Source organism: Pinus tabuliformis, chromosome X (genome assembly GCF_031772625.1).
Source record: "Pinus tabuliformis cultivar Carrire ecotype Pingquan chromosome X, CPIR1, whole genome shotgun sequence".
In the NCBI taxonomy this organism is placed as follows: domain Eukaryota; kingdom Viridiplantae; phylum Streptophyta; class Pinopsida; order Pinales; family Pinaceae; genus Pinus; species Pinus tabuliformis.
Window position 1 is genome coordinate 846,700,694 of NC_142308.1, and position 288,358 is coordinate 846,989,051.

At 39.7% G+C, this 288,358-nt stretch overlaps 1 protein-coding gene across 1 annotated transcript; it reads right to left on the reverse strand.

The window, feature by feature from the left end:
• Positions 1-38,861: 38,861 nt before the first annotated feature.
• On the reverse strand, positions 38,862-202,949 carry LOC149142397 (mediator of RNA polymerase II transcription subunit 14-like). The gene is made up of 8 exons (XM_089451473.1): positions 202,752-202,949; positions 171,332-172,525; positions 158,491-158,603; positions 93,555-93,726; positions 76,617-77,661; positions 75,448-76,481; positions 40,979-42,051; positions 38,862-40,608 (listed from the first exon to the last, which is right to left on the reverse strand). Exons 1-8 carry the CDS (start codon positions 202,947-202,949, stop codon positions 39,621-39,623), a joined length of 5,817 nt encoding a protein of 1,938 aa, XP_089307599.1. The 3' UTR covers positions 38,862-39,620.
• Between the last annotated feature and the right edge of the window lie 85,409 nt (positions 202,950-288,358).

Below are 288,358 nucleotides of genomic sequence, written 5' to 3' on the forward strand. Positions count from 1 at the left end.
TCTAATACATGATTTTCCAATGAATTTGTTAATATATTTAGTCTTCTAGGAATATGCTGATATGTAATGAAATCAAAATTCCATTCCAATAAACGAACACGTAAATAAAACCTTAAAATGTGAGGGTTTCTAACAGAATAACACCCGTTGAGCTGGAGAACAACAAGTTGTGAATCTAGATTTACGATCAAAGTGTGAATATTGAGGGCAACAACCTCAGTCAATAACTCAATAACCACACTATATTCAGCAACATTGTTCGTAGTGCATCCTAGACAAACACCTTGAAGATCTACCAACTCCCCATGAGGATCATAAATAACCCACACCGCGGAGGAAATATTCCGAGTACTACGACAGGCACCATCAGCGAAACCGACATAAGGTGCGAAAGACATCTGCATAAGAAGAAAAAGGACACAATAAGCGAAAAATGCTTACAAACCAAGCCAAACATGTACAAAAATGAAAACACACTTATGTACACATAAATGCACGAAAGACTCATGCATAATACTTCTTGAGATAAAGCCTGTTTCGAGGCTTATCTAAAGGATGGCCTTCATAATCAATCAGCTCATACACACCTTTTTGCAAAAAACAATTTACAATGTAGGGCCCATGCCACATGGGTTCAAATTTTCCTGCCACCAATTTATCATGACCTTGATCATACAATAGGACTAAATCCCCTTCAATGAAGGAACGCGGGTTGATTGTCTGATCGAAGTGAGCTTTCACTTACTTCTTCTATGCTTCAATGACCAATGAAGCAAGTCGACGAGTCTCATCAAATCATTCAAAGTAAAGAAGACACTCCTCCACTGGAGTGGTATTCAACAGTAATTCGATAGCTAATTTGAGAGAAGGAATTTCACATTCAATCGAAAGGGTAGCCTCCAAATCATAAACTAGCTCAAATTGTGTAAATCCAATAGCATCCTTAACCAAGGTTCGATAGGCCCATAGAGCTGAAAAAAACATCAAATTCCAATTGGACTTATGCATCCAAATGGTATGTTGAAGCATGGTAACCAATACTTTGTTTACTTCTTCGACTTGGCCATTGGACTAAGGTAATATGGCATCGAATTGTCGTGACGAAAGCCCAACTGGGATGTCAACTTGGCCATCATGTAACTGCGAAAATGAGAGCCATGATCTGTGACGATGGCTTGAGGGACTTTGAACCTGGCGATCACATGATTAAATAGAAATTGAGCAGTTGCCTTACTGTCGTTAGTCAATGTAGGCATCGCTTCGGCCCATTTCGTAAAGTAATCAACGACAACAATGATATACCCATTCCCCCCAGCCGAGTGAGGGTTACAGGTCATAAAATCAATGGCCCACTTTGCAAAGGGGCCAATGGTAATGACAGGGTGCAAAAGAGAAGGCGGCACATGCATCTTGCACTGGTAGATTTAACATGCATGATAGGAACGGACAGAAAGAATGAAATCCTTGAAAATGGATGGCTAAAAATAACCAGCACGAAGAATCTTCTAAGTAGTAGCATAACCAGACATGTGACTGCCACATGCGCTAGAGTGACAGTCAGTCAAAACTTTCTCAACTTCCTTGAGGGTTAAACAATGACAGAGAATAGAATCAACTCTGAAACAGTATAACGTGTCTCCAATAATACGATATGGTTGAGAATGATGTTGAATTCGTCGTCGAGCATCCTTAGACAAGTCAGAGTGAAATGAAGACTTCTAGAGGTAAATGATGATGTCACCATACCAGGGATCAAGGGTACTAATCAGGAAAAGTGTATCGTCTGGAATGTGGTCCTCTATCCAAGAGGGAGCAGAAGCAGATGGTAAGGAGCAAAGAAACTTACCGAAAACCAGTGACTTCTTAGACTTGGTAGTAGTGAACTCCAAATCAAACTCCTGGAGGATAACGATCCACTTGGAGTATTTTCCCCCCAACAATTGGCATGATAGAATATATGTCATCGATTTGCAATCAGAAATCGCAGTCGTGGCATGCAACAAAATGTAGTGACGAAAATGTTAAACAACCTACATGGCTGTCAAGGCCAACTTCTCGACATAAGCATAACAAGTCTCAGTTTCAAGAAGGTTGCGGCTGAGATAATATATGACATGCTCGAAACCATCATTATCATCTTGAACCAGAACCATCCCAACGGTATTATCAATGGTGGCTAGATAAAGTGAGTAATCACAGTGATACTTGGGTGGACATGACAAAGGAGCAGAAACAAGAAGGGTCTTGAGTTTCTCAAATGACTTTTGGGCAATGTCATCCCAAAGGAATGGAATGTCATGCTTAAGCAGATGCGTATAACCTTTAGCAACCTCGACATAGTTAGGGATGAAATGATGCAAGAAATTAGCCTTCCCTTGCAAACTCTACGATTGACGCAAAGAAGCAGGCAGGAGATTCAAAATAGCTTCGAACTTGAGTGGATCGAGACGAATACCGTCCTTAGAAACGACAAACCCAAGGAGTCTGCCGGAATCGACACAAAAAACACATTTGTGCGGATTGAGACGAATATTATAATGTCTACAACGAAGAAACATATGACGGAGGTGGTCCGGATGGTCTGCGTGGTTAGCTGAATGAGCAGGAAGATCATCCAGATAAGGCTTAATAATGTTTCTAATATCATCAAATGCATAGGACATTGCTCTTTGGAAATTCGCACCGACATTCTTCAAGCCAAAAGGAAGCTTTTTATAAGCAAAAGTACCTCATGGACAGATAAAGACAGTCTTGTGTTGATCAGTAGGTAAGATATTGATTTGGTTGTAGCCAGAGAAGCCATCCATAAAAGAGAATATTTCACTCCCAACACAGTCATCAATAAGCTGGTCAATAAAAGGAGTGGGGTAGTTATCTTTCAGACATGCACGATTGATATCACGATAATCAACACAAACTTGAATAGTACCCTAGTTTTAGTGATAGGGACAATGTTAGAGGCCCAATCGGTTAATGGAATAGGGTAAATGAACCCAGCCTTGAGAAGTTATTCAACCTCTCCTTTAATGGCAGCTGCCTTTCTTGGGTGCACGGGATGTAAAAGTTGATGAACTGGTTTGCATCAGGATATGTAGGGATCTCATGCACCATAATACTTGGATTGATACCAGGCATTTCTTCATACGAGTAGGCGAACATGTCGTGAAACTCTCGGAAGAGACCAGTGTAAATCTCGATCTCCTCAGGAGAACAAGTTGCTCCAATGTTAATATTTTCAACAACCCCTAGTTTAACAAAGATGTCGATAGGCATGGTTTGCATGATATTTCCCATATTCCCTTCAGAAAATACCTCATGAGTTAAGATAGGCGTTTGAATCGGTTGAGAAGGAACATGGGAAGAAACATTATCTAGACAGGTAGTCATTGCCCCAAAGCCAGGAAGAAATGAGGAACAATGATGACTATCAACCCAAGGAGGATCCTCAAAAGATAGAGTTTCAAGAATAGCCTCATCAGAAGGAAACATTTATTGCAAAGGATCAGGAGAAGCAATATCTCCAAGCCAAGGGGATTGCATGTATGTGTCAAGAGACCTACTCGAAGGAGTAGATTCAGAAGAATGAGTCGAAGCCGAGATGATTTCAACATAGTTATGTTCAATAGGACTCAATAGCATAATATCACCGCAAGAATCTACCTGAATGAAGGGAGGAATCACCCAAGGATCAAGGTTAACAGAGAGCATATTAAAGGAGGTGGCATTAGGAGGTGGGAGCAGAAAAACGCTCATGAGGGCTGGAGCTTTAAATAGCCCAGCACCCTCACTCTCATAAGGAACACCGGTATGCTCCACATAGGGAACATTGCCTTTTGTGGAAGAAGAAGCAAAGAAGGACAACTGATTGATCGTAACAATTTTCCCTTGGTGAGGAAAACCGAGTACACAGAACAACGAAGAAGAAATGGCATGCATAGCATACGTCCAACTTCGACTTAGTAGAAGGTTGTAAGTCAAATTGGCGTCGACAACCTCTACTTCGACGTTGACCGTATTTCCTTCCAGAGTGATGGGCAAGCACAGGAGAATATCAAACAGACGAGAATCTCTTCCATCAAATGCCTCCAAGGTATTCAGAGATTGACTCAAAGTGGGAGAACCAATGGCTTTCCAACAAGTAACAGACATAATGCAAGTCGATGCTCCTTCATCGATAATAGTATGATGAATAGTCTTTGAGTTAATAACAACCTACATGAGAAAAGTGAGCTGGTGAGGAAAACATGGCACATGATTTTCAAGATCGAAAGTAATCAACTGGGAATCAGTCGGATCAATTCCACTAATGGCGGATAGTAATGACTTCTATTGGGAAGGAAAAATTTGGAGAACCTCCAAAGCAGACATAGCCGAAGGGGCTTGGGCTAGATCTTCGACAATGTTGTAGTGCTGTGCAGCATGAGCATTGGGATTATAGGAAGATTTCTGGAGAAATCCTTTAGCTGGTGGTCGAATGACGGACTCATTTCTAGGCCTTTCAATATGAAGAGGGCCAAAATTGGATGGGGGAACACTAGAAGGGAATTTAGGTTCTTTCATGGCCGATGGAGCATACTCTTTTGCTCGAGTAGATATGTGAATAGGAATAGTCCCGACCATGAAGACCTGGGAACCAAATGAGGAAGAGGATTGAGGTTGGTCCACCATTTGAGTTTGTTGGTAAGGAAAAGGTTCTTTAAGCACAATAGGAATCCTGAAGTCCCCTTAAGCAATTGACTTACTTCGGGTTTGGAGAAAATGGATTAGGGCTAGTAGGGAAAGTTTCCGGGAGGGGAGGGACATTTGTATAGCTACCAGAGCGTTGTGCAGACTCCAAGGGCGGGGTAGTGTGAGCAGAATAGGGCGGGGCTCCTCTGAGCGGGGACTGAGATGGGAGATGAGGGGCTTCTAGTAGTTATATTATTTCCTTTAATGCATTAATGTTGTCCCCCTGAAGTCCCCTTAAGCAATTGACTTACTTCGGACCATTGAGGATATCCTTAGTGAAGTGATCCTCATCATAGATAAGATAAGGATACTTAGGTTTGAGTTTAGAACCATCATCAGTAGGAGTCTTGGGAGGTTCTTTCTTTGGCGTGTTAGACTTATTTTTACCTTTCCCTTTCTTCTTACCCTTTGAAGTTTTCTCCGTCGTGGTGGACTGGACAGCATTAACTTCTGAGGTTTTCCCAGGATTGGATGGAGATTGAGAAGCAGTTTCAGTAGGAGCAATGGATTTCTGCTTCGAAGAAGTCGTGGAAGAATTTTGAGAAAACTGAGCGACGGAACCAATAACACCATCGACCAAAGGTGTCGATGGAGCTTTAGAAGTCCCAGGTTGTGGAGCATCGGGCAAGACGTCATAAAGTGTGTCAGATTGGGAATATACCAAATCAAGATATTGAGCATGCGTGATGGCTTGCTCTTTAGTAACACATGCCCCCATAGCAATGTCTCTTGCTATCGAACCCACAAAATAGGTAGTGAACCAATTAGTCAATAGCTGACCAGGAATCCAGAACTTGATCAAATGGCGACGCCTTCTCCATTCATGAATATGATCAAAGATGTTAGTGGTCGTGTCCTGCTTTAGAGATGTAAGAAGATGCGTTCCCATTTCATAGCGAATCGGTAACTGAAAATGTGTAAGGAATGCCATCACGAGAGAGTTAAAATCTTGGAAAGTCCCAGGAGTGAGCTCAATGTACCACTTCGCAGCGAAAGCAGTGAGAGTCTACTGGAAAAGACGGAGACGAATAGAATAGTCAAGCCAGGAATTAGATGAGCACCAAAGGTGATAATTCATGACATGTGCTTGGGGGTATTCTCCGAAATTGCCTTCAAACTCAGGACAGTCACCAGGAATCTTGGTTGGAATAGGTGGCCAATATGGATTATGAAGTATAGGATCATTTGTCAACTTCGACACATCGGGTAGTTCCAAAGTCGCAAGAAATGGTAGTTGAGGATTGAAAGAGATCATGGGTCTTTGATAAGGACCAGCGTTAGGGTTCCAACCAGGGCCTTGTTGCCCCCATGGATCTTGTCCTGGAGGATTTTGTCCATAAGGGTTATAGTTCGACGGGTTAAAACCATACTCTGGTTTTGACCTCCAACAAACCATTGATTACTAGCTTGACCAATAGGGGCAGCATATGGCTGCTGAAAATTCTGATAAGGATTAACCTGAGGTTGCTGATAGTTTTGATATGGATTACCTTGAGTTTTCCCTTGGGGTTGCTGAGGTAGTTGAGGACCGCACTGAAACTAAGGCCCAAACTGCACCTGGGGCACAGGTTGTATTTGATAAACAGGTTGGGTTTGGAATCCAAACTAAGCTTGTGGACCAGATTAATGTTGGGGACCAGCTTGAGCTTGAGATCTGAATTGCATTTGAACACCAGGTTGACCACTAGCTCGATTAACCTGACCAAAAGGTTGTCCTTGCTGAGCAGCAGGTTGGCGTTGTTGGAACTGGGGTTGACCTAACTAACCAGAATATTGTCCTTGTTGAGCAGCAGGTTGACCTTGTTGGAATTGAGGTTGACCTAACTGACCAGAAGGTTGTCCTTTCTAGAACTGAGGCTAACCTACTTGACCGGAAGGTGGTCCTTGAGATAAAGGAGGTTGTCTGAATACACCGAAGATGAACCTATTTGGGCTAAAGGTTGTCCTTGAAAGGGTTGTCCTTGCGAGCCCAAAGTTTGCCCTTGATGGCTATAAGTCTACCCTACCGAGGCATAAGGTTGTCCCTGAATGGGTTGTCCTTACAAGTCATGGTAAGTAGCGTGATTCCAGGAAACCTAAGGTGGAATTTTACTATCAACTAGAGCCGTCTGAGGTAGAGGTACAATATCATACATATGGGCTCCATGGTGATTGAAATAGTGTGGAGGGTTATGTGGAACAGACATCTGCTGAGAACCTAGAGGGTTATAAGTCGGATTTTGAAGAAAAAAATAGATATTGATCATACAACAATCCCCCTGGAATGGAATTCGAGGAGATAGGTATGTTATTTGTAGGTTAACTGACTCCAGACACCAGAGGTGAAGGACCACCACTAGCGGGTCCGGAAGATATCCCAGTGACAACAATGGCCACCGAGGATGCAGTAACCACACTAACTGGAGGAGCCAAAGATGCCACACAAATGGTGGGTGTCGATGGAACCGATGTGACTGACATAACCTACATCTGAGGGATGGAAGTTGAAGCCAACTGAGTAGACACGAACAACCCTAAATTCAGGACCGTTGTATGAGACCATACAGAGTTCTGATGCATAGATGCAGAACCAAGTATATCGGCTAGAGCGTGATAGCGAAGCAGTAATGAAACATTTGGAGATGTATGAAAAGGGAAATCTTCCGAAGGAAATTGATATTCGCCAATTGACACAAGGCTCTCTTGACTACTAACAGGACTTGATTCATCCATGTCGGAAGAGGCCATAGGAACCAAAGCACTAGGAGTAGTAGACGGAGGATCCTCGTCTAAAAATTCCCAAACGTTTGGAGGAGTCCAATTGATATCAAAAGGTTCCCCACTCGGAGCTCTAGAGGCAAGAGGCTGAACACTTGGAACAATAGCAAGAGATCCACTAACAAATGGTACCTCAGATAGGATGGGGGAAGAAGGCTCTCCATCACTTGGTAACGATGACGGAAGAGTTGAGTCCGCCAGGATGGCCTAAACTCAAAAGACCAGGAGAGAAGATGTGATTAGGAGGGCTTTAAATTCTTTTCAAAGATATTACTCACTATGTGGCCAAAATTAACAGGCAGGATGTTATCGTGGGAAAATAAATTTTATGACACTGGAACAAAAATTTGCCTTTTCATGTTTATAGAGTCGATAAAAAGGAAAAAAGATGACTCTAGTCTCCTTCGAAATTGAATGAGCCTAAAAGGACAAGTGCAAAAAATGATCCTTTTACTTTTAAAGAGTCAAAAAGGAATGAAGGTGACTACTCTGGAATTCTAGGAAAAAGGGTTTACCAGGCGAATGTGAACTGCAGAATATCTCCCAACAAACCAAGAAGTACAAGCAAGCTATCTCCCCGAATGTTGTGTTCGGTGTATCACGTCTGCAAGGCGGTCGACTTGGCTTCCTATGGATAATAAGATTACAACCTAGTGGGGTCTCCCATCATATACGCGATGGTATAGGGAGCACAAATCTGTACTAGTACTTATCGAATCACAAAAGGAGGAATCACCCAACCTTAGTGAAAACAATAGCCACTAGGTTTAATGACATCAAGACACGTTTCTAGCCTAGACCTCTAGATATAAGTGTTAAGTTCCAATGCATTTTTAGATTGATTCAATGAATTTTAGTCGTTAATCTTGAATTAAATTTTAGCTTCAAGGCCCTACTAAATGTATCTTCAAAAGCTCCTAGAATGCAACTAGATAAGTGAAGAAACCATTTCTTTTCAATGAACAACTAACTAAAAAAAAGTGAGAGGTTCATTTCGAAGCAACCAAAGTGACAAGCAAGAAAATGCTAGCAAACCAACTAAGAGGAAAGAGAAATGCAAGTAACCTAATCAAGAAATGAACAACTCATCCTTCACTTTTCAATTTCTAAATGGCAAGAACTTAATAATGCAAATGATTGTTCATATTTCCGAACACTAGATGAATGCAATATTTTGATTTTTTTCAAATGAATAGCAAGCAACCAAATGCAAAACTCGAAACCGTACTAGTTTTAAGCTTTTTCAAATGAAATCACTCAATGAATGAAGAGCAACAGTTTACTCTAAAATGAATCAAAGACTCAAAACCAAGAAGATGTTTCTTTTTGCAAAACTACAAAGCTTTTCTCACTGACTCGGAAGCAATGTGATCTATGCCAAGTGAAGGAAGGAGACAAAACAAACAATACTTGAAAGCTTTGGTAACCGAAGATCATGTGCCAATCAGGAAGATGAAAAAACAATTAATAAAGAGAAGCCTCAAACTAAGCAAGGGATCGTGCCAAACACCGCTCAAAGATCAAACGACCAAGTAACCCAAGAAAACTAATGTTTCAAGAAACCCTAAGGCAAACAGGTCACATAGTTCGAAAGGAGAAGTTTCAAGGGAATGGAGCTCGAAATCAAATATCCTAGTAATCAACAATTTGAAACACAGTACAAGGCAGAGGAGAAGCTCAAAAGGATAGGACACATTGGCCAATCAACAAGCAAAACCTCAAAATTGAATCCTACAGGAATCTTCGCGAGCATTAAACTGACAACATGTGCCGACAATAAAATGTCACACCACCCTAACTAGAAACCTTGCAACGTCGTCACCGAAGTACACCAATTAACTGCGCCGAGCCAATTTCAGAGCTCTTTGAGACTGTGAGGCAACTTAATCGCGCCAAACAGCAAAAGGCGCAACTATACAGATAGAGCAGACGCGACTATCTTTGAGACTGTCACAAAATAAACTGTGACATCCCTAAAACAAAGGAAATTTTTCAAAAACTAGCTGAGGGAAGGCCAGAACTATCACTCATGATAGAGGGAAGACTACTAGGAGTAGTTAAAACAACCCAGAACATGAAAAATCCATCCCAAAAGTAAAGGAGACGATAAACAAATAAAACAAACTCAAATCAAGAGACAAAAGACAAATCGGTCCCCAGTATATGGTCGCCAACTTGTGACATAGGCAAGTTCCCTCTGCAGACGGAGGCAACCCCTCTAGCCTTAGAGTGGGTCTAGTCACAACAAAGACAATACCAAAGAAAATTTCTTTAGAAAGTTTATGCCATGAAGAATTACCTTCAAACCGTAGTTCGATGAAGTTCTTGTTGTGTTGCTCCAGCTTTCGTTCTTCTAATCACTTGTACCTGAAAACAACATACAGAACACAACCATGAAAATAATAGAGTACGAAAAAAACTATATACTTAAAGAGTCAAGGAGCTTCAAGATATCATTGCGCATTTCAACATACGATATAAGAAATAAGTTTTTGATTTGTATTAATGTAAATCAAAGTAGAACTTACAACCAAACCTTGACGTCATAAGTCTCCTGGAAGGGTCTTGTTAGCATGTCTCCGCAAACATTCACTCGTATACTGTCTCCCAAAATATGAATAACTCTCTCTCCTACCCAAAAGGCTAATGCTAGAATACTCTTACAACCAAGTTAACTCCACTCAAAACCATCCCAAACTAAGTTACATGAGAGGCTACTTCCACACTCTAGCAAAAACTCTCTACTCTTACTATTGAATTCTTGAACTCCGAAACTAGTTGATCTCAGTCATGGAGGAAGTATTTATAGGATGAGGAGTTTCCATAAAAGATGGGAGAAAGAGATTATCCCTTTGAGAGGTTGCACAAAAGGTGGAACAACCATCTCAAAGGAGAGATGCGAGCTCATCTGATCCAACAACCAACCCTAGGACCGCCCATGAAGTTGTTACACTTTGAAGCTTTGACGAGTTGTTTAAAAAACTTTCCAAAAGTAGCTCGTCACGAGTGCAACACAGAGATAAAGCGAAGACTTCGCTAGGGCTAGTGCAATCTTGGCCATCTTCGCTGGTGGAACAACTGTTGTCCCGCAACGACCCAAAAACATAAGTAAACAAGGGTATTCTCCAGGAGAAGTAAACTGAGACATTCTTCCTGAGATGACAAGGAAGACATTGACACATAATTTGCAATATGACACAAGGGAGATGTCAATAACATGGACCAGAAGTATCTAGAATCAGGGAATGCAAGGTTGGTGACAAATTATTGTGTAACAGTAGGCAATGTTCATAAGATTGCACAAAGTCAGGTTGTAGCATCCAGTGTTATATAGAGGTATGTGGCCTGATGCATACAAACCTAGTTCTAGGCCATAACACCCAGTGGTGTGTAGGGTTATGCAACGAGGAGCAGTGGCTTGCAGAGGAGCAGTGGCCTGCAGAGGAGCATGGAGATGCATGGTGGCATACCACAACATGTCGATTTACACTCTGGGGTAGGAGGAGTGACTCGTGTCGCATTGAGAACGTGTGGGGAGTGATAGGTGTAGTGACACATGCAGGACACAACATGGTACATGATGGTATAGCCATAGTCGGGGGTATCTAGTGGTGTACAAGGACATGTTGTAGCGTACATTGGCATGTCAAGGAGTGTGGTGGTACTTGGTGGTATGCAGTGACACATGATGTGGCACAGCGGGATCTTGGAGCATTGCCTCCAAGGAGACTTATGGATAGGGACAATAGGTGTACCATTGGACGTGACTCACCTAGGATCAATGAGGACATTGTTGAGCATATAAGGACACCATGTTTAGTGGAGTAGGGCCTCGAGGGGGTTATCAATATATCCAAGGCAGAGAGAGGGTCATCCATAGGATTACTATTGAGCATTCTGACAGACTCTTGATCATACTCTTTGGGAAATACCCACCCATCATCCTCTAGTGTTGCTTACAGTCACAGAGGGTTTTGTTATTGCCCTTTGACACCCTCCATTCAGGTAGCAGGGCATGGGAGGCTCACCCTAGGCAGTTGGATGAGACACCGCATGTCATGGGTCAAGAGGAGACTATCCAATTAAGACACTTGGTAGGTGCATGAGTAGACAGTTACAGGCTTAGGGATGGCATGGTTGATTGTCAAGGTAGCATATGTTCCACCCCAAGGCTCACACTTGGGGAGGTGACCGAGAAGGAGTTACATGGTTCTTTTTCAGTTGGACAAATTGAGGCGTTAGGTGAGAATGAGGTGCAGAGGAAGGTAGTCCTTGTTGGCAAGACGATGCCTAGGCTTCCGACAGTACCTGGGCACATCATCAGGAGCTAGGATAACAGATCTCGTTGTGTTATTTGGTAGGCACATAACAGCTAGATATTCGTGGCACAGGTTCTTGATGCTCAATTCCTACCAATTAGATACCTACAGGAGGAAGAGATTGGGCAAAGAGGGGTCCTAATAGCTAGAAACATATCACAACAACAAGCAGGGAGGATTGGGGGTTGTGGACCTCTAGTATGGTTATGGGATCTAGGGATCCAATGGATTGGTGGGATACTCCACTCCTCAGTGAGCATGGTTGGGATAACATGCAGACTGATTCATTCATAGGCGAACACATGGGGAATCACCGAAGTCCTCATGATAAGATGAGGCATATTGTTGCTCACAATTGGGGCTAACCATGGAGTGATAGGCGCTGACACTGTTGAGTCGCTTTGGCAAGATTGACCTAGCCTCGATCATCGCATAGATTATGGTCGAGAGTTATGGGAGAGGAGGTTCTGGTATGAGCATGCTAGGCAGTTACTCATGACTAGAGTGTCACGATGTCAGAAGGATAGGTTCCTTCTGTGATGGGCAAGGGATTATGGCATAACAAGGATGAGTCATTCAGCTACCCGTAGAGGTTAGTTGGTTTGTACGGGGGAGGGTCATCCAGATCTTCCATTTGGTTTTAGTGATTCGTTGGTGGTGTGGGGAACTTCACCAGTGTGGAACCAGGGTGATCGACAGGAGGAGACCAGAGGAGTCTCGGGTAGACAAGGGTTCAATCCCACTAGGATCGGATTGCATCTTCAAGAGTTTACTCTTGTAGTGCATAAGATAGACTACTCAGTAGGGAAATTTCATGGGGAGTTGGGCAGATTCCTACATTATCATGATGCTCTACTTATTGCTAGTATGCGGAGGGTGTCTGGTACCTGTATCTATTTGGATAACGAGTGGAGCAAGGTGTGCTTCACATTGATTAGGATGGCTTGGGATCCTAGAATCGAGGGATTCCTTCATGTCAGGATAGTGCTAAGATTGTGGATGACTCAATGGTACGTTTGGGACCTTCATATTATTGGTGGTTTCAATGGTGATCAACAGTGAGAGAGGGCACTTGTTCAGGAATTGCTTAAGGACAAGCAATTTTTGGCAAGAGGACTGTAATGTCTCTTCCTAAATTATTTTGGAACAAGATTTATTTCTATTTTTTTTTATAGAATACTTAGGAGTTAGATGCAAGTTAATTTTATTTTTTTTTTTCTATTAATGATATGTGGGGACCACCCACATAAGAAATACGCACTCCCTAAGTCAATGATTTTAAATGCACGATAGGGAAGAAAATGTGGGAAGAAAGGCTCCACGAAAGTTATAAAAGGAAGGTAACCCACTTCATTTGACATTCTTGGCTTATCGAATTTGATTATGTTGTTCGAGTTGTTTATCCAGGTCACTTGTTGTTCAGAAAGAGTTTTCCAAGTGGAAAACTCACCCTTTCTTCGGGGGACTTCGAGTGCCACCCTAGATAGGTCCATCCATTATCATCCGGAGGATATTTTTAGAGAGATTTCCATCATTTTATTCAGTTTTCCCCAACAATGTGTATTTCTGGAGGACGCGGTAGTGGATCTAGTGTGGCCATTGCAACATTCTTCTGGAGGGCTATTGCCAAAAGAAATTTGTAGAAGAAGGCTCAATAGATTTGTTGGCTATTGGGTGAGTTTGAGGGCTGGAAGTGGCAACAATATTCAGGAGTGGTTTTCCAGACTCTGTGGCTAGTGTAGAAGAGAGAAATTGGGCATACATGGGAGATAGAGTTTTAGCCATTGGCGCTATTTCTTGCTAGGAGAAATAATGGAAGTATTGGTGGAGTTGATTGCTACATTTCAAGAGTGTTTGGGGAGGATTTTGTTGGTGGTTTGACATAAATCATGATTCAACAGCTATTGGAAGCATAGGGATTTTGGGGGTCGATTTTGGAAGGTCAAAACCAAAACAAACCATTTTTGGGTTTTTGAAAAGGACCTTAAAATAATTTTGCAAATTTTTCTAAGCATCGAAGGTGGGGTTTTCAGCCATATCTTTGCAGCAGACAGTGTAGAATTGTTGGGGACTGTGCAGTGCCTTTTGGGGGTCGATTTTAGGATGTCAAAATTAGGCCAAACGATTTCTGGGTTTTTTGGATTTTTCCTAAGGAGCCTAGATATAAATTTTCATAATTTTATGAGCACCGGAGCTACGATTTTCAACCATATCTTTGTAGAAAACAGTGCAAAACTGTTAGGGACTGCACAGTGTAGTAGTTGGTCAGTTGATTATAGCTCTGGATTGTCATTGCTTCACCTGGGCTTTTCTCTGCTTGCCTTTGAGGCAAGCCCAAGTGCATTCCTTCCATATTTTGTACTCTTGCCTTAGTTTATAATAAAATGGCTTAGTTTCTTCCATATTTCTAATAGTTATCGATGTTTTCTAGTTGTTTTGAAATTTATGTGGTGAAAATTGTTATTTTCTTTCATATCATTGTTTTTCCTATTTTGGAACATTACAAAGTATATACCACCCCAATTACCAAAATAAGGTAACCACTATCTAAATCCAGAGAAGAAGGAAGAAAAATGTTGAACTTGTGGAGACAAATATGCACCAGATCATAAATGCAACACACAAAAACTTTACGCTTGTGAAGTAGAATAGGAGGAAGACTCAACTAGCATTGATTCAGATGAATAGACTAGTGGGGAAATTGAAGCCCCAAGCACAAAACCAAAAGAAGGAGCCTTGCCTAAAATTTCTCTTCTTATAATCACAGGAATGGCACAACCATAAATGCTAAAATTAAGAGGACACATAAAAAAATGAAAATGTCATTGTGTTAGCAGACATGAAGCACTCATAATTTTATAGATGTAAATGTTGCAAAGAAACTAAATCTATTTGTGTACCTAATGGCAGATATAAGAGTCATGGTGGAAGATGGTGTACCTAACAACAGATATAAGAGTCAAGAAAAATGCCTTTCAATGAGATAACAAAGCATAAAAGTGTTTTAAGACATTAAATAAGTAATGTCATTTACTCTAGTACTATCAACCCTAATTTTTTCCAAGCCTTTTGTGGTAGAATTTGATGCTTCAGGGGTTTGGAATTGGAGCAATATTAATGCAAGACAACCACATAATAGCTTTTGAGATTCAAAAGATCAACAAAAGGAAAATCCTGAAGTCTACATTTAGTAAAGAAATGCTTGCCATTGTACATGCATTGAATAAATGGCGTCAATATTTCTTAGGAAACAAATTCTCGATTCATCTAGGTCACAACAATCTCAAATTCTTGTTACAACAAAAGACATTATCCACAGAACAAAAAAAATGGATGGAGAAACTCTCCAATTTTGCAATGGAAATATTACATAAGAGGGAAGGATAATGTAATCACTGACACACTTTCACTAAGGGATGAAAACATAATGACATTTGCAACATTAGTAGTAGTTCTCAAGTGGTTAGATGAGATTCAAATTGAATATGCCAGAGATCCATACTCTTATTCTATATCGAAAATGTGGAGAAAAATCCAAAATTTGAATGGAAAAATGATATATTATGGTATAAAGGTAGAATATATCTAATCCCATCCTCCAAATTTAAAATGAAGGTTTTAAGAGAAACACATAGTTCGCCAGCAATAGGACATGTTGGACTCTTCGAAACATATTCTAATACTCGTCAATCATTCTATTGGAAGAGGATGAGTAATGATATTAAAAAACTCATTGCCAAATTTGATGTTTGTCAAAGAAATAAAAATGAGAACATGATAACCCCATGATTACTTCACCCTTTACATATCCCAAATCAGAAGTGGGAGGAAATCTCGATGGATTTCATCAAAAGGTTGCTTATGTTTCACGGAAAGGACAAAATATTTGTTATGGTGAACAGACTAACCAAATACGCACATTTCATGGTAGCTATGAAGATTGATTCAACAAAACAAATTGCAAAAGTATTTTGCAAAATATCTATAAATTACATGGATTTCCAATGGTCATTGTCAGTGATAGAGACTTTAAATTTAAAGGGAATTTCTGGAAGGATTTTTGTAACCAAGGTGGATTATCCCTTAACATGAGTTCAACTTATCATTGACAAGAATATGGATAGACATAAATATTGAATAAATGTTTGGAGACATATCTTTGTTGTTTTGTAACAAATAAGTAAAATAAATGGTCTCGATGGTTACATTTAGCCGAATGGTGGTACAACTCCACATACTATACAGCTAAAATCAAGATTTATATGGTATGAACCTCCCAAATGGAAGGAATTTGCATTAAGTGACTCCAAGGTTCAAGCTGTGAAGAATCAATTGGAAAAACAAAAAAACAAAAACAAAAAAACAAAAACAAAAACAAAAAAAACAAAAACACAAACAAAAACAAAAACAAAAAAAAATTGAAAGAAAATTTAACAACTAGAAATCAGATGAAATAACAAACACATAAACATTGTTTAGAAAGAGAACTCAAAGAAGGTGATTGGGTATTTTTAAGACTTAAACCATGCAAGCAATTATATCTGAAGCAACAAGGAAGGAACAAGTTGGCTGAAATTTTTAATGGACCTTTGCAAATAATGAAAAAATTTAGTGAAGTAGCTTATGGGTTGAAATTACCAAATAATTGTTGGATTCATAATGTGTTCCATGTATTGTGCCTTAAGAAAATGTTAGGGCAGAATCAATCAATTCAAAAAGAAATACCCAAAGTTGACGATGAAAGAAAAATCATTTTAGAATCAAAAGGCATTCTTGCTACCCAGGAAAAAGTATTACATTCTAAAACTATTAGAGAATACCTCATTAAATGGAAAAAACTTCTAGAAGAATATTCTTCATGGGAAACAATAAAGTTTTGACAAAAATACCCAATATTACCCCTACTTTGAGGGAAAAGCATCTCTAAGGGGGTGACAATGTTATGAATAAATAAATAAAATAATAAATAAACATTAATAAAAAATCAAGTTATGAATGAAAAATAAATGACCATTCAAACCTCAATGACTAGTCAATGACTATTTAGGCACATAATCATGAAGGCATGTACTCATAAATTCATTCATTCAATAATATAAAAAATATTTATATATTCTATAGTCGCATGTATGTTTCAGCTAGAAAATCCCAACTTGAATAGATATTGATTTAGTTACTAGTTGATTAATTGATCTACAACTAAACAACAATTAACACAAAGGTTATGTGCGCCACAAACAACAAAGTTCTGTCTCATTGAATTCGCCATTGAAGTTGGCTATTAAAAATAGAGCATGTATTAGATTGTGAATGCATTAGAAATTTGCACACAGTTTTTTTGCTTTGGGCATTGTTTTTGGTCAACTCAATAGTAATACAACATTGATAGAGTGAGAGGACTTTGATTCAAGCGGAAAAATAAATTACAGAGAATAAGAAGAATTACACTCAATTTTCAAGTTTAAATTGACAATGAATTCAAATTTTTGAGATATTGAATTATAATTATGCATAGCATCCGAATTGATGAGAAGGACGAACCATGGGTATACCTTGACACAACGATTAGCACTTCGAGGAGAAGTAGACCCTACATGGGCAAAGCTTTGAAGAGGGAGAGGTTGGAACAATAAAGAGACTTAAATAGATAGATCTAGGAGGAAAGCCAATATTGGAAGCAAAAAGAGAAGTGAGTTGGAAATAGAATTTACCAAATGCCATGACTCTTTCAACAACATCAAGAAAGAATTAGACAAGAGCATATTGTAGATTTTGCAATTGGGGGAGAAATTCACTCAATTGGATGATTGGCAGGAGGAGATTAAAGTGGATGCTCAACTATACTGATATTTGGCAATAACGGAAGAGAGATTAAAGAAGCCATAAGTAATTGTTCAAGGGATTAAGAAAGGCCCTTCAATTTCCACTACAAGGCTAGCACCACAAACATAGAAAATATCGCCTTCCAAAATCCTTCATCAAAGTGCCTTTAGTGATTTCAAAAAGCACACTAAAGGCATTAGTTCCAACTTAGTGAGGCAAATGGGCTACAATGGCCAAAGGCTAGGCAAGAAAGGCCAAGGGATTGTAATCCCCATTTTATTTCAATAAAGGCCTAGGATTTGGTGAACAAGAAGCAAGCACAAATTCAACTCAAGCCACCTTTCTCAAGGCAAGTGGAACTAGAAAAGAATCCATTGCCATGGAGGAAAAGGAAGTTGTAAAATATGTGGGTAAAAAACTACACAAATCTAGTTGTATAGGCTTAGAACAATTTTATATGGACAGAACCAGACCAGTCGATTCAAACCGATCTGACCGTTTTGATGCAAAAACCGGTTTGAACCGATCCCTTAAACCGTTTTTGTCTGGTTCTATATGGTAAAGCCCCGTGGAACACATCAAGTGGGGCCTATTTCAATTTTTTTCTTTTAATGTTTGTCTTAGCTGGGCACTAGCCCATAATAGGTGTCTAATATTCAAGCATATGGCCCTACTATTGCTACGACCCTAAGTAAAAGTGACATTCTCCTTTATCTTTCATTTTCATCCTTTTACTTAAATTTTTAACATTACCATGAAATGACTCAAGATGTCTGAGAATGGTTTTAACCTCATTGGATTTCATATGGAGAAAGTAGAATTTTAGATCTTACTCAAAATCCAGCAAACTTAACAATTTTCCAGGATTTCAGGATTGGGGGGATTGTAACGCTACATTGATTTTCCCATGCACGAGGAAATGGAACTAGTTGCGCCGAGAGGTGCATTCTACAGCGCAATATGACCCTGATGTGTAAGTAAATTATCTCATGCTTTTAGTATTTCCTTTATCATATACATGAATTTGAATGGATCAGACATTTACCTTTAAAAAAAAAATTACCACATTAAAATTCCAATAAAAAAGTAAACTTTTAAACATTTTACTAGTTACTAAAGCCAATGTCATTTCTTAAATCAAAGGAAAAAGGTTAATTTAACACAAAGAATCGAAAATCTTGCTCCAAATAGTATTTATTTTAACTAAACATTTGTAAAATGAATCTTTAAAAGGAAAAACCATATCCTAGGGATATATTCAAATCTTTAAAGACATAAATATTTCCACATTAAAATTGTAATATTTGAAAATATTAATTTGATGTAGTTTTATTATAAATTTTGTTATCATGTCATGCCATGCCATGTAAAAAACATCATTAAATCTAATATTGATATTATAATATTAATATTATTAAATTTAATAACTTTGGATTAATGTAATATTAAATTTCTTATATTTTAATATATATTAAGATATCACCGCCTTAGATACATCTAACACCGGCTTTATCATGCAAGAGGGATCAAATCCCTCTAGGTGCAAACCTTCTTTTTGGAGTGTAGAACTTGAGGAAAGGTTTGTACCTCGAGGGATTTGATCCCTCTCAGCACATGATAGATCCGGTGTTAGATGGATCTAAGCTTGTATTTAGTTAAGAGCACCAAGCCCTATATGTACCTTGATGTCAGTGGCATTGGTTGTTGAACTCCTTTATCATGAGCCTACAAAGAGAATACCCATCACTTAAAACAAAATCTTGACTAGACATGCTATGGTTTTGTTATATTATTTTAATGGTTAGAGGGTGATATTGATGACGAAGATCCCAATATACGCAACGATTTTGATGATATGTAGGTATTTTTTGTAGCATAATTTGTTTTGGACGTTGGAGGCCATGTGGAGCTTATTTGTTGATGTATTTTATGTTTAGAGATGGATTGCACTCGGTGCTATTTTTGTTATATGCACCCTTGCATGCTATATAAATGAGAACTTTTTCTTATTTGTGTGAAATGGTTTGGATTCATATGGATGCACATGATTATATATGTTTTTCTTTAAAATTTGAATTTTTTTGTGTTTTTGGTTTATCAGTTTTTTTACAGGTTTCTATACGGTTCTGACTGGTTCCCAGTCTGGGGGGTCTACCGGTTCAATCACTGGTCCAGTTCTAATAACTTTGGCTTAGAAGAGGGCAAATAGGGGATGATTCTGCCACCCAAATCTACTTCAATGTTTAGGTGACCAAACAACCAACCAAGCAATCATCATCACAAACTGAAAAAGTATGGCATGGTATCTTTGATTTCTTTATGCTGTAAGAAAATAGGTCATAAGGCTAAAAATTGCTATCACATTAGAAGGCCAAGCAATCAATGCATGAAGTACTTCCATTATTTCAAAACGATAGGACATTGGGAGGCAAATGCTAGAGGCTTTACCCAAAAATCCATCCCAAGAACCCAACAACCAAGAGGAAAGTGTGGAGAGTCAAGCGGAAAGAGGAGATTCTTTCACCTATCCCAAGGAGTAGTGATTGTCTAAAGACCTATTATTGTAGGGAATGTCATCTCTAGCCAGGAAATGGATAGGAGGCTCATGCCAAAAGCAACCAATATTTGGCTCTTATCTTCCATCATACAATGGAGGCACCCTTTCTTGGAGATTTATCAATGATTGCTTAGTGGCAATCAAGTAGGTAGACATAGAGATGCAAAGAAGAAGAAGAAGATCAAAGGGAATTGAAGACTTTGGGAGAAAAACATGAAAATGGGAAAGTGTGATCCAAAAGGGATGCTCTAAATAATCTCTTTTTTGACATTGTAATAAAAAAAGTAAATTTCCAAAGATGATTGAATAGTCCTAAGATTCTTTTGACTTGGAAGATGAAATGAATCATTGTGATGGTTGGCCTTTTGAGGTAGGCCATTAGATATAAAGGTTGTGGAGAAGAAGGGGATTCGACAATGAAGCGAGATGAGGAGAAAATGAATAAGGGCAGTAACAAAGAGGAGAGCTCAAAGAAGCAGTATGCATGATAATCAAAATAGAAGAAGACATTGAATCTATCCCATGATAAATGAAACTTCTTGAGCCATAGTTATCTGCAAATTTTCTGCTAGCGAATAACAAAACACTAAATTTGTGTATTGCTTATCATTTTGTAATAAATTTGTTGTATAATAAAAATCCTCAATCCATTTGATTTTTCCATTTGTATTTCTAGGGTAAAATTCTCTGTTAAAGAATTGCATGATTGTGGAAATGGCTAGTGCTTGAATGTTTGTTGTCGAAAGTTACTACCCCAACATAATTTACCTTGTTTCACTACAAAAATGTAATTCATCAACATTTCCATTCCTTCATTACTCTTTCTAGGAGAAAGTAAACACATCTAACAACACTTTAGTTTTCTACAACATTAATTTTGTTTTGATCTAAATTACTAGAATTGTGGGATTATTTATTAAAAGCACAATGTACATTTTCTTTTCTGTTAGTGTAAATCACGGGATTGTTGGATCAAAGAAACTATAGCCTCATATTCATATACCTTGAGAAAATCCATGGATCTACTTAAATGCCATCCACCATTCACACCCAATGCGAATCACTATTAATTGAATCGATGGGAGTCTTTCACAACCAACAATAATCTCTACCTAAATGTGTTTCCAATTGAGTCATCAATCAAATTCTTCTTTGAATCTTACTTTTATGTTCTGGTATATTTACCTTGCCTTCGCCCAAGTTAACTCCTCTTTGAAAACATTGTTGAAGTGACAACATAGTTTGAGAGTCGTTTTTTTAAGTCTTGGGAACACCTCTAGCAATAATTGTGTTGAGTTGACATTCTTCGCATGCTGGAAATTATTTACATGGAGAACACTGGGCATACACAGTTGAACATTTGCTTAATAAAAAGCCTCAATCCATTCGATTTTCCCATTTGGGTTTCTTGGGTAAAATTCTATGTTAAAGAATTGTGTGATTGTGGAAATGGCTAGTGCTTGAATGTTTGTTATCAAAAGTCACTACCCAACGTAATTTACCTTGTTTCACTACAACAATGTAATCCATCGACATTTTCATTCTTTCATTACTCTTTCCAGGAGCAAATAAACACAGCCAACAACACTTGATTATTTTTCTACAACCTCAATCTTGTTTTGATCTAAATTACTAGAATTATGAGGTTAATTATTAAAAGGACAATCCACATTTTCTTTTCTTCTAGTGTAAAGTACAAGATTGTTGGATCAAAGAAATAATTTGAGCCTCATATTAATATATCTTGAGCAATTCCACGGATCAAAGTAACTACTACCTCATATTCATATACCTTGAGCAAATTCTTGGATCTACTTAAATGCCATCCACCATCCACACCCAACGTGAATCACTATTAATTGAATCGATGGGAGTCTTTCACAGCCAACAATAATCTCTACCTAAATATGTGTTTCCAATTAATTCATCAATCAAATTCTTCTTTGAATCTATTGTAGCGACTACAACCACCCTCCAAAATTTTGGCTCGCATGCAAATTTCGGAGCCTACCTTAGATCCTGTGATCAATCATCCTTGGCCACTTATTGGTAAGCTAATGATTTCAAGCTCCCCTCCTTGATCCTAAGAGTTGTCTGTGTTCTCATCTTTATGCAGAATGCGTCATTTTCGAGCATAGGGGTTGTTGTTTGACATGCAAAGGGAATGTTGATTTTCTTCAAGGGAATTATGTGTGTATGAGTGGTAGACATCACATAAACATGTTTCACTCTCACTTCATGCACTTGTCACGAAGATTGTTGCATCAAGCAATGTATGTCTTATGGATTCTGGATGGTCTATGTTATGTCACTAAGTGTCAGTGTGCGATCACAGTCAAGTCCTATCAATGTTTACATATGTTTCACCAATCTCACACTTAGCCAATTTCTTAAGAAACCTAGCCTCATCCAGCTTCCCGGAACTGTGCGCTTTGCTTCTGCAACCTTCAAGCTTCCTCCATTTCCTATTGTAACCCCGCAGCGTGCAGAGACACCAACCTCCCTTTCCTGCCGAAACCCCGCAGCCTGCAGAGACCCCAGCCAACACTTCTCTCCAAAAATGTGTAGAGCAGTCAGACATCCAACACTACTCTCGAGAAATATGGAGGGCAATCTGGTTGCACTGCACTCAGAAATTGCACAGAGGTGTGCTCCCAAGACCCCCATCTCACGGCAGTGTCTTGTGCCTCAAAACTGCGCAATGTTGTCTAAGTTGCCCTGGTTGTCTTGCATGCAAAAACTGCATAGACGGGCCTCTCATGTCTCATTCCGACAACAATCATTGTCTGTTGAAATTGCGTAGATCTACCTCTCCATGACTACAAGAAAATGTGGCATACTGAAATCGCTTCCAAGGAGTTTAGGAGGACCAAGGAACCAAGTAATTGAAATGATCAGGACCGCATGCAAACTCCATCAGATGCATGATCATCTTAAGGGTAAGTATGGTAAGTAAAGAAAACCTTTCGAAGTACACCTCTTATTTGAGTTTGCAGGACTGCTTGTCATTGTTATATCATCATGTCCTCAGTAACATGCATGTGCACAAACATGAAAAGTCATTTTATGTGTTTCTTCTACATGTCTTGCTTCCTTTTCTCTTGTTTAACCAACTGTCGTCTTCGACATGTTCATTGCTATGTCATGCTTGTGAATTCGTTTTGGTGATGTTGAAGGTTGTGTTTGAGTTGTGATTGCTATGTAAACATATAGCACACTCACACACAATGTTGTAATCATTGTCAGGCAAGTGTCGTTGCAGTCTCTCAACGATCTATCACAAGTGTTGCACTTGTTTCTCGCACCTGTCGGTCAGTCACACTGAGTATATGTTGTCTTAATGGTTCGAGGTGTCTTGTCGTCAAGTCATGTTGAGTGTGTGTTCACAAGGTCATGCATGTATGAAGTCACTCATTCACACACTTAGTCATTTTGTTGAAACTCTATCGACCGGATCACCCTCCAATAGTTAGACCCTCGTTGAGTTGCACTGTGCAGTCTCAACTCCCAGTGATCATGTACTGCTGCCCAGAATTGTGCAGAGCTTGAGGATACCTCCCAAGTAGTCTGCATTACGCAATCCTAGAGTCGACCTGACTGACTGTCACCCAGAAAAGCGCAAAAGTTTCTTAGCAAGCCATCTCAATCTGTGTTGCCCGCAAGCAAATCTGTCAAGCCTCCAGTTGGTCAACTAGAGAGTTTGACCAAGCAGTGACCCAAGGCCTCACTCCTCCAAAAAATGGCGCAGACATGCTAGATAGACACCTGCTGCTTTTCATTGCACTATCCTCGAAATTTACACAGTTCTGTCAGCCAGCCACCGTGACAGCTGGCCTGCTGCTCCTCCTGAAAACTACGCAGTTTTCATGGGTTGCCTCCCAGCTGCCTAGCATCCCGCTCAGCCCAAAAACTGCGCAAGGATGTCTTGTAGGCTTGCCTCCCAGCTCTACGTAGTTTTAGCTAGCAGCCTCCCGTAGCCTGTTGCCAACCTCCCAAGAGAATCTGCACAATTTTCACTACCAGTGTCCCCTTGTTGTCTACATTGTCTCCCTGGAAAAATTGCGCAGATCTTCCCTCGAGCCGGTCCAGATCCTGCAAATAGTCGTTGTTGATCTAGACTGCTCATCCCAGCCTCCCAGTGACCTCTGCGCAATTTTCATTGACAGTGCCCAAAGCCCACATTCCGGCCTGAAATTTGCAAAGCGCAATTTCATAGCCTTGTCCTCTCTCCCAATCACTTACATACGAAAACAAAAGATAATGCATCATGGTAGACTAGGATATTTCTGGATTTGATGTTTTCTCGTCATGAGTGATTGCATATACAGGTGCACAGATGAGACATGGCGCGACGACGAACAAGATGAATAATGAGCGCACGCTAGGAGACTTGTTCGCGAATAGACAAACACATGGAGCATGCCAAGTACAAGCGAAGGAGAGACATGCACGTGCAACATCAAATGGACACCAAGACCATCGAAGACTCTGCACACCTTGCCATGCGAAGGTGAAGCTATGATACACCAAGAGCACACCCATCACTCATCAACACTGTAGCTCGACATGGACACCACCAACAGCATGAACATACCAACGTTGTCTTGTTGATTCATGTCATGAGTCATCTCAACCACATCACTACTGTGGGCCATATTGTTGTAACCAAGGTAATGTTACGTGGAATTCCAAGAGACCCACACGTAAAGTTGACAAGTCATGTAAGTCAAATAGTCATGAGGGAAGTTAGACAGTCACAAGGGTCAATTTCACCCTTGGCTGTATATACCCCTCATTTGTACATGCAACGGACTTTTGACCTTGGCTCCTCCCACATAGCCTTGAGAGTCTATAATCTTTTCTTTGAGGAGCGAGCAATGGATCCAACACTCCACTATTGGGGTTAGTGATGTAATGGTGTACGGATGTGTCTTGGAACTTTCGCTTAATTTAGAACCCTATTAACAGGCCAACATGTTTTCACACATGTATTGTATTTGTTTGTAAGACTATTCTTTGGATGCTTGTAATACATGTTTCTTTAACCTATATTAAGACATTTGAACTACTTCGTTTGTTTTAGTATATTTGATGTTGGAAATGTGTTGTATCAGTTGCTAACGTTGTCTCGCCCGTGTGGGTTATCCCGTTGGACACTCAACATATTCATTCTTGTAAACTTGCTATAACGCTCATCGCACCTGTGTGGACTATTCCGTTGGGTGTTGTACGTGCTATCTGTTCACCTTGTGTTTTTTACTGTTGCATCCATGTGGACTACTCTACAGGAAGTTGCACATAACCTAATGTGTTGTCTGTCTCTAGCAAATTTGGGACTATTCCCTTTCAACTTAAGACTCACTTTCACCCTCTTCCTCTACAATGAGAGAACTTTGACACAAGTGACACTAAGCACTCACCAGGCACGTGAACCTTGTTGTTCGAAGACAAAGTAAACCCCTCTCATGTGCTAACAAGCAAGAGCTAAGGCATATATTTAAGATAATGGAAACCGATCCATCGTACCAGATGGGACTCCCTCACCAAACGGTGTGAGGTCTTGTTGGGACTTCATCTTGGGGAGATCCCCTAAATGTTGGCGGGTCCAACATCGTCAACATTTCTGGCACTAGAAGGGGGGCCAGATGACAAGTTGAGTCCTCACAATCTGTTTTAATTCTTCGCACATCTATCATGGAGTTTGTTATAGTTCACCCTCCGAAATGTCTATCCAATGGACATATCTTTCACGTCGAGAGGGAGTTTTGGGATGACTTGTCAAAAATCATGTATGATGGTGAAGGCGAAGTGGCCTGACCTGAGCACTTAGATGCCTTCCATGCACTCTTGGAGAACGTGGAAGGTTTTAGTGAAACAAAGGTATGTTCACTGCTCGCACACACACTTCACGACTACCCATTGCGATGGTGTAGCATACTGCCTCATAACTCTGTGCACTCATTCAAGCAGTTCAGTGATCTAATAGAATCTGTTTTTCACCATTTCGATCCTGAAGCACTTGATAAAAAAATGTTACAACAACAGAAGGCCCCACATGAATCTCTAGAGGAATTTTGGGGGTGCTTCCGTCTACTCATGTTTGAAGCTCCGAAAAGTCAGATGAAATTCCAATATCACATGGACAGATTTGAATATTGCCTTCACAAATCAATCTATCCCAATGAGAAGAAAAAGTTCAAACCTCACTCAACATCCTTCGATGGTGGAGTTGTGCAATCACAAGCGGACACCATTGCTGTCACAAGTGACTGCCTGCCTTCCCCTCATCAGACAGCTCCACCCTTGCAGAGTGATGTGGGAGAACATGCACACACAATTGTTCAATTGTCACATCCTGCCACCCTCACTACTCTCAATTTTTGCGCAGATTTGGTTGGGAAGCCCATGGGTTGTCATACACTCTTATTACCTCAACCTCCATCTTCGCATTTTGTCAATCCTCCTGATTGCACTGTCTTGTGTTCTTCCATTCCGGACTCTACAGCTGTTGTGAATGAGGATCAAGCCATCAACAGAGTTGATGTTGCACAACCAACTTGCGATGTCATTCATGATGAGTATGACTAGGGATCCAAACATCAACCCGTGGTATGACCTCCTTCTGTCCACGCCTCCTCCGCTTTTTCCTGACATCATTGGTGATTCTGTTATCTCTGATTTTCCTTGTGTAAATCCATCCATGGATGCATCTACTTTTGATCATTCACAGAACACACCTGATGTCATTCCATCATTTGATATCAGAGAGGACAAATCTTTCATTGAGAATACACTTGACGTTTCATCTACTTTTTCCGGAAACACAGAGGGTGAACATTATTGCTTCTCATCTACCCCTCTGTAACAAACATCCTGAATTTTCTGATCATGGTTGTCATGATCTCTATACTTCTTCAATTGATCAAGATTTTGATTCACTCGTTGTTAATCTTTCTAAGCCACTGGTCTCTGATGATCTATCTATTGACAAAGTGGAAACCCCACAGGCTATCAAGGCACTTCAGCCTGAGCTGATGGTTATGTCAGGCCCTCGTTATCCTGAGGTTAGTTCCACTTCTGATCAGGAAATTTGTGAAACACCCAAGGCTCCTCATCACTCATCTTTCTTCACTGAAGATCAATCAAACACAAATTTCGCTTCCTCCACCAGAATCATGTGATCCCATCGCTTATGCATTGGAGGAATCATTCACAGCAAGCACACTTGCAAGGTATAATTTGTCTCTTTTTCTCATGTTTGCTTGTCTGTCATAGTCAAGAGAGTGCATATGCTTATCATCTATACGCAATGTGTCACAGAGCCATGGTAAGTCCACATAGTGTTTGTCTTGTGGTTTCACTCTTTTCTTTTCTGTGGACGCATTTAAACTCAGAGTGTGTTGGTCTTCATTGTTATATCTTTCATGTTTGCCGGTTCGCTTGACTGTGCTTTTCAAAAACCATGCCTTCACCAACATGGGCCAGCAAATGCACCAATGGTTGCATTGGAAATATCACCTCACGTGAGTAGGCCCATGCAATATTTAGCATAGGAGTAGGAGTAGTCTTTGCTTCTTGCTTTGCTTTTGTTCCTAGTTTGTATGCTTGTTTGCTTGCTTACATTTGGCTTGCTTTCTTTCTTGCTTTGCTTACTTGTTTTTCTCTTGCTTTACTTCTGCTTTTTGCTTTTGTTTTCTTTGCTTGCTTGTACTTGTAGGTTAGCCTCTTGTGAAACCATGTTTGAATCTCGAGACAAGCTGGGCAAATCTAAGAGGACTTGTACAGTTATCAATATCTGGTTATCTAGTGTCCTCTCTCTTTATGAAGAACTTGTTGAATTCAGTCGATGATGCCTTGATGGAAAATATGTTTTGTTCAAAGTGGGTCTTGGTGAAAACACAACGCTTGCGCTCTAACTAGTACCACCTACTCCAATCGGTTGTTTTGGGTTAATCCTTGTCAACTCAGTCAAGTAGAGTAAGGTGAAGGGGAAAACCTTAACAAGTAGGTTAGAGGTAGACATAACATACGTCTCTGAAGGAACAACCTCTTATGATCTCAATAAGTTGGGATCCCTCTTCTGCCTCTATAATAAATAAGTGGCCATGCACAGTCCTTGAAAAAAATGAAAAATGAATAAGGCGAAAGAAGAGAAAGACTTCATGCGCAGAGAGGTGATGCAAGTAACTCCGTCGGGGTACTGATTAGGCTTGCTGGCAGTGGAGCAATGCTTGTGTTCTTGCGTGACTCCATCAGGGTACTTTCTAAGCATGCTGGCAGCAGAGCAACACCAGAGATGAAATTTAAACTCTGATAGTTATATTACTTGTGCATCAATATACCCCTCATCCCCAATCGAAATAACTAAGTTGACTCGCTTGGAATGTGTGTTGACCGATCAAGAGAATGGTAGAGACTACATCTTTCAACCAAGCTAGTGTGGAAACCATGATGATCAAAGAATCGAACAATACTTACGGAAGGGTTAGACTCGTTTTTCACGAAACAAGGTCCATTAAAAGAGCTAGAGTTCTACCAGTGTGTCGCCAAGTGTTGTAACAGCGACAACTACCCTCTGAAATTTTGGCTCATATGCAATTTTCAGAACCTACCTTGGATCCTACGATCGATCATCCTTGGTCACTTATTGGTAAGCTGATGATTTCAATCTCCCCTCCTTGATCCTAAGAGTTGTCCGCATTCTCATCTTTATGCAACATGTGTCATTTTCGGGCATAGGGGTTGTTGTTTGTCATGCAAAGGGAATGGTGCTTTGCTTCAAGGGAATTGTGTGTGTATAAGTGGTCATCATCACATAAACATGTTTCACTCTCACTTCATGCACTCTTGTCATGAAGGTTGTTGCATCAAGCAAAGTATGTCTTATGCATTATGGATGGTCTACGTTGTGTCACTAAGTGTTCGTGTGTGATCATAGTCAAGTCCTATCAATGTTTACATATGTTTCACTGATCTCACACTTAGCCATTTTCCCGAGCAACCTAGCCTCATCCAGCTTCCTGGAACTGTGCACTTTTCTTCTGCAACCATCAAGCTTCCTCCCTTTCCTGCTGAAACCCCACAGTGCGCAGAGACACCAACCTCCCTTGCCTGCTGAAACCTCGCAGCCTGCAAAGACCCCAACCAACACTCCTCTCCAAAAATGCACAGAGCAGTCAAGCAGCTAACACTGCTCCCCAAAAATGTGCAGAGCAGTCCAACTGCACTGCACTCAGAAATTGCACAGAGGTGTCCTCCCAGGGCCCCCATCCTGTAGTAGTGTCTTGTGCCTCAAACTACGCAATGTTGTCGAAGCTGACATGTCTATCTTGCATGTAGAAATTGCACAAATGAGCCTCCCAAGGACTCATTCCGACATAAGTCACTTTCTGTTGAAATTGCGCAAATCTACCTCTCAGTGACTACAGGAAAACGTGACATGTCGAAATTGCTTCGAAGGAGTTGAGGAGAAGGACTAAGGAACATAAAAGATCATGACTGCATGCAAACTTCGTCGGATGCATGATCATCTTGAGGGTAAGTATGGTAAGTAAAGAACACTTTTCAAAGTACACCTCTTAGTTGTTTGTAGGATTGCTTGTCATTGTCATATCATCTTGTCCTCAGTAACATGCATGCACACAAACATGAAAAGTCATTTTATGTGTTTCTTCTACATGTCTTGCTTCCTTTTCACTTGTTTGACCAACTATCGTCTTCGACATGTAGATTGCTATGTCATGCTTGCGACCTTGTTCTGGTGATGTTGAAGGTTGTGTTTGATTTGTTCTCGCTATGTAAACATATATCAGACTCACACACAATGTTGTAAGCACTGTCGCGCAAGTGTCATCGCAGCCACTCAACAATCTATCACAAGTGTTGTGCTTGTCGCTCGCACTCTCGGTCAGTCACAATTAGTGTATGTTGTCTTAATGGTTCGAGGTGTCTTGTCGTCAAGTCACATTGAGTGTGTGTTCTCAAGGTCATGCATGTACGAAGTCACTTGTTCACACACTTAGTCATTTTGCTAAAACTGTGTCGATCGGATCACCCTCCAATAGCCACACCCTCGTTGAGTTGCACTACGTAGTCTCAGCTCTCAGTGATCATGTATTGTTGCCGAGAATTGCGCAGAGCTTGAGGTTGCCTCCTAGACATTCTGCATTGCGCAATCCTGGAGTCAACCCCACTGATTATCACCTAGAACAATGCAGAAGTTTCTTAGCAATCCATCTCAATCTATGATGCCCACAAGCAAAGTCGTCAAGCCTCCAACTAGTCAACTAGAGAGTTTGACCAAGCAGTGACCCCAGGCCTCACTCCTCCAAAAGATTGTGTAGAAGCTTCCAAGCATGCCCGCCTCTACTGACTGAAGAAATTGCGTAGACATGTCGGATAGACACCCGATGCCTGTCACTGCACTGTCCTCGAAATTTTTGCAGTTCTGTTAGCCAACCACCCTGATGGCCGGCTCACTGCTCCTCATGAAAACTGTGCAGTTTTCATGGTCTGCCTCCCAGTTTTCTAGCATCCCGCTCAGCCCAGAAACTGCGCATGGATGTCCTGCATGTTTGCCTCCCATCTTTGTGCAGTTTTGGCTAGCAGCCTGCTGCTAGCCTCCCCAGAGAATAGCACAGTTTTCACTGCCAGTGTCCCCTTGCTACCTACACTGTCTCCCTCAAAAATTTGCGTAGATCTGCCCTCCAGCCGAGCCAGATCCCGCAGACAGTCTCTGCTGATTTGGACTGCTCATCCCAGCCTCCCAGTGACCTTTGCGAAATTTTCATTGACAATGCCTGGAGCCCGCATCCCGGCCTGAAATGTGCTCTACGCAATTTCAGAGCCTTGTCCTCTCTCCCAATCACCTGCATCTGAAAACAAAATATAATGCTTTATGGTAGACTAGGATATTTCTGGATTTGATGTCATCTCATCATGAGTGATTGTAGATACATGTACACAAATGAGACATGGCGTGATGGCAAATGCGATGAACAAGGAGCGCATGGTAGGAGACTTGTTCACGAATGAACAAACACATAGAGCATGCCAAGTACAAGCAAAGGAGAGACATGCACGTGCAACATCAAGTGAACACCAAGACCATCGAAGACTCCACACACCTTGCCATGCGGAGGTTAAGCTGTGATACACCAAGAGCACACTCATCACTCAGCAGCACTACAGCTCGACATGGACACCACCAACAACATGAACATACTATCATTGTCGTGTCGATTCATGTCATGAGTCATCTCGGCCACATCAGTACTGTGGGCCATACTATTGTAATCAATGTAATGTAACGTGGAAGTCCAAGATACCCACATGTAAAATTGAAGTCATGTAAAGTTAAAGAGTCATGTAAGTCAAACAGTCATGAGGGAAGTCAAACAATCACAAGGGTCAGTTTCACCCTTGGCTATATATACCCCTCATTTGTACATGCAACGAACTTTTGACCGTGGCACCTCCCACATAGCCTTGAGAGTCTATAATCTTTTCTTTGAGGAGCGAGCAGTGGCTCCAACACTCCTCTATCGGAGTTAGTGATCTAATGGTGTACAAATGTGCCTTGGAACTTTCGCTTAATTCAGAAGCTTGTTAATAGGGCAACACGTTTTCAGACATGTATTGTATTCGTTTATAAGACTATTCTTTGGATGCTTGTAATGCATATTGCTTTAACCTATATTAAGACAGTTGAACTATTTCAGTTGCTTTAGTACATATGTTGCTGGAGATGTGTTGTATCAGTTGCTAACGTTGTCTCACCTGTGTGGGCTATCCCGCCAGACACTCGATAGATTCATTCTTGTAAACTTGTTATAACGTCCGTTGCACTCATGTGGACTATTCGTTGGGTGTTGTACGTGCTATTTGTTCACCTTGTGTTTGTGAATTTTCCATCCGTGTGGGCTACTCCGCCGGAAGATGCACATATCCTAATGTGTTGTGTCTCTAGTGGAGTTGGGACTATTCCTTTTCATCCTGAGACTCACTTTCACCTTCTCCCTCTGCAGTGAAAGAACTTTGACACAAGTGGCACTAAGCACTCACTAGGCACGCGAACCTCTATTTTTTAAGACAAATTAAACCCCTCTCGCGTTCTGACAAGAAAGAGCTAAGGCATATATTTAAGATAATGGCAATCGGGCCATCGTACCAGATGGGACTCCTACATTAAACGGTGTGAGATCTAGTTGAGACTTCATCTCGAGGAGATCCCCTGAATGTTGGCGGGTCTAGCGCTGCCAACAAAATCCTATTTTGATGCATTGGTATGGTGTTTTATTGGCTAAACATCACTTGAAATCATAGCTTAGATACACTCTAATTTAATCATTAATTGATTAATTGATCTACAACCAGAAAACAATTAAAATAGAGCTAAAAGAACAATGAACAACAAAGTTCTATCTCATTGAATTTGCCATTGGAGTTGGCCATTAAAAAAAAAAAAAGCATGTATGATGTAGTAGAGTGTGAATATATTTACAATCTGCACCAACAAAGTTTCTTTGGGCATTGTTTTTGGTCAACCAAAGCAATACTAATACAACATTGACAGAGCAAGAGGAGCTTGATTCCAAATACCAAAGAAATTGCAGAGAACAATAACCTTTGCACTTAATTTTAAGGTGAAAATTGACAATGAAATCAAATGGTTGAAACATAGAATTCTAATTCCATGAAGTATCCATGTTGATGAGATGGACAAACCATAGGCTTAATGTTAACAGATCATATAGTATCAAAACGGTTAAGTCCATGGCCTTAATGCAGTTGTTCGCACTTTGAGCTGAAGGATACCTAGCATGGGAAAAGCTTTGAAGAGGGAGAGGCTTGAAGACTTAAGACTTAAATAAATAGATCTAAGAGGAAATTTGATATTAGATGAAAAACCACATGAGCTGGAAAAAGAGCTAGCCAGACACCAAGACTCTTTCACCACCACAAGGGAAGAATTATACAAGAGCATCTTGCAACTCTTGCAATTAGAAAGCAAATTCATTTAGCTAGGTAATTATGAAACCAGCTCACAAAAAGATACAAAAGATAGATGAATGCCTTAGAAATAAGCCTCTTCGAGCGGGCAACCTCTTTTACATTACACAAATGAAAAATTCCTAGATGATACAAATGAAAAGACCTCATTTCTATATATAGGAGTCTAAGGGGTCATAATATAATCAGAGCCGACATAACAATAATAATGTAAAGGCACGATAATAACAATAGTGGGCTTCTATGGGGCACAATAATAACAATATGGGGACTACATGGGCACAACAATATAATAAGGAGGTTGTATTAATAACAATAAGGAGTTACACTAGTAGTATAGGGACCTAACATGCCCCTGTCCTTCAAAAAGTGTTGTCCTCAACGGTTGAGTAGTTTTTGATGCTTTTGTAAAAAAAAATTGTCCTCCCATGTGGAATATTCAGCGGGTAAGTTCTTCCACTTGATGAGATACTCTTAAATTGATCGATTTCGTAGCTGTCGGGTTCTTGTTTCTGTGACTACTCAAGGCTCCAATATGATTTTTCCTTCCTCATCAAGTTCTGGCAATATTGTTTGAACTAGGATCTTCTGCAACTTTTGAATGAGTGGCCACACTTCTTCATCCTTCTTCCATTCATCCCTTGCTTCATTTATCCAATTTGGCTATGCTTCATTTATCCAATTTGGTTGGATAATAGAAATAGAACAAAACAATGCTTCCACATCCTCATCCTTTCTTGAGAGTGCATCTGCAACAATATTTTGCTTCCCTTTTTTGTATATGATTTCAAAGTCATAACCCAACATATTTGTGACCCATTTTTTTTGTTATTCTAAAGATGATCTTTGTTCTAAAACGTATTTAAGGCTATCATGATCCACTTTTACCTTGAAGTGTCTTCCCATTAGGTAAGGTCGTCATTTTTTAAGTGCATGTAGTATTGCCAACATTTCCTTCTCATAAATAACTTGCTTGAGATGTAGCCGTAAAAATATGCAATCACCTACATCAAAACTTCTTTTACTGCGATGTTGACCTGCCCGTTGTTTCATTGGATTCTGCACCAAAGTGGCATTATCCTTTAAAAGTTGGAGAACTTGTTGTTGATGCTCGATGTGATCTTTCACTGCTTGAATATTTTTATTTTTGATATGTCCTTTTATATTGAGAGTTTGAAGAGTCGTAATTTCTTCCAATGCATTACAAGATATGGTTGGATTCATTTCTTGATGCTCGATGTGATCTTTCACTTCTTGAACATTTTTCTTCTTGATATGTCATTCGATCTTAATAGTTTGAGGAGTGTTAATTTCGTCCAATGCATTACAAGATATGGTCAGATTCATTTCTTCTTTCTCGATGTGATCTTTCACTTCTTGAACCTTTTTCTTCTTGATATGCCCTTCTATCTTGCGAGTTTGAGGAGTGCTAATTCTTGCCAATGTTTTACAAGATATGGTCGGATTCATTTCTTCTTTCTTTGGGGTTGGTTCCTAGTGTATATCCTCTTCTTTTGATGTTTCTTGATCCTTTTCTTCCTCCTCTTCATAATCTATGTAAAATAATTTCTTCCCAACACACTTATGACCTTTAGTGTATTTGCTATCACAATTGTAACAAAACCCTTTTGCTCTTTTTTCTTCCAATTGTTGTCGTGTAAACCTTGTAAGTTGTAGAAGGCTAGGAGAAAAAAAACTTCCATAATTATAGTCATAAGTGGTGGAATTCCTTGTTTCCATAATTTCGCTTTCAATTTTTCTTGCCAACCTAAATGCCTTCTCCAATGAATCAGGTTCAGAAAGACGAACCTCATGTTGAATGTTATCATTTAAAGTCCCAATGGAGACATCAATGCTCTGCTTCTCTAGAATATCATTTTCCCTTATATCAATTTTTGAAAGTCCTCAATGTGCTCTGCCATTGACCACTTTTGTTTGAGATTTATCAATTGGCTAAAGAAGGTGCTGTTTTTTGTATCCTCATAATGTGTTATCATTTCCTCCATGAAAATTGACCACGTAACAAGTGGTTTATGAAAACAAAGCCCTTTGTACCATAAAAATTGATTCGGTTCTAAATAATTAGATACCTTTTGTAACAGTGGTACACCATGTAGATCAAAATATTTCTCCATTTGTAGTATCCAATTTACCAGATCCTTGCCATCAAACTTCCTCATCTCGCTTTCTCTTGATTTTAGGAGCTCGATATTGAAACGACTGTAACTCTGTAATTTCGGATCTTTAAGTTCTGCAATTTCGGCCTGTAATAGCCCTCTAAGTCCTCTTTCGAACTCCGCAAACTGAATCACAATTGCATTCCCGAAGAAAGCTTTATTCCCAATCTCCCGCAATGACCTAATTATATACCTTTTTAGGAGAGCGAACTTGTATGAAGTGCCACGTGTCACTGCTTTGACCTTCGGATCTAAAACATATACACAGAAAACTACAATCCGTCCTCTTTCTGTAACTTCTTACAAAATTTTAATCTGATGCTCAGAGAGACAGTTATGACAATTTTCCCCAGGTCACATGTTTAGGATGTAATTCGAGAGTCTTCAAAAACCCTAAATTCCTCAGATCATATATCCGAAAATATAGTGAGCCAAGATCTCAAATTCGGACCCAAGATTTAGACCGATTTCTTCTCAAATGGGTTTTTGTTTTAGCTTCTGAAACTTCGTAGCAAAAATGTTATAGCGAAAATTCCACAATGACCCATTTTAGATGAAATTCTGGAGCTTGCAAAAACCCTAACTTCCTCAAATCATATCTCTGAAACTATAGCGAGACAAAATCTGGAATTTTGGCCCGAGGTTCAGCGCGGTTTTGTCTCAAATGGATTCTTTTTTCGCTTCTGAAACATTGTAGAAAAAACGTTATAGCGAAAATTCCACAATGACTTGTTTGGAGTAGCGAAACCCTAGAATCCAAAGCTCTGATACCAAATGTTATGAAACAAGCTCACAAAAAGATACAAAAGATAGATGAATGCCTTAGAAATAAGCCTCTTCGAGGGGGCAACCTCCTTTACATTACACAAATGAGCAATTCTTAGATGATACAAATGAAAAGACCTCCTTTCTATATATAGGAGTCTAAGGGGTCATAATATAATCAAAGCCGACATAACAATAATAATCTAACAGAAAAATAATAACAATAGTGAGCTTCTATGGGCCACAATAATAACAATATGGGGACCACATGGGCACAACAATATAATAAGAGGGTTGTACTAATAACAATAAGGGGTTACACTAGTAGTATATGGACCTAACAGTAACAGAGGAGGTTCACCGAAATGACTGCATAGATACGAAGGTTTGACAACAAAAGAAGAGGAATTGAAGAAGCTATAAGCAACTGTCCAAGAGACCAAGCAATCCCTGTTCAATGCCACTACAAAAGCTACTATCATGATAAAACCAAGCATGATAAACTCACCTTCCAAGATCCTTCCTCAATAGCCCTTTAGTGATTTCAAAAAGCAGGATAAAGGCATTGGTTCCAAGTCATTGGGGTAAATGGTCTACGATGACCAAGGGCTAGGCAAGAAAAGCCAAGGGTTTATGTTCCTTGTTGAGTTGAGAGGTTCATTGTACAACCCATTATGAGGGAGATGTGTAATTAAGCTGAGAGGCTCATTCTACAACACAGTATGAGGATGTGTATCTATGTTTCTCCATCTGTCCCCTTTAAAATAAAATTAAAAATTTGTTTTAAATAGAAAAATAATATTGGTTATAATTAAAAAAAATGAATATAAGTAAAAAAATATATGAGTAAGATGTTTAAATCTTATACTTTTCAAAAATATTTAATGTTTTTATGGTTAAAACTTTTATTTGGTCCTATGTATACTCTATTTTGTATTTAAAAATACAATTTAAACAATGAAAAATAACACATTGTACTTTTCACTCTAAAGAAGTTCCCAGGGAAAGAAAATTGATTCCTCTCGGCTCATGTTAGATCTCTACTTAAGATGGATCTATGCTCTAAAAGAAAAAAGTTATGCTCTAAATAGAAAAATAATGCTGACTATAAAATAAAATGAATATGATGTAAAGTAATTAGAAGTAAAAAAAATGTGAGTAAGATGTTTAAACCTTATACTTTTCAAAAATATTTCAACGGGAGATTTAAATAAGTTATTTGAAGATCTATGTTAACTATTTTTTTGTTGATGTCAATTTCATATATATCTCTTATCTATAGAAAAAAAAAAATTGTTAAAATATATAATAAAACATTCAATATGGGTTATCAATAAAATATTTTAATATAAACTAATATTGACATATACTTAAAGATATATTAGTAATAAAAATCATTAATATATATGTTATATAAAATATATTAATGTCAACTATATATAATTTATATATCATTTAAAAATATGTATTTATCATGATTTTTTTTGTTTTTATGGTTGAAGCCTAAGAAATATGTATTTATCATGATTTTTTTTGTTTTTATGATTGAAGTGTTAGTTTAATCTTATATATATTGTTTATAGCATTCAAAAATACTATTTAAATAATGGAAAATGACACATTGTATTTTTTGAAAAAATTTAATATTAAAATAAATCTATCCTGATTATAACTCAATACATACTCGACCATGAGATCTAAGTATGCTGAATACAGACTCAAGCACGAAATCTAAGTATGCTGATTATAGCTCAAGACAGGCTCAAGCATGAAGTCTAAGTATAGGATTCAGTGGATAGATAGCAAGCAGCTGTGCATTTTAAAAACATTCTATCAGCTCTCAATGGTTTTACCAGCGACCACTTTTGAGACATTACATTTTACTTTTTTTTAGGATTTTTTTATTGAGATGCTTAAGGCCCCTCGTCACCGTGAAAGTGATATATTTATAAGTTAGTGATCCTATTTATCACTATCATTTTTCCATCATCCTTGGACACCCTAAGTTAGTGATCCTATTTATCACTATCATTTTTCCATCATCCTTGGACACCCTAAGTTAGTGATCCTATTTATCATTTTCCCATAAGTACTATGTTTGTAAGTTAGGGATTTTATTTATCGTTTTATTATTTGTATGTTAGGATTTTATTTATCATTTTCCCACCATCCTTGGACACCATTTTCTGCAGCACCAATGAGTAAAAATTTCTAACCAATTGCCTCTGACTCCTTTAAGTGTTGCGTCACACTGTTGCGCAATTATTCTCATGAAAACAAAAGAATTATTGCAAACTTCAGAGACAGATGGAAGCCTGAGACCCATGTCTCAATTTTTCGACATTTATAGAAATCAATACATAGCTTCTCTACAAAATATGCTTGATATAAACATGACACGTATTCGAAGATATTATTATTTTTATAATGCTTAAATTTTATTTCCCAGATCTCTTTTTTACCAGATTTATTTTCAAAGTAACATGTCTATCAAGTTCTCCTATGGTAGTCTGGCAGCTCTGTTTGCAATCATAGCCGTGATAGTCGTTGAGTTTCAATGTCTATTAGTCGTTACTGGATTGTCACATGACAGTCATCTACTGAAGATTATGAAGATACAAGGAATAGTACAACTTTGACAAGAATATTCGACTTGTAATAGATACAGAATTTCATGACCAATGTAAATCACACAGGAGACAGAAGGATTGTCTAATACGCATCAAAATCAACTTAGAGGCCAAAGTGAATCATTTTTCTGTACAGGAACAAGGTTGTAGGAAAGTTTGCATTGCAGACACTTCTGGTTAAAAGAATGCAATTGCTGTTACTCAAAGTGCATCTGAAATATTAGACCATGCTATAAACAGGAGATATTAGAGGTAACAAAATTAGAATGCATTATGTAACGGTATCTTCAGGCTGATGGATTGTTTCTGCCAAAGATGCTCATCTTTTGTCGAGCCTTTTCACAGTATTAGACTCTACGACATTATCCACAGTTCACCGAATGGTGCATGATGAAGATGAAGAAGCCACAAACAAGGCTATAGTAAAATAATAAGAACTCAAGCTGCGAAGCCACCTAAAGAGAGTGTTACCATTTACACCCTTTGGGGCTGAAGCAAAGAAGATCGCTAGTAGTGCTGGAAGTTTCAGCCACAACGTGCAGTTTCCTTAACTAATTTCCACTGAACTCCCAGCTGCTCCACTTTCACTTCTAGCAATCTACACTAGGAAAGACATTAGGATTTTAACCAAATGCATATTTCAACCTTCCAGGAACACATTGAAGAATCCAAGCTGCACTGCCAGCATTTACATCACGTACAGAAGCAAGATCAACTTTCAAGGTCTACAGTAAACCAAAAATCCACTAGATTGTGTGGACGATAGGAAAGAAGCCAGGGACAGGTCAATAGTACAATAGTAAAAACTCAACCTGTGAAGCCACCTACAGAAGGTGTTACCGGTTGCACCCTTTCAGAGCTGAAGCAAAGAAGATTGAAAATAATGTTGTAATGTTTCAGCCACAGCTCGCAGTCTTCCTTGACAAACATCCATTGAACTCCCACAAACTCCACTTCCACGTCCAGCAATTTCCACTGCTTTAACTACTCCCTGTTTACAGCGCTCCCAATCCTCAGTACAAAGCCCACTGGCACATCCACGATGACTACGTTCCATGCTTAGAACAGACACGTGAGGATTTTCACCAAAAGCATATTTCAATCTTAAGGAAACACATTGAGGTAACCCACTTGCACCGCTGGCACCATTTACACAAGAAAAATAAGCAGGATCAAGGAAAACAATGAGCTCAAAATCAACTGCATTGTGTGGGCGATCATAACGAATATTGCTCTTTGACAGAGCACTGGCTGCTTTGTCTGAAAAATCCAGATGTGCGTCGTCTAGAGACATTACTGCGTAAGAATTCGACCGTAAGTGACTGTCTAAACATAATTCAACACGGGGCCTTTCTGAGGGAGCTGAATCAGCACTCTGAGCTTGAGCTATCCCCTGCTTCCATGCAATGAGCTTCAAAAATTCCCGAAGAACTGATATTGGCAGCAATAACAAAGTGACAAAGGAAGCAATTTTAGATGCATCATATGGTTCCGATACAACTCGCCTGCTAAAAAGGTCACATAGTTCACCAATTTCCTGACAGTTTAGTTCATCTTGGCTATTTGTTTGCTTTCGTGGTAGTGCTTCTTGTTGCTGCTGCGCCAGGCTGTACAGGTTATAATTCTCCACACTCAGATCTAACAAGTCACATAGTTCACGAATTTCCTGAAAGATTAGTTCATCTTGGCTATTTGTTTGCTTTCGTGGTAGTGCTTGTTGTTGCTGCTGCGCCAGGCTGTACAGGTTATAATTCTCCACACTCATACCTCGCATACAAAGTTGAATTGGAAATTTATTTTGTCCTCCTAAATCAGGAAAACTTACTTCATACACATGACCCCTGTAGAGAAAATATATAATGAATACGACTATCTAATTAATTTATGTAGCAAAGATCACCTGTAAAATTAGGAATAACTCAAAGCAATATGATTCCAATGGTGTAACATAACAAGAATACAAAGAGGAAAATACTATCTTGACTAAAAATGGAGCAATAATGTGGTTGCTTCTGTCTAGATTTTCAGGTTATTTACACACCAACTTCCTCTAAAGCCTGTGAGATTATTTATTTAAAATTGTAACGCACAAACCTCGACCATAGAGTGTCTACTGCTCTACTTTATCTAAACGAAAGGTTCCTTAGCTAAGTTGTATGCTTAAGCAAGTAGGCTAAAGCAAGAACAAAGCAATTAACAGACAATATTTACCTGACACGAAAACTCAAAGCTGGATCACAGACCAAGTAATCAACCGATTCTCCATCCCCTTTCAAAGTCGACCGCAGAATGTCTAGTAACTGGTAAAATGACCATAGAACTCCAAGATACTTCACAATGCCGCGTAAAACATTTTTAAGAGAAGCAAGAGGGACCCACCCACCTCCATAACCACTATCATTCCCAAGTTGAACATAAATAGACCTCTCTTCATCCTCATCCACTGGTAGACCAGTTCCTGTAGTCTTTGGAAACTCAACCAAAGTTATTCCCGCATTATGTACCGCCAGACGTTGCGTTTCCAACGCAATTTTTACGTTAGTTACTCTATTTACTATAGTGTCTTCCCTTCGGGTTAATGGTGCTGCTTGAGAAATTCCAGGAGAAAGGGTGCCTACTTCATTGGCACTGCCGACGGGAGACTGCCCAGCGTTTATACTTGAATTATCTGAAGTTCCTGGGACCCCTAAATATGGATTAAGATGAGTTTCCAGAGTATTTAATCTGGCATCAACATACCTCACGATAACTTGCTGAAATTGTGGATAGAGAATCGAGTCTCCTTCAGGAGCACCACCCTTAGGTGGTATAGCTGGCTGCAGCCATACTTGATCACCAGCAAAGCAGCGCATATCAACTGCAAACTTCTTGCGATAAATGATACGAATCCAATAGGGACTTCGTAATACAACAGAAACACCAGTAGGCAACAGAGAACTTGGTACTATGGCCGGTCCTCTACCTGTACTCGATAAAATGGATCCATTTTGTGTATTCAGATTGCCACTAGCACCACTACTAGGTGCTCCACCAGATATACCTCCAATAGCTTGAGGGTCAGACGACGATTCAGTGCTTTGAGCCAGCCCTTGAGACACCATCAATTTATTTGTTTTGGCAGTTATTGGAAATTCTGATGGTACTAAACCTATGCCAGTTGAAGCAGTACCAACCATCCCTGCAGGCCGGATAATACCACTAAGAACATGCAATGGTTCGGCAGTCAATCGAATGCAATCAAGAAGCAATCCAACTTCACCTCCATCGATAAAATCCTCCAAAAACTGCACAGAGCATTCAAGTTAGAAGATAAGAGTTAAGTTATGATGGAAAAAAAAAGCAACATACATTGGCCAGGTCACTACAATTTCCAGCTGATTCCAGAGTACACTAAACCCTAAAGCGAAAAGGGTATACATGACAAAACTGTGACAGAGTTCATAATTCCGATTTTCCATATCAAAATAAGTAGAGAAATTGGAAAGGAAACCATAGGACCTTTAGGCAGGGTAGGCAAGAGACAGGTAATCATATTTTAAAAATTGTAATAAAAAATTGGTTCAGATACTGAAACCAACCAACCTATAATTGGAAAAACATGACTAAATAGGATTCATGGAAGGCATGAATTCTTGACTCAGTATATCTGGAGTAAAACGATTAATTGAGGATGGGGTTTATGATGCAAAAGCAATAAAGGTGAAAATTTTATTAATAAGAAGTGGCATTGGATGATTTGGTAATAAAAAAGCACGGTTACTGTTACGGAATGGTTATACACTCAGAATACAATTATGATTGGACAGCAGATATCAAATATAAAAACAAGATAATTTCGAGTGTGCAATTAATTCTAGAATGTTATGAATATAAATAATTAATTAATAGTTAATAATGATTAGTATACTGAAGAGGCATGTCTCTAAAAACATGATCATTCATAAAGGGGCACTTGCCTAGGTACATAAGCAGACCCTCATATGTAACCGATCATCTCATATATCTCATATTTTCTGTACATTCAACAATTCTTATATAAATATATTACTTGTCCTATTATGGATACTTTTATATTCCAGGTATCCTGAATATTCCGTTGCATATACGAACCTTGTTTGTTACACATCTCGAACCTGTAGCAGATGTCAAAAATTTAAGAATGCTCCTTACATCTCTTTCCCTCTGCCTTAATGCAAGCCCAAGAGCAATGAGATGTATCCTTTATAACCTTAATGCTTGGAGCAACATTTTTTATGCTTCTGTGGGATTCTTATGATTCTAATTTCTTATGTAAGACATAGAGAAGGTAGCATAATTCATGTTATTATGAGATGTATCTGTTGCCTCAAAATCTAGCAAGTCTTTTGAGGTGAGTTCGCAAGGCAAGAGCTAGACCAAGTGACAAAACTATGAGGTGTGGCCCACTGTCACCAAAACCACTACCCCCTGCTCTTTAGTGGATTCTCACCACAAGGGAGGCTTCCCTATGTTAAGTTACCTAATGGATATATCAAGTCTAAGGCTTGGAGGTGAAAAGGATAGGCTTGGGATAGGTACTCAATTTAAGGACAAGACTCAAACCAGCTTAGACAATGCAAAGTGTACCCTTCAAAGGCCTATCTGGGGCACAAAGTGACCTAGGGATTGTGAATAGGAAAGGTTAACAAGCTTACCCAGGTACACAATGCCAACAAAAAGGCTTGAATAATTGGATATGATAAACTTTAGGAGAAGCAAGCCTTCAACAAGCCTCAAGTTGAAGCCTACGGCTAGATTGGCTTTGACCTAGGGCAAAAATTCCCTAGGGAAAATGACATCAGCCGTAAATGGAAGAATTAGCCACAGGAAAAGGATTATTTTGAGGTAATGACTTAGCAACCACATGTTGAATCTTTCCACAAACCAACACATGCACCCTAGTTGACTTTTAACCCTAATTCTAGCCTAGTGGCTTTCCTTGAGAGGCTGAAAGTCAAAAATAGGCGAGATAAACTAATTTTATGGGCGATTTATGTTGTGATCAACAATGTGGAAAGGCCAGTGCTTGACAGTGGGTGATGAAGTCTAGAGGGAGATCTACTAAGGAGAAAACTAAACCTTAGAGTGTTGAAAATTGGCAGCTAAGGGATGAATTTCCTTAAATAAAATCTCATTTTTGACTATTCTAGAGTGATTTTCTAAAAATCGAAAGTAATGTCTATCATTTCAAACATGACTTTCCAAAAATAGTAAATCATCTTGGTTCAATTGGTGATCAAGTATAGATGATGGAAAATCACTTAACTTATCCTTAATCAATCCTAATTACTCAATTTTTACTCAATCATCAATATTATCATAAATATTATTATTAAAATGGAATTGCATGTCACCTTTCCTACTTGGCACTCAATCATGCGACTTCACCCCTCTCTCTCCTTGATGGCACTCGTACCCCCCCTCTCTCTTAATGGATTCATTGCACTCCTCTTACACTCTCTTCCGCACATTAAAGATGTGAAAATTCTATCACTGCAACATCTGATTTACTTTTCCTACTTATTCTTCAATAAGTTATTTATGAAATTCCTTCAATAAACATTAAAATAAATTCTGTTGTAGATATCACACCGTAATACAGAAACAAACACATGTACAAGAATCAACACATTGACACAGATATTTTGGACAATAGTCCCCAAAAAACCCAATGTGGGAAAACTAGTGCAGCAAGGGAGGATTTTATTATTCAGCAATTCTTCAGTACAACAGGGTGCCAAACTGGCTTACCCACAGAGAGAAAAATTCTCCACCACTTCTCCTAGTCCCAGCGTCAGCTTGGCTGACCTCTACGTGGCTCCCAGACATTCTGTGTCAGCCCCTGCTTGATTGCGTCAACCCTGGGCCTCTATGTGTCACCCACGCAAGCCCTCTAGTGACTACGCAATCTCCTGTTGCCTCTGAGTCTGCCTGAAATGCCCTGTGTTTGCCTCTCTTGCCTCAGTGCTAGTCTCCAGAGGATTATCCCTTCTCTCTGTTCCGTACTCGCTGCGTCCTGATTGCTCACCAGACCACTAGTTCAAATTTCTCAGCTAACCCCGCTCCAGAAATTGAACTCACTGGTTTCCCTCAGTGTGTCCTCCAAGTGACCCTCAAGCCTCCTCTTATACTTTTCTCATTGACAAATCAACGGCCAAGATTAAGTCCCTAATCAACGGCTAAGATTAACTCTGGCTTGATCCATGACTTTTGGATCCTTCTAACACAGTTTTATATTAATTCACATTAATATTTTATTTTCCCTAAGTTTAGACTTAGGTACTTCATTAAAAATATTAATTATTTTAATATCTCCCAAACTATTTAGAATTTGCCCAAACCATTTCTGGGTATTGGAGATTTCATATGCTTTAGCCTCTCCACCAATTTTCGTGGCTAGAGCACATCCGATGCTACCCCAAATCAACTAAAAATTCGTCATAGCACTCCTCTTACACGTATTAAAGATTTGTCATAAAAGATTCTCTTATGCACTCTTCAATGCATATGTTACACTCTCTCCTTCAAAGCACGCGTACTCCTCTTTATGGCATGAGTTACAAAGGCAAGCATACCTCCTTATGGCATGAGTTACAAAGGCAAGTGTACCTCCTTAATGACTTGAGTTACAAAAGCATGCATACCTCCCTAAATGGCATATGTAACTCTCCCTCAAGGCATGTGAGTTACTCCTTCATGACTTGAACTCCTTTCTCTTCCTATATATATGTGTGTCTCTCATCTTCATTCTACTCACTTGTGCATTGTGAAAGGAGAATTCCAACTTATGAAAGAGAGAGTTGGAGAGACTAGAGAAGGATTGAGAGAGTGAGAGAGAGACTTGAAGAGTAAGAGAAAAACTTGGTGAGCCAAAGTGATCCAGTGTTTGCATCAGTTGCTGCTATCAGAGATCTTCAGATTTTAGTGAACTTCTTCATTCTCTTATTGTATTATGTTTTTCTGCTGAACAATTGATTTCTAATACAAGAAGAATTTGGTTGGGTTTTCCTCTTGTGGGCTTTGCCTTGATCATTGGACCTAAATTCTCTGTGTCTCATTGTGTTCTTGACTGTCTTCTGTTTTCCATATGGTTTATATGGTGTATGTTCTATCTACAATTGCTTAACTAATATTGCAGTTGGAATAAGTTTTATTTTTTAAGTGATTGTTTCAGCACAAACATCAAGTTTCAACATGGTATCAGAGCTTTGGTGAAGACAAGTCCAAGAAGTCAAAAACTTCTCCGTTCTCATTTTCTGCAGAAATATCTCTTGTTGTCCCTTCTATTTGCAGCTCACTTTCTGTTGATATATTTCATGTTGTCCCTTCTATTTGCAGCTCATTTTCTGTTGAAATATATCGTTGTCCCTTCTATTTGCATCTCATTTTCTGTTGAAATATCTATTGTTGTCTCTTCTATTTGTTGCTCATTTTCTGCTAAAATATCTCTTGCTGTCCCTTCTATTTGTTGTTCATTTTCCGCTGAAATATCATGTGTTGTCCCTTCCTATTTGCTGTTGAAAAAATTACCTGCTACTCTTTCTACTTGCTAGTGAAATTGTTTACGCGGATCAAAATGCCTTCCTCTTACTTTAAGAATGAAAAGAAGTTGGTTGATGCTTTGAATTTTTTCCCTTGGAAGGCCAGACTAGATATTACTCTTGATAAACATGATGTACTTGAATATGTTGAAGGAAAAATAGCAGAAGTAGTAGAAAACTCTAATGATGCTACCAAGAAAGGAGAAGTCAAGGCTAAAAAGATTATCCTTGATTCTCTTGGAGACCATCTCATCACCTATGTCTCCAATTTGAACAAATCCATAGAAATGTATGATAAGTTGATTGGAATGTATCAAGTGAATAACTTGAGCCAAATTCTTGCTTTGAAGAATCAGCTCAAGGATATTAAGATGAACATAGGAGAGACCATTGAAGCATACTTCATGAGGACCTCTAAAATTAAAGATCAAATGTCTACAGTTGAGAAAGTGCATATGATAAGAAGCTTGTGTTGATTACACTTGGAGGTATTTCTCCATCGTGGGAAATTTTTATTATCCCCATCAGCAAAAATGACAAGTTTCCTACATTTGATGAACTCATGGGAAAGTGTAGTGAAGAAGAGGCCTCAATGATTTCTAGACAAAGAATTCCCAAACATGAGGAGGGAGAACCTACTGCCTTTGTTGTCCACGACAAGAAGTAGAAAGGAAGAAGAGGCCATCATTGTTCAAGAAAACTTGCTCCTAGATCCAACAATTTCTTCAAATGGAATAAAGACTTATCAAAAGTCCAATGCTACAATTGCCATAAGTATGGTAACTATGTTTGTGACTGTCTAGAAAGCAGAACAGCACCGAGATCCAACTACAACAATCGTACCAACAAATTTGATTATAGAAGGGGGGAAGCCTCCTTTTGCTCATAAAGAGAGCTACCATTCTTCAAGGAACCCAAGGTATGCCAACAATGCAACTGAAACACAATCATAACACTTTCTTGTTTCTGCTCTTTCTAGTTCCTCTCCTGCAAATTCTTGTGACAGTTGGTTGGTTGATAGTGGTGCCTCAAGGCACTTTACTGGTTATAAAGAAGTGCTCACAAATCTGGGTGAGAGGGACAAACCTACATATCCTATAAAGGGATATGGTTCTGTTTCTTTCCATCTGGATCAAGGTAAAACTATTTCACTCAAGAAGTTTTGTATGTACCTAGTTTGAAAAATAATCTTGTATCTATATCTGCTTTAGAAGATAAGCAAATTTCATTTGCTTTCATAAATGGTAAAGTTATCATTTGGCCGATGAGATCTAGCATGAGAGATGCTTCACTCTGGGATCAAGATGTGAAGACTTGTACAAAGTCAATGGAAGACCAATTCATGTGCTAATCCATGACAACAATCATCAAAGTGAACTTTGGCACCGAAGGTTCGCTCATCTACACTATAAAGCATTACCTCATGTGAGAAAGATGGTCTTCAGAATGCTAGAGATTAGAGCAGATCATGGAGTTTGTCAAGGATGCACTAGTGGAAAGCAAGTCAAAGGACCATTTTCTCTGAGCAAAAGCAGAACCAATACCGTACTTCATCTTGTACATTTTGATCTATATGGACCTATACCTATAACTTCTCCTGGTGGCTACTTGTATTATATAATATTTGATGATTGTTCTCGCAAGACATGGAGTTATTTTTGAAAACTAAAATTCAAGCATTTAACTTGTTTAAAGACTACAAAGCTCTAGTAGAAAAACAAACTAGGAAGCAAATCAAAATCTTTAGATTTGAAAATGGAGGAGAGTTCACTTGTAATGATTTCATTGACTTCTGTAAAGAAGCTAGAATCAGGAAAGAGACCGTTGTACCATATAATCCAAAACAAAATGGTGTGGCCGAAAGAAAGAATAGAACTATCATGGAAACAGTCAAAGCTATGTTTCATGAACAGAAATTACCAAAGTTCCTATGGGGAGAAGTTTCTAACACAATTGTCTATGTCCAAGATATATCCCCTCACCGTGCCCTAAACAACATGACTCTTGAAGAAGTCTTCATTGGTGAAAAGCCCAAAGTAGGGCACTTGAGGATCTTTGGTTGTCCTGCCTACTTCCATGTGCCAAAAGAAAAGAGTAACAAGCTAGAAGCTTCAAGTAAGAAAGGTATGTTTGTTGGTTATTGTCAGAATTCTAAAGGTTACAAAATATATGTACCTGGATAAAGAAATATAGAGTTTAGCAGAGTTGTAACATTTAATGAAGATGCAGCTCTTGGAAAGGCACGAGACACTCCTCTTCCTCCTGCTAATGTTGATAGACAACATGATGTATTTGAAATACAAGAATATCACAAGGCTGAAACTGATCTTGTTGATGAAGACAAGGAGCCCATGGACCCCTGGATCCTCCTCCATGCGATCCTCTTGCTAGAAAAAGACCATTATGGCTTTGTGACACTCTTCAAGATATTGATAAACATGCGGGTAAGAAAGGTATGTTTGTTGGTTATTGTGAGAATTCTAAAGGTTACAAAATATATGTACTTGGATAAAGAAATATAGAGTTTAGCATAGATGTAACATTTAATGAAGATGCAACTCTTGGAAAGGCATGAGACACTCCTCTTCCTCCTGCTAATGTTGATAGACAACATGATGTATTTGAAATACAAGAAGATCACAAGGCTGAAACTGATCTTGTCGATGAAGCCAAGGAGACCATGGACCCCTGGATCCTCCTCCATGTGATCCTCTTGCTAGAAAAAGACCATTATGGCTTTGTGACACTCTTCAAGATGTTGATAAACATGCTGCCCCCAGAGGAACCTTCAAAGAAAGCAAGAAACCATGTTAGTTCCAGGGATATGTTGTAGCCATGAGCAACATTATTCATGTCGAACCATGCATTTTTGAAGACGCTGTGAAAGATCAAGTATGGAAAGATGCAATGGCTAAAGAATATGAGTCCATCATTCATAATGATACATGGGAAGTAGTTCCAAGAACCCAAGGTAAGTTTGTTTTGTCTTCTAAATGGTTGTAAAATTAAGCATGGTGCCAATGGTTGTATTGAAAAATATAAAGTTAGATTTGTGGCCAGAGGTTTCTCTCAAAAAGAGGGAATAGACTATGATGAAATTTTTGCACCTACTGCCTGATACACCACCATCTGATATATTGTGGCTCTAGCTGCTAGCAGGGATGGACTCTTCACTAAATGGATGTGAAGACTTTCTGGATGGCTTCCTCAAGGAAGATGCATTTGTGGAGAAACCACAAGGTTTTGAAGTACATGGCTAGAAAGCTCATGTATGTAGACTGAAGAAAGCCCTCTATGGTTGGAAGCAAGCTCCGAAAGCTTGGTATGCTCGCATTGATAACTTCTTGATGAAGCTTGGTTTTACTAGAAGCAATGTTGATTGAAACCTTTACTTCAAAACAATCCAAAGTATACCTTTGATATTGGTATTATATATTAATGATTTATTTGTTTACCGATGGTGAACCTCTTATCCTCCAGTGTAAGAGGGAGTTAGCTTCTGAATTTGAAATGAAAGATATTCATTTGATGCACTACCTTCTAAGTCTAGAAGTATGGCAGAAGCCTGGTGAAATTTTCCTTTCTCAAGGAAAATATGTTGTCAAACTACTAGAAATATTTGGCATGACAGAATGTAAGTCCATGAATACTCGAATGGATATGAATTTTAAGAAGCTGTGGTGAAGCTACAAGCCTGATTTGGCTAATCCTTCTGAGTATCGACAATTGATTGGGGAATTGATGTTCTTAGTCAACACTAGACCAGACATATGTTTTGCGGTCATTAATCTAAGCCAATATATGATTAAACCATCACATGCACACTAGATTGTTGCAAAGCATGTGTTGAGATACTTGCATGGGACCATCAATCTTGGATTGAGATATACTGCTGGAGATGTAAGACTACATGGGTACTCTGATGTTGATTGGGTTGGTTGGTAACTCTACTAACAAGAAGAGCACATCTGGGTGTTGCTTCAACTTGGGATTTACCATGATATCTTAGATGAGTAGAAAACAAAAGTATGCATCCCTTAGCACGACTGAAGCTGAATACATTGCTTCTAGCATGGCTAGCGATGAGGAAGTATGGCTAAGGAAACTCTTTGGAGCATTGTTTGAGCATGTATCGGATACGATAGTACTTTATTGTCACAATGAGAGAGGGATTCGACTTACTGAAAATCTCGTGTTCCATATCATGTCCAAGCACATTGAGATCAAGTATCACTATATCCGAGATATGGTGCAAAGAGGAGCAGTGGGACTCCATTATATTGCGACTGATGATCAAATAGATGACATACTTACCAAGCCTTTGCCTTAAGGGAAGTTCTTGGTTTTCAGAGAGCAGCTTGGACTGACGGATGCACCCCTTCCTAGAGGAGGTGGTCATGGATGACAAAGATAAGATTTGGTTTTGTGTGATCCTTGTCAAGTGGTAATCCTCCCCAAGCAGAGACTTGGTTGTGTGAGATCCTTAACAAGTGGCAATCCCCCCAATAAGAGATGAGACTTGGTTGTGCGTGATCCTTGTCAAGTGGTAATCCTCCAAGCAGAGACTTGGTTGTGCGTGATCCTTGACAAGTGGTAACCCCCCCAAGTAGAGATGAGACTTGGTTGTGCATGATCCTTGTCAAGTGGTAATCCTCCCAAGCAGAGACTCGGTTGTGCATGATCCTTGACAAGTGGTAATTCCCCCACGCAGAGATTAGACTTGGTTGTGCTAGATCCTTTTCATGTGTTGGCAAGCGTTAACCCCCCCTAGCAAATATAGGGTGGTGAATGAATCTCCCCTATGATGATTCTTTTTCATTAGATTGTAACATCATTGTTCCGAAGTAGAGATCCTTGTTTTAGAAAAAATATCCTCCCTAGATGAGAGAAAGTGTTGAAAATTGACAGCTGAGGGATGGTTTTCCTTGAATAAAATCTCATTTCTAAGTATTCTAGAGTGACTTTCTAAAAATAGAAAGTCATTTCTATCATTTTAAGCATGACTTTCCAAAAATAGTAAATCATCTTGCTTCAATTGGTAATCAAGTATAGATGACGCAAAATCACTTAACTTATCCTTAATCAATCTTAATTACTCAATTTTTACTCAATCATCAATATTATTATTATTATTATCCTTATGATACTATAATATTATTATTAAAAGGGAATTACATGTCCTCTTTCCTACTTGGCACTCAATCATGCCACTTCACCCCTCTCCTTCATGGCACTAGTGCCCCCTCCCCCTCTCTCTTAATGGATTCTTTGCACTCCTCTTACACTCTCCTCTTAATGGATTTGTAGCACTCCTCTTACACTCTCTTACGCACGTTAAAGACTTGTCATAGCACTCCTCTTACACGCATTAAAGACTCGTCATAAAATATTCCTCTTACGCACTCTTCAATGCATATGTTACACTCTCTCCTTCAAGGCATGCATACTCCTCTTTATGGCATGAGTTACAAAGGCAAGTGTACCTCCTTAATGGCATGAGTTACAAAGGCATGCGTACCTCTCTAAATGGCATATGTAACTCTCCCTCAAGGCATGCGAGTTACTCCTCCTTCATGACTCGAACTCCTTGCTCCTCCCATATATATGTGTCTCTCACCTTCACTCTTATTCACTTGTGCATTGTGAAAGGAGAATTCAAACTTGTGAAAGAGAGGGTGGGAGAGACTAGAGAAGGATTGAGAGAGTGAGAGAGCGACTTAGAGAGTAAGAGAAGAACCTGGTGAGCCAAAGTGATTCAGTGTTTGCAACAATTGCTGCTATCAGAGATCTTCTTCAGATTTGGGTGAACTTCTTCATTCTCTCATTGTATTTTGTTTTTCTATTGAACAATTGGTTTCTAATAGATGAAGAAGTTGATTGGGTTTTCCCTGGTTATTGGACCTAAATTCTCTATCTCATTGTGCTCTTGGTTGTTTTCTATTTTTCATATGGTTTATATGGTGTATGTTCAATTTACAATTGCTTAACTAATATTGTAGTTGGAAGAAGTTTCACCTTTTTAAGTAATTGTTTCAGCATAGAACATCAAGTTTCAACGGAGTGGTGTAAGGGAATATGCAAACCCTAATTTCATACCCTAGCTATCATTTTATGAGGTAACAAAGTCATTGAGGAGAGCATAACATGAAGGATCACTCAAGGGATTGTCACACAAAATCTTAAAAGGGTAATCCACACAATACCATTGCCACGTTTTCATAGAAAAAAATTCAATAAAAAGTTAGCACATACAAACCCTAACTGTTGATTTGGGGTAGCATCGGATGTGCTCTAGCCATGAAAATTGGTGGAGAGGCTAAAGCACATGAGATCTCCAAGACACAGAAATGGTTCGGGGAAATTCTGCCCGGTGAAAGGAGATATTAAAATAATTAATATTTTTAATGGGTTCCTAAGTCTAAACTTAGGAAAATAAAAATATTAATGGGTATTAATATAAAACTGGGTTAAAAAGTTCTAAAAGACATGGATCAAGCCAAATCTAATCTTAGCCGTTGATTAGAAATGTAATCTCGGTCATTGAAGACTCAACAGAAAAAGTATAACAGGAGGCTTGAGGGTCAGTTGGAGATACACCAAAGTGATCAGTCAGTCTGATTTTCTAGAGCGGGGTTTGCTAAGAGAAATCGAACCAATGATCAGTTGCAGCGAGGGGCAATCAGTGCATAGCTGAGAGGCAGAGATAGTACCGGAAGACCAACGCAGAGGCAGAGAGGCAGATGCAAAGCCAGAGGAAGCCACGCAAAGGCCAGCAATGACTGCGCAAAGGGCCAGAGGGCCTGCGTGAGTGACGAAGAGGCTGCAAAAGTGACGCAGAGGGCCAGATAGGCTGCGCAGAGCCTCAGAGGGTTGACGCAGAGGGCTTCAGGCTGACGCAAAGGCCAGGAGGGCCGACGCAGTGCCTCAGAGGGGTGTTGGAGAGAGTTTCGTGGAGCAAACTTTCAGAATATCTACTTCTGAAGAGAGGTATTACTGCCAGATTTTTATCTCTGTCGGGTGAGCCAGTTTGGCACCCAGTGTACTCAAAAAATGCTACTTAATAATAAAACCCTCATAACTGTTGCACTAGTTTTCCCAAGTTGGGTTTTTTCGGGAACGATTGTCCAAAAATAACGGTGTCCCTTGTGTGTTTGTCTATTTCTTTCAGCTATTGATCTGTAGATGGTTGAGAGTGTATTGTGTTTATTTCAGTATTTATATGGTTAAATAACTTGTTAGTAATTAAACAAGTAGGCAAAATAAACCAGAGAATACAAAAAAAATTCTAACGGGTAATACTTAGAAATTTCAACATGGTATCAGAGCATTGCAGATCACAGGAGAGTTGAAAGCACCAGCTGAATCAGAGAATTTGCAGCAGAAACAACTATCTCGAGTGACAGAAGTTGTTCCTAAGCAAAAAGCAGTAGAGAAGGGTTGACGCAGAGGGACTGCGTCATCAGTTCGAGCCAGTGAAGGGGCCAGCGTAGAAGCAGTGAGAGGCAGAAGAGGCTCATGAGGAGCCACATCATCCTGCTCAGCCAAGTAGGAGTGACGCAGTTGGCTAGTGGAGCGTTTCAACCACTGTCAAGATTGCGCAAAGCCTAGAGACTCAGTTCTTTAGTTGTTGGGGCATAGGAAGCTGTGGGCAGATTGTGGAGTGCGAAGTTGGTGGGGTGTTGTTGTTGTTGAGGCAGAACAGTACCTAACAAGAGAGAACCAAGGTAGAATGGAGTCGCTACCTATGCGGATTTCTAGCCAAGAAATCCAGATCAGTGTTGCAAGAGCAAAGGGGATCAAATAGGTGTGATTCGATTGTTGGCAGGAGGATTTCCAGGAGGGAAATCGAGACTCAAAGGGATTCTAGCAGAAAACTTCTAGGAGGGAAGTAGAGACTCAATGGGAGTCGAAGAGAGAACTTCCAGAAGGGAAGTAGAGACTTAGAGGAGTCAAAAAGAAGAGCAGAGATGGCCATGAACGGACTGAGGGATCAAGACAGGCTGGACTGGGCGTCCAACTTTGTCATCTAGAAGGCCAGGATCCTATCTATTCTGGATAGACATCACATCAAGACCTTCGCCTTGAGAACCGTGGCTATCCCAGTCGACCCAGCTGATAACGAAAAGTACGAGGATGCGATGGCCAAGGCAAAGTGCATAATCCTTGATGGGGTCAAGGATCATGTGATTCAACATATTGCCGAGAAGAATACGGCAAAGGAAATGTGGAACACCTCGATGACATTGTATCAGGGCACTTTTGTACAAAGGAAGATGCTACAGGAGAATCAGTTGCAGTCGTACTAGATGCAGAAGGGGGATTAGATAGATCACTTCCTCAGCAGGTTGCGGGAGATCCGGGACCAACTGACTTCCATAGGGGCCACACCGGATCAGGAATTAATGGTGAGGACCGCCCTAAACGCAGTCTCCGAGGAGTGGGAGACATTCGTCTAAAGCATTTTGGGCATAGCGAATCTTCCAGATTGGGGAGAACTGTGGGAAGCTCTTCGCCAAGAAGAGATCAAACGACTAACCAAGGCGGGAAGTAGTGGCAAAGGAGCCCAGGTCAAGAAAGAGGAGGAAGAGGATGCAGCTCTGGCATCTGTGGGGCAGCAGGGGAAGAGAAAGAAAAAGGACCTCTCCAAGATAAAGTGCTTCAACTATGGGGAACTGAGCCATTATGCAACCCAATGTCCGAGGAAGAAGAATAAGGGAGAGGCATCTGACTCCAAGGTAGCACCAGCTAAGGCAGAAAAGGAGGTAGAGGATGATGACTATTGTGCCATGAGTGCTCATGTACCTCTAGAAAAGAGGTGGGGAGACATCGAGCTATAGTCAAGAGGACTACAGGAGATGTGGGGTAGGATCCTTGAGGTACCCAAACTCCTGGATCATATTCGGCTATGGTAGCCCCGAAATGACAGTAGTAGGATGGCAGATGTCGATAGAAGCGGATGTGGATGAAGCGGCAGAGAGTGCTAGAGTGCAGTAATCCCAGGCAACGCAGAGAGTGGTGCAGCAGTGCGAGAGGCACAGAGGAGGTTGCAGCAGTGCAAGAAGGCACAGAGGTGCTTGCAGCAGTGCAAGAGGCACAGAGGTTGGTGCAACAGCGCAGAGGTTGTTGCAGCAATGTAGAGGCAGCAAAGGGAGCACAAGATAGCGAAAGAGAGAGCTTCAGCATCAGGAGGGTTTCTAGACTGACAAGGATGTCAGTAGTTGGGTAGATCAATTACCATCGTCTCAGTAACTGAGTTGCAATGAAAACAATAGCAGTGGTAGTGTTGTGGGAAACACGATGCAACATGATGAGAGAGGGTTGCAGTGCAGATGCAGTGTTGGGAGGAATGACCAACAGCAGCACAGATGCAGAGGGATTTGTCGTACAGATGTAGCAGTGGCAGTGGAAGAGCCATGGGCAGCAGTACGGGATGTAGCAGTGCAAAGGATGTTGGGCAGCAAGGCCAAACATCAGCACAAGTACCGGTGCCGGATGATCAAGGTGATGCTCAGTGGTGCAGTATTACTAGAGCACATTCCTCGCTAAGAGGGAGTGTTGATTTAGGGTAGCATCAAATGTGCTCTAGCCATGAAAATTGGTGGAGAGGCTAAAGCACATGAGATCTCCAAGACCCAGAAATGGTTCAAGGAAATTCTACCTAGTGAAGGAGATATTAAAATAATTAATATTTTGAATGGGTTCCTAAGTCTAAACTTAGGAAATTAAAATATTAATGGGTATTAATATAAAATTGGGTTAGAAGGTTGTAAAAAACATGGATCAAGCCAAATCTAATCTTAACCATTGATTAGAGATGTAATCTCAGTCGCTGAAGACCCAAGAGAAAAAGTATAACAGGAGGCTTGAGGGTCAGTTGGAGATACACCAGAGTGATCAGTCAGTTCGATTTTCTAGAGCAGGATTTGCTAAGAGAAATCAAACCAGTGATCAGTTGCAATGAGGAGCAGTGAGTGCATAGCAGAGAGGCGGAGATAGTGTCGGAAGACAACCTAGCGCAGAGGCAAAGAGGCAGACGCAGAGCAAGAGGAAGCCACACAGAGGCCAGCAGTGACTGCGCAGAGGGCCAAAGGGCTTGTGTGAGTGACACAGAGGCTGCAAAAGTGACGCAAAGGGCCAAAGGGCCTGCGTGAGTGACACAGAGGCTGCAAAAGTGACGCAGAGGCTGAAAAAGTGACGCAGAGGGCCAGAGAGGCTGCGCAGAGCCTCAGAGGGCTGACACAGAGGGTTTCAGGCTGACGCAGAGGCCAGGAGGGCTGACGCAGTGCCTCAGAGAGGTGCTGGAGAGAGTTTTTTGGAGGTTGGGTGAGCTAGTTTGGCACCCAGTGTACTCAAGAAAAGTTGCTTAATAATAACACCCTCAGAACTGTTGCACCGGTTTTCCCAAGTTGGGGCTTTTCCGGGGACAATTATCCAAAAATAACGGTATCCCTTGTGTGTTTGTCTATTTCTTTCTGCTATTGATATGTAGATGGTTGAAATTGTATTGTGTTTATTTCAGTATTTATATGGTTAAATAACTTGTTAGTAATTAAACAAGTAGGCGAAATAAACTAGAGAATACAGAAAATTTTCTAACGGGTAATACTTAGAAATTTCAACACTAACAATATCCATTCCATGCAATGGCCATAAAGATATTCAAATTCATAGAATACCTGCAAGAAAAATGCATGAACCAATCCTTTATTGTTCCAAAATGACATCTCCAAAGCAAGAGAATAGCTCCATAAGCAAAAAATCCACAAAAGATCACATGTCCACGAGATACAAGAGAAATTTTAGCAAGTTCGAAATCTCTAAGAAGGCTGAATTGGTCCACAAGTAATGATGAAAACAAAATGGAGGTGACCTCTATTTATATGAGGTCTATCTCAAGTAATTTTAGTTTAATGGAGCCCCTAATAACAAGTTTGACATAAGATAGACTTGGGTTACAAGCCAACCCACTAGCTTAATGATAAATTAGACCATAAATGCCCACACGCCATGTTGCTTGGGAGCGGGAGCGGGAGCGAGGAGCGAGAGCGAAAACGGGAGCGGGAGAAACCATTTTCAAAAGCTCCCGGTTTGGGAGCGAATCCGGGAGCGATTTTTTAAAAAAATATATATATTTTATATTTTTTAATTTTTGATACATATATGTCAACAAAAACATGTAGAATGATGAATTAGACATAAAAAAACATAGATTGATCATTGAACCATATCACATCAATCATCTAGAAATTATAATCGTCATCAACCATGTCCACAAGTTAATAAAATACATATTACAGCTGCAACATATTGAGTCTCATGAATCATGATTCATCAAATTCAATCTTAAAGTTTCAACTTCAAGCTTTCAAAATTGAAAATTCAATAACATTTATCATCATTGATCACCAAAGTTGTACTTGTAAGCTAAGTTTAACCATTACAAGAAGTAATATCTAAGATATTTCTAAGTCCTAACTTCTAATTGTTAACATGATATGACATGTTATAAATTTATAAAATGAAACATGAATAATGAAATGAAATGAAACAACTTTAGTCTTTCACGAAGCATCATATTCATAATTCACAATCATTACCAATGAGTTATAATTGCCAAGGCCCAACTTCAAACTTCAAATTTTCATTGTCACAGTGATATATTGTTTACAAAAAATATCATTATGATATGAAAGGGTCAAGAGTCAAGAGTCAAGGACTCAAAACTCAACAGTTATGAAAACTAAAGTCTAATAGAAACTAAAAAAGACAAGTAAACTGTAAATCTACATGTGGCCCTTGCCACGAGAGTCTCCAGGAGTATAAGCAGGTCGTGGTGGTCTTCTATGAGTCTCCCGCACAGACCGACGACCAAAACTAGAACCTCCACGTGAGGGTGTAGATGGAGGTGGCGACAGCAAAGGAACAAGACTCGGACCTCGAGCACTGCTACTGGATGGTGGAGGTGGAGGTGGAGGTGGAGGTGGCATGGCTGCTGCAGCTACTTCATCTTCATCCCTTACAATTTCCTCTTCCAGTTCTTCAATATGTACAATGCCATCCTCCAAATTGTCATCCTCTGGGTGATTCTCCCAAATTTTATATGTGGGATCCTAATAAGCCCGATCACAGTAATGACTCAACAACCTCAAGTTGTAGTGCACATAAACCAAGCTTTCTGCTCGGTTTTCATTGAGTCTGTTTCTTTTCACATTATGTATGTAGCTGTAGGTGCTCCAACACCTCTCTGCAGAAGAAGTATTTACAACCTGTGAAAGAACTTTTTTTGCCAATTTTGGCAAAAGTCCCTGGCCGCCATATGTTTCCCACCATGTGAGAGTATCAATCTATCTCTGTCGTCCATTGCATGGAAGTTACCTTACAAACCAGTGCCACTGAAGTATCTGCCTATTTCAAAGCGCACAGCTGCACATTCCTCCCTGTCAGGTACCAACTTTTCTAATGCTTCTAAATATCCTCTAGTTACCTCTGGATTTAAATGGGGTTTGGTCCTAACCCCACCCCCTGCTGCAGGTTGGCCCAACCAAGATGTAGAGTAGTATTTTGGCGTAAGGATATATGCCAAGCAATGTAGTGGAAGATTAAGTCTATTCCACCGTTCACACACACAATCATGAATCAGTTTGTACAAGTCGGGATCTCTGTTATGAACAATATCTTTTATTTCCCCCAACATGGTATCCATCTGCTCATACACCTTGCCAATCACTGGTTTTTCTGTATCTGCAAACCGAATCATGTGATAAATGGGCTTGGTGAAATCCAATACTTGCCTCACACTTGTCCAAAACTGACCATCAAGAGCGGCCTCCTCCACCATTTCAAAACCTCCCCTGTCAGTTGCATTTGTAGCCATTTGCTTTAATACCTGCCAATGTGGACTTGATACCATGCTAGCCAATACCTCTCTTACCTTCAAATGCGCCTGAAGGTGAGGTAATAGCTACCAAATCTGGTCTTTGCAATCTTCAACAACTCCAATCTCGAGTGACTGCGGAAAAGGCCATGGGTATTGCTATGATTTGTAATAAATTTTATCATTTGTTTGCCTTTCTTGTACAAATCACCAATCCATTGGTATTGTTCATTTTTGTTCTTGACAATATCATGCAACAGAAGGTTCAATGTGTGAACCAAACATCCAGACCAAAAGATGTTGCGGTATTTATCCTCAATAATTGCTCCCGCTGCCTTACAATTAGGAGCATTATCAGTGATGACTTGGATGACATTATATGGCCCAATACGCTCAATTGTTTCAAGTAATGCTTCTGCAATGTTGATGGCGGTCTTGAACTTGTCTGAGTAATCATGTGCAGTTAGAAAGATGGGACCACTAACAGACACAGCAAGAACACTTATCAATGGCTTGCCTTTTACATTTGTCCATCCATCAGATACAATGGACACCCCATGGTCAGTCCAAGAACTTTTCATTCTATTCAAAGAATGTGTTATTTTTGCTTTTTCATGATCAAGGCCAAAGGTTCTTGCCTTGTCATACCCAGGACTCTTGTATCCTTTAGGGGCATCATTATGGCAGAAACCATTTCGTGCCAATAAGGTGAGCGAAGAACATTGAATGGTATCCCACATGCATAGAGAAACCAGTAAACCTTTGAATCCACATCATCCCTACACCCCTCATCAAGGAAATCTGATATGGTTCTATGCCTTAGAGATGATGAGCCTGTGCCTCCATATCCACTGCCTTGGGAGGATGCTAAAGGAGTTCTTTGTGATTGTGAGCTTGGTTCAAAGAAACCCCTTGATTTTTTTGATTTGTATTGGGCTTCCTCCTCTTCCCTTATGTATTTGGCTCTATCCGCTGCTGACACCGTTGTACAAGTTTTGATTCCTATTTGTTTGTCTCCATCCCATGGCCTTTTCCTGCAAAGGTGTCTTCTAGCACGGGGTATGAACCTGTGTAATCAGTGTTGCAATGGGGGCAAAAATTTAGTGGTTCCACCCCCTCTCCCTGTTTCAGCCCTGTTAACATATTTCCACAATGTTGTTTGGTCTTTTTTAGTTTTTTGAGGGTCATGTTCACCCTCCTCCAACTCCTCCTCACCGGGGTTTTCACCAATTCGACTTTCTCCAACTTCTTCATCCCCCTCTTTAGTTTGGCCCCTCCATTTCCTACTCTCCAGCACCATAATAACCATAAAAGGGACCAAGAAGAGGAAAATGCCAAGAAATATAGCCAGGTCCATGGTGTTTGATGTTTGTAGGGTTTTGATTCTTGAATCTGCAAATTAATTTAATTTATTGGGATTAATTAATTTAATTTATTAATTTAATTTAAATTCATGATTTTTAAACTCAATAAACTAAATTAAATTAACTAAATTACTACCTAATTAAATTAAACTAACTAAACTAACTAAATTACTAAGTTACTTACCTCTGCAGGCTTGCTCCTCGCTCCTCGGCACTTGCTCCTCGCTTCTCCTTGCTCCTTTGCTCTTGCTCTCCAACAAACTCAACTCAATGAAGTGATAATGAAATTTTTTTAGGCCCATTGGGCTTTTAAAACAAATTTTTTTTAATTTAATTTTTTTTGAGGTCCGCGGATTTTTTTTCCGCCGGATCACTCCCGGCGCCGCTCGAAACGCTCCCGGAGCGATTTTTTAATGCCCGAGAGCGATCGGGAGCGATCGCTCCCAGGCTTAAAATTTCGCTCCGGGAGCGACGAAGTGACCGCTCCATACAGCGCTCCCGAAAATGGCAGGGAGTGCAAATTTTTTCCCGGGAGCGAATTTGGGAGCGCGCTCCCGAGCCGCTCCCGCCCAGAGCGCAATTCGGGAGCGGGTTCGGGGGGGTGCGCTCCCCCGCAACTATGCCCACACGTGTGAGTTGTAGCTTCTGATAATGCTGACATCCTGCTCCTTCTAAGGCTCCAAATGTCGTGCAAAGGTGTGTTGATGTGTGAAAAAGTGTCAAAATTCTTGGATCATCCGAAATTTAAGGAATTGCCCTCAAATCCAGCTCGAGTCCTCCTCTGGGATCTCAAGTGTAGCTAGGGCACCATCATGTGGTCTCCATGGGTCTCCAATTGTCCAAATAAGGCATCCTCTCTCCAATGTTTGGACTTCTCTAGGTGAAACAAACCCTCCTTAGTCTCTCAATGGGAAACCATCCTCATTTGGGCTCTGAATTAGGTCCTACACATAAGGTTGTGTTAAGGCTAGCCTGGGGGCATACTAGGCCCAGTGGTGTCATCATGAAGAATGCTCAATGCTAGGTCAAAGTAGACCAACATCTTGGGTCCTGAGCGTACTCTAGTACATGTAACATCTACTCATGTTGTCAAGAGGTTCAACTCACTCAATACTACATCTGCTAGGCCATATACTTCTTTGGAAGACCTAGGTACCTGTGGAGTGGGTGCTCTCAAGGCCTAGGCTGTTGTGGACCACCTAATAAAAACAACATGAACTCAAGTGAAAGCAACCATCCATCATAGACTAAGGCCAATAATGCATTCAAGTCGACCAAACTTGAATGTTAAGGGCATATTAATACCTTCAAACAAGGATCATCTTTTGATATCTAACTAGACCAAGTCTCGTAAAGGTGTCCCCTACCTTGATAGAGGTGGCTAACAGTCAACCCTATTAGGTGGTTCTAATCCTCAATGGGAAGTGACAGTTCTAAGGTCAACCCCTCAATCAATAGGTTTTAATGTAAATATATGAAAATGAAGGGGGGAAGGCATCACGACCAAATGCCATGGTCAAATGGGCCAGCATATGGGGTGTCCATATCCTGAGTATATGAATGTAAAGGAGGGAGAAATCATGAAGGCATGAGTTACCCTACTCAGCCTGCTTTTTCCACCCGTCTTCTATGCCTTTTACTTCTTACTAATCCTTTGTATTACCACATATTGCTCAAGGGATAGAGCTTGCTCATTATGATGTAGCATTCTTATTACCCCTTAAAATGAGTAAGTTCATCGCTCATTAGGGTTGGGACATGCAAGGATTCCTTTTGATGTAAAGGAGCATCATTTGCTCAAGAACCTGAAGATGGTCAATGAGTAGGGTAGAGCTCATGCTAGGCTTTTGCTCACGAGCTAATCTTATGTCCTAGACGTCTTTTGCATTTTGATTTTCTTCTTTTCCTTTCATTATGGCTAGATATGATTTTTTATTATTTTAGTTGCATCAACCTCCAAGGAAAAATATTTGGCCCTACTCAAGGAGTGTGAACATATGGGTCCCAAATCCCAAAAAATCAATGACAAGTTAGACCCGAAGAATGGAGATGAGATATGGGGCATGTAATGTGCCATGGAAAGTATCAAGTATGGTATAGGGGGCAATGAACACGCTATCTCAATAGGGTTTCCCAAGTAGTGCCCTTCCTCACTCCCATTGGACTAAGGCTAAAGATTAACCCCCCTAGTAAGGCAGGGGAACAACTTTATAGTCAATATCAATCAATCTTCCAGGTCACCCCTTTATCCATACTAAATGCCTGAAAAAACAAGTATAAGCACCCAATTGCAAAACGATTAGAGTACCTTTTGGATAGCATCCCACCTTCATCTTAGTGTAAATGTCAGATGGTGAGAGGCACGTGGCTGCTACAAATTGCAGGGGCACATGGCATATCATCATCAAATAGCGGTTGTCGGGGGTTGCTTGTTGACTGGCTGTCAAATGTAGTAGAAAGGTTTTCTCCTATGGGGTTACCCATTTTGGTGGGTAGTAATATGCAATAGGGATTATGCTCTAAATCCCCTATGTCAAGTAATTTTTGCATGATTTGGGAGATAAAGTGAATAATCAATGTCCTCAGTAAGAATAACATACTTTGTGGTCCTAATGAGTAATTTCTTTTGACTTTGAGTTAGATTGCCCCGTAAGAATTATAGATATCTTATCCTACATAATATGAAGTCACAAGTGGATGGAATCATACCATATTTCCATGTTCCTACAACCCTATAAAGAAAGAAGACTCTCTTCATGGCTCTTTCAGTGTTTGGATAGAATTAACACCCTTTAATAAAAACCTTAACGTTTGTTGCAATTTATTATTTTCTAATGATATTTACAACAAACGTGATTCCTATGGTTAAGCATGATTGTGATATGCTTGATAAATTAATCTAAGGTGGAGTGCTCAATCATCATATGGATACACAAAACAAATCCACTTTGATATGGTTGTCACAAAAAGGTTTGATTAGGACCTTATGTCTAAAGATTTACAATGTCATTTTGAATACTTTGAAATTCCTTCGAAGAAAATAAGTATGGTTTGGCATTAATGATATTTATTCTTGTTTATTAATTTTTAACATTATAAAAATTGGATAGATAATATTTTATTTTAAATAATGTGATTTTAATTGTGTACTTTGTTTACTCTTGTCAATTGAAGTACAAGTATTTTTGCAACTTCTCATCATGGAAGAGTTGATGAAAATATACCTTTCAACTTGAAATAAAGAGAATTCCTGAAAATTTGAGGAATCTCAACTCCTACCTAGTCACTTAGTGTTGAGTACCCAATATCCGAAAATAGAATCACATATGAAACATCCAAGAATAAAATAGAAATTCTTCTCACTTTATTTAAATGGAACCCTTAAGGAAGGGAAACACTTTAAAATTGATCACTTAATAGAAGGAATTCACTCCTATTCACTTTCTTCTATCAAGGGGCAACCTCCTAATAGCTAAGCTCCAATAACAATAATCATCCAAACATCCCATAAAGAGTTCTCCATCCTTATTTATAGTGATCATGATAAATCTAGAAAACTATAATCATAAAAAGCTCCCGATTACCTAGTGGACCTTCTTTAATGAGGTCCCAACACATTTATTCAACACTAACTACCATAGTGGGCCTTCTTTAATAATATAGTGAACCTAATTCACCTTACATTGAATGGCCTCCACTATTATTTTCCTTGGGTAACTCAATAGGAACCCCATATTACCCCTTTGGGTACACTACATTTAGTTTCTCCTCCACCCTTGTACCACTGCTAGTTTTTAGCCTTAGTGATGGATATTTTTGTTAAAAAAATTGATTTTATACCAAGGACAAGTGGTTTATCCTAGGTGTGATGTTTTTCCTAGGAGAAAAGTGTCACATGAGACCCTTCCATCATTACTTTATGAGTTTATTAAAGTAAAAGTGACTTTACTAAATAAAAGTCATAAAGTGTATTTATGATCATTAAATGCACTTTATAATAATTTAATATGCATTTAATGAAAAGGTGAAGAAATAAATAATAAAAGTGATATTAATGAGATCATTTAATATCCATGTTACATCTTGATGTCTAATATTTAATCCTATGTTTTCTCAGTCTTCATTAAAAATGGAATATTAAAGTCAAAATCAAAGGGAAAAGACATTATTATTGAGTTCATTTACGAGAGCATTAAAATGAATTGAAGAGAGAGCACGAGATAGAGCTGAGGAAAGGATTTGCATTGATAAAGAGAGGCATGCACTCCAAAACAAATCATACAAGCAGCAAAATAAATGCAAGCACATTTTTCTAGAAAGGCCATACAACATTAATGGTTGTGGCAGTTGTACCATTTCCTTTTTGGAAAATGTAACTAGTTTCAAACTTCATAATGTCATTGTACTCATGTCATTATGTATATCCTATGTAACAAGCAAAAGAAGAAAGAAAAATATTATTTTCAAGCATGGGTTTCATGTTTCTTTTGATTGGTCATCTAGGTTAAAGCATGTTCATGCTTTTAGGGTTTGTCATGTCATAAGAATAATTGTCATGAGTCAAGAGAGTCAATTTCATGTATATAATACCCATCTGGGCAAGATGTATCATGAAAAAGAATTTATTTTGAGTCTAGAAAGTCAAAATACAACTCCTAGCACAAGTTGACCCTGCAAGTCAAAGTCGGCCTAAAAGGGCTAATTTGACCACTACAGAAAAGTATATACTATATATAGAAGATAAATTCGACCTCATTTGAATCATTCACCGAGTAATTTCGATCTGAAAAAGAACAAGAAAGAGACCCTAGTGAAGGAAAGAGGCTAAAATTTTATGCTCACACGTGCAAAGTGAATTAGGGATTTTGTGTTGCTGCAGGACCGAAGAGTTGTAGGTCGAGTTGCAAACCCAAATTGCAGGGATGAGAGCTGGATTAGGGCAGATTTGAAGGACGTTGGCTCTTGTTGGCTTTGGAAGACTTTGACTTATTGCAAAGGCTTTGTTGGGGGGCTGCCTTGGTGCTTGGAGGAGGTCTTGAGTTTGGTTTTGGATCTTGGTTTTCTCATTTGATTAGATTCTATAAGAAGAGAAGAAGTTATTTTGGGTTTTCCCCTTGGAGGGGTTTTGCCCTGGCTTGGAGCCTATATCTGTGTCCATTGTCTCTATTGTTCATGCTCTTGATAATTGTTTGATGAAAATAATCTAATTAAGAAAAAAAAGAAGATAACATAAGTTCACAAGCTTTTATCAAGGTTAAGGAGAATTGAATTAATAGATGCACAACTACATTCTCGAACATTCCTGAGTATAAAATCTGCAGAGAAGGCACAGAAAACGAGGCCATACAACATTAATGGCTATAGCAGACAGTACACTTTTCTGAGCATAAATCTGTAAAGAAGACATGGAAAACAATGAGTCTAGCAGGCACAAATTTCAAGGAAAAAGTGCTTGGGAAATGTGATAAGTATGCTGGTTTTATATTGCTGTAAATTTTTCCCTCTGAGAAAGAAATAAAATAAAGCTCTCTTCACTGGTTTTTCCCTTGGGGGGTTTTTCCAGGGTCTATGACCAAATCACAGTGCCCCTATTTTTATGAACGAATGTTCTTGTCATTTTCAAAGAAGTAAAGTAGTTCATTGTGTTTCAAGTTTTTTAATGGAGGCATTTATTAAGGCAATAAATATGTGGGGTTTGCGAATTAAACTCAGCCATTAAATAGCATAAAACTTGAAACCGAGTTGGGCTGCAAATTTTTACATGGTATCAGAGCAGGGTTGCTGATAATGGTTTGAAGAGTATTTTAAAACCAGCAAATAAGAAGTTGCAATAACAGTGTGAAACAGAGGTTTGAAGGTTGAGATAGTTGTTTACCAGGTTGGACAGGGTGTTGAGTGGTCATGGCTACAGGTTTAAAGGTTGAAGATAGGCTGCTTGGTGTGGGCTTGGTGTGGATAAATTTTCACCGTGGAAAGAAAGAATCTGAATTACCTTGTTGTTAGGAGAAGCTTAACTGTGGGATATTGTTAGGCAGACTGTAACTCCACCTAATGATGCTACACAGTTGGCAGAGTTTAAGAAAAAAAATGTCAAGGCAAAAAGATTGTTACTTGATGCGGTGAAAGATCAAATCATTCTGCATATCATAGGGAAAGATTATGCTTTTCAAATGTGGGAATCTTTGACTAAGTTGTACAAAAGTTCCAATGAAAACAGCAAGATAGTACTATGTAAAAAACTAAGTAATACAAAGATGACCAAAACAAACACTGTTTCTTCATATCTCACCAAAATCACATAGGTGAGAGATGAGCTATCCTAAGTAGGTGAAACCATTCAAGAAAGTCAATTGGTGAGATCAGCCCTGGGTGGATTTTCAAAGAAGTGGGAAGGCTTTGTAGATGGAATAGTGGTTCAAGAGAATCCTTCCAACTGGACAAGGTTGTAAGATGGTTTCATTCAGGAAGAAACAAGAAGAGATGCAAAGTGTGGTAGCCATCAGAACGAGGGAAATGAAGATAATGTTGCTCTTGCTGCAAAGGGCAAAAAGAAGTCCAAGAAGGGGTCTTCTAGTGGGACCAAAGGTAAAGGTAAACAGAAGGAAAAGGACAAGTCTAAAGTGAGATGCTTTAACTGTCAGAAGAAGAGGCACTATGCAGTTGTGTATCCTAACAAGAAAGGAAAGGGAAGAGGAGTTGCAGCTTCAGCAGAGGTAGAGGAGTTCTCTTCTCGATTTACACTCATGTTAAGGAGTCTTGCCACTCATGTTACATCCTCCCATGTATGGTACATTGATAGCAGGGCTTCTCGCCATATGACAGGTGTTAGGGAGCACTTCACTGATTTTGCTGAGAGGGTGACTGATTTAGATGTTGTGCTTGGAGATGACTCTACAGTTAAGGCTGCAGGTGTTGGGGCTCTATCATTTGAGAGGCAGTCACTTTCTCCCATGACTGTGACAGAGGTCCTATATTTCCCTAGTCTGAAAAGGAACTTGATTTCAGTTTCTTGCATTGATGGTAGAGGCTTTGAGGTTGTTTTTTGTGATGGAAAGGTCCTTATACATCCTAAGGGATCCAATATCACTTCAGCCAAAGTGATTGGGGTAAGGGATGGGAAACTGTATAGATTGTTATTTCAGCCAACAGGGGCATTATTTTCTACCACCAGCAGCAGTGAGCCGTGTGAGTTGTGGCATAGGAGGATGGACCACTTGCACCATGGAGCTTTGCGGATATTGAGAGAGATAGTTACTGGAGTGCCTAATTTCAGTACAAGGCATCCTGATGTATGCAGGGGGTGCTGTTAATTTTAGATAACAATGGTATGTTCTATGCTTGCAACAATTACTTCAATGTCCTTTTATCAACCCAATGACAATTTCAATTTAGATTCCAATAGCAATCATATAAACCATTAAATCATATTGACAATAATTGTAGGTAGAACATAAGCAATAAATGCAGAAGACAAGCCAAGACGAGAACCAGTGTTTGGCGAATGCCAAGGAAAACCCCCAAGATGGGAAAAACCCTTTGATCAATTCTTCTTATTGTTATATCATTATTATATCAAATGTTCAGCAGAGAGAGAGAGAGAGAGAACAATAATAAAGTAAAAGTCAAAATTGACTTGTCAAATCACTATCCAAAACAGCCCTTTCAAATTTGCAATTATGTCCCTGGTCAACAACAGTCAAATCAGCAGCAGTGTGTGCCCTAACCAGTCAATGGTCAAGGGTCAAAACAACCCATTTGTAGCTTGGTCAAAGTGCATCCAACTCGGCCTCCTTAGCTGGTCAAAGTCAGCCCAAAACAATCAACTTTGGAGCAGTCAAACCCAGTCAAACAAAATTCAACCCTACGGTCAATGCAGGTCAAGTAGCCCAAAAAATCTTGGTAATTGTGCCAATGAATGTGGCATGCCTGACAATTTGCACATGTGTGGGCTTCACTTCAAAAACACATTTCTCCTTGACCAAAATTAGTGATCTTTAGGCTGATTTTGGTCCTCGAAAAGAGGAATTCAATGCAATAATTATTTCATCAAATGAGCTGTCCAAAGTGGAATTTGGACTTAGTTGCCAATTTTAACACTCCCTCTCAACTAGGGAGAATTCCACCTATCAATATCTAACCATCGATCATCATGCCATCCTGTCATCATGGACCATCTTTGCATCTCATCTCAACTCTGTTGAACACTGATGTAGATAATGAAGAAGAATTGATCGAGAGTGAGTCATAAGACCTTGCCACTCTCCATTCACAAAAGTCAGTCCAGGGGTAGAACCCCAATCGGACTTGATCCCAAATCAAGTTTTTAAACACCATGCATCCTAGACATAGGGAGTACGATAGTACACGATGCATCCATTTGTAGTGCTATGGTCCCTATCCACTTTTCCCAACTCATTGGCCAGATGAGAGGTACTTCCCATGAGTCCCGGACTACATGGGTAGGATGTATGTTGGGGCATCTGCAAGAGAAGGTGAACCACTCATCCTGCTCATATGCCATAGGAGAAGGTGAACCACTCATCCTATGCATATATCATCAACTATAGGGGAAGGTGAACCACTCACCCTATGCTCTCATATATCATCATGGGGTATCACAGGGGAAGGTGAACCACTCACCCTGTACACAACGTACCTATAGGGGAAGGTGAACCACTCACCCTATGGTCGCTCATAGCTCCAAGAAGTACCCTAGGCCCCCAGGAGCTCCCAGAGCTCAATGTCCAACTCAAGCAGGACCCTCATGGGAGGGTCCTTCCATGACTCCAAGTCTCTCTCGGAAGGCTAAGAATTTGACCTTCCCCAAGGGCTTCGTGAGGATGTCAACAATCTGCTCATCAGTCCTGATGTGTTGGAGCCTTATTGCTCCCCATTGTACCATATCCCGGATAAAGTGGTACCTAATATCAATATGCTTGGGGTAGTCGTGGAACAGGAGATTCTCTGAAAGGCGAATCCCACTTTGGTTATTGCAACAGATCATGGTGGTATCTAGCACATGCTCAAATAGCTCACTGAAGAGATTCATCAACCAAACAACTTCACAACAGGTCATACTAGCTACAATATATTCGGCTTCAATGGTGCTTAAAGCAACCGATTTTTGCTTCCTTCTCATCCATGAAATTGAAGCAAATCCCAATGAGAAGCAACATCTTGACGTGCTCTTTCTATCCACCACGTTGCCAACCCAGACACCATATGAATATCCATGTAGCCTAAAATTCCCAGTAGTGTATCTCAACTATGCCACGGAGATATCTCACGAGATTCTTAGCAGCAATCCAATGTATGTGATGAGGCTCAAGCATAAATTGACTCAAAGTATTTACAACGAAGCATATGTCCGGATGAAAGTTTACTAAGAACATCAAGGCCCCCACAAGTTGTGTATACTCGGAAGGGTTTTCCAATTCGGGTCCAGCAACACTTCCACATAGCTTCTTGAAGTTGAGTTCCATTGGAGTAGACACATATTTGCATTCCACCATCCCACATCTCTCTAGCAGCTTCACAATGTATTTTCCTTGAGAAAGGAAAATCTCACCTGGCTTTTGCCAGACCTTCAGGCCTAGGAAGTAATGCACCAGTCCTAGTTCCTTCATCTCAAACTCGAAAGTCAACTCCCTCTTGCATTAATGAATGAGAGGGTTTGCACCTGTTAAAAAGATATCAACATAAAGGACCAAAATAAGAGGCATGTCCTTTTCAACCTTGAAGTATAGGTTAGGATCAGTATAGCTCCTTGTAATAAATCCCAGCTTCATAAGATAATTGTAAATCCTTTTGTACCAAGCCCTATGGGCTTGCTTCAAACTATAGAGGGATTTCTTCAACCTGCATACATGTGTCTTTCTATCTTGAACTTCAAACCCCTGAGGTTGTTCCAAGTGGACTTCCTCCTTAAGCGAGCCATGCAAGTAAGAAATGTTGATGCCCATTTGATGTAGGCTCCATCCTTGATTGGTAGCGAGAACAATAATAGATCGGATAGTGGTATATCGAGCAACCGGTGCAAATATTTTGTCATAGTCCACTCTTTCCTTTTGAGAGAAACCACGAGCTACGAACCTTCCCTTATATTTTTCAGCACTCCCATCAACTCAATGTTTAATTTTGTAAAGCCATTTATGGTGACTGGTGACCACGGACTTGTCCTTGGGTCTAGGGTCCTAGGCATCATTCCTCATGATCGATTCATATTCCTCATTCATCGCATCTTTCCATACTTGGTTCTTTACAACATCTTCGAATGTGCAAGGTTCAACTTGAGAAAATAGTACTCATGGCAACCAAGTACCCTTGATACCTGTTCGGCTTCTTACTTTCGTGAAATGTCCCTCTTGGAGCAATATGTCTTTTAGCATCTTCGAGAGTGTCTTTTAGCCATTGTGTTCATTTCCTTGAGGTAGAGGGATCATTAGGTGGTGGATCAATAGGATCCATTGGACCATCAACATCGGGCATAGGCTCATTCGTCGGAGGTTAGTCTTGTTTTCCGCCAGCATCATCATCGTCCTTTTTGATGGGGAGATCTTTGGCTTTCCCAAGGGTAGTGTCTTCATCAAAGGTGACATCACGGTTTACTTCCAAATCTCTTTGACTAGGTACATAGATTCTATATGCTTTTGAATTTTCACTGTAGCCAACAAATATACCTTTTTTCCCAGAAGCTTCCAACTTATTTCTTTTCTTTTTAGGCACATGAAAGTATACCGAACAACCAAATATTCTAAAATGAGAAACATTAGGCTTCTTATCAGTGAAGGCTTCCTCAGGTGTCTTAAAATCCAAAGCTTGATGTGTGAATAATTCTAAAAACTAGAATCCTATTGCAGCAACTAGAAATTATTCTCCTAATTGTTAATTTTATTTAACAATTTATTTGCAGTTTGCTACAGCAAATACTGAATAAATCTCACTGCAATCTACACAAATAAAAATGCAGAAGAATAAAAAGCTGGAAGAAATGCTAGCACACACATGAAATAACACAATTATTTTTGGAAAAAAAGTCCCCGGAAAAACCCAACTTGGGAAAACCGGTCTGGCACGAGTTTGACTCTTGGGATATTTTTAGGACATGAGTCAAACTCATCTCTAACACAAGCCCTACTTGTGTCTTAAAATTTGGATGTGTCTAGTGAAAAAGCGACCCATGGCTTTTTACAATCGATCTTTTGTCTAATTTTCACGCAATTCAATCACAAGTTTGGAGCTCACATAGGTTTTAGGATTTTTGAGAATGGGTCCAACCTCATTGGATTTCACATGGAGAAAGTAGAATTTTAGATCCCACTCAAAATCCAGTAGCTCTAATAGTTTTCAAGATTGCAAGATTTTAGGGATTGCAATGTTTCCATTTGATTTTGTCATGTAAGAGGGTATGGAACTAGCATTTATTCAAGAGCGCCAAGTCCTCTATATACCTTGATATTGGTGGCAGTGATTGTTAAAATTCCTCTATCACGACCCTTGTAAAAGTGTACCCATCACTCAAACAAGATCTTGATTTGATATGTCAAGCTTTTTGTGTCTTATGTTAATGCTTAGAGGGAGATATTGATAACAAGGATCCTAATATAGATAATGATTTTTTTAATATGTAGTACTAGATATTTGTTGTAACATGATTCCTTTTGGATTCTAGAAGCCATTTAGAGCCTCTTGTTGATATTTTTGTTGTTCAAATATGGATTGCACTTGGTGATATTTTGGTTATATGCACTAGTTGTATAACTGAATTTGTATCATAATCATGTAAAATTGTAAATGTTTTAGTTTCTAAATTCTAAAGAGATGCAATATCTCCAATTTTGATTTTTGACTTGAGGAGGTCAGCAGGATCCTTGGGGCGATGCTAAGCATAGCATAATTTTGTAATCCGGGCATTGGAGACATTTTTGGCATAGGGACTTAGAAGTTAGGAGAAATATGAAATTACAGCTCTAGTGGAATGTGGGGGCCACAAGAGAAGTAAATTCAACCCAATGGAGCAATTCACACTTCCTAGAGGAGAGAGAAAGAGAAAGGGTGCGAACTAGTGGAGAGTGGGGGCCACCAAGGAGGAGAGGGCCAACAATTATAAATAGAGCATGGAGGCTCTCATTTGGACATCTTGGATCATTTTAACTTTAATCACTAGTTCTCTTGAGCTGCTAAGCCAAGACAACCTGTGTTGTTTAGCACAAGGATTTCCCGAGCGGGAATTCCACCCTCATTTTGGAGAACTTCGAGTGTCTCTCTAGTGAGGCAATTTGGGGAGCTCAATTTAGAGTTTCCATTGGGCGTATTTGCAAGTTATTTCAGCTGGTAATTTTTTCTTCCAGGGCGCATAAGTGGTTCGAATTGCTTGTGGGGAGATTGGTTACCAAGGAGTAGTGCATCGGAGGATTTGCAGGGAATTTCCCCTAATTTAGCGAGACATTTTGTGGTGATTAGCAGGGCTGAGTTTGAGAGAATTATTGGGGCTGAAATTTTACATTTCTAGAAGTGCATTGGGGTCTCCAAGCAGGCTTGAGCAGGGGCTAGAGGAATAGAGATTGAGGAGAGATAAGAGTCGGAGATTGGAGGTAATCCTCAAGGGAGAATTTAGCTAGAGTTGGGAGAGATTTCTAGTGGTGGATTTGGGCTTAATTCAGCAGTATCAGTTCTGTGGGGCATTTTCTGGCCAAACTGGGTAATTTGCACTTGTTGGGGGTCACCAAAGGTCGGTGGATTTGGCCCAAATCCTTTCTGCGTTTTTGTGGGTTTGGTGAGAGGAGGCTAGGATTAATTTTGCAAAATCTTCTGAGCACTTATGAGGGCATGATTCCTAGTTCTATCCAGCAGCCAGCAATAGAAATTGTTGGAGGAGGGCGCAGTTCACCCTGGGACCATTTCCATCACTTGGGTCCATGAGATTTTTCTAGGTTATTTTGGGTTCCTTGTGAGGAGGCTTCAGTTAATCTCCCCAAATTTTCTGAGTAGTTTGGAGTTTCAAATCACCAGTTCCACTTCAACAACAGTAGCAGTTTACTGGGTCGTGCGAGCTATCAATTGGGACCATTTCCAGCATTTGAGACTACATCCTTCCACCTGGGTTTGGCGTGCTTACAGTAGCAAACCTAGGTTCTATGGTCCTCATCCTATTGTACTTGATATCCATATGAATTAATAAAATGGCTCTGCTTATTTGCCCTACTTCTTGTGTTAATTGATCGGTGCATGTGTAGTAAAATTTATTTGCTTTAGATGAATTCATGCATCTATTATTGCTGTAAATTTCAATTTGGAATATTACAAGAGATTTGAATATATGTCTACATTTCATTTTTCTATGTGTAATAATTCACTAATTTGTTACACACACACACAAAATGTGTCCTCCATGTCCTATTTATGAGGTCATCATGTCCCGTGTGAAACACTCATATTTCAATGCCCTAAGTGTCCCATGTCATCATGTTAGGTGACTTAGCTTTCAATTTATCAAGGATAATATCTTTGATTCCAAGGCAAAAGAATACTATAAGATACAATAAGGTTGTGATGACCAACGTTCTTTTGACACCGTGGGCATTGAACATAAGATTCAAGTGAAAACTCAAACTTCAACTACCTTCAGTCCCTGGACTCAAAATTGACAACCTTCCGAGTCAAGCAGTTCCACTCCCCAACAAAAGTGTTTCCTCAGCTTTGGTCAACCACATGCTAAAGGTTTTTGCATTCGTTTGTGCTCAAAAGTGGCTCCTCCATGGGAAATGTCTCCCTAATGCAAAAAAAGAAAAAGAAAAATCCTACATGATGGAAGACAAATCACTGTTGAGAGTGGAATCCACCAGATCTGGCTAGTTTGGAATGAAAACCAGGCAACGTTAATAAAGAACTAATATTATTTCTGCACATGAATTAAATAAATCATAGGAAGGGAAGAAACGATCATAGCATCACTCACATAATGCAAGAATTATCATGAAATATTGTCATTCAACTTAGGCCTATACAATATGTAAGAAAATCAACTGAGATGGAAGCAATGCACAGTATACAAAGAAAATGTCTCCCGTCACAATGATTTCTTTAATAAATAAATGAGTACTCTTCATACAAATAGAGGATGTAAACGACTATTGGGTAACAATTATTCACTTCACTAATCAAGCCTTCCAAACTAAGACATCCTGATGACCAGCCCTCACCTCACAACCACTTTATAATAAGCATCTCATCACATTATGATCATACAACTTGAACATTTCTGTCGAATACATGTTGTTCGAGACATCAATCAGATATCAGACAACCAATCAATGGCCAACTTGAAGCTAATCATGACCAATCAATCCGACATGCATTGGATATCATAAATGATCCCATAGTGATCTAGTTCTCACCTCCCATTCCTTTGACAATAATTCACCTAAAATCCCCATGGCAGCCATTGCTGATAACCATTGGTGCAACACTCTCAAAGTGGAAAGTTATATCCAAAAGAAAAATGTCATTGTCCTCATCAACCCAAGTAGTACTCATTTCAAAGATGCAGCAACAACTAAATAATTTGGATTATACGTATATAATATATGTTGTAGTCATAAATATAAATTCTATAGAATACTATATCCAGTACAAATACAGATCCTAGCTGTATGCAAGACATCTGAGCACTATATGTACCAGATATAGATCCACATGGATCTGGGATCTAGGAGGCAGATTCCAGAATCATAGTCTGTAACTAATTCAATATGGAATTCACTACCTAAAAATTTGTAGTACTGGGAAAAGTAATCCAGAAATTCATTGTGAATAAAAGATGTGGTTAATTCAATATGAGAATTGCACTTTACAACAAAAACATTAATAAGAAAGAGATATAACCTTGGTGTGCGGCCATAACTGATCAGGAGAAACACGCATTGTGCAACCTTCTTTGCCTGTCTCCCATTCAACAGCAAAATGTGCAATACTTCCTGACATCGACCCAAAATAACTGAACTGCAAACTCATAAGGCCTACTGCTTCTATCCTAAATGTTCCTCCAATAAGTCGGCACATCCTATCCCTTCCTTCACCTGCACCCTTTTTTATTGGATTCTGTGTTTTCATGTTGCAATTCTCTTTTCCTGTGTCAATTTTCTCATCTGGTTTCACTTCCAGCAATCTTCTCATGCCCATGGCAAATGACCGTGCCTTTGAGAGCCTTTGTAAATCTGCCACCGCTTTCTGGGCGCTGTTTTCCTCCACAGTCCTATAACTCAAGACCACGCCCTCAGGACCATACTGAATATGAGAATCTGCATCTGAATTATTGGCAATACACACTCCAGAACCCCATGGGGTCCCAGTCATACCTTTATGAAGTTCCCACAAATCCCTGAAATGATCATCATTTACCCTGACATCCCAGTAGGTACTGCAAGGATTACCAAGCCATAATCCAATATTTTTCCATGCATGCTCTCTACACGAAGGAAGTTGAAACCAAAAGTCTGCAGAAGGCTTATGGAAACCTGTATCTTCAATATATGCAATGCCAAGAGCAGTCATTTGGTTTGCAAGATACTCATGCTTAATAAACAGAGAACATTGCTTAACCGCTTGAAGAAGAACTGAAGTGTATATCCTAGAAGGCGCCTTCCCATGATTAGCTTCCATGACAACATCCCCATATAAGCGACCTACAAACTGCCCCAAACTGCCTTGAGTATTTAACTGAGCATTAATAGGTTGAGGGTTTCCTGATTCACACACAGTCTTCCTTTTCTTTTGACTTTGCGCATGAGCTTCTGTTTGTTGCAATGATGGAATTGACTGGACAAGATCTGAAAAGTTGCGCTTTCTATTTCTCATTCCATGTTTAGGGGTTGCAACTGACATGTTACCAAGGGAAGTTCCACAGTCTGATGTTTGACCTGAAAGATTAACAGCCGATCAATCAGAGGATACACTTATCTAAGAAGAATGTATAAATGCATATAATTATTCATCTTAGCATTTTAGCATGTTCCCTACAAAATAACCATAGATAATTATAAATTGCAACTTACACATAGGGGAGATCAGACACGAGCCACTTGCAATACTTTTGAGCATTGTTTCTGGTTGACCAGTTGGTGAACTTTTAGGATAAGACCTTGAATTTTGAATAGGACTCCTGTGTGCTGAAGAAGCATGGAGAGAAGGAACATAGGTTTGTCTATTAGAAGAATATATAGGAAGTCCATCTTTTGGGGAACCAATAACTTTTCCGAGCTCATTTTCATCCATTACAGGATAAGCCGCATGGTCTCCCAGACGCAATGGGGATTTTGAAAAAATGAGCTCTTGGTCAGAAAAATTCTTTGAAGCTGATGACAATTGATCAAAAGACTGGCTTCCTGCTAGGCTGGTTCTATTCAGTTCATAACTATGCCCACCAGATAGGGGACTTGAGCCAGTCTGCCATAATTTCTTCTTATTCAATTCAGACATCATCCTGGCATCAAAAGGGAAGCCTCCAACAGAAGCGTTTCCAGTATTGCTAGTCAGGGGAAACTGTGAAATTCCATCCCACCTAGGGTTTGACAGACCAAACTTTTCATCTTGCTGCATACCCTGCCCAGCACTTGATGGAATGGGCTCAGCTGAGGAAAGATAATTTTTCTGCTTAGGTGAATACCAAGGTAATGGCATTCCCTTGTCAAATTTAAATGTATCATCTACCACAGAGGAAAATGCTGACAATCTTTCCTGACCTTGAATGGTACCATCTGTGAATGATTCAGAATTAGGTCCTGATTCTGGAATTATATCTGAACGTCTGGTTTCTCTTGCAGAATGTAATGACCATTCATTGTAAAAGAGACTTAAATTCACCTCCTCTTCCACTATTTTGTTCCTTCCAACATCAATTTTTCTAAAACGAAAAATCTGGTCGCACCCAGTTGAGTCTTGATGGGATTCCAGCATTGTAAACAGAGGCATGAAATCCACATCTAGCTGTATCAGTAACAAACAAGGCTTACTACAGTTTGGAATACCCATGAGCAAAAAATCTGATGCCTTCCTAATTGATTTTGGTATTTTGACTGTAGCAAGACCATTTTCATACACCTGCATTTGAGAAAATACAGAAGATTTAACCAATTAAACTGCACATATAACAATGCATTGGATTAGGACATGGTTCCAATAAAGTAAACACGCTCTTAAATTTGCATATTAAAAACACCAAATGCAAAGTTAATAGGAAAGAAAATAATCCTTATTCGTATCAGTAAACAACTTTTAGCACTACAAAAATAAAAATGGTTAATTGATAGTTAAATTAGAATCTAAATATATTTCTCATTGGAGTTGTCTTTAGTGTGACTTTTTGGAAGCTTTTAACATAGGTTTTTCCAGTCTAATTTCTCTAAAATCCGGTAAGAATTTATTGAAATCACAAGCTTGATGGGTAATCCTGTGCAATCGAAGTTCCCTAGAGGTTTTCCAGGGTGCTGAATCCATATATACAGTCAAAAAACTAGTTTAAATAACACAAATCAAGATTTCACCTCAAATTTTTCCACCGGATTCCGGCACTAGAAAGTCCAAAAAGTCGCACTAAAGACAACTCCTTTCTCATTTATATATTACCCTACTACACCTTTGCAACTTATAAACCTCATCAAAAGACGAATTATACCACCATTGTTCTAGGACATGTCCTAGTAAAGACCATCTTTGGAGAAATGTGGTTGTGGCATTAATTCTGGAATCAAAAGACCATTTCTAACCTTAAAGTCCGTGGAAGACCAACAATATTTATTGCTCTCTGTGGCAATGAACAGAAGTTCATGTCCTGTTCATATTGATGTCCAAGTAACTGGCAACTCTCAAAGTAACAATTCAAGTTCTAAATAAAGCCTGAAGGAATAGTTACCAGATCTATGAGATGTGAGTTACAGGGACTGGAAAAATACAAAAGAGGAAGAAATGTTAGAACTTAGAAGTATATTCATAAATCCAAGGAGACTTAAAAAAAACACTCATTTAAATAAGTGAAACAGACGGGACTTCAAACATGGTATGCAGTTTATAACATCCTCTGAATCTGCAACTGCATTCCTCAAATCAATAAATAAATAAATAAAGCCCTAAAAATCCGTGAAAATAATGTGCAGTTCTATAGCGTGTCTAGGGTAATCTATACCAATGTTGTGAACATCGCGATTTTTTCACCCCGTCGATTTAATCGCCGATTTTTTTTTATTTTCAAAAAAATTGTGATTTTTTCGAAAAAAACACAATTCGATCAGTGATAATCATGAGTGGCGGAAACAACGGGTTTTAAAGCCGATTTTTGGTTTTTGTTTGTCATTTTTTTCAGACAGTGGGCTTGTTTGAGAGTTGAGGAGGAGAGGAAGTTGACTACAAGGGCATAGGAGGAGAAAAACAAAAGATTAGCATCCCAAGCAAGAAAAATTCGAGTTTGGGCCATATTTCTTCAGCAAAGCGTGGTTTCTAGGTATGGGCACCAAATTTGGCCATTTTTTTTTGTTTTTTCTTGTTTTTTCTTGTTTTTGCTTGGGTTTCTATAACCCATTTATTATCAATGATATTTGAGTGGATTTGATTGTGTTTTTTTTCATTTTTGTTTAATAGAGTAGAGAGGGTTCATTTTGGTCAAAAATGCAAAAACTTGATTGTTAGATTTATAAGTTTAATTTCTTCTTGTGCTCTATTTTTTTGCATCATTTTTGTTTGGATTTGAATGTGCACTTTTTCCATTATTATTGCATTGAGTTGAGGTTTTTCTTTTGGTAAAAAATTCAATGTTTTGTATGTAAATTTTATTTTTATTTTTTTAACTTGCAATTCTTCTTGTGCCCTAGGTTCAACTTCAAACTTCATCTTACATTAAAACTCAAGAGTTCAACAAAGTTACAAACATGCCAAAGAAATTGGACCCTCTGTGGGAATTTGGTGAACCTGAATGAGGGTTTGATAAATCAAACTTGACTTGCAAGTTGTGTGGGCATCATATGACAGGGGGGGTGTACAGATTGAAGTATCACCTTGCACAAATCCCTGGACATGAAGTATGGCCTTGCACCTATACAAATCCGGAAATCATCCGAAGAGCCCTCAGATCATTAGAAGAAATAGAGCAAACCAACTGTCCAAGTCAGCTCTGAGGAGTCAACTAGCAGGGAATAGAGTGTTAGGAGGTGAATATGAGAGTGGCACTGGTTCTACTTCAGCATCAGTATCTACAACCAACCCTGTAGCTGCCTCATCATATTTTGTTCCTAGCACCACCTCTGGTTGACAACCATCTATATCTTCAATACTTAAAAAAAAGGAGAAAGAAGAAGTGAATGTAATATTCCTTTTAAAGATATCCCTCAAACACAAGCAAACTCTAACCAGAGAAATAACAGTAGTGCAACATACAATAATGTATACATGGAATATAAGCAGATACTCGAGAAATGCGGAGAGAAATGCTAAACCATTTTATTATACTGAGTAATGGAAAGAGTACAAGAGGTGATCAGAAAGATAGCACCTCGACTTGCACAAGGCAAGTGAAGAAATACACTCAGAATGGTAAGGAAATGGCCTCTCTCTGAACTGCGTCCAAACTGTCGGAGAACCGCTGTGCTGCTGCTACTGCTGGAATCAAACGAGGATTTGGGGTTGTTCCCCTCCTCAGAAAATCTTGAAACTCTGGAATCAGCCTCTGCTCAATAAACCCAGAAAAGCCCAGAAAGATTTTCTAAAATAGCTGACCCCGAAAATCACCCCCTTGGGGATCAATGCAATTCCTTTAGGCTCTGCACTACCCCTAAAGAAAATCCTCCAAAACTCTAACCGAAACTCTCCCAAAATCCTCCAACATGCAAGGGTTGATCCCTTGCTCAATCTCCAAGCTCAAATCCTCTAGACAAACCCAGTTCGGAGCTCCTACCAAAAGAGACTGCATCCTCCCCTCTCAAGACTGCGCAGTCATCAAAATGCTTAGTTCCTCCTCAACTCCAGAAACTGCTCCTCCTACAAAATACTGTTGAAACTACCTTGCTCGAGCAGGCACTCGAAGTCCCCCGGGGCTAAGGGTGAGATCTCCAAACGGAGACACTCTATGCACTAAACAGTGTTGCAGACAAGCTAAACAGCCAGTGTGCTCTAAGTCGAAGTGACTAGCTCAAATGCAACATAATCGAATGATCAAAATGAGGAGGCTCCTCTCTCCTTTATAGCATTGGCCTCTCTCAAAACCCTAAGGCCCACCTCCTCCAACGTAGCCTCTCTCTTGCCACGTGTTCCTTCTCCATCTGCGCAGTCCCTCCAAGTGTCTACGTGGGCCCCTTCTCTACGTGGTCCTTGGGCCCCCTTGGCTCCCCTTTTAAGTTACAACGTTGTGCTACTAGGGAGTGACTTTATTCATAAAGTGAGTTATGTCCCCCTTTCCTCACCTTTTTATTTATAAATAACTATAGAAGGCAAAATTGAGCAAAATCGAATATTCCAATTAGCCATGGCTAATTAGGAATATTACAGTCTCCCCCGGCAAAATGTTGCTTGTCCTCAAGCAACTAAAGTGATGTATGTTGCAAAATTTTCTCACTTTCCCAAGTGGCATCCTCATCCAGTTAATTCTTCCACCTCACCAAGAATTCCCAGACCGTCCTGCTCCATAGCTGCCTCTCCCTGGTATCAATAATAGCCTCTGGCTGCAACACCAAATGCCCCTCATCATCCATGGGTGGTAGCTCATCTGTCACTGTCACCTGCTGCCCCAATGCCTTCTTCAGGCATGATACATGAAAAATGTTATGAATCTTGCTACCTTAGGGTAGCTCCAATTCATACGCAACCTGTCCAATCCTGCGTATCACCCTGTATGGCCCATAAAAGCGGGGCTTGAGCTTATCAACTCCCTTCTGCTTCAGTGACGACTGTCGGTATGGCTGTAATCGTAGGTAGACCAAGTACCCTACCTCAAACTGTCTCTCCACCCAACCCCTGTCAGCGTACAGCTTCTGCTGGTTCTACACAATAGCCATATTATCCTTGAGAGCTCGTAGGATATCTTGACTCTCTTGGATACAAATCTTGGCTCTCGGAGCCTTGCTAGCACCAAACATCACGTCAGCAAAAGATAAAGGATGATATCCATACAAAGCATAGAATGGTGACATACCAATGGACATGTGATGTGTAGTGTTGTAGCAGTACTCCCCCAGATGCAGCCACTTCAGCCATGCTCGCTGCTGCCCACTGACTTAGTTACGCAAGTAGCCCTCCAGCCACTTGTTAACTATCTCCGTCTACCCGTCCGTCGATGGGTGATAACTGGTACTCGATGTCAACTCCATCCCCACCAACCGGAAAAGCTCCTGCCAAAACCCGCCCATGAAACAGTTGTCCCTGTCACTGATGATGGTCTTAGGAAGACCATGTAGCCTGAAGACCTCTCTAAAGAACAGCGCAGCCACCTACGCTGTTATGTAATGTGCGGATATGGCGAAAAAATGTGCGTATTTTGTCAGTCGATCAATGACGACAAAGATACAATCCTTGCCCTGCACCATGGGCAACCCTGGGATGAAGTCCATCGAAATACTCTCCCATTTCCCCTCCGGAATGGGAAGAGGCTGCAATAATCCTGCGGGATGGCTCATCTCCCACTTGTTCCTCTTGCAAATATCGCACTCCCGGATATGCTGGAGTACGTCCTCCTTGAGGCCCTTCCTTGAGAACCTCTCTCTAATGGCCCTGTAGGTTTTGGTAAACCCCTGATGGTCGGCCAATGGTGAATCATGTGATGCCTGAAGTATCTTCTTCTTGAGCTGAGATCCCTCAGTCAAGAAGATCTGGTCCCTATAGTAGATGATCTCATCGATTACCCTGTAACTGTCATCCGCCACCTGCCCATCCAAAACCTCACATGCAAATCTGTCCTTGGAGTACTCTACTAAGAGTCCAGCCCTCCAGTCTGTGTCCAAGCTCATAAGAGACAACATGGTTGGTCTACGTGAAAGGGCATCTGCTACCACATTGTTCTTCCCCTTGACATACTCAATGTCAAAGTCATATGCTTAGATCTTACTGATCTACTTCTGCTACCTCTCCTGTAGTTGTTTCTGCTCCAAAAAGAACCTGACGCTGTTGTGATCAGTCCTCACGCTGAACCTGTTACCCACTAAATACTGTCGGAATTTGCCCAATGCATGCATAATGGCCAGCATCTCCTTGTCGTATATAGAATACAACCTCTCATGCGGAAGGAGCTTCCGGCTCTCAAAGGCTATAAGGTGACCTCCCTGCATCAACATTGCGCCAATCCCCTCTCCCGACGCATCACACTCCAAAACAAATGGCTATGAAAAATTCGACAATACAAGCACTGAGCAGCTGCTCATAACCTCCTTGAGCCTGTCAAAGGCTCGCTACGCTATATCCGACCAACTAAATGCCCCCTTCCTTGTCAGATCTGTCAGGGGTGTAGCAAGCTGTGAGAAACTCTTGACAAACTTTTGGTAGTAAGTACAAATGCCAATGAATCCCCGAAATTCTATCACATTCCTCGGCTCCTTCCATCTCTGATGGCCCTGATCTTCTCCCCATAAACTCTCACTCCGTCCACCCCTATGATGTGTCCCAAGTACAACATCTCCATCAACCCAAACTCACACTTGGAGAGCTTGGCATAGAACTGCTGCTCCTCTAAGATGCGCAACACTATCTCAATGTGCTGGAGATGCTCCTCCCAAGTCTTGTTGTAAATGAGAATATCATCAAAGAACACCAACACAAACTTCCTTAAGTGACTGCGGAAGATGTGATTCATGCAAGACTGGAATGTAGCTGGGGCGTTGGTTAGCCCGAAGGGCATCACCAAAAACTCAAAGTGCCCATAGTGACACCTGAAGGCAGTCTTAGGAATGTCCTGCTCCCTCACGCGAATCTGATGGTACCCAGATCTCAAATCAATCTTTGAGAAGAACCGTGCTTCTCTCAACTCATCCATCAACTCATAGATCCTGGGTATGGGTACCTGTTCTTCAGGGTCTTCTTATTCAAGGCCCTGTAGTCGATGCACATCCTCAATGTGTCGTCCTTCTTTTTCACCAACACCACGGAAGAAGCAAAAGGACTCGTGCTCGGCCAAATGTGCCCAAGAGCCAGCAACTCCTGAATGGCCCGCTCAATCTCATCCCGATAGGCCTTGGGATGCCTATAGGGGGTAGTAATCACTGCCTGTATGCCCTGCTCAAGCTCAATGGTGTGCTCAAACCCCCGGTCCAGTGGTTGTCCCGGTAGAATCTCCACAAACACTGTGGCATACTGGTCAAGGATGGACTGTATCTCTGGGTGCACCATCTGCCCTGTAGTCCCTGCCTCTAATGCACGCAACTCCACTGCCCACTCTATGTCTCCCTTCCAGAAGACTGCCTCCATCTAATGAGCTGAAACAGTCTGAGGTGAATATGTGTGTTGTCCCCTATCTTCTCATGCCTCCCTGTCTTCTCATCATCCCACTCCATCTCTAAGGCCTTCCAATCTGTCTTGACCTTCCCTAGAGTGATAAGCCACTGAACACCGAGTATCATATTGGTGTCCGGAATATCGACCACGAAAAAGTGGTCAGTCAGTGTGTAGGTGCCCATCGTCACTAATAACTCTGAAACATAACGAGCACACACCATGCTCTGATCTCCTGGGACTAAAACTGAAAAGCCATCGAAGCTCTTTGTCAGTATACCTCTCCGCTCAACCATCTGTGCATCAATGAAGTTGTGGGTTGCCCCACTGTCAACCAAAATTGATACTCGCTGGCCACGTGTTGTCCCCCGTACGCGCAGCGTCAAATACTTGGGAACTCCTCGCAATGCTGCAAGGGCCCCTCTGGTAGGTGCAAAAGCTACACCACCTGCTGGTGGTCGTGGAGGTGGCAAAGGATCCTGCGCGGCATGACTATTTCCTACCTCCACATCATCCTCCTCATCCTCTTCCCCGTTGCTCTCGAAGAAAACCTCAATCAAATGTGCTTTGCCAGCAGCACATCTATGTCCCGGTGCCCACGGCTCCTGACAAGTAAAGCACAACCGCTTCTTCTTCAGCTCCCTCCTAGCATCATCATCAATCTGTGCTCGTCTTGGATTCCCCTTTGGAGGCGATATCCTCACATCCTTCCCCTTAGGCTGGAAAGCCTCTCTCTGGGGGTAAGGTGTTCGAATCCTGGGTAAGGCATCTTGTAAGTCCCGGGTCCTGCTAATAGCATCTTGGAGTGTGGCTGGTCTAGTAGATCTGACTAGACCCCGAAGTGGCTCTGCTAACCCCTCAACAAACATGTAGATCCTCCGTGTCGCGGATAGATCTGGCACCATCACTAAAACCTTCAAGAAGTCTGCAATGTAGGTCTCTGGGTTCCCGCTCTGTTTGAGCCTCGTCAGCTCAACAAAGTGTTGTTCCGGATCCCTCCGGTCAAACCTCTCTATCAGTCTCCTGGTGAACTCGGCGTATGTCGTCACTGTGGAGTGTCCGAGTGTAACCAACCCATGGAACCACCAATCCTGGGCCTCACCATCCAAATGTAATGTCACCACCTTGATGGCCTCTGTCTCCGATATCTAGTTAAGCTGGAAATAGATGTCCAGCTTCTCCACCCAAGACTTTGTCGAACTGTTTGATGAGCCATCAAACATATGCAAATGGAATCTACTAGCTGTGCGGTGGGTGTCTCCATCATGATAATCTCGGTATCCTCTATGATGTCGCGGGGTCTACTATCCCGCTGGAGCTGAACAAAGTCTCTAAATGAGAGAGCATCCCTGAACTCCTGCCCATAGGCATGGTACTCCGCAAAATAATCGCCCATATGACCGGGCTCTGCCTCCTGCTGTGCTGCGTCCCCCATGTCTGCTCCTAGTAAAGTGGGCATGGTAGAGCGTGTAGGGGCATGTGAGGCCATCTGCTGAGTAGTATCATGCTGAGTGGCACCCTGCTCTGGCAAATGGTGGGATGTACCCGATCCCTCACCAACCTGGAAAACTCGTGGGTTCTCACGCTGTCTAGCCTCCACCGCCGTGAATCTCTACCCCATCACCTCAATCTGCCTCGACAGTTCCTGCACTGATTTGAGAAGCATGTCCGCAAATCTCTTCCCGTCCTCATCTGCCATCAGGTCCTCCTGCTCATATTCTGTGTTCACCACAGGCTCCTCCTGTTCTGTGTCCACCACCCGAACACAGTCTCCCTCTTCGTAGGTGTTCTCAAACGTACGCTCAATATCTCTGTATTTCCTACCTTTGTAACAAATGTAGGGCTTCTCCCTCGATGTCATAGACTGCTAGCTCCACAGGTTGAGCGAGATCTATGCTCTGATACCACTGTAATATGCCTTTTAGAGATATCCCTCAAACACAAGCAAACTCTAACCAGAGAAATAACAGTAGTGCAACATACAATAATGTATACATGGAATATAAGTAGATACTTGAGAAATGCAGAGAGAAATGCTAAGCCATTTTATTATACTGAGTAATGGAAAGAGTACAAGATGTGATCAAAAAGATAGCACCTCGACTTGCACAAGGCAAGTGAAGAAATACACTCAGAATGGTAAGGAAATGGCCTCTCTCCGAACTGCGTCCAAACTGCCGAAGAACTGCTGTGTTGCTGCTATTGCTGGAATCAAACGAGGATTTGGGGTTGTTCCCCTCCTCAGAAAATGTTGAAACTCTGGAATCAGCCTCTGCTCAATAAACCCAAAAAAGCCCAGAAAGCTTTTCTAAAATCGCTGACCCCCAAAAATCACCCCTTTGGGGATCTACGCAATTCCTCTGGGCTCTGCGCTGCCCCTGAAGAGAATCCTCCAAAACTCTACCCGAAACTCTGCCAAAATCCTCCAATATGCAAGGGTTGATCCCTTGCTCAATCTCCAAGCTCAAATCCTCCACACAAACCCAGTTCGGAGCTCCTACCAAAAGAGACTGCGTCCTCCCCTCTCAAGACTGCGCAGTCATCAAAATGCTTAGTTCCTCCTCAACTCCAGAAATCGCTCCTCCTGCAAAATATTGTTGAAACTACCTTGCCCGAGCAGGCACTCGAAGTCCCCCGGGGCTAAGGGTGAGATCTCTGAACGGAGACACTCGATAAACTAAAGTGTTGTAGACAAGATGCACTGTGATGTTAGATGGTTGGACCAATCAAAAGGGGAGAAGCCTTACAAACTTCTTGGTTAATTGTCCCAAGGGGACAATGTTTATTAAATTTATTGATGCATCTGCACATATCAAAGATGCAAAATTATTATGTGATTTGTTGGATGTGCTTATTTTGGAGGTGGGTCCAGAACATGTTGAAAGTTGTCCAAGTCATAACGGACAATGCTGCAAATTATGTTATTGTTGGCAAGATGCTTATGGAGAGAAATCCTACTTTATTTTGGACACCTTGTGCTGCACATTGCATTGATTTGATGTTGGAGGACATAGGAAAAATTCTTTTTGTCAAAGATATTGTTGACTCGTCAAAAAGCATTACAAAATTTATATATAATCATGCATATGTGCTTCATTTGATTAGAACATTCACTGACAACAAGGAGCTGGTGCGCCCCACCATTACACGGTTTGCCACCAGTTTCATACTTCTTCAATCCCTCTTGAATTCTATGTGGGATGTCAAGAGAATGTTTCTTTCAGATTAGTGGCGTGCTTTGGCATTTAGCCGCAAACCAAAGGGAGAGGCCATATGCAGATTAGTTTCATACCAGGAAAGCTTCTGGGTGGGAGTGTAGGAGGTGTGCAGCATTACTGAAACTTTGGTAAAGGTTCTTCGATTAGTTGATGGCTATGTCACAGGGTTCGGCGAACCTGAAGGTTCAGGTTCGAAATTCGCCGAACCTGAATTTTGTTTTTGAAATTCGTTCAGGTTCGCCGAACCTGAAAGTCGAACCTGATCGGCGAACCTGAACGAATTCGAACCTAATCGAACCTGATCGAACTTGAAAATCGAACCTGAAAAATCGAATTTGAAGATCGAACCTGAACGTACTTTAAGGCAAATTTCAACGGTTTTTTTGAGGTTCGATGGTTTTTTTTGGCAGTTTTCGGTCGCACATCGGTTTTCTTCATCGCTTCCCAGCCTGTTTCTCATTCCGTTTCCAATTATGTGTTAATAATTTCATTGTTGCGGCTGCCTAGCTGTTTCTCATTCCGTTTCTGTTCCCGTTGTCATTCCCATTCCCCCATTGGGACTACATTTATACACCACCATTCTTTTTTCTATGCATGAAATATGCAAGGAGGGGAGTGGCCCGTGGCCCGTGGCTCGTGGGTACACGTTGCTTATCCGCCAAAACTCTGTAGTCATTTTTCTTGTTCTGTTTTGTTTCTCGTTATGTAACATGTTTATGTTTCCCGTCTCTGGTAACCGTAAAGTAGATTTCTTATCCTCCAAAACTCAATTTCACAGTCGTGTTGTATCATTGTATGCTGTAGCCTGTGACTCGTGAGGGAAGTGGTTCACGTTTCTTATTCCCCAACGCCCTTGAAGTCCTGTTTCTGGTTCTGTCAGTGTTCACTGTAGCCCTGGTAGATTTGGATGAAAATCCACACATTTAGATTTGCTTTTTCTTAGAAATTTGTTATCGGAAATTTAGTATTTTACATGTATGGAAAAACCTCAGCCCTGGCCCCTACCCAGAAGGTTCTTCCAGCCTTGAACCAGGACATGAGCCTCGTTTTTGGAGGAAACTTGCGTACCCTAAATAGCTTGCATTTTTTTGTGCCATTTATGTTAGTTATCATTGATCAACTTATCATTGAGAAGGCATTCCGAAAGCTAGGTTAACATCTTTTGAACTCTCAAAATCGCTTTAATTTCATTTGTAAATACTAGTTTATTCCATTTGGAAATACTCTTTTATGAAGCCTTTATTAAGCTGAAAACAGCCTGTATAGCATGAACAAGGGTGGGAGCTTCATTTTGAAGGAAACTTGGGCATCCTGATTCCCATATACCTGGACATTTTTATGTCATTTATGTTAGTTGTCAACTTGTACCTTGATGTTGTCTCTCAATTGATATGAAACTCTAACTGGCCTCTGTTTTGGTTTTCATATTCAACATTCATCTCATTTTTCCCAAGTTGTGAGCAAGATGTAACATTATCAACAAATTTATTCTGCACTTGCTTCTCAGTTTTCATATTCACACTGATATTTTTAACTTTTTGCTATAACATACCATTGTCTTCTCTATCTACCACATCTTCAGTCTTATTTACAAATTACAGGGGGGGCAGCCTCTTTGTCAATAAGATCATCTTCCACTGTGTCTAAAACCCAAAGATGCTACAATTTTGGGCAATTGCAAACAGTCTTCTCCAACTCCCTGCCACCCATAAGTTATAACAGCATCGTTGAAGTTCAGCTCCATTAAGTTATTGCAAACAGAATAGATTGTTGGCAGATACTCAATAATAACTTCCCAAAATCCTGACAAATACTGTTTATGGATCGATTTTGAATTTTCTATTATTTTGTCATATATATATATATTGAAAAATATGTATAGTCAAACCTAATGTCGAACCTCATTCGAACCTGATTGGAAAATTCGAACCTGAATCGAACCTAATCGTTGTCGAACTCGAATTCGAACTCGAACCGTGTGACATAGGTTGATGGTGACAAACCCGCAATGGGCTACTTGTATGAGGCCATGGACAAGGCCAAAGAATCCATTTTGACCTACTATAATGATAAGGGAGATGAGGGGTTTCAGAAACAACTCCTCCTATGGGAAGTGATTGATGAACGATGGAACAACACACTCCATCATCCCATTCATGCTACAGGGATCTACCTGAACCCCGCATTTGCTTACCCCTGTAGGTTCTTATTTGATTTTGAGGTCATGGATAGATTCTTCACCTGTGTTCAGAGGATGGTGCCATCTCCAGCAGAACGTACAAAAATCTCCAAAGAAATGGAGATATACAGGATGGCAGGTGGCACATTTAACTTTGACATTGTTGTGGTTGATAGGAAGACTAAAATGCCAAGTATTTTTTAGTTTGTTTCAAATTTCATTGTCTCCTCAAGTTCATAACTTCATACTTTGCTTCAACTTTCAAATTTCATTTTTTTCTTATGTTTATCTTTTTTGTAATTTTGTTGTAAATGCATGGTGGAGAATCTATGGTGTCAGAGTACCCAATCTACGAAGGCTTGCCATTCGAATCCTCAACCAAACATGTAGCTCCTCAGGATGCGAGCACAAATGGAGTGTATTTGAAAAAATACACACCAAGAAGCGCAACAGGTTAAAAGTTAAAATATTCCAAATTTCCAATCAATTTTTTGAATGCATTAAATAATATTTTTTTATAATTATTATTTTGACCCTTGTACAGGTTGGAGACCCAGCGACTTAATGACATGGTCTACGTCTACTAAAATCTTTGATTGTGGGTGAGGCAACTTGAGAGGACACTTGATATGAAGGCCATCTCATTGGATGGGATTGACACCACTGTTGCATGGAGGGTTGAGGACGAGAAGCCTCTCATGGAGTCTATCTCTAATTGGTTAGAGCAGGAGGTAGTGGAGGGGGTAGAGGGGGAGGAGGAGGAGGTGACACCACCTACCCAGGCTACCCCTGTCACTAATAGAGGATGTGGTCTACCTCCTGTAGCTCCTAGTTCTTCAGCTTCTAGAGCACAACAGAGTCCACTGCCAACTCCACCACCATCTACATCTAGAGGAAAAGCTATTGCATTTTCTCGCAAGAGGGGAAGAGGAAATCAGTATTATTAGTTATTTGGTTCATTTCATTGTATATAACATTATGACTCATGATATGAGATACATTATTATTTTTTTTGGTGATATTTTGAGGCTGAGTTGGGAGTGTCCAGCTTACTATTCCGAACATGCTTCATTGTTATGTGTGATGTAGCACTAGAAATGATATTACACATCTTATATATTAGTTCTTTTATCATATTTATGCGTCAATGCATTTATTTTATGTTGTAGATGCTTTAGATATTAAAAAATTTGAAAAAAAAATGAATATTTTTGTATTTGCCAATTTTTTCCCGATTTTTACTGATTTTCTCGATTTTTCTAATTTTCTCCCATCACCGATTTAATCCCAATCGAGATGTTCGCAACATTGATCCATACCCACCACTTTCCATCTTCATGATTATTCATCTCCATTCCTTCGGTTGATGGTCACTGGGATTGGCACCCTAGAGCCTATATACACATCCGGCCATTATTATAACCATTTTGGAGGATGGCATCATGGTGGAGATCAATTTTTCTCCCACATCTTGGTTAATTTTGGCATATTGTTATGTTTTAGAGCTATCTCAATGTCGGGTTGTGACCTTTGACCTAGTTGAATGTTATGTAGGGTATCTAGGGTTAGGGTTCTCTTGGTATTGTGCTAAATAGCAATTTTACCTAATATGTTATTGCCCTCTTAATAGAGATTGCATTTAATAATTCAAAAAAGGCAAAATCTAGCATTAATTGCATGGTGGAACCCTATAATTAAGGTTGGCCTCATCTCTTTTGTTGCTTTTTAATGCATGATTTTGACAAAAACTCACTTGCCTACCCTAAACCTTGCATGCCTAATTGATAACCTTGTTCCTTTCTTGATCTATGCTTGAAAGGCTATTTCTTCTAGTTGTTATATGGCATTGCATGCCATATCATTGAATATCTCTCAAACCCTAACTTATAACAGCTCACTAACCTTTCTAGGAGGTCTAAGGAAAGAGTACAAGAAACCTGGTAAAGATAAATCATAATCTTAAACTTCTAGGCTCCGACAGTACCTTTTTCCCAATCATTCGACCTTGCAACACCTCAAATCCTTCTTGTTGAATATCCTTAAGCAATCTTATTGGGAAGCTTCCCTAGTGGGATTTAATTCAACTATACATTGTCCCACCATAAGGGTGCATATCCTTTCAACTTCACTTTTTCTTGTCTTCCTTTTGTTCTATCTTGTCTACCTTTGTTCTTCCTCCTATTCTCCTTTGCCGCCTTCTTTTTCCAATGCAAGCATTTTTTTCTCCCCAAGCTCCTTTCCCAAAACTTTAAGATTTCCCCATGAGAAGTAAAATTCTGCAGAAGTATTACATTTTTAGTTTTTTTCATTTCTAGGCTATGCCTAGGTCAAGCCCAGAGCACATGTTGGATGGAAGAATCATCTTCCCATAAGAAATAAAATTCCACATAAGTATCACTTGAAAGGCTAGTTCTTCTAGTTGATATATGACATTGCATGCCATATCATTGTATATCTCTCAAACCCTAACTTATAACAGCTCACTAACCTTTCTAGGAGGTCTAAGGAAAGAGTACAAGAACCCTAGTAAAGATAAATCATAATCTTAAACTTCTAGGCTCCGGCAATACCTTTTTCCCAATCATTCGACCTTGCAACACCTCAAATCCTTCTTGTTGAATATCCTTAAGCGATCTTATTGGGAAGCTTCCCTAGTGGGATTTAATTCAATTGTACATTGTCCCACCATAAGGGTGCATATCTTTTCAACTTCACTTTTTCTTATCTTCCTTTTGTTCTATCTTGTCTACCTTTGTTCTTCCTCCTATTCTCCTTTGCCGCCTTTCTTTTCCAATGCAAGCACTTTTTTCTCCCCAAGCTCCTTTCCCCAAACTTTAAGATTTCCCCATGAGAAGTAAAATTCTGCATAAATATTACATTTTTAGTTTTTTTTCATTTCTAGGCTATGCCTAGGTCAAGGCCAGCTCACATGTTGGATGGAAGAATCATCTTCCCATGAGAAATAAAATTCCACATAAGTATCACATTTTATTATTTTTCATTACTAGGTTGTGCCTAGGACAAGGCCAATGCACGTGTTGAATGGAAGAATACTCTACCCAACAGCAGGATACTGTCACCAAGAATGTGCAAGACTCAATTGAGCCTGGATGCCCCTAGGGACAGTGTATCCGCCACAATCGGCTCCCACCATCAAACCCTCCCCATGAGATTTGAACCTGAGACCCAATGTGGACTAACCCCATCATTGATTAATATTTTAATGGAAAGATCAAGTGGATCATTTCCATGAGTCCATGATGGCTCTTCCACTAGAGATACCCTGCCTTTCCTCTCGACTATTTCAACATTTTCCCCTCAAATTCTAATTTGTAATTTCCACACATCTCAAAAATTTCATGTCCTTACCACCTCTATAAACAATTCAATTGCAAATTAGGTCTGAATTTCAGTCATAATGCAGTACGCCTTAGAGATGAAATATAAGCTGTAAACACAAAACCATGAAAGTATGTGCCCAAACAATTTTAAAAAGAAGAAAATCTAACATCGAGAGAATGTAAAACCTGCAACAACATAAATTTGCGAAGACTTTTAGATGAGTTTGGAGAAATAATGTCAATTATGAGGATGCACCCTGCCTTTCATCTCGACTATTTCAACATTTTCCCCTCAAATTCTAATTTGTAATTTCCACACATCTCAAAAATTTCATGTCCTAACCACCTCTATAAACAATTCAATTGCAAATTAGGTCTGAATTTCAGTCATAATGCAGTATGCCTTAGAGATGAAATATAAGCTGTAAACACAAAACCATGAAAGTATGTGCCCAAACAATTTTAAAAAGAAGAAAATCTAACATCGAGAGAATGTAAAACCTGCAACAACATAAATTTGCGAAGACTTTTAGATGAGTTTGGAGAAATAATATCAATTATGAGGATGTACCAACCCACACCACTGGGAGAGAAGATTCACTATGGAGAGATAAAGACACTCTAGTTATTCATCGTACGAGTAATTATGTTGATCGAAGCAGCAACAAAACAGACAAATAAATCCTAAAGTTGCAAAGCATAATAATAACTGCACTTCACAAAGACAATTTAACAATTTTATATTATTGTAATATGATCTTTATGCATATTCACATTTGCCCAGTTGTATATTACCTTTAGGCCCAAGAATCTTCCAATAGATGCAAAAAGATGCAAAATACTCTTCCTGCGAAGACTTATGAATACTTCAGGAAGTGCCAGACTGCCCTGATTCAATGCCTCTTCACATTCCGTAATAGCAGATGACAAAATAAGATTCCTCGAAGATAGAAGAAAACGTCCATTCCTGCAATGCCAAATATATATATATATTGAACCTTTCCATTAAAAAAATTGAAAATCAAGAAAATCTTCACGTATAAACCCAATATAGGTACATGCCCCACAATGATGTCACTAACTGCAAACTTAGCATTGAAAAGCATGTCATCTCATGTAGAACCTTTTGATATTCGCCAAAATATGGCCATTGATTCATCCAATCACCATCGATTCATACACAAGAGTACACACTAAACAGAAGGAAACAGGCACCAATACAAAGAGGCATACCACAATGACAACAAATTAAAAAGGTTTATGGCTTGTAAGAATAGTGGTTTTGTTAATTTTCCATGCACAAAAGCCAAATGACAAAAAAATAAAAAAGAGAAAAAAATTAACAAATAAATTGGATATCTACCCAATCAATTGTATATTCAATGTTCATATTGGAAGGCCAAACATTGTATTTAGGACTATTAATAAAGACTGATATAAAAGCAAAAGGTTTGATTATGGTAATAACCCTTTCATGTACTAAATGTCAATGTACAATGACACTACAATCATGATACATCACAATGTTACTGATATTTTGGCAATGTTATCACCAAGATAAGAAAATTGTGGCGTTCATTTATCAACATTATGTGCAACATAGGTGCAAATATAAAACCATGTCAAGCATAAAATGCAGACCTCAACGCATTTTCACACTAGACACAGAGTGAGGGGACAGAGAAGAAGAGAGTTCTCATCAAAGTCATCAATCACAGTGAAGAGGTCACTGCACTCGCTGACAATGCCATCTAGATAAACGTAGAGCCAAGGGGGCTAACTGTTAGAACCCAAGTATTTGCACAATTCTTCTCATCATCATATGTAGAAGCTTATTACTAAATGTAGAATACTTTGTTCGGAGGTGAAGAAGAAGGCCTACAAGTATGCACTAAGTCAAAATTACAAGTAGGTATTAGCTTAGCTATGTAATTGAAAAGCTACAATTTCATTTTTTTATTATGATTCAGAATATCTAGGCACAAAGTCCCATTGTAAATAAATTTATCTAAGAAAGCACCCATCATTTTGACATGTAGGAATTGTAAAAATAGTTGAGGATAACACATAATTTTGACATGTAAGTATCCCTCACATGCATGTCACTAAAAATTATCCCAACCAAAAGTTCCCACAGAATGTGATAATATATAGCTTCAGGTCACCACAAGACGTCTAAGGAAAAACAGTATTATATACTCCTCAATTCCTCATGTCAACTTTCCTTATTCCTTTATCATTGTATGCAAAGAGAAATTATGGTGCTTTAAATTGGTCTTGAGCATCATGAAACATTATATATGGTTGGTTGTTAAAGTCTAGATCATAAATTCCACAAGGAACTAGCAACCTCCCAAGATATATGCAACAACTCACAAGTCACATATATCAGAAACTCATAGTTCAGCGTAGGACTGAGACATCTGGAGACCACCAGAAACTGGAGCCGAGATCCCAGACTCCAACATGACGCCTATCCTTACAGCGTTACTATGACGGGCTATGGTGTCCCCCCATGGGATTTGAAACCAGGTGGAGGGGATAACTAAATGTCCACTAAATGAAGATTAGCCAACATATCTCCACCAACCCCATAAAATTGACTTGGAGATACAAATAAGGAATGTTGGCATAAAGGATATTTGACAAAGTAAAAATTGGATCCTAGAATTCCCAATTAATTTTCACTTGGGAACGATTTGGGAAACAAAAACTGTTGATATAAACATTGCAATAATACCTCCTAAATTTCTAGCTGGATAGGCATGCAATAATGACCAAAGTGGACAACAATAACTTGACCACGATGAGATGCAATCAAGCATATGCACAAGCATTTAGTAATATCACAAAATAGTCCCCAAGAATGATATAGAAGAAGGAAAAGTGCATGTTAAAATTGAAAGGAATCCAACAAAGCTTAGGCAAGTCTTGAGGATTAACAAAATTGTTCAAATCATGCAAAACAAGAAAAAGAGAGTTGACCATGCACTTCTTCAGCAAGATGATCAAAAAATCCATAAAGTGCTCCCAAATAACACATGCATCAAGATGGTCTTGTTATCACCCAGACTGAATTTCTCCCAAATTCCATTTTAGGGAATTCCTCAAAGATGGTTTGTGGATATATTATGGGATGGACTAATTGGTAATGTTGAAACTTGAAAATAACACCAAGAAAATCATGATCCAATTTTCCCTTGAATTAAATTAGGAGAAAATTGCAATTCCACATCACAAGACAACAAAAATGAGTTAACTAAATTAATTTCACTTAGTTGGCTCAGTTAATTCAAGTTAAGGGCCTAACATTAGTCATGTAGAATGGTTCCTAAATTTTAGGAGCCTAGGGTGAGTTTAATTTGAGTTGTAATAATTTAATTCAGTTAAATTGAGTTAAAGTTAGTTAACTAGTTCCAACTGTTGGAGGAACTAGTAGGAGGTCTAGCAATGGAGTGCAGCGTTAGTGTTCAACCAGTTAACTGATAAATCAATCATAATTATCTCAAGCATTCATGAAATTCGAGTTACCCAGTTGAGATTGGAGTTCAAAGGAGAGTACTATCAGTGGTATAATTTTCCGAGTTGTACAGCTAGTGAATGCAATCAAAGAAGGGCCTATAGGGATTGCGCAATTCTAATTGGGAATTTTCCTAATTAATAGGGGGCTAATTCCCAAGGAAACAGCGCAAGGAAATAGGAGCTTGGAAGGCAACAAAATTGGCTAAGTATTGGCCAAAGTCAGCTAGTGACGCAGTGAGATATATTATACGTGTGTAAAGATTGTTCAGGCTCGAACAAACATTGTATTTCTTCTCTATTTTCTGACTAATGCAATATAGATAGGAAGGGGTTTTGAGCAGTTGCTTTCCCCTTAGATAAATCTCTAAGCATATGTGATTGAATCTTGTCTCATGTTTATGTTGTGATTTCTCGATCGATTAATTGTTTCCGCTGATGAGTAGAGTAGATTCAAGTCTTTTGTTTTATCATATTACATAAGCAGTTTGAATCTACAAGGAACTTCTACAGGTAGATCCCTCCATCATCAATAGTTCGCAAGGGCTAGTCAAATTGGGAAAGTGGCCACAAGTCTTTATTGCTAGAGCGTTGAGGCACATGGTCACAGGTCTTTATTACAAATAGTTCACATATAGGTAAATCTAGATAAGATAGATATGTAGTTCTCCTAGCCAATGTTATGATCCTTGCACCTTATAAATGATAAGAAACCAATAATTACAGCCCTTTTTGTGGGGGAAACCTCACTTTACAATAAATACAATAAACAAGACAATAATTGATGATCCTAAGACTAGGCCTCCTTTCTGTGTGTGTGTGTGTGTGCATATAAAGGAGACAAATGGTACGATTAAAATAAAATGGGACCATGAGGGGTTCTAGCCTGCATAAGAGTATAACAATAGATGTAATCACTCAACATCTAGGGCTTAATAAGGGGTTTTTGGGTTAACATGGAGCTTATATAGAGCTTAACATGCCCCTCCTCTTCAAAGAAGTGTTGTCCTCAACACTTGACTATCTGTGGGTGTTTTTGCATGAACAAATCATCTTCCCATGTTGCTTCTTCCACTGGTAGGTTCTTCCATTTGATGAGGTACTCAATAATTGCTTGATTTCTCAACTTCTTAGTCCTTGTTTCCAAAATTGTTTCTGGTTCTAGTATTATTTTCACTTATTCATTAATCTCTAGTAGAATAGTTTGGATTGGGATCTTATCATCGATTACCTTCTTTAAGCAAGAAACATGGAAGATTAGATGTACACGTGAAGATGGAGGCAACTCCAATTTGTAATCCATACTTCTAATCCTCTACAACACCTTATAGGGGCCATAATACCTCGGAGCTAATTTATTGTCCTTCTTTTGTTTCTTGAGGGACATCTGTTTATATGGTTGTAGTCTCACAAATACTCAATCCCCCACTTCAAATTCCCTTTCACTGCGATGTTGATCTACTTGTTGTTTCATCCTATTTTGTGCCATAACCAAGTTTTCCTTCAATAGTTTGAGAACCTCTTGTTGATGTTGTATGTGGTCCTCTGTTTCTTAAGCCTCTATAGTCCCTTTCAAAGGTGATATGATGGATGAAGGATGATATCCATAAAGGGCCATAAATGGTGACATTTTTTTAGTATGGAAGGATGTGTTGTACCACCATTCTACCAAGGGCAACCATTTGACCCATTGTGTTTGTTTATCAAATGCAAAGCAATGTAGATATCCTTCTAAACATTTCTTTACAATCTCAGTTTTCCCATTAGATTGAGGTTGGTAAGATGAGCTATAAGCCAATTGAGTACCCAAACAAGAAAATAATTTAGTCTAAAAATTTCTAGTGAAAATTGGATCTCTGTCACTTACAATAATCTTTGTTACTCCATGCCCTAGAGATTTAGGTTTAAAGAGACACATCTCATGTTGGATGCATTCCTTTAAAGTTCCCATACATAGATCTAACAAGTTATCCTATAAAATATTCTTTATTTTGATGCTCAACTCTTGGAATTTTACCAAATGAGTAAAGAACATGTTTCTCCTAATATCCCCATAATGTGTTATCAATTCCTCCGTAAAAATGGACCAAGATATAATAGCATCCTTTTTTCTTTCACAAAACCATTGATACCATACATGTTGATCTTGTTCTAATAAGTTAGATGTAATATTTACTTTTTTTAAGGATGCCACTTGTGTAGATCAATGTATTGCTCCACTTAAAATATCCATGTTACAAGATCATTACCATCAAATTTCCTCATATCAATATTTGGAATGTAGTAGTTGCTTGGTGCTGACTTGAAGCCATGATGATGTGGAGCTTGGATTGAAACTTCATGATGATGGTTTTACGATTCAAAATTTGTGTTCTCCAATTGTGAAACATACTTCCCCATATGAAATTGATTCTCAACAACATGCTTCTGTTGTAAATACTGAGGGGGATGAATCAATATTTCTATTCAATTGGTATAATTTTAACTTTACAGAGCATTAATTATCATTATCATCATATGTAACATAAATCAATAGTAAACAACACCATTCAATAATGTGCAAACATCAAGATAGTAAACAACAAGATTTTTAGGTGGAAACCCCTCCGAGACAAAAACCATCGAACGCTTCTTAATATTCGTCTTTCAATAAAATGTATATCAATATTTTCAGCTCCAACTAAGAGAGGCTCCAACCTGTAGGACGCTCCAATGCCATGTTTACCAATTGCAACTGAGAGGATGCTCCAATGCCTTGGTTTATAGGCTCCAACATGAAGGATTCTCCAACACCCTGTTTACCAGCGACATCTGGACGAACACTCCAATGCCCTGTGTAGGCTCCAACCTACCCTAGCACCACCCTATCGCCCTGAAGTGTTCTCAAGATCCAATATGAAAGAGACTCCACTCTCCTACCTTGCACCACCGTACCACCCTGATCAACTAGCGAACTGTTGTCACCCAGATTGTACAAGCACTGCGACAATCGCTAAGGGTGACAGTTGTCACTCTCATCCCCGTCCACTCCGCTCTAGCTATCTCCCAACAGCAGGCTATGGGGGATAGTCCCTATGGAATGGGGTGAAGGAAAACAAGTTGGAAACCAACTTGTTTGGGAGACACAGATGAGTGGCCAAATTACTTAGTTAAATTTAGCAAGATTAATTATTAGATTAGATTTTATGTATGACACCAGTTCCTTAATGGAGTCACAATTCTTGCTTATGGTAATTTGAAACCAAGTGACCAAATGGACATCCGTTGATTAAATGATTAACTATTGTATATGATGTGCAAGTCCTAGGATCTATGTGAGATGCAGTGATCTTGGTTTATTTTAACTGTATACCTAGTCTAAGTATGCTCTTCCCTTAACTATTTTGAAGTTGGGCTCCAAGATAAGTTGTGGGAAGGAGGCCAACAGGAAGCAGCCTAGGGCATGATTAACGATACCTTTTGTTGTGGTCCTATCACTCGATACCTCCGACACTGCAGAGATTGTGGCTCTGACGACCGCAAGGTCACCGTGTTAACCACCGAAGAGTTGCCAAGCCTCTCAAGCTAGGTGAGAAGAGTTTCCCTAGATTTTTATCAACCTAGCTTATGTTAGGAGGTAAGATTTAATGCAAGCTAGATCTAGGATGCTTATGCAAGAGATTGCGAATGAGATTATCTTGAATTAAGATTGTTTATGTTACTTAACTACTTAGTGTGAATTAGCTTATAGCGAGAATACTTAATAATGATGAGATGACAATCTTGAACAAGATAAATTGCTTTAGAGACACCAGTGCAAAACTTCAGCAAATCTCACACGACATAAAATGTCAAACTTTCAACAATGTTCGATACCACTTTAAGATAAACTAATCGCCATTCAAGATAGCCAAATGAAAACTTAAATGCCAAGAATCAAAGTGATTACCAAAGACAAAGATGTCAATTAGATTCCAATTATCACAAGATCAGATCTAGAGCTTAAATGTAGGACTGTTTTAGGTGTCAAATTCCGGAAATTTTACAAGTAAACCATACAAGTGTTAGATCTCAACAGTCAAATCAGCAGTGGTACTTCAGAAAATTTCAGCGCTTATTAATGTTATGACAATAGTAGAAAAATCACTCTAAATTATAAAATTTGGCCAACATATGAAGTACAAAACTTTCCAATGACCAGCGGAAGTAAATTTATGTGTCTAGTTTACTTTATGAAAATGTATTCAGTAATATTTCAGACTTGTAATAAGTTATTATAGTAAATTGACCCATAGATCAGCAAGCTAGAGATGTCAGAATCAATGCCCAATATATCCAAAAATAGTAAAATTCACCCAACTTGAAAAAAATCAATTTTTAGGGTTTTTGGAGTGTGATTCAAAAAATTTCAGATCTGATCTCTTTACTACAGTAGTTACAATCAATGCCAAAATTGCCTAGAAATAGGAAAATTTAACAGAAACTGAAAATTTCAAATTTTAGAGTCTAGACCCTTATTAAGTGTATGTTTCCGAAATTTCAGACTTGAAAAATTCAGTTATGCAATAAATTCCAGCAAGGATAAAAATTAGGTCTAGGCAAGATTTGGGAAGCCCAAGTGGCCAAAATTTATGAAAATGAAAATTTTGCAATTTTAAACAATTTTGACCATGTAGCATGTGATTTTAGGGCTTAATTGCTATTGATTTGACTGTTGCAATAAATTAGAGATAAAACTAGGGTTTAGAGGTCAACAGCTAGGCCCAAGGCCTTGATGATTATTTGCCCAAATTTGCCAGAATTTCTCCAAAGTACTTGGCATTTGAAAACATGAGATTTGAGCCAAAATTGCTGCGAAACAAATTGTTAGAGATAAAATGTCAATCCTTTGAAGAAACCCTTGTTTGAAATGAGATCTAGCCCTTGTAGGGCTTATGGCCTTCTTAATGCTTGCAAAATAGATCCCAAATACTAGCCTTTTAGGTTGGGTTAGGGCTAAGCCTTCAAAAAATGAGTTTTTTCCTTGATTTGAAAATAATCAACCCGCAAAAATAGTCTGAAAACCCTAAACGTCTAGGGTTTCTAAAGTCTCCAATGTCAATTTCTTCCTCAATCTTGAAACAAATTTAGAATAGAAACCTAAATAACTAATATAAAAATTTAAATTTCAAAACCCCAAATATATACAAAAATTCTAAAAATCCCCAAAACCTAAGTTAGAAAAAATAATTTACAAGTTAAATCTACAAAATTATTCACAAGATCTACAAATATACAAGAGTTTAAAAAAAAAAAAATTGTTAAAAAATATTTTTATGGAGTTTTTTCTTTTCAAAGATGGCTAAAAATACTTTAGAAACCTCAATGTATACTATAGCTTTAGCGAAGATTTAATCCACCATATAAATATTTGGAATTCAAGCAACAGTGATTGTTCCCCAAGTTTGTGAACTTGGAGGCCAAAGACTGAAGTACCTGCAAGCACTATGAATTTATCTCAAAATAATTTGTTAGATCACATGGGGAATCAAACCACCTAAAAGATTAGCCCAAAACTATCAATAGTATGGTTCTATCTCTATCTAATGAAAAAACAAATCTTACCAATATTTAGCACAACATAGAGATGCCCGTAGTCAGCACATACCACAAATCAATAAGCAAGAACACCTTGAATTGCACCTCAAAGTTTTTATTATGATTGAAAAACAGTTCTCAGCTGGACAGTAGTTACAAAGCTACTTCCGCAGAAAATTTTCTAGAGACTCAACTGACTCTCTAATTTATAGATAAATCCTCCAAGTGGAAAAATAATGGCTAGTTCCTTTGATCCTTGTCAAAATAATCTTGGTCGTTGATAAACACCTCAAGATCTTTTAATCCTTGATTTTTTATTTTTGAGGAATTTTCGAATTTATCATTTAACTCCATTTTTATTAGCTCAAAATTAATTATTTTGTGTTAATTTCCTCAAAAAATTGACTTTGACTTAACCACCAAGGTCCAAGGGTCCAAATTTTCTTGAAATATACAATATTCCCTTGGTGGAGGACCTTTAAAAGTTGTTTCTTTTAGAACCCACAAATTTTTCCACTTGGAGAATTAATTTTCCTAAGACAATTTAATTTGACACCAACTAATTAATTTTTTGGCTAAGGATTTAATTTTATTTTGCTACAAAAATTAATTACACGAGGGGATTTAATTATTTTTCCACCCTCTAATACATAAGATTTTACATTTGCAAGCCTCAAAGAGGGAATACACGTTCCGCTTAGACCCTCAAGACACATAACCCATCTGCGACACAATATGATCCAATAAACCAAGTGATTTGTAATAAAATAATTAAGCCAACTAGCTTAAATTATTCCCAAATCACTGTTGACACTTAATCCTTGTGATTGGGTGAATTATTGTGAATAGATAAATAGGAAATATGAACAGTGATCGGGAGACGAACTGAACAGTCTCTCCCTCATGTATATAGTGAGGACCTACCTGATGGAATAATACAGTCAACTTATTTCTGCCTTATGGAGTTACTGCCTGGCTTGACATGGTATCAGAGCCAGCTCCTTTTTAGCTCTTGTCCCTTGTAACTCCCTTGTCTACTCTCATATACCTGCGCTGCTCCTCCATACAATTAGTTGCGCCCTCTGTCTGCCATATTCCATTTATACAGACCTACGCCTGACATTCACCTGAACGATGCAAACGTTCCTCTGCCTGACACTACCAGCGTTGTCCATGTTGTTCTGACATGGTTTCATAAACGTTTCAGAAGCGTTGTGCATTCACCTGAACGATACATAATGAATCGCTGCTCCACGCTGAAACGTTCCTCTGCCATATTCTCTGGTGTCAAAGCGCTGCATATTGCGCTGCCCCTCTTGTGAAAATCTGCAATTGAACATTCACGGCTTGGGTCAAGAAAATAGGCCCCTCGATTTGCATTTGCCCTTGCTGTCGCTGCTCAATCTACAGCAAATCCCTTTTATAGCCTCGCCTTCCCTTTTTCTCTAAACCATGGTTTCATTCGTTCTCCAAACTTGGCGGAAATGAGGATTGAAGTCCTGCTCTGGTGGCCCGTTGGTAAATCTGTGCGCTGTTAAGTGGAATGCTTTGGAACAAGTTTCTGTCTGAGAAATTCCGCCAGAAATCGACGACGCAGGTAACCTGTTTAAAGATTTGTGGCGCAGAATCGACTTAGCATGGAGGGCGCTGCTGGACCTTACAATGGCCGCATGTTGTTTGGTAATTTCTTGGCGCACATTCGATTTTCAAGCTAGAATCTGCAAGTGTAGCGAACCCGAGGAAACCGTTAAATAATGTTTTTTTAAATTGTAATCCCTTTTATGAAGACCGAATGGCATTTTTAAGTGGTGAAAAGATTATATATACAAAGGGACGTATGATAATTGAGTTTTTTATATAAAAGGAACGTATGGCATATACATATGTAATGGTGGATTTATATGAGGTTTATATGTGATTTATATGGTGGATTTATATGAGGTTTATATGAGATTGATTTATATGAGGTGGATTTATATGGGTCACATGGTGGATTTGAAATCTTTTGAGAATGCCCTTTTGAGTACAATTTTACTGTATATTGGCAGAAGTATTTTTCTATCAGCAAAAATAATTTTTTTTACAGAATGCATTCAATCATATCCATGGTGGGAATAGTTCTCACTGGCAAGGAGAACTATCCTGAATGGTCCCGGATGATAAAACACACTCTCATTTTCAATGAGTTGTGGAAAGGAGTGTGTGTCAGAGAAGGAGACAATGAACCAGTACAGCCTACCTCAAACAAAGAGTTCGTCATTTGGGAAAACAAGAACAGCAAAGCCTATGCATTAATCGCTGCATCTGTAAATGAAGAGGTGAGTCGCCATATTTCGTCATATTCAACTGCCTTTGAAGCCTTACAAAAGCTGAAAGAACTCTATGACTCACATTTTGCACTTGAAGTTGTTCAACTCATGATTAAACTCTTCACTCTTGAACTGCAAAATAATGATCCTCTTGCTCTTGCATCTGAAGTAAAGTTTATAATGCATGATATCAAATCCACTAAGGTTGAATTGGATATTCCTCTTATCACTTTTCTCAGGGCACTTTATCCTATTTACTCCAATTATCTTGAGTCATTGCAAGCAAATGGAAATCTCAAAGATATAACCTTTGACTCTCTTGTGAAAAAGTTTGTTGAAAGAGAGAAAGCTTTTGGAAAGAAGACAGCCCCTGAATCTTCTGAAGAGGTCGTGTGCCTTGTTCATAAAGAAAAGCATCCTGCTCAAGATTCTACAAGAGGAAGAGGTGGTCGAAGAGGAAGAGGAAGATATTTCAGAGGCGGGGGGGCAGACATTCTCAAGGAGAAAAGGCAGATTTGCACTGCATTCGCTGCAAAAGAAATGGATCACATGATGCCTCTACATGCAAGCTACCATGGGACAAAATTGAGCAGAAAAGAAACCAACAGAAAGGTAAAACTAATGATACAAACAAAGGTAAAGCACCTGAATCTGCTCACTATGTTGTGGCACAACGTAACATTGGAGTAAATGAAGATTTATTTAATGCTTCACTTGCTTCTTGGAAAAATGATTGGTTGCTTGATTCAGGAGCAACCTGCTACATGACTCATAGAAAAGAATTTTTTGAAGATTTCACTGACAATGTTGATGGAGCAGTGTACTTTGCAGATCAATCAAAAATCAAGCCATCAGGGCTTGGCATAATCAGGCTTAAATTGCCTGGTCTTCCAGACTTTCTTCTGCATCATGCTCTATATCTCCCACAGCTCAAGAGAAACTTGTTGTCCTTGGTCTAAATCCGCCAGCAAGGTCACTTCATTCATATGTTTGATGGCAAGCTTGAGGTAAGAAAAGCATCTGACCACTCACTTGTCATGAGGGGAATAGAAGAAGAAAGGCTTATCAAGCTGCAAGGAACCTTTGCTCATGCACAACATTTCTCATACAGTTCTCATCATGAAGAAGGTACACTTCCATCAAGTTTATTATGGCATGCTAGATTTGGACATTTGAACTATGACAGTCTCCGCTTGTTGAAGAAAAATGGTGTTGCTAGTTTGCCTACAATTCCTAGGAAACTTAAGCAATGTAATGCTTGCATTCTAGGAAAGCATAGCAAACAGTCTTTTCATGATTCACATTCAAGAGCACATAGAAAACTTGAACTCATTCATTCAGATTTATGTGGTCCAATGCCTGTTCCTTCTACAAATGGAAATAAATATATCATGACATTTATTGATGACTACACCAGAATGTGTTGGGTTTATTTATTGAAGAACAAATCTGATGCTTTTCAAACATTCAAGAATTTTCATAAATGGATTGAAAATGATGCACAATCTCATATTTGGTCTATTCGCACTGATAATGGAAAAGAATACACATCAAATGAATTTGAAAACTATCTTCGCCAACATGGGATCAAACATCAAACAACGGTGCCTTATAATCCCCAACAGAATGGTGTGGCTGAAAGAATGAATAGGAGAATCTTAAATATGGTACGATCCATGCTCTTCTTCAAAAATGTAAAGATAATGTTTTGGGCTGATGTTGTTCTATGTGCTGCATATATAAAGAATAGATGTCCATCTAATGCTATTAGAAACAAGACTCCTTATGAAATGTGGTATGGACATGTTCCTTCGGTAAAACATCTCAAGGTCTTTGGTTCCACCTGTTATGCTTTGATACCAAAGGTACATAGAAACAAACTTGGTGCTAGAAGTCGTAAGTGTATCTTCCTAGGGTATTCAAACACCTCCAAAGCATACCGCCTCTATGATGAATTAAACAAGAAATTTGTTGTATCTAGAGATATAATTTTCCTTGAATCATCCAAAACTCACAATGTTGTTGAGCGGCAACTTGATCCCTTGGATAGATTCGCAAAAGCAAAATCATTTCAAGAATTTGATAATCAGATTCCACATCTTGAAGGGGGGATTCTTATACTAGATCAACATGTGGAATCTTCTTCTGAAGAACACTCTCCCCCGCATGAAACTCCAACAACGGATGATGCTTTAAGTGATGTAATTGATAGAATTGGGAGACTCAATCTTGATTCAATCCCAACTCAATCAACGGAGCAGCCTGGACCATCTAAGAAAGGTCCCCCAAAGTCGCTGACAAAGACACTTGAAAGTGTTCATCCTGATGAAGTTGGAAAGACAAGAACCATAATTGCAAACCGGCAAAATGGAGGTGATGTAGATGACTCTAATTCACCTGTTGATATGGATGTTTCTTATGATTGTGAATTGAACTTGTTTACAGATTTTGAACCAACTTCCTTCAAAGAAGTTGCTTCTCATGATGAATGGAAAGAAGCGATGCAAAAGGAGTATGATGCCCTCATAAAGAACGGCACTTGGAAGCTGGTTGATCCTCCATTTGGAACCAAACCAATTGGCTGCAAGTGGGTCTACAAGAACAAGTATAAAGCTGATGGCTCACTTGACAACCACAAAGCTAGGCTTGTGGCAAAAGGTTTTGCACAGAAGGAAGGGGTCGATTATGAGGAGACTTTTTCCCCCACAGCAAAATGGGCTACCACCCGGACACTCTTCGCACTAGCAGCTCAAAACGGTTGGAAAGTCCATCAAATGGATGTAAAAACTGCTTTCTTGAATGGAGATCTAAAAGAGAATGTTTTTATGTCCCAGCCTGAAGGATTTGTCGTGAAAGGACATGAACAGAAAGTATACAAACTTGTGAAGTCCTTGTATGGCCTCAAACAAGCACCGTGAGCCTGGTATGAAAAACTAACTGAGCATCTTCTGAAACTCAATTTCAAACATTTTGATCTTGTTTATGCAACTTTATTTGTCAAGAAAGTTGGAAAAACAGTTGTATATCTTGTGGTATATGTAGATGATCTTTTGATGACAGGGAAGAGTGAAAGCTACATTGCATCCATAAAGAAGGAATTGGGGAAAAGTTTTGAAATGACTGATTTGGGCTATGTTCATTACTATCTTGGCATTGAAGTAACCCAACATCCAAAGTCCATATTTCTTTCTCAAAAGAAATACATTGGAGATTTGTTGAATAGGTTTGGCATGACGGAGTGCAATCCTCTTGCTACTCCAATGGAACAAAACTTAAAGCTCACATCTATTGAAGGAAAAGAATTTGAGGATGCAACAAAGTATAGACAGCTGGTAGGAAGTCTCAACTACCTAACTGCTACCAGACCAGACATTTCGTTTGCTATTGGAATCCTCTCCAGGTTTATGCAAAAGCCTTGTGAGGAACATTGGTCTGCTACAAAAAGAGTTCTAAGGTACTTGAAGGGAACTCAAGACTTTGGAATCAAGTATACACAGGTGAACGACTTCAGTTTGATTGGATACTCTGATTCAGACTTCGATGGAGACAAAGAAACTGGGGTATCAACTTCGGATATGCTATGAGTCTTGGATCAGGAGCTATCTCCTGGAGATCATGCAAACAATCAGTTCCAGCAGATTCCACAACAGAAGCAGAATACGTGGCAGCAGCTGAAGCAACAAAAGAAATTGTGTGGCTCAGGAAAATTCTTGAAGATTTGCAGGTAAAACAAGTACAATCAACTCCACTCATGATTAACAATACCTCTGCAATAAAGTTGGCCAAGAACCCAAAGTTCCATGATCGAACAAAGCACATCAATACTAAATATCATCTGATTCGACATCATGTTGAGGCCAAAACAATCCATCTCCGTCATTGTTCCACAAATGAGCAAATTGCAGACATCTTCACCAAAGCGCTTGGAAGGGAAAAGCTTGAACGATTCAGAATGATGCTTGGACTCACCAACATCCCTTCAGATTAAGGGGGGGAATGTTGACACCTAATCCTTGTGATTGGGTGAATTATTGTAAATAGATAAATAGGAAATATGAACAGTCATCGGGAGACAAACTGAACAGTCTCTCCCTCATGTATATAATGAGGACCTACCTGATGGAATAATACAGTCAAATTATTTCTGCCTTATGGAGTTACTGCCTAGCTTGACAATCACTTTACATCAAACTCGACTGAAACACAGGACTCATCTAAGTTTTGACAATAAATTTCACCCTAACTTTGGGGTTTACGCTGGAGGGAAAAAACTCTTCTGATTAGTCGTGTTTAGAAACACGGGTAATCAAGGAGGTTAAAAAACCTCCTAGGATAGAATTCATCATCAAAATTATATACTTACCTAGGTTGTTACATATACTCAAGGTCTTACTAGGATCATTTACATTGCATAATTTGCAGAATGGGTTTACAATGACATGTAAATTGTTGATAGATGACCAATCCTGTTGAAAAAATTGGCACTTCCGCTTCCCTGGAACTTTGACAATTTGAGTGCAACACAGACCATTTTTCACAATTTTCAGACTAGATCCACCCATGCTGAAATATCAATACAAAATAAACTGCAATATAAGAAATCACTATACAATCATTGTATATCAAGTTTGTCTCTTCTCAATCTACATATCAAATACTAGCATCAGTGAAATCTACTTCTACCAATTCATTACTCGGCGTCTCTACAATCAAGTATGTCTGCAATCTCTGCTCAAAACATTTGCTTTTGTTCAAGCTCTAACTGTAACACTAGCATCAAGACCAATCAATATATCATGTCAACAACATGGACACATACTCTCTTTGTCAAACCTTGGAACTTCTGCAATGAACTCTTTCTATTGCAACACCCAAACAATTTCTCTGTTTCAAAGCTCATGAACATACTGGGAGACAATGTAAACTTTTACGACGAATTCAGTAACAAACCCTGGTTCAATTATCATAACTATGTTTCAGCTACTGTGGTTACAATAAAGGTATGCTTGAGATGTCTTTAACTGCCAGACTAGTTCATCAATGACAATAACAACTCTTACTGCTATCCAATTAGAACAATCTTGTACTTCAGACCTCAAGTACCTGAAACAATGTAGCCTTCAACTAGATGTAGACAAACCTCGAATGATTTGGTCTTGTGTTTTCTTACTCCCAATAGTATGTCGTTGTCTCTGTCGCTGTCAAGCATCAATTTCAATTATTGCATCACAAGATCACTATCAACACGAGAATATGTTCTTACTCTGAATGTTCCTATGGTCAACCCTTGATAATCTTAGTCCAAAATTCAACACATCACCAAACCCTGGTTACACAAATAACTTATGCATTACTCCTATCTTTGCATATGTTTGAAGTATTTCCTTTTAGAAGCACAAATGTCAAATCCAATAGATATCACTGGTATAGTCTCGTTCATTTCCAGGCTACTGATGTCTTAAAAATGAAGTACTAAGAGATGACCTTGGATAGGCTTTAAGATGCTCTCAGTGAATGTTTCAAATCAAGATGTCTTCTGAAGAGAATGCTACTATATATTATACCTTTGTCCTTTTTCTTAGAACATATTTTGAGTCACTCAGAATAATCAAGATTAGGTCATGGGGATACTTTGGAAGTTCAAGACAAATTGTCAAGTATATAACCCTACTACTGCAAATGGAGCCTTTGATCCTCAATAGAAATATTGCAACTACTACAAGTGTATGTGACCTTCTACTATCTTTCTCCCGTGTTTTAGTTGCAAGATAGTACTCAAAATTGTCTCATTGATAGAACAATATAGCCAACAATGATAGTGACCATAAGAATCAATAATTACAGAAGTAGGATCTAAATGGACATTTGTGACAATGGATGTAAGTGCATTGTAGTTGTTCTTGTAGTTGTAACAAGTTCTCAAGTCTATAGACTAGAATTTTGAGATATAGGATTCACTAGCGTTGACCAAATTCTATGTTGTCTCTTCCTTGTATTTTGGTCTTGCTCAGGTCTGTTATGCCTCAATATAAGGTTGGCTTAATTCTTCTTCTGCATGCATATATGCTATGAACATACTTGAGTATTTAGCACCTATACTTCTAGTGAATTCTAGATCAAAACAAGAAAGTGTGTTACTAATAGCGAAACAAGTTTTGGACAAGATATACTTCATAGTAACTCAATGAATCAGTTCTAGGTTTGTGAATTTCTAAGAATTTTGCAATGGAATTATCATTCAATAAAGAGAATATGGTCCCTAGGGCTAGATCTCAATCAGTGGTGCGAAATATCCAAGGAGAAAACTAGCCACACAAAAAATAGGCTGAGCACTATTGTATAGGTTGAACTTTCAGTGATACGCCTCCGTCAAATCTCACGCTATTGTTGATTTAGATCTTTCGTATAGAATTACAGAGGTTGTTCTTTATATTCGTCCAAACTAGCATAGAATTATACCCTAACTTCAACATTCTTGCTCCTATGCTGGTACAAATGCTGCAGAAATTTGATATACTTCAGACTCCACTTGCAAGAGAACCCAACGAATCCCAAACCAAAAAAAAAATGAAACCTTCTCAAAACACTCTCATCAAATCCAACATTACTCCATAGGGCCGAGATCAATGTGGCAGGAAACGTCCCCCCAGAACTAATGCTCGAAACGCGTCCCGTACGGATTCGTACAGGAAGCGTCCCCAGAAGCGCGACTCCAAAATTCGGAAATGCGGTTCCGCCTATTTTAGACGCCTCCTGGAAATTTCGGAAGCGTCCCTCCGAAGCACGCTTCGTACGACGCTTCGGCCATACGAAGCACGACGCGTCGGAGGGCGAAGCATACGATTTCGTACACGCTTCCGAAAAAGCATCGCGCAGTTTAGAAAAATGATTTTTTTTTAATTAATTTTAGGTGAGTTTGCATATTGGGGGTGAGTCCACCTTGGGTTAGGGTGAGGTGTGAAGGCAAAAAAAAAAATTATAAAAACCTTGAATTCCTTTGAGCATATCTCTAAAAATATAGCAAACCAAGATTTGTAAATTGAACCTAATGTTCACCACGATTCCATCTCAACATAATCCAATTTTCATGGTACGAAGTCTCTCAAAAAAAAAATAGTGAAAATGCCAAACTAACCTATTTGTGACAGAATTTAGGAGCATTGAAAAACCCTAACTTCCTTGAACCTTATCTCTAAACATATAGCGAACCAAGATCCAAAAATTGAAACATAGATTGCTTGAGATGCCTTCTCAATATTCGCCATGTTTCATTGTTTGAAACTGTAACATTCCTAAGGAAAATTAACAACGATAAACAAGCATGCATAGCAAAAACACACATAAATTTTCACACAATATTCCACACCCAGAAAACTCCAAAATCTGTGCAAAACTGAGCCATTTTATTATGATAAATAAGGCGTACAATATGAGATCGAAATCTATGCACCTGGGCTTGCCCAAGGCAAGCTAACAAGACTCAGGTGATGAAATCAGCTTCTCAACCACTAGGAACTATCCCCCCACAAAAGCTCTGCGCTGGCCCCGGAAAACTACACTGCTGGCTGCAAGAAATCGTTGCTAGGTCCTCCTCCAGTGCTCAGAAAATTTTGGGAAATTAACCCTAGTCTCTCCACCAATAACCCGCCAAAACCCAGAAAGGGTTTGGCCAAATGCTGACCTCCAAAATTTGGCGCAATTTCCTCCCACTCCTCTAGCTGTTGGGAATCTCAACCCACCTGAAAATATCACTGCAGATGGTCTCCAAAATGGCTGCAATATTCAGCAATTTCCCCTCCGAAAATACCCCACAAGCTTCAGCCCTCAATTCCTCTCTCTCCAAGCTCCCACGTGTAGCACGAAGGTACCACTGCACAGGCCCATGCAGTCCCTGGTGAAGATTGTGTTGGCACAATCTCCCACAAATTGGAGCCTTGGAAGCACTTTAAATCTTCAGCAAATGATGACCCTAAGCTGTCCTGAAAAGCCCAACAAATTTCCAGGTTCCACAACCAGCTCCTCCAAATGCAGCATGTTCCCTTTTTCCTGTGTCCCACCTGCTAAAACAACTCCACGAATTCACTTGGAAAGCTCCCAAGTCAAATCAGAAATGATGCAAAACACCTCCTTGGGTTGGCACTCTATGTCCACCGAAGGTAGGGTGAGATTCTCACTTGAAAATCTCGTGTGCTCAACAGAACATGCACAGTTGGCTCTCAGTGCAAGCGTGCTAGTCAAAGATGAATATTCAAATGATCAAAGATTCCTAAAATGAGGAATGTCTCTCCTATTTGATCTTGGCCTCCAAATCTCCATGTGGTCCCATACATCAAACCCCTCCTCTCTCTTCCCTCCAAGAATGTGTGTAGCCAAGGAGAGCGTATTTTTCCTCTTGGGGTGGCCTACACCATCCACTAGCCATTCAATTTTCTCCTTTTCTCCTATGTTGGGCCCTTACTTTAGCTCAAAAATTCAAGTGGGGTCCCACAACCCACTTTTCCTAGATAGTAACCCAAAATTTGACAAATTGACAAAATTGATATTTCCCTTAGCAATATTGCTAAGTGGGAATATCACAGTCCTCCCCGCCCTCCTTTTCTCCTATGTTGGGCCCTTACTTTAGCTCAAAAATTCAAGTGGGGTCCCACAACCCACTTTTCCTAGGTAGTAACCCAAAATTTGACAAATTGACAAAATTGATATTTCCCTTAGCAATATTGCTAAGTGGGAATATCACAGTCCTCCCCGCCCAGATGTTGCTTGTCCCCAAGCTACTGCAATGATAGATGTTGAAAAATCTACTCACCCTCCCAAGTGTCATCCTCCTCGGGTACGTTCTTCCAGTTGATCAAAAACTCCCTGATGACTTTGCTCCTCAATCTCCTCTCGTTGCGGTCCAAGATGGCCTCAGGCTCTAGAACTAAATGCCCATCATCATCCAGTGGAGGTAGCTCTGGAACTATTGTCACCTATTGGCCTAGTACCTTCTTGAGGCACGATACATGGAAGACATTGTGCACTCGGCTCCTCGACGAAAGCTCCGACTCATAGGCTACCTCACCGACCTTCCTGGTGACTCGGTAAGGCCCATAAAATTGTGGTTGCAGCTTCTCGGCCCCCTTTTGCTTCAGTGTAGACTGTCTGTAGGGATGGAGGTGCAAAAAGACTAGGTCCCCCACCTCAAAGTGTCTCTCAACCCTGTGCCTGTCTGCATACATCTTCTGTTGGTTTTGTGTTGTCTGTAAGTTATCCTTGAGGGCTTTGAGAATGTTTTGGCTCTCCTGAATCCATTCTTTGGTCCTTGGGGCCCGGCTATCTCCAAAAACAATGTCAACAAAAGATAGAGCATCATAACCATACAAAGCAAGGGAGGGTGACATACCAATGGACATGTGATAGGTAGTATTGAAACAATACTCCCCCAAGTGTAGCCACGTGCCCAAGCTCACTGTTGTCCTGTCACATAATTCCGCAAATAACCCTCTAGCCATTTGTTGACAATCTCAATCTGCCTGTCGACCTGGGGGTGGTAGCTGGTGTTGGGTGTAAGTTTTGTGCCCAGTAACCTAAAGAGATCCTGCCAAAAATCCCCCATGAAGCGGTTGTCCCTGTCACTCACTATGGTCTTGGGAAGACCATGCAACCGAAAAACCTCCCTAAAAAACAACTTTGCAACCTAAGAGGCAGAGTACCCAACGGGAATAACGAAGAAATGGTCATATTTCGTCAACCTATTCACCACCACATAGATGCAATCACGGCCCTGCGCCATGGGAAGTCCTGTGATGAAGACCATAGAGATACTCTCACTTTACCTCCAGAATGGGAAGTGGTTGTAATAACCCCACCAGATGAGTCAACTCCTCCTTGTTCCTTTGGCAAGCCTCGCGCTCCTGTACATGCCTCAACATGTCCCCCTTGAGGGCCTTCCACGAGAAGCGCTCTCTGACTGTCCTGTAAGTCTTCAAGAACCCCTGGTGTCCTAACAATGGTGAATCGTGGGCTGCATGGAGAATTCTCTCCCTCAACTGCGAACCAGGAACCAAATAGATGCGCCCCTTGTAATATATAACATTTGCCATCACTCGGTAGCGCTCACCCCATAGGTACCCTCTAAGATTTCACATGCTTGACAATCCTTGGGAGTACTCCACCAACAGTGGTGCTTTCCAATCATGGCACATGCTCATGAAGGAAAGTGTCGCGAGCCTCCTAGATAAGGCATATGCCACCACATTGTGCTTGCCTTTGACGTACTCTATGTCAAAGGCGTAGGCCTGAATCTTGCTGACCCACGTTTGTTGCCTGTCGTTGAGACCCTTTTGCCCCAGAAAATGGCGAAGACTATTATGATCAGTCTTCACCCTAAATCAGCTACCAACCAAATACTGTCGAAACTTGGCCAAAGCATGCATGATGGCCAGCATGTCCTTGTCATAAATTGAATACAACCTCTCATGAGTAATGAGCTTCCGACTCTCGAAAGCTATAGGATGGCCTCCCTGTGATAAAACTGCGCCAATGCCTTCACCCGATGCATCGCACTCCAAGGTGAATGGCTGAGTGAAATCAGGTAGTGCCAACGCCAAACAACTGCTCATCAACTCCTTGAGGTGCTCAAATGCTACCTGTGCCTTGTCGGTCCATGTAAATTCCCCCTTCTTGATCAGGTCTGTGAGGGGTGCTGCCAGCTGTGAGAAGCCCTTCACGAACTTCCAGTAGTAGGCGCAAATGCCCACAAACCCTCTCAGCTCGGTCACATTCCAAGGAACTGGCCAATCCCGGATGGCCCTATTCTTCTCCTCATGCACCCGCACTCCATCCTCTCCAATGATGTGCCCCAAGTAGAGCATCTCGGTAAGCCCAAACTCACACTTGGACAGCTTCACGTAGAACTGTTGTCCCTCGAAAATGCATAGCATCTCCTCGAGATGTTGCAAGTGCTCCTCCCATGTCCTTCTATATATCAAGATGTTGTCGAAGAACACTAGCACAAATATGCGCAATTGCTTGCAGAACACGTGGTTCATGCAAGACTAAAAAGTGGTTGGGGCGTTGGTCAACCCGAAGGGCATAACCAAGAACTCAAAATGGCCATAGTGACATCAGAAAGTTGTGTTGGGGATATCATGTTCCCTCCCCTGAATCTAATGGTACCTCGAACGCAGATCTATCTTAGAGAAGTACTTGGCTCCTCTAAGCTCATCCATAAGCTTGTCTATGTGGGGGATGGGGTACTGGTTCTTCAGCGTCTTCTTGTTGAGAGCCCTGTAGTCGATGCACACCCTCATCATGCCATTCTTCTTCTTCACCAGGAAAACCGATGAAGCGAAAGAACTAGGGCTAGGCCTAATGTGCCCTAATGCCAACAACTCATGAAAAACCCTCTCTATCTCATTCTGATAGGCCTTGGGTTGTCGATATGGAGTCTTAATCACTACTTGCACTCCTGGTTTGAGCTCAATAGTGTGCTCAAACCACCTGTCAAGTGGTCGTCCTTGTCGAATGTTCCCAAACACTGCTAGATACCTGTCTAAAATAGTCTGTACATCTGGGTGTGGTGGTTGGGGCTTACCCCCTGCATCAGATATCCTCAGCTCCATTGCCCCTTCTAAATCACCATGTCTCAAATCGACCTCCATCCTGTGCGTTGACATTGTCCGTGGAGGGTATGAGTGCATGCCCCTCAATTAAACCATCTTCTTGTCAGGCCCCTTGAACTCCATCTCCAGCTTCTGCCAGTTAGTAGTAACGCGCCCAAGTGAGTACAACCACTGCACACCAAGCACTACATTGGTGTCGAGAACATCAACCACAAAGAAGTGGTCCGTCATAGAGTAGTTCCCCATCACTATTGTCATCTCAGGGACATATCTAGTGCACTGCATGATGTAGTCTCCTAGTACTAAGACCGAAAATCCCTCAATGGATTCGATGTGTATGCCCTCCTCTCCACCATCTAGGCATCTACAAAATTATGGGTAGCCCCACTGTCCACTAGTACAGAAACACGTTGCCCTTGCACCATGCCCCTGATCCTCAAAGTGAGGTACTTCGGTACTCCCCAAAGTGAAGCGATGACCCCTGCAACTAGTAAGAAAGGAGCTCCCCCTAGTAGGGGTGGTGGACCTCTACCTCCTCCGACCATAGGAGGACCATCATCTCCAACATCTACCTCTTGCTCCACATCATCCTTTGGCTCGCTGTCAGAAAATACCTTTACGAAATAGGCCTTGCCCTTGGTACATGGATGTCCCGGTGTCCACGGCACCTAGCAAGTGAAGCACAACTTCCTTCAACAGAGATCCCTCCTAGACTTATCATCCAACTGTCCACGCCCCTGGGTGTCTCTATGTGGTAGGGCCCTAGTGTCTCTCCCCCTCTGTTGAAACACGAGTCTAGGGGGTATCTGCATTCTAGTCCTGGGCAGAGCATCCTGCAAGTCTCGAGCTCTACCAACTGCATCCTGCAAAGTGATGGGCTTGTTGGACCTCACCAAGCCCCTCAGCTACTCTGTTAGCCCCTCCAAAAACATAAAGACCCTCCTGGCCTCTGATAAATCTGACACCATCACTGACAATCTCAGAAACTCAGAGATATAGGCCTCAAAACTCCCAATTTGCTTGAGTCGTGTCAGCTCTCCAAAGTGCTCCTCTGAATGTCTCCTCTCAAAACGCTCCAGTATCCTCCGGGTGAAATCCTCATAGGACGTAACTCCCTCATGTCCCGTAGTGGTCAACCCATGGAACCACCAATCATGGGCTTCCCCCTCTAAGTACAATGTGGCAATTTTGATTGCCTCTGCCTCTGTCATCTAATTGAGCTAAAAGTAGATATCTAGCTTCTCAGCCCATGCCCTAGTTGAGCTCTTAGGCGAGCCATCAAAAGTTGTGAGAAATAACCTCCCCATCGTGTGATGTAGATCAGTGCCATGTGTGTAGCCTCCTCAACTTTGTCCCCTACTTCTATTGTCACCCTTAAACTGACAGAAGTCCCTGAAGGTGATGGCCTCTCTGAAATCAGGCCCATAGGACTAATACTCCAGAAAATAGTCCCCCATGGGCATCTCCTCCTGCTCTTGCAGCCCTCCAACACCTGGTGCTAGAAATGTGGGGATGGTTGACTTGGGTGGTGTGCTAGAAACAAGAGGTACGTTGGGTGGATTTGCTACATCGTGGTGCGAAGTACCTGAGCCTTCACCTAGATGAATTTCTCCTTGAATCCCCTTGCCCTTGTTATTGTTGCAATTTTGCTACCTCAATTCATCAATGCCCTTAGACAAATCATTGATGGCCTTCAAAAGATGTTGAGCAAACTTCTCTTCCTTACTCATCTTATCTCCCTCATTATCCCCCATGTTTGGCCTCTCAACCTCCGGTTCCACTGTTACTGGATTAGGAGTAATTTGTAGTTGCCTTTCTCTGCTTCTATACCTTTGCCTTCTGCTTATCCTCTGGTGTCATAGATTGATAGCTGCTCCCACAGGTTGTGCCAAGACTATGAGCATTGATACCACTGTAATATTCCAAAGGAAAATTAACAGCGATAAACAAGCATACATAGCAAAAACATACATAATTTTTCGCACAATATTCAACACCTAGAAAACTCCAAAATCTACGCAAAATTGAGCTATTTTATTATGATAAACAAGGGGTACAATATGAGATCGAAATATATGCACCTAAACTTGCCCAAGGCAAGCTAACAAGACCCAGGTGATGAAATCAACTACTCAACCACTAGGAACTGTCCCACCACAAAAGCTTTGAGCTGGCCCCAGAAAACTGCATTGTTGGCTGCTAGGTCCTACTCTGGTGCTCAGAAAATTCCTAGAAATTAACCTTAATCTCTCCACCAATAACCCACCCAATTCGACCTCTGAAATTCGACCCAATTTCCTCCCACTCCTCCAGCTGCTGGGAATCTCGACCCACTTGAAAATATCATTGCATATGGCCTCCAAAATGGCTGCAATATTCATTAAATTCCCCTCCGAAAATACCCCACAAGCTACAGCCTTCAATTCCTCTTTCTCCAAGCTCCCACGTGTGGCACGAAGGTACCACTACGTAGGCCCACGCAGTCCCTGGTAAAGATTGTGTTGGCACTATTACCGGTCAAACTAGCAGGGGACCTAAAGGGGATTCCAAAAGGGAAAATGCGAGGCCAAGGGCAATAAACGGAGACTTAGCCCACTATCACCTCAGCTAAGGCTCCCTTCTATTTACGGACTTTCACTGACGGGAGGAGACCCAGTATCTTATGGAGTCACCGATGAAGGATAAATCAATGGATGGATGTGAGTGACCCAAATAATCCCTTTCCTGGAAGATCTTGAAGGATGGAGCTTGCTTGCTCTCTAATCATGGGCCACAAGTGGGGACTTCATAATGGCCTGCCCTTCCATAATGGGCTTCGGGATGTGCCAATGTCTCGTAAACTCCAAATGGGGTTAACCAAGAATCCTATTAGGTGGTTTCTACTTCTAAAGGGGATAATATATTCAAAGTACATCTTGCAAAAGGTGGTGGCATGTGACAGATAGGAGAATGAAGTAAGGGATGAGAAGGGGCAGCCCTAGGTCACATGCTGAGCTACAAGGGTAGCTAATAAGGGAAGCCCACACTTGGGATTATAATATATAGGAGGGAGCAATCGCGGTATATGAGGTGCCCCGACCTTGATTTTTCCACCCTTCTTTATATGCCTTTTGCCTTTTTATGATTTTCTTTGATTAACTGCTCGGGGATCAAGGGGTAAGAGCATGATGTATAAAATATAATAGTGAACACCCCCTTTCAAGGTAGGGCGGTTCATTGCCCACCACGGGTTGGGACAATCATGGGTTCTTCTATGATGAAAGCGGCTCATAAAACCTATAGGAACCAAGGTGATGACCATGATAATGGGGTAGAGCTCATGTATTGGCTTTGCCCACGTGCTAAATGTGTTTGTCCCAACCATCTTTTACATTTTGTGGTACATTTTCCTGTTGAATGTGGCCAAATATGCTTTTATCTTTCTTTCTAGCTGCATCAACCTTCGGGCATCATGTCAGGCCTGACCCAAGGTGTGGGCAAGGGAAAGAAGCAAGCTAACCCTATATGGACCTAGTGGAGGAATGTCGACCGAGGTGGAAGAAATGATGAATCAGGTAATAATGAGTGGAAAGAGAGTAATATAAGCGGATAAGGGAGTGGGACCACGCAACCAAAATCAAGGTTTCCCATGAAATACCATCCCTAAAGCCAAATGGTCAATAAAAGAGATCCCACGAGATTAGAATGCAAGGTTAATATCCAAAAGGGATCTGGGGGACAAGGGCATAGACTTAACCTATTCTTTCCGCAAAATCCCCCCATTAATCCATGCCCAGATGTAGGAATTTACAGGGTAAGTTCCTCAGATAGAACACCAAAGGACACTGCTCACAAACAGATCACAGATCAATACACCAGTATTTTTGACGTGGCTAAAACCCTCAAAGATGGAAACAGTCCACGGCCTGAGCCAACGCGGCCACTTCAGGCAATTTATTAATGTAAAAGAAAGAAAATTTACATAAGCTTCTCTCATGAACAGTAACCTTACAAATGACCCTCCATGCTCTTTAAATAGAGATCATGGACCAATTGGGTGTTAAGCCACGGATCAAGTGTCAATAATACCGAGGAGAGAATGAACCGTCGGATCACTTCATGTCTAGAACATATCGTGACCGTCGAATTGTAAGTTACAAAAGTACATAGTAAATAAACACACTTTACCTAACTCTACACTAGACCAAGTTATACTTAACTATTTCCTATGTGTCAGAATATCCTAACATCCCCCCTTAAGAACAACTTGGGATAGGATTGAAGGATGTACAAAGATGACACAATAGGAGAAGGAAGGAGACATTAGAGCCTATCCCCCCTTAGTGACAACTTCCTGAACTCCAACCATAAATCGAAGTTTAGTAAACTTCGCCTCTGTGAGAGCCTTTGTAAAGATGTTTGCAACTTGATCATTGGTTGAACAATATTGCACTTCAAGAACATGGTCATGAATGAGCTTTCTAATGAAGTGCATATGTAGTTCAATGTGTTTGCTACGCTGATGTTGGGCTAGATCTTTGCATAGTTGAATGGCACCTTGATTATCACACCAAAGAGTAGTCACATGTTGCTGAAAACCAAACATGGTCATGAATGAGCTTTCTGATGAAGTGCATATGTAGTTCATCGTGTTTGATGCGCTGATGTTGGACTGTATCTTTACATAGTTGAATAGCACTTTGATTATCACACCAAAGTGTAGTCGGATGTTGCTGCTGAAAACCAAACTCTGACTGGATCTGACGAAGCCACAAGGCTTTCTTCCTAGCTTCTGCGGCACCACGATACTCTGCTTCTGTTGAAGAAAGAGAAATGGCACTTTGTTTCTTGCAAGCCCATGTAATAGGTCCAGAACCAAGAGTGAAGACATAACCTGCAGTAGACTTCCAATCATCAGGGTCACTAGCCCAATCGGAATCAGTGAAACCAACCAATAAAGGAGATGCTTCTGCACTGTAATGAATCCCAAACTGAACTGTACCTCGAACATAACGAAGTATTCTTTTAGCTACTTTCCAGTGACTTGCATGTGGGTTTTGCATAAACATAGCAATAAGGCCAACAGCAAAGGAAAGGTCAAGACGAGTATGGGTCAAATACAAAAGCTTTCCTACAAGCTGACGATATAAGGTAGCATCAACTTTAGTGGAAGTACAAGTGACTGAAAGTTTGGATCTAGACTGAAAGGGAGAAGGGGTTGGCTTACAGTGTTCCATGTGAAAGTGGCGTAGAAGATCACATGCATACTTGGACTGGGAAAGGGAAATACCTTCCTTGGATTGCAAGACTTGAAGACCAAAAAAATAATGCAAGTGTCCTAAGTCTGTCATTTCAAACTGCTTTTAAAGGCTTGACTTCACATGGTTTATAAGGTTGGATCACTACCAGTAAGGATAAGATCATCAACATAAAGAACAAGAATGGTAAGAGACTTACCCACTTTCTTGGTGTAGACAGTATTGTCAGAATAACACCTAGAAAAGCTAGTATCTAAAAGAAAGCTATCCATTTTGGCATACCAAGCCCGAGGGGCTTGCTTGAGACCATAAAGGGATTTCTTAAGCCGACATACAAGCCTGGAGTCTGTTTGTATAAAGCCAACAGGTTGTTCCATATAGATTTCATCATGCAAGTCCCCATGCAAGAAGGCAGATTTAACATCCATCTTATGGACTTCCCATTTGAAAGAGGCAACGAGGGAAAGAACAAGGCGGATAGAGTTCATTTTGGCAACAGGGGAGAAGGTTTCAGTATAGTCAATGCCTTCAAGTTGTGAAAAGCCCTCAGCAACAAGACGAGCTTTATGTATATCAACTTTTCCATCTGGTCCAAACTTGGTTCTATAAACCCATTTACATCTAACAAGTTTTCTTCCCTTTGGAAGAGAAACAAGATCCCATGTATCATATGCCAATAATGAACGATATTCTTCATTCATAGTTATGTCCCAATCTGGATGGCCTGAAGCCTCTGCAAAGGTGTCAGGATCATAATTCGCTGAAGCTTGAGCCAGTAAAGAAGAGGCTCTATCGAACTGAGAACGTGTACGTCGTTGATCTGTAGGATCACCTGCAAGAGAACCTGTTGCATCCCGAGTAGCACGGACCCATTTTGGAATCTAAGCAGCTGAAGGAGGATCCTGAGAAGGTGGGGGAGGATTGTCATCCTCGCTGTCATCATCTAAAGAAGAAATATTTTCAAAAGTAGAAGGGATAGAGAGAGGTGGCACATCCGCCGAACTAGGCTAGTAGGCCGATATACTTTCAGCAAACTTTACATCTCTTCTAATGATAACATTTTTGGATTTAGGTGAAAGAAGTCTATATCCTTTGACATCTTCAGAATATCCAACAAAAATACATTTTTCACTCTTAGGTTCTAAGGCTTTATGTTTGTCATCTGGAATATGGCCCATGCTTCAAAACACAAAAGTGACTGACATCTGGTTTAATTGAGCTCCATGCTTCTTCTGGAGTGATGTTCTTTAAAACCTTAGTAGGAGTGCGAATTTACTATGTAATTTGCACAGCTAATTGCTTCTGCCCAAAAATTAAGACTAAGTCCTTTAGATTGGCATACAATTAGCCATTTCCTTTAAGGTGTGATTCTTCTTTTCAACTACACCATTTTGTTGTGGAGTATATGGAACAGTATGTTGCATTTGAATTCCATGCTCAGTGCAAAAGTTGATGAATTTGTTGTTAACATATTCTCCGCCGTTATTAGATCTTAGCTTAAGAATTTGATGTCCAAATTGTTTTTCAACAAAGGCCTTAAAGGCCAAGAACATGTTAAATACTTCACTCTTGAGCTTTAAGAAGTACACCCAAGTGCGTCTAGAGAAATCATCAATGAAAGTTAAGAAATACTTGTAGCCAGAGAATGCAACAACTGGAAGTGGACCACATAAATCATTATGCACAAGCTGTAAAGGGGCTGAGACGTGCCAAGAGGCACATTTTTCAAAACTATCTCAATGATGTTTTCCGAGTACATATCCAGAACAAACACCATCTCTGCAAGATACCATAGGAAGACCTGTCACCATATTTTCTTTACATAGATTTTGAAGGGAGCGATAGTTAAAATGACCAAATCGCTCATGCCAAAGTTTGTTCACTTCATCATTATGAGCAACAAATACCGAGGGAAAGTTGATGACCCAAAGTTGTTAAACTTATACAACCTTGTAGAATCATCAACAATGCCAGTAGCTAAAATCTATTTAGGATCTCTTAGGTCCTTAATTACAACATCGTGAGGCGAAAATTCAACGATTTTACCTTTACCTGAATGAGTTATCTGATATACAAATTGGAGGTTGCAGGATAAGGTTGGAACACATAATACATCATTAAATTGACCATTGTCTAGATGAACTGTTCTAGTCCCTACAACACAAAGAGATCTATCATCACTAACATATATATTTTTGTGTTACAATCATTTAAAAAAGAAAACATGGCTTTGTTTTTGGAAAAGAGGAAGGGGTTTTTTTAGTCACTGAAGCTTTCGGGTTCGTGCTGACTTGAAAAAACTCTTTTTGCCTGCAAAACAAAAAACCACACAACCCAACACGAACATACCAAAAAAAACAAACCTTATGGCTTGAAATTAGCTTTTGCCATAAACTAAATATTTTCCTCAATGTTTCTGATTTTCCGAGATCACACTAGGCGTGGCGGAAAAGAGCATACACATGAGAAAAATCCTTCCTTTCTGTTTCTAATTTGCCCAGATCACACAGAGTCGTAGGGCAAAGAGCATACGCAGAAATGAAAGGTATAGATCCGGTAATAAAAAAAACAAAGAGTTAAATAAACTGAAATAAACAAAGAGATGAATAACTAAAACTGCAAATAAAGATTGTATACCTCGAGATCTTAAAAATGACGTAACTAGGGCTACCAGAAACCTTTTCGCGTGAAACAAAAGGGGTTCCTCACTAGAACAGATGCTCCTAACACAATAGAGTAGTCCTCTCGGCCCGAAAGAAATCAAAAATAGTAGATCTAAGAAACGACAGTCGCATGCACTTATACAGGTTTCAGATTTGGATCACCAATGGATGCGGCCCTCAAATAGCTCTGTTACCATGTAAGAATTTACAAGGTAAGTTCCTCAGATAGAACACCAAAGGACACCGCTCAAAAATAGATCACAGATCAATACGCCAGTATTCTTGACGTGGTTAAAACCCTCAAAGAGGAAAACGGTCCACGGCCTGAACCAACGTGGCCACTGCAGGCAATTTATTAATGTAAAAGAAAGAAAATTTACATAAGCTTCTCTCATGAACGGTCACCTTACAAATGACCCTCCATGCTCTTTAAATAGAGATCATGGACCAATCGGGTGTCAAGCCATGGATCAAGTGTCAGTAATACCGAGAGAATGAACCGCCGAATCACTTCATGTCTAGAACATATCGTGACCGTCATATTGTAAGTTACAAAAGTACATAGTAAAGAAACACACTTTACCTAACTCTACACTAGACCAAGTTATACTTAACTATTTCCTGTGTCGGAATATCCTAACACCAGAAGTGTCCATGATAAGCAAACTACAATACTCAATTACCAAATGACAAGGCATACCTTTAGGTCCGGGAGGCACACCTTCAAACATACAATCATGGCAGATGGCGAGGGACCACATCGCTGGCTCAGGTGGCAAAGAAATGGCACAATGAACTAGTTGGTGGCTACAATGGGCTGCTGGCTGAGAACCATCTTGGAGAAAAAAAATTCTCCTACGGATATCACCCACAAAATGGTGGGTAACAGACACAATAATCTTCCACAAATTGGAGCCCTGGAAGCACTTCGAATCTTCAGCAAATGATGGCCCTAGGCTATCCCAAAAAGCCCAACCAATTTCCAGGCTCCACAACCAGCTTTGCCAAATGTAGCGTGTTCCCATTTTCTTGTGTCCCGCTTGTTGAACCAGCTCCACGAATTCAATTGGAAAGCTCCTAGGTCAAATCATAAATGATGCAAAATACCTCCTCGGGTTGGCACTCGAATTCCACCAAAGGTAGGGTGAGATTCTCGCTTGAAAATCTCATGTGCTCAACAGCGCATGCAGACTTGGCTCTCAACTCAAGCGTTCTAGTCAAAGGTGAATATTCAAATGATCAAAGATGCTCGAAATGAGGAATGCCTCTCCTATTTGATCTTGGCCTCCAAATCTCCATGTGGGTCCCATAAATCGACCCCCTCCTCTCTCTTCTCTCCAGGAATGCATGTAGCCAAGGGGAGCGTATTTTTCCACTTGGTGTGGCCCCCACCATCCACTAGCCATTCGATTTTCTCCTTTTCTCCTATGTTGGGCCCTTACTGTAGCTCAAAACTTCAAGTGGGGTCCCACAACCCACTTTTCCTAGGTAGTAACCCAAAATTTGACAAAATTGATATTTCCCTTAGCAATATTGTTAAGCGGGAATGTCACGAAAACCTCCCAGGAAAAAAGATAACGAAAATATCGTGATGACATGTTTGAAGTAGCAAAACCCTAGGATCATTAGCTCTGACAAAAAATGTTATGATCCTTGCACCTTAAAAATGATAAGAAACCACCCGGATGCGGGTGACAACTCGATATCTGCTTAAGTTAAGAGGGCCATTAAGGCACTTGGCCTCCCACTCGTCTGGCATTCACGCAGACAGATTTCATGGCAGGTGAAATATATCAGTCAGGGGTTGGAATGAGGTTCGCCTGGTACGCCATTAATGAGCGCTGGGTACGAGCATCCAGACGCAGGCCTTTAAACCTGGACAGGATGAGGACAACTAGCTCTACTGTTGATAAGCTTCACCCCCTCCCTCTGCACCCTCTGCCTCCTCGCCTCGCCGAGTTTGATTGGGAGAGCGCCCGCACTCCTCTCTCTGCTGGTTGCCTTTGCTCGCCACCCCTCTCCCTGCAAGTCCGCCTTTTCCACTGTCCGAGTCGCTGGTTAACTCTGAAGATGCCTCGCCGCAGAGGAATTTCTCGCAGAGGAGGCTCCTCTGCTTCCAGAGGCAGAGCTTCTCATTCCACGCCCCAGAACGTCATTCCTATTACCTCTGCTTCTCCGTCCTCACCTCCTTCCAGCCAAGCTCGCCATCTCCCGAATAATTCATTTCAATCGTCCAGGTTCACTTTTCACAGCAGGCTTAATAGGCCGGTCTTGACCGCCAGCATCACCATCATCCTCGCAGAAGAGGAGGATCACCCCAGCGACCCGGCCATTTCCTCCTCCTCGCAGACTCAGGAAGATAGTACCCCCCAGGGAGGGATGGAGGGGGCGATGTTCACTGCGGATAACATGCAGGAAGACTCCCCGGTCCCTGAGGCCTCCATGCAGCAAAAAGATTCAAATCAGCTCGACGTTCTGGAATGCGAACCTGTTCATCAAGACTACGGCGTTCTACATTTAGTTACCCCCACAGAAGGCGGAACTGATGGAATTGAAAATGACAGGCTCGTAACCTGGATAGCCTCGTCCAACAGACCGGCAAAGAATGATACCGACTCTCCGACACAGGATGTGTAAGGCGACCTCCTCCTCAAAGAATGGTTCCTCTGTCTCCAAGTTTTAAGTTTCCTGTTTCTCTGGTCCTCTGTCTAAGTCTTTTTGTAACTCTGTTTTTGAGTCTAATCTCAAGCTTTTGCTCAGTATTAAGACTAGTCATCTTTTCTCAATTCTGCAGTAGTCAATTCTGCAGTGCTTTCTATGTATTGGGCTAGTTCTGGTTTGTTTTGTAGCCAAGTTGCAAGGTCAATTTGTTCACTAGCAGCGACTCTCAGGCTTTAAGTAGCAGAGGTTACAGTCCAAGCATAATTATTCTCCAGTGGGTTACTGTCTAACCTTCAAGTTTGGTAGCATTTTCCAGTTTTTGTGGCAGAGGGCCGGTCTATGCCCCCTCTGAGGTCTCGACCTCATTGTAAATAATCTTTTTTCTTCTTAATAGATTTAGCATTTACTCAGGAAAAAAAAAAATGATAAGAAACCAAAAATTATAGTCATCTTCAGGGGGAACCTCCTTTTCCAATAAATACAATGAACAAGACAATAATTGATGATCTTAAGACTTAGTCTCCTTAGTATATATATAGGAGACAAAGGGTACAATTATAACAAAATGGGACCATGAGGAGTTCTAGCCTATAGGACAATATAACAATAGAAATGTAATCACTCAACATATAGGGCTTAATAAGGGGTTTTTGGGTTAATATGGGGATTATATACTTAACAATCAATGTTTTAAAACTCATATTTGACCTTAGATTTGACTTGGACTTAGCCATAACTCGAACAAAAAAAACAAAATCTCAATGGAACACTATTTAGTGGCACTAGAAGAACTAGTCCGCTGAATTTTTCATGGTGTCAAAGGAGGGGCCTATTACTACTACCTAGAAATAAAGGGTTTCCTACTAGAGGGAAAACCCTTAATCATAAATCTAAATCAATAACCCAAATATGTCATTAAAGTGTGAAAAGAGGCCCCTCAAGTCCATTAGATCTTGATCCTTCTAGAATGTTGTTGCTACTACCCGAATATCGATGCCCTTGTCCACTGGTAGCATTATGATCGTTCAAGTAGTTTCAACCAAGGAGGGGCTTGAGTATGGTAGATTGGAGAGCCAAAGCCTCCCTCATAAACAAGCCTAAGCATTGTTGATCAAGGTACCAAAATAAGATCGTGAGAGTTTTAATACTCCCTAAAGAGAAATTAAAACAGCGCTTATATCTCATAAAATTTTCCCATGGTATCTAATGTTCAGCCTCTATCCAAAGCTTATGAGAACACAATTAAGATCAACCCAAGGGAATCATGAGCATGTGCATCCATTATTGTAGCATGTAAGGGGTTCAGACTATGAGATTATATTTCAACTCCAGTAAGTTCTCTACATAGAAAGCCATCTTGGGATTCAACCCCCTTAGTGGGTTGAGCCAAGTGACCTGGATATACTATCAATATATGTCATCCCTAGTAATTCCATTTGTCTCTTGCTTATTTAGCAAGATATATCCAAGGCCTCCCAGAGAATACTAGCAAGGAAGTCCGTTGAGAAGGAAATAGAGGGGTGGGCCCATGAACTTTTCCTAGAAAATGGCTTGCAGTACAAACTACTTGCTCTTGATGAAAACAATGAGACATGAGACATGGTGCTTCTAGGCTTGGTTCTCTTGATTAAATGCTAGTTCCATACCCTTGTACATGATAGAATCCAATGGAAACATTGCAATCCTCACAATCCTAAAATCATGAAAACGATTAAGAATGATGGATTTTGAGTGAGATCTAAAATTCTACTTTCTCCATATGAAATCTAGTGAGGTCAAAACCACTCTCAAACATCTTGAGTCAATTAATGGTAATGTCAAAAATTTAAGTAAAAGGTTCAGAATGATAAACGAGAATGTCACTTTTACTTTAAGAATTTATCATTATCATTAATTACATATCATTAGTAGGGCCCTAGGGTTGAATATAAAGGTTCCCCACTCACAAATTATTGTTTTCAATCAAAATTAAGGCAGGATGCCTAGCCCTTTCTAAGGAGGGACACCCACAAGCACCCCTTTCCAGCTTGGCCCCCACATTGGGGAAACGTTTCCTCCTATGTCTCTCTATGTATCCTCAAAAGGGGAATGTGGGAAAGCATTTTTCCATGCCTCCCTCAGTCCTAGGTGCATGGGAAATTTGGGGTGCGTGCACCCCACCCTAGGGGACGTGTTCCCGTGGAAGACTAATGATAAGATAAGATAAAAAAAAAAGTTTATAAGTATCCAAGAAATGATCAAATTGGATCAATGACATTGTTCAATACATAAGTGACAATACAAAGTGGGAGTGTGAAGGCCACAAAAGCAAAAATAAATGTAACAAATATGAACTATCACAATGCCAAAAAGAAGAAATGCAATGCTCTAAAACCAAGTATAAGGAAAAGTTGCCTCAATGCTCCAAATCCTTCCTGTCAAACAGAAAATAGCTAGATGAGTTTGATCTAGTTCAAGAGATGTCTCTCTGTTTAGAAGAGGTGACCAACTGCCAAGACTTGACACATGGAGGATGCCAATTAGTACAGAGTTAATTGAGCATGAGCTATCTTGAAACCTCATACGACAACTTCTAGGGAATGGAAAATATGGCAATTAGAATGGTGTTGCATTGTGCTTGCCTCTGGTGCCCCTATCCACTTGGCACATAGGAAAGGAAGATGTGGTCCACTAAGAAGTGTCCAGTCAAGAGGGGTCAAACATGTGCCATTAATTACATAGCATTATTTAGGGTCTAGGGTTGAATATTAGGCTGCTCCACTTGGCCACTCATAAATTATTGTTTTTTAAATAATTTGCTTTTGGCCCACACAACCTGTTGATACACATTGTAAAACTAGTGAAATAAGTTGTGCGACATGAAATACGTTTCACCCATCTTGAAAAGCTTTTTAGGCATCATACAACACATATAAGCAGCGTGAGTGGGACGAATGCAAATTATTAAAAAAAAAACAATAATTTATGAGGGGTTGACTAATATTCGACCCTAGGTCCTTACTATTGTTATGTAATTAATGGTAATGTTAAGATATGTTGTGTAATTAATGGTAATATTAAATTCTTAAAGTAAAAGTGTGAAACATTTTCATACTTTGACTTAGCATTACCATTAATTGTTTTAGGATGTTTGATAGTAGTCAGTGTTTTAAAACTAGGCAAGTTTGAATCGGATTCGGCTTGGTAGACCAAGCCAAACCCCTGCCCGGATCAGCGAGGTAGAAAAATCAGTCCGACTGTCGGTCCGTTCCTTGATCATGATGGGTGGTGAGACCACTCGAAACATAGGACATCAGTAAACCCGCACACAACATATATCCATAAACTTATATCAACATGACTATGGGTTGTGGAAATATACACTCACAAAGTTATTAGGTCTATTCAACAATATTAACTATTGTTCTTCGTACGATCCACTGCCACTCTAAAAAAAATTGTTGCACTTCCGTACATTTTATGTTTCTCTTTGTTCAATACATTAAATTTTTTGATCATACAATCCACCACCATTGTCACCTTCCTATACAAGTTTGTACTGCCAAAGGTACAATTCTCAAACCTTGCACATGACTATATGAAGGGTCACGTCTACTAGCCTCGAGGGTTAGCTTAATTGGTTGAGGTCCCATTGCTAAAGTACCTCGCCAATGGGAGGTCACGAGGTCAATTCTCCTCGACACCCTTAGGGTTAGGTTATGCTATTTTGGCTGGCGGGATGTGATTGCTCTGCCTAGATTTTCCTTGGAAAAGAAAAAAGGGTCATGTCTACTCATTGGGAAGCATTTTAACTTTTGGAGATTAACTTAAGTTGTTTAAATAGATTAATTAATTATTATATAGCAAAAATACATATAATTATATTGGGTAACTAAGGTGACACTTTTACCACGTTAAAAAGGTGAGATAAGAGATATATATTAGGTGAACATATATACATTAAATTAAAGAATTATTAAGGAGTTATATGAGCCAGTATTCTTTCATTGAATCGTTGAGAAGCTCTTAGAAATCAGTAGCAAGTTCAAACACTTGGAAAGCATTGGTTTGATTAGTTCCATTCATAGGTCGTTGAGTGACTTGAAAGATGCGTGCTTTTGTGCAGAGGACAACTACAAACTTTTAGCAGATCTATAATCGGATTTGAAGAATGCAAATATTGTCAACCTAGTGAATGCAAGCTCTCTCGAACAATCGACCTCAAGCTGACAGGTATGGAAATCGCCTGCCTCTTTAGGTCTGCAGGATCCACTAGTAGGGTAGTGTTCAAGCTATATAGCTTTGATGTCTTCTTATTTTATATCTCTTCATGAAGACAATATTGATACTCTTATTTGGTCAAACAATCTGACAAATGAGGACTACATATCAAGATTAGGATATAAGAGTTGGTGTGAGGATTCTTTTAGCCAACCAATTCGCTAGAGCAGTCTCTAGAAACTTCACGCCCTAATCAAGGCCAAAATATGTTCTAACTTGCTATCAAACACGAGTTGCTCTCTTGGTGTTAAAGAGTGCAACTAGGGGCTAATCCCCCCTCTTGGAAGCCTCTCCTTTAATGACTCAATACTCCCATACACCACCCTTGATGGCATCTTCCTTCACCTTGAAAATCATAATTTTTGCACTCCAACAAATGGTCCTTTCACCCTTCATGTCGGCCCCACTTGCTCAGGTAGGCTCACTTTGATGAGGAGACATGACACTTGAGCCCCACATTGGCCCATATAAATACAACATAAGATCTCCTCATTTTGGCATCTCAACACATCACATTTCTCTCTCATCATCTGATTGGTTCGTACATTTGAGGTAACTTCTTCTCTCCACATGTGCGAAGGACTTTCTGGGCATCTTTGTCTTTTGCGTTGACTTTCTAATTTAGCAAACTTTGACCAGCGTTGACCGGGGAGATTTTGGCTCTGTTTAAATAAGACTTTGACTGGGAATATTCTATTTGGGCAGGTCGCATCTATTGGCACACAAATTGAGGATTTCTAAGCAGGTTGACCAACGTTGACCGCAAACTATTGTCCGAAGTTTGACTAGTTTTCTTACTGTTTTGGGTTGGCTTGACCTATTCAGGAGGTCGAGTTTCTTGTTGCTTTGACCAAGTTCTTTGGAGGTTGCTTTGACTGTTGTTTGACCATCATTAACTTGACTGGTTAGGGCATGTTGATTGTTGTTATTTACTTCAGAATTGCAGATTTTGAACAGGATTATCTTTGTTCAGTTTTGGCTTCTCGATTCATCATTTACATTGGATATTTGTTCGCCAAGTCAAAGTCTTGACATTGACCTGATCATCATTGTACTACATTCGATCTTCTCTCTTTGTTAAACATTTGATATTGGTCAATAAGAATGAATGGTTCGGTTTGCCCCCTTTGTGGGGTTTTTGCCTAGCATTAGCCTAAATCTTTGTGTTCATTGTCTTGGCTTGTCTTCTTGTGCATGTTGTTGATGATGTTCTATCTATAATTACTGTCAATAGTAAATGCTAAGTGATTGCTACTGAATTTTATTGTGATTGTTATTGGAAACTTGAAGTGAACTGTTATTGGACTAATAAGAAATTGAAGTAATTATTGCAAGCATAGAACATACCATAAAAATTAACAATTGGGATATTTTCCTTAATCAGGGTTGTATGGGCTTGGGAGGTGTCCTCTTTACAAGGTTAAGTTTGATTTTGTGCACCATCTTTTTATGTCATGCAACTACTCCAAGCAAGTGATCATTTTGGCTCAACAAATCCTTGGCATGTGTATCACTTGGGACAGGGATAACCTCGAAGATGGCCTTTGATTTTGGTTGGAATACAAGTTTGTAGCTATGTTTGAGGCATTTTTGTGCTTTCTGGTTTAGCACATCTGATGGGCTAAAAATCCCATTGTATTCTAGGATATGGTAAGAGCTCTAGGAATCTGCACAACAATAGTTTGTAGAATGATGATAGAATATGACCAAATGTAGAAGTTGAATACTAAGAAGCCTAGGTTGATTATACGACCAAATGTAGATATCTCTATTCTTTGGTGGTATTTTGATGGTGTGTGTTAGGGGGGTCTGCAACTGTAGGGTATAGGGGTGGTCCTTTAGATTAGAAACAAACATTATGTATAGGTTAGATATCTCCATGGGAGAAAAACAAATAGTAAGGTTAAGTTTTTGGGCCTATGGTCACTCCTTGAGGATGCCAAGAAGAAAGGCATTCGTAAATTACAGATCTTTGGGGATTTCACGCTGGTCATAAAATGGGAAAATAACCAAATGGTTGTCAAGAGTCTGCGTCTTAATGCTTTTCTTCAAATCATTCAGGAGTCCCTCCAATTTTTGAATTGTTATCCTTCAAGCACATTTTCTGGGAGCTGAATACTCAGGCAAATATGTTATCCAAGGATGCTTTGGAGCTTTCTATTGGATCCTATGGTATAAAGGAGTTTTTTTACGACACCTTAACTAAAGCTTTTGATTTTAGAATGTAGTCCCTTTCCTCATGTTTATCTCTTTGATGCAATTAAAGGAGCATAACTACAAACTAGTTTCTTTGTTTTGGAAAATGCAAAGTGGCAGCTTATTACTTCTTCTTTGTGTAACCTTAATATTTGCTTGTGAACTTAATTAGTCTTCTTATGTTCTTTATTTAGATCTTTTCATCAAACAAATATCAAGAGCAAAAACAATAACAACCAAGGCAAAACCCATCTGAAAGGAAAAAACCCAGAAAACTCTTCTCTTCTTATAGAATCTACTTCAAATGAGATACAAAGAGCCAAGTCCTCCTCCAACAACCAAGTCAGCTCTTCCAACAAGTCCTTCCTTGATCTAACACCAACCAACTTCAAACTGCAACTTTGACCTGCCAGCTTCAATACTGCAACTCAATCTGCAACTTTGACCCTATAATTTCGATCCTGATACTACTAACTCAACTTCCTCTTGAGACCTTTCTTGAGCAAAACATCTCCTTCCAAAGTCAACGAGGTCTAGATAGAGTTTTCTTCCTTCCAGCAACAAGATATTGCACTTCGTCCTACTACAACTCAGACATGCAGTTTTAGCCTTTCTAGGTAGCTACAAAAACCCTGAATCCTCAAAGAATATCGGTCCTCTTCGACCACTCTTATCTTGGATACTTGTCCTATCCTGAAAGAGTGTCAGTGCCTTTCCTTTCTTGGATGCTTTATCCTCAAGGAAACCATAGATGCTTATCCAATCCTCCACCATTCTTTCTTCATCACCTGAAGAAGAGAATGCATATGTGATGTCCAATATCACTCCCTCTCAACTAGAGAGGACATCTTTATTCTCCTTTTGATAAGAGAATAGATCCCTGCTCTTATTCAAAGAGACTGCTTTGCTCCCTCTCAAAATCGGAGGAGATTCCTAACTTCCTTTCAAACTAGGAAGTCACCACCACAAGCCTTATAGCTTGTCTTCATGAGACTGTCAATTACTTGATTTTTCATAGCTACATGGCTCCCTTTTTCTTTTGCATCTCTTGTATCAAGGTTGCTTCCTTCTGAGGTATCATGGAGCCATCATAACTCTTCAATCATGTGACAGGATCCAGGTCATCTTTCTTGTTTGTCACTTTCATCTTGTCATGAAAGCATTATATTCAGCGTTTCCAAACTTCAAATTGATCATAGTTTTTGCATGAATGTGACCACCCTTGTTGACCTTCAAGTTATCTTCGTGCATTGCTACCTTTTAATCCCAAGATGAGCATATCTTGACTTCACGATTCCTAAGTATCACAGATATTGAGCTTCCCTCAACATTCTCCGTACATACAGTTGAATTTACTTCAACTGTCATCATGTATCCTTGCAACATCCTTCCAAGTAGCAAAATAATGTATTAACCAGATAACCAATAGCAATTAAAATTAGACTTACCTCAACATGATGACCTTCTTGCTCAATCAACATCCCCCTGGTTCATCTCCACACTAATGTTCCTTCATGCATTAGAGTTCCCAAGGGTAGAACTTGATTACCAAGTTAGTACTTATCTTCCAGAGATTATACTAGATGTTTATTATTTTAAATATTTTAGAGAAAGTCTTAATCCTTTATTTATCCTTGAGTAAGCCAAATTCTTTCTTTAAACATCATATACACAACATGTTCCAAGATTCTATATGAATATTATCCAAGAGTTACTTTCAATATGCATCCTATGCTTCTTATTTCATCATCTAGCAATATGTTCAACCAGACCCATTGCATTCCTTCATCCATTAAGGGTATTGTTTCCATACTATATGGAATGTATACTACCCTTGTCATAACGCTTCATTCAAGAACCGTGTAAAATGATGGTTCTTACAGGATCATGATGATCCACCTTAGCAAGATGACTACCTTTAACATAATGTTAGACTATGCTTGGATGAACAATATGCAAAATGATCTATCTATCCACCTTTAAATACTAGATGACTTCTACAAAGCAACTTAACCAAGTAGATTCTATATATGCTATTATCACATGCTACTCTCTATGATGTTATGCAAAAACAATGACTCTTATATAAACAACAATGGATATTATCCTAAAGGAAAGACTAGTCTTTAAAGGAACCTTACAAATATAGTGCCTTCTTCAATAGTAATGATCCTTCACATCTTCTTTCTTCAGCTTTCTCAGGTTTTCCCACAACCTCAACTACATGAGCTTCGCTTTTTTCCTTTCTCTTGTTGTTTTGTTGGCTTGGAAAGGTGCTCTTTTTTGAAAATTAACTTTGATAGATTTTATGCCCAAGTTGAATGGGACTTCTTCTTCAGATGTTGGACTTCTTGTGGTTTTCTCCTTTTATCAACAATTAGTGGAATCCCTTTTTACATAGGTATCAGCCAAAATTATCTTGAAAGGTATGTTGTTTAATAACTCTATTCAATTATACCACTCTATTCGAGAGGGATACCCTCCACTCTCTAACTACATCACTTTATGTGATTGTTGTAATTGCCCTTGGTGACAAATCAAGGGCATATCACCTCCTAGGGTACTCAACTTCTTAATGTTCATTTCGAAGACAATTCAATGTAACCCATAAATTGACCCAACACTATGTGAAGGGTAATCTTTTAATGTTGGACATATTTGTTGAGGTAGCTAGAGCAATTACTAGAAGAGAGAAAATTGACGAATTTTTTGCAGCTAAAGTGGACCCTACTTCATTTGATTTTAGAGAATCTCTTCGCCCAAAAACTTATCTTGTGGATCAATGATGATGGATCATGGCCAGGTTTGAAATGAAACTTCAAGCTTGGAGATACCTTGACCAGAAATTTACAATTGTTGACGTCATTTTGCCTATTTTCTTCTCCCACAACTAAAATGGTTAAAGCACATTTTTCTTTTGGGCAAGCAGGGGGGATAAATTTTGGAGAAACATGGAGGCTACAAGATTAATGTAATTTCTCCTTTTTTGATAATTACTTGTGAATTTGTTGGCATTATTTTACTATGTTTTTCTTCTTTCATCAAGCATTTACCAAATGTAAAAACATGAAGATCCCAAGAACACGGAGAACACAAGATATAGGCTCCAAGACAAGGGAAAACCCAAAAAATTCTCTTCTTATATAATCATATCAAATGAGATATCCAAAACCCATAACCAATCCTCTAGATGCCAAGTCAAACCTTCCTTCTACATAGCAAATCCATCATCAAGAGACCAGCAGCAAGAGATGTACTTGTTAATTTTTCATCAATTTGTTGTATGTTACAACTATCACTTCACCAATATCCAATAGCATCCAATTTAACAATTTACTTCTTCAATTATCCAATGACAGTAGAGCAATAGTAGATAGAACAATTAGACAAATGCACAATGAAAGACAACCAAGAGACAAGAGACACAAATTTGGTCAATGACCAGGGAAAAACCCCACTAGGGAGAAAACCCTTGCAAATCTTCTTCTATTAGATTGTCTTCAAATGTTCAGCAGAGAGAGTGTTGGAAATACTGAGAGGGGGGGTGAACCAGTGTTTCTTTTTCAACTATTATTTTACCAGCTGAAACATTTATATTCACAACACAAGATGAACAACAAGTATCAATGCTTTTATTAATATAATCTTTGCAATAAAATAGATACAATATATAAGTGGTTGCAATCAATTGTCAAGCACCAACTTGGACTTTTGTGAGGCTCTAACCTCTAGAGCTCCAACTCTATTTCACCAAGGCAACAATCTTGGACTTAGGAGCACCAACACCCAAGGACTTCAATCCCTCCTATTCCTGAGACACCAATCCCAAGGACACCAATCCTTCCTACTTTTGAGGCACCAATCCCAAGGACTCCAATCCTTCTTACTTCTGAGGCATCAACCCCAAGGACTCCAATCCTTCTTGCTTCTAAGGCACCAACCCCAAGGGTTCCAACCCAGTCTTGTCAAGGCATGTTTGATAGTAATGTTCTGCTCTCAGAACTCTTCTTTACTAAGTTCTGTATGTTTACAGCTTCACTGTAGTCTCCATGCTATAGCATCAATGACAACTGGTCTTCTTATGAAGGAGTCTTTTCAATTATTCATATTGTCCACACAGAGTCTTCAATAGCCTTCATGACCTCTAATAATGTCTCCACACAACTTTAGTGAGTCTACTATTAGCTCCACTAAGCTCTGCATAAGAACCAACTTTCTGTTCAAGCATATGTTCTTACAATCACAGCAAATGCTTCAACATGACTGTTTCTCTCCTGACCTTCAAATGCCTCCTGTCCTAATGTTCCTTCCGCCCTTTTTAGTTCTGCTAGACCCTACAGTTGCCTCTGTTTCCTCCAGCTTTTTCAACAACACTTCCACTTTCCTTGTTCTCTGTTTTTGTAGCTTCCTGATGCCTCTGACCGTCGGTTTCCTCTTTCCGCTGCCCCCTTCGGCTTCCTCAACGCCCGCTTCAGCTTCCTCTGCATTGGCTTGTCCTCTTTGGCACTTTGGTTTCCTCTGTGTTGGCTTGTCCTTCAGCTTCCCGGCTTTTCGGCTTCCTCAGTCTCATTGTGCTCACCAACACTCCTGGGACATGTTGATTCAATGGCGAGGACCGAATACACAAAGAAAAACTGCTGCATAAAAAGCTACCACGTCATCATCACAAACATAATCGGCTTCGTCCAAGCCTCCTGAACTATCAGGAGCGTTTTTTATGCATTTTGGCCTTCAAACCCCGCACAATACAATTTTCAAAATACACAGGAATATATGAAAAACAACCGAAACGCTAAAGGCCAGACTTCAAATTTATTACACCCGCATCTATAACTGCATCGGGTCTGCTGTGTAATCGCAATCGGCAGTCGCAGCTTCCCGATGGCCGATGGCCGATTCACCTGCAGATGCGATATGATATTAAATCAAACTGCAATGTTGCATCGGGTCCGCAACATACATCGCAATCAGCGCTTGCAGGAGTGACAGCCCTTTGTGTATTGCGATATTCAAGTACCGATAGGGCGGATGCGATATAACAATAAAGCCTTCCATAATGTTGTCGGGTCCGCACATATATATCGCTGTCGGGGGTTTCGGGTAGTGGCTCATTGTAGAACCCGCCGATTACAATATCGTTGATATATATATATATTTGTTGCCTCTATACTCCGATATATATATCTTTTCCGCCTCCAATAGTGTATATCGATATACATGTAAACTCCGCCTCCGATAGTGTATATTGCATATATGTGTGTTTTCCGCCTCTTTTAACTCTTCTGCTCTTCTTTAGCTCTGCTCCTTTAACTCTCCCGCATATATATGTATTCCGCACTTCTTTTGCTCTTTGGCATATGTATTCCGCTATTCTTTGGCTCTTTGGCATGTATTACTCCCGATAAGACTCCTTGGTATATATTACTCTCGATATGGCTGATATGCCTCCGATAGCTCTGTTTTGCTCTTTGCTCCACCGATATGCTCTCTGATAGCTCTGTTTTGCTCTTTGCTCCTCCGATAGCTCTGTTTGCTCCTCTCTGTTTTTATATTCTGCAATACTCCTCCTGTAGCTCTGATAGCTCTGTTTTGCCTCCTCTGATATGTTAACGCCTCTTTTGATGACTTCTTCCTCTCGGTTCTTCTTGGGCATGTATTACATGCGATGCTCCTCTGATGGCTCCTCCAATGTCTTCCTTTGGCTTTGCAATGTCTTTCATACCTTGATGGCTTTTGCCTTTTCCGATATGCCTCTCTTGCTCTGATACTTTGCAATACTCTCAAGCATAAGCGATAGCTTTGATATGCCTCCTTTGTTAACTCCTCCGTTAACAGACTCTTGCTTATGGCTTGGCTATCCTGATGGCCTTGCTCCTGTCTCTTCATGGATCTGTTCTACTTCCCCTTCATGGATCATCTAGTATCTAGAATATTGCCATATTGACATCAATGACAACCTAGGTCAACAAAGAGTACATCATCCAAGAGTCAAAGTCAAACTTTGACTAGCCAATATCCAATTTCCAAACAATGTAATGTCAAATCATTATACCAATGTCAAAGATGATGAGGAAGAGTCAAATCAGGTCAACTGTCAAATCCGCAAAAAGTCAACAACAATTTACTGCCCTAACCACTCAATTCAAATCAAGGTCAAATCTAATCCAATTTAATTTGGTCAATGCCCAGTCAATGCGGTCCCTTTTGCTGGTCAAGGATTAGTCAAAACAACTCCCAAAACTTCGATCGAACTTGGTCAATGGAGGGAGAAAAAGTACAGCTCTATTCTGCACTCAACAACAGTCAAACTCCTCAAACAACCTCGATCTTAGTGCCCAAAAATGCAGCCTGATGAGACAAACCTTCTCCAAGAAAATCGAAAGACAAAAAGCTTATTTTGACCCTTGGTCAACACTAGTCAAACTTCCCCTTGCAGAAAGGTCAACAACCAGAAACAGTCCTGTAATTCGGCCTAGTCGGAATCAACCACCTGTCCTTCACATGAGAGAGAAAAACCTTCCACTTCTGAGTTGTACGAACCAATAGGAATAGGAGAGAGAAGATGTGATGTGAGGTGATGAAGTGCCAAATGAGGTTTGAGGTCTCTTGTATTTATATGAATCGATGAGGATGAAAATGCATGTCATTTGGGCTTCATGAGCCTACATGATGTTGAAGCCAACCTTGACAATTTGCACATGTGTGGGCTTTAATTCAAAAACACACTTTTCCTTGTCCAATTTGAGTGATCTTTAGGTCGATTTTGGTCCTCTCAAGAAAAGGAATTTAATGCAATAATTGTCTCCATCAAATGAGCTGTCCAAAGTGCAATTTGACTCCAGTTGCATAATTTAACACTCCCTCTCAACTAGGGAGAATTCCACCTGTTAATATATGTTTGTCGATCATCATGTCATCCTGTCATCATGTACCATCTTTGTTGGGCTCTGCTCATCTCACGTTGAACATTCTCGAATCTAAAGAAGAAGAAATGTTGCAGGGGAACTCCATCTACCACCCTATCCCTATCACCATCAAAAAGACTCATCTACCACCCGAAATCGTCGTCGTCGTCGTCGTCAGGGAGCCATGGCTACAACCCGGAACCAAAGACAATGGGCAAGACCAACCTACCCCAAGCGTAGGGGTCACACTCTGTCCCAAATTCCCTGACAATAGGTGATATCAACGTTAGGATCACACTCTACCCTATTGTCCCTAATCATCCATCTTAACTCTGAAGAGTTAGATGGTAAAACACATGCATCTACCAAATTGGGCGAGATACACCTACTGCAAGGGGTAGGGATCACACTCTATCCCAAGCCCCTCGACCCATTGGCTAGATGTAAGAGGTTATCCCACAGAATGGGTAGGACGCTAATTGCGGCATACTCTGACTAAGCAAGATCCCATGTCTCAACATCCTATCGGTCAAAGGTCTCTCATCCCTAGGAGCCTTATAGCTCCATTCCACACCCTGGGAGCTCAACCAAGGGGGAAGAGCACTGCTCAGTATTCTTGATCAGCCCAAACCCTTATTCGAAAGGATCATCCCAACCAGTCCAAGCTTCTCTCTGAAGACCAAGAACTTCCCTTTCGGCAAAGCCCTGGTGAGGATATCGGCTATCTACTCATCTGTCTGAAGACCAAGAACTTCCCTTTCGGCAAAGCCCTGGTGAGGATATCGGCTATCTACTCATCTGTCGAAATGTGGAGGAGTCTCACGACGCCTCTCTGCACCATGTCTCAGATAAAATGATATATGATCTCCATATGCTTGGACTTGTTGTGGAAAACAGGATTCTCTGACGAATGAATCTCATTCTTGTTGTCACAATAGATAATTGTCGTGTCCAGAACCTACTCAAATAGCTCTCCAAAGAGCTTCCTCAACCAAACAGCTTCATAACTCGCAAGGCTAGTTGCAATATACTCAGCCTTAGCAGTGCTAAGGGTTACGAATTTATGTTTACTGCTCATCCACGATATCATGGCAGATCCCAAACTAAAACAGCATCCAGAAGTACTCTTCCTATCAACAACATTGCCAGCCCAATCTGCATTTGTATATCCATGTAGTATAACGTCTCCAAAGGCATATCTCAGTCCAAGGTTAATAGTCCCATGCAGATATCTCAATACATGCTTGGCAACGACCCAATGTACATGGTGAGGCTTAGCCATAAACTGGCTCAAAGTGTTAACTGCAAAACATATGTCGAGGCAAGTATTTACGAGGAACATCAGAGCACCAACCAACTATCTATACTCAAAAGGGTTTGCTAGTTCCGGTCCAATAGCTTCTCCACACAACTTCTTGAAATTCATCTCCGTAGGTGTAGGCAACGACTGCACTCAACCATGCCAAATCTCTCTAGAAGTTTCACAACATTTTTCTTGTGAAAGGAAAATCTCGCCCGGCTTTTGCCATACTTCTAGTCCCAGGAAATAGTGCATCAATCCAAGGTCTTTCATCTCAAAATTGGAAGCCAACTTCCTCTTACTGTAATATCCCGAAGGAAAATTAACAGTAAATATGTAAAGCAAACATAGACAAAAACACCATAAAACAGTGAACACACAATCAAACCATAAATTGCACCAAAAATTGCATTGTTGAGCTATTTTAATTGATAAATAAGGGTGTACAATAAGGTGCTGGAAGGAATGCACCTGGGCTTGTTCAAGGCAAGCTAGAAAAACCCCAAATGTTAAATAAGACACCCTCCTCTAATCGACTGCTATGCTGCTCTAGCTCTACGTTGAAGATGCCCAGAAATACATTGTTGGCTAAATAATAGATCTACTTCTAAGACCCTCTCTGGTGCCCAAAAAATTATGGGAAATTAACCTCGGCCTCTCCACCAAATACCAGAATAACCCACGAAAGATTTGGCCAATGATTGGCTTCGGAAATTCGGCCCTATTTCCCCTCAATGGCTCAACTATTGGGTGGTTCGACCCGCCTGTAAATCCTGCTGCAAAAGGCCTCCAAAATAGCTGCAATATTCCTCAAAACACTTCTGCGACCTTCACTCCAAGTTTCAGCCTCAATCACACCTCACTCCTCCACCTCCCAGAGTGCTCCCACCAAGAACTGCATAATCGCTACGTTGTTGTAGGTGCTCCTCTCCCAAAAAATCAAACCTCCTGTTGGTAGTGCGAAATGACAAAGGTAAAACTCCCTCCTTGGGCTAGCACTCGAAATCCACCGAAGCAAGGGCTAAGATCTCCGCTCGAAGACACTTGTGTTCTAAACAGCACTTGTAGACTTGCCTTCAGCTCAAGTTTGCTCTTGTCAAAGACTATTTTGCAAATGATGAATGAATGAACAAATGAGTGTTCCTTCCTCCTTTTGTCAACATGCCTCCAAAATGCCCATGTGGGCCCAGCTCGAACTTCCCACACCAAATCCGCTCCAATGAGAGCATACTTCCCATGTGGGCCGAAAATCTCATGAGGTGACCCCCACATTCCACTAAAGCCGCAATTTTTCCTCCAGCTCTAATGTTTGGGTGTGTTCTAAGCCAAAAATCACGTGTGGGTCCTCTAAGCCCACCTTTCCTAAGTGCATATGTGCAATAAATCAAAAATGGGCAAAATTGATATTTCACTTAACAAAATGCTAAGTGGGAATATCACAGTCCTCGCCACGAAAACGTTGCTTGTCCTCAAGCAACTACAATGAAAGATGTTGAAATATATGCTCCCCCTCCCCGGTGGCATCCTCATCTGGCAGATTCCTCCATCTAATCAAAAACTCCTTGATGACCCGATTTCTCAAATGCCTCTCTCGAATATCCAAAATGACCTCTAGTTCTGGCACTAAATGCCCCTCATCGTCCATAGGAGGTAGTTTTGTAGTTGTTGTAACTTGTTGTCCCAACACCTTTTTCAGGCAAGACACATGAAAGATGTTGTGCACCCGACTCCCCGGGGGTAGCTCCAGCTCATATGCTACCTCCCCAACCCTCTGAGTGACACGATACAGTCCATAGAAGTGGGGTTTGAGCTTCTCGGCCCCCTTCTGTTTGAGTGAAGACTGTCGATACGGTTGAAGCCTCAAGAAGACCAAGTCCCCTACTTCGAACTGCCTCTCAACTCTACCCCTGTCTACATAAAGCTTCTGCTGGTTTTGGGCCATCCGCATGTTGTCTTTAAGAGCCCTCAAAATGTCTTGGCTCTCCTGTATCCAATCCTTGGCCCTTGGGGCCCTGTTGTCTCCAAACATAATGTTAGCGAAAGACAATGCATCGTAACCATACAAAGCTCGGAATGGTGACATACCTATGGACATGTGGTATGTAGTGTTGTAGCAATATTCACCCAAGTGCAACCACTATATCCATGCTCGTTGTTGACCTATCACATAGTTATGCAAGTAGCCCTCTAGCCACTTGTTAACTATCTTTGTTTTCCCATCTGTTTGAGGGTGATAACTAGTACTCGAAGTGAGCTCAATGCCCACCGACCAAAATAGCTCCTACCATAACCCACCAATGAACCGGCTGTCCCCATCACTGACAATGGTCTTTAGGAGACAAAGTAGCCGAAACACCTCGCTGAAGAACAATTTGACCACCTGTGAGGCCGAGTATCGGGCTGAGATGGCGAAGAAATGAGCAAACTTCGTCATGCAGTCCACCACTACGTAAATGCAGTTCCTGCCCTGTACTGTGGGCAGCCCAGTAATGAAGTCCATCGATATGCTCTCCCATTTCCAGTCAAGAATGGGAAGTGGTTGTAATAGGCCTACGAGGTGTGACTGCTCACCCTTGCTCCATTGGCATGTGTCACACTCCCTGATATGACTCAGAACATCATCCTTGAGGCCCGTCCATGCAAAGTGCTCTCTAATGGCCCTGTATGTCTTCGTGAACCCCTGGTGCCCTACTAGTGGTGAGTCATGGGCAGCCTGTAGAATCTTCTCCCGTAGTTGGGAGCTGGGTACTAAATAAATCTAGTTTCGAAAGTATATCACCTCGTTCATCACCCCGTACCGATCATCTGTCACTAACCTATCAAGGACCTCACACACGAACCAACCCTGGAGTACTCCGCTAGTAGTTGTGCCCTTTAATCGGGGCAATGTTCATCAAAGAGAGAGTGGTTGGCCTCCTGGACAACGCATCAACCACCATGTTGTGCTTTCCCTTGACATACTCAATGTCAAAGTCATATGCTTGGAGCTTGCTCACCCACTTTTGTTGCCTCTCCTGCAATTGTTTCTGCTCCAAGAAGAACCTGAGGCTGTTGTGATCTGTCTTGACTTTGAACTTGTTCCCCACCAAATATTGTCTGAACTTAGCCAGCGCATGCATGATGGCCAACATCTCCTTGTCATATATGGAGTACAGTAGCTCATGGGGCAGTAGCTTCTGACTCTCGAAAGCTATGGGGTGCCCTCCCTGCATCAACATGGCCCCCACACCCACTCTTGATGCATCACACTCCAACACAAAGGGTTGAGTGAAGTCGGGAAGTGCCAACACCGGACAACTACTCATGACCTGTTTGAGGCGCTCAAAAGCCTCTTGCGCTGTAGTGGTCCACTCAAATGCCCCTTTCTTCATCAAGTCAGTGAGGGGTGCTGCTAGCTAGGAGAAGCCCTTCACGAACTTCCTGTAATAAGTGCAGATGCCCATGAATCCTCTCATCTCGGTCACATTCCAAGGCTCTGGCAGCTAGCCAATCCCAGATAGCTCGGATCTTCTCCTCATGTACTCCCATACTGTCCACCCTAATGATGTGCCCTAGATAGAGCATTTCAGTCAGCTCAAACTCACACTTGGACAGTTTAGCATAAAATTGTTGCTCCTCCAGAACGCACAACACTGTCTCAATGTGCTACAAGTGCTCCTCCCAAGTCCAGCTATAAATCAGTATGTCATCGAAGAACACTAGCATGGCCTTCCTCAACTGCCCACGAAACACGTGGTTCATGCATGGCTGGAAGGTAGTTGGCGCATTGGTCAGCCCGAAGGGCATAACCAAGACCTCGAAGTGCCCATAACGGCGTTGGAACGTTCTCTTTGGGACATCCTGGTCCCTCACCTGGATCTGATCGTACCCTAACTGCAAATCAATCTTCGAAAAGAACTTAGGCCCCCTCAACTCATCCATCAGCTCATCAATACGTGGGATGGGGTAGTGGTTCTTCAGTGTCTTTTTGTTGAGGGGCCGATAATCTATGCACATTCATAAGGACCCATCCTTCTTCTTCACCATTACAATCGATGAAGCAAAAGGGCTGGAACTGGGACTGATGTGTCCAAGTGCCAATACCTCGTGGATAGCCCTCTCTATCTCATCCTGATATGCCTTGGGATGTCGGTAAGGAGTGGTGATGACGGCCTGCACTCCCGACTCCAGCTCAATAGTATGCTCAAACCCCAGGTCAAGGGGTTGACTCGGTGGTATGTCTCCAAACACTATTGGCTACCTGTCCGGGATAGCCTATATCTCCAGATGTGGTGGCTTGGGCTTCCCCCTAGCCTCTAAGATCCTCAACTCCACAACCCACTCAATGTCCCCGTGTCTCAAATCAACCTCCATCCTGTGGGTCGAAACAATCTGTAGCAGGTATGAGTGCATTCCCCATAGCAACATTGGCTTGCCATTCGGCCCTACAAACTCCATCTCCAACTTCCTCCAATCAGTCGTGACTCTGCCAAGTGAATAGAGCCACTGGACTCCCAACACCACATTGGAGTCCTTGACATCTACTACAAATAAGTGATTTGTCATGGAGTAGTTCCCCATGGTCACTATCAAAGATGGCACGTAGCGAGTGCACTGCATGGTCCTGTCCCCAAGCACAAGAACTAAGAATCCCTCAAACTCCTCAGTTGTGATGCCTCTCCTTTGAACCAACTGAGCATCAATGAAATTGTGGGTAGTCCCACTGTCCACCAGAACTGATACACGTTGCCCCTAAATAATGCCTTCGATCCTCAAGGTCAAAAACTTGGGTACCCCACGTAGTGATGCAAGGACCCCTCATGAAGGTGCAAAGGAAACTCCCCCTGGTGGTGGTGGTCGTGTTGGCCCTCCCTACTGAGTTGTTCCCTTGTCATCTCCACCCATCTTAAAATATGTCTCATCCTCTGCATCGCTGTCAGAAAAGACATCGATATAGTGGGCCTTGCCCACTGCACATCTGTGGCCTGGTGCCCACGACTCTTAACTGGTGAAACACGGTTTCCCCCTCCTGAGGTCTCTCTGAGTCTCCTTGTCCAGCTACCCATGCCCCTGATTGGCCCTCGGTGGTGGAGCCCTAGTGTCTTTTCCCCTCTGCTGGAAACCCTATCTGGGTGGTACTGGTGCTCGAGCCCTAGGTAGGGCATCCTGTAAGTCTCGGGCTCTCCCTACTGCGTCCTGTAATGTAGTGGGCCTATTGTACCTCACTAACTGCGTAATGGCTCTACTAGCCCCTCCACAAACATGTAAATCCTCCTAGTCTTCGACAAATCCGGCACCATCACATACAACCTCAGAAACTCTGAAATGTATGCCTAAGCACTCCTTGTCTGCTTGAGCCTTGTCAGCTCTCCAAAGTACTCCTCAGATCTTTCCTCTTGAACCGCTCCAACACCCTCCTACTGAAATCATCATAAGTGGTCACTCCTGCATGCCCCAACGTGGTCGGCCAATGGAACCACCAGTCATGGGCTTCCCCCTCCAGATGCAATGTGGCAATCTTGATTGCCTCTCCCTTCGTCATCTGATTCAGCTGGAAATAGACATCCATCTTTTCAACCCATGCCTTGGCCGAGCTCTTGGAGGACCCATCGAAACTTGGGAGAAACAGCCTCCCCATAGTGCGCTACAAGTTTGTCCCCTGCATGTAGCCTCCTCCACTCTATCCCTTGGGCCTATTGTTGCCTTTCAACTGGTAGAAATCCTTGAAAGTATTGGCCTTCCCAAAATCGGGTCCATAGGACGGGTACTCCAAGAAATAGTCCCCATAAGGCGTATCCTCCTGCTCTAGCTGCCCACCAACTCCAGATGTTAGGAATGTGGGGATGGTAGATCTATGGGGTGTGTTTGGAATCAGTGGCATGTTGTGATTAAGGGATGCATGATGCTGCGAAGTGCCAGACCCTTCTCCAAATTGGAAATCCCCTTGGACTCCCTTGCCCTTGTTGCCATTCCCATTTCGTTGGCTCATTCCTTCAATATTCTGAGACAACTCCTGCATTTCCTTCAACGAAAGATGGGCAAACTCCTTTTCCTCACTCCTTTTGTCTCCCTCATTGTCCCCCATGTTTGCTTCTACACCCTCAAACTCTTTTCTCACAGGGTCAAGGGTAATCTACAACTGCCTCTCTCTACTTCTATACCTTTGCCTTTGGTATGTCACGTTTTACATGTCCTCCCCAGTCATAAACTGCGCTACTCCCAGAGGTTGTGCCAAGTCTATGAGCTATGATACCACTGTAATATCCCTAAGGAAAATTAACAATAAATATGCAAAGCAAACATAGACAAAAACACCATAAAACAGTGAACACACAATCAGACCATAAATTGCACCAAAAACTGCATTATTGAGCTCTTTTTATTGATAAATAAGGGTGTACAATAAGGTGTTGGAAGGAATGCAATTGGGCTTGCTCAAGGCAAGCTAGCAAAGCCCTAAATGATAAATAAGACACCCTCCTCTAATCGGTTGTATGTTGCTCTAGCTCTACGCTGAAGATGCCTAGAAATACGGTGTTGGTTGAATAGATCTGTTGCTAAGGCCCTCTCAAGTGCTCAAAAAATTCTAAGAAATTAATCTCGGTCTCTCCACCAAATACCCAGAATAACCCATGAAGGAGTTGGCCAATGATTGACTTCGGAAATTCAACCCTATTTCCCCTCAATGGCTCAACTGTTGGGTGATTCGACCCACCGGTAAATCCTGCTGCAAAAGGCCTCCAAAATAGCTGCAATGCTCCTCAAAACACTTCCTTGACCTTCACTCCAAGTTTCAGCCTCAATCACACCTCACTCCTCCACCTCCCGAAGTGCTCCTACCAAGAACCACACAATCCCTGCGCTATTGTAGTTGCTCCTCTCCCAAAAAATTGAACCTCCTGATGGTAGTGTGAAATGACAAAGGTAAAACTCCCTCCTTGGGCTGGCTCTCAAAGTCCACCAAAGCAAGGGCTAAGATCTCCGCTCAGAGATACTCGTGTGCTAAATAGCACTTGCAGACTTAGCTTCAGCTCAAGCGTGCTCTTGTCAAAGACAATTTTGCAAATGATGAATGAATGAGCAAATGAGTGTTCCTTCCTCCTTTTGTCAAGATGCCTCCAAAATGCCCATGTGGACCCAACTCGAACTTCCCACACCAAATCCGCTCCAATGAGAGTGTACTTCCGATGTGGGCCAAAAATCTCATGAGGTGGCCCATATGCTCCACTAAAGCTGCAATTTTTCCTCCAGCTTTAATGCTTGGGTGTGTTCTAAGCCAAAAATCATGTGTGGGTCATCTAAGCCCACCTTTCCTAGGTGCATCCATGCAATAAACCAAAAATGAGCAAAATTGATATTTCACTTAGCAAAATGCTAAGTGGGAATATCACACTTACATTCTAGAATGAGAGGGTCTACACCTGTCATGAATAAGTCATCGACATATATAACCAAAATAAGAGGCATACCTTGAATTGTTTTGAAGTAAAAGTTTGGATTAGCATTGCTCCTTGTGAATCCCAACTTTATCAAGTAACTGTCAATATGAGCATACCAAGCACGGGGGGCTTGCTTCAATCCATAGAGAGCTTTCTTCAATCAGCATACATGGGTCTTCCTATCATGAACTTCAAACCCTAGAGGTTGTTCAATGTACACTTATTCTTGAAGTAAACCATGTAAGAAAGTTGTATTCACATCCATTTGATAGAGAGTCCATCCCTAACTTGCAGCAAGGGCTACTATCAAACGAATGTTTGTATATCGGGCCATTGGAGCAAATATATCATCGTAATCCTCTCCCTCTTTTTGAGAGAATCCACAAGCTACGAACCTTGCCTTGCATTTTTCGATGCTTCCATCAACGCCATGCTTGATCTTATAAAGCCATTTGGAGGTTACCACAAATCTTCCCTTCGGTCTCGGCACAATATCCCATACGTCATTTTTCATAATAGACTCATATTCTTCGGCCATTGCATCCTTTCGGACTTGTTCCTTCACTACTTCTTCAAAGGTACCAGGTTCAACATGGATCATATTGCTCATAGCTACAACATATGCTTGGTACCTGCATGGCTTCTTGTTTTCCCTTAAAGTTCCATGAGCAACAGCATGTTTCTCAGCATCTTGTAGTGTGTCTTTGAGCCAAAGTGGTCTTTCCCTGGTAGGAGGATCACTTGGACCACGATCCAAGGGGTCCATAGGTTCCATGGGATCATCAATGATGTCCTTCTCGGATTTAGGCATAGGACCTTCTAGAATATCCATATCATCACTCTTGTCTTTAGGAGGAGTAGGCAAAGGGAGGTCCCTTGCTTTTCTAAGTGCAACATCTTCATCAAATGTTACATCCCTGCTAACTTCAACCTTCCTTTGACTAGAAATATATTCTAAATGCTTTAAAATCTTCACTATATCTAACAAACGTACCTTTCCTTCCTGTAGCTGCTAGCTTGTTTCTTTTGTCCTTCGTCACATGGAAGTATACAGGGCACCCAAAAATCCGGAGATGACCAATATCAAGCTTGACATCTGTGAAGACTTCCTCGGGAGTCTTGTTGTCCAAAGCTTGATGAGGCAACCTGTTTTGAACATATACTGTTGTGTTTGTTGCTTCAGCCCAAAGGAATTTAGACAACTTTTGATCATGGAGCATGGCTCGGGCAGCTTCTACAATGGAGTTGTTCTTTCTCTCAGCGACTCCATTTTGCTCAGGAGTGTAGGGCACAATGGTCTCCTTAATTCCTTCCTTCGAGAATTAAGAAGGAAAACCTGTACCATCATGGCCAATCTAAACATTCCCATCACTCAATGAGTAGGTTGACATGTTGGCTAAATTTGCTACTAAAAAATTGGCAAGAAAAGCTCTCTTTGACTTGAGGAACCATGAACAACAATAATAGCACACCCAACATGTTGTTAACCAAGCCCAAAAGCTCACTAGTTCAAATCAATTTATATTCAACAATATGTTCCATGATCCCCAAAGATTATCTGTCCCAAATGCAATTATGTGTCAAGAGTCAGGACTTCTCTAGAAGGAGTGGAGATGGAGGAATTGGAAACCCTTCTACATTTATGTGATCAAGTATCTTTAGGATATGGTAAGGAACTTAATTAATATTATCCCTTGCTTGAATAAAAAGTAGGGGGTGAAGGATCTTGTGATTCATTGGTTGACGAAGTGCCATTCCATTTGAAGGTTGTGAAAATTCATGAATCTAACACATCAAAAACCCCTACTGCAATTTCAGGTTTATTATCTCCTACTTGTTCTTTACATTAACAAGTTATTTAATTGCATAAGCATCAAAGTAAACACAAATGCAGCCTTCACAGATATACAAATCATGCACTGAAGTAAACAGAAACAATAACACAATGGACACCGTTATTTTTGGACAATCGTCCCCAGAAAAACCCAATGCGGGAAAACTGGTGCAACATATAGAGGGTTTGAATTATTAAGCAGATTCCTGAATACAACTAGGGTGCCAAAAATGGCTCACCCTTCAAAGAATATCCTTGGCAGTAGCACCTCTCTCCGGAGACAGATATTCCGGCAAATCAGCAACCGAATGATCAACCCCACAGTGACTCTCACTGTTCCTTGTGTTGGATAGCAAAAGCTACTCCAAGCACTTCTCTGGAACTACGTCACCCTCTCCCTGCTCAAGATCTGATGATCAGCTCCCAGTCTGCCTCACAGATTCTCCCAATGTTGTCCCTGAAGCCCTCTGCGTCCTCTGCGCTGGCTCCTCGGGGCCTTTGCGTCAGCCTTCTTGGGCTTGCGTTGTCTCTCCCGGTGCTTCACTAGCTCTCCGTTATGTATTCTTCAGCCTTGGATCGAAATCCCTTGCTGAATTGCCCCTCGCTGCAACTGATCACTAACTCGATTTCCTCAGCAAACCTTGCCCTAGAAAATCGAATTCTTGATCTCTCTTGGTGTGTCTCCAACTGACCCTCAAGCCTCCTCTTATACTTTTCCTATTGACGATTCAACGGCCGAGATTAAGTCCCTAATCAACGGCTAAGATTAGATCTGGCTTGATCCTCATCACTTAGAACTTTCTCACCCATATTATATTAATACACATTAATATTTTTATTTTCCTAAGTTTAGACTTAGGAACCCATTAAAAATATTAATTATTTTAATATCTCTTCATCCGGGTGGAATTTCTCCAAACGATTTCTAGGTCTTGGAGATCTCATGTGCCTTAGCCTCTCCACCAAATTTCAAGGCTAGAGCACATCCGATGCTACCCAAAAATCAACACTCCCTCTTAGCGAGGAATGTGCTCTAGCAATGCTTCACCATAGAAGCATCACACTAATCTTCCGCATCGATCCTCTGTGTTGATGCTTGGCCTACTACCCCACATCCACTGCACTGTTGCCTCCTATACTGCGGCCCATGACATTGCCACCGCCACTACTACATCTATACTGCAACTCCCTCTCAACATGCTGCATCATGCTACGCATAGCACTATCACTGCTAACTGTTGCACTGCAACTTAGTTATCGAGAAGTAAGTAACTCACTTCACCCAATCACTGACATCCAAGTCAATCTGGAAGCCTCATGATGCTGAAGCCATCTCTGTTGCTATCATGTGCTCCCTTTGTTGCCACTGCGTTGCTGCAACCTCTTATGTGCCTCTCGCATCGCTGCAACCTCCATTGTGCTGCTACACACTTCTGCACTCTAGCACTGCCTTTTCGCTCCATCACACCTTGCTCCACCCGACACCTGTCATCATGCTATTGTCTTTAAGGGCTCTTGTAGCCGAATGTGATCCAAGAGTTTGGGCACCTCAAGGATCCTGCCCCTGCATGTAGTCCTCTCGACTACAACTCTATGTCTCCCCACCTCTTCTCTAGAGGCGCATGAGCACTCATGGCACAATCGTCATCAGTCTTGACATCCTTCTCCGCCTTTGCTAGAGCAGCCTTTGATTCAGAAGCTTCTCCCTTGCCTTTCTTCCTGGGGCACTGAGAGGCATAATGTCCCAGCTCCCCATATTTGAAGCACTTGACCTTGGAGATATCTTTCTTCTTCCTCTTATGAACCCCCTGCTGTCGCACGGATGCTAGAGCTGCATCCTCCTCCTCCTCTTTCTTGATTCAAACTCCCTTACCACTACTCCCCACCTTGGTCAACCTCCTGATCTCTTCCTTTCAAAGAGCTGCCCACATCTCCTCCGAATTGCGGAGAGTTGCTCTACCCAAAATGCTTTGGACAAACGTATCCCAGTTCTCAGAGACTGCATTTAGAGCAGTCTTAACCATAAACTCTAGATCCCGTGTAGACCCCTCAAAAGTAAGCTAGCCACGAATTCCTTGCAAGCTGAGAAGAAACATATATATCTCTTCTCCTTTCTGCATCTGATATGACCTCAGCTAATTTTCCAATAACATTTTGCGTTGCATGGAAGAGCCCTGGTATAAGGTGGTCGGCGTTTGCCACATCTCCCTTGTTGTGTTCTTCTCAACAATATGTGGTATGACATGATCTTTGACCCTGTTTAGGATCATGCATTTCGCCTTCGCCTTGGCCTCCTCATACTTCTCATTTGCATTAGGATCAACTGGAACAGCTACGCTTTTCAAGGCATAGTCCTTGATGCAATGTTTATCCAAGATTGTCAGGATCGTGACCTTCCAGATGACAAAATTGGAAGCCCTGTCCAATATGTGTTGATCCCTCAATCCGTTTACTGCCATCTCTGCTCCTCTTTTCTAGACTCCCTCTGAGTCCTGATTTCCCTCTCGGAAATCCTCCGGCCAACTGTCGAATCACTCCTCTCCAATCCTCCTTTGTCGTTGCAACCTGGATCTAGATTTCTTGGCTAGAAATCTGTAGAGGTAGTGCTTCTGCACTCATAGAACCAGCGTCCCACCTGCTCCACAAATCAAAATCTGCTCAGCTCCCTTAGCCCCGGCAACTAAAGAATCTAAGCCCTTCTGGATCTGCGCAATCGCAGTGAAAGTTGGATCAGCTCCTCCTGGCCACTACGTCAATCCTTCATGGCTTAAAAAGATGACTTGGCACTGCGTAAGCTTGATCTGCCTCCCTCTGCCTCTGCACTGGCCTGGACAGCTGATGCAGCTATTGCGTGGGCTCCTCCCAACTACTGTGTCTTCCTCTCCTTGCTCAGAATGCTAACGCAAGCACTGCGCGAGCCTCTGCATCACACACTCTACACTGTGTCACTCCTCTCGCCTCTTCAGCTCTGGAAAAACGTTCTCTCGGGGCAGCTGCTTCTCTGCTGCAAATTCTCGGATTTTCTCGGCTGGTGTCTTCAGTCGCCTCTGATCTGCAATCGCTCTGATACCATGTGAAAATTCATGAATCTAACACATCAAAAACCCCTACTGCAATTTCTGGTTTACTATCTCCTACTTGTTCTTTACATTAACAAGTTATTTAATTGCATAAACATCAAAGTAAACACAAATGCAACCTTCACAGGTATACAAATCATGCACTGAAGTAAACAGAAACAATAACACAAGGGACACCGTTATTTTTGGACAATCGTCCCTAGAAAAACCCAATGCGGGAAAATCGGTGTAGCGTATAGAGGGTTTGTATTATTAAGCAGATTTGTGAATACAACTAGGGTGCTAGAAATGGCTCACCCTTTAGAGAATATCGTTGGCAGTAGTACCTCTCTCCAGAGACAGATATTCCGACAAATCAACAATCGAATGATCAACCCCATAGTGACTCTGACTGTTCCTTGTGCTGGACAGCGAAAGCTACTCCAAGCACTGCTCTGGAACTGCATCACCCTTTCTGGAACTGCGTCACCCTCTCCTGGCTCAAGATCTGTTGATCAGCTCCAAGTCTACCTCACAAATTCTCTCAGCTCTGTGCCTGAAACCCTCTGTGTCCTTTGCATCAGCCTCTACGGCTTTTGTGTCAGCCTCTATTGCCCTCTGTGTCCTCTGCGCTGGCTCCTCAAACCTCTGCGTCAACCCTTCTTGGGCATGCGGTATCTCTCCCGACACTTCACTACCTCTCTGTTATGTATTCTTCAGCCATGGATCGAAATCCCTTGTCGAACTACCCCTCGCTGCAACTGATCACTAACTCGATTTCCTCAACAAACCTCGTCCTAGAAAATCGAATTCTTGATCTCTCTTGGTGTGTCTCCAACTGACCCTCAAGCCTCCTCTTATACTTTTCCTGTTGACGATTCAATAGCCGAGATTAAGTCCCTAATCAACGGCTAATATTAAATCTAGCTTGATCCTCGTCACTTAAGACTTTCTCACCCATATTATATTAAAACACATTAATAATTTTATTTTCCTAAGTTTAGACTTAGGAACCCATTATAAATATTAACTATTTTAATATCTCTTCATCCGGGTGGAATTTCTCCAAATGATTTCTGGGACTTGGAGATCTCATGCGCCTTAACCTCTCCACCAAATTTCAAGGCTAGAGCACATCTGATGCTACCCAAAAATCAACAAAGGTCGCATTATTCTTTTCAACACAAGGTATGGGAGTGGCTTTTGGTCCAACAAGGGTTGGAAGTCAAAAGTAGGCTCTGTTAGCTTTGCGATAAGATGAAGTTTTTTCTAAAGAACAGAACAGATTCGGCCGTGTGTTATGCTCAAAAGGGAGCCCGCAGCATTCTGTCTCCTTCTCCTCCTTCATTTTTCCTACACTCTTATAATTCCCGCTACCCCTATTTCCCTCTATTTGGCCTCCAAAACCTTGTGTAAGCCCCTTGTTCCGTCTATCCCCTCAGCGCTAAAGTTTAAACCCATACGACTATATTCACGTGACCGCGCACCATAACCCGTCGTTTCCCTGTCACATCAGTCATAAACGTGTGCATTTAGTCTGCGCCTTCGATCAACCCCCGCCGCGATCCGACGGCATTCGCACTTCCCGCTCCCGTAACCTGCACGCTCGTTAACCAGCGGGGAAAGCGGTTTCCCGTCGGTCCCATCTGCCACGCGTCGCTGTTATATTGGATCGCACGGCCGTGTACGTTTACTGCTTCCCTCCCATAAGCGGTGCGGGGAATACCGCCCGCCACCGGAGCCACCTCCCCCCACTCGCTAACCCTCGCGCAGCTTCGTCGCCCAACGACCGTTGAATCTCCCCGCCCAAGATGCAACGGCCCACGATCTCCCCGCCCTCACATCTCCTGATATCTTTCGCAAATCGATCCCCGCCATCGATCACTGCGATCCAATGGTTGATGTTTTTCCTCCGTCCACTCGTACACCCGCCATGAAGTCTTCGCCACCTTTGACTGAGCCATGCTTCTGAAGGACAATGGCAGCCATCTACCAATACCCTGTGCAATTATTCTTCAACAACTGAATTCAAGAGCATTATGGCCAAAAAGCAAGAAGGACGTGCCTCGAGCGGTTAAACGCACTTATCAGTAATGGAGCCTGTTTCATATTATACTCCACCTGTGCAGGAAGGATGGCCGAGCAACAGAGAATGTCAAATTAATTTATTGAAGCAGCAGATTGTATCAGAGACCCATATCAGAGAGTTAAGGTGGTTGGTGGTCCATTATGACCCCTCCATGCATAGGATAGCAGAGCAGTTTTTGTAAACAAACTCTATATATACCCAAAAAGAAGATGTAATGAGATTGATAGTTGTAGTTTTGATGTAAGGTTCAACTTCTAGAGACTGTAACTACTGTGATACTTGCAGCGTCTGGTCTTCATTTTCAGCTAATACAAGCTTCTTTTGCTGTTAATTGCTCACTTTCCGCTTCTTCTCTGTTCTAGGTTGTGCCTGTTTTGCATTTTTCATGTGCTCTTGATATTTAGCATTTGAGGGGCTGTCATCCCACCTCTGTGTTAGAATCTAGTATGTATCATTGAATGTGTTATGCAGATTTCTGTTATTCTAGTACCAGAGAGTTGTCATCCTATCTGTGCATTAAGAAATAGATTTGTAGACCTTCTTATTGGTTGCAACTGGCCAGCACATGATCTTGTGCATCTGCTGGTGCGGTCAGTATTCTCCATATTCACTTAATCCTCAAACTGTGAGTAATTGGTGGTCTAAAGCCTTGTAGTCTTGGGGTGTTCACCCATGTCTGAGGTTAAGCATAGTAGAAATGGTTATCTAGCTTGAATATGCATCATTCCTTCCATTCATCCACCCATTTCCAACATTTTCTGTTGAGTTTGTAATGTTCCCGAGCATCTCTGAGATACAACCTAGGAGAATTTCTTGGGGTGATAACAGGCTCCATAAGGTAGGCTAACAGATGTTGCTTGTGCTTTATGTGGCAAGGGTGAAACAATTATGCATGCTTGTTGATAGTGTTGGGCTACGAAAGTTTTTTGGACATGTTTTCAGGGAGAATTTCAGTTCTTGTTTACTACCTTGCTTTCATTAAAGGGTCCTCTTCTAGTTGACACTTGGATGGTCTGAGACATCTATAAATCCCCATGGTACTTAGTGCAATTGATTGTTGATAAGTTTCTGTGTAGGCACCATTGTACAAGTACTTTCTAGGAGGATCCCTCTTCTTTTAGTATAGGAAGTTGAGGAGCTTTAAGCAAGAGATAGCTCCAGTTGTGCAAGTCAAAATCGGTGCTTTTCATTGAGATGTTGAGTCGTTTTCTATGGATGCAAATGCTCACATGGTTGCTTTTTTGGTATTTTGAGGTGAGATTCTCCCAAAACTCCTATTATGCACGTGATGTATCTTTTCTGTCACACAATGTACTGATTTGATCTTGAAGTATATGAAGCATTTTCAAAAAAGATTGGTGTATAGCAATTTATAAAATTGTAGTAAACTGATTTCGTATTCCAGGATTTGAACAACCCCACAACATTATCAAAATTTGATAAGTTCACAGACTCTCCACCAACCTTATAATTTCCTAAAAATAATTTCCTTCTACATCAACAATACTTCAAACTGTGCTTAGTTGTGACATAGACAATCCTCCTAATTATGCTTACTTGTGATTGGCCATTGTCATTGATGACATTGATAGGGAACTGGGCACAGGTTTACAAAAGAAGACTTTCCAAATTCCAAGAAGCAGGGGAAAAAGTACAATAATAGATATGAAGGAGAAAATATTTGCATTAAAAAATGTTGTTGATTTTTTTTCTAAATTTTTTTCTAGTTCACAAGTCATGGGATCCATAATAAATAAAAAAGGAAATGGCATTGCTACACAGGAGGAAAATTGATCATACAAGAAACATTTGAAAAGCATCTCAAGACTCAGACATTTCCCAGTTGTTTTGATACCATTTACTTGCCAGAAATCAAATTGCTATAATTGATTCCATCGTTGCAAAATCAGAGACAGAATTTTTTCAATTTTGCATCTAGTCGCACATCACAAGAAGGGAGGAATTCATTCGCAACAAGTCAACTCTTGCATCCTTTGAAATCAATAAACACAACTAAGTGCAGATAAGCATCTCTCATAATTGCAAACTGGGAACAAGCCATAGCACATTCCAATGCATTAAGGAAACTCTGGCCTGAAATGGTAATGGAAATGTTCGAAATGCTACATAAACTATATCTCATGAAATATAAATTGTATTTCTTGAACAAAGCTATTATTCAAAATATTTGAGAAAAGCGTGATTATTACTGATCCATATATTCTAAAATGCATTTAATTGCAACTATGTCCTACCTCCCACTCCAAAACACAATGATCTTCTCTAAATTGATATAATCATTTCGTTTCTTTAATGTTTAGGAAGAAATATCAGTTGATCAGACTGAAAAATTGAAAGTTGCTATTCACTTTCTAACAAATAATGACTTCAATCCCATTGAAGAATTGTCCAAAACAATGCAACAATACAGAAGAATATTCTCCCATATGTGCTACAAGGTTTGACTTTATCTCTCCTTCATTACAACCATAAGCCCGGCCCCCAACACATCAAAATTCAGTCAGCTTCCATGAGTGACATTGAAGCCACAATAAATTGGAATGTATTTTATATTTTTCCTGATTGTTATGCACCATCAACACTTCAAATACTCATGTTGTTAGAATATAAAATTACTGTATAATAAAATACTCATGTTGTTAGAATATAAAATTACTGTATAATAAAATAACTTTCTGACTTTACGATATGTTAATATTTACGTTTTCTATAAACCAGGCTATCCCACATTCATAAGTGGAAAATGACCTGCTCAGTTAACAATGATATATAAGGAAGTACACTTCACTGTAATAAATAAATCAGTTATTCATTGATAATACCATATTGTGTTATTGTGAGTATCATCCTTTGAGCTCAATTATGTGACTCAATCCTAGGCTTTCATCATTTAGATTTAGTAATCTAGCTCATTTTGTAATACATATAGGAAGAACACTCACTCCTAAAACATCCACCCCATATAATGTATATGAAGGAAAACATGTATATGCATTTAGTCCATAGAGATCCGTTGGAAGCAATAGAAGAGACAGATTCCTAACCATTGTCCTTAACAACTAAAACACACAAAGAAAAAATATGACAGCCTGTAAACAGACCTGATGCTGATTCCAAGAACCACGTAAGACAGACCATACACTCGAACACATAATAATTCCTCTCCAAGTTCCCCTACAACAGCATCAATATTTTTTTGCAAAACATCTGATATCTGGCACCCACAATTACAAATTAGCACAGAACTGTAAGAAACAAAATCAACTTAAATAATGGATATGAAAACCAACATATAACACAAGATTTGACTAAACCTGTCCATGACAATTCTGTTTGACTTCATAGGAGGAAAATATTGTTCCAAAAGAAACAGGATATCATTCATCAGCCTAAACCTTTTTATGAAAAAACACTTCTTATATTTACATCAGTTTTTTCACCAGTGGACAAGATTCAATTCTCATGAGGGCTATTCCTGAAGCCATGGGTCACCTTGATGTAGTGGTAGAACATGTGGTTGCACCAAAGAGAATGATCTTGTGACCCATGCACATGTAAGTGGGTCAAAGCCCTCCCCTATATCCTTCAAATTTTAAATCAATTGGGTCTAGCTTGAGTAAATAAGGGGAAAAATTGTTATCCTCCCTACTCAGGTTCAAATCCTGCTTGTGACATGTTTTCTTTTCATGAGGCAATTGTGTCAGTTGGGGCTCCTCGTGAGCAATGAGAAATATCTCGCCATTATTTACAGGCTGGATGGCAGGATGCTTGGTTACATGTAAATACACACACATCCATCCATCAAAGGAAAACAAAAGGAAGAAAGCTATATATAATAGTATTCATATCCTCTTGCTTAAAACTACAACAACAAAATAAAATCCGAGCAGGCATCAAGGTCTTAATTTCATCAGCCTAAACTTTATTCAAAATATGCTGAATATCATAAATTCAAAAATTGCCAGTAACAGTATCTGCCTTATTCTTAGGATGAATATTGATATCTTATACTAACAAACTGAAAAGTTCATTGAGTGTCAAAGCATAAAAGAGAATACTGTTGAAAACATAATTGGCTTACACTCGTTGACATATGATTCAGCATCCCTATATTGAGAATGACAACAACTACTGTACATTTTATTTGATGCAAATTTAAAGTGAGTATATGGTAATTACCTGTACTCATTTTTTCGGTGAATAAAAATTGCCACTGACACATTTCAATATTAAGCATTCTGATGGAAAAATCAAATTTATGATCATGTCAAGTACTTCTAGCCTAAACATCCAATGAGACTGAAAAAACATTTTTTGCATCATGTGTACTTCAACATGGCTTAAGCCAAAAGGACAGGGAAATTATGGGTCAACTTAGTTGGAAATATGAAGTAAGGCCTTGGTTCAACACCTTTCCAAAGGGCTGAACTGCTTGAAGTTCAAGTCATTCCACCTCGGAGGCAGAACCCAAAGGAATCCCCTCGCTAATCTGGTTGTGCTCTTGTAGTATAAATTCTGTGATTATAATTTCATTTAACTTGTACAGTCTTTAAATGTATCCTTGTGAGTTGCGAATAGTTTTAGCAAGCAACAGTGCCCCAACATGCCTTCCACTTCCTGTCCAAATAAGACAGTAATTTTTTACTATAATTAAACCATTTCAAATTTTAATTTAAAATAATGATTCAAAACTTAATAATTAATTAGTATAGTCATTGAATTACATAAAAACATTTTCTCAAGGTAAGAAGGAGAAGGAAAAGGGAAAGGTGCATCAATAACTAAGGATTCATTTGGTTGAAGTGAGAACTTCATCTAACTGGAATGCTTAACATCCTTTTGTCAACTGATGGAGTACTAACATAGATCTATGTTAACCTTGCATCCATTAAGTACCAAAAAGGATCAAAAAGATATAGGGCTAAGATGGACCCATATAAAAATATTTAATTATATATTATTTTTCATTATGCTAATTAATGGTCATCTTTTTTATTTTCTTTTTTAAACTATGGAACTCAACTTTTCTTATTATTTCGATTTAAAAGTGCTAAAAACAAGCAGATGGGCATGACACATGCTATCCCCTTTGCTATAGCATGCACCTCACTTCTCTTTGATAAGCTGCAACATCATAAGTTACATTAAAAAGAGTCACGAAACTAGTTACCATTCGTCCTGGTTAGTTTTCCCAATGAAAAAAAACTATGCATATATCAAATAGTAGCTAAAGATGTTTAACATATCATGGGTATACATCCCCAAGAGTCCCTTCCCTTGTGTTTCCTATGTTTCAAAGAGAAAGGAGACAACGCAACCCACAAGGCATAGCATAGGGACATCCCTAAAATGTAGGGATCATCCAAACTATGTTCCTTGTTAAACAAGGGAGGTTGTGACCCTGATATAACTTTTGTAAAGGTCCTAAGAACTAAGTTGCACGAAATGCCAAAATGTCTTGGTGTTTCCGAAACGGGTATGTTTAGAAACGTCACCTCCCAAAAATGGAAACGTTGGCTGAAATGTCATCCAAAACGTCATATATATATATATATATATATATATATATAAGTGAATAACACATAATCTTGCAAGAAAAAAAAAAGGATAAGACCCATGATGACAATTTAGAAGGAAAAACAAGTCTATATTAACTCTCATGTATGATTACATGATGGTTGAGTTTTGGCCAAGTTTCGGAGTTTCGGGTACGGGTACAGCTCGAAACGTCGGGTTCCTAGAAGTTTCGTGCAACATAGCCTAAGACCCTCAAGAGGTTTAATCCATGCTTTAAGACCAAGATTCATTTTATTTTGACTAGTGTGGCAGCAATATGTCGAATATATAAGTCATAGGGAGACCATCCTCTCGAACCACCAGCCTATTTGGTTCAAAGGCACCAAAGAAGGTGAGCATACATAGGACTTGATTATTTTTTAATACCTCACATTTGAAAAATCTTGGTTATATAATATAATGGATGTATTACAAGAATCTAGAACTTACTATCCAGGAGATGAAGGTATATTGTCTAATGGACTCTCAATACTACACTAGTTGGGTGACTAGCCAAAAGGAGATTGAAGATGAGTTATTCATTGTTACCACTCAAACTAGCAGGGGACATAATGGGAAAATGTTAACCAAGGGCAACAAATGGAGACTTAGCCCATTGTCACCTCAACTAAGGCTCCCTTCTATTTATGGACTTTCACCGATGAGAGGAGACCCGATACGTATGGAGCAAAAATAAAGGATAAGTCAATGGATATGAATGACCCAATAAACCCTTTCCTAGAATAATTTGAAGGATGGGTTTATGGGATAAGACGGAGACCTGTGAAGGAGTTTCCCAGTCCCTAAAATCCTTATTAGAATTGGTATCCCGGATGGTTCTTGAAAAATGGTCTTTCAAAGGAACGGGACAACACGGGGCCAAGTGTACCCAGTCTAGGGTATGAGGAAAGTATGTAGCAACCAATGATATTCTTACCCTAGACAAGGTGGGGAAAGGATCAAAGAAAATATTTGCACTCAAAGACATTGTTTTGACCCTAATGAGGTACTAGCCTTGGGGATGGCAAGAAAAGTTTTGATCTCGGATCTAGGGCTTGGCTTTTCTCCCAACCACACCGTCGGAATGTCTTCAAATTGGAGGAAAGCTAGAGGAAAGGCCAGGCAGGGGACCCTAGGAGATCGAATTCTTTTGATGGCTAGCTTGTCGGGAAATTGATGCCCTAGGTACCCCAATGTGGCTAGTCCCGGAAGGGTGTGAAAGAATATGAGTTTTAGTGACCACCCTTGGTAGATCAGTGCCTTAATCTTTGGGAAAATGGAGTCTATGTTGAGCATGAGTAGGATTTCTTGGTTCCCAGTCAAGGAGGCCTCAAGATCACTTTGTTTGCCCTCTAGGTCAAGAAGAAGCAACCTTGCAGCTTTTATACTCCGATGTGCAAGAGGAATGGCTTGTCAAGGTCGAATTCGTTGATAGAATTACCCCTAGGAGATTTCGTTCCTATTACATGACCCATACATTGAGAGATGCTATAATAGAAACAAATTCCACAATTTTAAGCAATAAATGCATGCAGCGATTAGCCCTAGAACAGAGAAAATCCCAGTCCAACATATATGACAAAAGTAAACAAGAATAACATCAAAAAGCACATACTTACATGTAATAGAGTATATCCAACCATTCACAATTGACAATTAAGAAGCTCCAAGAGAAGATAGACCAATATCCACATATCAAAACTCATCCATAAAGCTACAATTCATCCTCTAGAAAAAGTGCAAAAATCTCAAGAGAGATAAGAGATCCCAACCAAAGTGATGATGAGAAATGAACTCATCTCACTTGTATTTATACACAAATTAGGAGTTTGAATTAGCCTCTTTGGCCTACATAAGCCCCAAAAATAAAATAATGTTCTAATAATACAACCTTGGTTGACAAGCCCACCAAACTAGCTCATAAATGAAAAAGAAAGCCTCTCAAGAGGTCAAATAATAATCTATGCATGTCATAGGGTCCTCTAAGAGGCCTAATGAGGTCCATGGGTGCCACAATGAAGAATAGGACCCTCAAAATGACATGTGGGGGCACACAAGTGTCCCCATGGGTCTCCAAACAAATCGAAGATGCTTGTAGATCCCTTGCAAGGGCTAGGATGATGGTGTAGGTGATGCCACATCATCGTGCAAGTCCTTGAACATCTGCCAAGTGTATGGTGTAGATCTGGGGCCGGTTGGGCATGATGGATCAGGTGCATCTTCCTCGTCCAATAAGTGAACCACGAGCAATCTCTAAATGGTTGTGGGGATCCATGGAGTGAAATTTGTTGTTGTGGAGGCCCATGGCTCTCAACACTCAACCTACATGTGCCAATGTAGCCCTGTGGAGGATTAGGACCCTGTATAGGGAGACCAAACCCCAAATGGAAACCATGTACAATCCTGCATAAGGTCTAATGCGTCCCCTAGCCTTCCAGTTCAACAAGTCATTAGAGAAATTGAGTAAATGAGCTTACCTAATCATGGACCACAGGTGGGGACTTCATAATGGCATGCCCTTTCATAATGGGCTTCAAGATGTGCCAATGTCTCCTAACCTCCAAATGGGGTTAACCAAGTACCCTATTATGTGGTTTCTACTTCTAAAGGGGATAATATTCAAGGTACATCCTTCAAAGGTGGTGGCATGTGACAAATATGGTGAATGAAGTAGGGGATGAGAAAGGGCAGCCCTGGGTCACATGCTGAGGTGGAAGGGTACCCAATAAGAGGGAAGCCCACACTTGGGTTTAAAATGTATAGCAGGGAGAAATCGTGGTACATGAGGTGACCCAACCTTGATTTTTCCACCCTTCTTTTATGCCTTTTGCCTTTTTATGATTTTCTTTGATTCATTGCTCGGGGCTCAAGGGGTTAGAGCATGATGTGTAAGATATAGCAGTGAAATCTCCCTTTTAAGGTGGGACAGTTCATCGCCCACCAGGGGTTCGAACAATCATGGGTTCCTATATGATGAAGAAAGCTCATAGAACCTGTAGGAACCAGAGTGATGGCCATGATGATGGGGTAGAGCTCATGTACTAGCTTTTGCCCATGTGCTAAATGTTTTTGTCCCGGCCATCTTTTGCATTTTATGGTACTTTTCCTGTTGAATGTGGCCATATATGCTTTTAACTTTCTTTTCAGTTGCATCAACCTCTGGGCTTCATTCTAGGCCATGACCCAAGGTGTGGGCAAGGGGAAGGAGCAAGCTAACCTTATGTGGACCCAATGGAGGAATTGGACCCAAGAGGGAAAAATGATGGATGGGTTAATAACAAATGGAAAGAGGGTAATATAAGCAGATAAGAGAGCGGGACCACGCAACGAAATCAGGGTTTCTCGTGAAATACCATCCTTGGAACCAAATGGTCAGTAAAAGAGATCCCACTGGACTAGAATCCAAGGTTAATTCCTAAAAGGGGTCTAGGGGACAAAAGCACAGACCTAGCCCATTCTTCGGTCGAATCCCCCCATTAATCCATGCCTAGAAGTGTCCATGATGAGGAAACTACAATACTTAATTTCCAAATGACAAGGCATACCTTTAGATTCGAGAGGCCCATCTTCAAACATACGATCATGGCAGATGGGCGAGGGACCACATGGCTGGCTCAGGTGGCGGAGAAGATGGCACAATGAGCTAGCTGGTGGCTACAAGGAGTTGTTGGCTGCCAGCTGAGGACCATCTTGGAGAAAAACATTTCTCCTAGGGATATTACCCACAAAATGGTGGGTAACAGTCACTACTATAAGAGGTTTGTTATTTCTAGGAATGAACAAAAGAGCATCAGGCGTCCATGAAAAAATGCTTGAACATTATCTTGCATTTTCTATCAAATGAACATGTAAGTTGTGTGAACAAGCATTAAATCGTGATGAGTTGATAGAAGTATTAAGGGAAATGGTTAGTGATAAAGCACCCCAGATTGAATGAGATCTCCTGCACAATGTGGGGCTTTGTTAAGTTGAATCTTTAGAAGGCATATAAAGATGCCATGAAGAAGCACCATTGGGAGACAACGTGAATCGAGACCTCATCATGCTCTATCCAAACCCTAGAGATATCGAGCTCATAACAATTGGGAAGACACTTTAGTGAATGTTTCCTACAAAATTCAAGCCAAAGCCCTAGTGCTTCACATTCAAGCACATCCTAAAAATTGAGATTGGATGCTCTCTTCATCATAATAGATTTTGAAAAATCATATAATTGCATGGAGTGGCCTTTCGTTCTAACCATGTTGAAAGCATTTTGGCTCTTTCTTTGTTATAGTTATTAAACACTTTTTATTGAATCTTTCGCATGTATGTTCTTTAGCATGTATAAATGAAAACGGATTGGCCCTTTTGGCCCATCCCTTTTTGGGTGGGGTGTCCAAGTTTCACTCACCTAGCCAATATATAGTGGTAGTCTCGTGTTGCACTAGAAAGTGTTCAATTAGACCATTAAAGCACCTTGAAAATGTTTCAAAGCAATAAAATTCAATTGTTTAGTTACTAATCATCCAGTGGAGCAACAAGACCTACGATCAAAGAGAACTAGTACCAAAATAAGCAACTAGAGAGGCATCATCAAAGTAGAGAAAATATCCACTTCGCTCAATGCCAAATTCTTATGATTATTTAGATGTCATAGCCATATTGCTCCTAAAAGAGCTAGTTTTGCTCCCAACCAGCTTCCTTCATATCCATCTTCCCCAAAGAAGGCAATTCCAAACAAATACTCCCTAAAAGACAAGACTAAGAGAGCATATTAACGAAGATCTTAAAGAAGATATTGCTCATGACACTAGAGATTCACCCCAAGAAAGGAAACATATAGAAGAAGTGTATGTTCAACCTCATATCTTTCTAGGCTATCCATTAGATCAAACCTATATGTTATGGACCACGGTTGTTGAAGCCTTGGGTTAAATTTATCATAAAGTAAGCTAAGGCCTTGTTAAAGCCATTCCACTGCCTAAGCATGATGTTTGGAAAATAAACACTTTGCTTATTATGGAAGAACAAGCTTCATGGGATAACACCACGCAGTGCCTTCAAGCTTTTTGTGCCACATTTAGCTGCAGTACTTAGTGCACCACAACCAAGTGTCGCATACAAACTTAGCACCAAAATCCTAGATGGCTTGAAGTTTTAGGATAGTCTTGGATTCAAATTGGCTAAATCTTCAGGTTCCTTGGGATACCCTTTGCATTTCGAGATTAAAGACGTGAGTTACATGTATTAGTCTATACAAGCTTAGACCTTGTTAGAGGCATTTCACTACCTAAGCATTATGTTGGCAAATTAGGCAATGTACACTTCGCTTATGATTCATTCCTTATAATTATGGAAGAATGAGCTTCGTGGGATAACACCATGCAATGTCTTGAAATTTTTTATGTCGCATCTAGCTCCAATATTTGATAGGTTGTGTTATCATAAAATTTAGTAGGCATTGTGAGAAAAATCACCAGGTACGAGCTAGACCCTATGGCAACCATGAGGATGGGTTGCCACTGTCACCTCAACAACCATCCTCCTGTCGTTTAGTCAAATTTCACCACAAGGGAGGCTTCCTTGTATTCACCTATAATGGAATTCTTATTAGAAGGCTCAAGGCGATATAAACAACTTAGAAAAAGATACTTTAAAGCCAAAATAAAATTCAAATCTTCTTTACAAAGGAACAAGTTAATCTAACCCTAGAGTAGCTAAGGACTACTATAGGTTAGGGTTTATTGATAGCCATTGATAAGGAGCATCTAGACATGTAGAAGTCAAAGAAAGGATTTCGTCAATAAATTAAGTCAACAAAGGGATAGAGGAACCCTCAAATAGGCTTCAAGTTGAAGCTTGGCTAAGCACTAGGGTTTCAAAAGCACAAAGAAGCTAAGAAAAGATGACACCAACGCTAATTAGAGAGCCTTTACCATAAAAATTATAGATTTTGTGTTTAAAAGGTTTGTGAAGGCAAAACTTGGAATTTCATCCACAAGCATCCACTCAAGCTCAACTTTATGGCAAATCGACCCTAGAAAAACCCTAGCAACTTGCCTTAAAAAGCCTAGAGACTCTGGAACATGTTTGCAAAAAAAGAATTACGAAAATAGCTAAGGAGCGAAAAAAATTAGGGAGCACGCTTCGGGAGCAGATTCGAGAGGGCCAGGGGCAATGCTGCAAGAAACGTCCCCCCCCCCCGGATCTAATGCCCAAAGCGCGTACCGTACGGATGCGTCCAAGAAGCGTCCCCGGAAGCGCGGTTCCAAAATTCTAAAACGCATTTCGGACTGATATGGACGCTTCCTCAAAATTCCGGAAGCATCCCTCCAAAACGCGTTTCGGAATCTCTAAAGCGCGTTTCGTACGGTGCTTCGGTCGTACGAAGCACGGCGCTTCGGAGGGCGAATCGTACGGTCCTGTACACGTTTCCGGAAAGTGCGCCGCGCAGCCTAAAAAATCGATATTTTTTTTATTTTTTGGTGAGCTTGCTTGTTGGGGGTGGGTCGACCTTGGGTTAGGGTGAGGAATGAAGGTAAAAATTAAAAAATAATAAAATAATAATAATAAAAAATAAAAATAAAAATAAATAAATATGCCCCCTCATGGTAATGTTAAATTCTTAAAGTAAAAGGATGAAAATGAAAAATAAAGGAGAATGTCACTTTTACCATGAAATGACTCAAGATGTTTGAGAGTGGTTCCAGCCTTATTGGACTTCATATGGAGAAAATAGAATTTCATATCCTATTCAAAATTCAGCAGACTTAACAGTTTTCAAGAATTCAGGATCAATGGGGTTGTGGCATTTCATTAGATTATATCAAGTATGAAGGTATGCGATTAGCATTTAATCAAGAGCACCAAGCCCTATATGTACCCTAGTGTTGGTGGTGTTAATTGTTGAACTCCTTTGTCACGCCCTTAGCAAAAAATTACAATTCAATCAAGTCAAAATCATCAATCAAGCATGTTAAGCTTTTCCTACCATATTTTAAGTCTTGAATTAGGTAGTTTGATCAAAATTGGGCAATGTTGACTAATATCCCTAGACAATCGAGGTAGAGGCAAAGGCTAGACAAGAGGAAAGAATCTAGATTCTAGAGGGTTGATGCATCTAAATGGTTGATGCTTGAATAATTAATCATTAATGTACAATGGGTGCTATATCTATCTTGATTTATGCAAAAATATGCATGTTTTCATGTCTTCTACAACTAATTTGGTATTTGGGATGTTTGTTTTGAGTATAAATGCAAAAAAATATAAAATATATATATATATAGCAGACGCTTCGCTTCCTAGATTTTTGGGAAATGACGCTTCCGCGTCCCCGCTTCCAAAAAACGTCCCCGTTTCATCCCCACTTCGTGCAACATTGGGCGGGGGGGGGGGGGGGGGCGCTCCCCACAGCCCTGGTATTTTATGCCACTGCTTATCATTGAATAATTACACTTCAAAAAATCTCAATAGTAAATGCAGAGGAAAGAGTAAAGATCATAGAAAGATAACCATACACAATAGAGACAATAATTTTACCTTGGGAAATCCAACCTTTGACGAAAACCCAACAACTTTTCTTTTTGAGAAATTATTTTTCTGAAAGGCTTACAAATTAGATATTTGTCTAGAAATTTGTGCTAATATCCATGTCAAAATACCAATCAAACATGGCCAACCCGTTATCCTTTGTGGTCAGCCCCTTTTGGCTCTATTTCACCTACAACCAGCAGCCTTCATATGGCTCCTGTGGTCTTCCTTCTCCACACGTGCGTCTGTCCAAGAGGGATAAGAGAAATGATGAAGAGAGAGAAGAAACTTGCTCTTGCTTGGTGGAGAAAATGAGACATCACACCCTCTATTTATACTTGTCAAATGAGGTGAAATAACCCAAGGGACACACCCCTTCATAGGCTGGGCTGACTTGACTTTCTTGGGCCAACTTGTCACTTCAAATATTAAATTTTTCATAATTCTTCTAGGCCGACTTGAAAATCATTTAGCCATACAGGAATACATCTCGATGCTACACAAAAATCAACAACTTCATGGCAAATCTTTCATGTGTAAATTCTAATTTTCTTATAGAAAGAGAGGAAAGATGTCATATTTGATAAGAAGGAACCTACTAGATCTTTTTCAAAGTTTGATAACTCCCTATTTTGTGTGAGATTGTCCTTGGAAATCATCGTGCAAGTACAAAAGATTGAAATGGAGATGGCCCACGTGACAAATTTTGGGGAAGTGAACCTACAATATAAGCAAGAAGTCACTTGACACCTTCATTGCACAATCCCAGTGGTCCCTAATATTGGATGGTCAACCATGTTATCGATATCATCATGTAGTCAGGAAGAGAAGTGAAAGAAGGCACAACTAGCCACCGAATCTACGCAACGTAACAAGTTTTAGACATTAGTGCTTGCTATCACAAAGACTGTGAGACCACATGAACATGGTAAGGATGATTGCGATCCAACCATGGTTGAGATGGAAATTATGGACATTGAATAGGGGAAAACCTTTACCACCAAATGCTAGTATACTTCCTAGTGTAGTTTATTGTCCATGTGTTTATGCTTGGGACAGGGGCCATATATTTTCGTTTATGTTCATCAATTATTTCATTTTTATGTATAGCCTGTACAGTGACAGTTAATGCATATAGGTGTTTTGGTAATTAGCCAACCCATTTTGAGCTTTGCTTGTGCGTGTAGTGCTAAGTTGCATGATACAAAGATATGAGACCCACATGCCCTTGAGTCTCAAAGCCAAAGGATGATGATGTATCTCATGTTGAGGATTCCATTTCTAGTAATGGTGATGAGTTTGATGATTGATAATATTGATCAGTGATTTATAGTAGGCCAATATATAATAGCATGCTTTTGGGATGCCATTTAGAGCCTCACAGATTATGTATTTTATTTTTGATATGTATTGTACTCGGTGAAAATTTGATATATTCACCCTTATATGGTATATACATGAGCAGAATTTTGTCTCCGATAGTTTGGAATATTTAAAATATATTTTTTCATTAAAACTTAAATATTTGATGTAATTTTTAATAAGGAGTCATTAACTTCAAACTGGTCTGATCATGGTTACTCCAAGTCGAGTCCGACTTGACCCTCAGCCAATTCTGTGGCCAAGATGAGTTTTAAAAGATTGGTTAGAACAACGCAATAGAATATGTAACGTGAAATATTGTCCTATATACATATATACTTGTGGCAGCTATAAAGCTATTGGCATATGTGACTACTTAGTACATGGTGAGTTACACTTGAAATCCCAGGTTATTTCATGTAGGGTCATTGATTAGAACAACGCAATAGAATATGTAACGTGAAATATTGTCCTATATACATATATACTTGTGGCAGCTATAAAGCTATTGGCATATGTGACTACTTAGTACATGGTGAGTTACACTTGAAATCCCAGGTTATTTCATGTAGGGTCATTGATTAGAACAACGCAATAGAATATGTAACGTGAAATCTTGTCCTATATACATATATACTTGTGGCAGCTATAAAGCTATTGGCATATGTGACTACTTAGTACATGGTGAGTTACACTTGAAATCCCACGTTATTTCATGTAGGGTCTTATAGGCATCATAGGCATATTTCGGTTTTTCATATCGTACCCATTTTTCGTTTCGTTTCACATTTCTCATTTCTGGTAACATGACCTCTGATAAGCCACTATCCATGGCTGATGGTACTGAACCTTTTCAGATGTAATTCCTACTATTGGTACAACTTGACAGTTTTTCATTACTTTTTGGCAAATGCCTTTTAGTGGACATGACTTGTGAATCTATATTGGACCACATATAACCTCCGAATCCTGATAAGTCACTATCCATGGTTGAAGGTACAGAATCTTTTTAGTATGTAATTCCTACTATTCGTATCTCTGGTAGTGGGCATGCGTTGTGAAGCTATATTGGAGCTCATACACATAAGCTCCCAGAATAAAGTCCTTATCACTTTCCCAAAAGGAAGATCAAGCTTTTGGGCATAGGAAAAATATTGTCAGGGCTTTTATTAGTTGTTACAAGCTCAACCAGGAGAAAGATTGAACGGATGTCTTGGACTTAGTTTGATGACAATCTTCCACAAACTCCAGTGAAATATTTCAGCTATTTCAGCATTATAACAAATCGTTGGTCAAACTCAGTCGTTTGTGATTTCTATAGCATGTAAAGAAAGGGGCAGATTTTAAGCTAGCCCATAAGTTGGAGTTACATCATGGAAGAAAGTGAAAAGAAAAAGCAAATAAAGCATGAAAGTAAGTACTGAAGCTTCTAAGGTTAAGAAAAGCTTTGTGAAATTAAAAGATAACATATGAACATAAAGTAGCCACAGAGAAAGCCATCTGACGAACCTTATTCAAAGGTGTACCAAAATCATTCCCAGGATGCTCCAAAATAATATCATCCTCAGCCTGGCAAAGCCGACTGTTACTTTTGAGCACTCTTTGAGCTTCCAAAAGACGAGTATGTATGTTACAAGAGATAGCCCTCAGCAATAAATATTCCACATCTATACAACTCTGCTTCAGCACAAACTCAGCTTCATTCCCAGTCATAGGGTCTATCACAAATATATTATGAGAACAGATAATGTGCTGATCTTGTCCAACTTCAATCTTGATAAAAGGCACGCAACCTAATTCACCCCCTCCAGTACCTTTAACACAATCTAGCCAGTACATGATTTGTATACCAGGAGTCTTCATCCCCCTGATATCAGCTTCTCCATCAGGAGGGCCCTGAGGATGCCCAATGTTGTCTTCTTGTCCTGAGTTGATGTCAGATATAAGATCAAAGCGTATTGCATCTTTCCACCTACCTTGTATTAAAGTCTTTACCTGTTTTATCACAGTATCCATTACTAATGCAATGCAGAACTCGTGCAAGACAGAATATAATGTTGCAAATGGATTTTCTGCCGCAGCCATTCTGCGCTCCAGATCATCTCCAATACTAAACCGTTGTCGTTCATCAAGTTTCAGCGGTCCACTCGTCTCACCCACAAGCAACTCTAGATGCAGTATTCTCCATAGAGATGAATGCCCACGATAGCCCAGTGTAACCTGAACTTTGAATTCCCCATCCACACGAAGTACCACTCTACCATCAGATACAGTTACAGCAGAAATTTCTTTTGGAAGAGATATTTCAAGCAATTGTGATCGTAACAGTGTGTCCAGCTTTGGCAGGGCTAGCTCTAGCTCTTCTCCTTCAAGTACGGTTTGCTTACCAATATCTTCAATACATTTAGGCAAGCGATTGTAACTTCCCGTGGCGAGAACTTCAAGAGCAGCTGGAACATCATAGACAGGTGCACATGCTTGCTGTAAGCCATGATGTGTAAAGAATAGAGAATCAGCAGCTTGAGTAAAACACAGGTCGATATTTGACGAAGTTTCTTCAGCTTGCCGGAGGCATTGAACTGCGGGGGTCTGCCAAAAAACACATTTCAGCGTTAAGTGAGTGCAGTGTAAATTCTTATAATAAAAAGGAAAAACGATGTATTTAATAATCCAGTAATAGCATGGCGGGAGTGGCTCATTGATTCACATAAACAGCCAAATAAATGCACTTTCCTGAGCAATGGTCATTAACATAAGGAGTCACATAAATACGACAAATTTGATGGTTGAAACAGCGGCAACCGTAAAAAGGTGAGGGACAAACCTTGTCAAAAGATTTATCTAGCTAAAATGGACATTGTAAGAATATTTAAAACAAAATAAATTTATTTTTCATTTTTCTAAAATATAAATAAATAATAGCATCATATAAGTATATTTATATATTAAATACAGATATAACATATCTATATATATATAATGTAATTTATGTTAATTGATAAATTAAAATTCAAACATCTTTATGGTAATTTATTTAAAATTTGATTTTGGAGTATGACCTAAAATTATTTTTATTTGGCTAAGAGGTTGTGTTAATTTTAGGATAACAATGGTATGTTCTATGCTTAGAGCAATTTTACTTCAATTTTCTTTATTAGCCCAATATCATATCCATTATAGCAATCACATCAACATGATAGTAAAATGCAAATAGAACATAAACAATAACAATAGAAAACAAGCCAATACAAGAGAACACAAGATATGGCACCAGCCATGGACAAACTCCAATGTGGGGAAACCCTGGATCAATTCTTCTTATAATTCTTCAAAAGTTCAGCACAGAGAGAGAGTACAATTTACAATATGCACTTGTCCAAACTAATCAGTCAAAACAACAAAAACAAAAAGCCCTAACCAGAAAGTCAACGTTGGTCAATAGGGTTGAAATTGACCTTCAAAACAGCTCAATCAACCTTGGTCAACTCGGCCTCCAATAGCAAGATAAAGCATCCCAAAACAGTTTGAAAATGACCAATCAAATATGGTCAACAAAAGTCAATGCAGCAAATTGAATTAGGGCAGTCAACGCAGGGGTCAAACGGCCTCGATTTTTGTGCCCATAACAATGGCATGCCCAAACAAAAGTCTCCCTCACAAAACCGAAGTCAACGCTAGTCAAAGTCAGCCTCCTGAAATTTTGATCAAATCTTGTCAACACAACAGCTAGAAAATCAAACCTTCATTCACGTGTGAAGAGAGAGGAGCCCAGAAATTTGTACCCAATCAAGAAGAAAGAGAGAAAAATGAATGAGATGAGATGCCAAAATGAGGAGGCACCTTGTATTTATATGCAACATCGAAGGTTGGAGGAGGCTAATTTGATGGCTGGCTGACCTTGACAGTTTGTACATAATCAAAATAAATTCATAACTTCATTTGTACATGTCAGAATGGGATGATCTTTAGATCAATCCTACACCTCTCGGAAAGAGGAATCCAAGAAAAATATCAATTGCCTAATAAGAGATGTCCAAAGTGATGTTTGGCCCTAGTTTCCAAGTTTAACACTCCCTCTCAACTAGGGAGAACATCATCTGCCAAACTGTCTAACAATCTATACAATCACTGTCACTACACTGCTTTGCTTTGCTGAACCATGAAGAAAGAAGAAATAATTGAGAATGTATCATACCATTCTCTACTGACCCGAAGTCAATGTCAAATAATAGAGAGTGTGTCATACCACTCTTAACCGGCTTGAAGTCAGTTTCCATTAATCCCAGATCAATATCAACATCCTAACATAGGGAGCATGGTAGTACACGATGAATCCATTGGTAGTACTATGGTCCCTATCCTCATTTCCCTACTCATTGGCCAGACCAGATGTACTTCCCATGAGTCCTGAACTGCATGTGTAGGATGTGCCAGCAGGAGAAGGTCAACCATTCATCTTGCTCATATGTCATAGGGGAGGGTGAGCCACTCAGCTTATGCATATGCCACCATGGGGTATCATAGGGGAAGCTGAACCATTCACCCTGTACATAGTGCACCACTAGGGGAGGGTGAGTCACCATATGGTCGCTTATCGCTCCGAGAAGTACCCCAAGCCCCCCCGAAGCTCCCAGAGGTCAACATCCATCTCATATGGGACCGTCATAAGAGGATCTCTCCACGACTCCAAGTTGTCCACGAAAGGTCAAGAATTTTACCTTTCCCAAGGACTTCGTAAGAATATTGATGACCTGATCATCAATCTCAATGTGTTAGAGCCTTATTTCTCCCTGTTGTACCATATCTCGGATATAGTGGTACCTGATATCAATATGCTTGGAGAGGTCACGAAACACGGGATTCTCTGAAAGACGAATCCCACTCTGATTGTCGCAGACGATCTCGATGGTATCTAGCACATGTCCAAACAACTCACTAAAGAGCTTCGTCAACCAAACAGCTTCACAAGAGGCTAAACTAGCAACAATATATTCAACCTCAGTGGTGCTCAAGTCAACCGACTTCTGCTTCTTGCTCGTCCATGATATCGAAGTAGAACTTAGAGAGAAGCAACATCTAGATTTGTTTTTATGATCCACCACACTACCAACCCATTCTACATCAGAGTAACCATGGAGCCTTACATTCCCGACAGTGTATCTCAGCCCATAAGTGATTTTGCCTCGAAGATATCTCAAGAGATTCTTGGCAGCAATCCAATGTATGTGATGAGGCTCGACCATAAACTGGCTCAATGTATTCACAGCAAAACATATGTTCGGATGGGAGTTCACCAAGAACATCAGGGCCCCCATGAGTTGACGATACCCAGAAGGGTTTCCCAAATCAGGCCCAACAACACTTCCACATAACTTCTTGAAGTTAAGTTCCATCAAAGTAGTCACGGACTTGCAATCCACCATCCCAAATCTTTCAAGAATCTTCAAAATATATTTTCCTTGAGAAAAGAAAATCTTCCTTGGATTTTGCTATACCTCCAACCCTAAGAAGTAATGCATCAACCTTAGGTCCTTCATCTCGAATTCGGAAGCCAACTCCCTTTTACATTGATCAATAAGAGGGTTTGCACCTGTCAGAAAGAGATCCTCCACATAGAGTACCAAGATGAGAGGTTTATCATTCTTAACCTTAAAATAAAGGTTCGGATTAGCTTCACTTCTCATAAATCCCAGCTTCATTAGATAGTTATCAATCCTCTCATACCAAGCCCGAGGTACTTGCTTCAACCCATAGAGGGCTTTCTTCAACCTGCATACATGTGATCGATGATCTTGAACTTTGAATCCCTCAGGTTGTTCTACATAGACTTCCCCCTTAAGTGATCCATGCAAGAAGGCAGTCTTGACATCCATCTGATGAAGATTCCATCCTTGCAAGGCAACAAGGGCTATGTTGAACGGATGGTGGTGCAGCGGGCAACTGATGCAAATATCTCATCATAACCTACACCTTCCTTTTGAGAGAAGCCTCGAGCAATGAATCTGGCCTTGAACTTTTTAGCACTTCCATCAGCTCCATGCTTGATCTTGAAGAGCCATTTCGAGGTGACAATGGATTTGTCCTTCGGTCTAGGGACCACATCCCAAACATCATTCTTTATAATTGACTCATACTCTTCATTCATTGCATCCTTCCAACCCTGGTGTTTGGCAGCTTCTTCGAAGGTGCAAGGCTCATATTGAATAATGGTGCTCATAGCAGTTAAGTACCCTTGGTACCTATTCAGCTTCTTACTTTCACGAAATGTCCCCCTAGGTGCAACATGTCTCTCAGCATCTTCGAGAGCCTCGCTAAACCATGAGGGTCTGCTTTTGGAGGAGGAGGGCTCATGAGTGGGTGGATCAATGGGATCCATTGATCCTTCAGCATCGGGCATCTACTCATCCTATGATTCTCCCTACTTTCTAGAATATGCTTCTCTGTCCTTCCTTGGAAGAGGAAGGGTACTAATCTTCCCAAGGGCAACATCCCCATCGAAAGTGACATCATGACTTATCTCCACTTCTCTTTGACCAGGCACATAGATTCTTATGCCTTAGAAGTTTCACTATAGCCCACAAATGTTCCTTTCTTCCCAGAAGCATCCAATTTGCTTTTCTTTTATTTCAGCACATGAAAATATACGTGGCTACCAAAAATTCTAAAGTGAGAAACATCAAGTTTCTTACCGATGAAAACTTCTTCAGGAGTCTTGGAGTCCAACGCTTGATGAGGGCATCTAATTTGAACATACACGACGATGTTTGCAGATTCGACCCATAAGAATTTTGGAAGGCTTTGATCATGAAGCATGGCACGAGTGACTTCTACAATAGAACGGTTCTTCATTTCAGCAACACCATTTTGCTCAGGAGTATATGCAGTAGTAGTCTCCCTCTTAATGCCAGCTTCTCTACAATAATCTTTGAACCCATTTGATTCGTATTTGGTTCCATTATCGGTCCTCAATATTTTGATTTTCTTCCTGATTTGATTTTTGACCAAATATTTGAAAGAACGAAACCATGAGAATACTTCATCCTTCTTCAAGAAATATATCCAAGTCTTGCGAGAGAAATCATCTATAAAGGTTGCATAATATAAGTGTCCTCCCAATGAGTTCATGGACATTGCACCAGATAGATCAGAATGAACCAATTTCAAAATGTTTATGGTCTTTCTATCACTTGAGGGGAATGGTCCCCTTGTATGTTTTCCCTCGACACACCCCTGCCATATGCCTTCATGCTCTATTTTGAATTTGGGCATACTTGTAACCATATTCCTTGCATCAGGTAGAGCCTTATAGTGAAGATGAGAAAACCTTCGGTGCCATAGTTTGGATTGAAGAGATGTGTCACAAGACATAGCTCCTAGTGGACTTCCTCCAACTTGATATAAACTGTCAACCCTAAATCCAAGAGTAAATGCTACTTTGAAATTTCTTTTCCATGCACATACCTTTCCATTGATGAATGTCACCTTGAATCCTTTGTCTTCCATCATCGAGATAGCCACAAAATTCCTCTTGAAGATGAATAGTGCTACCTTGATTCAATTGAAGGGTAACGTTCCCAACTCCCTTCATGGGATAGGTGGCATTGTCTCCAAGGATAATTTCCAAATTTGTATCCTTCTCTATCAGATTTGAAAGAGATTCCTTGTACCCAATGAAGTGCCTTGAGGCATCACTATCAATCAACTAATTTCTCAAATTATCCGGAGGAGGGGCAGTAGAGAGGGCATATATAAGATAAAATTCCTTTTTCTTAGAAGTTATAACATTAGACACGTCATACCTCGAGTTTCTTGTTCTTTTAGAAGCTCGATCATTTCCAAATTGAGTATCGTAAGCATTTCTTTTCCCTTTGTTGTTGAACTTGCCATTCCTTTGATTGTTGATGTTGCCCCTGGAATGATTGTGATCATCATCATGAGATGTGTCCCTTCTATTCGGACACTCCCTGGCATAGTAACCAAACTTGTTGCAAATGAAGCATCTTCCCTTCCTTCCACTTTTGAATCCAGGTCTTCCTTGACTTTGCTTCTTTGAACCTGCAATGTTCTTCTTGGCATGAGTGGAGAATGCGGTAGGATTATTCCTATTCGAAGGCATCTCCAATTCCATCATCCTTGTTTCTTCTTGAGAACATCTATTCAACAATTCTTCAAAACCTGGAATTTTGTCATTATTGAGAATAGTAGTGTTGAACACATGCCATTCGGGAGGAAGACCTCCAAGGGAAATGAGAGTGAACTCCTTGTCAGCAATAGCTTCACCAATCGAAATAAGATCATTTTTTATCTCGATAATCCTCATGAAGTAGGATTGAATATCCTCACCTTTTCCCTTCCTTATACCCTTCAACTTGTTTTTGAGGAAAAGAATTTGATTTGCATTGCTAGATTTGAACATGCCAACCAACCTGTCATATATCTTCTTTGATGTGTTCAAATCGGAAATGTAAGCAACTAAATGCTTATGAATAGAATCCTTGATGATCTTCTTTTCTTTGACTTCACCTTTCTTGTATTTTTTTTAGCAGCAACCGATGCATTAGAAGGAGGTTCTAGAATCTTTCCCTGCACATAATCCATCACGTCTTGTTCTTCTAATGTCAAATCAAGAGACATCTTCCATGCATGATAATCAAACTTATCATGAAGCTTATCATCAGACTTGAAGTAGGATGTGGAAGCCATTGAATCTTGTCTTTGATCAGTGATTGGTCCTCATGGTGATTGCTCTTCTCACTCTTGCTTGGGCTTTGTCTTCACCTCAGCTCTGATATCATGATAATTTTAGGATAACAATGGTATGTTCTATGCTTAGAGCAATTTTATTTCAATTTTCTTTACTAGCCCAATATCATATCCAGTATAGCAATCACATCAACATGATAGTAAAATGAAAAACATAAACAATAACAATAGAAGACAAGCCAGCACAAGAGGACACAAGATATGGCACCAGCCAGGGACAAACCCTAATGTGGGGAAACCCCTGATCAATTCTTCTTATAATTCTTCAAAAGTTCAACAGAGAGAGAGAGTACAATTTACAATATACACTTGCCCAAACTGATCAATCAAAATAGCAGAAATAGAAAGCCCTAACCATAAAGTCAATGTTGCTCAACATGGTTGAAATTGACCTTCAAAACAGCTTGGTCAACCTTGGTCAACTTAGCCTCCAACAACAAGATAAAGCAGCCCAAAACAATTTGAAAATAGCCAATCAAATCTTATCAACAAAAGTCAACGCATCAACTTGAATTAGGGTAGTCAACGTTGGTCAACACAAGAGTCAAACATACTTAGTTTTGCGCCTAAAACAATGGCCTACCCAAACAGAATTCTCCCTCACAAAACCGAAGTCAACGCTGGTCAAAGTCAGCCTCCTGAAATTTCGGCCTCTTGAAATTTCGATCTCCTGAAATTTCGGTCAAATATGGTCAACATAGCAATTAGAAAATCAGACCTTCCTTCGCACGTGTGGAGAGAGAGAGAAGCCCAAAAATTTGTAACCAATCAATAAGAGAGAGAGAAAGATGACTGAGATGAGATGCCAAAATGAGGAGGAGGCACCTTGTATTTATATGCAACGTTGAAGGCTGGACGAGGTTAATTTGATGGTTGGCCGACCTTGACAATTTGTCCGTAATCAATATAAATTCATAACTTCATTTGTACATGTCAAAATGGGATGATCTTTAGGTCAATCCTACACCTCTCGGAAAGAGGAATCCAAGAATAATATCAGCGACCTCATAAGAGTTGTCCAAAGTGATGTTTGGCCCTAGTTGTCAAATTTAACATGTTATCTTGTTTAAACATAAGGAAATAAGTTAATGTCCGACTGAGAGGTTCCAAGTGGAGTGGTTTTCCTTAAATAAGGATGATAAGTCAACTTACATTTATGGATAGCAAAGAGTGATGATCATCCTTAATAATAGTTTGAAAATTGAACTATCATAAACTTTCCCACTAGTTATATATATATATATATATATATATATATATATATAATAATAAAATATTCAATTACATTAATTATATATATCATTTTTGTTAGTTAATTTAGTAGTTATTAATTTCTTATACCCATTTTCTAAGTTCATAGAAGATGCCTTATGGTTGGAGACACAAGATCATTAGTAGGAATTAAAGTTACTCGTACACCCATATGCATTAAAGTGAATCCAAACCCAATATGTAAATAACATCTAAAGGTGAATATAGTAAAATAATAGTTTTAAAAATTTGAACTTAAACTCTTACCACCTTTCAAATCGGTTTCTAAATTGAAATTGGATTCGATAAACTAGTTTAAAAATAAAAATAAAACATAGAAATTTTTAATGAAAAAATATTTTTAATATTTTAAACCAGTAACTATAAAATATGGAAAGTTTGCTCACTTATATACCATGTAAGGGTGAATATATCAAAATTTCATCGAGTACAATACATATCACCAACAAAATACATTAGCAATAAGGCTTTAAATGACCTCTAGAGTCCAAAAACCATACTACAAGCTATCGGGCCATTGAGCTGCTACTACTACAAATCACTCACTAACATGATCACTTATCAAACTCAACACCAAATAGGATCATCAACAAGAGCAAATAGGATCATCAACATGAGCTACATAAACAACATTTGGCTAACCAATTATTTTGGCTTGAGTTAACAATACATTTTGTTAAGGTCGTGGCAAAGGAGTTAAACAATCAATACCACCAAGATTATAGTAGGTCATCTACCAATTCCACCAACATCAAAGTACACACAACACTTTTTTTGTTCTTGATTAAATGTTAATCCGATATCCTCATACATAATCGAATTCAATGAAAATGTTTCAATCCTATCAGCCTAAAATCTTAAAAAATTATAATTTTGAGTGGGATATGAAATTTTACTTTGTCCATCTAAAGTTTGATAAGGTTGGAATCACTCTCAAACATCATAAAACAATTAATGGCAAGGTTAAAAAATTTAAATAATTTTTATTTTTTTTGGATTTAGAGTTTTAGAGTTAGATTTTTATTGCATGACCAACTGAATATGGTACCAACTGGTTAGATCCAGTTTGAATAGATTTGGTACCAAACCTACCAATATGATACCAAACAAGTACAAACTACAACTAGTTCAACCCAGTTTGCACCAATTTAGTACCAAACTAACCAATATATTAACAAACTAGTGTAAACCAATCTGCCAATCTAGTTTGACGGTTAGTTTTATCCCTAGACCTATCTAACCAATTAGATTGCTTGGTTATAGTTCAAACCAATTTGGTTTTTAAATTTATGAAAAAAAATGACATTAAATGTAATATATATTTGAAATAAAATATATTAACATTAATGTTCTAAATGGTTTCTAAAGTTATATACGTAGACATATTTCTAGATTCCACATGAGGAGAAATTTCATATTAAAAAAATTTACTACACATCGTCAAAATCATTTCTTAGGTTGAAATTTTCATCATCAATGTTTATCTTATTTTTAACCTTTGTTTCAATACTCTAAATATATCATATATCATACAAGTCCATCCACCTAGTTATTTCTCAAATATACCTTTATCTTATTAAATTAACTATCTATATATTAAAATAAACAAACCTTTAACATGTATAATCAATAATTTTAACTTAAATAAAGGATACATTTTACTACCTGGATTTGGGTGTCCAAACCACTCCAGGGAGCATTAATTGTCCCCATGATCATTGCACCTAGGGAAATTAACTCAGGAGAATGGCAACGCCTCTAGCACGCTCTCCTTGATGCTCATAGATCAAGATGAGGTGACAATGGCAAGAACTCATTCCCATGGCATTTATGGTATGATCAACCCATGTACACTCATCCACCTGATCGTTAGGACAACCAGCATGTTAAGAAGGTCGTCGTTAACGAAAAGAGAGGTCACATAATCAAGTTGTAGAAGCTCAAAGGTGGTAGTTACAAATGGCTTGAGGTAGAAATTGTAAGCATTACAACCATGGTGAGGGAGCGTGGTTGTCCTTGCAAGGTAGGTAGAGGAAGGGGTAAGTTGCCTCTCTCTCCTTGGCATGTCCAGGGAGATGAACATTTCGACGATAGCATTCCCCATCGTCATCAATGCATGGTAGAAAATGTTGAAGCCTAGGAGCTACACAACACATGTGACCACCTATGGGCTTTTTTCAATGTGTTGGGTTATCATTTCAAAGACCAAGCAGAAGCCACAATGGTGTTTGAAGGTCGAATTCTCAACCTTGATTTCTACAGGACTCATGCTCAAGATGTGTTACGCGTGGTTGTTGGCACTCTAGGAATGGAACTTCAAAATTCCTCTTCACCTTCAACTCACACCATGAATGATTCATCCTCTCAATCCCATGTTTGATCTGTCATGCAAGGCACCAGACGTTGTAGTCAATCTTGGAGGAACACTGGGGAGCATCTTATAACACCCCACCCCACCCCACATTTTCCCACTTTTACAATCTCACCAGGGTAAACATGAGATGAGAGTTATTATGCATGACCCAACATCCAAGTTCCACTTATGGAAGTGGGGTCTATTATCCTGAAATTTAATGCAACATTTTAGAGACACTTGATCACCCAGTTGTCAGACAACACCCACTAGTGTTCTTTCCCTGAGCTAGAACTATCTTTTTAACCCACTTTACCTCCTAGTCACACGCATGCCAACTTATCCTTTGTGACTAGAAGGTTCCAACCGCACGCACAACTTATCCTTTGTTGCAGCTACAACCAAAATATCCTAGTTCTAAGAGTGTGGCCACGACCCCTGTTCCAGATTTTTAGGGCTTGCCTAGAGGCCAATGTAGAAATTATGGTGTAGATTTGCAACTTCTCACGAAGTTTTAATCAAAATAATAAGACACAAAACTACTCTACTGCTATGCAGAATTCAATTCACAATTTAGAACATCAACCACAAACATGCAATGAGAAATAACACATAGGTACATAGTATTTTTCTAGGGAAAGCAATCTGCTAAAAACCCCTTTGCCTGCTTGCATTAATATGATGAATAGAGATGTATTACAATTGCTTTGCTCAACTAAGCACAACCTGCAAGTGAATAATGTATCTCTTTCCTCACTAAGAAGCTTTGACCCAAACTTAGTCAATTTCTTCCTCTGCTTGAGCCCCTATTTCCTTGTGCAATTCCTTGAGAAATTGGGGCCCTATTATTTAGGAATTTGTCCAAAAATGATTACGCAATTCCCAAGGTTGATCATCCGACTGCATGCAACACTTGTGCACTCAAGACTAGCCTACAACTGATGTTACACTGCCTTGGAATCTCCACCACAGTTGGGGAACTCGAATTCTCTACATGCATTAGCTATATTGGGGTGATTGATTAGTTAACTAGATGATCATTGAGTTAGACTGAAGTCCCACTACACAACTAACCTTCCACTAGTTCCTCCAACAGTTGGAACTATTTTAATTGAAAACAACTTGAAATAAATGACCTTGATTGCTACAAATTAGCAATCACACAAGCTTAACTAAACTCCAAGGCCTCTAACTCGAATTTACTAAGTAAACTGGGTGACACAAGCCATGTCACACAAGTTAACTATATCCAAGTTGTCTGTTGATGTGGAAATTCAATTTTTCTCAATTTAATCAAGGCAAAATCAAATTGAGAATTTCTTGTTGCATTTTTCAACAACCAACTATGTAGAAATATGTTAACAAGGTTCGTGTGTCTATATGTTTTTTTCAAGCTCTATTCTTATCAAAACTTGTCCACACTTGTGCATCATTTAGACAAACACTTTGTAAACATAGTATTTGTAGGTCATGAATGAATAATATGTTCATTGTTTCATTAGTTTCGCTAGAGAATCATCAAGAAGGCTTACTTCCCTCTTTTACTAGTTGCAACAAACACATATTAGCTCATGCATTCATATAAAATAACCAAGAGCATGTAAAACAATGGAATAGAATCATAATAGGAGCACGTCATATAATGAGAAATATACCATGCATGTAACCAACATTGAACCAAAATGAAACCATGACAAACTAGTCAATCACATTCAACTAGAACTTGTGCTCATAGATCATCATTAAAGAATAACATATAATGACATATGCATAATGCCAACCAAGTCAAGGACTTCCATGTACCCCCTAATCATAGATTGGGCTGAAGCAATTCTTTCCTCCAGCCAATCACCCTCGCGTCATATTCCAAGCATGAATGTGGGATTTCATGGGTTAAGCCAAAATAGAACCAAACACAGAATCCAAAGGTTAAGTCGCCTCCACCCTCAAGCCACAGTGATCTCACCTAAACCGGTCCAGAGATCACCAAAACAAACACAAGCTTGGATGCCTCAGAATTTCTTCACTATACCCAGATGAATTTTCATGTCTCCACCCACTTATCAAGGGCTTCCCAGAGAAAACCATCTCCACCTCCAACCCTTGGGATTTTCCTAAGACCACCTCAACCAGGATCCAAAATCTAACGGTAATCCAAATCTCAATCAAATAGGAAACCCACTACATCATGCATATCCAGGAAATGGCAATGCAAGGTCGTACATCACTGTCAATCCAGGAAAATCCCATGCCAATGACAACAAAATAACCAAGAAACCAAATGTCTAAACCATGCATTCAAATCCTGGCAAGATAATCACACATGCAACCCGTTACCTTCAAAATCCTCTTGTTGGTTGCTCTTTCTTTGCTTGATTCCTTCCCTTGCTTATTGTTGTCCAATTTTCTTCTTGCGCTCCCTTGCTTTTTCCTTGCTTGTCTCTACCTTGCTTGCTAATGTCTTCCTTGTGTCCAAGTGTTCTCTCCTCCTTTCCTTTTTCTTCAATTTCGCTGCATGTATATTCTTGTCTCTTCATCTTCCTTTTCTCTCATTTTTCTTTATTTCTTGAATTAATTTTCATTTATTGCCCTTTTCCTTTTGCTAATTCCAATGTCAATTTCCATAGTCAATAATTAACCACAAGTAATTCCCAATGTAATGCTTTCCCCTCATTCAACTTGGAATATGTGTCACATGACCTTGGTTTTATTTTTTATTTTTACATGGAAAAATAACTCGGGGCTATTACACCTCCCTCTTATTAAAATTGGAAACTAGGGCCAAATTCCACTTTGGAAGACTCATTTGATGGAGATGACGATTGCATTGAATTCCTCTTTTCGATAGGACCAAAATCAACCTAAAGATCATCAAATTTGGACAAGCATAAATGTGTTTTTGAATTTATGCCCACACATGTGCAGATTATCAAGGCTGACCTCATCATCATGTAGGCTCATGAAGCCCAATGGACATATCACTTCACCCTCAACTACTTGTATAAATATAAGTGACCTCCAACCTTATTTGGCACCTCACTCACTCACACATTCTTCTCTATCCTTCTCCCAGTGATCGTACAACTATTGGGCATATCTTTTTTCTCACACGTGTGGCAAGGAGGATGAATTTTAGGACATAATTAGAGGGCCAAAAATTTCATAATTCTCCTGCAGTTTGACCAGTGTTGACTTTGAATTTCCAGGAAAAATTTGAGTTTGATCTTTTGGGCAGGACGTACCATTTGGCATAGAAACCGAGGTGATATGAGCACTTAGATTGCAAAAATAAATTACAAATTGACAGCAAATTTCTAAGGAAGAATTTGACCAAGTTTTACCACTGACTTTGCGACTGTTTTGGGTTGTCTTTGACCACCTGTTCCGGTTGAGTTTGACTACCTTTGACCGAGCTTCAAAGGGGATGTTTTTCTATTATGTTGACCATATTTGACTTTTTGGTTACAGCTGAATTTGACTACAGTTGACTGCAAATTTGACTGGCCTATTTTGAGTTTGATTTGGCAAGTCAATTTTGACTTTTTGTACTCTCTCTGTGTTAAACATTTGATATATTAATAAGAATAATTGATCAAAGGGTTTTCAACTTTTCCTCATCTTGGGGTTTTTCCTTGGCATCCACCAAATCTGGTGTCCTCTTCTTGTCTTGTCTTCTACATTTTATTATTCATGTTCTATCTACAATAATTGTCAATGTTATTTATAGTTAATGATATTGTTATTGGAAAACTAAATTGGAAATTTTCATTGGGCTGCTAAAGGACATTGAAATAATTGTGTTAAGCATAAAACATACCATTGTTAATTAAAATTAACATGTTATCAGAGCCCAGGTGAATACAAATCCAAAGCAAGAGAGAGAAAAGCAATCACTAAGAGAGATCTGTCGCTTGAGTATTGGACAAGTCTCCATGGCTTCTACATCCTACTTCAAGTCTAAGGACAAGCTCAATGACAAATCTGAATAGCATGCATGTAAGGTGACTTTGGACTTGACTTTGGAAGAGCATGATGCAATGGACTATGTGCAGGGAAAAGTGGTGGAGCCTCCTTCAAATGCATCAGTTGCTGCTAGTGTAAGAAAGGTGAGGTCAAAGATAAGAAAATTATCATTGATTCCATTCAAAAGCATTTGGTTGTTTGTATTTCTGATTTATGAACATCTAAGGAGATGTATGATAAGTTGGTTGGGATGTTCAAAGTGAACAATCCAAATCAAATCCTTTCTCAAATACAAGTTGAAGGATATCATGATGGATAAAATGGAGTCTATTCAATCGTACTTCATGAGAATAATGTGAATCAAGAATGACTTCCTATCTATTGCAGAAGTTATTTGTGACAGGGAGCTCTTGCTCATTGCTCTTAGAGGTTTTCCAAGACCATGGGATGTATTTGTCACCAACATTCTAAAAAATGACAGGATATCTGGTTTCAATGAGTTATTGGAAGCACTCAAGAGGAGACCAGGATGATGAAAAGAGACAAGCCCTCAAATGGAAATGAACCTATTGCTTTCTCCACTCATGCAGGAATACTAATGTTGGTCCAAGAAGACAGGTTCAAGGATTCAAGAGGATTCAAAGAAGGTAGAAAAGGAAGGTGCTACAACTGCAACAGGTTCAACCACTATGCTAGAGAGTGTCCTCAGAAGAAGAATTATCCAAGGGATGACGACAATAATCAATTATGAAGACAATGGTAATCAAAGGAACAATAGGTTCAACAACAAATTAAAGAGGAATGATCCCGCTTCTCAAAATGGAAATGGTCAACCTCCCAAAAGGACGAGAAATACCAAGTATGATGAAAGTAATGTTGTAGAAAAACAAGATGAATTATATCTTATTTTTGGTCTATCTACTGCCTCTCCTTTAGATACTTTGGATCATTGATTGATTGATAGTGGAGCCTCAAGGCACTTCATTGGGTACAAGGAGGCCCTCTCAAATTTGGTTGAAAAGAAGACTAATTTGAATATCATACTTGGAGATAATGCCACCTACCCCGTGAAAGGGATATGTATTGTCATTCTTCAATTAAATCAAGGTCGAACCATTCATCTACAAGAAGTATTGTATGTGCCCAGTTTGAAGAAGAACTTGGTGTTTATTTTTGTAATGTAAGATAAAGGCTTCAAGGTAGCATTCATTGATGGGAAGGTATGTATTTGGCAAAGAAACCATAAAGATGCATTTACTCTTGGATTTAGGGTTGATGGTCTCTATCAAGTTGGAGGAAGTCCATTGGGAGCTTTGGCAGGCGATACTTATCTTCAATCAGAGCTATGGCACCGAAGGTTCACCCACTTACATTACAAAGCCTTATTTGGGGTAAGAAAGATGGTCACAGGTATGTCTGAATTCAATATGAATCGTGAAGGTGTTTGTCAAGGTTTTGCGACTGGGAAACTTAAAGGGACCATTCCCTTCTAGTGAACACAATACTATCGATATTCTTCAATTGGTCCATTATGATCTATTTGGTATGTTTCCCGTAACATCGTTGGGAGGATACCTATATTATGCAATCTTTGTGGATGAATTTTCACGCAAAACATGGATCTATTTCTTAAATAAGAAGGATGAAGTGTTCAAATGGTCTTGTTCTTTGAAAGGCTTGGTGGAAAATCAAATAGGGAAGAAGATCAAGGTGTTGAGGACCGACAATGGAACCGAATATGAATCAAATGAATTTGATGACTTTTGCAGAGAATTTAGCATTAAGAGGGAGACAATCGTTCCATACACTCTAGATCAAAATGGTGTTGTTGAAAGGAAGAATCAAACAATCATGGAAGCCACCCCCATGCTCCATGATCAAGGTCTACCGAAGTTCTTATGGGGAGAAGCTACCAACAATGTTGTGTATGTTAAAAATAGGAGCCCGCATCAAGCATTGGATATCAAGACACCCAAGGAGGTCTTCTCTAGTAAGAAACCTGATGTTTCTCATTTTAGAATATTTGGTTGCCCCGTGTACATTCATGTGTGTAAAGAGAAAAGAAACAAGTTGGGAGCATCTAGGAAGAAGGGTATATTCGTTGGCTATAGTGAAAATTCAAAGGCATATAGAATCTATGTACCTGGTCAAAGATATGTGGAAGTAAGTTGTGATGTCACCTTTAATGAAGACACTGCTCTTGGGAAAGTTAGGGATCTCCCTATCCCAAGGAAGGACAATGATGATGTTGCAGAAAATTAAGATGAACCTTCGTCGAATGAGCCTATGCTCGATATTGATGTTCCAATAGATCCTATTGATCCACCTCCTAGTGATCCCTCTACCTCAAGGAAACAACCCCTATGGATCAAAGATAATCTCGAAGATGTTGAAAGACATATTGCTCCAAGATGATCATTTCTTGAAAGTAAGAAGTTGAATAGGTACCAAGGACATTTGGTTATTGAGTACTATTGTACAAGTTGAACCATGCATGTTCAAAGAAGTCGTAAAGAATGAAGTATGGAAGGATGTGATGAATGAGGAATATAAATCAATCATGAATAATGATTTCTGGGACGTGGTTCCTAGACCTAAGGACAAAATCATGGTCACCTCTAAATGGATTTACAAAATCAAACATAGAGTTGATGGGAGTGCTGAAAAATATAAGGCTAGGTTCGTTGCTCAAGACTTCTCTCAAAATGAAGGAGTGGACTATGACAATATATTTTCACCAGTTTCCTAATGTATCACTATCTGATCTATTATTTCTCTCGTCGCCGCTCAAGGATGGAGCCTACATCAAATGGACGTTAAGAATTCTTTCTTGCATGGCTCACTAAAGGAGGAAGTATATATGGAATAACATCAGGGATTCAAAGAACAAGATTGAAGAACAAGATTGAAGAAAGCCCTCTATGGCCTGAAGCAAGTGCCCAGGGCTTGGTATGAGAGGATTGATGACTATCTTATGAAGTCGGGATTCACAAGGAGCTATGTTGATCCCAACCTATACTTCAAGGTTGAAAAGGACATGCCTCTCATTTTGGTTCTTTATGTTAATTATCTCTTTCTCATTGGTGCAAACCTAGGACTAATGTATTACTTTCTAAGCCTAGAGATCTATAAAAACCTAGGCGAGATTTTCCTTTCTTAAGGAAAATACATTGTGAAGTTGCTAGAGAGATGTGGGATGGTCAATTGCAAGTTTGTTTCTACTCCGATGGAACTCAACTTCAAGAAGCTATGTGGAAGTGTTGTTGGGACCAAATTGGCAAACCCTTCCGAATATTGACAACTTTTGGGGGCCCTGATGTTCTTGGTAAACTCTCGTCCGGACATATGCTTTGTTGTGAATATGTCGAGTCAATTTATGGTTGAGTCTCATCACATACATTAGATTGCTACTGAGAATATCTTAAGATATCTCCATGTCACAATCAACTATGGTCTAAGATACATTGTCGGGAATTTGAGGCTACATGGATATGCTGATGTTATCTAGGCTGGCAGTGTGGTGGATCGAAAGAGCAAGTCAAGATGTTGCTTCTCATTAGTGTTTTACTTGATTTCGTAGATGACCAGAAGTAGAGATCCGTTGCTTTAAGCACTGTCAAGGTCAAATACATTGCATTTAGAATGGCCTATTGTGAAGTTGCTTGGTTGAGGAAGCTCTTCAGTGATATATTTGAGCACATGTTGGATACCACAGGGATCTATTGCGACAACCAAAGTGGGATTCGCCTTTAAGAGAACCCCATGTTCCACGACTGCTCCAAGCACATTGATAGCTAGTACCACTTTATCTGGGATATGATACAACGAGGAGAAATAAGGCTCCAACATATCAAGACCGATGAGTAGGTTGCTGACATCCTCACAAAGCCCTTGGGAAAGGTAAAATTCTTAGCCTTCTGAGAGAGACTTAGAGTCATGGAAGGACCCTCCCATGAGGGCCCTGCTTGCTTTGGACACTGAGCTCTAGGATCTCCTGGGGGCTTGGGGTACTTCTTGGAGCTATGAGTGACTATATAGTGAGTGGTTCACCTTCCCCTATAGGTGCGTTGTGTACGGGGTGAGTGGTTCACCTTCCCTTGTGATACCCCATGATGGTTGGCATGTGTGTAGGGTGAGTGGTTCACCTTCCCCTGTGATACCCCATGGTGGTTGGCATGTGTGTAGGGTGAGTGGTTCACCTTCCCTTACAATTAATGATATATGCATATGATGAGTGGTTCACCTTCTCCTATGGCATATGAGTAGGATGAGTGGTTCACCTTCTCCTGTAGATGCCCCAACATACATCCTACCCATGTTATCTGGGACTTGTGGGAGGTACCTCTCATCTGGTTAATGAGTTGGGAAAAGAGGATAGGGACCATAACACTACGGATGGATGCATCGTGTATTGTCATATTCCCTATGTCTAGGATGCATGGTGTTCAACAAGTTGATTTGAGATCAAGTTTGATTGGGGTTCTACACCTGGACCCACTTTTGTCAGTGGAGAGTGGTAAGCTCTTGTGACTCACTCGCGATCGATTCTTCTTCATTGTCTATATAAATGTTCAACATAGTTGAGACGAGATATAGATATGGTACATGACGACATGATGGTATGATGATGGATGAATTGGCAGGTGGAATTTTCTATAGTTGAGAGGGAGCGTTAAAATTGGAAGCTAGGGCCAAATTCCACTTTGGATGGCTCATTTGATGGAGATGATCATTGCAATGAATTCCTCTTTTCGAGAGGACCAAAATTGACCTAAAGATCATCAAATTTAGACAAGCATAAATGTGCTTTTGACTTTATGCCCACACATGTGCAAATTGTCAAGTTCGACCTCATCATCATGTAGGCTCATGAAGCCCAATGGACATGTCACTTCACCCTCAACAACTTGTATAAATATAAGTGACCTCCAACCTTATTTAGCACCTCACTCACTCACACATTATTCTCTCTCCTCTCATTGGTTCGTACATCTATTGGGCATATCTTCTCTCACATGTGTGGCAAGGAGGACAAATTTTGGGACATAATTACAAGGACGAAAATTAATTCCCCTATAGTTTGACCAATGTTGACTTTGAATTTCCACAAAGAATGAGTTCAATCTTTTAGGCAATTTTCTGTTTGGGTGGGCCGTACCATTTGGCATAGAAACCGAGCTAATATGAGCACTTTGAATGCAGAAATAAATTATAGGTTGACCATAGATTTCCAGGGCAGAATTTGACAAAATTTAACCACTGACTTTGGGACTGTTTTGGGCTATCTTTGACCACCTATTCAGGCAGAGTTTGACTACCTTTGACCAAGCTGCAAAGGGGATGTTTTGTTGTTGCATTGACCATCTTTGACTTTTTGGTTAAGGCTAAATTTGACTACAATTGATTGCAAATTTGATAGGGCTATTTTGACTTTGATTTGGCAAGTCAATTTTAAATTTTTGTACTCTCCCTCTGTTGAACATTTGATATATAATAAGAATAATTGATCAAAGGGTTTTCCTGATCTTGGGGTTTTTCCTTGGCATCCACCAAATCTGGTGTCCTCTTGTCTTGGCTTGTCTTCCGCATTTTATTATTCATTTTCTATGTACAGTTATTGTCAATGTGATTTATGGTTAATGTGATTGCTATTAGAAAACTTAATTGGAAATTGTTATTGGGCTGCTAAAGGACATTGAAGTAATTGTGTTAAACATAGAACATACCATTGTTAACTAAAATTAACACCTCTTCCATGCATTAGTAGCAACGCAGTGCCACTGAAGGCACTCTAGTAGATCTAGGATTTTCATGTAGCAAGGGTACCCATGCTAGCGGCCATGGTGGCGTCAACCTCCCTCAACTAGTTGTGCACCTTACATCAGTTGGTCAACCCACCTCAACTAGGCATATTCAACCCGATGAAGATGACTACTACAAACCTACCCTTGTGGAATGGGAAGATCCACCAGAATGTTTGTTGGGCGAGGCACATTTTTGTAGGCATACCTTGGCACTGTGATTCATGACTTCTTATGTTCTTCTCTTTTTGTCACTATTTCGTTGTAATAAACTTTCCAAGAGGACATTTAGTTTCTCCTTCTTGGACAGATTCTATTTCTTGCATTACTTTTGTGGCTACCAGTCTTTTTGCCTTTGACTCAGGCTGACAACTGCTAGGTCAAAGAACATCCATGCATTTAATCTATGTAGATTCTCTTTCCTGCATTACTTTTGTGACTACCAGCCTTTTTGCCTTTGACTCAGGCTAACAACTGCTAGGTCAAAGAACATCCATGCATTTAATCTATGCACATTCTCTGTAATACAAAGCTTTCTAACTTGGAAAAAAAAATACACATTTTACTAAAATTATACATATCACATTAAATAAGCTATCATTTTAAAATGCAATTAGAAAAATGTCATAAAACTACTGATTACTAGTGTGATGTTCCAATTACAAAAACAACTAAAGAGGATTATAATTTACATGGCTCATGGAGCTATTTTTCCTACTATTCAAGAGAATTGTCGGTCTAGGATATGATTTACAATTTTAGCATCTTTTGTTTGGCATTTTTTAAAATCATTTTTAATAATAACGATTTTAGTATTCTTAATAATAAATCTAGACAAATAATAACAAATTTTATAGTCACAATTTCACACAAATCACTCCTTGTGATTGATCGCTTCATTCTCACACATTTCAACTAGCAAATATTGTGTTTTCCCTTGCATGTTTTTTTAATGAGTTAGTTAGAGAATTGTTATTTCCCCCCTTTCCTTTGTTGGAGTAAATCCTACTTGTGATACAAGAAAAAAAAGGAAGTTAGGGATGAATAATTATGTGTTTGGTTGAAACATGTTAATCTTTGTCAGCTTAGTGACAAATTCCAACCATGGGACTAGATTCCTCTCTTCAAGAGGACCAATTTTGACTATTGAAGCGCTCAATTTGGACAAGGGAAAGTGTATTTTTGAATAAAATCTGACATGTGCACAAAAGGATAGGTATGCCCAAAAGAGAGATTGGACACCCATGGATGGCTATAAATACAAGCCAAGTGACCCTAATTTGGATATCATCATTATGATCATTCTTCTTTCTTTATATTTGGCTTGCACAGATCTGAGTTTGGGTCGTGGAGATTGGTTCACACAGGTTAGAGATTGCACAGTCCAAAGCTCACACGTGTGTTTAGGGTCTTGGCTTCTAGTTGAAGGCATGCTTCAGGCAAATTTTGGTCACAACCATAGGCAGGCAGACTCATGCGTGTGGTTGGAGGGTTTCAACCGCATGCACATCACTCTTTACGTGCAGTTGGGAACTAGGGTTTGAATTTTACAGTTGACCGCAGATTCGGTAGTTGACTGTAAATAGTGACAATTGATTGCATGCTTCTAGATTATTAGCATTGTTGGGTTCATCTCTTGGACGTTGATTAGTTTATTTTGTTGAATAGTTTTGTGGTCGAAGATATGGATAATTGTACTCTTTGTTTGCAAAAACATTCAATGACAACCTAATAAGAAGAAGAATTTGAAAGGGTTTTCCCTATAGTGGGTTTTGCCCTATTCTCCGACTAATCCTGGTGTCTCTATGTGTGAATTTTTTTTCTTCTTCTATTGTTCCTTTATGTTCTGTTGCATTGATGATGATGTTGTTCCTTCTATATAATTGCATCTGATGTTGAATAATGTTATAAACCTAAATCATGATAAGATGTTATGTTGTAAATTTAATACAAAAATGAAGAAATGAAATTATCTAAGCAAAGAACAACAAATCCCTAAGAAAAAATAATGTAACATAGGGGAATGGTATAATCTAATATATTTCCCCTTTGGGGTTTCTTGACGCATGTGCTTTTGCTTCCTATTTCTTCATATCTCTTTGCATGTGTATGTCATAGACTATTAAAACCAGTAATTTGTTGAAAAAAGTAACTAATGTCAATCTTCATAATTGTATTTGTCAAAAGAAGAGAAAAATAAATTTGATTGTAAATTTTTTTTATTTTTGAAGCATGGGTTTCAATCTCTTTTATTTATTTTCTAGGTCATAACCTCCATTAAAGGCTTCTATGTTTTATCAAGAGTCAAAAGAATCATTGTCACAATTATTAGACCCTTCTTGGGCTTACAATATCACATCAAAAGAATTATTGTTGAGTCAAATATGTCATTTGTTACCTCCAAACCAAGTCGGCCCTGTCCTGATGAAGTCGTCTTGAATTAGGGTTATTCATCCGAGTAGAAGCAATATAAATAGAAGTGCAACTCGACCTGTTTTGCATCAATTCACTCATAAGTTTGATCCGCAACTCTAAGGCAAGAAAGGAAGAGCGACGAGCAAGGAAAAGGAAGAAAGAAGTCGAGAAAGACAAAATCGAAGTTTTGGGATTCTCTCTCTCATACGTGCGAAGTATTCTAGGGTTTTTGGACGAGTAGCTGGGGGGTGAAATTCTGAAGTAGCTGCAAGTCCAAAATTTTGTAGTTGGGGGCCGAAATCTTGGATTGAAGTTTCATTCGGGGAGTTGACACTTGGAGACTTTGGAAAAATACATCTACTTGAATGAAGGGTTGACTTGGTGATTGGAGGAGGTCTTTGTCTAGGTAAAAAAGGGTCTTGGATTGTCTCATGTTGATTTGAATCTACTAGTGGGAGAGTTTGAATCGATTTTCCCATGGACAAGGGTTTTTTGAGTGCTTATATTTTGTGTCCCTTGTTCTTGTGATATTCATACATTTGTAATTTGGTAATTGCTTGATGAAATATAACATAATAAAGGAGTAACAAAAAGGAAACACAAATCACATGTAATTATGAAGAAAAGAGGAATCAAAACCTAATATCTACATGCATTGATTTCTCGACATGGTTTCAAAGCTAAGGTGAAGGAAGGACTATTTGAAGATCACTTTTGTTAGCTTTCATTTGAAGGAATAAAAATCATCTTGGAAGAAAGGATCACACTTTCAACAGAAAACTATTTGAAAATGGGTCTCAATCTCTTAAAAATTACAGGAAGCTTCATTGGAAGAATCATCTAAACACTATCTAGAAGAGTCAAGAATGAAGGATCCTTGGTTGCATTAACAGGTACACTAAATGATGAAAATGCTTGGATTATTGATAGTGGAGCTTCAAGGCACATGACAAGAGAAATTGGACAACCTCATACTCTATCAAAGGGATCCTCATCACATGAAATGGAGCTTGGAGACAACAACAACTATGCAGTCAGGGGCCTCTTATCTACGTCATTGGAACTAGAAAATGGAGCAAAGCTACATCTCAATAACATCATCTATGTCTTAGGTTTGAAAATAATTTCCTTTCCATTTCTTGTTTAGTATATAAAGGAGATAGTGTTTCTTTTGAAGATAGTTAATTTTTAGTTTGGGGAAAGGATTCTAGTTTTGGAAGGGCAAGGGTTATTGGGATTCATGAAGGAAGATTATATAGAGTTACAACACCATCTCCTCAAGCCCTTGTTCATATGGAAATTAGTCCCATCAAACTTTGGCATAGAAGATATGGTCACATTCACTATAGAAGATATGGCCCCTCTCTAAGTCAAATGGTGAAGGGCATCCCCAACATCAAGGGGGACTATGAAGGAGTATCCAATGGATGTGCCTTGGGAAAGAATACTAGGAAACCCTTTACAAGTAATGACACAAGGTTTAAGGAAATGTTAGGCCTCATTCAATCTAATGTATGTGGGCCCATGTCTAATAAATCTCTTGGAGGCCACCAATGGTATGTGACCTTCATTGATGTTCACTCTAGAAATACATGACTCTATCTTCTCAAGACAAAGGAGTTTAGATCCGAAGTTGAGACCCTAGTCAAAAGAAAGATAAAAACCCTTAGATCCAGTAATGGGGGTGAATATACTTCAAAGGAACTTATAGCTTATTGCAAAAAAGGGGGCATTAAGAGAGAGCTCATTGTTCCCTACAATCTCGAATAAAATGGATTAGCAGAAAGGAAGAACAAAGCCATTAAAGAATGCATAAGGACTACAATATTTAATCAAGACCTACCAAATTTGTTTGGGGAGAAGCAACCATGACAACAATATACATACAAAATAGAAGTCCTCATAGAATGCTTGACAATATGACACCAAAAGAAGCATTTTCAGGGAAGAAGCCATGCATAGACCATCTTCGAATCTTTGGATGTCCCGCATACATTCATATTCCAAAAGAGAAGCAAAAGAAGTTAGACTCTACAAGTATAAAAGGTATCTTCGTTGGTTATAACATTTCATCAAAAGCTTATAGAATCTACATGAAAGAAGATAAATTAATTGAAGTTAGTAGAGATGTTATATTTGATGAAAATCATGCCTACAAAAGATCCAAGGATATACCAATCAAGTTTGATCAAGAAGATGTACCAGTATTTGAAGAAGAAGAGAAACATGAAAAATCACCTACAAACCTAGAGGAAGAAGGACTGAGTGAACCTTTTCAACCTACAATCATTCCCAAAACAAAGAAGAGGTCAAATTGGTTAAAAGCTAGGCTTGAAGATGCAAAAGGACACAAAGCAACAAAGGACACCTATAGAGAAAGCAAGAAGCCTAAAAGATATTCAGGATATGTAGCATACATGACAAAGTTAATTGAAGCAGAACCAACTACTTTTGAAGAAGCCACTCATCAAGAAGAATGGAAGAGAGCAATGCAGGAAGAATACCAATCTATCATGAAGAATGGGGTTTGGGAAGTCGTTCCTAGACCTAGTGACAAATCTATTCTCACTTCGAAATGGATTTACAAGAACAAACATGCCATTGATGGAAGCATAGACAAATACAAAGCAAGATTTGTTGCAAGGGGTTTCTCTAAAAAAGAAGGAATATGCTATGAAGAAAAAATTTCTCCTACTGGCAGATACGCTACTATTAGATCTTTGATTTCGTTAGCTACAACTATGGGATGGAATATCCATCAAATGGATGTCAAAACAACTTTTCAAAATGGAACCATTGATGAAGAAGTATATATTGAACAACCAGAAGGCTTTGAGATAAACAATAGAGAAACTCATATTTGCAGATTAAAGAAATCTCTATATGGCTTGAAGCAAAAATGGATGCCTATCTATTAAGGATTGGCTTTATCAAAAGTTTTGTCAATGCAAACCTCTACATCAAGATAGTGAAGAATGAACTAGTTATTATACTTCTATATGTGAATGATTTATTTGTTACAGGTGTGGAGTGAAGAATTCTAGAATGTAAGAAGATGTTGGCAGCTAAATTTGAAATGAAATATTTGGGACTCGTGCATTATTACTTGGGCTTGGAAGTTTGGCAGAAACCTGGTAAGATATATCTTGGTCAAGGAAAGTACATAATCAAGATTTTACAAAAGTTTGATATGATGGAATCCAAGCCTATAACTACTCCCATGATCACAAATCTAAAGAAGTTGAGAAACTTTGACTTCCATCTCGTTGATCCTACAAGTTATCATAAGTTGGTGGGCTCTTTGATGTACTTGGTGAATATTAGACTTGATATATGTTTTGCTATGAATGTTCTTAACCAATTTTAGTTGGACCCTCGTCATGACCATTGTATAGCTTCCAAGCTCATTTTAAGATATGTACATGGAACTATTCATCACTACCTGAAGTATTATGGGAAGGAAATTAAATTGATAGATTTTACCAATTCTAATTGTGCTGGCAGTGAGACTGATGGAAGAAGCACTATTGATGGTTTTTTCAGTTTGGGATATGTAATGATTTCATGGATGAGTAGAAAATAAGATCTTGTTGCTTTAAGTAGTGTTGAAGTTGAATATGTTGTTGCATGTGAAGTAGGAAAATAAGTTGTTTGGTTAAGAAAACTCTTATCATTTTTGTTTGGAGGGCCACTGGATCCTACAATGATAAATTGTCATAATCAAAGCAGCATCAAGATGTCTGAAGACCCTGTGTTTCATGCCAAGACGAAGCATATTAACAACAAGTACCTCTACTAAATAATGAATCCATACAGGTGAGGAAAATTTTTAGATAGAGGAGAAATGACCTGATATAGAGTTTTATGAACCCAACATTTCGGACTACCAAGTGAGTCCATCATCAGGGGATGGGTCAATAGATATTTTGAAGATGTGAATGATATATCCAAGAGTTGTATTGCAGAGTGTATATACAGGTAGTGAAATTATTATCTCTGCAATTTTCTTATACAGGCAGTGAAATTATTATCTCTGCAATTTTTAAGAAAATTGAGATGAAATCAGTTTCTCTCTAGATAATCTTAATTTCTCGAATTCTGATGCGTTGTCCATCATGTCCCTTCCATGGTAGGACTTGATATTAACAACAAGTACCACTACATTAGAAGTTTGGTGCAGGATGGGGTCATGAAGATACAATATATTCTAACATATGAGCAACTAGTTAACATGTTGATGAAATCTCTTCCAAATAAGAAGTTCAAATATTTCAAAAGCATGCTTGGATTGGTTGATATTACAAATTTAGTAGATAAGGAGAGATGAAGCATCTTGGGGTGACAAGATGCTTGGGAGGAAATATGGCTTACCTATGTGTTGATGTCCTAATCCCGAAGTAGGGAGGGTAGTGTTGGTCTTGGAGATCCGACCTTGGATACACACCTAGATCCCTAGGTTAGTGTTAGAGCTAAAGCCTGATGGCAATCATAGAGGCTAAAGCTTGGAACACACCTTAGTGCCACCTGGTTAGATACCCTGGTGAGGTATCTAATCTATAGCACTGTGTGTGCTGCAACTCTTCATAAATTATGTCATTTGATTTCATCCATCTACCTATGTATATATGTACATATGAATACCTCCCTAGTTAAGAAGAAGTGTTGAAAAATGTAGCTAGTGTCTTTCTTCATAACTATATTTGTCAAAAGAAAAGAAATTTTATTATAAAAGAAAAACATTTTTGAAGCATTAGTTTCATGCTCTTTTATTTATTTTCTAGGTCATAGCCTCCATTAATGGCTTCTAGGCTTTGTCAAGAGTCAAAAGAGTCTTTGTCACAATTATTAGACCCTTCTTGGGCTTTTGTATCATGTAAAAATTATTAATTTTGAGTAAAAAATGTTATCTGTTACCTCCACACCAAGTCAACCCTATCCTGAAGAAGTTGGCATGAATTAGGGTTATATGACCCAGCAGAAGCAGTATAAATAGAAGTGCAACTCGACCTACTTGGCATCAAATCGCTTATAATTCAATCTGCAACTCTAAGGAAAGAAAAGAAAAGCGAAGAGCAAGGAAAAGGAAGAAAGGAGCTGGGAAAGACAAAATCAACGTTTTGGGCATATTTCTCTCACACGTGCAAAGTCTTATAGGTTTTTATACAAGTAGCTGCAAGTCCAAAATTCTGGATTAAAGCTGCATCTGGGGAGCTGACACTTGGAGACTTTGGAAAAATACGTCTACTTGAAGGTAGTGTTGACTTGGTGATTAGAGGAGGTCTTTATCTAGGTCAAAATATTATTTGGATTGTCTCATCTTGATTTGAATCTACTAGCGGATGAGTTTGACTTCGCTTTCTCATGGATAGGGGTTTTTCCTTAGCTGAGTGCCTATATTTTGTGTCCCTTGTTCTTGTGATCTTCATACATTTGTCATTTGGTAATTGTTTGATGAAAGATAACATAATAAAGGAGTAAAAGAAGCCAACATAAATCAAAAGTAATTATCAAGAAAAGAGGAATCAAAACCTAATATCTACATGCATTGATTTCGCTGCTCAATTAGTATCACAACTTAGTTAATCTAATCTACAATGTTTACTCTGCCTCGATGAAGAGGGGGGCACGTATACATGTGGGAAATTTGTTTCTTTAAAAGGAGGCTCATTGTGTTGTCATGGAGAACATCCAATCGAGTGGTGTGATAAGAGATAAATAGTAGTGGAGAAGACATGAGAGTGGAAGAGTTTGTAGTATTGGGAAAAACTTTGCAATAAAGCTTTCGAGGACAACTCATGTGTAGGATCTTTAACCACCAATTGTTGATCAACTTAGATCAAGCCAAGGAGGGGGACGACGTATCAATAAGAGACGGACCTACTAGTAGGAGACTCTTGCAGTTTATTGTCGCATAGTTGAACCAAGTCAAGTCCCAAGAATAGGGGTTTATTTCTTTTTATCAATTTTACAATAGCTTCCACCACCTAAAATTTCTTATTTTCATATGCGAGGGAAAGCTACATAAATATTACCATTATCCACATGATAGAGTGAGAGACATATTACAGAGCTAAAGCAAGCCCAATTGTGTTACTTACTATCCGTGAAAAAATGAATTGTCAATGTCAGAAAGTATCCAAGGTGAAAGCCCTCCCTAAACAAAATATAAAGTCAAATGTGGTGAGTATTTAATCCGCAATGGAGATTTGGAGATATATGAAGTGGAATAACGCCAAGAGTGGAAAATCCATTTTTTATTTTATAAAGTGCCATCTATTGAATTCATAAAATTCCATACATTTTTTTTGGTTAAAGAAATGGTTATTGATAAAAATGTTAATAAGTAATGATATCAAATTGATGTAATCTTATCAATTCATTAAAGTGATGATATTTTGGTTTAAAGTAAAAAGTAAAAGGAAATTTAAATGAGATTTGGCATATATGTCAATGGGCTGATAAAAGGGAAACTAGCAAGGAAGATTGATGTAGTTTCTATGTATGTACATTGATTGGTAGAATTCAAAAGAAAATGGAAAATAAATACCTTTTTGCGAATATGAGACCACCAACAAGGCTTTCGAGTACATTTCCTTGATTTTGATATTTCTTCCACACATAGCAACAACCTTGTGTGTGGGAATAAGGAAAGAGAGAAACAAATAGAAAGGCGAAAGCGAAGAAGAGGAAGAGCGCAACCACAAAATCTCCAACCACAAAAATTTCAAGAACAAGAACATGCTCAAAAATTATTTCACTAGAAGAGAAAAATGTTTTAACGCTATTCATTGCATAAAGAGAGTGACTTGGTAAGCCTAATTTTGTATTAACATTGATTTTTTAACATTTATTTTATGTTAATTTTTGTGAAAGTGCAAGTGTATATGAAGTTTTAAACCAAAGTCATGTCGAAGTGTTGACATAAAAATGCCATGTCGATAAATTGATATAAAAATGCCATATATAAGAATTGATATAAGAGTTTAAATGGATGTAAGAAGTCATTGATGTGTATGCATTATCTGGGTACATGTTTGGTTGTACCCGACACCCCAAAATGTCGTGTTCCTATAAAAGTCTAGGCATATGCAAGTTGTTTTCTCTTGGTGTTTTGTAAGCCTCGACAAATTAGGTGATGCATGTAGTAATCATGTAGTGAGTATCATTTTATGCGGAGAGAGAATGTGATTACTAAGGTAGGTATGAGGGTGTTAAGTGTACTTCCAGTTTCTTCGCATCTCTTTCCTTGTGTCTTTCCATGTGTATGTTATATTCGATTAAAAATGACATCCAGGTTACATGGCATAAACTGCATCTATTAACACAGTACATCGAATATATTGTTTCCCCACACTAAAAGGTTTCACCATTATAAATCGTTAAGGATCAAAATCCATATATGTCTTGCAGGCATCCAAAAACTCGGATTGTTAAACATGGAAAAAGTGTTCATGAGTGCTTAGTCCAGGGTCCCACGGCTCACTCCATATTGCAATAAGACACGGGTCCAAGGCATCAGGTTAACTGTTGTTAAGAAGGGACAGCCTGCCTAACTGAAATCAATTCTAAGCACTATTAAAGAAGGGACAGTCTGCGAAATTGAAGTCCAATGTCCAACAGAAGAAAAAAACTGCTTATTGCAAGGTTTCCTTCCACCTAGCTTGAATGCATCAAACATACAGAAATGATAGCATATACGTCAACATGGATAACAATTTGCTTTATTTTAATTTTTATTTCCTTGACACGCATCATAGCATAAGCATATTTTATCTGAAATGCAGTTAAGAGACTCATCAAAGACGTCGCAGCGAAATGCAGGCATTGAGGAGAAGAACGTGGGTGTCTGCAGATAAATGATCCAGGTTCAGGCATCGAATCATCAACAAGATTCAGTGTCCAAAACCTTGAATCCTAATCTCAGCTTAAGACAGACTTAAATCTAATCAACTAAATCAGAGTCTTGATGATGAATTGATTCGAAACGTGTTGACAAAATCAGAGTCTTCATGATGAATTGATTCGAAACAATTGATTCGAAACGTGTTGACAAAATCAGAGTCTTCATGATGAATTGATTCGAAACGTGTTAGACAAAATCAGAGTCATGAATTGATTCGAAACGTGTTGACAAAAAAGCTAAATATGACTTACTTGAAATTTTTTCCTAAAAACCCAATATAGATCACAAAAAATTGCATTCTGACATATACCGGTTATTAATGATGCCTTAGCACAGCTGATAAATCCGGGGATTCTATCTATAGATTCGCTAAATAGACACAGAAAACAGATCTGGACAAATATTAGAACAAAGCCACCCAAACTGTTCAAGGAAGAGACAAGAATGTAGGATTGTGACCTGCATGCACCACTGTGTAAGAACATGTAGTCGAAGCAGTCGCTGTCTGGTTTTGTCAATATATTTGAGCAGACTCAGTTTCTTCTCTGTGTCTGATTGCTGGTCAGCTGTTGCCACGAGTTGCTCGAGTGTGACGTATGATGCCTGTGCAGTTCGCCTCACTAGGTCTGACAATGACACCGTCCCCAACTCCCCCATGGTTTTCTGTTTTTTTCCACTTCCAACCTGTCCACCAACGTCTTCTTTTTCTGGTACAGCTTGCGAATGAAATAACACTAATCAGGAGGAGGACTTTCTGTGGGCACTTGCGCGGGATGGGATTCCAGCTGCGGTTATCTCACCGCTTTGTTTGAATTTCACAAGGCCATGCAGAGCGTGGATCCCAATTAATGCAAAAGACTACTGAGACGACTCCATATCATTTTAAAGCAAAGGAGCGTCCATGGTATTAAAAATATATATCAATTAATGCGCGAGGAGGAACATGAAACGAAAACGACCGACTTTTGTTTTCCGGATTTGGCGGGTGTTTTATGGCCTTGGAAATATATGGGTAGATATTCACGCCAACTTCGCGTAAAGTTACGTGTTCTGTAAAACATCTAACTTTGCTCGCGTTAAATTTCAAACCCCACCACTATCTTCAGGTTGGTCAAAATAGATTTTTTCCATCATTTGTACCACCCTTACACACATTTTGGTTTTAGTGGCAAAATAAGAAATTTAGCGTCTTATTTTTACGACTAGTATTTTGGTTTTAGTGGCAAAATAAGAAATTTCCCGTCTTATTTTTATTTTTACGACTAGTTGAGGGAGAAAGGTAAAATTGATGGGGGAGAAATAGTTATTTTATTTATTAGTTAGGTTATGTTTTGAGAGGTGTATTTTATATGTTGGTTTAGGAGGATGTGTAAGTATGACATGTTTTTAATAAAATAATAATAATAAAATTAATGTCGACCCAAAACAAAAATGAAAACGAGTTGTTTTTAATGTGATTTTTTAGAGATTTTTTAGAAAATTTTCCGATGGATTTTTCCCGTCTATGGTCTAATTTCTCTAGAATTTCGGAGGAATTCATTGAAATCACAAGTTTGATGGGTAACCCATGCCTAATAGAAGTGCCCTAGGGGTTTTTGAGGGTGCTTAATCCATATATAGAGTTAAAAAACTAGTTTAAATAACAAAAATCAAGATTTCACCACAAAATTTTCTGCCAGCACTAGAAACTCCAAAAAGTCCCACTAAAGACAACTCCAAATAAAAATAACCATATAGATTAAAAAAAAATAAAGAAAGAAAGAAAAGAAACTACAATACAATTCAAGACAACAAATTTCCAAAATATTTTTGTTGAACACCTAATCTTTGGGATTAGGAACCCTATGTAAAGTTAAATAAGTGAAGTTCTAAGACTAAGTGACATTAGGAAATGAAACACAATAGTCTCCATCTCCTTGTATATAGTCACACTCTATCTTAATACATAAGCAACAATTTCATTCAGAATTACCCCATAGCAAACTCCTAAGTAAGTTTTCTACATCGTAACACTTGCAAATTCTCTGCCCTATTCTCTGTATCTTCTGTCCATTCGTTAATTAAATATTTTGTCCCTTAGTAAGGGATGTGAAGACCGTGGGTTCGTTGACTATTTGTTTACCTGCATTTAGTGAGTGTGTATATGCTTTTGAAGGTTGTGTGACTATGCATCGTTGCTTGATGGCTTTATGCGTTGAACAAAACTTTGCTGGGATGTAAAGGTCGATAGTCTGTGTGTTGTGATGCATTTGGAAGTTGTCTATGCATTTGACCATTTAAATTGAGCATTAAAGTTTGTGTTAACCGTGACCATGGTGGTTGTTCGTTGAAAATGGTATGTATTTTTTGTTGGAGGTCATGTCAAATATACTTTTAAACCATGTATGCATGGTGTTGTATACTCCATGCGTTTGCAAATGATATGCTATGGATACATGTGCTTAAATGACCAAGCAATGGTGTTGGGTATGGTAACTGTGTTTGGCATTTCCCTTGTGCCTTGCTGACGTTGAATATAGATACATGTGTGTTGAAGCATTTTTTATTTATTCAAATGTGCGTTGAAGGCCATGAGGTGCACTTCAACCATGAGGTGCACTTTAGTGTTAGGTACATATATCCCTTGTGCTACCATGTGACTTGAATTCATTTTTTGAACATTGTGTTGGGTCAAATATGTTTCCATGGAGCATATGATATGGTTGGGTCAAATATGTTTCCATGGAGCATATGATATGGTTTGAATAGTCTTCTTTTTAAAAGGCTATGTATGACATATATATGATATGGAAAGTGCATACATGAGTGGTAGTATGGCACTTAATTCAATGTCATGGTTTGAATAATTTTTTTTAAAGGCTACATATGTTATATAATACATTATGAATGACATGAAGTGCACATTGATTTATGGAAAGTGCATAAGTTGAGTGGTATATTATGTATGAAAATATAAAATATTGATTTGGTAGAGTGAAAAGTGGATTTTTTCTATCTATATAATTAAATCAATCTTTTATCAAAGAAGATAAAAGTTGTATTATTTTGAAAATAAAAAACATATAGTCTATTTTGATGATGCATTCACTCATGTCCGTCGTGGGAGTATTTCTTTCTGGCAAAGAGAACTATCATGAGTGGTCTAGGAAGATAAAGCACACTTTGATTTTCAATGAGTTGTGGAAAGGAGTTTGTGAAGGAGAATGAGACAATGCACTAGAAAAGCCAATTTCAGATAAGGAGCTTGTCATTTGGGGAAAAAAGAACAACAAGGCCTATGCCTTGATTGCAACATTAGTAAATGAAGAGGCGAGTCGACATATTTCGCCATTTTCAAATGCCTTTGAAGCCTTAAAGAAGTTGAAGGAATTGTATGACTCACATTCTGAACTTGAAGTTGTTCAATTGATGATTAAGTTGTTCAATCTTGAATTGAAAAATGATGACCCTCTTGCCTTAGCATCATAAGTAAGATCCATTATACATGACATAAAACCCACTGGTGTTGAAATAGATGTTCCTCTCATAGCTTATGTTAGGGCACTATATCCCACCTATTCACTATATCCCACATATTCACATTATCTTGAGTCATTGAAAGCAAGTGGCAACCTTAAGGAGATTACCTTTGACTCCCTTGAGAAGAAGTTTGCTGAGAGAGAGAAGACTTTTGGGAAGAAGACAACTCCTCTGTCTACTGAAGAAGTTGTGTTCCTTGCAAAAAAAGAGAAGAATCATGCACAAGATTCTTCTAGAGGAAGAGGTGGCCGAAGAGGAAGAGGAAGGAAGAACTTTAGAGCCAGGGGGGCAAGCATTTCCAAGGAGAAAGGTCTGGTCTTCATTTCATATGATGCAATAAAGATGGACATGATGCTTCGACATGTAAGCTTCCTTGGGACAGAATCGAGCTGGAAAGAAATGAAGGAAAAGGTAAAACACCTGGAAAAGGGAAAGGTAAAGCACCTGAATCTACTCATTATGTTGTGGCACATTGCAACGCTGGAGTGTCTGAAGACTTGTTCAATGTTTCACTTGCTTCATGGAAAGATGTTTGGTTACTTGATTCAGGAGCAACTTGGCACATGACTTTTAGAAGATATTTGTTTGAAGAATTCATTGACAATGTTGATGGAGAAGTATACTTTTCAGACAAGTCAAAACTCAAGCCATCAAGGATTGGCACCATCATGCTCAAATTGCCTAGTCTTCCAGACTTTCTTCTACATTATGTTTTGTACCTCCCATAGTTGAGGATAAACTTGTTGTCTTTGGTCCACATCCGTCAAAAGGACACTCCATTCACATATTTGATGGCAAGGTTGAGGTCAGAAAAACATCATATCAGTCACTTGTCATGACTGGGATAGAAGAAGAAAGACTTCTAAATCTACAAGGAACCTCTGCTCGTGCACATAAATTTTCATACAATTCTCACTATGATGAAGGTACATTTCCATCAAGTCTTTTATGGCATGCTATATTTGGACACTTGAACTATGACAACCTTCGTTTGTTGAAGAAAAATGGTGTTACTGGTTTGCCTATTATTCCTAGGAAACTTAAGCAATGTGATGCTTGTATCTTAGGAAAGCACAACAAACAATCTTTTCATGATTCTCATTCTAGAGCACATAGAAAAATTGAACTCATTCATTCTGATTTATGTGGCCCAATTCTTGTTCCTTCTGCAAATGGTAATAAATATATGATGACATTTATTGATGACTACATCAGTATAGGTTTGGTTTATTTATTGAAGAACAAATATGAAGCTTTTGAAACATTCAAGAACTTTCATGCATAGATTGAAAATGATGCACAATCTCATATTGTCTCTATTTGCACTGATAATGGAAAAGAATACACTTCAAACGAATTTGAAAACTATCTTCGCATGCATGGGATCAAACATCAAACAACCATGCCCTATAATCCCCAACATAACATAGTAGTTGAAAGAATGAACATGACAATTTTAAATATGGTACGCCCATGATGTTTTTCAAGAATGTTAAACTGATGTTTTGGGATGATGCAGTTTTAGGTGTTGTGTATATAAAGAACACGTATCCATCTAATGCTATAAAAAACAAGATTCCCTATGAAATGTGGTATGGCCACATTCCTTCGGTGAGGCATCTTAGGGTTTTTGGTTCGACCTGGTATGCCTTGATACCCAAGGAACAAAGAAACAAACTCAGGGCAAGGATTTGAAAATGTATCTTCTTGGGGTACTGAAATACCTTCAAAGCATATTGTCTCTATGATGAAGTGAATAAGAAGTTTATAATATCTAGGGATGTGATCTTTCTTGAATCTTCCAAGATTGGCAATGTTCTTGAGTGACAACTTGATCGCTTGGATATATATAGACATGCAAAGTATTTTCGAGAGTTTGATAATGATATTCCACATCTTGAATGGGGGATCCCTATACTAGATCAATTTGTAGAATCTTCTTTTGAAGCACTCTTGATCTGAAATGGAGCAGATTAGTAATGTTGTGCTAATTCCCCATTCAGAATATAAAAATGTGTTTGAGGTTTGTACTCCAAAATAACAAGTAAAAACATGAATTTTATGTGTGTTTACTTAAGTTAGTTTTCATGAAGAAAACTTCAAACATGAAACCAAAACATTGAATGGAAACATGCATCAAACAGTAATACACCAACCATTGTTAAAGGAGTTCATCCCTAATGGGTTACATCTCCTTATATCAGCTCTAAAGGCATGGACCCTTCTCATTATGCTCAAAATTCTTCAGTAATAAAGAGTACATAAGTGTGTTGACAAAAAGAGTGGCTAGTTTCCCCTTCAAGGAAACATTCTTCTGCAAAGAACTCTCACTTTAAACACATGACAACCTATAACTAGTCATGAAACAATCAACAAGCTAAGAACTCTCAATTCAATACCCCATACTCCAACTTCCAATAGCATAAACAGTACTACAATCCACATGAAGTACTTAAACAAGTCTCTTTCTCCATACACATATAGAGAAAAGAAGAAATAAAGCTACACCACTGTTGTAATGGATGTTGTAGAAAACATAGGCTGGAAGACCCTTGGAAGGTCATCTCTATCTTCATACTCCTCCTTAAACTGAATCAACGCTCTGGTTGACCATGGCACCCATAGGATTCAATTTTCTAAAAGCCTATCCAGAAGTGCTCCTTTGATCTTGAAACCTATTCCAATTAGTTCAAAATGCCCAAAAATGGTTATCTAGCCTCTTTTTTCATCCCATTTCGTCAAAAATTTCCTTAGTTATGAATTCTGTCAGTGTTTCCACAATTTTCTCCTCCAAATCTGGCTTACTGCCAATTAAATTCATTATCCAAAGTTAATTCTGGCAATTCCACCGAAATCGGCAGTCCCGCCAACTTCTAAGCCTATCTTGCAGTTAAGGCCAAGTGGTCACATACAAAGTGGTCAATCCGACAGAAAAGGCGAAGGTTTCGCAGCCCTGTCGGACATCGCAATCGGTGGAAAAACCCGTGGTCAAGGTATGTGAACAAAAACGGGCGACGTGCGATATCGGCGGACCTGACGGACAATTAAATGGAACTTATAGTTGCATCGCATCCGAGACTTATTGCTCATCGCAATCAGTAGATAACATCAAGCCTAAACAATAGGCACTCTGCGATACACAAACCCGCTAAGATTATAAAACACAACATATAGAATATCGCATCTAGGGACATTATCACAATCGCAATCGGCGACGGCCGGGGTTTTACCTCATGCTCTCGTTGTGATCTGCGATTGCGATTTTGTCGCATCGCAACCAGGCTTCACCGGGGGCCGATTCTTAACACTTCCCTTTGTGCGATTGCGATATGCGATTATCACATCACCACTTGCTTAGGGCCAATTCTCCTTAAACCGATCCTCTGTTTTTCTCTGATATGCGATATGCAAGACCCAATGGAAACCTGCGACTTGACGCTTCCCCATTCACTAGAACCTTTGCCATGTCATCCAATCTTGCTACATGAACAAGTTAAACCTGAACTTTGACTTGCTCTAACTCCTGCATAAGAGCTAGATTTGAGTGTCGTTCACACCATTGGATTCATAATAACAAGCTCTTTAATCTGAAGCTAAGCTTATCAAGGTTCTGACACTTTGATCTTTTGGCAGATTTTGAGCTCTTGATCAACTCTCTCCCCCTCATGAAGCTCCAGCCACTGATGACACTTTGAGTGATACGATTGCAAAATTGGGAGAATACATATTGATTCAGCCCCATTCTAGTCAACTGAGCAGCATGGGCCATCTCAGAAAAGTCCTCCAAAATGGCTGACAAAGCCACTTGAAAGTGTTTGTCCTGATGAGGTTGGAAAGACAAGAACAAGAAGTTCAACAAGCCATAATGGAGATGATGTAGACAATACTGATTCACCTGTTGATATGGATGTTTCTTATGATTGTGAACTGATTTTTTTTACAAATTTTTAACCAACTTATTTAAAATAATTCACTTCCCATGATGAATGGAAAGAAGTGATGCAAAAAGAATATGATGCTTTGATAAAGAATGACACTTGGAAGTTGTTTGATCCTCCATTGGGAAACAAACCAATAGGCTGCAAGTGGGTCTTCAAGAACAAGTATAAAGCAGATGAATCACTTGACAAGCACAAAGCCAGGTTTGTGGAAAAAGGTTTTGCACAAAAGGAAGGGGTCGACTATGAGGATACTTTTGCCCCCACAACAAAATGGGTTACCATCTGGACACTCTTTTCCTTGGTAGCTCAAAACAGTTGGAAAGTCCATCAAATGGATGTAAAAACTGCTTTTCAGAATGGATATATTAAACATAATGTTTTTATGTCCAAACCAGAAGGATTTGTTGTGAAATGTTAGGAACACAAATTATGAAAGCTTGTAAAATCCTTGTATGGCCTCAAGCAAGCACCGTGGTCTGTGAGCCTGGTACAAGAATTTAACTGTGCATCTTCTGAAACTCAATTTCAAATATTATGATCTTGATGATGCAACTTTGTTTGTCAAGAAAGTTGGGAAAACTATTGTATATCTTGTGGTGTATGTAGATGATCTTCTGATGATAAGGAAGAACGATAGATACATTGTATCCATTAAGAAAGAACTGAGGAAATGTTTTCAAATGAAAAATTTGGATTATGTTCACTACTATCTTGGTATTGAAGTAACTCAACATCCAAAGTTTATATTCCCCTCTCAGAAGAAGTACATTGGATATCTATTGAACATGTTTAGCATGGCTGAGTGCAATCATTTGACTACGCCAATGGAACAAAACTTAAATCTCACATTCATTGAAGGAAAATAATTTGAGGATGCAACAAAGTATATACAGCTCGTAGGAAGTCTCAAGCACCTGACTACTACCAGACCATACATTTCATTTGTTGTTGGAATCCTCTCTAGGTTTATGCAAAAGCCTTGTGAGGGTCATTGGTCTGCTGCAAAAAGAGTTCTAAAGTACTTGAAGGGAACTCAAGACTTTGGACTCAAGTATAAATAAGTGGGTGACTTCAACTTGATTGGATACTCTGATTCAGACTTCGATGGAGATAAAGAAACAGGGGTATCTACTTCAGGTTATGTAATGAGTCTTGGATAAGGAGTTGTCTCTTGGAGGTCACATAAGCAATCAGTTCCAACAAATTCCACAACTGAGGCAAAGTATGTGGCAACAATTGAAGCAACAAAGAAAATTGTGTGGTCTAGGAAAATTCTAGAAGATTTGTAGGAGAAACAAGTACATTCAAATCCTCTTTTGATTGACAACACTTCTGCAATAAAGTTGGCCAAGAACCCAAAGTTCCATGATCGAACGAAGCATATCAATACAAAATACCATCTGATTTGACATCATGTTGAGGCCAAAACAATTCACCTATGACATTGTTCCACAAATGAGCAGATTGCATACATCTTCACCAAAGCACTTGGAAGGGAAAAGTTTGAAAGATTCAGAATGGTGCTTAGACCACCAACATCCCTTCATATTGCGGGGGGGTGGGGTTGTTGTTGAACACCTAATATTTGGGATTAGGAAGCCTATGTACATATTGTAAATAGCTAAATAAGAGAAGTTGGGAGACGAAGAGACATTGGGAGGTGAAACCCAATAGTCTCCCTCTCCTTGTATATAGTCATATTCCATCTTAATGCAAAAGCAACAATTTCATTTAGAGTTACTCGTGGCCTGACATTTTTAATATTTCTTTTAATTAAATACTTGTAAAATGAATCTTTTAAAAGGAAAAACCATATCCTATGGATATATTAAAATCTTTAAAAACATAAATATTTCCGCATCAAAGTTGTAATATTTGAAAATATTAATTCAATGTAATTTTATTATAAATTTTGTTATCATACCATGTAAAAAAAGCATCATTAAATCTAATATTAATATTAATATTAATATCAGTCCACATGGGGTAGCTCAAGTGGCAATGGCCGTGGAAATGAAGTCTCACCGAACCGGAGATTGGGTTCGATTCTTGTGCTACCCTCCCCGGAAATGGGGTGAATAACGGACATGTAAAAACTCGAAATGAGAAGGTCCTACCAAGCTTGCAAAAAAACATTAATTAATATCATTATTATTAAATATAATATTAATACAATAATAGTTATAATTAATATTAATATTAATATAGTATAATATTGCTAAATTTAATAATTTTGGATTAATAATTTGAAAAAATATTTGCATCTTGAGGGATTTGATCCCCTCAGCATATGATAAATCTGAAATTAAATAGATCTCGGTGTTATAATAAAATAAAAAATATATTAAATTTGGAACTAGTACCATTAACACTATTTGATGAGGCCAAAATGAGATGAACACTATTTCATGAATTTGTTTTCTTATTATTTAATTATTTATTCAAATTTTAACCTTCATTTTCTCTACATAATTAAATAATTCATTGTGCAACCATTTTTGGATTTAAATTTAGATGTATGAATATAATATTAATAATTTAATTATAAATTATGAGTAAAATAAATAATAAAGTGATGTCCACAACTTTTATTTTATTTGTGGGAAAAAAACCTCATTTATATAACAAAAATCTCTATGCGGGTAGTTATTCTACTTATGTCACATCTTATTACACACCACTTTTTGCCCATAACTCGTAATAACCTAGTACATGTCACTTCCTGCTTATAATTACAACACACAAAGTTTATATGAGGAAAAATTAATTGTTTTATTATACTATGAACCAAAAAATTAATTGCTTTATTACTATGAACCAGCTTTAATTTTCTTCTAGTGTAATTTGCCTCACTTCTATGTTTAAAAGGTAAATTTTATAAACAAACAAAAGACACTACCATGAGTCCCTTGTATTCGATAATAACACATGTTCATCAAAACATGTGTAAACATTAATTTTCAATACCTCCCTTCTCCCATCTAGATGACTACTTGTATTTGTGTGAACGAAAAAAAATGGTTTGAATATGCAAGACAATTTTATGAGAAAGAATCTGGGGCAGAGCCCCCTTAGGATCAACACAACTTCAAAGCTCTTCACGTTACAAGAGGTGGATAATGGAATTAAGAAGCTGAAAACAAGAAAGGCAAAGGACTTGGTTGAACTTCAAGCAAAGTATCTAAAATGGGGAATGAACGCTCTTGCACCGCACATCGTGGAAATATTCAACAACATCAATCAACAAGGATTCCCAAGAGACTGGACAACTACCCCTTTTTAAAAGTGGAGACATTAATAATCCATCCAACTATAGAACAATTATGATCAATCCTTTGTTTGCAAAGCTTTTTGGCAACATGGTAGAAAACATAATTAGTAAGTGGGAAAAAGTAAAAGAAAAGAGGGCAAGAGGACAAGTGGGTTTTAGGTTGAAGCATTCTACAATGGATCATGGTATCACGTTGAGATACATTGATGAAAATTTTTGGGACTCCTAGTCTGTCTAGTGATGTTATATGGGTGTGAATTGTGGGCTAGCAACACCACCGTTTCAAAATGGAAACAAATTGAGAAAATCCAAAAAAGTTTGATCATGAGCAAGTTCAAAAAAAGTTCAGTACCTTATGAGATAATGTTGAGTGAAACATGAGAAACTCCCATTGAAGCAATTGTTATGGTGCGACTCATAAGATATCTAAAAATAATTGAGCAAATGAGAGCAGGTAGATGACCTAATGTTATCTTCAGCGAAGGCAGGAGTGAAAGAAAGAAAACATGGATGAAACAAAACCACACATGGATGCAAAAATGGAATATCTAACTCAATGTCTGTCCCACAAATAGCAAGGAGCTAAAGGAATTTGTTATGGAGAAGTTTGGTAAAAAGGAATGGGGAAAAGAGTTGGGTAGAAAGAAGAAGTACTACATTGAGGAATTCAACCCTACGTGTGACCTACAACAAAAAGAGTTCATTAGAGTTAGCATTTCGTGGAGGGAAAAGGCTATTATTTCTCAATTAAGGACCAACTCGCATCAACTTCAGTGCGAAACAAGACGGTGGAAAATGCCTAAAGAAGCTTTGGAAGAACAGGTGTGTACAATTTGCATGTTTGGGGCAGTGGAATCCGAAACCATTTCATTTTGGAATGTGATGCATTCAGAGGCATCAGAGAAAGTTATGAGAACATGTTAGCATCAGTTTCTTGGCATTATCTTTTTAGCTAGGGGATTGTTGGAAGGTTGGGCTAGCTCATCATCAATTTGAATCGAAAAAGGACTGAATTACAAAAAGCAAAAAACAAGGAACTAATGGTCTCATAGACTATTTTTAGTCTCATGGACCTTAAAATATCATTTCATTTCATTTCATTAATGCATGGAGGCATACCTATGTGGGCATGGGCATGTTCATGCAAATATTAATAGCTGGGATGGAAACCAAGAGAGGAGCTCTCATTGTAGAGCCCTCGACATTCAACCAACGATATTTGGCATGATTCAACAATTAATACCACAATGCAAAGTGCCATGCCTAGACCAAGGATGAAGGTTCAAATTGTTAACCCACAAAGTAGGAAATGAATCCTCTCAACCATTGGAGATAATTTTTTATTTTTTATTTATTTATTTTATTTTATTTTTTTAAATCTTCAATTACAAGGCCGATCAATACATGATTCAACTATTGAACCTAATACGCAGAGTGTTACGTCTAGTGGAAGGATGAAGGTTCGTTAACCCATGGAGTAGAAAATGAATTTCCTAACCACCGAATATAAATTTAATGTTTAAACTATTAATCCATAAAGTAGGAAATGAATCCTCCCAACCACCGAAGATAAACCTAATTGACTTATTTTTTTAAATCTTCAAGCACATGGTCAATCAATACATTATTTAGCCATTAATCCCACCATGCAAAACACAATTCTTAGAGCAAGGATGAAAGTTCGAATTGTTAAAACATGGAATAGGAAATGAATCATCCTAATTGCTAAAGAGAAGTTCAATTGACCTTGTTAAAAAATTCCCAGACACAAGTCCAATCAATAATAACATTGAAATCCATTATAATTATATAATCATTAAGAGCTTAATATGCCACTTGTGGAAATTGAATTTTGGTAAGAAAAATAACAATTATTTCTCCCCACCACACAAATTAAACCTGGTTGAGAATACTTACACATATGTATATATCTACAACAATGAAAATGAAAATAACTAACTTATATATCATTAGCTATTGAACATATTACACATAACAAAACATATAATAATATAAAATATAATAAGAATAATTTAATATGCATATGTGTAATTAGCCTTTCATTATTTGTAATATGCCTAGTGGAAATTTTACAATGATAACAAAGACGTGCAAATATAGTTACACAAAATTTTTCAAAAATGCACACACATAAACCATAAATTTCTCCAAATCCATAAACTGACCAAATTTTATTAATACTATTTGTTGTATAGTACAAATGAGTTGGAGAAAGTGCACCTGGGCTTGCACAAGGCAAGCTAAAACCACCAGGATATGAATACAAGAAAGCCCAATGACTACAATAACCAACTCCTTAAAAACCCAGAAAAACCCAAAAAGGGTTTCCTTTCGTTCCAACCTTCAAAAATTGACCCTTCACAACTTGACCCTCCAATTTTGAATTATGTCGTTGTGATTGATCCTGTCAATCTCTTCTCCCCCAACTCCAACAATCCTCCTCAAATGGCCCTCCAAATGATCTCTCAACACCCCAACTCCAAATTCCCTCGGATAATGTTTCCCCAAAGAGTCTCACTCCAATCATTGTGCAGTCATGGAGGAGATGATGCAGTCCTGCATGTGATGAAGTGGGAGTTGCGTGTAGGTTGGCCCTCTTGTATGTAGCTGCCCTCTACGATCCTGAAAATGATGGAAGGATGCTCCTTTAGCTTATCCGGACAATTTCCCTAGAACACTGCTCCACAAATAACCAGTGAATTCTCTCTTTGCGTAGTGGTGGCTCTTGGACTGCATGTTCTGCCTCAGAAATGCATGTGAGTTGTATCTGATGCTTCTTCCGGTATCGGTAATGAGTGAAAGCCTTCGTTGGGTGGCACTCGAAGTCCACCGAAGAAAGGTTGAGCTTCTCTCAGGAAACTCTTGTGATAAACAACACAATATTGGCTCAGCTGAACAACTAAGGAACATTCAATTTTCAAATAGACAAAAGACCCCTATTGCTCCCTCATTACTTCCTTTCATAAGTGCTGGCCATGCATTCCTTGTGGGTCCCTCCACCAATTCGATTTGCCTCAATGAATTCGAAGTCCTTGCTCCCAAGTGCATATTTCATGTGGGCCCCATATTCCACTAGCATGCAAATAAAGCATTTCTCCTATGGTTTCCACCAAAATTTCCCTTGAGCGAGTATTAACCAAAATTGTCAAAATTTATTGTCCAAACATTAGGAAAATTTAGGAAGGAACATTACAGTCCTATCCTCCCGGATGTTGCTTGACCCCAAGCAACTGTAAAACTGGACTCTGTAAATTCTGCTCATTCTCCCTTGTAGCGTCCTCCTCTGGTAAATCTTTCCAATTGACCAAAAGCTACCTGACCACCTTGTTTCTCAACTTCCTCTCCCGAGTCTCTAGTATAAGCTCTAGTGTCAAAATCAAATGCCCCTCATCATGCAACAGAGGCAACTCAGTTACTGCTACGACTTGCTGTCCCAACGTGGTTTTTAGGCATGAAACCTGGAACACATTGTGAATCCGGCTCTCTGAAGATAGCTCCAACTCATAGGCCACCTTAACTACCCTCCTGACCACCCAGTAGGGCCCATAGAAGCAGGGTCGCAATTTTTCTGCACCCTTCTGTGTGAGTGAAGATTGTCTATACAACTGCAAGCATAGGAAGACGATGTCCCCTACTTCAAATTGTCTCTCCACTCTGTTCTTATCAACATATATATTTTAATGATTTTGGGCTACCCACAAATTATTTTTGAGAGCCCGGAGAATCTCCTGGCTCTATTGAACCCAGTCCTTGGCTCCCGGGGCCCTGCTATCTCCAAACACCATGTTAGAAAAAGTAAGAGCATCTTACCCATAAAGAGATCAGAAAGGGGACATACCAATGGACATATGATAAGTTGTGTTGTAGTATAACTCCTTGAGATGTAGCCACTTGAACCATGCTCTTTGCTGCCTAGTCATGTAGTTGCGTACGTACCCTTCCAACCATTTGTTCACAATCTTTGTTTGCCCATCAGTGTGGAGGTGATAGCTAGTGCTGGGTGTAAGCTCTGTCCCCACTAGCTAGAACAACTCCTGCCAAAAATCCCCCATAAATTTGTTGTCTGTATCACTCACAATGGTCTTGGGAAGACCATGCAATCGGAAAACCTCTCGAAAGAACAACTTAGGCACTTGGGAGGCTGAATATCTTGATGAAATAACAAAGAAGTGGGAAAACTTGGTCAATTTGTCGATCACCACATAGATGCAGTTATGCCCCTACGCAACTGGTATCCCGGTGATGAAGCGCATGGATATGCTCTCCCACTTCCTCTCCGAAATGGGAAGCAGTTGTAGCAAACTGACCAAGTGGGTCAGCTCCACCTTATTCCTTTGGCAATGCACACACTCCCTCACATGCTTCAAAACATCTCCCTTGGGCCCTCGCAAGAGAATCTCTCTCCAATGGCACGATATGTCTTGAGGAAGATTGGGTGCCCTGCTAGTGGGGAATCATGGGCTTCCTAAATGATCCTCTCCTTCAGCTGAGATCCTGGCACCAAATAGATCCTTTCCTTGTAGTAAATCACATCGTCCATGACCAGAAATCGGTCATATCTGTGTGTGCCATCCAAAATATCACAAGCTTCAATGTCCTTGGAGTACTCAAACAATAGTTGAGCCTTCCAATCCTGCGTGACATCCATCAAAGAGAATGTTGTTGGTCTCCTAGCGAGGGCATCTGCTACCACATTGTCTTTTCCCTTCACATACTCAATCTCAAAATCATAAGCTTGGAGCTTACTCACCCATTTTTATTGCCTCTCCTCTAATGACTACTGCTCAAGGAGGAATCAAAGGCTGTTTTGATCAATCTTCACTTTGAACCGGCTACCCACTAGATACTGTCTAAATTTGGCCAGTGCATGCATCACTGCCAACATCTCCTTGTCATACACGAAGTACAACCACTAATGATGCAACAATTTCCTGCTCTCAAATGCAATAGGATGCCCCCCGTGTCAAAATGCCTCCAACCCCTTTACTGGAGGCATGACACTCCAGGACAAAAGGCCACTTAAAATCTCCCCTCTTTGTCAAATCTGTAAGAGGTGCTGCAAGCTCTGAGAATCGTCTCACAAATCTCTTTTAATATGTACAAATACCCCGGAACCCCCTCAACTCCATCACATTCCTGAGTGTGGACCAGTCTAGTATAGCCCAAATCTTCTCTTGATGCACCTTCACTCCATCTTCCCTAATCACATTGTTGGGTAGCGGAAGTCCCGCACGATGGTTAGGGGGTGCGAAGCTGGATATTTTGGGTAAAGTGAGGGTAAAGACTCCGTTGGAAGCATGGAGCATGAGTTATAATAGGTTGAGTCAAAGGGTAGTCCGCCCAAAAATAATGTAAAGAAATGTAAATAGAGTCGGCCTGCGCAGGGATCGCGGGCCAAGGAAGGGTATAAATAGAGCGAGGCTCTATGGATAGAGATAGTTGAGTTTTGACAGTTAATTTGGAATATGGAATGTAATGGGGTATTGAAGAAGATAGTCTGAAAGCGTCTGTAAGTCTGAGTCAAGGGTTGGGGTAGTAGATAGAGGCTCTGCAGCTATGTGCGCAGAGGCATGAAAAGTCTGTAGCTGTGTGCGCAGACCCCTACAGCTGAGTGCGCAGGGAGGATCTGGATGTATTGAGGATAAGTGGAAATAAAGATAAGTTTCTTTTGAAATTCGGTGTTCCTTTTGAGTTGTCGTGAATCTGACTTTCATAATATCTATTTAGTTCAATCTGCTTATTGTACGAATGAATGTAAATCTGGGTTCATTTTAATGCGCGAATCAATTGTGTTGGTTAAATGTTTGCTTAAAGATCCTGTTAATTTGTAACCACATCCTCCAATAGAATAGCGCACTAATAAGAAAGATATAATCAATCTGGATCTGTGCGAATACCGAGCAACACGGAGCTGTAAACCAGTGCGTGAAACCTCCAGACCACACCAAGACATCCCTAGGGTGCGGAAACCTGGTTCCAGCACCCTCCCCTGCTACCTCGGGTGAGACCTCAGTCCGTGCTTTGTGGGTTGTTGCCGAAAGGGCCGGTCGCTGCGGGATTCGCTTGGCCAAATAACTCTTTCGAACCTGGGTCAGGCCCATATAAGCCAACAAATGGTTCTGTTGCCAGGATCGGGATCTGCCTAAGGGGTGTCTAATGTGGGAATGCTGGAATCCTACGAAGAAAGATCTTGAAGATTGGTGGTATCTGAAGCTTCACGAGTTCGCGGTTCAGGAAAACAGAAACTCGCGGATATTGGAGGAACAGTGGTTGGATCGCTATATATTCATGAATATACATGATATCTTCTTCATAACATTTCAGATAGAATTTTACGAGTGGATTGCGAAGTTAGCTGATAGTGTGGGGAGGTGCATATTAGACCAACCAATAGTGTGGACTCCAGAAATGGTGTGCAGGCTGGAAGCCACCGAAGATAGACTTGTGCACGCAGTAGACCATTGGTTAGATAAGATCATACGAGGATTTATCACTGAATTTGCGATAGATACAACCGTAAGTTATAGCGAAGCAGAAAGGCAATTTCTCCAAGGAACGCGGGGTAGGTACATCAAATCATTGAATACTTGGATTAAGATGCTATTGTGCGAAAAACAGATCCTGCGCGTATATTGAAGTCTAGAGTAACTCGAAGCAGAAGGCTTATCGAAGAACAGGAGAAGTAGAAAACAACCCTTTGATTTCTATATCGCGGGAGAGCAAGAAGGATATTGCTAGGTTCTCACCAGGAAGTGCGGTCCGATTGATTACAGAATGCTTCCCACTGATACCACCTCCGTCTACACCGCCACCCGCTTCACCCACGTTGAGTCCACCAACACCAACACCACCTCCACCACTGAAAGTTGGGATGGCGACCACAGTCAAGTTACCGACCTTTCTGGGTGTAGGGAATGAAGAGCCAAGTCGATTCTGGTTTGTGATAAAATCTGTATGGGATGCACAAGGTATAACAGATCAAAACATTGAAAAGGCCATTCTGGTCAGTGCACTACAGGACTGCGCGCTGACATGGTACATAAAATACTCAACCGACCATCTGAATGAGGGAATAGCGGCGATCCAGGATGCGCTTAATAAAGAGTTTGGCTGACCAAAGTCTGAAGCCTAGTCCGTCATTGGGTTCAAGGAGATAGCATTGTTGCTTAGTGAAACTCCGTGGGATCTGGACATATCTCCAGCCATGGCTTGTCCAGATCCCACGGAGTTTCACCAGGTAACATTGCTATCTCCTTGAACCCAATGACCAACTGGGCTTCACACTTTGGTCAGCCAAACTCTTTATTAAGCGCGTCCTGGATCGCCGATGTTCCCTCATTCGGACGGTCGATTGAGTATTTTATGTACCATGTCAGCGCGCGGTCCTATAGTGCACTGACCAGCGTGGCCTTTTTAATGTTTTCATCTATTATGTCTTGCGCGTCCCATGCAAATTTGATCACAAACCATAACCGACTTGGCTCTTCATTCCATACACTGTGAAATGTCGGTAACTTGACTGCGGTCGCCATCCCAACTTTCGGTGGTGGAGGGGGTGGAGGTCGTGTTGGTGTGTATGGACTCGACGTGGGTGGAGTGGGTGGTGGTGTAGACGGAGGTGGTATCAGTGGGAAGTGTTCTTTATTAAATCATACTGCACTTCCTGGTGAGAACCTAGCAAGATCCTCCTCGCTCTCCCGCGAGATAGAAATCAAAGGGTTGTTTTCTACTTCTCCTATTCTTCAATAACCCCTTTCGCTCTGAGTTACTCCAGACATCAATATATGTGCATGATCTATTTTTTGCACAACAACATCTTTATCTAAGTATTTAATGATTTGATGTACCTACCCCGTGGTCCTTGGAGAAATTACCTTTCTGCTTCGTTATAACTTACGATTGTATCTATCGCGAATTCAGTGATAAATCCCCCTATGATCCGATCTAACCAGTGGTCTACCACACACGCAAGTCTATCTTCGGTGGCTTCCAGCCTGCGCACCAGTTCTGGAGTCCACACTATTGGCCGATCTAATCTGCACCTCCCCACGCTATCAGCTAACTTTGCGATCCACTCGTATAATTCTATCGGAAATGTTACAAAGAAGATCTCGTGTATATCCGTGAATATATAGCTATCCAACCACTTTCCTCCGATATCCGCGAGTTTATATTTTCCTGAACCACGAACTCGTGAAGCTTAAGATCCCACCAATCTTCAAGCTCTTTCTTTGTAGGATTCCATTGTTCCCACATTAGACACCCCTTAGGTAGATCCTGGTCCCGACAACAAAACCATTTGTTGGCTTATATGGGCCTGACCCAGGTTCAAAAGAGTTATTTGGCCAAACAAATCCCACAGCTACTAGCCCTTTCGGTAATAGCTCGTGGAGCACGGACTAAGGTCTCACCCAAGGTAGCATGGAAGGGTGCTGGAACCAGGTTTCCGCATCTTAGGGATGTCTTGGTGTGGTCTGTAGGTTTCACGCACTGGTTTACAGCTCCACGGTGCTCGGTATTTGCACAGATCCAGATTGATTATATCTTTCTTATTTGTGCGCTATTCTATTGGAGGATGCAGTTACAAATTAACAGGATATTTAAGCAAACATTTAACCAACACAACTGATTCGCGCATTAAAATGAACACAGATTTACATTCATTCATACAATAAGCAGATTGAATTAAACAGATATTATGAAAGTCAAATTCGTGACAACTCATAAGGAACACAAAATTTCAAAAGAAACTTATCTTTATTTCCACTTATCCTCAATACATCCACATCCGCCCTGCGCACTCAACTGCAGGGGTCCGCGCACATAGCTGCAGACTTTTCAGGGGTCTACACACATAGCTGCAGAGCCTCTATCTACTACTCCAACCCTTGACTCAGACTTACAGATGCTTTCAGACTATCTTCTTCAAAACCCCATTACTTTCCATATTCCAAATTAGTTGTCAAAACTCAACTATCTCTACCCATAGAGCCTCACTCTATTATTACCCTTCCTTAGCCTGTGATCCCTGCGCGGGCCGAATCTATTTACATTTCTTTACATTGTTTTTGGGCAGACTACCCTTTGAATCGACCTATTATAATTCGCGCTCCGCGCTTCCAGCGGAGTCTTTACCCTAACTTTACCCAAAATATCCAGCTTCGCGCCCCCTAACCATTGCGCGGGGCTTACGCTACCCAACACACATGCCCTAGGTACAACATCTTTGTCAGTCCAAACTCACATTTGGACATCTTCGCATACAACTCCGACTCCTCAAGTATGTGAAGCACTTCCTCCAGATGCTGAAGGTGTTCCTCCTATGTCCTGCTGTAAATGAGTATGTCATCGAAGAAAACCAGGACAAAGCATCTTAGTTTCCCACAAAATACTTGGTTCATACAAGACCAGAATGTAGCTGGAGCATTGGTTAGCCCAAAGGGCATCACCAAGAACTTGAAATGTCCATAATGGCAGTGAAAAGTAGTCTTCTGGATATCCTGCTCCCTGATGCGGATCTAATGATACCCCGTCCGTAGATCTATCTTAGAGAAGTGTTTATCTCCTCTTAGCTCGTCCATCAACTCATCTATGCGTAGAATGGGGTATTTTTTCTTCAAGGTCTTCTTATTGAGGGCCTGGTAGTCGATACACATGCGCAACATCCCATCTTTCTTCTTCAGTAGCACCACGAAAGAATCAAATGGGCTTGAGCTAGGCCTGATGTGTCCCAATCTCAACAACTCCTAAATGATCTGCTCTATTTGATCCTTATAGGCCTTTGGGTGCCTATAAGGGGTGGTGATGACTGTGTTCACCCACTCCTCCAACTCAATGGTGTGCTCAAATCCATAGTCTGGCAGTCTACCTAGTGGAACCTCCCAAAAAACCCCCTGGTGCCTCTCCAATAGGGCTAGTATATCTGGGTTTGTAGCCTACGCTTATGTCCCTAGCTCAGAAATTTGCAACTCAGCTGTCCACTCCACATCTCCATGTCATAAGTATGCCTCCATCCGTTGGGATGAAACTATTTGCAGGGGATAAGAGTGCATTCCCCTCAGCAATACAGGCTTCCCATCTGGCCCCTTGAACTCCATCTCTAGTTTCTGCCAATCAGTAGTGACCTTCCCCAATGCATACAACCACTAGAAACCCAACACCACATTGGTGTTTGGGACATCAACCAAAAATAAATGATCAGTGAGTGAGTAGTTCCCCATATTCAAAGTCAGCCTAAGGACATACTTAGTACATTGCATGGTCTGGTCTCTGGGTACCAAAACTGAGAACCCCTCAAATGTAGTTGTTTGTATGCCCCTATGCTCCACCATCTGGGAATCAATGAAATTGTGGGTGGCACCATTGTTAACTAGGACTGACATACCGTGCCCCTGTATGGTCCCCCTGACCCTGCGTGTCAGATACTTCAGTACACCCCGAAGTGAAGCAAGGATTCCCCAGTTGGGGAAAACAATCCTCCTCTAGGTGGTGGTGGTGGCCCTCCTAATGATGGTCCTCCTTCATCCCTTGGATCCTCTACTACCTCAGCCTCCTCCTCCTCTGAATCACTATCTAAGAACACCTCAATGAAATGGGCCTTTCCCTTGGTGCACTTGTGCCTCGGTGCCCATGGCTCTTGACATGTGAAGCATAACCTCCTCCTCTGAAGATCTCTCCGGGTCTCATCATCCACTTTGCAACGCCCTCCATCCCTTTGTGGTGGCATGGTGTCTCAATTCCCTTGTGGTGCCATGGGTTTAGAGGGAAGAAAATCTTGGGTCTTGGACACTGCATCAATCATATCCCAGGTCCTGGAGATAGCATCTGAAATTGATGTGGGTTTGTAAGTCCTCACCCAAGCACACAAAGGCTTAGCAACCCCCTCCATAAATAACATAATTAGCTGAGCCTTTGAGATGTCAGTCACCATCATTGCCAATCTCTAGAACTCCGTAATATACACCTCTGCACTGCCAGTTTGCTTCATATGGGCTAACTCCTTGAAATGAAACTCTAGGTCCTTCCTCTTAAACCTCTCTAGTAGCCTCCGAGTAAACTCTATGTAGGTGGTGATATGGATGTGCCCCAACATGATCAATCCATGATACCACCACTCCTAGGCATCTCCCTCCAAGTGAAGAGTAGCAAATTGTATGGCATCAACTTCCTACATGGGGTTCAAATGGAAGTATGTATCTAGATTTTGGATCCATGCCCTGTAAAGTTTGGAAGTGTAACCTTCCCTACTAACTTATGCACATCATGGTTGGATGTTCCCCCACTGTAGTGGGCTCCAGCCCTTATAGTGTACCTCTCCTTGAGTGGGATGCATTCCCCAAAATACATCACCTGCTTAATTCAGACACGCAATCCCTGATACTCATCAATCCCTGATGCAACCGAATGGACCAAATCTGCAATCGGGTCTGGCTCCCTCTCTGACTCACCCTCCTCCACAAAGTGAGATAAAGTAGGATGGCCTGCCTACCCACGCCGGGGAGATGTGGGAGTTGATAAGTACGACTGCCTCCTCCTGCTCTGGAGCCCCCATCACCTTGAGTCTCTCCCTTAGGCCTTCCACCCAATTGCAGCCCCATCACCCGTTGCATCATGTCCATCATGATCTACCCTTGCCTCATCATCTATTGATAGTCTTCAACAGATCTTCCAAAACTTGGTTCTGACCCATTGGCCCGGGCTGCTTGTTTTCCTCCTGATTTTCCATCCTTGCTCTACGGTTCTCCACCTCGGTGTATGAAAATGGGTATGGGCCTTCATCTCTACCTTGACCCTTGCCTTTGCCTCTACCACAACCTCTCTAGAAAACTACTCCTTGGTATCATTGTTGCATCACCTGTGACTGTTCCCCACCCTAACCAAGAACATGCTCTGATAGCACTGTAATATTCCTAGTGGAAATTTTACAATGATAGCAAAGACATGAAAATATAATAACACATAAATTTTCATAAATGTATACACATAAACCATAAATTTCTCCAAATCCATAAACAAGCCAAATTTTATTAATACTATCTGCTGTGGTACAAATCAGTTGGAGAAAGTGCACATGGGCTTGCACAAGGCAAGCTACAAGCACCAGGTGATGAATACAAGAAAGACCAATGATTGGAATAATTAGTTCCTCAAGAAAACTATGCTATTGCTCCAAAACTACACTCCTCCCTGACTTCGCCCCTAATTAGCCCAATCTAGAGTGCCCAAAAAATTCTAGGAATTTGGGGTTGTGATCCTTGCCCAAAACCCAGAAAAACCCAGAAAGGGTTTTTCTTGGTTTCAACCTTAAAAAATGACCCTTCACAGCTTGAACTTCCTCCAATTTCGAATTATGTTGCTGTGGCTGATCCTTTCAATCTCTTCTCTTACAACTCCATAAATCCTCCTGAAATGGCCATCCAAATGATCTCCCAAAACTCCATCTCCAAACTCCCCCGGATAATGCTGCCCCAAAGAGTCTCACTCTAATAACTGCGCAACCATGGAGGAGATCATGCAGTCCGGCATGTGATGAAGTGAGAGTTGTGTGTAGGCTAGCCCTCTTGTTTGTAGCTTCCCTCTACACTCCTAAAAATGATGGAAGGATGCTCATGTAGCTTCTCTGGACAATTTCCCTACAACATTTCTCCACAAATAACCAATGAATTCTCCATTTGCAGCAGTGGTGGCTCATGGAATGCGTATTTTGCCCCATAAATGCGTATGACTTGTATCTGATGCTTCTTCCGGTATCGATGATGAAGGAAAGCCTTCCTTGGGTGGCACTTGAAGTCCATCGAAGAAAGGTTGAGCTTCTCTCCTTGGGAATCTCTTGTGCTAAACAACAAAATATTGGCTCAACTGAACAACTAAGGAAAATTCGATTTTCAAATAGACAAAAGAGCCCTATTGCTCCCTCATTTCTTCTTTTTATAAGTGTTGACCATGCATGCCTTGTGGGCCCCTCCACCAATTTGATTTTCCTCAAGGAATTAGAATTCCTTCCTCCCAAGTGTGTATTTCATGTGGGCCCCATATTCCACTAGTATGCAAATAAAGCATTTCTTCTATGTTTTCCACCAAAATTTTCCTTGAGCTAGTATTAACTAAAATTGTCAAAATTTATTGTCCAAACATTAGGAAAATTTGGGAAGGAACATTACATTATTACTTTTAGCCCTGATCTTGTAATTTTATATTAACTCACTTTACTTAATGAATATCATTAATGAGATAATGTAGATCAACCTTCACTAGGTAATACTTTTTATTTAGTACAACGTAGCATATTATTAATGTGGCATTGCATATGCTTTTAATATTTTAATATTCTCATTAGGAGACCCATTTTATACTCCAAATCTACTCTAACAATGATCTTGAGTTCTCCTGTTTGTTTAGTAGCCTAGAGGGTTCTATCTTCTAGCTCCTATCAAGCATTCATATGAAAAGTTTTTATTATTATCTATAGCTAAGTAATTTTCTATGTGTCGGTATACTAGGGGGTCCCTTTCTAGTTAAGCTCTTTGAGTGGGTGGTTGTCATCTACAGCCTGGAATCTTCTCGTCATTCTCAATGTCTTCTCTTTGTCAAGTTACTACAACTTTCCTTTCATTGTGCCTCACACTCAACTTTGGGCCAAGATGTTGAAATATAATGGCGAACTTTAGATGGAATCCAACAAATGTTAGGCCACACTAGGGCCCAAATTTTTTATTAGGGAACCATTATACCAAAATCTCCCCTATTTTATCACTCATGCCTAAATTAATGACATGAAGGCAACACACAATTATTAGTGTCACTTTCCTACTATTAGCAAGGAGGAGGTTGCCTACATTGAGAATATAGTCAATCATAGATAGAGAAGAATGGAAAACAAACACGATGAGGCAGATTTTAGTGACCCACGAGGACTTCACCTTATTGACTAATATCTTATCATGTTCATTAATAAATGTGGCTTCAAAATTGTGAAAAATAAGAGTAAATTTATTATATGTTTATGGGGGGGTCACTACAAGGAAAAGACCCTCTAGTGGAGGTTTTTGTGGAAAAACCTATAAAAATAGCCCAAAAATTTGTTTGTAGCGGAGATCACTTGCGGAGTTGGGCGGGTGGATGTTTTAGCGGATGTTTTTTAACAGTGCGTCTATAATAAACTAACTCGTTGATGTGTTACTATAATTTTACGCACTAGTGTTTAATAGCATATCGTGCGTCGTGGCAGAGTTATTTTTTTTTTATAAAAATAACGGTGCATTAAGTACATAATGTGCACTGATGCATATACTACTCGATAATACCAGAAAAATGGTTAAATTAAAAAAAAAAATGTTGTTGTAAAATTCATTTTGCCTAGTCCGGTGCTATAGTCTCATGACGCTCCAGTGTTAAACATGTATACGAATGCCCCGATGCATAAACAATATTATCCACCATTGTGGGGTTTTTAATTTAAAAATAGCGGTGCGTTGCTTATATTATACGCACCAATGTCGTTAATTGAACTGAAGGCTCCAGTGCTTAATAGAAAATGGTGCACCGTTGCAAGGTTATTTTTTATACAAGTAAAAACAACAATGCATTACATATATAAGGCACACTGGTGCATATACTATTCGATAGCACTGGAAAAAGGTTAAATTTAAAAAAAAAATGGCAGTCCTAAAATTCATTTTCACCATTTTGGTGCTATACTGACATAAAGGACCGATGCTTTCCCTTTTTATGAAAGCCTCGGTGCATAAAAACATGGTGCATCGTGGCAAGGTTTTTAATTTAAAAAACATCGGTGCACTACTCATATAATAAGCGCTGGTTCCATTAATAAAATTGTATGTTTTGGTGCTTAATAGACAATGGTGCACCATTCAAGGGTTATTTTTTTAAAATTAAAAAAATGGCGCACTAAGTAACTATGGGGCATTGGTGCGTTAAAAAAAGGAAATCTATCAATATCGATATGTTAAAAAAATTTAGTGCACTGATAAGTTATCTTAATTAGTGCATGTTACTAGTAAATGCACTGGTGGTTTTTACTACGAGACGCACCCATGAAAAAAAAACCGATTTTATTTATTTTTAATTGAAGAGAGGTAATTGGTTTTTTGAAATATAATTTCATAAAGTCTTTTAAATAACAATAATCTATTCACTATTTCACTATTTTTCCCAAAATTTCAAGGGAGAGATTTGCAAGAGAGACATATTGGGAGAACTGTGGAGCAACAAAATACTTTGGAATAGTAGTACTATATACAAGACCAGAATTTGAAAGCTATGGTAATTTATTCAAAACCGTGCATAGTAAAAAAAATTAAATTTCACTAATAATTTTTTTTACAATTTATGTTAGATTTAGTTAAAATTAAGAAAAAAAATAAAAACTCTACATAGTAAACCCTTGCTTCTTCTTGGTTATGTGACTGCAAAATTTCACCTTAGGCTTTAACTCTCTCTACCACTTCACAATTAGGGCTTTTCATTTAAGGCATTTTAGATTTAATGAGTTTGTGTTACTATATATAAGGAGTTTGACATGTAAATAAGGGGGCCCACTTATTGAATCAAATTCAAACCCCCTTGTCCATTCTTTTAAAAAACGGCTTATGTTTATCGGTGGGCCCTGTGTAATATAACATAGCGCCAATGACAACTAACACTGTTAAGTTAAAAAAAGACGTGTTTAATTTTTTATTGTGATGACGATGTTTTTATCGTTACATATCACACCATCTAAAGTGATTTAAAAAATAATAATTTCTGTTGTCCGTGTTCAACAATTAAACACACCGATGCATTTATGCACATAAGCGCACTAGTTACCATACTTTTTTTTGGCTGAAAATTATGTGATTTATTTATAAAATATATTTAATGGCTTTTGTATTGAATGATACAAGTTGTATATTGATAAACAAATATTTGAGAAGTTGTCAAGTAACAAAAATATTGATTGACACAATGATAGCACATCCAAAAAAATATAAAAGGCAGGTTCTTTGTAAATTCTTTACAAAATTAATATGTTTGAACTATATGTAAGTTTAATTAATATGCATTGGTTAGTGTGTGTCATGCAGAGCCACAAAAATGAGGGAGCTCGATAATATTCTTTCTAATCTAAGTGTAGAAGAGCGTAGAAGCCTAATGAAAAAATTGCAAAAGGATGAACGAGGTGAATGAAAAAATACTGTTCAATATGAGTTTTTTTTTTTGAATTTTCATTAGTAATATACTTAAAAATATTAGATAACATGTTTAAAACAATCTATTAATTCACATATGTTTAATACTCTACAAGGACCAACAACGAAGGAAAAGAATGTCGTTCTAAGAAAATAAAAATTATAGAACATGTAAATGACGATGAATTGGTCTTTAGCTCATCTCGAGTGGTGTTGAAGGTTAATGAAAGGGGGAGTTTTTGTTACAATGCTATGATGAATATAGTGGAACGAACATATAGACATACTTTCCAATTACAATAAAGAAATCAATCTAACGATTCCAAGAACTAAGTTATATGTAAACTAGAGGAAGTGTTTCCAGAGCAATGGTCAATGAGACTTTTCAGACTTGCAATAGCAAAAACATACAACAACAAAAAAGAATCATTCAAAAATTAATATTTCTAATTAAAATGTTTTTTTAGAATTATATGTATATATTACCACAATGCATTTATTTATTAATATCAATTTTGTTATATTTAGTTTTCATATATCAATATAAAAAAATGTTACTACTTTTTCGGGAACATAAATGATATATGAAACATGCTAGTAGGAATGTCTAAAAAAATGTACAAGGAAATAGTTAAATGGACACAATTACATCACATGATGAGCCATCTCAACATCAACATGCTTCAAATGTATGTAATCATTGAGTTTTTTTATTATGTACATATAAACAAATAATTTAGCATTAAATATTAATTTTCAATTATTTTCTTGTAGAAAAGAAAAGAAAATGGAACCCATTCAATACATAAACAAGACGACAAGGAAGAAAATAGTTGATATCAAAGTTTGTGAGTAATTGTTAATATTTCCTTATAACAACTTAAATTTTCATTTTTGTATATTTTAAGTTGTTTTACAACAACCATCCTTGAATGTCTTCAAATAGGTGCTAACATACCAAGAAGAACCATTAGAAGAATTGATTGACATTGGGTTAAATATGGGTTATGATTATATGTTGGCATATCAAAAATTAATTGTGGAATTTGTAAGTATCTATGTTGTTGTACTTCTTTGAGTTTACAATTAATAGAACAAAAAAAATCCTTTATATTAAATCTATGATTTTTTATGGGTATAAAAATTGTAGGAAACAAAGTATGGAACTGCGCTAACAGAAGAGTTGTTGAAAGAAGGCATGAGATCTGGTTTTGAAAGAATGTGTATAATTCAGGACTCATGGTACACTGATTTTCCATTTACATTAATGTATATTATTTATTTCATTTTTCATTATTCTCACCAATGTAGATACACTCATTACAGTTTATTTTTATGTTTGTAGATGGAACTTGAAGAAGACGAAAACAACCAATGCAATCAACAGAACATTTGTCCAAATAACCCAAGTCATGGAAGTAACTCAAGCACTGACAACAGCTCGAATGAAGAATGATTGTCTATTTGGATATCAAGGCAAGTTGTTGTACTTTTTGAAATAATTATTTGTGAAATTTATACATTTTGTTTAATGTAATGGACACAGTGCCCCAATTGAAAGAAAATGAGTTGCAAATAACTATCTCATTTTGTATGACAAAGATCCCCTTTTTCATATATAATAAAATACATTTTAATTTATTCGATTGTGTTGTCCAATGTCGTTGTGAAATGTTACACCACTGATTAAATATTATAATGAAGAGATGTAAAATATGATGATATAACAAATTAATTCAAACATCACATACAAATGCACTAATCAAAATTTAAGTTATATGAATACTGTTATAAGATATATGCCAATTTTTAGATATATAATAGATTAAAAAAATCAAAATAAGTGCACTGTCATAAGTCAATATTTCTAAAAATAGAAAATGGATACTAGGTCATTGTATATTCATGCACACCACTTTGAATATGAGTTTTTCAATAATGATATTCGTAATAATAAAAAATGGTATCCCAGTGCGTTCGTACATACAAAAGCTCGTTGTGTTTGTAAAATAAATACGCTAAGGGAAGATATACATTTTATGCACAATTATGATTTGTATTTAACGCACAGGTGAATCATTACCTTTAACACGTTGGTGCGTTAGATTACATAAAAGCATCAATACTATAGATTTATTTTACCTACCCCGGTACCTTTTGTGAAAAGTACATCATTGAGGCTTTTGCAAACACATAAGCACTAAGACATTATATTTTTCAAGCATCGATGTTGTTTATACAAATGCATTGTTACGCATAACTACCTGACACATTAGAGAAGATAAAAGCACCGGGGCTGCAAGATTTTTTTTGCGTACCCCAGTGCCCTTAATGTATTGCCTGGGGCGTTTTTAGAAGATATAAGCATAGAGGTGGTATACTTTTCAGGCATCAATGTTTTTTGCATTCAACACTTCTGTGCATGGTATCATAGATTGTATGAGCTGGTGAATTTTTATTATTTAAGCATCAGTGCTTTTATAAAGTTAACACCTCGGAAAAGGAGCATGAAGAGCAGGGGGGATGGAAGCAACACGAGCTAGGGTTTCGATGATAGCTAGGGTTTGAGGCTGAACCGCCGCGAGTATATCGAAAGTGAAGACCAGGCGCAGGGGAAGCCTACCCCTATTGCGCTTGACCAAATCAGAGAATTGTAGATCCGGACGAAGGGTAGGAGGAAGAAAACAGAGGGCTCTAAAGGAGAAATGGTAGCTGAAGCGAGGAGGGGAGAGATCCCCTCCTACAAGAACATAACAGTAGGTGAGTCAAGCAGAATCAGAGCGCAAAAAGGTTTAAGGAAAAACAATGGAGATACCCTGGTAATGGGAGCCCGATGGCAAGCGGGATTAAGTGGCGAATTATCCCAAGGGCATCGAAAAAACCCAGGTTCGTAATTCCGAACAATAAACTCGAAGAGTATAGAAGCTATATGAGAGATCGTGCTTTAATTTGTAAGTTCGTAGGGGTTTGGCCATCTGAGAAGGATCTGTCCAAATGGATACAACATAGATTGAAACCTAAGGGGCATATAGATCTGAAATTGGGGGCAAAGGGTTTTTTTACAGTTATATTCTCTAATCTAGAAGATAAGGAAAGGATTTTTGAGGGAGGACCCTATTTCATGAACAATGTTGGTTTATTCATGCGGCACTGGTAAGACTGCTATAACCCAGACAAGGAGAAAATGTTAGCAACACCTATTTGGATTAGACTTTTCGGACTACCAATGGAGTTTTGGGATCCAGAGATCCTAGAAGGAATAGGTAATGCAATCAGGACATTTGTTAAAGTAGCTGAGACCACCAAAAGAGGGAGATACACATCTTACACAAGGATATGTGTATACATGAATATAACAGAGCCACTCCCGGAATTTATCGAGCTAGAATACCATGATGAGGTCTGGCAGCAACCAGTGGATTACAGACACATCCCATTTCACTATAGAAGATGTCATGAATACAACCATCTCTTTAGACAATGCCCTTTAAATACTGCAGAGGAATCAATTGAAAAGAAAGAAGAAGAAAAGAAGGCAACAGAGGTAACCGAAGGGACGGAAGAAGGATTTAAAGAAGTGCCCACCAGAAGAAAATCAGTAAAAGGATCGCCCCTATTGCAACCACCCATCAAAACAATGCCATTGGAAAATCAAAACAAGTTTAAAGCCCTTCAGGAAGAGGAAATGGGGATGGAAAAGGAAGATAGTGATGAAGAACCTATGGAACTATCAAAAGAAACAAAAGAACAGGACACAATCCAGGGAAACATGGAACAAGGAGGGGTAGAGGAGAACATGGACTTGATAAACGACCAAACCCAAATGGAGGTAGATCCTCAAAAAGACAGAGGAGGCGAAGAAGAGCGAATAATGAGGAGACTGTTACAGGAATGGAGGTTTTTAGATGAAAGATTTATACCAGAAGAGCAAAAGTAGTTATATAAAGAGATGTTCCAAAAATACAAAGAGAAGGTAGGAGTACTTTCAGCAAGCCAACTAGAACAACTAGGAGCAAAAGGAACTCAGAATATCAGATTGGGCAGTACTGGCAAAGGAGGAAGGAAAAGAGGTAGGTGTCCAATGAGCGAGACCATCCAAGTGGTAGGAGAGATGGTGGTTAATTCAAGAAGAGTTATACCTCTCTCAGAGGTATTTCAACAACCATCAAAAATACTAAAATGATAACCACAAGCTAGAATATCAGAGGTCTCAATAGCAAGGGAAAATAGAGATATCTGAGGGATAGGCTGAAAAAAGACAAACCAAGTATAATGATAATTGAAGAGACCAAGATTAGTACTCAGAAAATGGAAGAGATAATGAGAAGATTTGATACTCGCTATGAGACAATGGGTCAGGATGCGACAGGCAATGTAGGAGGGCTAGAAATCCTATGGAATCCCGAGGAATTTCAATTCAAAAACTGGGTGAGCTTCCCTCGAATCCTTTCAGGAACCTTTAGGATGATAGGTTCCTTGGAATGGATAGTCCTTACAGGGGTATACGGTTCGCATTCATCAAATGAGCGCAAAAACTTTCTTCAAAATATGAAAACAATTCGAAGGCTATACTCAGAGATGCCATGGATTGTAGGTGGGGACTTTAACATGATTACAACCACAGAGGAAAAAACAGGAGGATCGAGAAGAACAGACCAAGACATGGAAGCTTTTGGTGACATGATTTCGGAGCAAAGATTGGTTGATATCCCTATAATAAACAGGATCCATACATGGAACAATAGAAGAGGGGGCATAAAGCAGATTGCATTAATACTAGATAGATTTTTAATAGCAGAAAAAATTATAAATAGGGATATATACATTGAAACAATGATCCTTCCAGCAATGGGCTCAGACCATTGGCAAATTAGGCTAGAAATTGACCTTAAAGCGAGCCCAAAAAGGCGTCATTTCAGGTTTGAAGCGTTCTGGATTAGGAATCAACAATTCATGCCAAAGGTGGAGGAGTGGTGGACCCAAAGCCAACAAAGAGGATGAAGCAAGATGCAGACTTTCCAGCTAAAACTAAAAGAACTCAAGGAAAAAATAAAAAAATGGAACAAAGATGAATTTGGGAATATCTTCATAGAACAACAATGATTAGAACAAAAATGAGAGAGTTGCAACAAGAAATTATAACAGAAGGCAAAAGTGAGGAAAGACGCAGAGAGGAAGGCATAGTGATAAGCCAAATTGAGGAACACAGAAAATAGGAAGAGATATTATGGAAGCAAAAGTCTCGCATAAACTGGCTTCGTGAAGGAGAAAGGAATACGAAGTTCTTCCACCAAGCCATGATCTAGCATCGACAAAGGACTAGAATTATTTCCATCAAAAATGAGGAAGGACAACGTATAACCCAGCATGAAGAAATGGAACAGGCTCTAGTAGGAAACTTTAAATATATCCTTACCAAACCTCAAGTGAATAGAGAAGAAGCTATAGGAAGGATATGCAACGAGATCCCAAGGCTAATCACTAGGGACCAGAATTTAGCTCTGATGAGGGCAGCAACCCTGGAGGAAGTGGAGGAAATCGTGAAAGGGATGAAAAGAAACAAAGCGTAGGACTAGATGAATTTACAGTGGAATTTTACCAAGTAGGATGGCACTTCCTAGGGCAAGATATCTTGGAGTTGGTAGAGGAATCACGGAGACACCAGAAGGTATGGCCCGACCTAAACTCAACTCTTTTATCTCTTATTCCAAAATCTTCTCATTCAGAAGCAACATAAGGTTTTTGCCCCATTGCTCTTTGTAATGTAATATATAAGATTATTGCAACTTTAATGGCTAAGAGATTGAAACCAATTCTATCTAATATAATCTCCCCGGAACAAACTGTGTTTGTGGAAGGGAGACAAATTCTAGACGGATTGGTGGTATCTCAGGAAGTGATTCATTCTCTGAAACAAAAAAAAAAGAAACGGGTATGATGATAAAGTTGGATCTCTCAAAGGCGTACGACCGTTTAAATTGGAATTACCTTAAAACAATTTTAATGGCATTTGGCTTTTGCGATAGATGGGTAAACTGGATATATGATATGATATCCACCCCAAAATTTTCCATTCTCTTAAATGGATCACGAACCCCGACTTTCAATGCCTCAAGAGGATTGCGCCAAGGGGATCCTTTATCCTCGTTCTTGTTCATCATAGCAGCGGAAGGATTGGGATGATACTTCAAAAAAGAACTGAGGGAGAGAAAAATCAAAGGACTGAGACCATGGGGAAACAACTTACCAATTACTCATCAGTAGTTCGTTGACGACATTATGCTTTTTTGTGCTGTCTCTCTAAGAGAAGTTAAAAGGGTTAAACAGATTCTGGACCTCTTTATGGAAGCATCAGGCACAGAAATCAACAAGGATAAATCATGCACATTCCTCTCTAATACACCAGAAGTGGTCAAGGTCCACTTGACCAGAATTATGGGTTTCTGCTTTGGAGAATTACCTACAAAATACCTGGGAAATCTATTAGCTTTAAATCCTCCGAGGATAGAAAATTGGCAACAAGCCATTGAGAAACTCAAGAACAAACTGGCTAACTGGTCCTTCCGATTTCTGAACATAGCGGGAAGACTGTGCTTCTCAAATAGATTCTTCAAGCAATTCCCATCTACCCTCTATCGGAAATGGCGGTCCCTAAAGGAGCATGCACAAAAATGACGGAGATATTCAAAAAATTCATATGGGGAGGACCAAAGCAACAAAAGAAATGGGCTCTAATATCATGGAAGGGCCTAACAAAAAATAAAGAAGAAGGGGGACTAGGTCTTAGAGACCCGTATATTTTAAATCAAGTTCTAGGAGCAAAGCTGTGGTGGATATGGATGAAAGGTGGATAAGATCTATGGAAAAAGATATGGACCCAAAAATACAATATGCCCACAACTACTGAAGGCATTCTTAGACTAGAGGAAGTTCCAAAAGGATCCACAATCTGGGACCTGGCTAGCCAAAACAAAGATATCATAGGCAAACATGCACTCTGGGAAATAAGGAATGGAAATATAGCTAAATTTTGGGAGGAAGCCTAGCAGCAAAGAGAAAGAATGATAGAGATACATGACCTGCAAAACATATACTAGAAGGCTAGAGAGGAGGGGCTAAATTATGTTAGTGAATACTGGAAATAAGAAAGGCAAAATGAAACTTGGTGAGCCTGGAAGAAACCGGAAGAATGGGACAGAAATATTAATCATGAACAAAAAGGTCGGCTTGTAAAAGAAATGGAATCAAGAAAAATTAAAATTAGAACAGGCTCGGATATACTTCGATGGGGTAGATCCACAAAGGGAACCTTTACGGTAAGGGATGCCTATTATCTAACAACCCGACAGGAGAAAGAAGAAGATACACGCGTGTGGAAACAAATATGGCAGAATAATTGGTGGCCAAAGGTAACCTTGTTCACTTTGTTAGTAGGAAAAGGATGTATCTTGACCTGGGATCAGATACATAAGCGAGGTTTCCATGGACCTCCCATATGTAGTCTCTGCAAACAGGACAAAGAAACGCAGGAACATCTCTTAAACTCATGCCCTATCACCCAATAGCAATGGGAAGAAATCAGGAACCTTTTTGGAAAGACAAACTGGGATCCTCATGACATTAAACAAACCATTTTCCAATGGGGGAAAGGTCAATTCTCAAGCACTGTGGTCAGGAGAGCCTGGAGTCTAGTAATGGGATTCAATATATGGTTAATATGGAAAGAGATAAACCAAAGAATATTTCAAGACAAAGACAATCCTCCACAGATGATTTGGAAATGAACCCAAAAACTTATAAGGGAGAATATCCTAGCGGAAGCCCGGGAACAAGAAGACTGGAAAACAACTCCAGAAGAAGGTCGAATCTTAACCAGTCTAAAACTAGAACAAGACATGATTTATCCTCAAAAGCAAAAAAATCAGAGCATCCACAACCAAAGCCCAACCAAGTTCAAATGTCCTCATGAAGACTTCATCAAACTAAATTTTGATGGGGCATCTAAAGGAAACCCGGGGCTAGCAGGATTCATAGGTATTTTTAGAGATAGTCAAGGACGAACTAGATGGGTTTATGTTGATCGAGGAGGTATAATGAGCAATAACGAAGCTGAATTAATGGCAGTCTACCAAGGCATCATAATAGAAATCCAAAACGGGTATACCAAGTTGGAAATTGAGGGCGACTCGAACTTAGTAATAGAGATGCTCAGAAAATTGAATAATGGGAAGAATTGGGAACAGGTAGCAAAGAGTTGGAGGACGGCCGGACTAATTCAGGACTTGGCAGAAATAATGAAACACATTGACTATAGGATCATCAACCATGTTAGAAGGGATGGTAATAAGGCAACGGATTTCCTAGCTAACTAGGGTTGTAATGAGCAAGACGGGAAGGTAGACAGCATATGGCCAACTCACTTGGAAAAGACACGATGGGAGATCCTCAATTTAATCATTACCCAGGATAATAATGAGATTACAATTTCAAGATAAACGTTACAGATGGCCCTCGATCGGGGTGGACGAGTTGGCGACGTGTAGGATTATGATGAAGGTGGGAAGGTGGCAATGCAAACCACCTCTCAGTATAATTATCCCACAGGAAGTTGAGAAGGCCTGCAGGCAAGGTAGAAACCTGAGGCATGGTGACGACAGAGTAGTGGAGGAAGAAGGAACGACGGCGAACGGACGATGGGACGTCGGGTAGGTGGCAGTAGATTAATAAGAACAGGTAAGGGCAGAGCCGAAGATAGTATGATGCGAAGGAGGGTGACGATTAAAGGAGCGAGAAGCTAGCTGGTATTCTCTGCAATTCATCTCAGAAAGGTACAGAAGACAATGGCAGGAAGAATGAGAAAGGCTGGAGTCGAAGTTGGCAAGGTAGGAAGACAGACAGGACAGGACAAAGGCATGCAAGGAGCACAGTTTGATACTGAGTAGGGTCAGCCAGAGACAGAAAAATAGATGGCCTGGGAGAAAGAGAAGACCCCTGAGCAAAAAGACCATTTTCATTCTAGGAAAGAAAGGGTGGGGATGGCCAACATGTCTGAGAAAGAGCAACAAGGGGAGGGTATGAATCTGGCTAGGAAAGTCAAGGAGCCCGGAAGAGAGGAATTCTTAGGGAATGCATCCTTTGATGTTGGGCAGGGGACTGAAGCAGCTACCAGGGATAAAACAGTTAGCCCAGTGCACGGAAGAGGGCGCAGGGGCAGAGGGAGAGCTCGTCAATCTGGCAGACAAGAGTTTAGAACCCCTTCGCCGACACGTCAAAGACGAGGTCGGAAAACGATGAAACATATGGTGCAGGAGGTAGCAAAGGCCTACAACGAAGGAACAGATGCCGATATCCACAGACTCATTCAGGAATTAGAAACAAAGGCAATGTAGGAAGACTCAGAACCGGAGATGGAAGATTGGGGCAACTTGATCCCTGACTCAGGAAACACCAGGGGATGCCTATCCTTATACAAGCAGGCCTTACATGTATATTGGGTGGTGAAGCGATTAATGGCAAAGGCAATGGAGCAGGTCACAGTGGAAATGGCAGAGATGGCTTAGGGCATACCAAATTTAAGGAGAGAAATGAAAAGCCTCCAAATTAATTTGCTCATGCAGGACAGTAAGTTGGAGGAGATTCAACAACATCTGAAGAAGCTAGCTACAGCGACCCGAGACGAAGACACTCAACCTGAAATCATGGTAGATTAATCCCTCTTGATTACTCCAATGGTTTTCCTTGTTAGTTCTCTGAGAGCAAGCTCTCCTTTTTTGTTCTGTTTTGGTTGCTAATGTCGATAGGAAACCAGTTTAGCAATTTTGGCAGTGACGTTTACTTGGCATGGATTTGTAGACTTTGTATTTTTTGTTATTGGTCGGCTTATAAAGACTTAAGGTGGCCAACAGACCCGGTTTTCCTTCTAGGCGGGTTGAGGCTACCAAACGCTTGTACTTATTTCAATTTGGATAAATAGAAAAACAGAGGTCCTTCCTTAGCTTACAAAAAAAAGGTTAACGCCTCAGTGCTCCGAATGTTTGTTTCCATCCCCTGTACTTTTATTTTTTATTCTTTTAAACTAGAAAGAGTAGTATATTTATATATAAATTGCGTCTGTTCATCTCCAAAATCGAGATTTTACATTAAGATTTTGAGCCTGCTAAGGGCTTCTAAAAATTCATTTGTTCCCCATCCCTTCCCAGAGAATTTTTCCCTGAAAGCCAAAAAAAATTCCCATTACTGGTAGCCTGTGGCTATATATTCTACAATACTGATGTAATAAATGTTTACAAGTGAATTTTTCTATTAAAAAGCATCTTTAAACTAAGAGAGAAAACATATTACTCCTCCATCGACGCTGGATTGTTAAGATCGAGTCCAGTATATTCTTCATCAGTCCTCGGGTTGTTCTCTACCATTTTGAGCTTCAGTTGCTCAATTTGTTGTCTCAGTGCGTCCACCTCATCCTCTAGTTGTTGGATGTGATCCTTATTATCGATCTCCTGCTCCTGCATTTCTAGCACCTCCTTTTGTTGCTGATGGATGCACCTATGCATAATTGCTAGACCCTCCCTGAATTCCATTTGCACACAACCATTACAAATATGCTTGTTTCTACACTAGTGCTTTTAGATTAGTAGTGCATTAGTGCAATTTGTCTAGTAAGCGCACCACTAAGAAAATATCTGCTAAAACCTTCGATTGCCCAATTTTTTTATTTGTGATGAAGTTCCATTATCAGCTCTGCTAAAACATATGCTACCACAAATGAATGTTGTATCAAAGGTTTTTTTGATATTTTTTTCCAATTTTATAACACTAAAATTCGTCGTTATAACCTTTGTTAGAAGGTATTTTCCTTGTAGTGGATGTGGGGTGCATAGGGGTATGTTGATGGTTCAAAATGTACCACCTACAGTAAGGAATCTCCCCGGTGCAAAGTCCCAATTAGACCACACTTTTTGGGATAGGAGTCACATCCATTATGTGGGTCTTACTGCCACCATATGGGTTTGCTCTTGGCATTCAAATGAGAGATGTTAATGTGACGACAAGAATGTGGTACTTGAAGGATGAGGACAAAATCAACCCATGATTGATAACTTGTAGAACACGATACAAGAATATAAAAACAAAACAATAAGAAGAATTATGCCTAAAGAGGGGTCAACTAACTAAAGTCATATGAAACATACACGAATAGAAAAGTACCAAAATTTAATTGCAAATCAGTTCACAATAGGTTACTAGCATTAGCATGGAATAACAGAGCAAAGATTTAGAAGCAAACATATGAGTAATATCTATGAATTAGTTCATCAATGTATAACCAATACGAAAGCACACTTGTAGACACAACAAAAGTATGAGATAATCATTACAAACACCATGAAAGTGCAGAAGAATCGATACCAAAAGTGAAGAGCTTCTCATTGATAACGTTGTGGACTAAAGTACATGTTCAACAAGTCCATAAAAATCGAATAGTGGAAGGTGGGATGCTTAAATCATCTCTAAGATAAGCTCCTTTCCTCACCACAACTTAGCTTAATGTCTACCAAGAGAAAGTTCTCCAAGCTACCTCAAGTTCTAACAACAAACAAAATTTTAAAAGATCTCAAGTGCCAAAAGCCCCCATTTACTTTAGAGGCATGAGGGTACATTTATACAAGTGGGTAGATGACCCTTCATCTTCTCCCATGAATCTTTGATTCCCAATGACCTTTATACTCCTATTGAATTTTACAATTCATACTAACTCTCACATGACCTTGATATTTGACACTTTTCTGACAAAATAATATTTATAATATAACAAAAGGAAATGTCGCAAGCTTTGATGTGGTAGCTTGTAGGGAAGATATTTCACTTTGGGAGAGACCCTTTGGTGTCTTAGTCATAACCTAGGACCATAACATTGGTGCCATTTGGACTATCTAATGATTATCACTTATTAAGATCATATATCCATGTAATGCGTAAATTTATATAACCATCAATTATCTCACATCTTCAATCATAAAATCATAAAACCAACAATTAGGTCACAAGATTAAAACCTTGTACAAGTATCTTTCCATTTATTATGAATGAGATTTCTCAATGCAATCAACACCTAAGAGATTTGAAGGAGTTTACAACAATGAAATATCAATTCCATCTTGAGACCAATGTTGATCGATCAATTGCATTTCTGTGACTTCAGTCTTGACCCCTACTTCAATGTAATCTTCCCTGGATTTCCTTCAATGTTTCTGTGTGACTCCTAAATAAACCAATAAATATAGGTGCAACATGTGTATTTCAAGTCATAAGTTTCAAGTAATTTAGTCATTCGCTTGTGGGAGGAAATTTTAGGGCTACTTTTCCTTATAGCTAAACATCCACTTGAAATTGTTGCAATAAGAGATGCATACCATGATTCCTTGGTCTTGGCAAAGGTTTAGGAGAAATACATTACTTTTGGTATTATATCCTTTTCTAGCTTTGAAGTTAGTTCTGCCTCTTTCATATTTGCTTGTGAATGTTCTTTCTATCCCAACTACTAGATTTCATATTCTCATTGTAGAAAATTCCAGGTTCAACCCCTTTAGCTAGACACTGCATTTTGATGAGAAGTATTCAACTCTTCCTTACTATGAAGAGAATGTTGCTTTACTCTAGCCTTGACAAACAATTTGGACTTTCAATCAATTCACGTGCTCCTTTTCTAAGTATGGTTTCCTGAAATGGTGTATTATGTGTCTTAATAAATCCAGTTCAATATTTGATAGTGATCTCATAGAGTTTACAAGCCATCACTTAGCAATTTGACTTGTTTTAGAGGACAACACAATAGGATCAAATGCCCTGTAGATCGATGTTGCACATAGCTATAGAAAAACTGGTTGTAAATAGGAAGTTATGATATGATATATGATATCTCTTTTCGATTGTTATACATTACACACATGCTACATTCATCACGTCTCTTAGTCTTTAAAACTAAAGGATGTATAAATGCACTAGAAGAATAACCTTGGTTAGGAGAACCAACAGTTCCATATGGATCATCGGGAATATCAATACTAGCACCTTGGTATATCTTGGCAAGGATAGGACAGCAAGTGGTTTGCAGTTCTTTATTTTTGTCATCAAATTCATTAGCATCTGCAAGCTGATTTCCATCCATTAATTTTATCAACAATATGTTGATTTCCTGGATAAATGAGACCTTTTCGAAACTAATTTTCTCTCCAACATTCCTTTTATCTCTAAGAACAAATCCAATTCAAGATTAACATCATTAGTTATATCTTTGAGTGCACCTTCAGATTATTAGTTTGATAACATGCCTGATATATACTAACTTAACTTTTATATTTTCTATGGAATAACTTATGTGCATTTAACCATGTAATCATAAGGTTGTCCCCTTAGAAACTCAATAACTTTGGGATGTTTAACCACTCCGAGTTTAAGTGAATAATATTTTAACTTGCATAGAGATTGGCCTCAATTGCATGACCGGTACCTTTTAAAACAACCATATCTGCATCATTTGAAACATATGTAAGCTCAGGTTATACATATAAATCACTTCTAGAATTTAAAATAGGAAGGTTCTTTGTGTCTACTCCCAAAATGTATTCCTTTCCATATTTCATATTTTTTAGACAATCTCCACTAATTCAGAATACACAACATCATTAATGGATGGTAAATCACTGGCAACTAAAACCACTTGTGTACCTCGTCAAAGCAACTCTCTTGCAAAAGGTAATATCCCTAATTGTTACACGTCATTTTGTCGCATTAGGCAAATGACCATCGGTTTGGATCTCTAGCTATCCACAAATGTGTCCCAGACCATTCCCCTGCAAAGTTTTAAACTAAATTATACCCAACAAAGTTGAATTTCTAAATCCTATGGTACAAAACCTTGATTTTGGCTATATTCGCAGTTTCCTAGCTAATTTATGCACATATGCAGAGAATACCTTTATTATCTATGCATAAGTACACACTGTCTTCCACTACGATCTGAAAACATGACTTGAAGTACATAAAAATAAAAATTAAAGTCTAGAATCATTGTTAGTAGCATCTATCCCAACCAACAAGCTTCGAATGAGTGCTTATTCAATACTGATCCCTCCGATCATGGAGTAATTCTCCTTCCTTTGCGGAACCGATCTATCTCAATAATAGTGGATCTCATCCCTCGGAGAATGGATCCATAAATTCCCATTCTTGGCCTATAAAGCTACTACAAATCTTAGAATTTGGGGAGGACTGTTGGAAGTAGGTTTATGCTGTTGAGATTACGTTGGAAGGAATTTATTACAAGGGAAAGGGTTGGAGATTGTAGAAGGGACTTGTAATATCAAGGCTATATGGTTGTAAGGCTTTTCTCCAGTTTTATGATTATAAAAGCAATTGTTCTTTCTCAATTATTTCTTCATTGATTTAATTTGTAGGATTCCTTGATCACCTACATGGATTTTGGTTGTTTATTGATCAATTTATGATATATAATTGGTTAATTAGTCCATTTATCTCTTTGATTATATGTTGTATTCTTTGATTTCTTGTTTGTCTTTATCTTTGCAGATCTCTTTCAAGATGATATATAGAAGTTGTCAGGAGCAATGAGAGGACATCTAGAGCATCAAGGAGAGAATGGTTGAAAGCTTTGAGGGACTTCATCAATCATTTTGTAAAATCGGTAAGAGGCTTCTATCATTCTATTTACTTTCACTCAATCAAAGTCTAGGGAAAGGTAACAATTCCTGTGTGTTTGTTACTAGGGTTCTTTGAAGTTTACGGAGATCGCTCTTATCAGGAAGAGGGATTTGTCCACATAACAAATTGGCGACTCCACTGGGGAATCATTTCAATCTCCATTAGTTTTCATTGTTTGACATTTTCATCCTATTGCACAAGCCTTCTTAGAGTGTCTGAAAATATTAGAAATTTGGATTTTGGGTTGGATTTTTTTTTTTTTTTTGAATTTCCTAGCTGTGTGCACTTTTACTTTAGGCATAGTGCACATTTCTGCATAGATTCCCTTTAGCAACAGAGCGAATTCACACTGGTTTATTCCAGAGCCTGTGCACATGCCTGGAACTTTTGAAAAACTCAGTTTTATCCCCTTGAAATTCAAAATTTTTGTTTTTCCCTGTTATTTTGCACTTGTTTGAATCTCGTGTGAATGATTACCAGTTTAATTGAATGTTATGATGAGTTTTGCTTATGATTACCTCCTTTTTGCAAATTAGGGTAAGGCCTTATCCTGTCAATGGTCGATTTATCAAAAGAGAGGCGTGTTAGTATTGTTGTCTTAGCTGTCTATCTTTCTTCTGTTGATTACATCAGGTTTTGAGTCCAGTTTGCTTTTTGTGAAAGTTTGATTTGTGTGTCAAAATCAATGATTTACAAAATTAGGTATTGTTTATGAAAAATACTTCTTGTACTTGCTTTGAAATGTAAATTAATTTTTTCTTTCTGCTCTTGAAGTGTTCATGAATAGTATTTTTGCTACAAGTAAATTCATAACATTTAATTAAGGGAAAATTCAGTTTTAGTTATCATTGGTTTCTTGTTGCATTTTTCTAGTTTTTGAGTGCTTGTATGAAAATAAAGATTTCTTGTTTGCTTATGTTATTGGGCAAAGTGAAATTTTGAAATTGTTTTCAATATGCGGGTGATTTGAAGTTGGTTATTTGCATTTTAGAAAATGGTTATAGTGGGGTTTAGAGTTTTTGGTTTATATTTTAGTTGAAAAAGTGAAAGACTATTTCTTTGCTTTAGATAGATTTTCATTGAAACAAAATATCATATCATCATCTTTTAATGCATTAGGATTACATCAAGTCACAATTTCATGAAGTTTCACATTCATTACCTTTTCATAACAATAACTATTAAAATCAACACTAATTAAAATCAATTTAGAAAGTTTTATTCTTAGGGCTCTTTTCCACCTACAGTAGATTAAATTATAGGGCTTTGAAATACGAAAGTGAGTAAACTTTCCAAAGCTGAAAACAAACACTAGAATCTTGTGATAGGGAGATAAATCCAGGTTTTTCAATTTTTCTCCAGGAAGCTCCACTTACAAAGGAGTCAAGCACGATATCATATTAGACCTAGTGAAGTAATCTTACCCACTTCATTGGCTATGGTAGAGTGATTTACACATATTACAATGGTACTGAAAGGTACTTGGGGTCACTTGAAAGTAAACCTCCAATTAACCATGTTGAGGAGCTTTCAAGGGTATTGAGATTTGTTACCCTACCTTACGTGTATGTCCAATCTACGACTATCCCCCCAGGTTGTTGTAGTTGGCAACCTTGGTGACCATAATCCTAGGGCTATTACCCGAGGTTACGGCAGAGGGAAGGTCCTGCTGTATCTGGAACAGGCATTGACTAGACTCACTTGGACTTTCTGGAGGGTAATATTTTCTCAAGATGGCATAAGTGAAGTTAATTGCACAAGATTCTTTCATTAAGCAGGTTGTTAGTGTAACTAGTTCCACTCACTCATATCTACAACCACTTTTCACTTTCATTTTTGCGACATTGGATTTCATTACCAACTAGTGATTTCATTTTGAAAAGCTTGTTTGCATGGTTTGAATCCTTAGGTTTTTTAGTGTGTGTTAATTGTTTGTTTTTACTTTTTAGAGACCTTAGGATTAAATTGTGAATATTGTTTAATTTTGTGATAAGTTTTAATCCTAGCTGAATCACCAAGGCAGTTACATAGAATTCAAGGTAAACCTCCTGAATACACACCAAGTCAGTTGGAAAAGATAAAAATTGAAAGGTATAAGTCCACATGATCAAAAGCCTCAGAATAACTTGAAACATCAACACCTTTACAATCTGCGATAGTAGAAATCGAAGTGAATCCAACGCAAGAAGTGGAATCAGGCTTAGTTTACTCCGGTCCAGAGATTATCAAATTAGTTCACACATAATCTGACACTAGTGAAGTTTCAGATACTTGACTTACTAAACCAAAGGTAGAACATCCTAAATTTGAAGTTTCTCTACCCGAAGCACCTTCGACTATTTTATCTCCTACTTCTGAGCCACCTTCACCTCGAATGAAGCTGATATTTACTACTAAATTACCTCCTAGGTTAATTATCATTGAATATGTTATCGAATAAACATAGATGCCTCATTCTCCATTTACTAGTACTGACACTTTTGACCCAAGAGTTCCTTTCTCTCCTTTCCGATCTGACCCTTGGTATTCTACCACTTTGAGTTTTTTAGGCCATAATTTGCTACCCACACATATTCCCTTTTATTCGCCAGAAATAATTATGTCAGTAATTCCTATTAGGAGCAAACCTATTGATTCATCCATGTTTACTAGCTCCCTGGAATCGCTATTGTATGGTGTCCATTAGTTCCTCCTGGATACTAGTCACTTATTGGGAGTTTTTCAGGAGTTGCTTCTTCTCCCCAACCTTCTACTTGGTCATATGGTTTATCTACATCTATTGTTTAGAGCATGAATTCCATGCTTGAAGCGCTTACAACATTAGATCAACAAATTTACATGGTATTTGGTAACTATAGTAACCCTCCAGTAACCCTGATTGGCATTTATTACCAGCCTGGGGGGAAACCACCTTATCCTCCACTTGGAGGACAACCTATTGCTAGGGGTCAACATTTTACAGGAACTTATGGTCAAATACCTCAGCCTGGTCTAGGTCAACTTGCTATAAATCAACCTTTACTTGGTACTCCTTATTTTGGGACGAACACTATTTGATTAAAACTATCCTGACCTGTATGGATTCATTATTTAACAACATCAAGTCCTACCATGGAAGGGTCATGATGGACAATGCATCAGAATTCGAGAAATTAAGATTATCCAGAGTGAAACTATCCCTAAAATATAGCTCATGGATACATCATTAATATCTTTAGAATATCTATTGATGCATCCCCTGATGATGGACTCACTTGGTAGTCCAAAACGTTGGGTTCATAAAACTCTATAATAGGTCATTCCTTCGCTATTTAAAACAATCCTACTTTTAATCAACAATATGGTCTAGGTGCTTCACAAGTGCCACTTTATTAACCTGTTTAGCCTACTAGACAAGTTATTCCTCAAATACCTGTTCCAGGTATTATTCTGCCTGTCCTTCAGCCTGTTCAGGGGATTCCTCAAACAATTGTCCAACAACCTATCCAAGGAATTCCTCAACCATTTGTTCAGCAACCGATTCAATTACCTATTCAGAGTTCACCACATACCCCTGTTCAAACACATGTTTCGCAGTTGGTTCCAACTTCTCCTCAGACGCCTATTATAGGAGTATCACAAATGACCGTTACAGTAACCCCTTAAATATATGTTCCTCAAACTACTCAGGAAATCCCACAGGCTTTTGCTTATCAAACCGTTCCTACGGTCCATTGTTAGGTCCCGGTAATACTAGTGTATTTCCTTATTATTGTCGTTGTAGCCCCTTATCGTTATTGTTGTGCCCATGTTGTCCCCATATTGTTATTATTGTGCCCCATATAATCCCACTATTGTTATTGTTGTGCCCTTACATTATTATTGTTATGTCGGCTCTGATTATATTGTGACCCCTTAGACTCCTATATATCGAAATGAGGTCTTGTCATTTGTATCATCAAAAAATTGTTCATTTGTGTAATGTAAAGGAGGTTTCCCTATCGAAGAGGCTGAATTGAAGTCATTTATCTATCTTTTCTTATATTTTGTGAGCTGGTTGCATAACATTTGGTATTAGAGCTTTGGATTCTAGGGTTTCTCTACAAATAGGCCATCATGGGATTTTCACTATACATTTTTTCTACGAAGTTTTAGAAGCTGAAATTAAAACCCATTTGAGCCAAAATCTTGATGAACCTCAGGTACAAATTTTAGATCTCTCCTCGCTATATTTTCAGAGATATGATCCAAGGAAGTTAGGGTTTTGCAGGCTCTCGAATTATATCTCAAACAAGTGACCTGGGGAAAATAGTCATAAATTTCTCTCTGAGTATCAGATTGAAATTTCGTAAAATTTGCAGAATTAAGACGAATTGTAGTTTTCTGTGTATCGTTTCTAGGTCCGAAGGTCGAAACAGTGACACATGGCACGTCATACAAGTTCGCTATATTGAACTAGTCTATAATCAGGACATCGTGGGAGATTTGGAATAAATATTTCTTGGATAATCCAATATTGATTAGACTTATGGGTTAGAAAGAGGACTCATAGGGATACCTCAAGACGAAATTTCAGACCTTGGAGATATGAAATTACAAAGATACAACAAATTCAATATTGAGCTTTTACAAAGCGAAAAAAGGTGTGTAGTCTTTTTAAAATTTTGCATAAGTTTGGTTTGAAAAATTAGTTTGAAGGAATTAAAAGGGCATAATGAAGCATAATTATCATTAATTGATGCCTCGAAGAAAGAAAATGGAAACACCTAGTAAGCAACTTGAAATATCTAGCATGACTCATGAAGAAGAGGAAGAAATGCAACATGATATATCAAAATTACGAGACAAAGTGCAACAAATTTCGTTCTCACAAAAAGTAACAGAAGCTAATATGGATGGTTTAAAGAAAGGCGTGGAAGCGAAGATGAATGGAGTGGAAGCTAAGAAGGATAGCCTGATGGATGGTTTAAAGAAAGGCATGGAATCTAAGATGAATGGCGTGGAAGCTAAGATGGATGGTGTAGACGCTAAGATGGATGGTTTAGAAGTAAATATTGAAGATTTGAAGAAAGACATGGAAGGTTTGAAAGGAGGTTTGGCAAAGTTGCTACAAGAAATGCTTCATAATGTCGAAAAGGTAGTAGAGGAAACTCATAGTGAGAACAAAAGAAATGTTAGTCATGATTTCATAGACTCTAACATTGGATTGAAGACCCGCCATGTTCCACAGATTGATATGAGGAAGTTTGATGGCATGGACGATCCAGGTGGATATTGGTGGCCACTCGCATATTCCACTTGGACCCCCAACACTGTCTCTTTCAGTTTTTCAGTTTCCTTAATTGTAGCACAATTTACTATTTTTGGCAGTTTTTTGAATCCTGAACTTCCGGAGCTGTTTTGAAGCCCTAAATGATGTTTTTAGGGAAAATAGAGGGACTAAAAGTGTCCCAAGTTGACTTGTTGGTTTGTTTTCGTCTTTATCTTCGAGATCTTCGAAATAAGGTATTATGATAGCCAAACAAAGATCGTATGCTAAAGTATAACCCCGGGAAGTTGATGTACCGACTTACCTAAATGGGGCCCACAGTTTTGGCACTGCATCTCCTAGAGTTAGGTTTTTGGATGTTTAGGGTTTTCCATTGTTTCTCAATAATAAATAGGCCCTTGAGCCTCATTGTAACACAGTTCAGAGGCATGAAACTGCCACATCTCTCCTCAGAGATAAGCCATCATCGCTCGAGCTATCTTATTTCCATTATGTTTGTAAGCATAGTTCAATATTTTTATATTAATGAACTGAAGTGTTTTTTTGCCACATCTCTGTGTTTATGATTATATCTGTAAGTTGTTGCGTTCTTGTTTAAGTTCGGATCAATGGTATCGGAGCGGTCTGCTCTTTCTCTGCTTTTCTTTGCATGTCCCCAACGAGGTCAAGGTATAAGGAGTTAGGGCTCGCTCTGGTTGAACCATTATAGGATCAACGTTGTAAAAACCGACGAACTCCCATGGCAGAAGAAAAGAAAGACGAGGGGGCAGGAGATCCTTTCAAAAGATTGCTGAAAGAAGCCCTCGAGTGACATAGGGACGTGATGATAGATAACTTTGCCCAGATCCATCGACGGCTACCCACAAGCGATGCATCTTCATCCAACAGCCACTCTAGAGGCGCCACTCCTTTTAAGGTACAAGTTAACTTCGATATTCCCATATTCAAAGGCCTAACAGATGTAGACCTCGTAGATAAATGGTTAAATCTATTGGAAGGATATTTTTCAGTTCATGACTTTTCCATTCGGGAAAAGATCACGTTTGCACTTCTCAAAGCTGCCCACACATCAAGGACTGGTGGGAAACCTATTGCGAACAAAAGGACGAGAGTGAACCCTCGCTGTTTTCAGCGGCACCCACTTGGAATTCTTTCTGAGACGCCATCAAGGAACAATATTACCTTGTCGGGAGCTACAAAGGTAAATACATAAAGTGGAGCATGCTACGACAAGGAATGGACCAAGATGTGCCGGAGTTCACAAATATTTTCCATACCCTTCGCACGAAGCTAGGTATCAAGGATACTGAGTGGAATTTGGTGCTCAAGTACTACAACACTCCACAAAAGTACATCTAGGACGAGATGGAGTACCTGGATGTTGAAATGTGGCAACAAGAATATTCCAATTTAATTTGTCTTTGAATTAAATTGTGAATTAAAATCGAATTTAGTCTTAACAACTACTTGGAAATAATTAATTAAGTTATTTTGACACAATCAGTTGGAGAAATTCAAGTTAGAGGTATTTCTGAAGTCATGCAACAATTATCCCTTAAATTAAGGAGATAAGATTGAGTTATATTTGAGTTGTAATTAGTTAACTCAGTTTACTGAGTTAAGTCCAGTTAAATTAGTTCCAAACTGTTTGAGGAACTAATGGTGAGTTAACAATTAGTTGATGCATGCATGCACTCAACTAGTGTACTCCAATTAATTGAAGACTCCCTCATCAGAAACTCATGCATGTCCATTCTAAGAAAGACCTAGTTGAGATTAAAGTCAAGGACAATGTACTATCAGTTGCATGTGTTTTCTTATAAAGAAAACTCATGCATGAAGTCAAGGCATCATTCCTTGAGGATTGTGCAGTTCTGACAATGTGTGAGATCAGGAGATCATCCAATTGGTAAATTGAGTTTTTCCACTTGGTTGAAGGAGATCATCCCAGAGGAACCATGCAAGGAAATAAGAGCTTGGAGGGTAGAGAGGAAGGCTTGTGAGAAGCTAGGATTATCTGTGAGCATCTTTGAGGATTGTACTGAGAGCTGGCTAACTGTGAGAGCTAAGGCTTTGTATAATTCCTATGTATTTCCACCTTGTATGATAATACAGATAGTGGGGTTTTTAGTTGAGGCTTTCCCCAAAGTATTTTCATGTGTACCGTGTATTGATTCTTCTTCTTTTGGTTACATTGTTCAACTCGATCTTTAAGCTTCCGAAAATTGATAGTAGAAGTAGGTTATAGTATTATGATTTGATTTATATTACATTATTGGGTTAACCTACATACATATTTTCTACATGGTATCAGAGCAAGGTTGTGTAGAAATTTTCTACAGGATATCAGAGCAGTGAACAATATACTAAGAAGAGAATTCAAAGTTTGATGTTCGGGGTTGCAGGTGCAAATCTAATTCATATCATACTTCAAGGTTGGCAAATGGCATTCTATGGCTTGAGACTCGAGTATGAATTGGAAGGTAGCTCGAATTACATAGCATGGAAATATAGAATGGAGGATGTATTAGAAGACAATGGCTTGAAGGATTTCATTGATCGAGAAATCCCAAAGCCAGCTTCAACTAATGCACAAGAGTTGGTTGAGTGGAAGAAGTGTGTGGCAAAGGCGAGACAGATCATCCTTGAGGGAGTTCGAGACCATATTGTCTTGAGTCTCCATGGGAAGGATACTCCATTTTCAATGTGGAAGACATTGAAGGACCTCTACCAGAACAATAACGACCAGAGGAAATTGGCAGTCAAGGATAAGCTTCGAAGAATCAAGATGGAGAATGGAGATACTATTTCCACATATCTGAACAAGCTCACCACCTGCAGAGATGAGCTTGGTAGTGAGGGAATAACTACTGCCGACGATGATATTGTGAGCCTCGCTCTCCTTGGCCTTCAAAATAGTTGGAATAGATACCAGGGATCTGCGAATGGAAAGGAGAAACTGCTGGATTGGGAACGACTATGGTCGGATCTGATGCAGAAGGAGACCAGGAGGAGCACACGAGATGGTTCTTCATCCAAGGATGATGATGAAGAAAATCTAGCCTTAGAAACTAAGGCAAGGAAAGGGAAGGGGAAGGCTTCCCATTCCAAATCGAATTCTTCTCATGGAGGGAAGGAGGGTGACAAGTCTAAAGTGAGATGCTTTAATTGTCACGAGATGGGACATTATGCAACTAATTGCCCATCGAGGAAGTCTAAGAAGGGATCCTTGGTAGGATCGGAAGGTGAGGCATTAGCCTCTCAGTTCGAAATGGACTTTACCCTCATCGGATGCATGGTGTCATTGATGATGGGTTGTGTTTGGCATCTTGATAGTGGAGCCTCATTCCACATGACCGGTGATAAAAATTTATTCAGTACCTTGGAGGAGAAAGACCTCAAGATGCGCATTGAGATGGGTGATGACAAAAAGTATAATGTTTCAGGAATGGGCACGGTTGCTTTTCAGAGGGAGCATGGAGCTCTTATCACCTTGACAGATGTGAAGTATGTCCCTGGACTGATGAAGAATTTGTTATCGGTTGTGATGTTGGAGGACAAAGGCTACGATGTTGTCTTCAGTAAAGGAAAAGCATTCCTAAGACACATAGCCACGGGTCAAACCAAGAGGATAGGGATTTGGGTGAAGAATCTCTATAAACTAGAGGTAGATGATTGTGGATCATTGAGTACGAAAGCATAATTGGTGCAAAGCCAAGACATTGGCGAGTTGTGGCATAGGCGGTTGGGCCATTTGCATCATTGGGCTTTGAAGATAATGTAGCAGATATCTACAAGACTTCCCAAAGGTAAACTTGAGCAATTTGACACATGCAAAGGTGATACCTTGGGAAAGTACACCAAGTCTTCCTTTCATGATCGAGACAGTTGAGCAAAGGCTATCTTAGAGCAAGTTCATACTAATGTGTGTGGACCATTCTCGACGACATCCATAGTGAAGCAAAGGTATTATGTGATTTTCATTGATGATTATTATCGTAAATGTTGGATTTATTTCATGTAGAAGAAGGACCAAACCTTCACAAAGTTTTGTGAGTTCAAAGCTTTGGTCGAGAAAGAGTCAGGGAAGAAGATCAAGGCCTTGAGAAGTGACAACGACGGAGAATATGTCTCTGAAGAGTTTAAGGACTTTTGTGCAGCAGAAGGAATTAAACAGGAGTTGACAATACCTCGTAACCCACATCAGAATGGGGTGGCCGAGAGGAAGAAAAAAACTATTGTAGGGGCAACACAAGTGATGCTGAATGACCAAGGCCTATCACTTCACTTGTGGGTTGAGGCATGCAACACAACGGTCTATTTGCCGAATAGAAGCCCACATCGCATACTTGGGATGAAGACACCAGAGGAAGCTTTCTCCGATAAGAGACTAGATGTGGGTCACTTCAGGATCTTTGGCTCATCGACATATTTCCATGTGACAAAAGATGCGCGGAAGAAGCTTGAGCCGACAACAGAGTTGAAAATATTTGTGGGGTACATTGATACACCTCACAACTATCAGGTGTACTTTCCTACCAGTTGAAGGACAATGGTTTGCAAATATCTCAAGTTTAATGAGAAGAAGGATATGCGAGTTTCCCTTGAGAGGGAGCTCCAACTACAGGCTGTGGAGGAACTATTGTTTCCTAAGGAGGAGGAGCCTCAGACTGATGCGGAGCATCCACATGCAGAGGTTCCAAGAGTGGAGACATCCACTCAAGCAGAGCTTTCTAGAGATGGACAAAAGTGCATAAGAGAAGTTGACAGATTGTTGGAGGATGTGAGAGAGAATGTGGGAGTACCATCAACGCAGACAGAGGAGGTCACCTAAGAGGTACACTGGATACATGGCCCTTTTTGGGGAATGTGTTGAGACCGAGCCATCTTCCTTTGAGTAAGCAGTGCAACAACCAATTTGGGTTAATGCTATGGTGGAGGAGTATGACTCCATAGTTCATAACAGTGTTTGGGACGTGGTTCCAAGACTAGAGAACAAGTCAGTTGTGAGTTCCAGTTGGCTTTACAAGGTAAAGCAAGCTGTTCAAGATGGGAGGATCATGTTGCTGCAGTATATTCCGATAGAGGAGCAAGATGCTGACATTTTGACAAAGACATTGTCAAAGTGTAAATTCGAGTTCCATAGAGACAAGATCGGGGTGGCAGATAATCCCTTTCTTGTTGAGAGGGAGTGTTGAAATGTGGCAACAAGAATATTCCAATTTAATTTTTCCTTGAATTGAATTGTGAATTAAAATCGAATTTAGTCTTAACAACTACTTGGAAATAATTAATTAAGTTATTTTGACTTAATTAGTTGGTGAAATTCAAGTTAGAAGTCTTTCTGAAGTCATGCAACAATTATCCCTTAAATTAAGAAGATAAGATGAGTTATATTTGAGTTGTAATTAGTTAACTCAGTTTACTGAGTTAAGTCTGGTTAAATTAGTTCCAAACTGTTTGAGGAACTAATGGTGAGTTAACAGTCAGTTGATGCATGCATGCACTCAACTAGTGTACTCCTTAACTAAATATTCCCTCATTAGAAACTCATGCATGTATATTATGAGAAAGAACCAGTTGAGATTAAAGTCAAGGACATTGTACTATCAGTTGCATGTGTTTTCTTATAAATAAAACTCATGCATAAAGTCAACGCATCATTCCTTGAGGATTGTGTAGTTCTGACAATGTTTGAGATCAGGAGATCATCCACTTGGTAAATCGAGTTTTTCCACTTGGTTGAAGGAAATCATCACAGAGGAACTGCGCAAGGAAATAAGAGCTTGGAGGGTAGAGAGGAAGGCTTGTGAGAAGCTAGGATTGCCTGTGACCATCTGTGAGGATTGTACTAAGAGTTAGCTAGCTGTGAGAGCTAAGGCTTTGTATAATTCCTATGTATTTCCACCTTGTATTATAATATAGATAGTGGGGTTTTTAGCTGAGGCTTTCCCCAAAGTATTTTCATGTGTATTGTGTATTGATTCTTCTTCTTCGTCTAGTCACATTCTTCAACTCAATCTTTAAGCTTCCGCAAATTGATAGTAGAAGGAGGTTATAATATTCTGCTTTGATTTATATTGCATTATTGGGTTAACCTACATACAAATTTTCTACATTGGACATTTCCTCGCTAGGCACGACATATCGGTACGCTGTAAAGATTGAGCAGAACTTTAAACAAAAGAAGCGAGACTTTGGATCTGTGAATCGAAAGCAGGGAAAAGCCGCCCCCAAACCACATAACAAGGGACCAAGCTGTAGAGCTATAAAAAGGGTCTCTTTCACCTCTAGTTACCTCACATTAATATGTCAATCCGGGATCATATGGTTATTTCAAAGGGTGTCTCAGTCTGAGGCTAACATTTGCCAGAGTAATGCTTGTAGTACAGCTATTTACAACTACGAAAGTAAACTAATGCAAGTCTACAACTTAACTACTTCAAAGGACTAAATCACACCAAGTATTGCATCAACCAAAGGTTCGGTAGCAATAACCCATCCTTTTCATAACTGATGAGAATAGATCAGAGGTCTGGGAGCCAAATAGTAGATGTTGGGCTCGCTACAGCCTAGGATCGTTCTTAATGATTAGAAATGAAACAACAGATAAAAGAAGTGATAATGAAATGGAACAACACATCAGCCAAGGGCTTGGTAGCAATAACACATCCCTTTCATAGCTGATGGGAGCAGATCAGAGGTCTGGGGACCAAGTAGCAGATTCTGGGGTCCTCTACAGCCTAAGTACGTCCTCAAGAAACAGCAAATTAGCAATCTGGAAATGGAACAACAAATAAATGGAACAACAAGTAAATGGAACAACAAATAAATGGAACAACAAGTAAATGGAACAACAGTTCAAGAATAGAACAGTAATCGAAATAAGTAATAACTGAGTTCTTTAAGCTGCAACTCTATTTAACCATGCCAATCAAAACACCAATCCCTCAATCTTATATGATGGAACAATACTATAGAACCTTAGAAACACACCATACTTAGTCTGCTTCTGTTAAAACACATACGACTGTATCTCATAATAAAGAATAGTCACATTCGATACCCATGTAAAACAGATCTTTCCAGATGACTTGTTATAATGCAAAACACAATCGTGAAGAATTCTGTAATAAAGTAACAGTGTCCTGTAGGGATTAATCAATGCTTAAAGAATTGGTAAAATAACATAGCATTGATATAAAGTTCAAGAACACGAAATGACTTAATCACAACAGAGCATGTAATAGAATATTCTCAAAACACAACAGATTACCAGATTACGTCTATGAACAAACCACACGGAAACCATGTGTAATAATACAAGAGCAAGTTTCCTCAAGGGCCGAGCCCTTAGCCTCCAGGGGTACACCGCTTAAGATAGATCCAGGCTCAAAGATAAAATAGTGAACAAGTCTGTATTAAAGCATGCAATAAAATTACAGGAACTCAAGTCTTCAACCGAACATAAAGATCATAGTCCTGATCTTCCTTAAAAGAAATTACACCCCCCAAAAAGATCCTCCCTGAAGCCAACAATGCTACCCATTTTATAGGGAAGATGGCGGAGATATCTAGGTACAGAAAATAGGTAAAATAGCGATCCCTCAGGATCTCAAATCCTGAGGGATTCACAGAATCATTAATACTGCGTTACTTCTTCCCTTTTCTGTTTCGTGCTGGTATCTCCGCGTCCTTTCTTGGGTTGATTCGTTGTGATCTGGTTCGTTTCCGGTCTTCCGTCAAAGGGACAACAGTTAGCTCATCCTTGTCTTTACTTTTGGAATGGCCACCTCCTGTATTTCCTCCCTCCTGCACATAGAAATGACGACTATCAATGCTTTTCATTAATCTCTCGTGTTTCGTTATAAATTCTTATCATTATCTAGATTTCTCATGCAAAAGGCTTTTGAGTTCTGATGAAAAGATACCAAAATGACCATCGAAACATACCTTCCTTGGTACTCCACACACCCCCCAGCTTACCCTTTTTCATGGCCTCATGAAAACATTGTAGTTGACATGCAGAGCAATGAGGGAGTAGGCTGGAGATGGAATTTCGTGTGGGGGCCTACACCCATGATGCGAAACTAGATGATCAAAGAAATGGCTTGTCTGGCCCTCGGGCATTTCATACAGGGCTTGGTATCCGGGTGCAGGATGCCAAATGATTGGACTCCGGAACCTATATCCTAACCAGGATGGCCCTGCCCTCAAAACAATTTCACCAACGAGGGGGAATCGGTTAGCAGCAAGCTTAAAATTTTCATACTTAAACGGCTCTCGGAGCTGAATATTTGGATTAGATACCCGATATCGAAATTTAGCTGCTTCAATGGCAGGGTCTTTAATAGAAGAAAAGAATTCAAGCCCTTGTCGAATGATTGCTTCATGCATGGGTCCTAATGCTTCAATCACGCCTGGAGCCCTCATGAGATTTCTATGACTTCTCCATAACTGTTCCGGGTCTCTAGGCTCAGCTCTTACCCATAGGTCTAATCCATTTTCTTGTCTCTTAAATGCATTGTAGGCTTTAAGCCATTTAATCTGATTAACTGTAAATGAAATGAATGCTTGTAATTGAATATCTCCGACAAAAGGGCCAGGGTTCAGCTCGGTCTCTTGTTCTAGTACAAGGTTATGCAGGTAAAATTCACACAATAACCTTTGTACTTTTACCCCATAATGTTTACAACAGTTTATAAAATCGTCTATAGTGTTAATTTCTATGGGAGCACCTGCCCTAACGGCTTTAATTTTCAATTGTAAGTATCTTTCCATTAGAAACAGGGCATAATTTTTGGCAGGAGCTCTACATGCTAGGGCATCATTGTACAGAGCACACAAGGTATCCATTTGTTTAATAACTACATCTAATCTACGGGTTACCTTGGCAACTTTCTCTTGCTCCTTTCACCATCCTTCGAAGGCTTGGCTTTCTGACAGGTTGACGTTCCCTAACTACTGCTGTAATTCCTCATATTTTTCATGGGGGACCGTTTGTTCCCTGAGATTTTCTGCTTCTTGCTGAGCCTGCTTCAAATGATGGTGGAGGGTTCTTGTTCTTGGGTCCTTTTTCCATGCATCTGTGGAGGCTGGGAGCTTTACTTGGAGTTTCTTATTATGCTGCTTTGAATTCATAACCCTTATTACTCTCGAAGGTGGTGCCTCCGTCTGAACCACCTTATTATCTTTTTCAATTTTAACATGAACTCTAGCCCAATGCTATTCCTTTTCAAATGGAACAACAGTCTGTCCTTCTGTTTCAATTGGAACAACAGTTTGTCTTTCTGCTTCATTAGGGACTACAGTTTGGCTTTTGTCAAGATTTTGAGTAGTGGAACGGCTCCTGGTTCTTCGCCTTTTATTCTTACGGGGTCTTATTGGCGTGGCCGAATTTTTTCTTGTTGAGGTCCCTACCCCCCTTTGTCTTGCTTTTAGAAGCCTAATCTGCTGGCGAAGCCTGACTATCACGTTTAACAGTGTCCCTTTTTCCTTTTGCAATTCCCTTATTTTCATCAACTTCTCAGAAAGAATAGCTGACTGTTTGCCGTGGGTTGGAGTGTGACTAATTTCCGGATTTTCTTCTTGAGGTGGCTGATCCGGGGTAAGAACCTTTCTTGGCTCTGTTGTTTCTTGGGCCAATTCTTCATCTGCCCTTATTTCCTCCGGATTCTCCTCTGGTGCCTTCTAACTAGGAACGGGCCATTCCTGCCTGATATTTTCTGTTTCCTTCTCATCATGGACGGGTGAAATTTCTACTTCTGCTTCTTCCGTATGCACTTCCTTGGGTGCATCTTTTTCCTGGGTTTCTTCTTCGACCTGGAGGTTGGATGGACTTAGGGGCTGGCCATACTCGTCCATATTGGCCAATTCATCTTCCCCTATCGGGTTTTGTACTGGGCTTCCTCCCTGCTGTTCCATTTCTTCCTCCTGCTCGGGCCGCTCAACTTCTTCTTTCTCGTCTCCTTCTTCTTCTTCATCTTGTTCTTCTTCTCCTCCTGTTTCTGTTTCCGCTGACTGTTCTTCGTCTTCCTCTTCTGTTTCTGCCTCGGCGGACTGCTCTGTTTCTCTGCTATTTTCTTCTTTTGCCTCTGTCCTTGTGGACTGTTCTACTTCCTCATTACTTTCTTCTTCTGTATCTGTCTCTGCTGATTGCTCATCTATAATTTATATTGCTTTTCTCGTGCGAGCCTGGGGTTTCTTCAGCTCTGCTTGTAACCCTGCAAGCCGTGCCGACTTTCTACATTTTGCTGGTTGCTCAGATGTACCAGCATTGGGTTGTTTCTCAAGTTGCTTTTCTGCTTGTTTCTCGGCTTGTCTTTCAGCTTGCACTTCTGTGCAAGCGTCCTTCTTTCGCTTCTCTGGGCGTTGGGGTGTGCTATCAATTTGTTTTCGTTTTTCTGGGCGTCCAGACGTGGCCGTCCCTTTATTAATAATATCAATTAATTCTTCCCAGCTGCTCTGCTGCTGGGTAAGACTATGGTTTACTATCAAACGAATTAATCCGTGGTGGCTAACCACAGATTCTTTGTGCTGTGCCTTTTTCATGCTTCGTGCCACATCATGCAATAGCGAATTAAGCAATGCAGGTAAATTCACAGAACATTTTTGTTTTAAGACAGCTAGGAGTTTTAGATGTCGTGGTCTTACCACGTCTTTTCTGCCCTCGCAAGTAATGTAGCTCTGGACAATTTTCGCCAATTCCGCCCATGGCTCTCCTAGCGTTGCTGGTAGCACCCCTTTTCCTCGAACTGTTAAGCTCTGGCCCTCGTCCTGAAAGATTTCCACAATCTTCTGCAGCCTTTCCTTCTTTATTGTCCACACAGGCCCTGTGGCCGGTAGTCCTGTGACTTTTGCTATTATATCATCCGTGACCTCTATTCGTTTTCCTCTGATTGTGGAATGTTCTTCCTGCAGGTTTTGTAAAAATTCCTTCGCCACAGTTTCATTAGACTCCTTCAGGCAGTTGAGGTAGGTCAACCATCCTGCTTTCTTCAGAATTCTTCGGGCTACAGCTGAAACAATCAATGTCTGTGGTTCTCTGCGGACTGACCTTCCACCCATGGCTTCACTTGCAAATTCTCAAAGGAACAACAGCTGTTCGTTAAGACGCAGAGAAGCTGGTGGCGAGTTTCTCGTTCAAATTTAAATACAACGGCGTATGCAATGGAAATAACTTCGAACAACGATTCATGCAGAAGAAACAAAAATGGCAAATGATCATACCGTTGAGTCGTGCTGTGCTCAAGTACAAGATCTTCTCGAATAACGGGCTGACACGTATTCTGGGGAATAATGAGGTTACTCCCCCCCCGCAATATGATAGGCTGTCCCAGCCGTCAAATAAAGGAGCAGCGTCTGCTTCGTCCGCAAGGCCTTTATGGAGCAGCTTATGAAAATATGCCATGTCCGCAAAAACAACGTATTACTGGAATCGAGGTGAAAAGTTAAATCGCTTTTAATACGTAAGCGACTGCGGTGAGTTGATGGAAGTTCGGGAATAAACATTTTCCATAATTAGCGAGCCCCATGCGGTCACTGTCACTAGCTCCGTAATGATTGGCGGTAATAAATAGTCATGCGGTATATGACTGGGTAATTAAATTATCACGTTATAAGATACAAAGGTTATAATTTTCTTACCCATTGGTGTAAAGGTTACGACTTCGATACCATTAACAGAGCTCTGCTGCCAACAGGTGTCCATAACCTTGGCAGAGTTGTTTATTTCACCCCGGGAACCATAGTCCTTTGTGTATGCGAGGAAGTGTTATGTGATGTCAAAACTGTAGGCCACTATGCAGGCTTGGTAACTAGTTAGTCATAGTGCCATTCACGAGGAAGGAGCGAATAGTGGGCAGGCCGGCTCGTGGTGAGACCTCCTGTTCCAAGGGTTATTTATTTATTTTGATATACCTTTTGGACCATTTCCTGGGTGTGGTGGCCCTAATGGGAATGCCACTTCGCTTCCATCCTGATGATCATGGTAGGCCAGCTCGTAATGAGACTCCCTATCCTGCAATTTGACAAAACTGCTTTGCTTGCTTCTTTTTTCTTTGGTTTTAATAGAGAACCTTTCCTGTTTATACACAAAGGGTGGTTCCACACTCCTTAAGAGTAGGAATGGTGGAAGAAGTCTTAAAATCCGAATAGGAAGATATAAACTCTTTGATCTTATTGGCGAATGATAATTAAAATAGATAAAAAATCAGCATGATAGAGATTACCAATCAGAACAGAGTTAGTAGAACAATGGCAACAAAAGGTGATAAGTAAGCATATCTTTTCCCTACATCCTTTCATCAATTCAGGGCAGTTGCTTATAAAGATAGCGATTAATGATTTACCGATTTCCGTATACTGTGCTTTTGTTTCCATCACATAAGTAGATAGCTGTATTCTAAAGACCATTAGCACTCTGCATCCTTGAGAAGGAACAAGTTGTTTTAAATCATATGAGTAGTGCAGTTTCAAGGAAAGATACAACAACGGTTGTTCGTTTAGAGAAAGGAGCAGTGGAAATCAATGGTGCAGTTAATAAAATCAAACAAATGCCGTTCCTTTGGAAAAAGACCGGCAGAAATCAAACCGTGTTGTATCTTTCGGAGACAGAAAAAACACACAAATGCTGTTCTTTTTGAGAAAGGAACAGCAAAAACACTCAAGTGTTGTTCATTTTTAGAAAAGGAACGACAAAAATCAGAAATGCTGTCCCTTTTGAAAAAGGAACAACAAAAATCACAAGTGCCGTTCCTTTTGAAAAATGAACAGCGAAAATCGCAAGTGTTGTTCCTTTTGGAAAAGGAACAACAAAAATCACAAGTGCTGTTCCTTTCGAAAAAGGAACAGCAAAAAAATCACAAGTGCTGTTCCTTTTGAAAAAGGAACAACAAAAATCACAAGTGCTGTTCCTTTTGAAAAAGGAACAACAAAAATCACAAGTGTTGTTCCTTTTGAAAAAGGAACAACAAAAATCACAAGTGTTGTTCCTTTTGAAAAAGGAACAGCAAAAATCACAAGTGCTGTTCCTTTTGAAAAAGGAACAAAAAAAATCACAACATGCTGTAAAAAATATGTACAGAAACAATTCAAAGAATTATATACAAATTGTAAAGAAAAGTAAACTTCTTAGCGAGTTACAGGTGGAGGAGACTTGTCTTCCTCCCGTAAGATCTCCATATCTGAATCTTGGCGTAATTGCTGGCAAAAGGACTCCCGAGTAAGTGGTTTGCGATAGAGACGGACTCGATGGCCGTTTGCCTTAAAGGTATACCCAGAACCATCAATAGTAATTAGTGTGAGGGTACCATTGTCATGTACTTTTTGAATTTCATATGGTCCCAACCAACGAGTCTGGAGTTTCCCGGGGAAGTCCTAAAATCTAGAGTCATATAAAAGAGCCCAGTCTCCTTCATGGAAGACTTTGGTTTTGATGAGAGCATCATGCCACTTAGCTCTTTGCTGCTGTATCAGGGCAGTATGTTGAAGTGCAGAGAGTCTAATTTCATCCAGCTCATTAATCTATTGCAATCGATTAGTTTGCACCTCGGTTAAGTCTAACCCTACTTCTTGTGCTGTTCGTAATGTCTGGATTTCAAATTCTATAGGAAGGATAGGTTGTTTTCCAAACATAAGCTGGTAAGGTGAGTGGCCAGTGGTGCTTCTCCATGTTGTTCTATAAGCCCACAGTGCTTCTGGTAGTCTGGCAGCCCAATCGCGTCTATGTGATGCAACTGTTTTGGTTAGAATTGTTTCTATTATCTTGTTGCTGCTTTCTACTTGCCCATTTGCCTGTGGGTGATATGGGGTGGTCATTTTATGCTGAACATGATAATTGTTGAGTGTTGCCGCTATTCTGTTTCCAGCAAATTGTGGCCCTCCATCTGTGGTTATCTCTCTAGGGAGGCCATAGCGCACAAATAGATGGAGCAGGAACTGTATAACAGATTCTTCTGTAGCCCTGGGCAAGGCTTCCGCTTCAACCCATTTAGTGACATATTATGTTGCCACTAGAATGTATGTTTTCTGGTTTGATGGTGGGTTGATTGGCCCCACGAAATCGAGGGCTCATCGCTCAAATGGTTCGATGACTAGCTGTGGTTTCAAGGGCATCTCATCTGAGTGACTAGGGCGTCCCGCCCTCTGGCAACTATCACATGCTTGGACAAATTTCTTTGCATCTTTAAAAATTGTGGGCCAATAATACCCTGTATGTAATACTTTATGTGCAGTCCTGCGATCAGCAAAATGTCCACCACATGGTTGGTCATGGCATGCTTTCAATATATCAAAGATTTCATCTTGTCGAATGCACCTCCTAATTTGCATGTCTGCCCCTGTGTGAAACAAATAGCCTCCAATCCAGGAAAATCTGGTACTTCGCTGGACAATCTGTTTTCGCTCATTAGGGGTTAGATGTTTTGGTAACTTACCTACTGCTAGGTAATTGGCGACATCAGCATACCAGGGTGTTTGAACAACAACAACAAAGAGATTCTCATCTGGACACTGATCTTCAACTGCTGCTGCATCGACTGGTTTTGGCATTCTTGAGAGGAAATCAACTACCAGGTTTTCTTTTCCAGGTCGATCCTTGATTGTAATGTCAAACTCCTACAATAAAATCAGCCATCTGGTTGTTCTGCCATTTGTGACAGGTTTATTTGCTAGATACTTTATAGCAAAATGATCTGTGTACAAGATAACGAGATATCCAGTGATGTAATGTTTGAATTTATTGATAGCATGTATAACAACTAGAAATTCCTTTTCAGTTACAGTATAATTTAATTCAGCAGGGGATAAATTTTTGCTAATGTAATAAATGGCGTATGGTTTTCTATCCTCCTCCTGACCAAGGACCGCTCCAATGGCTGTATCTGAGGCATCGGATGATATCTGAAATGGCAAATCCCAGTTTGGTCCGTGAAGGACTGGGGCTGTAGATACAAGCTTTTTCAGGTCATTGAAAGCACGTTCACATTTCTCTATCCAAAGGAAATCAATATTACCAGTTAGTGCATACAATGGTGCAGCAATACGTGAATAATGTTCTATAAATCTTCTGTAATAACCAGAGAATCCAAGAAAGCTACGTACCTCTGTTTGAGTAGTAGGAGTAGGAATAAGCAAAAGTATTTGGATTTTGGCTGGGTCTACCTGTATGCCGGTTGCTGAAATATAGTGCCCTAGAATAAGTCCTTCTGTCATCATCATGTAGCACTTTTCATGGCTTAGACAAAGCCTGGTAGCTATACAGCGTTGTAGGACTTTTTCTAGTGTTTCCAATGCTGGATCAAACTCTTCTCCGTATGGAGTGAAATCATCCATATATACTTCCAATCCTTCATTTATTAGATATTCAAATATGCTAAGAATAGCCCTTTGGAATGTGGCAGGGGCATTACATAAACCAAAAGGTAAAACTTGGTAGGCAAATGTTCCCCAAGGACAAGTAAAAGTAGTTTTATCTTGATCTTCAGGGGCAATCTGTATTTGGTTATACCCACTGAAGCCATCAAGAAAAGAAAAGATTTTCTTGCCTGCCAAAGTGTCCAATACTTGATCGATGAATGGGAGAGGAAAGTGATCTTTCTGCGTTTCCTTATTTAGTTCTCTATAGTCCACGCAGATTCTCCACTTCCCATTCTTTTTCGGTACCACCACAAGCGGGGAGACCCACTTACTATCAGAGATAGGGTAGATAAAGTTAACATCTAAAAGTTTTTGGAGTTCAACTTTTACTACTTCTTTTAGATGAGGATTTAATCTTCTCTGAGGTTTTCTAACAGGTTTTGCATCATTCTCTATGTAGATGTGGTGTGTACACAATTGAGGATCAATTCCTTTCATATCGGGGTAATCCCATGCAAATGCATTTTTATATTTTGTTAAAACATGGATGAGTTTTGTTTCTTGTTCCGGTGTAAGGTTGGCGTTAATGTTTAAGGTCTTCCCAGGTTCGATTTCCACTATTTTACTATGTGCAACTGACGTGACAGGGATTGTATGGTCATGCACATCTTTTAGAGGTTCCTCCTCTACTTCGTTATCAAATGCTGCTTTTATCATATGACACTGGGTACGAGATGTGAGTTCAGTTTGACTAATAAAATTACTGATGGCATCATCTTTTGTTTGATTTTTTGAACTCTAGCGCTTCTTGTATAGTTAATGGGGATCTAATGTTGTCAGTAAGATATGATACATGGTGCCTATTAGTTTTGACTATTGTGATGCTTGGCTGCGTTGGGGGATATAGTACTAAGTTCTTAATATCTGCCCCCTTAGTTATGATCATGTTTCCTTGCCGACAGCCGATGCAGGCATCAACGGTAGCGAGCCAAGGCCTTCCTAAGATCAATGGATGTCCATCTAGTCGGGTTTTAGGATTTATTATCAGAAAATCAGTTGGGTATTCCCAGGAATCAACTGAGACCATAACATCATGCAATATGCCTTCTGGCCTGACCACAGATCGATCAACCAATTCCAGCAAAGTTGAAGTAGGTTCTGCAGATGTAATTCCTAACTTTTGGCAAGTGGAGGTGGTCAATATATTGATTGCAGCTCCAAGATCAACTAAGGCATTGGTTAAGGTTTGGCCATAAATTTGAACAGTTACTATTGGGTTTCCTGGGTCTTCATACTTAATAGGTGTTTCCTTTCCTGATAATAGGTCAGATAAAGTGCCGACTACTTGAACTCTTGGATTATCTATTACATTCCTTCTTGGTCTTTTTATGCACAGTTCCTTAATAGTTTTAGCGTATATTGGGATGTCCTGAATGGCTTGAAGGAACGGGATTTTTATGTACAAAGTTTGTAATTCTCCCAGAATGTCAAAATTAGGTTGCTGTATAGGTCGAGGTATGACTAAACGTTCTGGGAATGGGGGAGAGGATGTAGTTGCTTGATTCTGAGTTTGTTGCCTGTTTTCATCCTCTTCTTGTGACAACTGTTCTCTAGGTGACTGATCTTCAATCTGAACTGTTTTGTTTCCCTCTGTTTGAATGATATGCCCAGATCTTAACTGCAGATCATTGCACTCCCTCAGATCGGGTCCTTCTTCTGGTGTTTCTAAAATTTGGAGTGCTTGGACCGGTCTATTATTTGGATTGGGATTGGGCCGGGCTGGGAGTTGGGGTCTGAGATTAGATTGGGGGTTTTGCTGTAAAGCTGGTAGTGTAGGTTGAGGGAAAGGAATGTTTCCTACTGGCTGTTGTGTTGGTCTCTGCCAGTTATTCTGAAAGCTTGAACTTTGTGAAGTGGGGGGAGTCCATTGCGGTGGATAAGGGTTGTTTTGCCAGTATGGTGGGGGATAAGGAGGATTCGACCAGCCATATTGGCTTGTCTGATTTAGCCACGGGTTTGCAGAAGGGTATGACTGTGATGACCAATTTGGAAATGGTGGTTGAAACTGACTTTGCCATGTATTATACTGTTGAGTATTGTATTGCGGATACTGAAAAGAAGAAGCCGGGTCTGAAAACATACCAGTTTGTCGCGGCTGCCACTGACGACGCTGGTTAAGTAGATACACTGCTTCTGGTTCTTCTTCCGCTTCCTTATATACCGCTTTCAGTCCAGGTAATGAGGGACAACTTTCTGTAGAGTGATCCCTTGTGCAAATGGCGCATGTCTGAACTGTATCTAGTGGGCATTCCTTATGGCTATGCTTCTTCCTACATCTGGGGCAGAAAATTGCTAAATTCTGTTCTGCCTCCATTTGTTTCTGCTTAGCCTGCAAAACGTCCAATTGTCTAGTCAGTGTTCCTAGTATATCAGTTTTAAAATTTTCAAGTAAATTCCCAATTTCCACACGTGTTACTCCTTCTGATGAAATTTTATTTTCCCGTGCAAATCGATCATGTTCTACTGGTTTGATTCGTGTACTGCCTCTCGAACTCCTGATACATAAATCAATTATGTCAGCAAAACTTTCCTGATATATATCCCCTTTCCCCATAATGTTTAATGTTCCAATCCATTGTTCTTTCACGCCCCTTATTAATGCTGTTTTCAACACGTTATCAGGCAAGGGCAACGATGCATAAGGGGATCTTTGCAGATTATATTGGAAACGTTCCACATATTCTTCTAATGTTTCATTTGGTCTAGCTATCATCTGAAATATTTCATCTTTCAGTTCTCTAGACCTACAGTAATCTTGATATTTCTTTAGGAAAGATTCTTTCATTTGTTCCCAGTTATTTATAACTCCACCACCTAAACCCATAAACCATCTTAAAGCTGCCCCTTTCAAAGTGGAGGGGAACAATTTTAATTTCTAGGGGTCAGTGGTGTAATCATATCCCCTGCATAGCACATCAAATTCAAATAAGAATGCATCGGGGTCCTCTGATGTAAGTCTGTGAAATGTAGGAATGTGTTGAAGGGGGATTGCTTTCATAGGAGCATTTGTTGCGGAATCCACTATGGGGTATTGTAATGTAGAGGTTTGGGTGTTTGGCGGATTTTGAGCCATTGGGTCAAATATATGCCAATAACCTTCCGGAAGATCTAAGAGGGTATTCCTAGGTTGAGGAGGAATATTTTCAACAGGAACAGTTTTAATAGCACTTCCTCTATCTGGAATTTTTGTTTGAGGAAATAGGGTGTCTTCAATAATAATTTTTACCGCGCTCCCCTTGTCTGGGCTATTTAATGGCTGAATTATCCTAGGAGGAGATCTTGGCTCCCCAATTTCACTTGTTTCTCCTTCTCCTTCACAAAGATTGCTTAGATTCCCTTCCTGCAGTCGTTTTGGAATAGAATTTTCAATTTCTTGAAAGTCCTGTTCGTCAGTCTGACTATGCAGCTCAACAAAGGCTTCAGATGGTGAGCCTAAGGCCTGAAGGGAACTAGTAGGTTGTTTGGAAGCAACTTTCCTGGGTCCTACTGAAGGCTGAGATTCGGCTTTCTTATAGATTTCGTCTATGTATGTCGATCGACCAAGGGTCACCGGTCCCTTAGCTTTTTCTGGTTTCGGTAACGGTTTGGGATTTTTCTCTAGCTTTTTCTGCTTAGTCATGCACTCAATTTAACTACTAAATTTTAAGCAGATAACAACAAATCTGCAGGAAAGCGGGCAAAGGAGCAGGGCTTTTACATGCTCCGCACGTAGGTTCTTACCTTCCGTTTTCAAAACCCAATTCTTCCCTAGCAGGTTTGTACACTACTCTGAAAAAGACAAATGGCTACACTCCTTCCCCGGCAACGACGCCAAAATGTAGAGCTATAAAAAGGGTCTCTTTCACCTCTAGTTACCTCACATTAATATGTCAATCCGGGATCGTCTGGTTATTTCAAAGGGTGTCTCAGTCTGAGGCTAGCATTTGCCAGAGTAATGCTTGTAGTATAGCTATTTACAACTACGAAAGTAAACTAATGCAAGTCTACAACTTAACTACTTCAAAGGACTAAATCACACCAAGTATTGCATCAGCCAAAGGTTTGGTAGCAATAACCCATCCTTTTCATAACTGATGAGAATAGATCAGAGGTCTGGGAGCCAAATAGCAGATGCTGGGCTCGCTACATCCTAGGATCGTTCTTAATGATTAGAAATGAAACAACAGATAAAAGAAGTGATAATGAAATGGAACAACACATCAGCCCAGGGCTTGGTAGCAATAACACATCCCTTTCATAGCTGATGGGAGAAGATCAGAGGTCTGGGGACCAAGTAGCAGATGTTGGGGTCGTCTACAGCCTAAGTCCGTCCTCAAGAAACAACAAATTATCAATCTGGAAATGGAACAACAAATTGAAATGGAACAACAAATAAATGGAACAGCAAGTAAATGGAACAACAAATAAATGGAACAACAAGTAAATGGAACAACAGTTCAAGAATAGAACAGTAATCGAAATAAGTAATAACTGAGTTCTTTAAGCTGCAACTCTATTTAACCATGCCAATCAAAACACCAATCCCTCAATCCTATATGATGGAACAATACTATAGAACCTTAGAAACACACCATACTTAATCTGCTTCTGTTAAAACACATACGACTGTATCTCATAATAAAGAATAGTCACATTCGATACCCATGTAAAACAGATCTTTCCAGATGACTTGTTATAATGCAAAACACAATCGTGAAGAATTTTGTAATAAAGTAACAGTGTCCTGTAGGGATTAATCAATGCTTAAAGAATTGGTAAAATAACATAACATCGATATAAAGTTCAAGAACACGGAATGACTTAATCACAACAGAGCATGTAATAGAATATTCTCAAAACACAGCAGATTACCAGATTACGTCTATGAACAAACCACACGGAAACCACGCGTAATATTACAAGAGCAAGTGTCCTCCAGGGCCGGGTCCTTAGCCTCCAGGGGTACACCGCTTAAGATAGATCCAGGCTCAAAGATAAAAGAGTGAACAATTATGTATTAAAGCATGCAATAAAATTATAGGAACTCAAGTCTTCAACCGAACATAAAGATCATAGTCCTGATCTTCCTTAAAAGAAATTACACCCCCCAAAAAGATCCTCCCTGAAGCCAACAGTGCTACCCCTTTTATAGGGAAGATGGCGGAGATATCTAGGTACAGAAAATAGGTAAAATAGCGATCCCTCAGGATCTCAGATCCTGAGGGATTCACAGAATCATTAATACTGCGTTACTTCTTCCCTTTTCTGTTTCGTGCTGGTATCTCCGCGTCCTTTCTTGGGCTGATTCGTTGTGATCTAGTTCGTTTCCGGTCTTCCGTCAAAGGGACAGCAGTTAGCTCATCCTTTTCTTTACTTTTGGAATGGCCACCTCCCGTATTTCCTCCCTCCTGCACATAGAAATGACGACTATCAATGCTTTTCATTAATCTCTCGTGTTTCGTTATAAATTCTTATCATTATCTAGATTTCTCATGCAAAAGGCTTTTGAGTTATGATGAAAAGATACCAAAATGACCATCGAAACATACCTTCCTTGGTACTCCACACAAGCCAAGGCGAGGCTACCTAGGACAACCCACCGAAGCCGCAAGCAAAGAAAAATACCATGAAGACAAAGAAGAACACGGGAAAATGGTGCGAGTTCCATAAGAGCTCCACTCATAATACAAGTGAGTTTCGAGCGAAGCAGTCACCGGTGGCTGAGTTGAAGGTCTCCGAATCAGATGCAGGTTCTGAATCTGAATCAGAACTTGATAGGGGGACTAACGAAGGGAAGCATATCATTGATGTGGAGCCCATTGTCACCATGGCCACCACAAAGATCCATAAAATTGAGCCTGAAGATCCAGAGGAGGGGGAACACCTCTCCCACTCATAGATGTGGGTGAAGGGTTCTCCACTGCAGTTCATTGTCGATAGTGGGAGCCAAAAGAACCTCATTTCAGCAGAAGTCAAGAAGTGGCTGGGCCTAAAGACTACAACACATCCACAACCGTACACCATTGGGTGGCTTCACCAATGATGAGATCTTCGCGTGAGCCAGCAGTGTCGCCTTTCCTATAGCATCAAGCCCTTCACAGATGAGGTAGTGTGTGACATTGCTCCTCTTGAAGTTTCTGATGTATTGTTAGGACAACCATACTTGTGGAAGTGACACGTTTTATATGAGTCTAAACCTTACTCTATGTTTATTACTTTGGCTAATAAGTTGTACAAGATACTGGAGGTAGCCCTGCCTACCGCCATCTCTTTGATCACCACAAAGCAATGCAGTAAGATCATTTTCCAAACCAGGAAATTTGTTTTCCTTATGATTCACCCCTAAGGAAAGAAGAAGGTTGTGGCCATAGGTTCCAGGCAGGGCTCCTTTGCACAATGACAACAGATGGACAAGGTCATGGAGGAGTAAAGGGAAATTTTCGCCTCACCTAATGGGGTACCTCTGCACTGTCAGGTCAAGCACTCCATCGATCTGAACCTAGGCGTGCTACTGCCCAATGGATCGATCTATCGACGCTCTTTTATGGAGAAAGATGAGATGAAGAGGTAGATTCAGGAACTACTGTAGAAAGGGCAGATTAGGCCAAGCTAATCACCATGTGGGAGTCAGATTGTATTGGTACAAAAGAAGGATGGGACTTGGAGACTTTGTATTGAATATCGAGCGCTGAACAAGATCAATCTCCAAAATAGGTACCCAATCCCGCGGATTTATGACCTTCTGGACCAGCTCAAGGGGGCCATATATTTCAAAAGATTGACTTGAAGTCAAGTTATCACCAGGTGCCTATTGAACCCTATAATGTGTGGAAGACTGCCTTCAAATCCAAGGAGGGCCTTTTCAAATGGTTGGTCATGTCGTTCGGATTGACGAATGCCCATGACAATTTCATGAGACTGATGGACGACATCTTGCGGGTCTTCAACAATGCATTTGTGGTGGTGTATTTAGATGACATCTTGATATTTAGCTAGAGTTGGAAGAGCACCTCCACCATATTCGGCAGGTCCTTCAAACCCTTCGACAACACAAGTTGTGTGCTAACTTGGAGAAATGCACCTTTGGCCTGAGCCAGGTTCAATATCTAGGGTACATCATTGATGAGCAGGGTGTACATGTGGACCCATCCAAGATATAAGTCATTCAAGATTGGCCATCCCCAACCACTCTAACAGAACTCCGCAACTTTTTGGGTCTTGCCAATTTCTACCGTAGGTTCATGTTGGGGTTCTCTCATATCACTTGGCCTTTAAGTCAAGTCACCAAGGGCGTAGTGAAAGAAAAGTTCTTTTGGTCGGAAACCCAACAACGAGTATTCTCCGAGTTGAATAATTGCCTCTGTTTTGCACCAGTGCTCATACTACCAGACCTGCAACAACCATTTGAGATCAAGATAGATGCCTCTGACTATGCTATTGGGGCAGTTCTTACTCAACATGGGCATCCAATGGCTTACCACAGTGAGAAACTTTCAGATATAGTCCTAAAGTACCCCACTTATGACAAATAAATGTATTCCATTATGCAGGCCTGCCGTCAATGGAAGCATTACATTATGGGGAAGGAAATGATCATCCACACAGACCACTGGCCTGTATAGTTCATACAGACACAAGGGAAGTTGCAGAACGATCGCCATTAGAAATGGACCATCTGCAACAGTTCCGTTTGAACATTAAGTATAAGAAGGGAAACACCAATAATGTTGCTGATTGACTCAACAGACCACTGGTCATGGCGTTGATCACTGTGCTCGACTCATATGGGCACGAGACATCGGGGTGGCCGCATGTTTACAAGAACGATCCAAAATTTGGCAATATATACCAGGTACTCCTAGAAGGGAAGAAAGTTCCAAATTTTCACCATCAAGATGCACTGTTATGCCACTTGGGACACATATGTGTTCCTTCAAGTGAGCGTGCCAAGATGATTTGGGAGGCGCACTACAGTCGGGTCGCTGGACATTTCAGAGTAGAGAAAATAGTGGCGATATTGCAAAAGTATTTTTATTAGCCGAAACTTCGTCAAGATGTTGGGAAGTACATTAGATCCTGTACCACCTGCGCCATTGCCAAGCCAACCATCAAGAAAAAAGGCCTTTATACTCGTCTACCTACCCCTAGTTGGCCCTGGGAATCTGTCTCCATGGATTATATGTCGGGCCTTCCTTATACTAAGCATGACAATGATTGCGTTTTCATGGTTGTCGACATATTCTCTAAGATGGCCATCATGGCGGCCTGCAAGAAGAGTATCTTAGTAGAGGCCACAACTAAACTCTTTTTTGAGTGAGTGTGGGTACACTTTGGGATCCCATAGTCCATTATCTCAAATTGGGATAACAGATTCCTAAGTGCATTTTGGTCAAGTATCTGGTCGATGCTAGATACAAAACTCACTAAGTCCACGACTTTCCATTCCCAAACTGATGACCAAACAAAGGTTTTCAACAAGATGATTGTACACATTCTGCGCATATACAACTCGAAGCATCCACACACATGGGATGAAAGTCTCCCTTATGTACAACACAACTACAACAAAGCTCTCCATAGCTTAATATGCCACAACCCCTTTCAGGTAGGGCTGGGAATTCAGCCATTATGTCCCATTGATGTGGTCATACCATTTACAACCACTTAGGTAGATTCAGCTCACGTGCAGTCTGAAGTTGAAAGGGCTAACAACTTCATTGAGCGCATTCAACACATCTGCCAACAGGTCCATGATATATTAGACAGATCCAATGCTATGTACAAGCAGTGCCATGATCAAAATTGAGTGCCACACAAGTTCCAGGTGGGCGACAAGGTTTGGCTTCAATTGTAGAAAGAGCGCCTTACTGGACCCCACCGCAAGCTTTGCCCGCTCTGATATGGGCCATACACCATCACCAAGGCCGTCGTTGACAATGCCTTCTAGATCAACATCCCACCGTTCCTTGGTCTGCACCCATTGTTCAATTTAGATCACCTTCGGCCATACTTCCCACCATTGTTGGACACATCTGACATTGAAGAATATCTCACACCAACAGAGATAAACCCAGACTGCATGGAATATACCACCACTGATCGAATCATGGACACACAGATCAAGAGCACTCGCCAACAAAAAATCCAACTATATTGAGTTGTCAAAACTGGCCAACTCCTTCACCAAGGCAAGTGGCTCACCAGGGACGAAGTTGAACAAAATTTCCCCATCTCATGGAGGCACTCAACGCAATGGTGACCATTGCTTCCTAAGGGGGGAGAAATGATCTAGGTGGATATTGGTGCCACCCACATATTTTACTTGGACCCCCAACACTATCTCTTTCAGTTTTTCGGTTTCCTTAATTGTAGCACAATTTACTATTTTTGGCAGTTTTTCGGGTCCTAAACTTCCGAAGCCGTTTTGAGGCCCTAAATGATGTTTTTAGGGAAAACGGAGAGACCGAAAATGCCCTAAATCGGCTTGCCGATTTGTTTTTGGCCTTCTATTCGAGATCTTTGAAACGAGGTATTACAATAGCCAAATGAAGATCGTATGCCAAAGGTATGACCCCACGAAGTTGATGTACCAATTTACCCAAACGGGGCCCACAGTTTTGGCACTTCATTTCCTAGGGTTAGATTTTTGGATGTTTAGGGTTTTCCATTGTTTCTCAATAATAAATAGGCCTTTGAGCCTCATTGTAACACATTTTAGAGGCATGTAGCCAGCACATCTCTCCTCAGAGATAAACTACCATCACCCGAGTTATATTATTTCCATTTTGTTTGTAAACATAGTTCTATATTTTTCTATTAATGAAATGAAGTGTTTTTCTGCCACATCTCTGTGTTTATGATTATATCTGTAAGTTGTTGCGATCATGTTTAAGTTCAGATCAAAGGATCTTGTAACATGGATACTACAGATGGAGCAATATTTCGATCTCCATAATGTGCAAAACATACAAAAGGTACGCATTGCGACTTTATATTTGGAACCCAATTAGTTTGTATGGTATCGATGACTTTTCTCTCGTAAACAAATTGTCACTTGGGCATTTTTTATGGAAGAAATGATATCACAATATGAGGATACAAAAAGAAACATCTTTTTTAGTGAATTGATAAATCTCAAACAAAAGGGTTCAATGGTGGAACACATTGAGGACTTCCAAAAATTGAATATAAGGGTAAAAGATATTCCAAAGGATGTTATGAAACCAACTCAAGAAAAGATAGAAAAGATAGATCAACGCCTTAGAATTCAGCCTCTTCGAGGGGACAACCTCCTTTACATTACATAAATGAACAATTCTTGAATGATTCAAATGAAAAAACCTCCTTTCTATATATAAGAGTCTAAGGAGTCACAATATAACCCAGCTGACCTAAAAATAATAATATAAAGCCGCAAAAATAACAATAGAGGGATTCTATGGGGCACAATAATAATAATATGGGGATAATAGGGGCACAACAATATTAATAAGGGATGCAACTACAATATTAATGGGGTAATCACTAGTATTATAGGGACCCAACATGCCCCTCTCCTTCAAAAAAGTGTTGTCCTCAACGCTTGAGTAGTTCTGGATGCTTCTGTATAAAATTCTCATCCTCCCATGTGGAATCTTCAGCGGATAAGTTCTTCCACTTGATAAGATACTTCGAAATTGATCGATTTCGTAGCTGTCGAGTTCTTGTTTCTGTGACTACTTCCGGTTCCAATATAATTTTTCCTTCCTCGTCAAGTTCTGGCAATATTGTTTGAACTGGGAACTTGTCACCTATAACCTTCTTTAAACATGAAACATGGAAAACTGGGTGCAATCGAGAAGCTGCAGGAAGCTCCAATTTGTATGCCATAGTACCAATATTTTGGAACACCTTGTACGAACCATAATACTTTGGTGATAATTTATTATCATTCTTAGCTTGCTTGAGGGACATTTGCTTATATGGTTGTAGCCGTAGGAATACCCAATCACCTACATCAAAACTTCTTTCGCTGCGATGTTGATATGCCTGTTGTTTCATTCTATTCTGTGCCAACACGAGGTTATCCTTTAAGAGTTGGAGGACTTGTTGTTGATGTTCGATGTGATGTTCCACTGCTTGAACCTTAGAATTTTCTCTTAAATATGATGTGATGGATGGTGGCTGATATCCATAAAGTGCCATAAATGGGGTCATTTTTGTTGCTGTATGGAAGGAAGTGTTATACCACCATTCAACTAGAGGCAACCATTTGACCCATTGTCTGTTTATCAGATACAAAGCAACGAAGATATCCTTCCAAACATTTGTTTACTATCTCAGTTTTCCCATCAGATTGAGGATGATAAGATGAGTTATGAGCTAACTGAGTACCAAGACAAGAAAATAATTTTGTCCAAAAATTTCCAGTGAAAATGGGATCTCTGTCACTTACAATAATCTTTGCGTTTCCATGTAGCTTTTGAATTGTTTCCATAAATGTAGTAGATACTGTATTGGCTTTAAATGGATGTGATAATGCACAAAAGTGTGCATACTTGGTAAGTTTGTCAACTACCACCATGATGACATTCTTTCCCTCAGACTTGCGTAAACCTGTGATAAAATCCATTGAAACCTCCTCCCAACATTGGCTTGGAATGGATAAAGGTTGTAATAGACCCGGGGTCTTAATTGTTTCAACTTTATTTTGTTGGCAAACCAAACATTCCGCCACCAACTTTTGAATATCCGATTTAAGGCCATCCCAAAAAAATTCCTTCTTAACGTTGTGGTAAGTTTTTAAAAATCTTGAGTGCCATCATAAGGGAGAAGTGTGCAATTCCATAAGAATCTTTTGTGTTAGTTGGGAATTCTTACAGAGGTATAAGCGATCTTTGTACCATAAAGAATCATTTTGCCAGCTAAATGTATCAGAGGTACTGGAATATTGTTGTACTTTCGAATAAGTGCCCACACTTCTTCGTCATTATTCCATTCCTCCCTTGCTTCGTTTATCCAATCTGGTTGGATAATAGAAATTGCGCACAACAATGCTTCCACGTCCTCATCCTTTCTTGAGAGTGCATTTGCCACCACATTTTCCTTCCCTTTTTTGCAGATGATTTCAAAGTCATAACCCAACATCTTTGTGACCCACTTTTGTTGCTCTTCAGAGGATAATCTTTGTTCTAAAAGGTATTTAAGGCTGTCATGATCTGTTTTTACCTTGAAGTGTCTTCCCATTAGGTAGGGTCGCCATTTCTTAAGTGCATGGAGTATTGCCAACATTTCCTTCTCATAAATAGCTTTGTGAAAAACTTTCCCTTGATTGGACGACTTTCAAAAGCAATGGGCCTTTCATCTTGCATTAAAAAAACACCAATTCCATTTCCTGAAGGATCACATTCCACAATAAAGGTTTTTGTGAAGTCTGGTGTAGCTAAGACCGGTGCTTGGCACATTGCCTCTTTAAGATGTTCGAAGGCCTTTGTTGCTTCTGGAGTCCATGAAAATGCATCTTTCTTCAATAATGTTGTTAGAGGTTCTGCTATTCTCCCATAATTCTTAACAAACTTGCGATAATACCTTGTAAACCCGAGAAATCCTCGTAGATGCTTTATGGATGTGGGGATTGTCCATTCCTTAATGGCTTTAATTTTTCTAGGGTCTACCTTAACTCCTTCATGAGATACAGTATGACCCAGATATTCCACCTCTTGTACTCCAATTAAACATTTGGATCTTTTTGCATATAATTGTTTCTCCTCCAATAGTTGTAGCACCCTGTCAACATGTTCAACATGATCCTTCCAAGACTTGCTGTAGATTAGTATATCATCAAAAAATACTAGCACAAATTTTCTAAGGAATGGTTTGAAAATGGAATTCATCAAACCTTGAAATGTTGAAGGTGCATTGGTAAGGCAAAAAGGCATGAACAAAAATTCATAATGACCCTCATGAGTTCTAAATGCTGTTTTCAGAATGTCTTTAGTCTTCATTATGATTTGATGATATCCTGAACGAAGATCCAACTTGGTGAAGTAAATTGATCCATGCAATTCATCCAGTAATTCATCAATGACAGGAATGGGAAACTTATATTTAATAGTGAGCTTGTTGAGCTTCCTATAATCCAGACACATGCGTCATGATCCATCCTTCTTCTGCACTAATACTATTGGAGCAGAGAAAGAACTTTGACTCGGTTGAATTATACTAGCCTCTAGCATTTCTACAACCATACGTTCAATTTCACTCTTTTGGGCATAGGGATATCTGTACGGCCTGATGTTTGGAGGAACACTTCTTGGAATTAGATGAATAGCATGATCATGATTGAGAATAGGTGGGAGACCTTTGGGAGTCTCAAATACCTTGGAATGATTGTTCAAGACTTTTTGGAGATTTGGAGAAATAGATGATTTCAATGTGGAAACATCTAGCAAACATAATTGTGCAATTACACCCATTTGTTCATTTTTTAGAAGCTTTGTCATATCGTTAGAGTTGATTATCTTTCCTGGTTTCCCTGCAATACCCCTTAATTCAACTTCCTTTCCTTCCACATAAAATTTAATGAAAAGTTCTTGAAAATTAAAATCTATTGTACCCAAGGATTGTAGCCATTGGACTCCTAGTACAACATCAACACCTCCCATTGGAATGGAAAGCATTGGGCTAGTCAATACATATTCTCCCATCGATAGCTTGATATTATGGCACTTTCCAGAGCAATTTATTGTTCCTCCATTTGCAACCATCACTTGACACTCTGGTGTTGGATATAAGAAGCAATTCAATTTTTTTGCTACCTTACAATCAATAAAATTGTGGGTACTTCCTGAATCAATCAACACTATTACCTTTTCCTTCTTGATTTGTCCTTCTATATTGATGGTTTGAGGAGTGGTAATTCTAGAAAATGCATTACAATATATGGTCGGATTAATTTCTTCTTTATCTAGGCTTTGTTCCTGGAGTATATCCTCTTCTTTTGACCTTTCTTGCTCCTTTTCTTCTTCCTCTTTGCAATCTATGTAGAATAATTTCTTCTCAGCACACTTATGACCTTTAGTGTATTTGCTATCACAACTGCAACAAAGCCTTTTTGCTCGTTTTTCTTCCAATTTTTGTGGTGTCAACCTTATAGGTTTTGGAAGACTAGGGGCAACAACACTTCCATCTTTATAGTTGTGAGTGGTATGCTTCCTGGTTGCCATAATTTTGCTTTCCATTTTTCTTGCTAACCTGAATGCCTTCTATAATGAATCAGGTTCCCAAAGGCAAACATCATGTTGGATATTATCCTTTAAAGACCCTATGAACACATCAATCCTATGCTCCTCTGGAATATTTTTTACCCTTATGTTCAATTTTTGAAACTCCTCAATGTGCTCCATTATTGAACCCTTTTGTTTGAGACTTATCAATTGGCTAAAAAAAGTGTTGCTTTTTGTATCCTCATAATGTGTTGTCAATTCTTCCATAAAAATTGCCCAAGTGATAATTTTTTACGAGAGCAAAGCCATTGATACCATACAAACTGATTTGGTTCCAAATATAAAGTTGCAATACGTACCTTTTGTGTGTTTTGCACATTATTGAGATCGAAAAATTGCTCCATCTGTAATATCCATGTTGCGAGATCCTTGCCATCAAAATTCCTCATATCGATTTTTGGAATATGGTGGGTCTTCGATCCCACATTAGAGTCTATGAAATCATGATTAACATTTCTTTTATTTGCATCATGAGTTTCCTTTACAACCTTTTCACCATTAGTAAGTATTTCTTGTAGAAAATTTGTCAAATCTGTCTTCAAATCTGCCATGTCTGTCTTCAAATTTGTCTTCAAATCTACCATGTCTCTCTTCAAATCTATCTTCAAATTGTCCATCTTAGCTTCCATGCCCTTTATCTTAGATTCCACGCCATTTATCTTAGCTTCTGTTAGCTTTTGTGAGCGTGACATTTGTTGCACTTGTTCTTGTAATTTTGATATATCATGTAGCATTTCTTCCTCTTCTTCATGAGTCATGCTAGGGCTTTCAAGTTGCTTACTAGGTGTTTGAATTTTATTTCCTCGGGTCATCCGTTACCGATAATAATGCTCTACTATGCCCTTTGAATTTCTTCAAAATAATTTTTCAAACCAACCTTAAGCAAAAATTTAAAAGAATCTACACACCTTTTTTCACTTTGTAGGAGCTCGATATTGCCTCTGATGTATATTTGTACGTTAAGATCATCCAGTTCTGAAATTTTGAACTGCAGTAGCCCTTTGTGCCCTCTTTCCAAGGCCACCAATCTAATCCAAATTGGATTCTCCAAGGAAGAGTTATGCAAAATCTCCCACAGTGACTTAATTATAGACTAGTTTAGTAGAGCGAACTTGTACGACGTGCCACGAGTCACTGTTTCGACCTTTGGCTCTGAAAAATATATACAAGAAACTACAGTCCGTCATATTTCTGTACCTTCTTACGAAATTTCAATCAGATGCTCAGAGAGAAAGTTATGACGATTTTCCCCAGGTCACGTGTTTGGAATGAAATTCAGGAGTCTGTAAGAAGACCAACTTCCTCAGATAATATATCCACAAATATAGCGCAAGCAACTCTGAAATTTGGTCCTAAGATTTAGCGTGATTTCTTCTCAAATGGGGTTTTTTTTTTAGCTTCTGAAATGTCCCAGAAAAAAAGTTATAGCAAAAATGCCACGATGACCTGTTTGGAGCAGAAAAACCTAGAATCCAAAGCTCTGATACCAAATGTTATGAAACCAGCTCAAGAAAAGATAGAAAAGATAGATCAACGCCTTAGAATTCAGCCTCTTCGAGGGGGCAACCTCCTTTACATTACATAAATGAAAGTATTTACACAAAGCTATTTATGAGAAGGAAATGTTGGCAATACTACATGCACTTAAGAAATGACAGCCTTACCTAATGGGAAGACACTTCAAGGTAAAAACAGTTCAGGATAGTCTTAAATATTTTTTAGAACAAATATTATCTTAAGAAGAGCAACAAAAATGGGTCACAAAGATTTTGGGTTATGACTTTGAAATCATCTACAAGAAAGGGAAGCAAAATGTTGTTGCAGATGCACTCTCAAGAAAGGATGAGGATGTGGAATCATTGCTTTGTTCCATTTCTTTTATCCAACCAGATTGGATTAACGAAGCAAGGGATGAATGGAATAATGATGAAGAAGTGTGGGAACTCATTCAAAAGTTGCAGCAATATCCTAATACATCTGATACATTTTGCTGGAAAAATGATTCGTTATGGTAGAAAGATCGCTTATACCTCTGTAAGAATTCCCAACTCAACAAAAGATTCTTTTGGAATTGCACACCTGTCCCTTAGGAGGGCTTTTAGGATTTTAAAAAATTTACCACAAGGTTAAGAAGGATTTTTTTGGGATGGCCTTAAATATGATATTCAAAAGTTTGTGGCGGAATGTTTGGTTTGCCAAAAAAATAAATTTGAGACAATTAAGACCCCAGGTCTATTACAACCTTTATCCATTCCAAGTCAATGTTGGGAGGATGTTTCAAGGGATTTTATCAGAGGTTTACCCAAGTTCGAAGCAAAGAGTGTCATCATGGTGGTAGTTGATAGACTTACCAAGTATGCACACTTTTGTGCATTATCTCATCCAGTTATAACCAGTACAATTGCTACTGCATTTATGGAAACCATTCAAAAGATACATGGAAACCCAAAGATTATTGTCAGCGACAGAGATCCTATTTTCACTGGAAATTTTTGGACATAATTATTTTCTTGTCCCGTTACTGATGAGCCTTGGTATTGCAACAATAATGCTGCAACTCCCAGGGTTACCATCTTTACTTATCAACCCGGGGTTCATACAAACTTGAAGGTGACAGTGTTATATGCACAAGTAGAAGTGAAGGTATTGCTTGTTGTCTCTGCTCATCTGGCAAGAGACCCCAGGGGTTCCAAGCCAAACTTCTATAGGGTCAGAAGAAGCTTAACTCTTTGATGGAAGAAGAGAAAATCTATCCTAAGGGAGAGCTACTTCTACTGTATTATTGAAGAAAACATCATGTAATTATAAACCTCACCATAACCTAACTAACCAATTAAACAACTATGCTAAGAAGAACTGCTAAAACAATCACTAACCTAAGGCTGCTATCTAATTAGCAGAAGTAAAGAGCATCAAATTATACTAAGGTGTAATCGAAGGAACTTAGACTAAATCGTTTTCAAGCGGAAGAGCAATCAGAGGTCAAAATCAATGGAAGGAGGACGTAAGGACACAATAGCGCATAGGGACCGTTGGATCGATCAATGAACAAAATATGGATGGTGGAGATCTTATTGCGGGGATTAAGCGAATAAATGGATGAACGGGGTTAATGAACATGATGAATGGTGGAGATCATATTGCGAAGGCCTAAGCGAATGGATGGACGAACAAGGTAACAAAGTAGATGAATGGCCAAGATCTAATCATGGAGATTAAGTGAATGGATGGCTGAATGAGGTTAACAGGAAATGAATGGCCGAGATCTAATGATTGAGATTAAGTCAAGAGATGGATAGACAAGGTTAACAGGAGTGATGAATGGCTAAGATCTTATCCCGCGGATGAAGTCAAGAGAAGGACAATGAAGATCATGACGCGGGAAAAAAGAAACGTGCGGAAATGATGGAGCGAGCTTCTAAGGCGATAAGTAGTTTCTCGCGCGCCCTGAAGGAAGTAAGCAGAATTTTGAAATTTCATGCGATTAACCCTACTATGCGACATGTAGCATGAGAAAACTACTTTTCTTGCGTGCTCTCGGGCGGATAACGTTCGTGTACTAATCCGCGAGAGATTGTACGATAGCCGTTGGATCAAGTGGGGCTGATCAACGGTGGAGATCGACCAAGCTAGTTGGCAATCAGGTGAAGTGATAGCCATCGAATTAGGCAAGGTAGATCGACGTGGGGGTTTAAAGTGCATAAAGTGATCGGGTGATGTGATAGCTGTCGGATCAAGGGACAGATCAACAATGGATATTAAAGCTCATAAAGCAAGTGGTGGACTCCACACGAGGCAGCAGTTGGAGAAAATAATGAATCAGATGGTGATTGTGAAGGTTTGTTGGTGATCGGATGATGAGGAAGCGATGCATGAGGAACGTGTTGAAGGCGGTTTTAAATGAAAATGACAGAGAAAACCAATGTGGGTGAACAAATAACTGCATCAAACAATGAACTCCCTAGCTCATGCGAGAACTAGAAACCTGTGTTTTTGGGGCTGCTGAAGGGTCTCTTCCTCAAGTCATGGTCCCAGAGGGAGGAGATGAAGTTGAGACACCTACACACAACCTGATAGTGATATTTTTCACCTAGCTAACCTGTAAATTGAAAGAAGGCACAAATGGAAGTAAACTACAACACAACTGATCTACTCTACGCTACTGTAATGAAAATGCAACTACCTAAGCAAATAACTAGACAAACAATGAATCATACTTAAGCAAATGAACAATGAAAACCAGGAATCTATGCTAGCATAATAGTACAATAAAGAGGAGATTTGGTTGCTTGGGTTGGGCCCTAACTCAAGAGCTTTAGCCCTCGAAGTTAACTCGGAGCTGGCTTAAACAAAATTCATTCTCATTATGAAAACCATGGATTACAAAACAAACTGTCACAAGTGTTGCAGCTCAAAAATAAAGTAGAGTTTTTACAATAGAAGTCTGAATCCTAATGAGATCCTAAGCCTCTCTACTTATACATCTGATAAACTGGTTTCTGTCCTTTTCATTGCTCGGCTGTCTTCTAGTCCTCAAAGTGATGGTTATTTGCACTCCGAGCTAATGGAGGAATATTCGAATGGAGGGGTAGTAAATGAGAAAGATTTACCTCCTATTATTACTCTCCCTTGTCTCATTCGAGTTTTGACCAAGGTCTTTGCCATAGTTCCTTGATTTTATCCTTTATGCCTACAATTTTCCTTGCTTGTATCCTTTATTCCTGCATTATATGCACATTAGACCACAAAGCAAATTATCCAACTCTAACTCATCTCATAAACAAAATATAATCAAAAGTATGCAATAAGTTGTGAGAATAGTTGGTTTGACTAAGCTAGAAGGTGAATTAAGGACAATTAAGGCCCATATAATTACCTAATGATGAGGCTCATCATCACCCCCCTACTGAAAGTGTTGCTCATCCTCTAAGAAACTTAGTCAATATCCATGTCCTTCATGGCTCTGGTAGCCTCTCTGACATCCCATGCTTCTGTTGTGGTCTCTTCTTCTTGTTCCAAGAAGCCCGCTTTCCTTTCTACTTCTTCCCACTGCCTCTTTTCCTCTTCTTCTTTTCTTCCTTCTAGCATCCCTAGGAGTAGTGGTGGACTGAGTTTTAGGCCTATCCAATTGACCTTCAACCTTTGCATTGATTGCTTATACATAGGTGTCCTATTGAGTGCCTCTCTCAACCTTTGAGGGGAGTGATATTCTCTGATCTTCAAGTTGTGTGGCAGTGTGTTCCATCTCCTTTAGCAGGCATGTATATTATAATCTCTTAGCAGCCTGAACACATCCTCAAAATGTGAAATTGCTTGCTCTTGGGAAACAAGATATCTAGGTGCCAGATGAGGATCATTTGCAATTATATTATGGGTGCTGATTAGGGTCATGGGATTTGATTTTTCAGCTTTGATGAAAAATGTTGGGTGTGGAGCATGATTATCATCCTAATTTAGAGGTATTTTTTTCAGCCGGAAATATACCCCAGGAATATTGTACACCCCTCCATGTGGGGGAGTGCTGGGGGGGGCGGGAAGGGGGACTTGTCCCCCCTGTAGGGGTTCAAGGGGGGGGGGCATCATCCCTGACTGGGGGGTCCGGGGGCCAGTGGTCCCCTGGCGGGGATTTCGGGGGCAACGCCCCGAAGCTAAAAATAGATGTAAAATTTCCTTGTAAAAGTATAGTAATTTCAAGTCAATCTGGGACGTTAATTAGGCAAATGATCTGATGGTAGAATTTATGTTTAGTTTAGGGTTTTTTTGCCCTAGAAGGCAACCCCTCTTTTTGTATGAGGGTATTGTATTGAGGCTGTAGAATATATGTGTATTCTCAGAGTGAGAAATAGATAGGTGAGAGTGTGAGAGAAAATAGAGGATATTACAACGGATTTGCTGTAGGTTGTGTCTCTTCATTTTGCTAGATAATAGAAAGGAAGGATTGGCTGTTCGGGGTGGACGTAGCCCAAATTGGGTGAACCACGTATATTTGTGTCTCTCTGGTTTTATGTGTTTGTGTTTTTTCACATATTATATGTCTTGCATTTCTTTGTCATATATAATATTTTTCTAACAAAAAAAGGTTCATTTTTCTAACAAAAAAAGGTTCATTTTTCTCTCTGGCCAATATTATTTTCATCTCTGCAGCCCTTGACTTCTTATGGTTCATCGATGATGCCAAATCCATTAATTATAGATGTCCTAGCTCTGCATTAAGATCCCAAATATTCATGTCTATGAGGGCCATGTTGTGCAAGTAAAACTCAACCATTTTGGCCCTATCCTCTAGTGCATTTTGATCACAAAGCTCAATAAAATGCCTGTAGTCTTGAAATGGCATGGTGCCCCTTTGTGCTAGTGTTTTAATATGAAATTACAGTTATTGTTCTCTGAGGTAAGGAGCATAGGATTTAGCTGGAATCCTACACTGGATGAAATATTGTTGTTCTTTCTCCTCTGTTTCAATGCCTTCTTCCTCTTGTTGTTCTTTCTCATCTCCATCAGTTTCTTCCTCTGTTTCAACATCCTCCTCCTTATGTTCTCTTTCATCATGTTCCTTTGTATTAGTTTCTTCTTTCTCCATGACAGAAGGACTAACATCATAGATGAGTGTTTTGATGTCATCCTTTGCTGGTAAGTCTCTAAAGACTGACCATTTTATAGGGATCTTGAGGTTTTTGAGGGCATCCTTAATGGGGATCCTGATCAACCCATGGTGAGCCAACCGTTGGGAATTCCCTTTCTTTACTTTGTTGCTAGAGTCTATGAGTGATTGCATCATAAAATATGGTATGCTGAGTCTTTGTGAACCGATGTTTCTACCCCAAGTCTTAATTCTTCAAGTCTTCTCAAATGGTTGCCATAACAATACTATATCTATGGACTATTGCATTCTCTTTTGACTTATTAAAGAATTTCCTTTTTGCTACCTTTTCGCTTATAAACCAAATACCTCTTAACCTTTACAAATTTTGATAAAATGATGCATATGAGTGAGTGAGTGGGATACTTACCTGTGGTCTTGATGCCATGCTGCAGTTATCAAAGATCAGAGGTGTTGCTGATGGCCATTCTTCTTCCTCCTCTGCTGTTTTCTGATGGTTTCTTGGCTTGTGGAGGTGTCTGTGACTGGAGATTTGATGCTACTGCTATTGTTGAGCTCCTAGATTTGATGCTGCTTCTATTGTGGAGCTCCTTGATCGGATTGGCTTGATTCCACCACCAAAATTTGTGGCTTCCGGAGGAGGTTCAGATGAACCTACAACGCAGTTCAGATGAGAAGATCTTCTAGTCCACGCAGGTCAAACTTTACTTCTGCAGTTGCAGCTTTAGTTTCAGCAACTTCCTTCAAACTAGGGCAGTCGATATCTTGCAAACCATCCGTCAGATTGACTTGATTACACCACCAAAAGTTGCAGCTTTTAGAGGAGGTTCAGATGAACCTACAACACAGTTTAAATGAGGATATCTTCTAGTCCACATAGGTCAAACTTTACTTCTGCAGTCGCAGCTTCCTTCAAACTAGGGTAGTCAATATCTTGCAAACCGTCCGTCGGATTGACTTGATTCCACCACCAAAAGTTGTGGCTTTCAGAGGAGGTTCAGATGAACCTAAAATGTAGTTAATATGAGGATATCTTCTAGTCCACATAGGTCAAACTTTACTTCTTCAGTTGCAACTTCAGTTTCAGAAGCTTTTGGCTTCACATGTGTGAGGGAGAGACCCTTTTCTGCGAAGTAGAGAAGAGACTCTTTTCTGTGCAATAGAGAGAGAGAGAGAGAGATGTGATGAGATGAGTGATTCCAAATGAGGAAAAGTCCTCCTATATTTATACACAACATTGATGTTTGAATAGATGTGACTGTTAGGATTCTGAGCCTACATGAGTTGTTGGTCGGCTTGATAATAATTCCATAATCAAAATAAATTCATATCTCCATGAATACTTATCGGAATCGGATGATCTTTGTATCAATCCTACACCTCTCGACGAGAAGAATCTAATAAAAAATATTATTATCCATGAATAAGATGACCCACATGAAGTTTTTCCCTAGTTTCCAATTTTAACACTCCCTCTCAACTAGGGAGAACTTCATCTGCAATCTATCTATCGGTTGTTACTATTCATACATCAAATGCACTACCCTGTACAGCTTGTCCCATGCCCTGCTATACTCTATTTTTCTTGTTTTTCTTTGTATTATTCTACCTTGTACTGATCTGTATTGTTCTGCTCTGTTCTTCTCTGCTCTTGCATTGTTATGTTTTACTCTGCTTTTGTCCGAATTATGAAGAAGAAGAAATGATCGAGGATGTATCATACTTACTCAAAGTCAGTCTCAGAGTATGTACCACTGGTCCCAAACCAGTCTCAACCAACCCGAAGTCAGCATCATAGTGAGTACAACTCAACTTGTCCCAAACCAGTATCATCCTCCACTGACTCAAAGTCAGCCTCAGAGTGCGTACCACTGGTCCCAGACCAATCTTAATCGACCCGAAGTTAGCTTCATAGTAAGTAACACTCCTACCACTGGTTCGAGACCAGTATCGCAGTCTCATAGTGTACCACTTGTCCCAGACCAATCTCAACTAACTTGAAGTTAGTGTCATAGTATGTACCACTCTCACTGGTCCTAGACCAGTACTGCATTGAGACGAAGTCAGTCTCATAGTATGTACCACTAGTCCCAGACTAGTCTCAACCGACCCGAAGTCAGCTACATAGTAAGTACCACTCCTACCACTGGTCCCAAACCAGTATCGCAGTCTCATAGAGTGTACCACTGGCCCCAGACTAGTCTCAATCGACCCAAAGTCAGCGTCATAGTATGTACCACTCTCACTAGTCCCAGACCAGTATTGCACTGACACGAAGTCAGTCTCAGAGTATGTACCACTGGTCCCAGACCAGTCTCAACCGACCCGAAGTCAGCTTCATAGTAAGTACCACTCCTACCACTGGTCCCAGACGAGTATCGCAGTCTCATAGAGTGTACCACTGGTCCCAGACTAGTCTCAACCAACCCGAAGTCAGCGTCATAGTATGTACCACTCTCACTGGTCCCAGACCAGTACTGCACTGACACGAAGTCAGTCTCAGAGTATGTACCACTGGTCCCAGACCAGTCTCAACCGACCCGAAGTTAGCTTCATAGTAAGTACCACTCCTACCACTAGTCCCAAACTAGTATCGCAGTCTCATAGAGTGTACCAGTGGTCCCAAACCAGTCTCAACCGACCCAAAGTCAGCATCATAGTATGTATCACTCTCATTGGTCCCAGACCAGTACTCACTGACACAAAGTCAGTCTCAGAGTATGTACCACTGGTCCCAAACCAGTCTCAACTGACCTGAAGTCAACTTCATAGTAAGTACCACTCCTACCACTGGTCCCAGACCAGTATCATTGATCCCAGATCAATGGAGGTCATCCTAGCGTAGGGAGTATGGTAGATACAACGATGCATCCATCGGTACTACTATGGTCCCTAAC

Excerpts from the sequence above, each read along its gene's own strand:
- LOC149142397 (XM_089451473.1), bottom strand. The coding sequence starts at position 202,949 with ATGGGGGAGTTGGGGACGGTGTCATTGTCAGACCTAGTGAGGCGAACT. Across the intron at positions 77,662-93,554 it reads GAAGATTCTTGGGCCTAAAG|GTGTATGAAAATGGTCTTGC; the intron begins GTAATATACAAC and ends TCTCAAATGCAG. Across the intron at positions 42,052-75,447 it reads AGTTATGGCCGCACACCAAG|TTTTTGGAGGATTTTATCGA; the intron begins GTTATATCTCTT and ends TGCTCTGTGCAG.